Here is a 260,790-nt window from a genome sequence, read left to right on the forward strand (position 1 = left end):
TTATCAATAACATAGAGCAAAACGGCACCGTTCTGAGTCCCATCGGCTCTCTTATAACCTCACGAAAAAATTACATGTAAACATCTTGAAGCCTTGTCCTTGTTAGTTGTTACACAAATGTTCAATATGGTAAAACCAAACCGTACCGAACCGAACCAAAATAGATAATATGGTTTGGTTTTGGTATATACCATACAAACCGAATGGATGTGATTTTATAAAAACCATAGGATATAGATATGGTTTGGTTTATAACCAATTAAACCGAATAAACCGATCATAAGTAGAAACATGTAAATATGTATATATTTTATAACGAGGCATGAAAACCTATAAGTTATTTTTTTTTGGTTAATAACCACTACCATATATTTTATAGTAATAAATAAGCTTAATTTGTAAAACATTTGAACTATAATTAAATAACAATTCATCGCAACCGAAGATTCTTATTTTCTTAGTCTTTCTTTTTGATCTTTTTGCTTTACTAAATTAAAAGAAAGATTATAAATTTTATGGACAATAATTAATGAAAATTTTTTACAACTTTTTTCTTATCTATAAACGAACAGAGTTTTGTGTTCAATCTAAGAAACATGACTCTGATGGAAAAACTTTTTTTTCGTGCTTCATGCTTATGTTTTGTTTTTTATTTTTATTTTCAAAATTTCGAGCTTTGATTTTAAATCTAGATTTGATTATTTTATTAGATGGTAAAAGCATTTTTTTTATTTGTTCGTTCTTTTGTTTAAACATTTAATATTTTTTAATTAATGATAGTGTTGACAACATGACTCTAAAATTTATATAATATGATGGCAAACAAAATAATTATGTTTTTTGGTATAAAACCGAATAAACCAAAAACCGACGGTATATAAACCGAACCGAAATAAATATGGATTTAGAATGGTAGTTGTATTTTACTAACCGAAATACCAAAAAACCAAAAAAACCGAACCGGAACCGAACCGATATCTGGATTGAACACCCCTCCGTAAACCTATATTCTTTTCTTCCCCTCTTAAATTCATTATATGTAAATGATTTAATACAACTTCCCAGCCTATCTTGGGACCTAATAACAAACTCAAAAGCACAGCCCTCTCTCTTAAACCAGTTAGTGACAAGGACCACAACAATCAACAAAAAGCAACCATTAGAGGTGGCGGTTTCATTCACAAAGAGCTCAAATAGCCAAGCCGGATGTCATTGTGCGACGTAAGATTGCACCTGTCCCCTTGTCTTGTAACACTTTGAGCGATAAAAAAAATACGGTATTAGAAATAATTTTTTTTGTTGCCATTTACAATGTAATTTCTCATTTTTCAAAGTTCAGAGCCTTCAGGTATTGAATTCTTTATTTTTTCGGGTGCAAATAAAAGAAATGCATTCTCTTCAACTAGGGGCAGGGACCCCGCGCAAGTGCGGGGTTATCTACCTAGTTGTTGCGTTTTGTGAATCGTTGATGAAGAAAGTGATGTTTGTTTTTTTTTTTGGTAACAAAGTGATGTTTGTTTTCTTTGTGTTTGTATTAATGAAGTTGATTTACGGAAACTTGAATATTTAGAGCATGAGTTCGTGCTTTTTTGTTGGTCTTGTGGACGTCTTGTATGGGGAGACCATTTGACATGGTGGGTGGGTTGTTGTGATATTTAGTTGCTGCAATTTTTGATACTCCCAAAGTACGAACATTTTGTTTGGTTTTTCTGAATATGTTATGGCTAATATAGCTCAGCCGAAAGATTTTTTAAAATATGGATGACTTTTTTCGAATATCTTGAAAAACAGTAGGAGGTTGTTGTTGTTGACATCTCATTTTATGCTCCCTCATGATCTTGAATGACATGGGAGTTAGATTTATGAAGAATATGTAGTTAAATGAAAGTGGTGATGAAAGAAAAAATGAAAGTGGTGACGGTAAAAATGTGTTTATTTTAGTCATCATCATCTTGTTTAATAAATGTATAAGTTAATGATTGTACACCTTTGAATTTTTTTTTAAATGATAGTGATCTACAAAAAAAATTGCTTCACTTGTGGATTATGTCTTTCTCAGTACTTTTAGTACACTATGCCTTTTTTTTTGTGCACCTAGTAGAGTATGCCTATCTCATTATTTTTAGTAGGTTATATGGAAGGCCATTAATCACTTTCTTGATAACGTCTGCCTAAATGACATGTAATAAATAACAAAATATGAATGCAAATAGGCCGAGGTTTATGCTATGTTTTTTTTTTCCCTTTTGGTGTTAATGATTTTCCTTGTCGTAGCAAAGTATTATTTTTGGGGTTTTTTTTATTTTATGTCGTTTTGTTTTTAATAATGTTCGTCTATGCATTTTCTGTTTAATGTTGTTTGGATAATTTCTAATTTGCCGTATGTTCTGTATAAGAAGAAACTAATATAATTTAGAACAATACTTAGGTTCACCCCTAAGGTGAACCTTGAAATTCACCACTTTCCTTATATCCAATAAATTTCCATATATGTAAATAAATAATATATATTAAATTAAAAAGCTAAAATAACTTAAAAAATAACTAAACTCTAAACTCTAAATCATAAATCACTAAACCTTAATTCTAAACACAAACCCTAAACCCAAATCCAAATCCTATACCCTAAATTTTAAACTCAAATCCTAGATCATAAACTCAAATCCTATACCCAAATTCTACACCTTAAACCCTAAATCTAAACCCTAAATCCTAGACCTAAACCCTAAATCCTAGACCCTAAACCCTAAATCCTAAACCTAAACTCTAAACCCTAAATCCAAACCGTAAACCCTAAACCCAAACCGTAAACCCTAAACCCAAACTCTAGATCTTAAACTCTAGTTTTGGGTTTAGGGTTTAAGATCTAAAGTTTGGGTTTAGGGTTTACGATTTGGGTTTAGGGTTTACGGTTTGATTTAGGGTTTAGGGTTTGGGTTTAGGATTTAGGGTTTAGGATCTAGGATTTGGGTTTAGATTTAGGGTATAGGATTTGGGTTTAGGTTTAATGGTTTATGATTTAAAGTTTAGGATTTAGTTATTTTTTTAGTTATTTTAGCTTTTTAGTTTAATATATACTGTTTATTTATATATATGGAAATTTATTAGATATAAGGAAAGTGGTGAATTTAAAGGTTCACCCCTGGGGTGAATCTAAGTATTGTTCTATAATTTAATATTTTCTATTTGGAAACAAAGAATTGTATTTGGTAAAACTGGTGAAATGTGCATACATGAGTTGAGTTTGTTAAGGTCTTTGGCTTAAAATGAAGTTATATTGTTCCCACAAACACTTTTTTTGGTTTTATCCACGTAAGGCCTGAAAGCCGAAATCCATATGAAGAAGATGAGAAAGGAATAAAATCCTATTTGCTCATCCCCGCTTGGCTTTACTGACACTTAAAACACTCACACACAAATAAAACTCTGTTATTATATATAAATAATATGTTAATCAAAGCTTTGTTACCAAAAAAAATGTTAATCAAAGCTCCTCTGCAAACTAAACACATGCCATTTTCTCCATTTGGATATGTCTCCAAGCTTTGTTATTGCACCCACAAGCGCATGTTCTTGCTCCTGAATCAAAAGGTAATATAATCAATTATTTGAGGCGTTTGTATGTATATAAACGTAAAACTAAGAAAGAAATGGTATTTGTTGTTGTAGCCATCATCAAACCTCCAAAACTCTCTTTGCCATTTCAACTTCTTGAGGATCTGGATTGTGTGAACCACGAACTCTCTCCACCTATTAGTAAAAGACATCACTGTTTGAGAAATAACAAATACATCACTGTACAACTCAGCCTTGACAACAATTAAAACCAACCTCTCTGATTAGGACACTGGTCGGACGACTGATTCGTATATCGACATGGTTCCTTTTCCCAGTTCCATTCTGTGATGGTCTGAGTTCGTTTTTGATAGAGGTCTTAGCCAAACTGCTTCCCTTTTGTAGAACATTGTTTGGTCCTGTAGTTCTACTCAGAACATTGGCCTGTCCGTTGTAACCATATGGATTACCTGCCCCATGATCCTCTGCAATCCACTCGATATCCTTAGGAGATATCTGTACAAATATTAGAGATCTTGGTTACCAAATTAACACAGAATTGTTGATCATTGTTTTTTCCTCAAAACGTTAAATGATCAAAAAAGTAATTAGCTCTGCGAGTTTAACCCATTCCCACGTCTCATTAAGTGTTCCAATGTCATAAACTAAGGCAAGACGACCCTAAAATTAATGATATATAAAAATATTTAAACACATATAAGGAAACTTCTTAGAAACTGTAAGCCAATTTAAGAAGCCACACACCTCAACAGGATCATACTTGGTCATGACTTGCCCTCGTGGAGGTTGATCCGAAGGACGGTATGAGATGGGTTTTGCGGAAGAAGACCAGGGAAAACCTAAGGAGAAAAACTCATTAAAAGAACTGTTCCTCGTAAAGAAACTAACAACCTCCTAAACCAATATTATGACTTTTTTTACTCACTGGTTTTTGCTTTTTGTCCTTCACTTTCACACTCTCACACTCACTTTTTCTGCTCAGCGTCATTCTACTCCAACCAGCTTTTTACCTTCTCCGCTTCCTTTGACACCTTAATAAGAAACAGAAAAATAAACGCAGTTTTAGCAGTGCTCGCCTACATGTTTCTAAAGAGAGATGTGTGGGTGTGTGTGTTCGTTTACTTAAGGATGAGGTAAACAACCTCGTCGAGTTTTACTTTCGGGAGCCAAGTTTTGTTCGTCTCCCACTCTTTTATGATCTGCAATGTGGTTGAAACTCAGCCGGATTGTTTCTTGTTTATCATGAGAAAACTGTAAAATGTACCTCTTTCACTTCGGTTGGGTATTTCTGAGTGTAGTCAACTGCTACTGGTCGTGCTGTAAGCTCCTCTGACCTGTACATATATTTAAAAAATGGTTTGTGAGAACATTTTCAGGAAGTTTAGGTACGATCTAAATATGGGCAGAAAACAAACCGCAAAGATATGGGACTGCCAATGGCTTTTAGTGAGTCAAGTCGCTCCTGAAACTCAATGGCATTAGAACTAAAAACATCATAATGGGTAAAGTGAAAGCGACGATTTTTAGCATTAAAAGAACAATGAAGTAGCCGAGATAGTGATCTGTACCTTCTCTTTGGTAGCATAAACATAATATTCAAGGTTGTTTTTCAACTCAGGCGTTCTTCTTCTTTCCCTATCTTTCTCGTCCAAGGCTTCTAATTTTATCTTAGCTTCAGCAAGAGACTCTTTCGTAAAAGGTGCTCCAGGGCCAACAGTTTTCTTGTTACAGGTTTATAAACACATTCGGTTAGTAACGTTATATGGAAATAATGGATTGCAACATAGGTGGATTTATAAGCAATCGAAATACTAAGTTCCATTTCATGAACTGTACCCTTAGATCTACTTGTCTCCTCAACCTTATGGGTCTTCTGCTTCATGAACTGTACCATTTCATGAACTGTACCATTTCATGAACTGTACCATTTTATATGGTATACTTGTCTCCTCAACCTTATGGGTCTTCTGCTTCTCCTTCAATATCTTCCCCACCGAATCAGATTTAATTGATTTCTTATTGGCTTTGGTTGTCATCTCTCCAACGACTCTATCAAAATAATCAGAGAGTTCCTTTAAAAAAAAAAAAAGATCATCAGAGAGCTTTTCTCCTGATCATCATCTTCCAGTCCGATATTCTCTTTTGTCATTATTATCGTTCAGATCAATGCTTTTGATTAAGAATTGAAAGTTTATTTATGTTGTTTCTCATTATGTCTTGTATCATCTTTACAAAACATCTGCTGAATTATGTCGATCTTGTGGCTTCAAGTTACCACAAGCCAAACCTATTTGCAACATCTCAACCATCTCTTCCTCTATACCATATCTAAGTTGTAGTCTTTAAAAATATCTAGAATAGTCCAAGAACAAGAGATCCCATATTGCATGATGTCATACTGGAGCATTCCCTTTGGGTTTTCTAAAAAATTATCTCAGACAGGTATCTCTGAAATCGATACTATGAGCTTTGTTGTTCAAGGATGAAGCAGCAACAACTTGCGTAGGCCTAATAGATGCCATGTTCGATGTATTATCTAACTCCTTCATACTATACTACTAAATGTCTCTGAGATCATGTTAATCATTCAATTTTGTTTTATGAAGAGATGTCAACATGAAAGTGTACTGCACCAAGGTTTTGTATATTTCTCAATGTTTAGTAGTTAGCACTCAGCTGTAGAATAGTGTCTTAGGTTCAAATTTAATTGACGTATAAATGTAGAACGCTGATGGTTGCGACTATGCACAAACCAGATGAGACTCATTCCTTTTTGTTATCTCCAACAATCTTAGCAAGTTAATAGTTGTATAATCTTAATTGACACCCATTGTTAATTGTGTTTTGGTACAAACTAGGAGGCAATGCATTTTTTGAGTTTTAAGACGAGAATTAATGTGAACTAATTTCAATTTCATGAAAAATTAGTATACTTTTTTGCCAACAAAATTACTACTGAGCCAATCATTAAAAGAATACCCTAATTAGACTTGCAACACACGGATCATTACTCGAAACCTTCTCCTAACTTCTCCAAAGCTTCACTGGGTTTGTTGGTTAAAGGGTTTGGGGATTGGCGACAGAGAGGGCAAGAGTCATGTCGATCTAACCAATTGGTCAAGCAATCTTCATGAAACATATGCAAACATTCAGGCGGTTGGCATAGGACCTGTTCCGACTCCTCTTCAGACATCTTCTCTAGACAAATCGCACAAGATCCTTCTACTTTCGCTGTCGTCCAAGGAGCAGAACTAAAAGGAGCAACAATGTACTCTTTCTTTGTAAATTTGAGGAATACCGTGATCAACAAGGGTCCTTGTGGCAAGTCTTTCCGTTGTGACTCGAGAACAATCTGATCGGTGATAAGTCGGGACAAGACAGGGTCGTTGAAGCGAGTCTTGATTTGCTGATGAACTGTGGTTGTTTCGAAGTCTTTGAACCTGAGAAGCGATAGTTGGGCCCGAACAGAAGAATCGGGGTAAGAACCGAGGCTCGTGATGTTACCATCATCGCTCTCGTCTACGAGAAACTCTTCAATTTCCCGACATTGACTAATCAAGACAGAGTTTAATAACCCTAAGGACAGACCTTGAGACGTTACCTGTGCACTTATTTCTACTTTGAGTGAGCTATTTTCCATCTTCTTCCTTGAAGTTGAACAACACAATAAAGTGGGAGACGAATCGTTAGAAATTGTGTCGTAACAGAGAGCGAGTGTTGTGAAAGAAGAAAAGTGTGTTGGTGAATGAAAGAATGAATGAATGGATTGATGTTTGTATTTATAAAGAAAAAGCCGTAACATCAAACGCGCCAATGCCAATGTTCACTTTCCTTTTTTACCTCTCATATTATTTCCTTTTCCTGGGAAAAGTTGTAACGGAAATTTAATTTAATTTTGTATTTCCTTCTATTCGTATTTGGTACAGTCAGGTTCATTGTTTTCCATTTTTTAATTGTACCGGTTTTAAAGAGAACTAAAATCTGGTACTGCTATTGTTAATCGGTTAAAGATGGTTTATACCTTGATGTCTTTGTAGTTTTAATTAACTTAATCAACCAATAATTATGACATCCAAAGTTTTCTTTTGTTTTGCTAAAATTTGGACATCCAGAGATTTGTTGAACAGGTCTTTATTGCTTTCAACAAATTCCGTGAGATTTATGTTATACTTTGCTCTTTCTTCTGATGATCTGTTTTTCAGTTATACCTTTACGGATTAGGTTTCGTTAGTAAGACTTTTTTTTTTTTTTTCGTTAGTAAGACTTATCAAAGCTAGAGAGTGCTTTATAGAGTTCTGTCGGATTAGGGCCAAGGGGAGAGAAATGAATATAGTTCACTTGTTTTCATTGAGGTTTCTCCGTATGTAGGCCTGAACTGAATTTTCTACTTTTGGTGTTTTCCTTGTGTTTTGTAGATAAGACTCGCAACCTGAGGGTGGATTAAGTATTTGATAAATAAAGTATATATATCAAGCTCTTGCTATCGTTGTTTGATCCTACTGAGTTGTGACGAAAACTGCGGAAGATTGTTTCTGAGCCTTCAATATCTTTTTAACTTATAAAGTCACAACATCATTTTTTTCATCAATTGCCACTAGTATTTGAGAGAAGCAGAAAACAGAGGATATAGCATAAAACAGAAGCTTAAGCCTTGTGGCAAACCAAACTTGATTTGATCAAGGTTAAAATTTTCATGAAGCCCTGTTCGTTTCAAGAACGCAGCGGCAGGGAGGATGACTGCATAAGTTGTAATATTAGGTATTGGCTTGTAAATGTCTTTAAAATATATATTCAAAAATTCCTTCAAATAAACAAAAACAACAATATTAGTCAACAAAAAATGAAATGAAATAATGAAAGAAAAAGATTCACCGAACATGTTTTCACTGCTAAAATCTGTTCACTGAATAACTGAAAAAGATGAATTATGTTTTAAATAGTTGGCAAAACATCACTCTAGCGTATGTGGACAATCTCCTAACTTATCCTATTATACACTTGATAATGTTTATTAATATTGCTGACGGTCACTGAATAAACCATAAATATATCTTGTGACTTCATACTTTCTTTTTTTTTTTGCTAAAAATGATTCTTCATACTTTCGATTTGTTTTTTTTGAGTAAGAATCGTGTTTGTGCTGTTTATTTGTTTGGTTTTGAGTTTTACTTTTATTCTCTTCGTTTATTTTTTTCTCTGGATGTTGAAACGTTCATGTAAACATGTTCAGTAATTTAAAAAAATGAATAATCGACACAAACAAGATGAAGAAGAAAATGTCCTTTGTAGATAGGAAAAAGTCTACTAATAAATAATAATATTCTAACAGATCAAATCTTCGACCACTTGTGTGACAACTGAAACTTACTCTAATCAAATTCACAAGAGAAGAACAAGTATCACTAAACCATGTTACCGATTAATCACTCATTATCAACTCCACCCTCATCATCATCTTCTTGCAAACTACTAAGACAGAAACAACTTTGAGTCTGAGCCATCAAATCTCTCTTATTTTTCATCAACATATTCCTCTTCTCCAACAACTTCATAGTTTGATGATCACCACCTTCATTTTCCTCATAGTCATCATCATTATGATGATTCACTTCATTGTGTTCTTGGACTGCAAGTAACGACATAGAATTAGGGTTTTGCCAAGAATAAAAATTCGAAACTGACATGGATCTTCCTCTACTCCTCAGCTTATTAGCAATAAGCAATCTCCTCCTCTTGTTGAATGGATTCTCTCCTTTCTCAAGATCTTTTGCGTTGATGTTCGTCGATTCCATTAAGTTCCCAAAAGATTTCGATTTCCCTACGTAATGGTTTGATAATCCTCTCCTGAACAAACAAACAATAAAACAAACCAACATGTTTTCATCAGTTTTCAACCAAACAAAACTACGGCTGCAACTGGAATGTATGTTTTTGGAATAAAAACTTCCGGAATGCTTAATTCCTATGCATTCCAAAAATTGTTCACCATTTACAAAATAAAAATGGAAAGGTTATTCCATTCAATTCCACATCATTCCATATTATTCCAAATAAAATTTTAACTATCATTTGAAAAATCATTCCAAATCAAAAATGTTCATGAACAAATGGAATGCTGATTCCATTCCACAAAATTCCATAAATAGTGATTCCTATCATTCCATATGTTTCAATACAATACTCGATAGGTCAAATTAGATCATATATACAAGCTGAGTGCTCTAAGTTTTAAAAATAAAAACTTAAATATTGGTGGCTAAAGACAAAACATAAAAGATCAAGAACATACTTAATCGGCAGAGAGTCTTCTAAAGAGGAAGTGAACGAAACAAGTGTTCCTCCTCCTCCTCTCTGGAATGAAACGGCGTCGTCTTCTTCTTCCTCCTCGTTTTCGCTGCACTCTCCGATCGACGATGAACTATCCTCCGATGATTCCTCCGGCGATCTTTTATTCATCCTTAATCCGATCCGTCTAGCAAGCCCGATCTGCGATCCGCCTCGTCCCGATTCATCCGCCGAAAACAGAGCCGCCGCCGGTACGGTCTTATCCTGCGCCGAGACACCGGTCCGGTCTCTAACGCACGCCGCCATGCCGATTCCAAACGGAGAACCAACCATGACCTCCATCTAACCTTTCTATCTTTTTCTCCTGATACGATCTCTTGGCTCAAAGCTCAAACACCACCGATCGAGAAAAATGGAATAAAGATGGAGAAAGGATCAGTTCTTATTAACATTTATAATGACAAATGTCGTATTAAATGCTATTGAAATACGTATCTTTATACGTATTATGAGGCTACGAGTAGACGCACATGTTCTAGATATGGAAACGCTAACGGAGACTATGACGGTCTTGTTGACCTGGCGGATAGATATTGGTTATTTTCGGACCTTTGCCGGACGTTACGGGTTACTGTCTCCGTTTAAATCAGATTATGTCGTTGTACCGAAAGTTCGGTGGTCGCTATTACACCATATCTCGACCTTATCCAGTTCTCATTACTGTCTGAATATTTTTTGTTTCTATGTTTCTTGATTTTGTCTTTTAATTTATAGAAATGCAGGAAAAGAGGAAAAAATCTCGAGCAGATCAATTCATCGGATAATATTTTGGGTTGCAAAAGGAGACGCTGATTGGCGATGATAAGTCAAAGATATACAAAAATATTCGTGTATATTTACTTTATATTTAAAAATGGAAAGTACTATGTTGGTAAATATATTGTTTAAGTAGTAGGATGATTTGTTTATACCAAGTGGACAAATTAAACTTTATCCCGTTTACTTTTAGTACAATTAATTAAAAACCATTATCGTTAATGGTAAGAAAAATATATTAAAATGAAGAGTGCTAATGCTGGATTAGTGCGGACGCAAGAACTTGGACTAGTTCAAAATGAGAATATGGATTAGTCTATATTTATTATTTAATCAGTCATTAACTATGCTGAGTCATGAGTTCTCGGCCAAAATCACCTACAAATCTAATATTTAAGCAGTCGATTAATTTGCTGAGTCATGACTCGATGGACTCATGTTTTAGAGAGTTATTTTGTTAAAATTTGCTGTGGATCTCGAACTGTATTTGAGCCTATAAAAGCCCATATATTGCTTCGATGTCAAACGCGAAAGGCAACTCGTAGAAGCCCAATTCTGAGTCAAGAAGAGGATGAAGTTCAAATTCATGTGGATCAATGTAACGATTTCCACGTCCCTTCTTCGAAACAAAAATATGGACCACATTTGAAGCGTTAATTCGCGACAATAAATTGTGTTCAACATTACATTAGACGTGAGGTGACGACTGGTCCAAACTTTTTCTATTAACTTCAAAAAAAAAAGAAAATTTATAAATAATTTTAAAAATATATTTTTAGGATTCTAATGCAATTTATACTTATTTTATATCTAATATTGATTATAGAATATACTGATTTATAAATAATTTAAGTTATTTTAAATAATACTCCGCATATGAGCAATTAATGAAAAATATAAATGTTTTTAATTATACTAAATTTATACCAAAAATATGAAAGTAATATTTTTTTGCCAAACGGAGAGGTTACAGTATCATTCATCAAATTAATTTATCTTACAACATCATTATGATTTCGTTGACCCTGAAACCGCCTTTAATTCGCTTCAATTCATTGTTCAACCTCCCTATCTTCCAACAACTCATCGAACATTCTTTTTGACTTTAAAGAACCGGTAAGTTAGTCAAACACTACATTAACAACTCAACCCAAAGTCATTACTAGCAGTGGCGGAGCCAGACCAACTATTTGACGGGGGCACATAATTAATTATAATACTAAATTAATATAATTAGAAAAAAATTATTAATAAATATTAGAAACTGTTAATAACAACTATAAACTGTTTAAACAACAATAACACTAATTTTATTCAATTCATAATACATTTATATTATTATACTTTTTTTACAAATGTTATTAATTACACATAAAATATATACAATATATAACAATATGTCAGTGTCATACATAACTTTTTGGTCATCATATCATTTAAAACTAAATTCTAAGTTGTTAAATAAAAATGTTTAATTTATTATTTTAATATTAATTAGTATGAATACAACTGTGAATGTTTACTATTAAAACAAGGAAATATGCTTCAAAACTATGAAAAGGAAAATAAAGAAAAGAACTATGAAAAGTCAAACATCTCAATAATAACTAAAGAAATTGCTAACAAGGGAAAAAAAAAGGGAATAATATTACAACAAATAAAAAAGTAGGAAAATGCTAATTTAACCATGTTGATGATATAGCGTAAACGTGTGATACAACACATTGATTATAATGCAAAAAGGAAAAAAAGGAAACAGAGTAGGCGTCGAACCCGAGACACACTGATGTTGACCAGGGGCATCATTACCAACTGCTCTAACGAAACTATCAGGTCACATATGTAACTAAGAAGAATTTATAAGTAGTCGGGGGCACGTGCCCCCGTACCTGCCACTGTAGATCCGCCTCTGATTACTAGTCTACTAGATCAACTAATGTGGTAATTACTACTTTATCATCTTGCAAGCAATTACTTGAAAGAATACTAAATATAAACTTTTGTAAGATTAAAATCCATTTAAAGTACTAAAAATTCTAAAAATACAATCACCCCTCTATTTTTCAAAATATTACAACGTCTACCAAACTAATTAATTTCATTCTCTTTTCTAATTCTCAACCATTCAAGCCGAGCCAAACACCAAACTGGATGATATGTTCTCGTTCATCGCGGACTTTTGGTGACGGTGCTCCCCTTCGTAAGTCACAACAAGCATGGTTGGATCATCCAATGCTCGTTCTACGTGTTTCCTTGCTGGACACCCTCTAAACGTACTACATTTGTAATATCCCCTGAATCATAAACAAATCACCACCGTTAGATCTCTACACGATCAAATCAGACAATTATATAAACGGTGGATAGTGAGAGTCCGATAGTTACCGTGGGTGTGGTGAGCCCTTAATCGGTTTTTGTCCGTATTTCCTCCATGAATACTCGTCCACTGGAATATCGGCAATCTTTGCACTTATCGCCGGTACTCTCACGCTTCTCTTCATCCGATTTTTCCTGCTGTAATTAATAAATAATTACAGTTAGTTTAAATGATTTTAACAAACACAAAATGTTAAAACAAGTCAACGGTCAAATAAGTACTTTTTAAAACATTAACCTTCCCTACACAAAACGACAACAACACAATTAACTAGTCATTGTCTGGCGTGCTTTAAGTTTATGTCGTTGATATTTACGAAGTACGTTAACTGTCTGGTTAAGCCAAACCGGTTAAGAATCCGGAATATCAATTTGGTTCACAAATCAACTTACACTAGTACCATACTACCCAAGCAAGATGATAAAACCGGTTTAGAAAGTAGTAAACCGGACTATAATTTTATTACTATTGTTTCGTAACAATACCTTTTCTTGCAATGACACTTTCCGCTGCCGGAGCCAGAGATCTTGCCGGAAAAGTTCTGAGAGTGGTCATGCTCAAAGCATCTCTTTCTGTAAGGAAGACCAGCAAGCGGCGGTTTCCCCGAGGAAGCTACAGGCGCCGGAGCAAGAAAAATCGAAGAACCCTTGGATACACTCCCGTCGCCGGTGATCGCCGAAGACATGAAAGAAGAGTTCGAGGAGACGCTAAAGCACTCCTTTGCAAACTCAACAATCTCCGTGCTCTTGGTTTTGGCGCCAAATACGGTGGGTCCGGTGAAATCTAGCGTCAGGCTTTGCGGATGCGACTGAACAAAGCTCCCCGGAGTTATCACCGGTGCCGGAGGAGATAGCTGAGAAGGAGGCGTTTGGTGAGAAACGGGTGGAAGAGGAGGAGATGCGGCGGAGGAGGATGAAGATGAAGGAGGGGACTGAACCGGTCCGCGTCTAAACCGGGCGTGACCGGTCCGGTTAAGGAGAGAGATGACTTTTTTGAATTTGGAGACGGTGAAGTCGGTGATCTCAGAGCAGCCAGCGTTATGGTCTTTAGGACGGTTAGAGAGAACACTGATCAGGTGTTCCATGCTTTTTAAGCCTTGCGATGCAGCTTCCTGCATAGCCGTTTGATCTTCCATCTTAGGAAAACGCATGATATCGACGGTCATGATGAAGTTATCAAGAGAAAGAGAGAAAAGTTTGAAGATCTGGGAAAATGGAAGTTTTTTTTTAATTATGAGAGCGAAAGTGGAAGATGGAAGATGAAGGAAGGTCGTGATATATGGGGAATGAAGTTGCAACCGGGTGACCGGGAGATCAGGTCAAAGCTTTTTTAGTCAAACTGCATTTTTTGATCCAACGGTTGAGATTGAAAAAGATTTCTGTGGAATAAAGCAATCAAATATGTTGGTCTCCTCGAGTTTAAAGTGGGTGGGGTCCTCTTGATTACAAAGCAATCTTCAAAATAAAGGGTCAGTGCGTAATATTGAATTTGGAAGAATCGTTTTGAAATCTGGCTTCAAAGAGACTAATTTAATATTGTTCTCTGTTCTATTTTAACACTACAACTTGTCAAAAAATATATGGCGCAAATATACAAACAATGTATTTCTAAAATTGTTGCAGCATTGACCAAATAAAATATAAATAAATATGTAATGGTTGTAAAGAATACTTAAATGTATAGATAGACGACTTTAGCATTTATTTATTATTACTAGTTTACTTATTCCTAAGGTTAAAAATAAATATGTAATACTTCAATTTTTATAAATTAAGATAGGTTTTGTTAAGACTTTTAACTGATATTTGAAATTCAGATATTCTAACAAGAATTTCTAACCAGATTTAGCCTTCTATAAAATTGTTTTGACTGGGAAAGTCGGAGAAACTACTAGATGAAAATAAGCCCTTCTTGACTTTTTAGTTAACCTAATTAGTCTACACAGATTGTGGAACAAATTAAAATCATTAAAAGAAATTAAATGTCATAATAGCAGCGATAATCGTTGACTATGTGCAATAAGTGGAGTCCACTAGTCTTTCTTTAGTTGAGAACAGCGATGATAAAGAAAACGACAAAGTAGAAAAAGAAAAAGCTGACTAAACAAATCAAAATAAAAGTGATCATGGACCCATTCCCATTAAAAAAAACTCAGAACTATTGACCAATTTGGTAACCGAATGTTCCCGGTTATATTATCTAGACCGTTGATATTGCAAAATAGGATCCAACGGTGGATCTGTAAACTGTGGAGTTGACTTTACGATACGTATTGTTCTCTTTAACTTTTATTTTTCTTTTCATGGGAACCTAAAAAATCTCCACCAAGACATATCTTGGCTTCCCTTTCATCCTTTCTTATTTTGAAGTCATATCTTGGCTTCCATTGTAGTACTCTCAGAAAGTTTATCAATATCAACCAGTGTTTAAAAAAAAAAAGACATATGGCCACGTGGCTTTAGAGATGACTCATACGTTGTCACCCGTCCACAGTTCTTTTTTTTTCCATTTTTTCAACAAACTAAAAAGTGTTGAGTTGAATAGTTTAGATATTGCAGAGTTCAGATCTCTTAGAAACACAAAGAGTTATAAGAACAACTTTTCTTATTAGCTTTAGAAACTACTCAAAACTAAAGCTCTCAATATGTTTCACTTAGATCATATGGAACACCTCTCCATTAGACCTATATTTATATGAAAGACAATTCCCTTTAACATGTGGGATATGGAAAACACAAACTTAACCTAAATAGAAACTTCCTTTTCCTATTTCTAGGTTTCCTTATTGTGTTTATCTTAACATATTAAACATCTAATAATATGTTAAGTTTCCACAAGCTTGGAATTATCCAACATTCACCCCCTTAATTCCAACTTGAATTAGGGAGATCAATTTCTTGAACTCCGATTAAGCTCCTCATTTGCTTGAACTCAATCATCAAGTAATCATCCTCCACCACACCATGGTGTGCGAATCCACCCATTGAATTCACATCTTTCTCAAGGTTAGACCGGATGCTCTCCTTGCTTCCGTATCGCTTCTTCTTAGAATCGGCCCAGTTCTTGTAGAACCTTCTCATGACCTCTTCACTTAAGTTGCGATGAGTCTTGTGGCTGAAGCTCACTGCGATGATAACTCTGGTCACATCCGCCATCTTGCGTACGTGAGCTCTAGGAAGGATGTCGGCCTTCTGCTCAACACCCAACTGATTTATCTCTGGTTCATCTTCAGCCTTTGAGAACCTTGACTCCATTGGTACGTGCGTTGTGTCACACGCTTCCACTTTTGTGTCACACACTCCTCCGTGAGTCGTGTTGCACACTCCTACGTGAGTGGTGTTACACACTTCCATCTTTGTGTCACACAGGATTCCTTGAGCATACCTCTCTTGCTTTATTCTGATTCCGTCTGCTCCTTGAATCACCTCTATGCCAAGATAGTACGTTAGCTTACCTAGATCTGACATCTCGAACTTCTTAGACATCTCCTCCTTGAATTGCCTAATCATCTTAAGCGAAGTTCCTGTCACAAATAGATCATCAACGTAGATGGCTATGATCAAGACGTCTCCTCCTTGAGTCTTGCAGTACACTGATGGTTCCTTCGTGCACTTCTCAAATCTCATCTCCTTGAGAACCTGATCGAGTTTTACACTCCATGCTCTGGGTGCCTGGCGTAACACATGCAACGTCTTGTGTAACACACAAACTCGATCATCTTCTCCTTTCTTCTCAGAACCAGTCGGTCTATCTACAAGCTCCCATATCTTGTTTCTTGTGATAGACTCCAACTCGTCTTCCATAGCTTCAACCCAATCTTCTTCACAAGATAGGTTAAACTCATCTGAGGCAATCTCTCCTCCTCTATCGGTGCATTCTAGATTGAACACATCTGAGGCAACCTCTCCTCCTCTATCGGTGCAACCTAGATTGAACATAGCTGAGGCAAACTCTCCTCCTCTATCGGTGTGAGATCTTTTGAACCGATAGAATGCCTCACAATTATCTGCTGGCATTGGTGGTGCGATTCGTCCACTCAAATCTCCAAGCAATAATCCCAATGGCTCTGATGTACAAACCATGGCCTTAGTCGGGAATGAATCTCTGATTTGCTTCCCTGCAAAACATGTGTCACACACGCCTTCTTCGTGTGTTACACTTGGGAATGAGTGTCTCGTTTGCTTCTCTGCGAGACATGCGTCACACACGCCTTCTTCGTGTGTTACACTCTGCATTCCTACGACCATCTCCTTCCTTACCATGTTGTTCATCACTCCATAGCATATATGTCCATGTTGAGCATGCCACCTCCATGTAGCATCTACGTCCTTGACATGTAAATATTCCGGGTAGCTTATCTCCATAGGGGTCTTGTAGAGACGGTTTGGAGATCTTGTCACACGAACTAGCAACCTTCCATGCGAATCTGTGAGCGTTAAGTAGACATCTTTCATGTTAACCTCACATCCGTTCTCTGTTGCTTGCCCAAGACTCAATATATTGTGCTTCAGATCGGGTATGTAGTATATGTCCTTGAGTGCCTTCTTCTCTCCAGTCTTGCACACAAAGGTAACCACACCCTTTCCTACAATGTCAACACACGATCCATCACCAAACTTCACCTTCCCTTTGGTGTTGAGATTCAAACTCGAAAAGAACTCCTTGTTCCCTGTCATTTGATTGCTCGGTCCATTATCCAAATACCAGACACTTGCACTGCCTTTGTCGATATCAAGATTCTTCAGAATCACCTTATCTTCGTTCAAAAACATCACCTCGTGTACATAGAGTGCATCGGCCTCTTCTGTCTCGTTTAGGTTGGTTTCTTGATCCTTCTCTGACTTCTTGGGACAGACAGTTGCGTAGTGACCAGGCTTGTCACATCTCCAACATATCAGCTTTGAGCGATTCTTTTCCGAGTTGTTATCTTCGGTGTGTGACGCACGGTTTTGGTTGTGTGACCTACCTCGACCTCTGCCTCTACCGTTCCGTCCTCTTCCTCTACCACGGGAATTCTCATAGCCCCTCTGACTATGCTCTTCATTGTTCGAAAACATCAGCTTCCCTTGGTCTTCTTTCTGAGTTTCTTCTCCTACACGCTCCTCGTACGCCTTAAGCCTTCCAACTATGTCTTCAAACCCCGTCGAGTTGAGATCTAGGACTTGCTCAAGTGATGCTACGATCTGGATATACTTGTGTCTTGGAAGACCCTTCAAGAACTTCTTGACCATCTTGGATTCTTCTATGTTTTCTCCCAACGAGGTTGCTTTGGATGATAGGCCCGATATCTTCCCCGCGAAGTCATCGACCGTATCTGCATCATCCATCTTCAACCTATCAAACTCTGTCATCAACGTCTGAAGTCTCGCCTCCCTTACACGATCAGCTCCTAGGTGTCGCGACTTGATGGCGTTCCAGATCTCTTTTGATGCGGTTTGTTCTCCCACCTGGAGAATCAAAGTCTCTGGAACAGATTGAAACAAAAGAGCTATCGCAACATCGTTCTTCTTTTGATCATCTGAACCGGGTTCGATTGTGTCCCACACTTCATGAACACGTAGTAGAACCTTCATCCTCATCGACCAAACTGTGTAGTTTGTCGATGACAACATCGGACATTGGATGGATGTAGATCCAAAGTCCTTCGTGCGTGGAGCCCTAGTCACGTCAGCCATCTTGCCGTCGCGATCTCTTGTTCACAAGCACCAGGATCTTAAGCTACAACTTAAGCTTAGATCGAGTCTCCAACCTGAGGCTCTGATACCAATTCAGATCTCTTAGAAACACAAAGAGTTATAAGAACAACTTTTCTTATTAGCTTTAGAAACTACTCAAAACTAAAGCTCTCAATATGTTTCACTTAGATCATATGGAACACCTCTCCATTAGACCTATATTTATATGAAAGACAATTCCCTTTAACATGTGGGATATGGAAAACACAAACTTAACCTAAATAGAAACTTCCTTTTCCTATTTCTAGGTTTCCTTATTGTGTTTATCTTAACATATTAAACATCTAATAATATGTTAAGTTTCCACAAGCTTGGAATTATCCAACAAGAGTTGCATGCTCTCTTTTTCTTTAACATTATCTTTTTTTTTCTTCATGTGTTGAATTATATAGAAACATGATTTTTTTTACACAACGGGCAAGGCAATGAACACATTCCTTTTGGAGTATAAGCCGGCAAGGATCGTAATTCTTTTGAAGCCCGACAAAACTACAAGAATATGGAAAAAATGAAAAGATAGAACACTAAAATGTAAGCTTAGAATCTTATAGAGAAAAACTAAAGCGGAAATCCTGATGATAACAACCATTGGAGAAAAACGCGTCAGTTTTTAAACTACACGGAAACAATTTCCATGTCAAGGAATTTTGTTTACGGACTTGAAGTAAATTTTTATCCAAAGAACCAATTTAACATAGACTTCAAAGCTCACATAACTATAAGCTGGTATTTCCATTCGCTCCAGTCATACCGCAACACAGTTAAAACCACTTGGATCTTCATATGAGAACCAGAATAAACACTATTGTCAGGAACCAAAACAGAGAACATCCACATTTATTAAAACAAGAATCAAGGTTTAAGCTTAAACTGTAATCATTCATTCATCCATACCCAACCATAATTTAAGATAAATTAAGGACATAACAAAGTTGAGCCAGTAAGAGCTCTAGCTCTAGCATCCCAGTGCATAAATAAATGAACGTTATCTTATTCGTACATAAAATCTGTGAAATATTTAAAATATTGATATTTTACATCTCTTTTTTTTTTAACTTTTTTGTAAGGAAATGTGCATGTTAATAAGAAAATTCTAGGCTATATACTAACCGCTGTGTTTCATGAATGAATGATGTAAATAGTTTTAACTAAAAATAAAAAGATTTTAGAAGTTATTACTCTCTCCGTTTTGAAATATAAAATATTTTTAGGATTTTTGATATTCTAATATAGAAAATGTTTTAAAATATTTTCGATAAATTTTAACTTATCAAAAGTTGTGAAATCAATCATATTTTATAGTCTCTTTTGAATTGATTGAGTACATTTAGTTTATAATTTTAATGATGTTTTTGAATAAAAAAATATATTTTTAATATATGTGCTTCAGCTAAAATATCTTATATTTAAGAATAGAGAAAGTATTTTTTTTTTAATTTTCACTTAATGTATATATTAGATATAATTGAACTAATAACAAATAAGTCTATATAATTAAGTTTCAAAAAAAAAAAGTCTATATAATTTGATTGGTTATACTATATTTAATAAATATAAAAAAAATATCTAAAAATATGAAAGCTACTTATGTTTTGAAACAAAAATATCATTAAATTATTTATAATATAAAACAGACGGAGTGCAATGGTTGTTAACTTGATTCAAATTTTATCAATTTGCTTTTAAATTGAAAGGTACTTTATTAAAGATTTATAAGTTTTACACTTGTAGAAAGTATACAGTTGACCTAATTAGAACATCAACCATCTGACGTTTTATGTGGGCAAAACAGACCCTAGAGTGTTGAAAGTGGAGTGAAACATTTTGATATATTTGTCAACGGAATGCATTATAAATTGGTTACGTGGGAATAGTTGACCCGACCGACTTATATATGATTGTCGTGCACGTCTACTTCTTTTGTTATTTCTGATTTAACAAATTATTAAAACCATTTTTTCTGTGCCTATTTTCCCCTTACTTAAAAAAACAATTTCATTTATCGACCCAATTGAACATAAGTTGTACGTCCAAAATAGTGATTCAAATATTTTACGACATAGAACTGTTTCTCTACATTTCCAAAGGATACACGGTAGAATCTATACTATTAAAAAGGAAAGATTTTAAAAAAATCTACTTATACAAGGTTGTTGGACCCATTCATTAATAATATGTTTTATTTAATATTTGCTTTAATCAATCAAAATATCTCTAATTTATAAGGAACACACTAAGTTGATTATGTTAATTGTTCTTACTAATCGATTTAAAACAAACACTACGGCCAAACACTAGCAGCTCACGAAACTAATTGATTTATGTTATAACATATGTACTTAAGATATTACATTATTTCTTAGAGTTTAAATAAAGAAGCACAATAACAAAGCACATAGTATGATATGAAAACAAAATCATAATAGTAAAATCATTAATCTAACAATTTTGGGGAATAGGTACGGAAATTAACTAAAACTAAAAATATTTATAATAAATTTTGTTACTTAATATAAGTTTAGAAACTATTTAAAACCCTATAAATCTATATTTTTAAATTAGCCAAAAATCTTCTAATTAATCTTGGTTCTCATAAACTTAACAAATGTAACTACTATAAAATGCACATAAAATATAAGAAATATAGGCATCGAATATTCGGATTTGGAACAGATCGGTTCATTTTGGGTATAAATCCTTAAAGTCCTAGACATTTGGACCCAGTTAGGTATTTGAAAACATTTGGTTTAGGGTTTAGGTTGGTTTCTTTCAGGTCCGAATCCATAATTCAAATACATGTAAATAACTCTAACTTTTGGATACATAACGGGTCTGATCGGTTATAATATTGTAAACCCAAAAAGATTTGAAATATCCAAAAAAATTTAAAAAGTACACGAAAACCCAAAAGATACTTGACACAAAAACATACCTGAAAACTCAAACAAATATCCAAAATATTAAAATATCTAAAAAGACCTAAAATTTTACCTCAAAATCTGATCCGAAAACCAAAAACAAAAAACAAATACGTAAATTTATATCAAAATGCAATTTTTTGTAAATAAAATTTTACCTAAACCCGAAACTATAACAAAAATCTAAACATGAAAATTTAAAATTATCCGTAATTTCAAAAACATATTCAAAATATTAAAATATACCTAATAAATAAAAACTATTTTGGATACTCGATTGGATCTCGAATAAGACATGGACTCGATAAAAACTTGCGGTCCAAAAACTACCCAATAGGTACTTTGTCATGGATCCATACAAAATTTGAATCTGTAAACTAATTCATAAATTATACAAAATTTAAAAATTCTCTTCGATATAATACGACTTTCTAACATAATAATGTACAACATCACTAAATACTATTTCATATCAAAATTTGTGTATCATCCAAAATAATCCGCGCTTTTGAAGCGCGGGTCAAAATCTAGTTACTTCGTTAAACCCCGAACCCAAATCTGAAAAAAGACAACACATACAAGCCGCTTATCATAACTCCTAACTTTAGATCCGACATCCATGATCCTCAGCTGGTACCGATTAATATGGTAGCAGTGCCGTCTTAACTAATATAATAGTCTTGGAAGAAATACGTAATATAGACCCTTTTATAACTATTTTCTATATTTTAACTTGAGCTCTAAGATTTGAAACAAGTAAAAAGTATTTCAAAACTAATTACAAAAATAAAGATTTTTTATTGTTTTGTTTTAATAAGTAAATTCAGTTTACTTAATTATGAATTTTTTTGATAATTTTAACAGATTGAATGGACCTTCAAAACAACACACACAAAATTATAGACCATAGACCTATGACAAATGTCCATGTTACCATGCGTAAGAGCCAGCTCCGTGGGTGGGAGAGATAAGCTTATGCTTCCTCCTTACTGTTTAACTCACTACAACAATACTTGAGACCTAAACACACAACAACCTAACCATACAACAAGGACAAACTCGATACTAAAACGCACGGTTGAATGGAGACAACGTCACAAAGAAGCTGGAACGAAACCTGCAAATAAAGTGATTAGAAACCAAAATATAAGAGCTTCTAAAAGACATACTCATGCGCTGTGAAGTTGAGTTCCATAGAACGATGTCTTCAATATGTGAGTGTTTTTAATATGTAAGTATTTTAAAATTTTCAACACAATAAAAATATATATATTGATGAAAACTTTGTCATATGTAAATGATTTGATGTTTAATTTAAACTTTTTGAGAATATTAATAAATTATCATGTTTGCTTATGAAGTATTTTCGTAAGAAGAAAAACACCTAATTATTTACATTTGTGGTCTGATTTTTTTGTGAATTTTTTTGATGCCAAATGTCTTTCCATTGTTTATATATGCATATTTACTTTTCTGCTTAGCTCTAGGAAAATAACTTTTCCTCTTATCTTGATTCTACGCTTGCAGATTTTTGTATGTGATTTTGATCTTTGTAGATTTGATATCTTTTATACTACTATAACTATATTAAAACTTGTGCCTTGCGCGGAATGAACATTATATATATATATATATATATATATATATTATATTTTATGTTTTTACATATTATGAAACAATGTATATATGTATATATATATGTTGAATAATTAAAAGTCAGTAACTATTACATATATAATTAAATTATTGTGAAAATAAAAATTAAATTTATTAATCCAAACAATAATTATTTTTATTTGATAGAATATATAATTAAATTTAAATGATATTAACAAATATAGTATATTTTTAATATTAATGTCTATTAAATAATGCTTTTTACTCAAACTTTTTTTGATCACTTGTATCTTTTATAGCAAAAATTTAAATTACTGATAACAAAACTTCACTGTGGGATTAATAGTTTGAGTAATTTATAATTTTGTTAAGATTAAGTTGTCAATGTTTGTACAAAGTTTTTATCAAAAAATAATTTCTAAGTAAATTTCGAAATTAAAATATTTATGTATTTTATATGGTACATAATTTAATTTAAAATGATATATATATATATATATATATATATATATATATATATATATATATATATATATATATATATATATTTTAATATTAATAATTAATTAAATTTGACTTTTTACTTATATAATTTTGTAATCATTTGTATTTTGTCATATTAAAAAATTTAAACTATGGATTACAAAATTTGAATGTGAAACTTTTAACAATTTTAATAATTTATAGTCATTTTTAAAAATTCAAAATATAACATATAGATAAAATCTATTTTTATTATATAGTTAATATGATTATTTCATTTATTTTAATAATTTAAAATTAAACAGATACGATAGAAGATAAACTAATTTTTATATCAGAAGCATTCTTGAGGGCCTTTATGCTCTTGAAATGTTGATGGTTCGAGCAGTTAACGCATACGATAATTCCTCGTCTTGATAAGACTTGTTAAATCTGTACCAAAAACATAGAGCAGTGTGTCCATATCAGCCGCATATTTGATATTAAAGTCTATTATTAGATTAAGATGAGACATAAGAACTCAAACATAAACTATTAGGTTAAGAGCAACCCCCACCTAAAAGATAACGAAGTGAAGTTCACATTCATTTAACAATTTTTTGATATGATTTAGGTTTATGATTTAACTAGATTCAGATCCGCGCCTTGCAAAGAATGAACATTATATATATAATTTTTTTATGTATTTTATGTTTTTACATATTATGAAATAATAAATATATATTGAATAACTAAAAGTCAGTAACTATTACATATACTAGATCCTTTTCCCGCGCTACGCGCGGATAATATATTTAAATTTGTTACATTTATCATTTTTATTTGTACGTGAATTTTTATATATTAAATTATATATAACTAATTTTTAAATTTGATTTTTTTTATATTTTTAGATTGAAGTAAATATTTCTATTATATGTAACACAATTAACTAATAAAATATGAAGAATCAAGTCCGAGATTTTAGAGTTATGTAAAAAAAATATAATTATGTATAGAACACAAATTATATTAGTTTAAAAGATCGGAATCTCATCTTGAATAAATTTACGAAAATAAAAAATACTCCAATAACCTACTTAAAATATAAAACCTCCTTTTCAAAAAAAAACGTACTTAATAATATTTTTTTAAGTGTAATAGTTGAAAACTGACAATTCAATATCGATCTAGAATATTATTTTAATATATCTAATGTAAAATATTAATTGTAATAAACAAATTTTGAATTTTGTAATATTACATGAATTAGAAGTCTTTAAAATCTAAAATCTGTTTTATTAGCATACTATATTTTTTATTCATTTATTATTTTGACGTTACAAAATATTGCTTTAGTTTTATTTGAATTTTTTTTTTAATAATTTAGTTTATTTTTAAGTAATTTTAAAATTATGTAGAATATAATATATTTAAAATTATTTATTTAAATATATTCAAATATGATGTCTCATTTTTGTGTGTGTTTGCGTTGAGCATATTTAATTTGTAATTTGTATATTTAATAACACCTTATTGCGTGTCGTTCTATGGTTTTAATAAATGTGTTGTCATTTCATTTTTGTTACTACTAACATGATTTCTTAGTGATTAGTGGTAATATATTTTTAACGTTATGTATTATATTTTATAGTATATTTTTTAACTCTTCGTGCTGTCACTTTTTTTAGAATCATTTTAATTAGATAATAGGTTTCAAGATGTAAATAAAACTGTGTATGTTGTAAATTTAGACAGTTAGTGTAGCTGAGCACTATCAATTATGGAAATTATATAATGATTTTATTTTACTAAATCTTTCTTTCTGTGTATTTTTTTGCTTTATTTTGTATTTTTACAATTTTATTGCATTACTATTTAATTGCAGAGAATTGATATTTTCAATTTTTGTTTCATATACCTTAAAAGTCTTCGGTTGATTTTTGTTTGTTTTCTTTCTCCAATTATAATGTACAGTTCAATCGTTTCTTTTTTTCTGGATCAAATTACTAATATCATCAGATAGAAAAGCTTAAACTCTAAAAATAGAGTGAGTATTTGTGCTAGAGAAAACTGATTTAACCAATAATATAGTGAGATATTATAATATTAGAAGGTATAAAAACTCTTCTATGTTGTCCTACGCTGGACATAATTAAGTTGTTGTCAATTGATTCTATATTTGTGATAACTGGAAATACATCTTTATGTCTTCCTTACATCATTCTTAATTGGTTTACGGTTCGACTATTTCTAATATACTGAGAGTAACATAAAATTAGATGTTGATTATCTTTTCCCAATTAGGAATGCACAGAATGAGAGAAATTCAAGATGAGACCACTTTACAATTTTGTCATCATATCTATATAGAGTTAGTTTATATATTACTCTACATGTTTCAAAATGTAATCAATTTTAATTAAAATATGTAATATTTAAAAGCTATTACTTTAGAAAACTGTCATTTAATATATAAATTTAATCAATTACACAGTAATCTACATAATTTAATTGGTCACACAATATCCAATAAATATAAAGTTGCATTGAAATATAAAAACAATTTATATAGTGAAACAAAAAATACTTTTAAACCATTATATTATAAAACAAATAGAATATTCAAATTATATTGAAACATTAGAATAGTAAAAATCAGAAAAAGTTGAAATCTCAACGTCGATCATTTACGTTGGCCATGTTATTAACTTTGAAGATAACGTGAATGATCAAGAACAGAAAGATTAATTTTAGTTACATTCTTTTTTTTAATCATTTTACCAAAAAGAAAAAAAGAACATGAAAATGACTAATAAAAAAAATACAAACAGAGTATTGTAAAAATGTGTTGATCACAATAGCAAACATTATAGTCTCAAAAATAATCAACTTTATATTAAATATTAGTCAAAAATAATAAAATATATAATATTAATAAATTTCATTTTAAATATAATTTAACTTTAAAAAAATTATCATTGCACATGGTACAGGAAAACACCTAGTATTACTTGAATTTCAAAAACTATCTGATGCACTGACTTTTGTGACAAATCAAATTTAAGGAACTGGGCAAGAGATTGAGAGGAGGGATGTGGAGATGTACAAAGAGTCTTCACTTGATGAGTTATAATGGAGCATTGAAGTGCCATTGTTGTAGTCGTAGGAGTTACACCGGTGAAATTGGGTAGACGAACAGATTTGGAGTCGCTGGAGACGTCTGAGGCGAGTAGGCTAAAGAAAAGGTAGCTATAAGTTATACAATGGACTCACTATTTTGATGGATTTGGATAGTTCGAGACCCATCATCTAAACATTTGCGATGACGTGGCAATTTGATTGGTGGGAAATATTTTGTCCTATGTGGCACTCCTAAGAAGCTTCAAAATTAGTAGCTTTTATATAGTAGGATAATAAAATTAGTGTGAACATATAAATCAATTTTATTAATCCAAACAATATTTTTTTCTATTTGATAGGATATATAATTAAAATTAAATGATATTAACATACATAGTATATTTTTAATATTAATGTATTAAATGATGTTTTCTACTCACATGATTTTTTTGTAATATGTATAATTTATTGAAAAAAAATTAAATTACTGATAACAAAAATTTACCATGGGATTAATAGTTTTAGTAACTTTTATTTAAGGAAATAATAATTAATAATAAATTTATGGTGAGTTTAATAAAACTCTTATTATATAATTAGATGAACCAACCTATTTATCTACTGATTCTAAGAATCATCCTAGTGTTGACATGTATCTACAAAAATAAGTTGTAATGTTTTTCAATTAATATATTGGAGATTTCTTTTGTAAAAGACGAAATAAACCACTCAAAATAATACATGTATCATAAAAGTATCTAAACAGTTTCGTGAGTTTTAACATGAGAACTGTTTTTAATATCCTTTAGAACTCATGAAGATGTTCTAAAATACTTTTGAGAAATTATATTGACATGTGTCCAGTTTTTTTTTTCTAAAGACAAAACTAATTTAATATATATATATATCAGTTTTTTATACTTAGAACCTCACTTTACATACGATGTTATAAGACTATCTCTAACTTACCTCTATATTTATCTCTACATTTTTTTTAAATAGAAAAAATATTATAAAATAGGTTTGATTCAATATGTCTTTATAATAGTGTTTTTTGGTTTTTAGAAAAAAAATATATATATAAATGTTATTTCCATTCTAAATATAGAGGCCAAAGTACCATTCCTATATATTTTTCCTAGAATTAGAGAAATTTTATCATAAAATTATATATTAAAAAAAATCATCTCTATAATACAATTTTCTATTTTAGAATAAGATATAGAAATGTACATTGGAAATGTTCTAAATTCTCAATTTTGAGATACTTACTTAGTTATGTTATCCAAATAATTTTTGAGAACTCTGTGAGATATTAAACTAAGTCTCACTTTGGAAAATTAGACAAAAAGTGTCTAAGATTATCTCCAATGATTTCATCTATTTTTTACTCTAAAATAGAATAACTCTATAATAGAGTTTAAGTTTGCTCCAATGGTACTCTATTTTAGAGTAAAAAATAGAGTGATGAACAAAAGAAAAGTCACTATATATTTGGAGTAAACCTATTATCACTCTATTATAGAGTGAGAAATTTGAGCATTTTTACTCTAAACTCTATTTTAGAGTCAAAAAATAGAGTAGGGTTGGAGATGCCCTAATATATAAAGAGATGTTCACTTTAATTAGTATGAGGCCTTTCGGGATGGAGTCCAAAAAACAAATTCATGCGGGCCAGCCTCTAAGGCCCAAGTGGACAATATCGTATTAATCAGACAATATAAAGTTGGACAGGACTGTATAATTCTAATAATTGGTATCAGAGCAGTTGACAAGAAATCTGGAAGAAGACCAAAATATCCTTCGAGTTAGGATTGGGAGGTATGTGGCAGAGATCAAGTCAGAAGATCCTGAAAGTCAGTTGTGGAACACAAGATGAATATAGTCTTTAGTTTAAAGGGAAGAGTGTGAGATATTAAACTAAGTCTCACACTGGAGAATTAGACAATGGGTGTCTAATATATAAAGAGATGTCCAACTCTAATTAGTACGAGACTTTTTGAGATGAAATCCAAAAACAAATTCATTCGAGTCAGTCTCTACGATACAAAGTGGACAATATCGTATTAATCAGACAATATAGACTTGGACATGAGCTGTACAATCCCAACAAACTCCACCTAAATACCTCCGATAATCATATGTTCTAAGACACGCTACGACTAGAAATTAACGTCACTGAGAGTGCCACTTTTCCCGATTCTTAACTATCATCTTATGTAAATTTGTAACATGATCAATTTCTAAGCATTTGGATGTAAAAATAGAATTATCTGATTGATTGCGCGGGCGAAGTTGATTTAAAATAATACCGAAGCACCAGTCGTATCACGAAAGATTATTGGTCGAGGATTTGATTCTTTTGTTTCGACGAATACATTAAACATCCACCATCCCTCTCTTTTAATTATTTTTCTTATCTGCACAAAATATCATATGTCCTAAAGATCCATACCTAACTCATCTTATCGTGCCCCAAAAACACTTAATATAATTGTCAGTGCAAAATAAAGTTTAAAATCTAGTAGTAGCATTATTGAAACATATGCCTTCTGAGTCAACCCGACAACCTGTTCTCCTTGGGTGTCGTTTGTAGTGTCGAACTTTGAAATAAGAAAAGTTACATGTTTACTAGTATTACTTTGCAGTTTGGTTCCCAAGAGTTAGACTTTGAAATGGAGATGGAAGTTGTAGAACCTTATGTTCGCCAGCAAGAAAAGGATTGCACATATGTAGATTTTGATACATTTAACAAGAAAAGGATTGCACATATGTAGATTTTGATACATTTAACAAGAAAAGGATTGCACATATGTTCCTATATATTCAAGGGTAGATTTTGATACATTTTTCACAAGTTAAATGAGATGATTACTTAAATAACAGTTCTATGTTAATTATTATCGTTTTAATTATAAAAATCTATTCAGAACAGCCTAAACATATACTTTTATTATTACACTAACACATTCTTGATTCTTCTGATGATTTATCAGAATGACTTGCAACTTCTGATAAAAAGACATTTATATATCAATTATCAAGTCATCTTCCTGATAATTATAGCCAAGCGATTTGAATTTAGTTTTCAATTAAATATATTCATTAAAAAATTATAATTTAGCAATTAACATTAAAAGTATAAGATTTTGTCAACACATCGATGCTCCCTTCTACTGGTTAGTCATTACCAAAAAATTCTATCTCTCATTGGGGAGCCTGGCCTCATTTCATATTTTCGGCGGCTCCGGGTTCTCTCGGTTGCTTCACCTGCAGCCACTCCCTTTCTCGTGCTAGTCCTCTATTGTGATCTTTGTTGTCTTCTCGTTGCTGATCATCACAATCTGCTTCTTTTAAGTATTGTAATTTGCGTGTAATGTGGAATAAATAATTTTGTATGCTTTATTGGTAAATTCCAAAATAATTTGTTTGATATTCGTTTATATAAATAATAAATGGATATGACTTTGTGGAATTTGTTTGTTTTATTTTCTGTCATCGTTTCTTTTTGGTTTCTGCTATTCATGTGCATTGGAGTTTTCTCTCTCTTAGAATTGGTATACTGGGTGTGATTATCAGAGTTGTGACTTTAAGAGAACTAGCATTGAAGACTCATGAGGGGAGTTTACACGCGTCCCGAGAAAAAATATATATTATAATATACTACAGTAATGACTCTGTTTTGTTCCTTCTGCATGAATCTGGGTCGTTACTGTTCAGCAGGCTCCACGCCACGTGTCGGTCCGCTATTGGCCAATTTATTTATTTTTTTATTTTTAAAATCAAACGAAAAATAAAAAAATAATAAAAAATTTAAATTATGAACCCCAACCGGAGATTCATTAATGCTGGTGCTCTAAGATTTGGATTTTCTTGGACAGAAGAACTCCATATGACCATATATCCATTTCTAATTGGATTTACTTAATAAATAAAACATTATTAATTATTAAATTAAAATAGATTAAATTAAGACTAGTTTTTGTTTAAGATACCCAATTTGAGTATCAACCAATAAGGTTGCCCTAATTATGGATTCACAGAAGTAGTAAAAATTATGTTAATTTATTTTGTCATTTACAACTTGTTCTTTGATTTGTTTGATGAACCTCCTTTTCTCCTTTTCTTGTAAATTTTGAATTTCTTACATAATACATGTTTCATTTATTATTCATTTCAGAACTGTACTATGATGTTTTAACTAATTTCTTAATAGCAATTCAGATAAAAAGAGAAAATCTGTTAATGAGAAATCTTGGTTCATGATTTTGGAAAAAACTTTACCAGAAATTTGCTTTCCAAAATTTTATCTTTTACGTTTTCTTAAAAATTTTAGAATTCGTGTTATATTTTATATGTTTTATGAAGGTAAAAATATGTATTATATATGTTCTACGATATTGTTTTAAATTCATAAAACATATTGATAATGGAGAATACACATTCTATAATATAAAAACATATTAGTTGTCCAAAAAAAAACTATAAAAACGTATTAAAGGTAATACAGAATACAGAAGAATGGCGCAAGGCCAAGGCCTATTCTTAATTCTGTAGATATTAATAAGAAAAGAACCTTTTTGTATGGAGCAGCCCATTCGGAGCCCTATATGTTGTCTTTATCATTAGATTTGTGAACATTTGAAAAGACGTAAAGTTTTGTGTTGCGTGTTGTGTGTTTGTGTTTTTATTTTCGTTGAGGTTCTCTTAAAGTTTTGCTTCAAAGGGAGTGAATCATCGAGAGTCTTAAACGGATATATGACTGTGAGAACGGAATCATCAGGATGAACCATGATATGCCAAAACTGTAGGTCTTACTGATCTATAGTCTATAAAGCTCATGACATAATACTTTTGTCATTCTCTTTGCAGGTTTCCAAAACTAAGTAGATTCAAATATAAGTGTGGTGTTCGTGTCATTAGGATGTGATTATGGTAGCCTTTTTGGTCCCAAATTTCTTATAGCTACTTGAATATCATTATTTTTGTTGTTGGTAAGAATTAGAATTTAATAAAACGAAAATATTAGTGGCTGCTACTCATATTCATGTAGATGTTCACTGATACATATTACAGCGGAGCTGTGAATAAGTTCTTTGTAATTTTTTAGTTTCAGATTGGTTGTTTATGGTTAGTCCATCGGTTCTCATGTAGTTTAGAATTGTTTCTGGTCTAATAAAAGACTGTGTTTGTTTCTTTCAGGCTTTCTTGTGATCGAACACGTATGAGTTAGATGGCTTTCATTGGAATGTTCGCTGCCTAAATCTGAGGTGTCAAGTTACTGTCTAGCTCAGAGTGATGGCGCAGTAATGATATAATTTGATATAATGGCGCTGCATAAAGTTCTATTGTGCTGTATGCAAGTGGCAGTTGAAAAAGACTTGAAACACATATAATAAAAGTTTTATACTCTTCTTCTTCAACAAGCTTTTTTTTTTTGAATTAAACAAGCTTTTATTTTTATTCAACAGTTGACACTTTGTAACCAAATGTAACAATACTAATTTTATTCAAAGGCAACTACCAAGTATCACCTGGTCAGGATACTCTTTGGCATTCCCTTTAGGATTCTCTTCAAACCTCCGGAGACTAAACTGCTTCATCTCAACTCCTCCTCCAGCTTCTCCCTCCGTCGCCAGCTCCGCCAATATCCTCCCCACCGCAGGCGCCATCTTAAACCCATGACCAGAAAACCCGCCGCCGACCACCACATCTTTCCCAAACTCCCCACCGAGAAAATCAATGACAAAGTCCTCATCTGGCGTCATTGAGTACATGCAAAGCTGAGTCGCTACAGGTCCTTCCGTATCAACCATCCCTCCAAACCTCTCCTTGATCCACTCTTTAAGCTCTTCTAGCTTCACTCCCGGTCCCCATGGCCTCTTATCTGGATCGCACAGGTAACCACCGTGAACCGCCACTTTGATAAGTCCCGGATACTCCAGAGACGGAGTTCCATACACGTAAGGAGCTCCGTAGGACGCGAACGTAGGAAACTCTGAGTCTATCGCGAACTTGTCCTCGTGGCCTTCTTTGATTCTCCAGTAACACACCGTCGTCTCAAGCGGATCCACCGGAAACTCTATCCCGGCCACCGTTTTCACCAGCTTACCTATCCATGCACCGGCAGTAACAATACACTTTTTACCGTGGAACTTCTCTCCTTTCACCGTGCTGACTATTACCCCTCCCTCGTTTTCACCGTCTTTATTTATGTTAGCCACTTTGGTGTTGTCTCTCAAAACGGCACCGTTCTTTAACGCGAGGGTCTGGAACATAGAGACCGCTTTGGTCGGTTTGATAACTCCGCCAAGGTCCGTCGAGACTCCGATCCAGTTCTCCGGGATATTGATCCTCCCGGAGAAATATTCAGACACGGTCTTTGAGTCCATGACCCTGTGAGCTAAGCCGTGTTTACGACACGTGGCGACAACAGAGAGGAGGCTCTGCTGGTCCTTAGGGCCCATGTCGAACTGTTGAGTTAGGAAATGGACTTTGTAACCGATCTCGGACTGAGCCTGAGCCCATAATTGAGCTGACTCGGAAACCATGGTGTAGTAGTAATCCTCCGGGTAAGTGGCGCGTATGGTACGTGACTCGCCGTGGGAAGAGCCACGATGGTGGAGGAAGTCAAACTGCTCGAGGAGGAGAGTTTTGTGGCCTCTTTTCGCCAGCTGGTACGCTGCAGAGCTTCCCATAACTCCTGCTCCGACGATAATCACGTCGAATCGGTGGTCGCCGGAATATTCCATGAGGAATGTTAGTGAGAGAAACAAAGAAAGAAAGAAAGAGAGAGAGGGTTGATTGAAGGTTGGATAAGCGTATGGTTGGTAATGGTATTTGCTGCATTATAAAAAGCAAAATGTGTGTGACAAGTGGACAAAAACTGATATTTTAATCACGACACTGCCCTTCGGTTGTGTCACTTTCCTTTTTCCTTCTTCCTCGAACATGTCAAATAATCATAACAAAATCACGTTATACATGAGTAACATGACGGAAACAAACAAACAAAAAGAAGCAAAAAAACTAAAATGTCTTGCTAAAAGAAAATCGTCCAAGTACATTAAACTCAAAAGTTGTCATAAGGCTTGGTATCTTTGGGATATTCGATGTTGTAAGTGGCCAAATTCGTACTCGATGAAGCAAATATCACGTTCACGACAGTTACTATTCGAGAGGCTTATATGTGGGGATGGATGAAAGTTGCCACAGTTCATGGATGTATTCATCTTTAGTTAGCTAATAAAATACTAGTAGTTAACCACAGTCAGCAACAAGTAATCATATTTATGTTTAAACACAGTTCTTGTTTCTTTTTCAACAAAGATAATTCTACCTAAAAATTTAGGTACCCAAATTGATGATAGATTAACATAAAGTAACAATTGGTGAAATAGAAAACTGAACATCGCATACCATTTTCTGTTTTTGGGTATGTTTAACCACAGTTTAAGTGCCGATTATCCCAATATATATCTTCCAGTGTGATGAATACACTAATAATATCGTTAATCTATAAAAAAATTTGTACGATCTTAGTCTCAAGAAATTTATATATTGCACAGATGATTCTGAGGCGGAATGTTCCGAGCTACCAAATAAGTAAGAGAATCAATTGGCTTGACCAGCTTTTTCACGGAGCTATTTCCAAATGAATAAGTTCAGTGATCTTCTATTTGTTTGATATTCCGTTGTAATTTTTTTTTTTGTAATAATTCTTGTACTGAATTATCTTGATAAAAATAACAATAACACATTTTAAAGCAATTTTGCCTCTTTGAAGGGATTATATCCCTACGAGTCATTAATATAAAGAGCTTTTTAAAGTCAAAAGAAAAATGTTGTGCAACTTTGTAAAGCCATTCTTATTTATATCACTTTAACCCGTAAACATACTGTTTGTGTGATTTTCCCCTAACTAGAATTCAAAATCTACAGTTGTGAGGAAAAAATCTACAGTTGTTTGATATTCGATATCTCAGGTTCACGATCTTTACCAATATAGAAATGATAATAATATTTTTTTTTGTGAAATCGTGATTCTGAAGTTTTTCTTACTAGTTGTAGTCTTGGGGAATATGTTAGAATGAATATAGAGTCACTTCCCTCTTTTCTTAGTGCTCACAATTCGTTTTGTTGAAAAGACAAGTCCCTTATCCAGTTGCTTATTAGATCAATATCATAAACGAATATTCAGCATTCATAAGACACTCGTACACTCCAAACCTACATGTTGCTTATTAGGAATAGACAAATCATTATTGTCCACAATTTACAATTAGCTAGATTTAGTGTTGACAATTTGTTACAGGATTTTGAATGTATATATTCTTTTAAAAAAAATTGTGCGACATTAGAATACACATTAGAGAAAAAACAGTAAACTAAAATGTTTACCAAAAAAAAACAAACAGTAAACTAAAATGATTTGTTACAAAAACAGTTTTGTCAACACTTAGGTCCAGTTGTGCATAACTCATATGTTGTTTTTATAACTTCATATTTTATTAATCATAAGCTTGTGTTTACATAGTCTTGATGAAGAAGACTTGTTATTATAGTTGGAACATAATCTTTATATATAAAGTTGAGTTTGGTTTCCTCCTAGGTTGTTTACGTAGGCGGACACATTACTAATTTGACTCTTGAGAAGCCGACACGTGTTTGCGTCCAAAACGCGGTGTTTCATTAATTTGGAGTTGGAGGTCGTGTGAGCTTTTGGTATACTCATAAATCTCCGGGAATATTGTCGTGTGGGCTTTAGATCAAATTAAAAATAATACTTTTAACAGTTTACTTTTATATTTCAGTAAACAAATAATGTCGTGTTCTTCGTCTTTTGAATACGTCATAAAAACAACTCTTATGATATTGCTGATATTATATCTGATCATACCGGTATGACAAATTAATGTAAATCAATAGAACCGAGTATGATGATTTTAATTGGATTTACATGTGTCGAAAATACAATAAAATGTTTTATTTATTTAATGTGTAAAATAGCCATAAAAACCAAAAAAAACTAGATGAACCAATAGGTTTATAGTATATTAGTGAACGTAAATAGAAAATGTATAATATTATTATGGAGAATGCAAAATTGAATTCACTAATTTGATATACATATATTGAGCATTTAACATATGAATAATGTTTTAGTAAAAAAAAACATAGGAATAATTATTTGATTTACCCATTTACATCAATTTATTTTCTAATGTCCATGATTTCACGATAAATGGTGCTCTTATAATTATTTGTTTTACCCATTTATGTTAATTTATTTTTTAATATCTATATATTTCACGATAAATAGTGCTCCTAACTTCTTCTTTTTTCTTCATACAATAGCGCAAACATATTATTATATATTACTCCTACTTAGTTATTTGAATAAATGAACACTCTGATATTTGAAATTTTTTGAATGATTTTCTTTGTACGGTAAACGGTTTCATTTCAAAGTATTAATACAAGATAATTACACACATCTGCAGCATAAGCTATTTATTACATACGAACATGTATTCTATAAAAAAAAAACATGCAATATTATCATTTAATTTAAATATATTTTTAATTCATAACGCAAGTTTCCACAGTATTAATGACTTCTAAATTAATAGTAAAACCTATCTAATAAATTCTAAACTTATTTAATAACGATAGACCGTATTCAATTTAAAGAGTGACAAAGAAGTTGAAGTATGCCTTTCATTAGGATAAAACTATCATATTTTAATTAAAACATACATATACCAAGCTACTCATACTAACAAAAGATTGTTTTAGCTTAGATAATATAAGCTTTTCCTTAACATATTTCTTTGGCATGATCATTGCATAATTATACGTGGACATCATTAATCTTATTATATTAGATTGTTTATCATAGAATAATAAAAGTTATTGTCATTTTAATTCAGTCCAAAAATATTTATTAAAAATAACAACATGTTCTCCGAAATTTATTTATTTATTTTTGTTTATAATATTATTTTCAATCTAAAATGATTCATAAGATAATGTAAATTTATATAAAATAGTTTTTTCTAACTTCTCGCCCTTAGGGTGTGACGACCTAGTAATGAAAGTAATAAGGAAGACTTTTTATTATAACTCACGTGTTTATATTTGAGTAATTATTCTTACTCAGAAAGGAATATAACAAAAAAAATCAAATATATATATACTAGGGTCGGCCCGCCCTACGGGCGGGATATTAGTTAATTTGATATTCACTAAATGCTTTAGTTGAAATTTGTTTTAATATTCAAGAATTTGGTTCTGTTATGTGTTACTTATTAGTATGCGGTATTATAGTTGTTTTTTGATTATTTTTGCTTTGGTATTGTATCAAATTAACTAATTGTTCAACTCATGATTATAGATGTACAAATGTGGATTTGTGATAAAGTTTGATGACAATACTGTTTTTTTTTAATTCTTATTCATAGTGGAGTGTGCATGTGTCAGAAAGAGACCTATAACAATTTTTATGTTTTTACGTATGGATTTTAAATATATATTATTTTGTATAATGCATACTTGCTCTACAACATTTGCTTGTAGACTAAAAAAACTGTTTTCTATATTTTTAAAAGAGAAAATATTTAATCTAAAATATAACATAGACATATGTATCTATAATTAGTTTCGCGGCCACATACTTATAAAAAGTGACTTTAGCCTAGTGGTTCCAAAAGAAATTACCAGTGCTGGAGGTGTTGGGTTCAATTACCCATGAATGCATTCATTTATATAGATTTTTGTTATATTTTGGCCCCAAATATAAAACGGGACACGTGTCACTCCCATAACACACAATTTGATGACGTGGCTTCACGGGAGAGAGGCGAACATTTCTTTATATATATAGATGTCATAATTGAGTGCCGATTTTAAAAATCTTTAGTTGAACTTGTCTCCATCTGAATAGAAAAAGAAAGAGAATGGAATAATTGTTGTCATTATACAAAGCTTCAAGTGGATTCTCGACGTCATTTCAATAATACATAAAACTATTCTATAATCCCTCACTAAAACGTCGAGTCTTGGGTCTTGATCCACGAAAAGTGCGCACTAAACAGCAAATAACTAAGAACAAAATAATTTGATCTAAAAGTTATACTACATTCGTTTCAAAATGATACATATTTTAATTTTTTTAAGCACATTAATAAAACATATTGAATTTTAATATTAAATACATAATTTTTTATAATTATCTATTTTTTATAATTGTAAACCAGTAAAAATTCAGAGAATGAAGTTAATTTTCTCAAAATTTATAATTAGTCATTATTAGTTGATAAAAAATGCATTTAAAAATATAAAAAAAATGTATCACTTTAAAACAATTTTTTTTCTAGAATATGTATCTTTTTGAAATGAAAAGAATATATATTTATTGCTTTGGAAGTGGTTAGATATTATTGATTTTTCACAAACTAGTCTCTGTAATGAATAGATTGTCATGTTAGACTTTTTATTTTCGCATTGTGATTAATGGTTTGGTTGGTAATTTTAGCTTGATAACGTTTATAACTTCATGCACCTATATTCTCAATTTTTCGTAGTTAAAGTTAGAAACCTTTATTATCCGAACCAAAATTCAAAATAACCGAATCGAAAATATACCCCCCTGTCATAAATAACCTAACGGATCCTATTTTTCTAGAACATAAATAAACAAAAATGAATTAACATAATCGAACGGAAAACTGAAATGCTGAGAAACAGTCATATATATCAATATTAATATTTTTATGTTTCATTTTAAGTGTCATTGCAGAATAATTTTTTTTGTTACAATGTTATGTTATGATCTTAATGCAATTTTTTTTACTAATTTACTCCTACAAAAATTAGAAAACGGAAGAGGGTTCAGCTAATTTGTGTAGAACCGATCATGTGAAAACGATGTAACGTCTTCAACCGTCACATGAAAGGCGGACATACTCTTCATGTGTGCCACCATTTTTTTTGGGGTAAAAGTGCCACCATTTATTGCTCTTACACAATTATAATTCATGCACTATGAAATCTTCCAAAATTTGTGGTATTAAGAGGTTATTGGAAGATTAATTTATGTAGAGTGTAATGAATTTAAAAACAGATAAATTTTAAAAGTTAATTATGTGGATTCTGCAAATACATACTCTAATTTCATATTTTTCTAGCTTGTTGTATATTTTATGGATTTGTATTAGCTATTTTAAAATTCTGAAAATTTCAATAGAATCTCAAATGTAATGGAATCTCAAGATTTTATAATTTTCTTTTGCCATCTATCAAGATTTTATATTTTAAGAATTCATTTACCAATAATTCCATGTGCTTAAACAAATTTCACTGGGCCTTATCGTTTTGTTTTGTTTTAATCAAAAATTTCACTGGGCCTAACTGTTTTTTGATCAATGGAGGCCCATGTAAGCCCAAAATAAGGAACGAGGACTTTAAAATTGACATCCATCCCCATTCTTGAATCCGATAACCCTAATTTCACACGACCGAGGAGAAGCCGTCTCTCTCTTCTCACCACCGCCGAATTCTTCAGGTGATCTCTCTCTCTAATCCTTCGAATCTCAATTGGATCGAGATATTTGAATTGAAGTAGGTTTAATTTGATGAGTTGATTGAACAGATGTCGCGTGTGTACGTTGGTAATTTGGATCCGCGAGTTACTGAGCGTGAGCTCGAGGATGAGTTTCGTGTCTATGGAGTCATCAAGAGGTTACAATCTCATCTCATTGAAGTGGTTTTGAGATGTAAAGTTTGCATTTTTCATTCTTTTTGTTGTGTGTGTGTTTTATGTGCAGTGTTTGGGTTGCAAGACGTCCTCCTGGTTACGCCTTTCTTGATTTTGAAGACTCAAGGGATGCCCGCGACGCCATTCGTGATTTAGATGGTAGCAAGATGGATCTTTTGAATTGTTATGATGCAGCTGATATAGGTTATTATGTGGCTTTAAGAGTTTGATCTACTGTTTATGCTAGGCAAGAATGGATGGAGGGTGGAAGAGTCTCATAACCGTGGTGGTGGTGGAGGCCGTGGTGGTCGTGGAGGAGGTGATGGTGGCCGTGGCCGTGGCGGTTCTGATTTGAAGTGCTATGAGTGTGGCGAGCCTGGTCACTTTGCACGTGAGTGCCGCTCTCGTGGCGGCTCTGGGAGGCGTCGCAGTCCGTCTCCTCGTGGTCGCAGTCCTCCTAGATACAGAAAGAGCCCAACGTATGGAGAAAGGCGCAGGTTATTGCCCCCTCTCTTCTTTGTGACTTATCAATGGATCTAGCTCAGTGAACTGATTAACTTACTTGTCTTTTGGTTTCAGGAGCTACAGCCCTCGCGCAAGATCTCCTCCTCCTCCAAGGCGTCGCAGTCCTTCTCCTCGTGGTCGCAACTACAGTAGGTCACCCCCACCTTACAGAGGACGTGACGAGGTCCCATATGCTAATGGGTAAACTCCCTTCGGCTCCTGTTATTTACTTAAAATATAACTTCATATTATTATGCATATTGATCCTTCAGAGGCCTATATGTTAGGTGATAAATACAAAGTTCATGTTGCTGATAGAGGTTTATGTATTTGTTTATGCAGAAATGGTCTGAAAGATGTGCGCAGAAGCCGGAGCTGAGTGGTGAGGGATGGATGAGGAAACCTACTGTTTGCTTGCGACGTCAAGAGGACAGCTTAAGGAAAACTAGTATATGTATTTCACTAAAAGAATCATGTTTTTAGCTGTTGGGTGGATTTGGATATGCTTGCCTTCTTTTGTCTGCCGTGGTTATGTCTACCGTTAGGTAAAAGTATTTTTTAATATTCCTACTGAAGTTATTAAAAGACTTAAAAACATAAGTTCTGAGTGTTTTTGTTTTATTATGTCGAGGGTTCTTCCGTGTTTCTACTGCTTCATTGCTTATCTCTGCTTCTCTACTCTGCCTTGGGGCTTCTTCGTTGATTGATTGACCTGCAATGGCTTCTTCATAATAATTTACTGCATTGTGGATCATAATGTTTTTTTCGGATCTCTCTCTACTGCTTTGTTGCTATCTCTTCTTCTCTGCTCTGCCCAGAGGCTTCTTCTTAGATGATTGACCTGCAGTGGCATCTTCATTGTAGTTTACTACGTTGTGGATCTACTTGTTTCTGCTTCATTGCTATGCTCTTCTCTGCTCTGCCATGAGACTCCTTCATTAATTGATTGACATGCTGGCTACTTCATAATAGTTTTCTACGTTGTGGATCTTAACGTTTTCTTCGGGTCTCTACTGCTTCGTTGTTCATCGCTTCTCTGCTCTGCCCTGAAGCTTCTTCGTTAAATGTTTGACCTGCAATGGCATCTTCATAATGGTTTACTACTGTAGTGAATCTCTACTTGCTTCTACTGCTTCATTGCTTATCTCTGCTTCCCTGCTCTGCCCTGCCCTGAGGCTTCTTCTTAATTGATTGACCCCCGATGGCATGTAGTTTACCACATTGTGGATGACTACTTGCTACTGCTTCTGCTTCCTCGTACGTTTGAAAGCTTCGTCAGCTCTGATCCTACCTTCTTCAAAACTCCTCTGGCCTGAGAGTTTCTGAGCCGTTTCAACTTTCAAGCTTCATTTGTTACACACTGTGGCAGGTAGTTATTACGTTCCAGATGTATTCTTTGAAAGCATGATAGCTTTTGACCAATAGCATTATAAAATACTCTGTTTCAAGCCTGTTCTTTACAGGTTGGTGCAAGAAGTGTTTTCTTTTAATGGCACATACTCTAGTTTAGACCAGGTTTTATGCATGTCTTCTAGTAAAGTTGATCCGAGTGCAATGTAACATTTTTGTAACAAAGATTGTTTCGCTTGGTGTCTTTCTTTCGACCAAATCCTTTATTCCGACATACAAGAACCGAATTTCAGACAAGTCGTACAATCTGGAAAATTGTCTTAATGCATTTAATGCCAAAATACTCAAAAACTTATAAGACCTGTACCCGAATATGATATTTGAATACAAGCAACCAAACTCTGTTTTCATTCCTTTATTAACGAAAAGTTTTGGTATCACTGAAAAAAGAACAGAAATCCAAATATATTAATAAAATAGTTTTTGTCCTCTTTCATGCTTTTCTTGCAAATAAATCGGTCTATTCACATGGCCGGCTGATAAATGAGAAACGAATTTAGGAAATAAATCACAAACTGCCACTTGTTAGAGATACTCTCTCAATCATGTTGACTGAGGTATGATAAACCAGTATCCTCGTCTCATATATATGACATTTACTTTTCAATATCTCATTCCATTCTTACTCATATATGTTACTATATAACTTTGTAATGAAATCATTTGTTACCTTTTTCTGAAACCATAAGAGTCCAAATTCATCGAGTATATTACAAATAGTGAGCACAAACGATTCTTCCTTCAATAATCAAATTAATAAAATAACAACAAATCCGTTTAGTATGTTATAACCGCGTCATCGTATTAAATTAATCTTAATTGTAAATATTATTAAAAACTATTGAAAAGGGAAAATTCTAAAAAAGATTATTGAGATCCAAAGGCATCAGAAAACCTCCAGAAGAATTGATCTCATCTCTCTACCAAAATATATAATTTACATATTATATACAAATGGTTTTGTTCTCTACTGTTTTTCTTTAAAGTGGATTCATGAATCTTTCTACACAAAACGAGTATTGCTATTAGAATTTAGAGAGAACCGTCTTCTGCAGAAACTGTTGGTCATTGATCGTCTTTATATGCGTTAATGGAACGCACGTTCTCTCTCTCTTAAAAACATTTAAATTAATCAAAACAACCAAGTAGTAGTAGTCTTTCACTCGTTCTACATCTCCTAGGCAGAGAGCATAACGTGAGCTGTTTAATTAATCTCTCTCTTCTCCTTCTTCATCTTTTTTGTTCTTTCACGTGAAGTCAAACTCAATAAACTCTCTTACAGCCCATGAATGATCTCCTTCTCTCTCCCTGCCCTTGTCTGAACATGAAGAAGTCTGCTCAACATCTCATCCTCTGATTCGTTTCCCATTTGCCTAAACAAGCAAGAAGAAGAAGCTTCTGCTTCAACATTACAAACATGGAGTTCAAAAGAGACAATACTGTCAGGTTCTAGATTTTCATCAAAAACATCTTTTTAGAAAAATTAAATAAAAAAAAAGATTTAGATTTTTGGGTTCTCAAAAGTTGACTTTTGCAATCCCAATAAAGTTATGATCTTTTTTTTTGCCTTCTTAGGGTTACCTTTATGATTATTTTTTGTTCCTTTTGTTACAAGTTTCCTCTTGGATTGGACTAAGTCTCTGATTATTGATTTTTTTGATCTCATTGTTAAACCCCATTTCTTGTTGTTGTTTGTTTGGTCTGAAACAGATTCTATGGAGACGAGAAGCAAACCCTAGAAGTAACAGAGAAGCGTCTACCATTACCAATGTTCAAATCATCAGCAGCTCCATTTCAAAAACAAGAGTTAGGAACCTCAAAGAAGAGTATCTTCAAGATCCCTAGGTTCGGTAGATTCAAAGTCTTCCCGGAGAATTTCGAGATCGAGAGAGACAAGATTCTAGATCCTGGTGGTGACGTGGTGCTTCAATGGAACAGAGTTTTCCTCTTCTGGTGTCTCGTCGCTCTTTACGTAGACCCTTTGTTCTTCTTCCTATATTCAGTCAAACGCACCGGACGATCCTCTTGTATGACCACAGATTTGAATCTTGGAATCGTCGTTACTTTCTTCAGAACACTAGCGGATCTCTTCTACGTCTTGCACATTGTCATCAAGTTCAGAACGGCTTACGTGTCTCGTACTTCGAGAGTGTTTGGTCGTGGAGAACTTGTGAAAGATCCTAAGTTGATTGCTAGAAGATACTTGAGATCAGACTTCATCGTTGACCTCATCGCTTGTTTGCCTCTTCCTCAGGTATTGTATTACTACTCAAAAAAAAAAACCATTGACTTGGTTTCTATTAGAGAGTTTGAAAATGTGTATAATCAATTATTTTGATATGCAGATTGTTAGTTGGTTTATTTTGCCATCAATCAGAAGCTCACACTCAGATCATACAACAAATGCACTTGTCCTCATTGTTCTTGTTCAATACATTCCTAGGCTTTATCTCATTTTCCCTCTAAGCGCTGAGATTATCAAAGCTACCGGAGTAGTCACAACCACAGCTTGGGCCGGTGCTGCTTACAATCTCCTTCAGTATATGCTTGCTAGCCATGTGAGTCACTAAGTCCTCTCTCTAAGCAACTCACAAGAGCTTCACACTTAAGTCATATGCTAGTAAGATATAGTAGACACTGAGCTTCCTTCAAAGTAAACACATTATGTTATCCTTATACTGTTGAGAAAATCCGCGAATTAAACTCGAAGAAAGCAAAAGCAAAATAAATCAAATTCGATTGAGGAAAATACTCATATATAGTTTGTTTATTGATTTTCAGAACGAATAAATTATAATCCTAAGATTCGTATTTAAATTGCTAAAAAACCTGAGTTTTCTACAAAATCTGTTTTTTTAATCCTAAAAACTAAATGTGGTCTTTTATTGATGCACCGAGATTTAAATAACTTCTAAAATCAACATATGCATTCACCTAAGTTCAAAGGTTGGTTTTACTTTTATGTAATGTTATCCTTATGCATTCACATTGTTGTTGTGCAGATTCTAGGAGCGGCGTGGTATCTACTGTCGATACAACGGCAAGCTACATGTTGGAAAGCAGAATGTCATAAAGAATTTGCGCCTCTAGAATGTGTTACAGATTTTTTTGACTGTGGTACATTGCACAGACCAGACCGGAATAACTGGCAGAACATAACAGTTGTCTTCAGCAACTGTGATCCTTCGAATGATATCAAATTCACTTTCGGGATATTCGCGGATGCTCTAACCAAAAACGTGGTTTCTTCGCCGTTCTTGGAGAAGTATTTGTATTGCTTATGGTTTGGATTACAGAATCTAAGGTACATTCATTCCTCTTATCCATCGCTTACCTGTTTTTTTTTTTTCATTTCCTAACGTATCTTTCTTGTTAAAGTTCTTACGGACAGAATCTTGATACTAGCACCTCTGTTCTTGAGACCATGTTTGCTATCCTCGTGGCTATCTTTGGTCTTGTTTTGTTTGCTCTTTTAATCGGAAACATGCAGGTAAAATCTGAATCTTATTTCTTGTTATCATCGGTTAACAAGATCGAAAATGCTTGACTTATATTTTGTTTAATATATTTAGACGTATTTGCAATCGATCACTGTGAGGCTTGAGGAGTGGAGACTGAAGAGAAGAGACACAGAAGAATGGATGGGACATCGTCAACTACCGCAGGATCTTAGAGAACGAGTGAGACGTTTTGTTCAGTATAAATGGTTAGCTACTCGAGGAGTTGATGAAGAAACCATTCTTCATTCTTTACCAGCAGATCTTCGCAGAGACATCCAACGACATCTCTGTCTCGACCTTGTTCGTCGTGTAAGTGTATTCTATAAGGGACAAAGTCTCACTTCAGAACTCTGTCATTGTCAATTGGTTTTGAGTTGGAAGGTCATCTAACTTTATATATTTATCGTCAAAATAAATACATTTTTCAGGTACCACTGTTTGCGCAAATGGATGATCAGTTACTAGATGCGATATGTGAACGGTTAGTGTCATCTCTAAGCACACAAGGGAACTACATTGTACGTGAAGGTGATCCAGTGACCGAAATGCTCTTCATCATCCGTGGAAAGCTCGATAGTTCGACGACTAACGGAGGCAGAACCGGTTTCTTCAACTCAATCACACTCAAACCAGGAGAGTTCTGTGGAGAAGAGCTTCTTGCATGGGCATTGCTTCCAAAATCAAAAGTAAACTTACCATCATCTACAAGAACGGTGCGAGCTTTAGAAGAGGTTGAAGCCTTTGCATTACAAGCAGAGGATCTCAAGTTTGTTGCTAACCAGTTCAGGCGTTTACATAGCAAGAAGCTGCAACACACATTCCGTTATTACTCTCACCAGTGGAGAACATGGGCTGCTTGTTTCGTACAAGTGGCTTGGAGACGGTATAAGAGAAGAATGGTGGCTAAGAGTCTTAGCTTGGCTGAGTCATTCTCATCTTATGAAGAAGAAGAAGCTGTTGCGGTTGCAGCTGAGGAGATAATGAGCCAACAAGGAGAGAGACAGAGCAGTAATCCATCGCGTCATTCTACTTCTATTGGGAAACCACATTTTGCTGCAACGATACTTGCTTCGAGGTTTGCTAAGAACACGAGGAAGACGGCTCATAAGTTGAAGGACGTTGAGGTACCTATGCTTCCTAAACCGGATGAACCTGATTTCTCTGTGGATGGAGATTAACCCGTTTTGATATTAATCAAAATCTATTTAAAGTTAGAAAACCAGTTTGTTAAATATCAAAACTTTGCTGCTTGAAGTTTATTTCAAAAATCGGCAGCAGTTTGTATAAATACAGACTACACATCTGACTTTTTTTAATATTCAGATTCGAGATTTTTTTAATTAATTTTTGTATAAATTATATTTGGATCAAACAAAAATGTTATAATGATCTGTATACATTAAGTTTAAATTGAATTAATAAATGAATAACAAACGGCCAATAAAAATAAAGAAAGCTAAAAAACAACCTATTTAGAACTGATTCTTTCATCGACAACACAGTAAAAACTCTATAAAAATAATAGTATAAAAATTATAACACCTCATTTGTTCCAAAAAGATGTATATTTTAGAATTTTTACTTTTATTAAAAAAATATATTAAATTTTAGTTACCAATATAATATTTCCTTAATTAACTTTTCTCTACGATTGTTAACCAATAGAATACTAATAAATACTATTATGTTTTTTGAAATCTACAATTTATCATTAATTAATACATTAAAATATAATTTGTTTTTTAAACAATTATTTTTTCTGCAACATGTATTTTTGGAATGGAGGAAGTATTTTATAAATAAATTAATCATAAAATTTCAGATAATTTAACATGTTCTTATGTAAAGTAAGAATAATAATTGTTTTTACAGTTAATATGTTAAATAAATTTTATAATCGTGTTTTTCACATTATCCTACTATATAAAAGGAGTTAAATCCTAGCCTCCTAAGCCTTGCCACATGAACAAAATAATCAGAACCAACCATTATGCCATGTCATTGTGGACTGGACTTAAAAAAAAAAAAACCAACCATTAAAATATGCGAAGAGTCACGGTTTAACCCGGTTCAACTCCAGTTACATCATAATAAAACAATGCATGCATTGATTGTTGATTATTAGTCTTCTAGCTACCACATCTTTGCCATCCTAAATCAAAATATATTTTTACAACTTTAACTTGCCCCATACTTAATATTCTTATAGCTGGTGAACAATTTAATTTTTAGGAAATCGTTATATTTCATGCCAAAAATGCCTACTGTATTCATTGAAAATTAAATAACATATATTCTACCATTAGGATCAAGAACTCTAATCTGAAGACCATATATTCATCCCCTCTCACTCTGAAAAAACCACCACCGCCAACCGTTCAAGATTTTGTGTAAGTCAATATTTGAATGTCACAATTTTGTCAATTTCTTGGCATAAGTGATATGTTTAAGAGTTGGATAGTTAAGTCCGTATGCGGTTGGGGACGTGGGGTTTGGCTCACCTTCCACTGTTTATTTTCAATTGTTTTAATAATAGATTCATATTGATAATCTGTGCGAACAAACGTATAAGATTTTAGTTGGTTAAGATTAAACATAGACCGACAATCTTCCGTCTTTAGCTATTGGTCTCCGCCAAAAAAATTTGATTTAATATAATAGTTCCTGCCTGCTAAGCTACTACAATTGTAGTTCACATCTATCGGTCATATAAAATATTTAGTTTTTTTTTGGCTTTATAAGATTTTAGTTTGTAATTAATCTCATGGTTCCATTTTATCAGTTGAGACTTTTTTCACTATGTTTTATTATCAACCATTTCACTTTGCCTAACATTTAAATATTCTTTCCTTTATTTAAGGATTGATTGTTCCTCAATACCATGGTCAAACCAACCGCCAAAGATCCTCCGCTTATGGGAGGAATTTTGAATTTACAAGTACATTTTTGAATCAAAAACATTATTAGTATTGATATATTAATTTAATACTTTAATCCAAAACTTTAATAAAACAAATATAAAATACAAATTATGTTTTATATATATATATATATATATTTTTGACTATTTACATCTTATTAAATTTGAAGTGCACAAAAAAAAGAAAAGTTACATCTTATTTGATAAGATTCCAAATATGTAAATGAAATGCTACGTTTTGATTTTTGTTTATTGCTACGAAACGTTTTAAAAACTTGGGAAAAGGTAAAAATACAAACGACATGACCGGCCACTCCTTTTCCCCCGGTTTGCAAGAATCTAATTGAGTTGCTTAATATTTGTTCCAAATTAATATATAGTTCCATCATAATCATAAATTAATAATCTATCTCTATATAATTTTATATAAGTACTAAATAAAAATATTTTTATTCATTTTATAGTTACAAAACTCTAATAAAACAAATATACACATTATTAGTAAAATATGTTTTTTATTTAAAAATACAAATTATGAAAGAAACTACAATTAGTTCTTAATAAAAAAATCATGCTGCCAACTGTATCAACAGATTCGTCATTCACCCTTATAAGACACATATAGGAATAATTAAATACTTTGGCAAAAAAAAAAAAACATTTTGAAGATTCTTAGATGATGATCGTTTTCTATACAAACATGCGGCACCTCTTCACCATTGTTTTAAGAGTCATTCTTGGGTTCACCCCCTAGGGTGAACCTCTAGGTTCACCAACCAATAGGATTTCATTATTTCAAATTCGATATCTTTTAAAAAAGGAAACAAAATATTCTCAAATTATATTATGTTTTTAAAATAAATAAGTAAAAAAAGATAATAGTTACAGAAAAAAGAATTAAAAAAATATATATTTTTAATGTTCTCAACAAAACACTAAACCCTAAATCCTAATCCCTAAACCCTAAATCCTAAACCCTAAACCTTTGGATAAATCCTAAACCCTTGGGTAAACCCTAAACCCTTGGGTAAACCCTAAACCCTTGGATAAATCCTAAACTCTAAATAAAAAACACTAAAACCCTAAACTCTAAACGCTTGAATGTTTTAGTGTATAGTGATTTTGATTTAGAGTTTAGGATTTATCCTAGAGTTTAGAGTTTATCCAAGGGTTTAGGGTTTAGGATTAAAGGTTTAGGGATTATAATTTAGGGTTTAGGGTTTAATGTTATGCTGACGACGTAAAATATTTTTTTTTTGTAATTATTACTATTTTTTTTACCTTTTAATTTTAAAAACATAATATAATTTGACAATATTTTGTTTCTTTTTTAAAAGATATCGAATATAAAATAAAACAATCATATTGCTTGGTGAACCTAGAGGTTGGACCTAAGAATAAGTCTTGTTTTAATCCCAGGAAAACGCGTAGAAATCTATTAACACAAATATTAACATACTTTAATTAAATATGTAATCCGCGCGGAGCGCGGACACCAGCTCTAGTTCTTATAAAATTAGTTAGCATAAAAAGTATATGCATCGTACATATGTGTTAAGGACAATTATGAATGGATTCCGTTGTGCCAGTTAGAGAGTTTTAGAGAAAACTTTAAGTAATTTCAAATAATTTAAATAAAAAATATGGGCATGGGCGTAACTATAATAATTGTTTTACCTAAATATGAAATCATGCTTTGAACCTCATTTGAATACTAGAAAAAAAAGTCTATCTGTGAGCTACATTTTTTTGGTCCAACAATCAGAGTTTGATTTCTGTATTTTCCAAACCAAAACAAGCACAAAGGTATCACTGAGTTCGTCCTCCACTAATCGTTCTTGCTATAAGAGTTTCGGGTTCAATGGTAAAATCTATTTAAACAGACAAATAAAGTCAAAAGAATAACTCACTACGTACTTCCGGATCCTGAAGTTTCTATATCTCACACATGACTAAGTATCCTTCAGGCACCACAAGTCGCAGCGGCTAAAACAAATTTGCCAGCATTATTGTTAAGTTAGAAGCTCCCTTGTTTATCTTCACCATCCTTTTGGATTGATTCAGCATTATCAATCATCTCAGTGTCTGAATCCTCTTTCTCTCTGTGTTTGGACTCTGTAGTAGCAGACAGAGATGAATTAGTAATGTCCGAACAAGGAGAATCAACGGCCTGATTTTCAACCGTTGGATCTTCTTTCCCATTTGCTACTGCTGCTTCTTGATGATCTGTTCCAGAATCATGTTCCATGTCAATAGAAGGGTTTGATTCAGAATCTACTGTATCAACCCTTTCAGCAACTTCAGAGACAGTGGATGATGCCGAAGATGATGAATCTTTTTTGCACTCAGGGTTTTCTGAATGTGAGATGATGCCGTTGCACATCGAAGACACACTGGCACCATTTGTTCCCGCCCCGGAACTCTCAACAGAGCCATCTTCGCTAGCCTCTGTGTCTAATGTATCTGTTTTCTTGTCGTCTTGAACTTCTTCTGATCTAAGACTTGGTGGTCTGGCCTGAACCCTGCACCAACCAACAACCAACATAAAGAAACCATAATCTGTTAAAGCTGATTCTCTTAATACAAGAGGAAATATATATTTTTCTTGTCAACAAAATAGTTTATAAAGTCAAGGCTCTACCTGCTGTAGAGAAGCATGTATGCTCGTTGAGAAAGGACATCTTCTAGTTCAACTTTCTCCACCTGCGAGTATTTTGAGACGAGATCAGAACATTTATGAAACATAACAAGAGCTGATAAAAAGATGATTCCTACCTCAGAATCGTCTATTCTATACCAGTCTCCTCGGAAGTCCTTAACGTAGCAGATGTAGTGGCCGAAAAATGAGGCATTCAACATATCTAAATGGACAATCACAGCGTAGAGTTTGTATACATCTGATCTTTCTCCTCCTCCACAGCTCATGTAAGGTCCAAGATCAAATGTCTCTGGAAAACTAATTCTTTTGTTCAGTTTACCAAACCTCCCACCCTGTACATAGTTTTGGATTTATTAGACAACCAACGTTAAGAGGAACAGGCAGACGCAAAGAGACTAACTGAGAGGAATGTGGCTTAAACCTGGAATCTTTTTAAGGCAACTGTAAGTATATTAGGAGCAGAACGGATTGAAAGGCGCTTACATGCCTTCACGTAATCATTGCATCTGGAAAAGAGAGATTAAGACTTTTAGAGACATTGTCCACTCACAAGATAAGTATATCAACCATGATTCTGTTTAGGAAAAACTAAGGCTGTAGAAGGAATATACAAATACCTATCACACTTGTAAAGGTTATCTCCCTGAAGCCATTCTTTAGCTGTGAACTGATCGAGACATTCCTCTAATGATACCGCATCCCCGTGGATCTCAACGGTTAAGTCCATCATATTTTCGTATTGGTCAGAAACATTACTGCAAACAGTACACTGGACCTGCAAAGATCAAATAAAAAAGCTTAGCAAATGAATACAATACAAAAGAGCGTTACGTTGGATAAATAAGACAACTAAAGGGAGTATCTGACATCTTCAGTAAAGCCAACCAGATCGGACAAAAAGAGTACAAAGGCAGTTGAGATCATGATTACACACAGAGTACAGTTATGAAACATAAATTTCATTTTATGAGACACCATTGTCATAGGATAAGTCTCCATTCCCTCACATTACAAGCCTCTTAAGAATAGATTAATAAGATAGATCCAATCCAGCCCCTAGGCTTACCTGATTTAAACTTATTACCTAGTAACCCAATGATTCAAACATGAGACTTAACATTATCTTTATTGTATTAAAGTTAACAGGTACATCATCGCATTACTTATCGTGCTACTGGGATTAGGAAACATCACCTGCGACTGAAGGAGACCGCCAAATATGTATTGTATAAGGGTTGTTTCTTGAGCACGAGGAGGCACCACCTTTTCTCCACCGAACTCGTCAAGGCAAACAGATTGCATCATGTCAATCACAAACCTGAAGTTTATAAAAGCATTAGCTGATAGATTGACAGTAACTTCACCAGCGAGTAACAATAAAAATTGCTGACCTCATCAACTCATGAGCATCTTCCTGTCTCCCATACCCAAGATTTCCACCAATGTTTGGTAACCGTGAAATAATGTTCATTGGTGAAAAAGGAAACCGGCTTATGTTTGCTCTTTCGAGATGAGTTTCAAACTCGCAGAGAAAGCACCAATCATTGCGCCTGCCTGTCAAAACAAACCACAGACTCAAAGTTCAATTGAGGAGCTGTGAAGCATTAACATTCCCTTTTGAATAGAAACTTACATTCTCTCTTGTGGCCTCTCTCTAGTAGGTACGCAACGAGAGGGCGTGTCCAGGAAAGGCATTGCAGAACCACATTAGCAAAACAACTGAAACAAGATTAACAAGATCAGACTGAAGCATACAAAAATAACAATTTGCTTTGAAGCTAAACTATAAACACAGAAGAACGCAAACCTGTTTCCACAATTGGTGAGCCCACAAGGAGCCAAACCAGGTTTGTCCCAGTTAAAGTACTGAACAAAAGTTTCGTATGGGAAAAGAACCTGCAGACAGAACACAACAGACTTGTCACAATCAGAACTATCAAGAAGAAGAGTGTCAACATCAGATGAGCAAAAGATGAGACATTACGTCTCCTGGCTTGATGATTTGGCTCAGCTTAGGAGACAATGCAGTTTTAGACGCAGAGCCATTCCCAAACAGAGAAGCTTTCAAACCGAGATCATCTCTTCTCCCCGGTGATGAGCCATTAGTAGTCTTAACCACCTTGCATTTTAGTTTATGCCCCGCGTTCCAGTCTGACCTTTGGCACTCCGCAGAGCTAGTAACAATAACGAGAGAATAAAGGAAACGAATTTAAAAACAGAAGTAGTAAAGCATCCTGAATATCAAAACTTTAAGACAAAGCAAGACTGTCCTGTCGCAACATTATAAAAAAGCATTGATAATTTATAGCAAACAAAAACATAAATATCAACACTTTCGAAAGCAAGACTGTTCTGTAATAACTTTGGAAAGCACAATGTAAAACAAGTAGTAATGATGACTTATAAGGTCAACGACGGCTTCTTTTCAGACAATCTTGTTCTGTAATAACAATTAGTAACGACAATGTTCCAATTGTGAATCCAAAAAACCCTAATTTGGAATCAAGGGAGGTGATGATACCAGTAACGAACGGATTTGCAGCGAGAGCACTTCTTGGTGGTGAGATTCCCACAGACGGAGCACTCAGACGCGTCGGGAACCATGAAATCTCGGCGGAGGTCGCTGTCGGAGCCGCCGCCGCCGCCGACCTCGAAGTACTTGGCGGCCGTGCGTTTGACAAAGAAGAGGAGAGCGAAGGAGAGGAGGAAGAGGGTGAGGACGAGCTGCGTGAAGGAATTGAGATCCCAGGTCAATCCAACTTGGTGCATCTAATACCCTCTAACATCGATCTCCAAGCTTAGCTTCTTCCTCTTTCTCAGATTCGATTCGGAGATGCCGAGGGAATCTCCTCTGCTTTTCTTTTTATACTCTGTTTTGTTTACAAGTTTAACAAGATTGGGCCTCATAAATCTTGTCATTACATTTATTTTCTTTTACTCTATTTATTTTCTTTTCTAAATTCATTTGATTTAATATATCAAAATTAAACCCATTTTATGGATCATTTAGCTAGGTTTTATTTATAAATTATACCATTAAATATTTGAAATATATATATATAGTAATATAGTAAAACCAATTTCTAACTGATTAATTCATAATATTACTATATACTATAAACATAACTAAATTATGAAACCACATAATAAATATAGTTAGTTAATTTAATAATTTTATCAGTTTTATAAATTTAAAACAAAATTAAAGATATACACATAAAACGTAAATTCATGTATTTTAAACATATCTAAATTTAGAAATGTGAATAATATAAAAAATCAATATTTAAAATTAATATCACCTAGCTTGTAAAATATAATATATCAAATATTTAAAATAGATTGATATATTTTAATTTGATAAAATAAATTTTAAAACTAGTTAATACTTTTATTATTTAATTATATAGTGAGACAAATTACAATTCATGTATAAAATTGCAGTTTTTGCAGATTATTATATTAAACATGAGAATATTTAAACTATTATAAAACAAGTTAAAAATATTAATTCAATATTTATAAATATTAAATCTTACACTAATGAAAAAATGCATTAAATAAACGGATTATCCAATTTTGACTATCACATAATTATAGTGTTTAGAGAAATTCTCTAACCTAGTCATTTTAAGTTTTTGTCACAAAAATAGCATTCAATAAAGAAAATGATCAAAATAAGTTTTGTAAAAATGTATTGTTATCCTAGGGTTAACTAATCTAAACTTAGGGTTTAAAGTTTTTTTTAACACTGATTTATTATGATATTACAATTATGAGAAAGATTACATAGACGTTCCGACAACTGACAATCCTACCTGCCTTATAAAGACATACACCTGACTGCATCACCTGAGCCGTCTTACGAAGATCACGCATGACCGAGTTTACTTGCACCTTGTTGAAGCCGAGTTTACTTGCACCTTGTTGAAGATCTCTTGTATACATTTCCTCTGTAGCCTGCATAATTGTTTAATAAATCGCTTTCTTCAGGAATTGAAACTTGGATCTGCTGGTGTAGAAGCATTAATCAACTCTTAGTCAAACCATTGGACTAAGAAAGCTTCCACATAGTTTAGAGTTAAGCGGTGAGGTTTTGGGATAGGATTTCAAAATTTTAAAAATAAAAATAAAAATAAAAAATTTTCAAAATAAAAATCGCTATTTTGATCATTTTCTTTCTTGAGAGCTATTTTTGTGACAAAAATTTAAAAGTGTTATTTTAGAGAATTGATCTCAAATTTATATAAAGTTCTAAATTTAGTTATAAAATTATCAAAAACGTGTATATTATACAGTTTGGACTTCAAGTTCAAGTACATCAATCATATGAAGGAAAAACCTTTTCCTAGGTGTGGTAACAAGCTGGTATATTAGTAAATACTAATGTCCTGGTATATTAGTAATACTAATGTCACCTTAAGGTCTATAACGTTGACTCTCTTTGAAATGAGAGCATCTTCAGACTAGAGTTAGTCACATAACATTCATATATTTCACACCGTAATGGCCCAAGGTTTCCCACGGGAAACATGTACTTAATATACTACAATAGTGCAACGGAACCTTACTAGTAAGGCCAATCATTGATTAATGTCTTTGGCACTTAAACAAAAGACAAACACATTAAACTCATATACAATTTCATTTAGTTGCTAACTTTTCACCTAGGAGCATAACTTAAGCACACAACTCGTGTTTCCATCCCAAATCAGCTTGAACATGATCGGTTCACCTATCTTCAAAAAGTTAGCTTTGAAGAACTTTTTCCAGCCTCCTATCATTCTTATTCTTTTACCATTGCACTCAGACCTCAGATCTGTAGACCACTTCACACCGTTTTTATCCAGCAGAGCCAATTTAGTTTTCGCATTGATACCACTGTCCTTCGTGAAAGCCATGGGAAGATACTGCGACAAAGATTCAAACGAAAGGTTCAGTATCGAGAGAGTGTAAAGAAGACAAATGACTTGGATTGACAAAACTGACCAGTCTAGAGTTTTTGAAGTCCGAAGGCTTGACAGTCAATGTCACAAATCCACCCTTTTTATCTTCTCTTTCTATACGTTCCAGTGAGCTTATGTGGTTGCTATCTTCATCGCTTTCCAGTCTGTCATATCGAAGGTTCGAAGGCGTGACATTAGCCACAAAACAAGAGGACTCTGCTTCTTCTCTTTTTGGGTTCTTCTTTTGAATCTTCTCTGAAAAAATAACAGAAGAAGATTAATCTCACATGGAAAAAGTCAATATTGTTACTTGAACACATCTCTTGTTAAAAATATATGTCTCAGACACACAGCGTTAGAAAAGAGACAGAACACAAAGAACTGACCGAGGTTGTTATCTTGGTCTATACACGATCCATATTGAATCTCACAACAACTGGGTCCGAGCAGTGTCACGTGGAAAGACATGTCTTTCTCTTGTCTGAAAATGACAATGTCACCAACTCGTAGATCATGTGCAAGAGCAAACTCTTTCCAACCTTCAGTGAGTCTCCGGCCATCTTCTATATTCACTTTCCAGGTCATCTCCGACGCCTCTGATCTCAGCTTCGCCGTATTTTTATGATCGTTTCTTCCTTCCATATGCTTGGAGAAGAAAGCTACAGGAATTTTCTGAAGCAAATACCAAATCAGAGAGAGAGAGACATGTCTAGAAAATGAAGAGAGAGACAGAGAGAAAGAGTGTACCAAGTGGGTGTGGAAGCCAGGAAGAAGAGGCTGAAAGAAATGTTTATTTGCCATTCTCATAATCTTGAGTAACACTAGAAAGGAAAGATGAACAGTCCTTACCCAAACCCTTGACTAGATAGAAGCTTTGAAACTTCAAATCACAGAGATGATCGTCTTCTAGCTCCTCCTCGAGTCGAGTGTGTCGGGAAAGCTTAATTCATTTTTCTAATGGGCTTTTGGGCTTATGAAATTTAAGATTTTTAATCTTTGTAATTTGTAAACACATTTTATTCCAGTTGTTTTTTTTTGGGTTTATGACGCTTTTTGTCTTGTAATCATAAACCAACATATGGTCGTAGAATGTTTTTGTTCTCGTAGTGGTCGAAAGGGTACAAGGATGTTCAGTTGGGTAGCGTAGGATCCAATGAAGTGTACCTAAGTGATACTAGATCGCATCTTATCCTTGTGGTTGAATTATCTCGAGGTTAAATTAATTGTATTTCAATGTTGGTTAATGAAAATTGAAGTTGAGCTAAAAAAAAAAATCATAAACCAACATAAGAGCATCTCTATCAACGAGTCCTTATGTAAAATAGAGTTTTCATATGATAAATTTTTACAAACCTATTAGAACCCATATGACACTTAAAAACTACTCCCTCCGTTCCTAAATGATCCATGTTTTAGAAAAATATTTTGTTTCTAAAAGATCCATTTTTTACATTTTCAATGTATGTAATAATGGCAAATTGTAAACTTCAAAAACATTAATTGTGTTTACTGAATTTTGATTGGTCAAAAATCATAGGAAATAGCTAAACACAGAAAATAATACATTTATTATCAAATTTTAAGTGTTTTCTTAATAAGTGTGAAAATTCCAAAACATGGATCATTTAGGAACAGAGGGAGTATAGATTAACAAAATTTATATTTTATTTAATTACAATTTACTAAAATATTAATATATTTTTTGTTTAAGAAACTCTCGGAATTCTCATTGATAATGTTGTTCAAGGCATGTTTGGAGATGCTTGGCTCAAAGTTTTGAGAACCCCCAAAATATTATATTTCTTGTTTAATGTTTTGTTGAGAATTTAGTATGAGAGTGCTCTAATCGGTGTTATAAGTAGAGTTGGGATAAAAAAGAGAGAGAAAACTCTAACTTCTCACTAAAAAGAGGCTTTAGAAATTGGTTGTTTACGGTGGCCGGTGGCTTTTGCATCGTGGTTATCAATTTTTGCTGGTCTGTTCTCTGGTGTTCTTTGTTTCTTTGGTCTTTCCAGCATAGTTGGCTCCTTAAAGGTGCATGTCTGGTTTTTTGGGTTCCGGTATCACACCTTTTGTTTGGTGGATGACTGGCTTTGTCTATGGGGCCGTGCCGTCTTTTTCGGCGGTGGTCGCCGGCTTTTAGTTCCGGGAGTGAAGGTTTCTAAAACTTCGCATTGTCGGTGGCTCTGTTTCTCCCAGGTCGATTTGAAGCTTTTCGATGGACGGAGATCTGTCAGCACAAGCATGGTGGGTGTATTGGTGTTTCTCGGATGAGATCGCGACTGGTCGATGCTTTCCGTGGAAGGATGGTTTGGTGTTGAAGGGAGGCACGATGTGATTCCGTCTCCGGTGATTCGCTGTAAAACGTCGGTGAGTGTATCCGGAGGTGGTTTCTCGAAACAACGATGACGTGTGAAGAGTAGGGTAACGTGTGTTTCCTCGCAATTGAGGTTTCAACGCGTGGTCAAGCCATGTTCTTATTTCGACACGTGATGCACGGAGCGTCTCATGGGTTTAGGTTTTTAGAGTTTTGGGTTTTTAGGTGTAGTAATTGTGATCCATGTCGGGTGGACTGATGGGCTTGACTCCCAAATGTTTGTTCCTTTGCTTGTCTTTCTTTGGATTTTATGTAGTTTCTTTTTCGAGTTTTAGTTGCTTTAATAATAATATTAGTAGATGGCAAAAAAAAAAGTAAAACTGAGATTTAAATGTTTATTTGCGGTTCCCGTTTGATCTGTTGCGTGGCGGGTGCAGATCGAGTCTAATTTAAATGGACGGATGGTTGAATTTGATTTACAGTATCTACTAAAAAATTGTAAAAAAAAGACAGTAAAAATTATATAATTTTCATTATAAATATATTATTATATTATTTTTTATAACAATAATGATTTTATTAAAAATTATATTATCTGCGGGTTCCGCTGCTTGCAAATCTGGACATGATTTTTCTTCGAGTGTTATGAAAGTCAAAATTTTAATCAAGAAAAATTGACCGGGTCGGCGGATGGACTAGCAACCCCAGCTCTAGTTACAAGAGTGGTGCTCTTTGGTTTGTGGTAGGGGGATTTTAAGAGATATTATGCAATGGAGAAAACGAGAAGGTTCTCCTTCAACACAGCAGAAACTGATCAAGGAGATTGACAAGGCCATGAAGAACAGATGTAGCTCGCGCTGAGGAAGCTGGGAGACACTCGGTTTGAGGAAGGGCTACACGACTGGCTAGCCTCAAGACCAAACAGTTGATGATTTTATTGTTTCATAGTCTGTAAAAAGTTAACTTTCAATTCTTGATCGCATCACTCGGATGTAACAACGTTTTTTTTTTTGAATAATTTAACATTCACTAGATATTGACCCGCGCGATCGCGCGGGTGTTTGATTTCAATTTGTTTTATTAACGTTGAAATCTTGTTTTATAAAAAGTTATATATTTATAAAAATTAACTATATCTAGTTTTAAAATAATCAAATAATTTAAAGTTAATATTTACAAACCAAAGTACCTTAAAAACAAATTACCAGAATTCTTTTTTTTCTAAAATTTAAAAATTGTCTGAATTATTCAATTTTTTTCCATAAACTCGAAATGTTCTAAGATTTTATTTGAAAATGTAATTTCTGACTTTTAACCCGAATTAACCAAAGAAACATAATCAAACTGTAAATAATGAGATCCAAAATTATCTTAGATATTAGCCGGTTCCTAACTTTGTTACCCAAATCAAACCGAAAATAGAAAAAAATCAAATTTTCTCAATAACGCTTATGTGTCTCTCTGATAAATGATCATAAATTTTTATAACTAAAGAACCGAAGAACAAAAGAATAGAAATAAAAACGAAACTGAAGGGTGATAAATCGTTTACACTATTAAAGGGAACTGATTTGGTTGGTTTTAACTAATGGTTAGTGATTTTCTTAAATACAGTTCGGTTGTTAATGGAAAGGAATATTATTTAGTATAATAGATAGATGCTTCACGGTTAATGCTATGTTTTAAATGATATGTTTTAATTTAATGACATTCTATAAAGGTCAATTTTAAAATATCACACATGAAAGAAGTCATGACTTCTCTTTTAATATAGTAGATACAAAAAAAAAAAGAGAAGAAAAGTGGATAGAAGTTTATGGAATGATTGGTTCATATGGTGTATCTAGAAATAATTGGTTCTGATCATCGCCCAGTGATAGATAACCAAGCTGGCATGACTTAATTCATTTTAATTCGTCTTGGGAACTTACAAAAAGCTTAAACATCACACTCAGAAACAGTTTCATCTAGTCTCTTGCTACACCTTAGAGCAGAACTTAAGGACACAACTTGTGTCTCCATCCCAAATCAGCTTCACAATGATCGATTCGCCCATCTCCACACAATTAGCTTTGAAGAACTCTTTGCAACCCCCTACCAGTCTTATTTTGTCACTTCTCTTCTCAGACCGCAGATCCGTAGACCACTTGACACCGTTTTTGTCCAACAGTGTCATTCTAGTTTCCTCATTGATGCTATGCCTCCTGGTAAATTGTACAGGAAGATACTGCAACAAAGATTCCAAAAAAATATGATTCAAGACTTGGATAGAGTGTAATCCGACAAACTGCATGTCAATGAAACTGACCAGTGTAGATTTTTCGACTTCGTAAGGTTTGAGAGTTAAGGTCACAAACAGGTTTTGGAATGGTGAAGATGATGCTTTCCACATAGAACTAGTCTTCTTGAAGCTTTTAGATTCTGTGGAAAGAGGCTCTATTTCATCACCTTCTGAGCTATCTTCAGACTCTGTGGAGGAGGGAGACTTACGTAGAACAAGAGTTCCTCCTCTTTGGATCAGTTTGAACGTGAAGAAACTTCCAGCTCTAAGTCCATTGACCCTACAGAAGCGTCTCCAACCTCGTGTGATATACATAGTTCCACATGAATTCTTTCGTTTCAAAATTAAAGTCCACGAAGTACCCTTTTCATTCATCAGAACAATCTCTCCACTTCTAGTCTCTAAACCATTAGCCCTTGCAAAACTCTTTGGAATATACTGAAGATTCATTACAATAGAAAATGGTTTTGATCAAAACCAGACCCAGAAATGAGAGCTTTTTGGTTCAAATTAGGAGTAGATACCAGCATGTCATATCGCAGGCTTGAAGGCGTGACATTAACCACATAACAAGATGGGTCTAGTGTACAAGTCTCTACTTCTCTTTTTGTATTCTTCTTCACTTTCTTCTTGCTTTGAATCTTAACTGCAAAAGACAGAGAGTAAATCTTCAGTCATGTGTTGAAGTCAGTCTCGAAGTCACAGTTATTACAGAACAAAACTCACCAAGCTTGTTCTTGTCGTCCAAACACGCTCCATATTGTATCTCACAGCAACTAGGTCCAAACAGTGTAACGTGGAAAGCCATGTCTTTCTCTTGTCTGAAAATAACAATGTCACCAACTCGTAGATCATGTGCGAGAGCAAACTCTTTCCAACCGTCAGTGAGTCTCAGGCCGTCTTCTATCTTCACTTTCCAGGTTATCTCCGACGTGTCTGATCTCAGCTTCGCCGTGTTTTTATGCTCATTTCTTCCTTCTATATGCTTGGAGAAGAAGGCTACAGGAATTTTCTAAAGCAACATGCAAATACAAAAGCAGAACCATCAAAGAGATAGAGAAAGATTCGAAAGGAAGGGGAGAGATTGAGTACCAAGTGGCTGTGGAAGCCGGGAAGAAGAGGCTTGAAGAAATGTTGATTCGCCATATTCTCAAAGTTCCTTTACCTCTTACCATCTACACTGCAACTTCATAGTGGAAAGAGTGTAATAAACGCAACATTTAACTAAGATCAGAGAGCTTTTAATTAATTTTGTGTCTGACTTTTTTCCTGAACTTCGAGACGGTTTCCATTGGTGAAAGCTACCAATGATAGTTAGTAGCTTAATGTACATATTTATTGTTGAGCTATTTGTTTGTTTTTCTTATTCTGTTTATTCATTAAAGGGTTTGGTTTCAGAGGAAGACTTGTGAACTCTACATTCAAAAGTGACTTTGACTTCAAAAATTAGTAGTCAGCTGAAGTAACAGAACAAGCATGCATGAACTGAAGTCCTCTTAACACTTTCTATTTTTTTATTTAAAAAAAAAACATTTACTCAGGTTGTTCTGATTATCACTGGAGACCATGTGGAACACTAGTTTCTGTTTATATTAAGTTACTAGCAGAGTCAAATGCAAGAATAGAAGTTGTCTTCAGTATGGCATAGTGGAGGACATCGCAGCTAAACCTTCAGAAGCTATGGCAAAATTAAAACAAGATTTCTCGGAACAATATCTACTAGAGAGACATGGCCCATCTTACTAACAAGACATAGACATACCAACAATGTGACACCCAATAACACAGCCGCTTTGAGAGTTTAGGAGACGACCATTTACATAGACAAGGTTGTGTGGTGTTGATAGTTTAAATCCAACAATTGACATTAATTGATTCCTCTTAGTCGTCTATATTTATAGGTGTTACTTACATACATTGCTGGCCAGCCGGTGAAAAATAGAGTTCTTGACTCAGTCCACAACCATCCTGAATCTCTTTAGCCCTGCATGAGAAATATATATGCCTATAGAAAGATATTCTCAACAAACTTAAAAAATCATCATGGAATGCTCACAAATTTTGGCAGCATGGCACTCAGAAGGCATATAAAACCTCTTTTCATGCACACTGAATTTACAAAGTTGCTGTCTTGATTATTATGATCAGTGTTGATAATATGTTTCTGGCAGATATTCTGTGTAGCTGATCCTTGTTATGACAAGGCACTGCAATAGTTTTAGAGCTTCCTTTTTGGTTTGGTTTCTGAAGAGAAATTAGCGCTAATGGATGGAATGTATTGGCTTAACAAGTAAACTCTTTTACATAACATGAATGTGACAGGAACTAGTTTTGTCTTTTTGTATGAGTTACTGTCTTTTTTTTAATGAAATCTCTAATGTCAAAAATATGAAACTGAAAAGTATATACTTCTAGGAGATTCAAAAACCTTTTTTGTTGTATATAGTTCATCATCAAACACAGCCCACAAAGTATTAAGAAGAGTGGAATCACAAATTTGTGTTATGGTAAATTTTGTAAATTGACGACAAAAAAGGAAAAATGGTAAAAGAAAATATATTAAATCAACCAAAAATATAATAAAATCATAACTTTAAGCTTCTGTATTAGGGTTTTTGTGTTATGCCGCCTCCTATACTCACTATATATATAACTCGAGTTTCTCTTCTTTTCTTAACATCCTGTTTCTACTCTTCTCTGATATTAGCGGCGGCGGATTGGACCAGAAATTGCATCCGGTTTGACCGCTTTCAGTTTCTTTCGCTTAAGGTTCGAAGCTTATTTGTTCTGATTCTGATGAAAACTGTCCGATGCCACGTCGACGATAGCTATTCATGGCTGTGATCGTCGATGCTACATTGGACATAAACAGATGTTTGTGTTTCGCTTTTCTGATAGGAACCTGTTGATCGATCTTATGATCTACGGGGCCATTTCGGCGATTACATTTTTTTTTTTGTTAATCAAAATTGTATTTGATTTGATTTATGGGGAAAGTAATCGATGATGATTATTGCAAAAAATATGGAATTACCGTCTGAGTTTTAATTACCTTGATGTGAAAAACGCTGGCTTTACTGAGATTTCTTCCCAAAAAGATTTGTTTTTGTTTTGTGAATTTGATTTTGTTTCCAGAGGACAGTGACGATTAAAAGGTCTCGTTCGTCGTAATATCGGCCCTAAAATGTCTATTTGCCGACCATTCTGTTATATTCTGAGTCCTAATTGTTTTTTTTTTAAATTGTTCTGTTTGTTGATTCTATTAGCATCGGCCGATGATTAAATCGATTAAGACAAGCATATGTCTAAATTAATCCGTGTTGATAAGCCTAATCATCTTAATGAGGCCCATCTATTAGCTCTAGCATTGTTTGGTTTAATTACGAAGGAGGGTCAAGTGAGGAATAATAATGCATAGTTCAGATGATATAATCTCCATGATTACATAACTGTAGCAATAGTCTTTCGCTCCTATCTGATGACCCTCTCTTTTCAACTTTGAGTTTTGATGTTTGATTTTGTTATTTTTCTTCTCCTTTGGATGGATTATGTTTTCCTTATCTGAGAACATTTTGGGTGGCCTCAGGTATCTAACTTGTCCGTAACAGAGTGAATACAACCATTGATGATACTATCAGACGAGTGTTGTTAAATCTTGATCCTTGCAACGTTGAGATTGAAATTCATTTGGGCTTTGGCACAAAAGAATTTGTTACTTCGGTTATCAGATATCCTTGTTGGGTTTCATTCAAATCTAATCACTGATAAGAGTATCCAGGAACATTGTTTTGCTATGGGTTGACTTCATCAAGCTTTTGTCTTTTTTTGATCATTACAGTCAGATCTTATTTGCATGTATGAGCGAAAGAGGGATTGTTGGAAGTGTTTGTTATTGTAATCGTTGCATGTATGTTATTTAAATTGTTGCAAGAATGCGTTCATTTAAATGTTGCAATATTGGCATCTTTAGGTATTGTGAGTCTAACGTTGGTGGATTATTAATTCGTTATGTGATTTTTTTTTTTTTTTTTTTTTGATAACTCTGGTATCTGGGCAGCCACAGTCCCAACTATCCCCCGAAAGGGGTCCAGCGCCCCAACGGAAGGGATGTTAAATCCGTTGTGGCCAAGACTCGAACCCGGGTGGCGGGCAGTACAGCTGTACCTTCTTTACCACCAAGCTACGAGCGCTTAGTTAATTCGTTATGTGATTTTATTCTTCATTTAGCACATTTTTATCGGGCATGAACGCGTACTTTTCGGGTAATCTTGTTTCCATTCAAATCACAATTAGTTTTTTTTTCTTGGTCTGTTAATGGGAATAACACTTGATTAGACCACAGGCATGTAACCATTGACATTATGCTAGACATCGTATCTTGTAAACTTGTTTCGCAGGAATGTTGTATAGTTTTCATTATGTTTTTTTTTTTTTGATCAACAGTTGTCATTATGCTAGACATCAAGAAGATCGTGGTATCTTGTAATCTTTCAGAAATGTTGTATCATACTCCCTCTTCTTAAAAGTAAGATTTTCTAAAATGTTCATGCTTATTAAAAATTCAATAAATGTTTATAATTTAATTTTTCTTTTACTTTATTATATACTTTCCAATAACTTTTCACTAATAAACTTTAATCAATTTAAATATTTTCATTTAATGTTTTTTAGAAGTATAAAAATGTACCTTAAACATATAAAAAATTTATATTTCATTTAATAGTTTATGGTTTGTCCGTGAAATTTGCAACTGACTTTCAAAGCATTTAAACTGAAGTTCCTAAATTGGTGTTTCGTGTGTAACTTGAAACTCTGCATGCTTCCAATGGTGATAAATACTAATACTCAGGATCCAATTGGCTATCCTGGTCCCCAAATAAAGGCACCTCATCCTCTTTAATGATACAATCCTGCCTTCCAATTATCTTTTTTTGGGCGAAAGGTTCTATCAAAATATTTGATTGTTAAAGCGACTATCAAAATTACATTCTTTTAGTAGAATTAAGGCCTAAAAGTTGATGTTTCACAAACTATCAAAATTACCTTTTTATCTCAATGCCTTAAATGTTTCTTTAGTGTCTGTCTCGCTTTGGTGTTGATTTTGTGTGTGATGTTCGAGTATCTTCTACTTACGGTAAAAAAACATTCACAAATCCCGTTGACAAAAAAAAAAAAATTCACAAATCCCAAACTATCAAAAAGGCCAAACGTTGATTCATTTTAATTCGTCATAGGAAATTAAAAAAGCTAAAACATAGTACAAAGATACAGTTTCATTTGGTTTCATGCTTCACCTTAGAGCAGAACTTGAGGACACATCTCTTGTCTCCTTCCCATATCAGCTTTAACATGATCGATTCACCTGTCTTCACACAGTTAGCTTTGAAGAATTCTTGCCAACCTCCCACCAATCTTATCTTATCATTATTAATTTTCCCAGCCCGCAGATCCGTAGACCACATGACACCCTTTTTGTCCAACAGTCTCATTTTAGTTTCCTCATTGATGCCGTGCCACCTGGTGAAGCGTAAAGGAAGAAACTGCAACAAAGATTCAAATAAAGGATTCAAGACTCAGCAGAATGCCAACACACGAATGGCTTGGAGTTATGATACTAACCAGTGAATACTTTTCAAGATTGAAAGGTCTAAGCGTTAGTGTCACAAATCGGTTTTGGGATTGTGAAGATGAAGCTTTCCATGTCGATCTATGTTTCTTGATTTTTTCGTCATCTTGGCTGCTCTCTTCATCGCTTTCTGGTTCTGTGGAAAGAGACTCCACTTCAATAGCTTTTAATGAGCAATCTTCTTCTTCTTCTTCAGTCTCTTTAGATGACAAACGTAGAGCCAGAGTTCCTCCTCTTTTGATCAGTTTGAAAGTGGAAGAACTTCCAGCTCTAAGTCCATTGGCACTACGGAAACTTCTCCACCCTTGTGTGATATACATAGTTCCACATGATCTCTTTCTTTTCAGATTTAGCTTCCATGTTCTACCCTTTTCATTCATTAGAACAATCTCTCCACATCTTGCCTCTAGACCATTTTCCCTTGAAAATTTCATTGGAAGACCCTGAAAACTCATTTATAAAATACAACATGCGTTATATCTAATTCACACCATTGGTATATTTTTATCATTCAAAATTAAGAGTAGATGAATACCAGTGTGTCATAACGTAGGGTTGCACGCGAGATATTAGCCACAAAACAAGAGGGGTCTAGTGAAGAAGACTCTGCTTTCTTCCTCTGGATCTTCTCTGAAAAAACAAAAAATTAAGTGGTAAGTAATGTCGCAGTCAAACTTATCCATGTTCCAAAATAAGCACCATTAGTATGACAAAGAGCACAGCTCACCGAAGTTTCTTTCTTCTGACTCTGACTCTGACTCTTTAGAGGACAAAAGAAGAACCGGAGTTCTCCCACTTTGGATTAGTTTGAAAGTGTAGACGCCTCCAGTTTTAAGCCTATTGGCAATACAGAAACGTCTCCACCCACGTCTGATGTAAGTAGTCCCACTTAGCTTTTGTTTTAAAACCAAAGTCCATGGTCTACCCTTTTCATTCATCAGAACAATCTCTCCTCCACAGCTTGTCTCTAGACCATTCGCCCTCACAAAACTCTTTGGAAGGTTCTGAAAATACATTACAATACAAGATATATACCATAGCTTAGTTTTAATACAACATATGTTTAAATGAAGAGTAGCATACCAATGTGTCATAACGTAGGGACGAAGGCCATATATTAGTCTTAAAACAAGATGGATCTAGTGAAGAAGAAGACTCTGCTTCTCTTTTTGAATTCATTTTCTTTGGAATCTTCCCTGAAAAAAAAGAAAAGAAAATATCTCAACATGCAAAGTAGTCAAATTGATTCTCTCTGCTTCTGCATGCATATTATTACCGTTTAAACTTTGTTACTTGAGAACATTTCTTACAAGCCAGTCTGAGATTCAGAGATTTAGACGGAGACAGAACACAACTCACCGAGGTTGTTCTCCTCTTCTGAACACGACTCATACTGAATCTCACAGTCACTAGGTCCCAAGAGTGTTACATGGAAAGCCATGTCTTTCTCTTGTCTGAAAATGAGAATGTCGCCGATACGGAGATCGTGTGCAAGAGCGAACTCTTTCCAACCTTCAGTGAGTTTCTTGCCATCTTCTATTTTCACTTGCCAGGTTATCATTGACGCGTCTGATCTCAGCTTCGCCGTATGGTGCTCATTTGTTCCTTCTATATACTTCAAGAAGAAGGCTACAGGAATTGTCTGAAGCAACATGCAGTTACAACACAGAAACCATCTCTTGGTTGGCTTATCAGAGAGACATAGACATATATAGAAACAGGGAAAGAGAGGAATTACCAAGTGGCTGTGGAAGCCAGGAAGAAGAGGCTTGAAGAAACCTTTATTCACCATCCTCATAAACTTCAGAAGCTCTGAGTCTCTCGAATTCTAGTAGGCTACATTCTAGACTGAAAATAGTGTAATAAACCAACTTGAAGACGCCGATCATTTATTGTAGAGCTTCTTTTTTTTGTTTGGTTTCTTTAATACTCCTATTTATTGTAGACCTGCTTCCTTTCCCTAAAGCCTTGGTCTCTCCACTGTACATATTTCTGTTTCTAACATATTTTTGCATTTATTAGTCTTCTGAGAACATAACTTAAGTACAGGAGTCAGGAGCTGCTCTGGCATGTTCATTTAGTGAACTCCAACGTGAAGGATTCTCCTAACTGTAGGCCATTTCGGGTATGAATGGTGACCAGGGAACGGCGGGAAAATACAAATTTTCGGTTTTGGCAGGACAACGTGTTTTTTTTTTGCGGTTTTGGAGGGAAACACGTTTTTGCGACTTTTGCGGGAAAACAAAAATTTTCGGTTTTGGCGAGAAAACGAGATCTTTCGTTATTGGCGAGAAAATGCGTTTTTGCGGTATTGGCGGGAAAACATGTTTTTTTTTGCGGTTTTGGCGAAGAAACACGTTTTTGGCGGGAAAGACAAGATTTTCCGGTTTTGGCGGGAAAACGAAATTTTCGGTTTTAGCGAGAAAAGACGTTTTTTTGTTTTGGCGTGAAAACACGTATTTGCAATTTTGGCAGGAAAACGTGTTTTGTGTGTTTGGCGGAAAAATGTGTTTTGGGGTGTTGGCGTGAAAACATGTTTTTGTGATTTTGGCATGAAAACACGTTTTTCAATTTTTGCGGAAAAACACGTTTTTGCAATTTTGGCGGAAAAATGAGTTTTTGGAGTTTTGGCGGGAAAAAATAGTTTTAAGGTTTTCATGGAAAAACATGTTTTTGTAGTTTTATCAATATGTAACAAAAATGATATTATGTTTAGGTTTGTAATTTGTGAATTACATTAGGGACATAATAGACATTATACCATTTTGAATGAACAATCTCCATTCAAATGATCCAAATTGCTTCAGTTGAATGAACTTTAAAATTAAGCCTAGATTTCCAAAAGTCATCCGGATGATCCATCTGAATGAATTGTACTTTTAGTGCTTAAACAAACAAATCTTTCATCTTCATCCAGATGAAGAAACAAACGGCCCAATAGACATATATGGAAAAAGGGAAAGAGAGAATGTACCAAGTAGGTGTAGAAGCCAAGAAGAAAAGGCTTGAAGAAACGTTTATTCGCCATGTTCAGAAGCTTCCGAAGGTTTTAAGAACTCTACTCTATTTATTATATGTAGAGCTTGTTTCTTTTCACTATATTTATTGAATACTTATTTTCTATTAGATATTTAAGACGTCCAGTCCGCGTTCAACTAATCCATTTAAGGCTTCAAATGGTAAATGAATATCATGCACATCAAGCAGATTATGGAGATCAAACAATAGATCAAGCGAGACAAGTGCAGATCAAGCGGATCATGTAGGAGAGAAACATATCAAATCGATCAAATAATTTATTATAACTTATGAATGACAAAATCAGTTTAAAACTATAGATCATATATTAAAACAATAAAAATTACATCTAGATATCTAAACAAATATCTTAGATGTTATAGGATCAACCAAAATGCCTGTAAATATTTTATAAGCTACTTATACTTCTTTTATTTTATTTTTAGGTGATCAAGATTTTTTTTGAGAGAACCGGTAGGTTACACTAATATTGAACTTTTGGTTAAATTTACCACCGGTAAACTCTCTACCAGTGGGTGTAAGATATTTGAAACGGTAATTAGTCATGAAAATTATTTGATCGTAAAACTCAATAAAAACATGTTCTCGGTTAAGATTTCATTTAAATTTGTTTTCTCTCAATAGATTTACAAAATTTCAATCATTTACCTATATATTAACTATTTTAAAACATAAAAAAAATATTAACTACTTACCCTTGTTGATATTTATGTAGGAAGATTTATATCTTCTTTCTTTGAAAATGTTGTGTTTTGACAGTGATTGAACGTCACGTTTATAATTTTAAAACAACATAAAGAGTATTAGTGTAAACTATATAGTCTGAGCTAATCATTGTACATTATTTATAAAATCAGATAAATATATTTTAAAGTTAAGTGTTTGTAACAAAATTATTTATTATCAAAAAGAAAAAAAAGTACATCAACACCACCAAATGTTAGCGGGTGAGATTTGCATGCAGATCTCCCGTTTTTTTCCACAAAAATACAAAAATATTGAAATGCATGCAGATCTCCCGCTTAAACTGCTTTTGCAAACAAAAAAACGTGAATGGTGAATGTATTACGGGAGAACTGCACGCGCAGGAGAACTGCACTTGTCTCAACATTTTACCCGGTTCCGAAGACCCGAACCAAAACTGATCTAAAAATACAGATTTGGATCCGGGTCCATGCTAAAGTATTTGTTGGTTTTTTAGACCCGCAGATTTCGGTTCGGATTCGGATCCTATCCGGGACCCAAATGAATATCCGAAGTACCTGTAAATTATTGTATATATTGGGTATATTTGGGTAACTGAGTATATTTTTGATATTTCAGGTATTTTTTAAAGTTTTGGGGTCGGGTTTTTGGGTATAATTTTAGATTTAGGGTAAAATTTTAAATTTTCAGAAAATATAGTTTTGGTATTCGGGTAAAATTCAGGTATTTTTTGGGTTTCTGGATATGATTTAGGATAATTTTTTGGGTATTTTTGCGGGTTTTCAGGTATTTTTATAGTTTTCGGGTTTCGGGTCCAGTTTGGGTATTTTATGTTTTTTTAGATCCTAAATACCTGAACCGATCTGGATCTAAAATATACCCAAAAGTTACAGATAATTTACGGATATTAAAATTATAGATCCGAACCGATCCAGACCCAACAAAACTTGATCCGAAACCGGTACGGAAAATTATATGTACCTATATAGGTCCAAATTTCCAGGATCCAAAGAATCCGAACCCGAAAAGATCCGAACCGAACTCGTAAGGGTGGGCATTTGGGTCAGGTATTCCGGATTTTCGGGTATTTCGGTATAGAGGTATAGAACCCGTTCTGGTATTTCTCTACTTTGGGTCGGGTTCAAGTATTTTTAGTTCGGGTTCCGTTAATTCGGATCGGGTTCGAATATTTAGATTTTGAAAAAAAAATTAATTTTTCATTTCTCAAATTTTTGTATTTAAAAATATAACTTTCACTTAACCATTTTTTTTTAATAGATTGAATGGTTAATACATTTGGACATAACATTTTGAAACTAAAAAAAACATTAATTTGGTTATTTTTTTTAAAAAAAATTGGATGTAACTTTTTGTTAATTTTTGAAATAAAAAGTTTGACATGAATTTTAAGTGAGTAGCCAATCATTTTATCCGTAATTCTATCATATGAATTTAAAGTATGTGTAGTATCAATATAAATATTTTATATAAAATGAGAGATGTAAACTAGAAATATATGGTTAATTATACATATTTTCGGTTATCTTCGGATATCCATTTGGGTTCGGATATTATCCGTTCGGGTTCGGATATCCAATCTCTTCTAATTCAATACCCGTTTGGATATTTTGCTATTTCGGTTTAAGTTTTTCGGATCGAATTCGGGGGCGACTTCGGATATCGGATAAAGTGACCACCCCTATGAACTCAAACCGAATACTCGATTCCCATGCCTAAATCCGTTCATGGCAGTTTTAGTGGGTGTTATTGAATTTGGTAGTTTAATGGAGTTTGATGGAATTTAAGTCTGATATTAAATCAAATGTTATTCAATTGTGGAATTGAAAAAAATGAATTAAAATCCAATGTTATTGAATTAAGGATTTGTCAAATAGAATTTGGAAAGAATTAAATTCTCCTATTATTCAATATCCTCATAGATTTTATGAGAAATAAGTTATGATAGATTTTAATGTACTTTTCCATAAAAAACAAGAGGAAACAAATCCTAACTTTTTTACGTGGATTTCAAATACTTCCTGCACCACCATTCCTTTCTTTATCATCCTTCTTCACCACAACTTATGATCCTTCCGAGTTCAAACACAACAAAGACGGTGGCTTTATGGTCTTGGCCAAGTACATAGGCGTGTTCGGCAAACTGCTCCGGTTGTGACCAAGGAAGGAGGAGGAGAGAAGAAGAAGACGGTGACGATGCAGTTTCTGTTGCCGGAGATGTACAAGAAGGCGGAGGATGCACCGCGTCCGACGGCTGAGAGAGTAGTGATTAAGGCGGCAGGAGGGAGAAATTACGGTGTGGTTATGTTCAGTCATATGGTGTTGTTTATTTGGATACAGTTGGGAAAAAAATCATGGAAATTGTTGAGATCAAGCAACCACATCTGGTTGAAGAAAATAAAAATCCATTGAGTTTTTAAACGTTGGGAACCAAATGTTTGTTCTTTTCAAAAATTTTCTCCATATATTACGTTGATTAGTTACTAAACAGATTTTGTTACCTAGATTCTCTGAATATCAATGATTTTTTATTGTTGACTTGGAAACAAAGTCTAAGCCCAAGTACGTCATAGTTCTAAAATCCAATTGCTTATCGCGTAAAGAATTTATTCCCTTGATCTTTATTTTTCTTCTTATCTTTTAAGAATCCAATGAAATCCATTAAAAAGAATCCTAATTACAGTTATATTTAATTCCACCAAACTTCCCAATCCAATACCAGCCCCTTAGGGTCTGATTGTTGTTAGAGGTTTTAAATTAGTTGTAAAATATTTAAAGTTAGATTTATTTTAGTTAGACTTTAAGCTATCCAAAGTTATTAAAGCATGTCTCAAATTTTCGATAACAGATTTCTGACGAATTACAGAACTTTTGTTAAGTATTTTCAATTTATAGAACTTTTACATAGTGGATATATTGTTTCTTCGGAAATCTGTTCGAAAACTTCATTTGAAAATAAAATTGTTCAGCGGAAAATCGCACATAACAGATACATTTTTATGTGAAAAACTTTCTGATGAAAAAAAAAATCGTTGAAAAATCCCGGTGAAATTATGACAAATTCAGACAGATCTGTATTGGTCGATATTCTGTCAGAAATTTTAACTGATCTGTATTTTGTTGCAGTCGATTGACTATATATATTTAACCATATCCTGCATTGAGATTATTAACTCTTTTATCTAAAAAGAGCTAAAACGATTACAATTAAAGGTTTTTGTTTGTATTTTGTAAGTGATTAATTTGTCATTTTCTCTTTTGAGGAATTTCTCAACAGGTTAAATACGACTTGTTATTTCAAGACATTGTCTGTATTGTTTTCTTTAAGTTCCTTTTATAATTTTAAAGGTTTTAAGAAAAATACGGACCATTTGGACGAACTATATATTATTATCAGCTTTTTATAGATTTAGAGTAAGCTTTTCTAGGGCGTCTATTACTATCAGATTTTTAAATTAAAACTTAAGTTATTATTAATGTCTGTAACTTCTTTATATTATTAACTAGGTTAAGACCCGCGCCTTGCGCTAGATGAATATTATATATAAATTATGTTTAAGTATTCTATATTTTTTATATATTATGAAATAATAAATATATATTGAATAATTAAAAATTTAGTAACTATTACATATATAATGAAATTGGTACAAATACTTAAATAACTTTTATTAATCTAGCCAAACATTTTTTTTCTATTTTCTATGACATAAAATTAAGTTTAAATGATATTAACATAGATATATAGTACATTTTTAATATTGACATCTTTTAAAAAATATTTTATACTCATATTATTTTTGATCATTTGTATTTATTTATTAAAAAAAATTAAATCAATGATAACAATAAAAAATTTGTGGGATGTTTAATAGTTTTAGTAATTTATAATTTTAAAAACATTCAATACCAAATTTAAAATCTAAATATTAAGTTGTCAATAATTGTTCAAAATGTTTATCAGAAAAATTCAAAGCAAATTTGAAATTAAAATACTTATGTATTTTATATGGTATATAATTTATTTTTAAAAACTATTAATATACATATATATATAATATTTATATAATGAGACTTCCTACTTATGTAATTTCGTAATTATTTGTATTTTGTTATAACATAAATTTTAAACTATGGATCACAAAAATTTCTATGTGAGATTTTTAGCAACTTAAGTCATTTATATTCGTTTTTAAAAATTCAAAATATAAAATATATGAAAAAATCTAAATTTTTATTATATAGTTAATGTGGTTGTTTAATTTATTTTAATAATTTAAAATTAAAAAAAATGATAGAGAATAGACTAATTTTTATCAAATCTTTATTATTCAAAATCATTAATTGTCATATATATACTTTAGTCATATTAGGTAATTCCGTGATTTTTATTTAAGGAAACAATGAAGACCATTTATGATTAATTTATGGTTAGTTTAATAAAAAACTTATTATATATTTATATGGATCAACATATTTTTCTAAGGATTCTAAGAATGATTATGGTGATGACATTTGGCTACAAAAAGATGTTGTAATGCTTCTCTTTTAATATATAGGGGATATATAACTAATTAATACTATCAATAATTAGTAGTTTGTTAATTTTTTATTTTTATTAATTCTAAAAGTAATAATCAATTTACTATTTTAAAATAATTTAATCTTTCATTTATTCTCTGATATTTTAATTTATATTAAATTTGATTTAAAACTAAACTCAAGTTATACAACAAAAAGTTACCATTATCTATTTTAATAAAATAGATAACTCATATTTCTATTACTAAGTTACTATATAATTTACTGTCTTTTACCATATAATTATTACTCAAAAGTTACATCAAATCACTGTATATATTGCAACTCAAGTTTAAGATTTAGTTTTTAGATTTTGTTTAGGTTTTAGTACTTATGTTCAAAGTTTATCTTTCTTTTGTCAGCTTAATACTACGTCATTAGGATACGACCTGCCTTTGCACAGGGTGAGCTCATATATTAAAATTTTAAAATATACAGTATTGACAAATTAAATATGTATATGTGTTTGAATTTTTTTAATATGCATACAGTTATGTTTTCTTTATATAATCATCTATGTGTTGGATTAAGCATTTGTAATTGTAATTGTTATGGTTTAAGATTTGGATTTAGCATTTAACTTTCCTTTATTTAGTCATATGTTGTCTCACCACTGTGAAAGTTTTAAAAGTTGAGTTTAGGCTATAAAATTTAGGGTTTGAGATTTGGATTCCGAATTTATGATCTAAGAATAAAAAAGTTTCTCATATGGAAAATGAGAAAGTGTTAGGGTATGCCAAAAAAACTGATTAACGAAAGACAATTGCTTGAACTTACTTGAAACGTTGCGATAAGATGAAAGTTTACCACGTTCAGAACTAAACGTTCAATAGAAACAAACTTGGACAAGAGACAGCTTGTCCAATAACATGAGTCACAGTTTCATGAAAATATATGAGATATAATCATATGGCCATTTCGATATTAGTTATTTATCAGAACCGAGAAACATAACAATATGAGATACATAATCATATGGCCATTTCGATATTAGTTATTTATCAGAACTGAAAAACATAACAAACGAAAAGAAAAAAAAAACATAACAAACGAAAAGTCTTTGTTTGATGGGAAGACTAATGGCAATTCAAATGCTTTTAATTAAAACAATTTTTCTCAGTTCCCGGAGTTGGGACTGAACTTGAATACCGGACCTGTGTCCTCTTCTTCGTTAATGAATACTAGGCTGAATGAATCACCTAACTTTACACCATTAGCCTCACAGAAATTTCTCCAACCAACTCCAACAGCCACGGTTCCATCTCTTGACAAAAGACATCCACACCACTCCATTCCATCCTTGCCAAGCAAGGTTATCGTTCCAAGCTTCTTGATGCCAATAGCTGTCACGAATTCACTTGGAAGATGCTGCAAAATATATAATTTAAGATACAATTTCTAATCCACCTCTTTTGCAATAATTGTTTTAATAAACTTACCAATGTACATGCTTTGACATCTTTAGTTTCAAGGGCCAATGTCACTACTCGGTTTTGGACGATTGAAGATGTATCAGTACTTCTCTCTTTCTCCATGGCTTTTGAAGACTCTCCTCTCTCCTTTCCGTCACTGGCAGACTCTGTGTTGACCAAGCTGAGCATAGGAATTTCATTTTTCCATGCTGACTCCAAGGTGAAGTATTCACCAGTCTTTAACCCGTTTGCTTTAGCAAAATCTTTCCACCCCTTTCCAAGACACAGTGAGCTTCCGGATTTCTCCTCGTAAAGATTCACTTTCCACTTTGCACCATCTTTTCCTACCAGAGTTATCAGCCCTGGTTTGGTCATGCCATTTGCTCTCATAAATGGCACTGAAAGATACTGAAAAATGTTTAAGCGGATTGCGTAAGATTAATTTCAGAGAAAGTACCATGACCAAACTAGGGTTGATCTAACCATCTGGAATAAGAGTTGATTGTTAATTAGAACTCACCTGTCTATATTTTATGAGGCTGTCATGTGCAAGTTTTAACTTCATAAATTGTTTTTGGCTTGGGGAAGTTGGAGGACGTCCCCGACGCTTCTTCTTGTTATTATCACCTTGTGTACCATCATGGATAGATACTGTGGGGCATAAATCTTGTCGAAGACACTGCACAAAATATATTAAAGGTTCAGACCTTTTCAGCATTTACTCATGATGCCAAGCTGTATAACATTTAACAAAAAGCTCTATTCATGACTTAACGATGATATAGCTAGAACCAGATACTTCTCTACGCATGAAATAAGGAAGGGGAAGTAGGAAAATAAACCAAACCAAACCAATCCACTACAAAACGACATGTCGTGTTCAAATATTTTGCACCATCTTCAAGACATGCACATACTAATCGGGAAAAAACTAATATTAGATGTTGTGGTGTCGTGTTTTGAAGGATTATGGATTTCTGCTTCAAACTTTCTGGTATTTAATAAAAAACAAAATAAACTATTTTTTTTTTTTGAAATCTAATCAAAACAACGTTTAGGTTAACTATTGAATTTCTTTGGAAAGACAAAGGAACCAAAACCATGTCAGTGTTTCCAGGCTAAGCCACAAGGGGATCTAAATCCTAAGCATAGGCAAAAGAACGGACCGTTTAGAGCCATGATTTTAAGCGATAAATAATAAGGGCACAAAGTTTTCAAGTGATCATATAAGGCATCAATTTTTTTTTTGAAAATGTTGGACCAACTATTACCATAATTTTTGTTTACAATAGTAACGAAAGACTAAAAGACAATATGCAAAAAAGTATAAATACCTGAGTATCTTTGCGTACATTCGAAGCCGTGACAAGAGCCAAAGGACAAGGATGGTCTGATGAAGAAGAATCAACTTCTGTTTTAACTTTTGTTTCTGAAATGTTCATCTTCGCTTTCTTTTTCCCTAGCAAGTTCTGCATCAGTAAAAAACGACCATGTTAAAACAAATTATGTATCGAGATGTAATCTGCGTTAACACATAAGTTGTATAGATACACTCATACACACGTCTAACTCAAGACGATTTTGCAGATGCAGGAAATCAGAAAATCTTTCTTCAACGATTTAAAAGACTTTATATCACTATTTTCCAGGAAAGGATTTTTGTTTCGAATATTTGAATCAAACAAAAAATAAATATTCTAGAGCCGTAATTTCAATATAAAATGTTGTTTAGTCACATACTACAGAAGATAAAATTGTTTACAGATGATATGATTCTTAGAGAGATGAAACAAACCTACGATGCGGCAACAAGAATAAAGGTGAGCTCCTCCGAGAGAAAGAGAGGCGGTAATTTCCTAGACCTTATCTTGAAATCTGAAATCTGAAATCTGGGTGCTTAATTACACCAATGGTATATGATATAAATATGGCAAAACTTAATAACTTTTAGTTGTCTTTTTGCAATTTAATTCATAATGTAGACAAAAAAATTAATTAATTCAAAGTTAATAGTATGGAAAACTATAAACTCTGGTCAATTCAAGTACAGATATATTACTGAAATTGAAAACGAAAATACCAACTTTGTGGTTGACTCTTATCATATGTATTACTACATAAAAGATTGCAAGTTTTGTTTTCATACAAGATCGCAAGTTTTGTTTTCTGATTATTATGAAGGATTTCCTTAACTATTTGCGTATAATCTAAATAACTTGAAAATCTTATCATCAATACTTTTAAAAGAGAAGGTCATTTTTTGAGGTGCCCTCTTATTTTCAAAGTAATTACATAACCCTGCCACTGATTTGATTTAAACCTATACTTTTAGTTAAATAGTATATGCCACAAAATCCATTTATTCCAACAAACAAAATATTGCCTTATTTCTCAATGCATTTCAACTAAATTATAAAAGCCTAAATAAAAACTATCTATATTATTTGTATTAGCGATATCAATCGTAAACCATATGTCTGACATTTCGAGGAAGATGAAGATCAAAGTTAGGCGTTTTGGACAAAGTGATTACGAAAGCGATTTCTCTAAGGTTTCCTCACAGTTGACGACAGCGGTTTTGTTTGAGGTTCAATTAGTGTTTCAGGGGGCTTGTCCTTGTCTTCTGGCGAGTCAATGGATGTTGAGAGATCTTTTCGCTGAGCATCAATATTTTCTAGAATCTCTGGTTGCATTATTAAGGCCAGGTGAAGATACGAGAATTGCTTCCATTAAAAGTGATCTCAAAGGTACTTTCACGTTTACAAGGAGACAGAGGTTTCGTAAAGTTTAGCGTGTGGTAAATCTTCGGATCAGTGATTGGGATGTCCAAACCCGAGTGAAGCTAAAGCAACATAGAGATTTCATTTGAAGACTTTAAGAGATTTGAAGCTTCTATTCATAGGTTTCGAGATGCCTGAGACTCGCTTTTTTTAAAGAGGATATCCATATTTGACGTCTTTTCAAGGTTCTTTGGTTTAACTGTAGGGGATCATGGTGATTTTCGATTTTGTTATGACTCTTTTGCGATTAAGTCGGCAGGGGAATGATCTCATCTAAATCTCAGAGTAGAGAACCGAGTAGAGAACCGTACTTGCACTACAAGAAAACACAAGTTTTACGAGGGCAGTTTTCCTCGTTACTTCGTCGTAAAAGCAGTGTTACGACGAATTAGCGAGGAAACCCGTTTCGTCGTTATACGTTTGTTGTAACGCATATATCCTCGCTAATTCGTCGTAAGTTAGCGAGGAAATAATTTCGTCGTAAAAGCGAAGGAGGATATTTCGTCGTAAAGACCACGTAAAGATTCCACGTAAGGACGTCGTTAAGTTTCCTCGTAAATACCACGAAAAGCTTTCCTCGTAAAACCCACGTAAATAAATACTCGTAAAATTAACGTAAATACCTTGACAGCTTTCCACGTAAAGAAAACGTAAAAACCTTGATAGATTTCCACGTTATTTCCATGTAAATGTTTCCTCGTAAAAACCACGTTAAGCTTCCACGTAAAGAAGCCGCAAAATTAGCTACGAATTTACTTCGTTTCATTATTTTATAGAAATATAAAAAATTATAATTATAAATATAATTTAAATTATTTAAATTATTAATAAAATTAAAATTCTAAAAAAATCAAAACCAAAATATTTTATATATAAATAAGTTTTGAATTCATAATACAAGAACCGAAATTAAAAAGAACTAAGGGTGGTCGTTAATTAATCGCCTCGTAGAATTCATCACTCCTCGCCTGAACATCCGCCTCGGCATGTGAGTCGTCGGTCGGTGACTGGCCTGGGATAGGATTTTGTTGTCGCATGGTCCTCAACAAAGTCGCCCATTCCGGATTTGTGGCCGCTACAACGTCCAAGAAGCCCTCGAGTCCACCCATACGAGATCGCAGCTGAGTAGACTCTATACGCAGCTGAGTAGACTCTCTACGCAGCTCTTCGGACTCCCTACGCAGCTGAGAGACTTCCTCATCCCGTCGCTGAACATAAGACGATGTCGCTCTCGGAACATCGTTGACGGAACCAATCCCCAACGTCCGTCCCTTTTTTTTAGGGACAACCTTAAAAACAAAAAATAAATTTTGTTAGTAAAAATTTAAAGTTAAATTAAATGAATATTTAAAAAAATTAAAATTTTAGAAAATTTACCTCCTCGTAAAGCTTATCCACTTCAGGTGTGGATAAGGTGACGGGTAATCCATCGGTGGACTGTTGGGTCAGCTGGGTCTGGCGTTCTTCAACCCGAGCAGCCAAATCGTTGTAGATTTGCTCGGACTTGCCATCTATAAATCGGCCCGCCTTGTTCTTGTGGGTCCTCTCGTAAAGTTGCATAAGAGACGGGAATTCTCCCGTCTCTTTGGCCTAAAAAAACATTTAAGAAAGTTGTTAATTAGAATATATATAAAAATATACTAAAAATTTAATATAATTAAATTTTTAATTACCATTTCCAAACGGACACCGGCGTGGGGTTTTTGGCCCGTAGTGTGAAGCATCGGCCCGTTCCCGTGCTCATCGACTGTGTTACGGGAGTTAGAGCAAGACTGGGCGATTCTAATGGAATCAGGAAGACGCCAATATCGGATGAGGCCATCCCAGACATCCGTGGTGAGCTCAGCGGGTTTGCCACGCTCATACCCCTTCACGATCCAGTCACCCTTCCAGTTGGAGACCGTGTCCAACAAGCGAACTTTCGCCTTCGCTTCAAACTTCTTTCTCACCCTCTCAGTGATCCCCAAGGCCCAATTATATTTTTGCTGTTGGAAAAAATAATTTATAATTAGTTTTTCAGAAAAAAATATATATATAAATAATAAAAAATTTAAAGATATATATTTAATTAATAGAACTTACAGCGTAAATTTTGAACCACGTCTTTCTGACGTAGTGGGGCGTCATTTTCCAGTTCGGATGTGCCATGGAGAAGTAACCTTTTATCGTGTCGGTTACGTCCGATGCAAGACATCCGTCAATCCCCCACCTGAAAAATACAAATTTAAAATATAAATTATTTTTTAAAGTTATAAAAGAATTTAAAAAGAATAAAAAAATAATGAAACATACCATAAAGTTCCGTCCGGTCGGTCGGGGTCGATGACTGGTAAACCTTCTCTGCCTGGCAGACGGAGAATGTCCTCTACGGTGTACTGCGAGTAAGGAGCACTCGGAGGCACCATCAAATCGGGATGAATCTCGCCCGCGGGCATCGGAGGTGCCGGCATCGTAGGAGGCACAGGAGGAGGAGGCATCTGGGGAGGCACGTGAAGAACCGATGGTGCACTAGAAGAAGGAGATCCAATGACTCTCTGAGTGTACTGAGTCTCGGGGACAGTCTCCTGACCCGAAGAACCGGGAGCTGAAGAAGACGACGGGTCTAAACGACTACCCGGCTCACCGAACATCTCTCTGTAATGGGCAGTAAGTCTACCTTTTCGAACCTGAGAAAAAAATTTAATTTTTTAAATTTTCGTGAACATATACTTCCCAACATTATCCACCTAATCAACACTAAATAACATAAGATCCGTAAACCTATCTAAATTCCCTATACTAACCACCTAATCTATCCTAAACTAATCAAACTAGAGAGGAATTAGAGAGACTTACCATTGCTACGAATTAGGGAGGAAGTGGAGAGGAAGTAGAGAGGAAAGACGGAGCGAGCTCGCTCGGGATATATATAAGATTACTTGTCCTCGTAATTTCCTCGTAAACTTACGAGGAATTACAGAGGCCCGCGTTTTCAGTTACGACGAAATAGCGACGAAATACAAAGGCCCGCGTTTTCGTTAACGACGTTTTTACGACGAAAAGGGTTACGTGGAATTAACGAGTTAACCAGTTACGAGGAATTAGCGAGCCTTTATTTTCTATAAATACCCACAACTTTCCTTCTCAAACCACACACACAAACTCACAAAACACACCCTATCTCAAATCACACTCCTCACCAAAATACTTTTCAAATTAGAAATATTTGAAAAAAAAAAGAAGAAAAGAAGATATTAGAATTTATGTGGGTGAGACTTAAGTCTCGCCACATATAATTCCAGTATCTTTCTTTTTCTCTTTTTTCTAGTTTTTATACTATGAGGAAGTAGCAAGTCCCGCTTTTCACCAATTTAGAAAATTTGGAAAAAAAAAGAAGAGAAGAAGATATTTGGAACTCATGTGGTCGAGACTTACGTAAGTCTCGCCAAATGTGATTCAAGCATCTTTCTTCTCTTCTTTTTTTTAGTATTTTTAATATTTTCGTCGTAATATCGTCGTTAGTTTACGACTCTTTTACGACGATTTTGGCTTACGTGGAATTAGCGTGCCCCGCTTTTTTAATTTCGTCGTAAAGTCCTCGTGGCCTTACGAGGTGTTTACGACGAAATCATCCTACGTGGAATTAAAGAGTGCCTCCTTCGTCATTTACTTTACGTGGTATTTACGTCAATTTACCTTACGAGGTCTTTACGACGATTCTGTCCTACGTGGAATAAACGAGTGCCTCCTTCGTCATTTACTTTACGTGGTATTTACGTCAATTTACCTTACGAGGTCTTTACGACGATTCTGTCCTACGTGGAATAAACGAGGATTACGTCGTACATTCGACGTCAGATTACGAGGAATTAACGAGCAGTACGTTTAAATCCCTAAAATCCGAAACCCCAAACCCCAAAACCCCATATTCCTTATCTTCTACTTCATATATTCCAAACCCCATCTTTATTTTCATTCCAAACCACAATTCCCACATTTACTTATTTATAAAACAAACTCCCACAATTTCTTATTCATAAAACAAACTCCCACATTACCTTATTCATAAAACAAACTCTCACATTACCTTATTCATAAAACAAACTACACAAAATCAAATACATCAATCGGATACATCGACATTCTCGTCATCACTAGAAATATCATCATTTTCATTAAACTCGTCTTCTACAGCTTCGTCTGTGGCATCATCGGTAAGATCTTCGTATTCGTGATTATGCGGATCAATGAGAAGGATGTCATCAACTTCTTGTTCAGGTTCCTCGACTTCATTTATCTGTTCTTCTTGCAATGGTGGTTCTTCTCCACTGATGATTCGTCCTCGAGGTGTAACTTTGATCACTGCTAACCAATTTATACCCGAATCTCTCATCCGAGGGTATGGAAGGAAGCTAACTTGGTCTGCTTGTGAAGCTAAGATGAAAGGCTCGAATTTGTTGTACCGACGTCCACCGTTGACATCAACTACACCAAATTTGTTAGACCGAACACCTCTGTTGACGACGGGGTCGAACCATTCACATTTGAAGATGACGCATTTCAGCTTCAGTATCCCTGGAAATTCGACTTCAATAATCTCCGTCAAGATCCCGTAGAAATCTGTTTCCCCTTTCACACATATTCCATAGTTACTGGTCGCCCGCTGTCTACCATACTCATATGTGTGAAAAGTGTAGCCTCGTGTGAAATACATCTGTGATGTGGTGACCTTTACAAGTGGAGATTGAATTACTTCGTGTAACCACTTAGGATAATCTGCATCGTCGTCATAATCAACCTGCAAAAATAAAGAGAACATTAAAATACAAATCATGTATGAAAAAATAGTTTGAGTTATAATACCTGATTCCGCAACCACTTAATGAAGTGCTGATCTTTCCTTTTGTCTACGTCACTTGTGGATATACCAGGAAATGTTTCTTCGACTTGAGAAACAAATAGGCTGTAAAATTAATCACATTTCATAGGAATGAATCTCTTGCAATTATATAATTAATTATATGTGTTTTGAAGTGTCCATATATGTTACCTTTCAAAATAACGCATCAATGGATCCTCGCAATTGAGTAGAATATAGGTGTGTGCACTATGAGCGTCTTGTTCACTCGACCACCAAACCTCTTTAGACTTCCCACCGAGTCGTCCAATCTGGCTAAAGATGTCTGGAACACCAGCAACTGCATATGTTGGCGCAACTCCACCATCATCATATCTTCTTGGAGCTCTTCTACGGGTACGTACTTTTGACGCAAAGTAGTACGATGTGAAGTGAGAAACTTCTTCCGTCAAACTTCCAGCAATTATAGAACCTTCAACTTTGGCGAGGTTCTTTGCTTTTCCCTTCAAATATTTCATGGCTCGCTCATACTGATACATCCATCCGTAATGTACAGGTCCACGAAGCAATGCTTCATATGGGAGGTGGACAGCTAGATGCTCCATGACGTCAAAAAATCCAGGAGGAAATATCTTCTCCAAGTTGCACAATAAGATGGGAATGTTCTCCTGAAGCTGTTCTACAACTTCTTCTTTAAGAGTGCGTGTGCTCAGATCCCTGAAAAATGCTCCAATGCCTTTTATATTCCAAAAACAATTAAACACATTGTTAGTCGTATATTATTTTGCAAACTAGACCGTTATAAAATTATTGTGATATAAAACACTACGAACCTGCAAGTGCTTCATGTACGTTTGTTGGAAGTAGCTCCGCAAATGCAAAGGGCAGTAGTCGTTGCATAAAGACATGACAATCATGACTCTTCATCCCAGAGAACTTTTGACCCTTTTCAACACATCTAGAGAGATTTGAAACATACCCATCGGGGAACTTCACTTCTGATGCCACCCAGTTGAACAACACCGACTTTTTTTCTGAAGACAGTCTGAATATCGGAACGGGAACTTGTCCATTGCTTTTAATATGTAACTCGCTTCTTGAGCAAATATCCGGCAAGTCCAACCTCGATTTTATGTTGTCTTTTGTCTTCCCTGGGACATTCAATATTGTATTCATGATGTTCTCAAAGAAATTCTTCTCTATATGCATCACATCGAGGTTGTGGCGCAGAAGAAGATCCTTCCAATATGGCAACTCCCAAAATATACTCTTCTTGTGCCAGTTGTGATGAACACCGTAAGAATCAGGCATATTACGAGGGACATGCCAATTACCACCCCAACGAACTGTTTCGTTAGCTCCGTAGTAGTCGATTTGTGCTTCAATTTGTTCTCCAGTTAGATATGGTGGAGAAGTGTCTCTCACAACCCTTTTGTGCCTAAACAAATTCTTGTTTCTTCGGTAAGGATGGCCAATGGGAAGAAATCGACGATGACAATCAAACCAACTTGTCTTCCTACCATTCTTCAGTTGAAACGCATCTGTCGTTCCATTACAATATGGACAAGCTAATCTCCCATGTGTAGTCCATCCAGACAACATCCCATATGCAGGAAAGTCACTTATGGTCCACAAAAGCATAGCTCGCATCGTAAAATTCGTCTTCGTTGAACAGTCATACGTCCTCACCCCTGTTGACCACAAATCCTTCAACTCTTTTATCAGTGGTTGTAGGAAAACATCCAGGGACCTTTTTGGATGGTTCGGACCAGGTATCAATATCGTCAAGAATAGCAACTCCCGTTGCATGCACATCTCCGGTGGCAGGTTGTATGGCGTAAGAAAGACTGGCCACAATGAATATTGTCTCCCTGACATTCCGAACGGACTAAATCCATCTGTGCATAATCCGAGATACACATTCCGGCTATTGCTAGCAAAATCCGGATGTACTTTGTTGAAATGTTTCCAGGCTCTTGCATCTGATGGATGAGTCATCTCACCATCCGTCTGAGTATGCTCGGCATGCCATCTCATCTTTGCAGCAGTCTGCTCTGATTGATACAATCTTTTCAATCTGTCTGTAATTGGTAGGTACCACATCCTTTGGTACGGTACCCTATTACGTCCCCGTCCTTGCGGCTTGAATCGTGGCTTCTTGCAGAATCGACATACTTCTAGCTTCTCATCATCTCCCCAATAGATCATGCAGTTGTCGATGCAGACATCTATCATCTCCGAAGGCAACCCAAGACTATAAACTAATTTCTGAATCTCATAATAAGAATCAGCAGACACATTGTCTTCCGGCAAATACTCTTTAAACAAGTCCGCCCATTCGTTCATGCAACTTTCAGGTAGATTGTGATCAGTTTTAATATTCATCATTCTAGCAGCCAACGACAATTTAGAGAGACCTTCTCTACAACCACTGTAAAGTGGTTGATTCGCCGCGTTTAACATTCCGTAAAACTTTTTTGCATCTATATTAGGTTCTTCATCTTCATCATGAGCTACGAATGCATCAGCTACCATATCATGAACCCTATCATAATCTACCATCTCCTCCTGATGGTAACTATGTTCATTATGCAAATGATGATTAACCGGTTCTTCCTGAAAATTGCTATTACTACTACTAGCTTCATTCTGATCATAATTATAACCTTCCCCATGTTGAAACCAGATATAGTAATTTGGCGTGAAACCTCTATTTATTAAATGCTTCCAAACATTTTCACGGTTTGCCAATTTCGAATTGTTGCATTTCCGACAAGGACAGAACATCTTACCACTTTCTTGGGCGAGCGGTGTTGAATCTGCTTGGTGCATAAATGTCTCCAGCCCCGCAAGGTATTCTTTCGTCACTCTCCCGTTAGCATCTCTATGCATATACATCCAATTCCGCAACTCGTAAATAGTCCCAGAGCCAGCCATTTTTTTTTTTTCACGTTTTTTGTTGTTGGTGTGTTTAAAATGATGTTCCAACATCCATATTTATAGAAAATTTCGAATCTGGTAGTTGTAATTTTACTATGAAATTACGACGAAAATTAATTGTATGGCCAAAAAAAAAACGTGAGCCACCTACCAAGTTGGTGGATTCAAAATTTCCTCGTTAAGTACACGTAAAATATTTCGTCGTAAAGCACTCGCGAAATTTACGTGGCTTTTACGAGGAAAAACTATTTCCTCGTAAAAGCCACGTCAATTTACATCGTCTTTACGACGAATATTTTTTGTCGTTACCTTACGACGAAATAACGATGCTTTTCTTTCTCAACGTACTTTCCTCGCAAAATCAACGTTTTTTTACGAGGATTATTTTTCCTCGTTAAACTTCCTCGGTAAAGATACGTTTTCTTGTAGTGTTGGAAGACTCTGCAGCTTTATTCAACAGATCTATGTGCTATTATTGGATACTTGGCTCTGTAATGAGTTCTGATTACTTCTGTGGTGTTGGGGAAAAAATAAATTGTGGTTTCAGTTTCTGGAAATGAGGAATACAAGAACTCATAAGTCATAAGAGTGTGGTCAGAGAACTGAGGTTACAGTTTAAGGAATGGAAGAAATATTTTGGAAGGATCATAGTGTTCACGGTGTCTATAATAACGGATTGTTGCAGTCAGTTATTCTCATACAATTGAGTTAAGCAAAAAGAGGCACTTACACTCTATCTCGGTTTATTACGTTTTGGGAAAATATGGAAATGGGAGAGTTTGGATACGAATGCATAAAGGTTCTGTAGTAACAAAATATATATTTAAGTATTAATATTTAAATACTAAATCACCAAAGATATTGCTTATGAGAAAATTGTAACAAGGAAGTTTTCAAATAATAATGTTGTAATAATTTAAAATAAAATAAAAGAAAATCTACAAAAATATTATTAGCTCCACTATTTTGGTATTGATTAAAATCTACAAATATATTAAAAATAGTATATTATCTATTAATATATATGAACTTAATTATTGGTAAAAAAAAGAACTTAAACTTTTGTTACGATTATTAAAATATTGAATCCACAATATATATCAACTTTCATTGTATCTATTAAAATATTCGTTGGAATATTGTTGACCTTTTAAAAATTTTGAGCTACACTATAATATTAAATACAAACTTACCTAACGATTTTTAAACAGCACAATTCCAACAAAAACAAAACACTCAGATAAGCAATACATTTCTACATCATGATAAACTATGGATATCATCTTAGCATATGAGAATGTAAGTATTCTTAAGCCTTTATTTCTCTTAAATATATACAATTTTATATTTAGTTATGTTCTAACTAAATCGAGAACCAAAAACGTAGTATTAAAACTGCAGAACCAAATACAAAACCAAGCAAAAAAATGAAACGAAACCAAATCGATGTTTAGAAATATATGAACGGTCCATGTATCTTTGAAACAGAGAAACGGAAACCAAATCAGAACCAAACCGAAAAATCAAATGGGTACTAAGATATAGTTTATGTACCTAAAAGTATTAAATATTTATTTTCCAATTATCAAATATTCTAAAATTACTACCTATAAACCGAACTACCAAAAATATCAGATTATTTTATTAATTTTTATCCAACTATTTAAAATTATCATAATTTCCAGATAGAACTGAATCACCCAAGTATTTTTGTTTATCAAGAACATCTAATTTATCCGAGTTATCTGATACCATAATTGAATTTTACACAAATTATTGAAAATTATCTAAAAAATAGAAATCGAACTGGAACAGAGAACTAAAATATTAGCTGGTTTTTAACATTGTTATCCAAACCAAACTGAAAACTAATAACTAAATCCAAATTCATAAATAATTGAAAGGTTTCTATATCACTTGAACTAGAAACAAAAAAAACGGAAACCAAAAAAGACCGAATAAAAAAGAAACAAATTGTAACCAAAACTAAATGCCTAGGCCTAAACAAATTAATCAACAAACAGACGGATTAATAAATGTGTCAACAAATGATAATCCCACGTTTTCAAAGCGCATATCAAAATTTAGTATTTATTAAAATAGAACTCACTGAAGTGAGTTGGTATATATATATCACTTATATAAGATTTTCTAGGTTATTATTATAATCTTACTGATCGATAGTTTTTATTTTTGGGTTTGAGGAAGCTACATGGGCTTAGGCACAAATTAACAATTTGAAAAACGTACATGAAGATATTGCACATCACTCAAGTCAGAATATGGGAGATATCTCTTTTGATGCTATGTAGATGGAGTTTGGAAAGAAATGAAATATCTTCAAAAGGAAGTATGGTTTTGCAATAAAGAAGGTTTAATCGATAACATGATGGGATCCATGAATATCCGAAGAAGTTTATTATATTTACATGCAGAATGTGAAGCTTTGATATGGACAATGAAGTACATGAAGATCATGTATATCACACCGGATGTGATATTCTCACCGGACTATTCTCATTATGTTCTATACCAACAGAATGCCCGTCTTTCACTACTTAGTTAAACGAATTGCAATGATGTAATGATATTTTTAAATTTTGCAATCCAACATATTCCAATTGCAAAAAATATAATGGCTGATAAACTTATACATGGTGCTTGGAATATGATTTTTTGCTATGGTGTATATTGATACAGTTCCACTGAGTTGGCTTTTGATTGTAAAGCTACTATCAAAATTACATTTTTTTAGTATGTTCATGTTTCACAAACTATCAAAGTTACCTTTATCTCAATGCCTCTAATGTTTCTTTAGCGTCTCTCTTTGGTGTTGTTTTTTCTGTTTTACGTTTGAGTACTACTAAAGGTAATATAGCATTCACAAATCCCGTTGACAAAATAAAAAACATTCACAAATCCCAAACTACAAAAAGGCCAACCGTTGAGTCATTTTAATTCGTTATGGGAACTTAAAAAAAGCTAAAACATAGTACACAGATACAGTTTCATTTGGTCTCATGCTTCACCTTAGAGCAGAACTTGAGAACACAACTTTTGTCTCCTTCCCATATCAGCTTCACAATGATTGATTCACCTGGCTTCACACAGTTAGCTTTGAAAAACTCTTGCCAACCTCCTACCAGTCTTATTCTATCACTAGTTTCCTCAGACCGCAGATCCGTAGACCACTTGACACCGTTTTTGTCCAACAGTGTCATTTTAGCTTCCTCATTGATGCCGTGGCTCCTGCTGAAACGTACAGGAAGATACTGCAACAAAGATCCAAAATAAAAAAAAGGATTCAAGACTCAGATAGAATGTAATCACACAAACTGCATGTTGATGAAGCTGACCAGTCGATATTTTTTGACGTCGTAAGGTTTGAGGGTTAAGGTCACAAACAGGTTTTGGGATAGTGAAGATGAAGCTTTCCATGTCGATCTATGTTTCTTGATTTGTTTCTCATTTTGGCTGCTCTCTTCATCGCTTTCTGATTCTGTGGAAAGAGACTCCACTTCATTAGCTTTTGGTGAGCAATCTTCTTCGTCTTCTCTCTCTTTAGGGGACAAACGTAGAACGAGAGTTCCTCCTCTTTTGATCAGTTTGAAAGTGAAGAAACTTCCAGCTCTAAGTCCATTGGCACTACAGAAACTTCTCCACCCTTGTGTGATATACATAGTTCCACATGATTTCTTTCGTTTCAGAGTTAGCTTCCATGTTCTACCCTTGTCATTCATCAGAACAATCTCTCCACATCTGGTATCTAGACCATTTTCTCTTGAAAATTTCATTGGAAGACCCTGAAAATTTTATTTATAATAAATAAAACATGAGTTCTATCTAATTCACACCATTGGTATATTTTATCATTCAAAAAATTAATAGTAGAGTACCAGTGTGTCATAACGTAGGGTTGCACGTGTTATATTAGCCACAAAACAAGAGGGATCTTGTGAAGAAGTCTCTGCTTTCTTCCTCTGAATCTTCTCTGAAAAAAAACAAATCAATTCAAGTGGTATTGTAGCAGTCAAACTGATTCTCTCTACTTAAAGATCCATTATTTCAAAATAAGAGAGACACAAAACAAAACTCACCAAAGTTTCTCTCTTCTGATTCTGACTCTGTGAAGAACAAACGAAGAACCGGAGTTCTCCCACTATGGATTAGTTTGAAAGTGTAGACGCCTCCAGTTTTAAGCACATTGGCACTACAGAAACGTCTCCACCCTCGTCTGATGTAAGTAGATCCACTTAGCTTTTGTTTTAAAGCCAAAGTCCATGATTTACCCTTTTCATTCATCAGAACAATCTCTCCTCCACATCTTGTTTCTAGACCATTTGACCTCACAAAACTCCTTGGAAGGTTCTGAAAATTCATTACAAATTTACAATACAACATGCATGACTTTTTGATATATATCGTACCTTAGTTTTAATACAACATATGTTCAAATGAAGAGTAGAATACCAATGTGTCATAACGTAGGGACGAAGGCCAGATAGTAGCTAGAAAACAAGAGGGGTCTAGTGAAGAAAACTCAGCTTCTCTTTCTAAATTCTTCTTCTTTGGAATATTCCTCCCTGAAAAGAAAAGAATAAATCTCACATGCAAATAGTCAAACTGATGGGAAACTGATTCTTCCTTCTTCCACATGCACATTGCAGTTTTTTTTTGAGCAAACACATTACAGTTTAAACTTTAAACCTTGTTCGTTGAGCACATTTCTTAAAAGCCAGTCTGAGATTCAGAGTTTTAGACAGAGACAGAACATAACTCACCGAGGTTGTTCTCTTCTTCTGAACACGACTCATATTGAAACTCACAGCCACTAGGTCCCAGGAGTGTTACGTGGAAAGCCATGTCTTTCTCTTGCCTGAAAATGAGAATATCACCTATATGAAGATCGTGTGCAATAGCGAACTCTTTCCAACCATCAGTGAGTTTCTGGCCATCTTCTATTTTCACTTCCCATGTTATCTTTGACGCGTCTGATCTCAGCCTAGCTGTATTTTTATGCTCATTTCTTCCTTCTATATACTTCAAGAAGAAGGCTACAGGAATTGTCTGAAAAAACATGCAAACACAAAACCAAACCCATCTCTCAGTTAGCTACTCAGAGAGACATAGACATATAGAAAAGGGAATAGAGAGAGTACCAAGTGACTGTGGAAGCCAGGAACAAGAGGCTTGAAGAAACGTTTATTTGGCATCCTCATAAACTTCAGAAGCTCTGAGTCTCTCGATCTCGAACTATAGACTTCAATTCTTGGAGAAAATAATGTAATAACCCAACTTGAAGACAGCGATCATTTATTGTAGAGCTTCTTTCTTTTTGGTTGGTTAAAGTCAAACAAGGGATCTTTAATACTCTAATTTATTGTAGAGCTTCTTCTCTCTACTTTACACATTTCTGTCTCTAACTTACATTTTTTGCATTTATTAGTCTCCTGAGATCATAACTTAAGGACTGGAGCTGCTTTGTCATGTTCATTAATGATCTCAAAGCGAAAGATTTTCCCACTTTAGGCCATTCGCCTCACAAACGATTCTCAAGGTTTGGTTCGGTTGAACCATATTTTCGGTACTATTCTCATAAGTTCTATTGGAGTTTTACTAATTTTCGGGTAGAGTTGAGATCGGATTATAACCAAAAAATCTTATAAAAACTAATTAATTAGACCAACATTATTCAAAATATATGATATTTTCTAAAAAAATGTGCAGATTAGTAATCAGTTATTATATATTGTTATTCTGCAGATTTTCGTATCTGTGCATGAGATTTCAAAAGATTATCTGTTATGTTTGTCCATGCAACTCCAAAATATCATCATATAGTTATTTTCTTATTTTCTCAAAACAATATATACAATTTTTGGAAGAATATATACTACTCAACATACAAAAATTGATAACTAAACCGATCCAAAGTTTTATATCCAAAATTCAAGGTTTAATTCAGATAACAACATAAAAAATTCAGATAACAACATAATTTTACTGACTGTTATTATAGTTATTACGATTTAGTTATATTATTTCAAAATATTATAGTATTTTTATTCATATAAATTACGACTAAAAACTCTAAAACAAATGAAAGTAAAATATTGACTAGTTATTACGATTTAGTTATTTTATAAATATTTATATTTATATACAATTTTTTGAAGCAGATTTTGATCCGACATTTTAGTTTTTCCTAATTTTATAAAATTAAAACATCTCAAATTACATAAAATCTAACCGATCAACATTTTGAACCAAAGTTAGTCTAACGTTCACAATCGCAAATAAGTAGGCAATTGGACTTCTTGAGTTAACGCCAGTCATTACAAATCTCACATAGAAAGAAAGCACAAACACTTGATTCAGTTAAATTTGTCTTGCACAGTGGGGACTTACAAAAAGCTTAAACATTATTACACTCAGAGACAGTTTCATCCCGTCTCATGCTTCACCTTAGACCAGAACTTAAGGACACAACTTTTGTCTCCTTCCCATATCAGCTTCAAAACGATCGATTCACCTATCTCCACACAGTTAGCTTCAAAGAACTTTTGCCAACCTCCTACCAATCTTACTCTATCACTTGTTTTCTCAGACCGCAGATTCGTAAACCATTTGACACCGTTTTTGTCCAACAGTGTCATTTTAGTTTTCTCGTTGATGCCATGCCTCTTGGTGAAATGTAAGGGAAGAAACTGCAACAAAGATTCAAATACAAGATTCAAGACTCAACAGAATGTAAAAACACAGATGGTTTGGAGTGATAAATACTAACCAGTTTATAACTTGTGAGATTGGAAGGCTTAAGAATTAATGTCACAAAGTTGTTATCGAATTGTGAAGAAAAACGTAGAACCAAAGTTCCTCCTCTTTGGATCAGTTTGAACGTGAAGAAACATCCAGCTTTAAGTCCATTGGCTCTACAGAAACGTCTCCATCCTCGTGTGATATACATATTTCCACACGATCTTTTTTGTTTTAAATTTAATGTCCATGATGTGCCCTTTTCATTTGTCAGAACAATCTCTCCACATCTTGTCTCTAGAGCATTTGCCCTCACAAAACTCTTTCGAAGATCCTGAAAATTCATTATAACAGAACATGGTTTTGATCAAATTTATAATGAAAGAATTTGGTTCAAATTAGGAGTAGATACCAGTCTGTCATCTTGGAGGCTTGAAGGCGTTACATTAGCAACATAACAAGAGTGATCTAGTGAAGAAGACTCTGCATCTCATTTTAGATTCTTCTTCCTCTGAATGTTCTCTGAAAGAACGAAATTAATCCAAGTGACAGATTACAAACATCTCCATATAAATAGTTAGAGAGAGAGAGAGACAGAGTACAACTAACCCAAGTTGGTCGGGGTCCCTTCATCACTTTCCGGTTCTGTTGAAAGAGATTCTACCTCATCACCTTCTGAGCTCTCTTCTTCTAACTCTGAGTCTGTGGAGGACAAACGAAGAACCGAAGTTCTCCCTCTTTTGATTAGTTTGAACGTGTAGAGACCTCCAGTTTTAAGACCATTGGAACTACAGAAACTTCTCCACCCTCGTCTGATGTAAGTATTTCCACATAGCTCTTGTTTCAAAGCCAGAGTCCATGATTTACACTTTTCATTCATCAGAACAATATCTCCACATCTTTTCTCTAGACCATTTGCCCTTACAAAACTCCTTGGAAGATTCTGAAAATTCATTACAGCATCACAAGCATTTTGAGTATTTTTATTTTGTTCAAATCAGGAGTAGAATACCAGTTTGTCATGACGTAGGGTCGCGGGCGAGACATACGCCACAAAACAAGAGGGATCTAGTAAAGTAGATTCCGTTTCTTTTCTTGGATTCTTCTTCACTTTCTTTTTCTTTGGAATATTCCCTGAAAAAAGAAAGAATAAATCTCACATGCAAATAGTCTATATTTCTTAAATGTCAGTCAAAGATTCATTGTCACGCGCAGAGTTAGACAGGAGACAAAACACAACTCACCGATGTTGTTCTTTTCTTCTGAACACGACTCATATTGAATCTCACAGCCACTAGGTCCCAAGAGTGTCACGTGGAAAGCCAGGTCTTTCTCTTGTCTGAAAATGAGAATGTCGCCGATTCGGAGATCGTGCGCAAGAGCGAACTCTTTCCAACCATTAGTGAGTCTCCGGCCATTTTCTATTTTCACTTCCCAGGTTATCTTTGACGCGTCTGATCTCATCTTCGCCTTATGGTGCTCATTTGTTCCTTCTATATGCTTCAAGAAGGCTACAGGAATTGTCTGAAGCAACATGCAAACACAAACACAAAACCAAACCCATCACTCAGTTAACTTCTCTGAGAGACAGACAAAGACACATATATAGAAAAAAAGGGAAAGAGAGAAACTACCAAGTGGCTGTGGAAGCCAGGAAGAAGAGGCTTGAAGAAATGCTTAATCACCATATTCGGAAGCTTCAGAAGGTTTTAAGAACTCTACTCTGCAATCCCCTGGAGAAAATAATTTAATAAACCAACTAGAAGACGACGTTTCGTTGTCCTATTTATTGTATATCTTGTTTCTTTCGCTATATTTATAGCATCCTGACACCAAATTTGATGTAAAAATTACACCAAATTTAGTGTTTTGATGTTATAATTTTTTTATCATCTTCAATAATAATATTAAATTTTACACCAGAGGTAAAACTATACTTCATTTGTTTTAATATAGATGATGTTTTAAAAAGATTATTTTGTTTCAATTTACATGAAGTTTTAAGATTTTAATATTAATTTTAACTTTATCGGAAACTGTTCAACCAATTAGATTTTACTGTCTTTTTTATAATTGGTTAATTGATTTTAAAATTATATCTTTATAATACTTTTTTAGAAAATTTAATTTTTTTAATCTTTGTGCTACAAAACATCAAGTATTATGAAATGGAGGAAGTATATCATTTGGTGTTTTTAGTTTTTAAACTTTTATATTTTTATTATTTGTAATTGATCAACATTATCTTGTCACATTTAAATTATTATTTATATTTTTATTATTTGTAAGTGGTAATCTATTTTAACTTAAAACCTAACTCATATTCTATAACAAAAAGTTACCATCATCTATTTTAATAAATAAGTAACTCATATTTCTATTACAAATTTACTATATAATTTACCGTCTTTATCCTATAATTATTACTCAAAGTTATATCAAATTACCGTATATACTGCAACTCAACTTTGATAATAAAGAAAAATACTGCAACTCAACTTTAAGATTGAGTTTTTAGATTTGGTTTTAGGTTTAGTAATGCTCGTTGACAAAAAAAAAAGGGTTTAGTAATGCTCAAAGTTTATCTTTCTTTTGTCAGCTTAATACTCTTTTATTGTATTGTTATTGGTTTAAGGTTTGGGTTTAGCATTTAACTTTCCTTTATTTAAGATTACTCATGTGTCTCGCCACTGTGAAAGTTTTTAAATTTTAGTTTAGGCTACAAAATTTAGAGTTTGGGATTTGGATTCAGATTAGGATTTATCCTTTCTTGATTTAGGATATCAAACTGACAGAGACTCATAAAAAAGTTTCACACAGTGCCGGGCCTGGAGGGAAGCGGACGAAGCTTGTGCTTCCGGCCGCCGTGAGATTATCTTAATTAGCGGCCACATATTTACCATAAGTTCTCAACAGCACCAGTGGTTGCGATGCTCTTATGTAGACAAGAGGGAGTGAGTTTGATTCTTCCTCTATTGCTTTTTAAAAAATATTAGAATCAATTAATTTATAGGCCACTTTATTAATACTAGGGGTTGGTCCGCCCTACGGGCGGGTTCTTTATCTTCGATTGCACCTAGTTATTGTATGTGTGGTCGTATTTGTTTGTTTTTAAACAACATTATTATGTTTTAAGATATGTGGTGAATAATATTTTGAATTTGTTGATTGGATGAATTGGGAAGGGTGGTATCACCATCCTCGGTTAGTTGTTTGAGCCTGAATTTTTTTGTTTTATTTCTTTATATCGCTCAATCTCTTCTGAGATCATAAACATCTTTTTTTTTATATCGTAAGTGTGTATCATGCCTTAGTATTTTTTGTTTCCATGCCTTGGTTTTTTTGTTGCCCCGCTAACATTGTACGTTTACTTGCAGAAAATATGATTTAATAAATCGATGATGACGTGTGTACTTGATCGTCTAGTCTTGGCGATCATTTGATGACAAATTCATAAAAAGCAACTTCTATTTTCAACATTTAAAGAACATGTGTTGTTCCACCTTTGACCACGTTCGTAAGAAACAAACCCATTTCACTCAGTTACATCTGAAAAGAATTAATAACCCTAAAAGTTTTTATATCAAAAGACATTCTGGAGTTGGTGCGGCCTATACATCTCAGGGTATAAAACTTAGCCCTTTTTAGCAATAGACACTTAGAATAATTAATAATAAAGAAACTGTTTATCTTCTAATAATCATCACAAAGTTTAATTCCTGTTTGTGCCAAACTTTGTTCTCAAAAGAGTAGAGATCATTCCAATTAGATATAGACTGTTCTTCAATGTAGCAGCGAGTATGTTTCTTCAGATTCTGCACACAATTCCCATATACATATTTTACATGTAGAAAAATAGAAAATTATCGAAGCGTTAATAAGGAAGAAATAGAAATTAAAACAGTATACGTTGATCGTCCTGAAGCATTTGCTTTCTAATTTAGGGCTCTTGTGATTCTAGATCAGCTTCGTTGGATGCTGACTAAGCAAGTGCAAGCTTGCAAACGCATTCTTCAGACGATGCTTGCAAAAAGCATACAAATACAGCCGCAGGATCAACCTTTGCATTCAAACACAACATTCTCAACTAAGACGGTATATAAAAATGTTGTAAAAAAGAGAACAAAAACTTACTATTGAACATCTTTGCCATATTTGTCATTAGATGCTCACTTCGGTATGCTCAAAACCTTGTGAGCCTAGCCTAATACATTTCATTAAAAGAAGATATGAAAATAATGCGAGAGAGGAGCACGCCGTTACATCATTAGCGATCCAGTAAACAATAGACTAAACCTCAAGAAACAGTAGCATGTGAACATAAACACTTAACCATCACCTGAAAAAATTTTGCAGCTTGAAGATCTCGGGGGTTCTTACGTGAGGAGTTTTCCTTGCCTGAATTAGAATCCAAACAGGAAAAGGTAGATACGCTTTTTAATCTCAGATTTTGAAGCAATAGTTTTGATGGCAAAGAACTGAACACACATTCCATTCACAATTTACAGTCAACAATTATTAAGGTAAACGCTAAAGTGCCTAACAGCTTTTCAAATACAATTTTACCTCTCGAGCTTCGATTAGATGTAAGGCTGATATCTGAGCTTGACCTTCATCTGCTGTATAGAAAGCGAGAAGATAACTTTTGTGTAGATTCTAAGCTATAGCTTCTGCCCATCTCTTATGATCTATCCTGCCCAATAACTGTCTAAATCAATGAAATATGCTCAAAGGTGCATGAAATAAGAGACTGGATAAGATAGGGCCATATGGGTTCATGAGACTCATAATTTTCCAGTAGCGAACATTGTAGAAAACTATCTTTTAAGGTGTCATGGAAATACATATAGCAGCTTATCGGTAAATTTAATGGACACTGCATTTAACGGACTTATCTTGGTATAGATGAAGATGATGTCCAACAGAAATACATATTAACTTCATAGACTTTTGAAATCAAGGAACTCTATCATCCCATAACCATCATAAACTATTTCTACACAAATAACTAAGTATATAGAAATCAGAAAGGATACAAAAATAAGTAAACCATGGAAATTTAAGGCAGACATACTCACATACCTATTAGACTGAAGCTTACAAAAATAAACCACTTCATCCAATGCACTGAAAAATATACAAAAACCAAATAGAAGAGAGAAAAAGAAGAAGCTTGAGCACATGAGTAGAAATCTTATACAATAAATATAGTAGCTCACATATTGTGTTCAGTATTTGCAAAAGAAATAAACAATAGTAGTAATGTAAGAAGCACCTGGTAGAAAATAGAGGATTGTTTGATAGAGAAAGAGCAGGACTTCTCATTATTTTAGTGTGACCCCTTGGTAGCGTAGCTATGGTCCTACATGTATCGCTTTCAACTCATCATGCCCATGGATCTATTAAAATCAAAAACTTAAAAAGCAATAGATTTACTGATATGTGGAAAAGCGACCAAAAGAGGCATTTTTACCGGCTTTTAATGTTGGTCTTGTCCAAAAATGTGAGAAGAAATTCTGAATCTCCGTCGTCATATCTTGCGGAAACCAAAACACAAATAAAGACTGAAACTATTTTAAACATCTGATCCCAGTTATAACTTTATAAGAAAGAACCTGTGTGGAGATTACTCGATGCCAATATACAAACTGATTGTGAGGGGGTGACTTTTATCTTCGGTGAATGTGTTTATGTGTTTCCGATTTAAAACCATGTTCTGACCTCTAAAACCTCCACGATGTTCAGTGTTCATCTTTGGTAGTGTCCGTTTAGAATATCAACGAAGGTGGACTTCCGTGAACCTAATAGCAATGGCGGCTGGCGAGAGGCAGTTGAGACTTGAGAGCTTGAATCGGACAAATTTTAAGAGAAATAGAGGTTGTGAAGAAGAATGTCAAACGATTAGATTGTTCGAGGGTTTCGTGAGGGTGACCAAGTAGTGGGCTGCTTTGATTGCTTCCGATCATTAACATCTACGGCGTCATGGAAAACAAAACGTTGAGGGTTCCTCAGACGACAATCGAGGCGACACAACAACAATAAAGAAATTTTTTGAACAATTAAATTCGTAATGACGTGGAGGAATGATTGGATGATAATATTTCATCCTACGTGGCACCTCTAATTGAGTTCTAAATTAGTCTCTTTTATATAGCAGGATTTGCTTCTGGCCTAATAAATACTGGGACCGGCTCTGGTTTCACATATGGAATATGAGAAAGTGTTAGGGTATGCCAAAAAACTGATAAACGAAAGACAGTTGTTTGAACTTACGTTAAACGATACGATAAGATGAAAGTTTACCACGTTCAATAGCAAACAAACATGGACAAGAGACAGCTTGTCCAATAACATGAGTCAAAGTTTCATGAAAATGTATGAGATACATATATGAAATTATATCAGAACTAAACAACATAACAAACGAAAAGGTCTTTGTTTGAAAGGGAAGACTAATGGCAATTCAAATGCTTTTAATAAATTAAAAACATTTTTTCTTAGTTTCCGGAGTTGGGACAGAACTTGAATATCGGACCTGTGTCCTCTTCTTCGTTAATGAGCACCAGGCTGAATGACTCACCTAACTTTACACCATTAGCCTCACAGAAATTTCTCCAACCAATTCCAACAGCTACGGATCCATTTTCTGACAGAAGACATCCCCACCACTTCATTCCATCCTTACCAAGAAAGGTTATCGTTCCAAGCTCCTTGATGCCAATAGCTGTCACGAATTCACTTGGAAGATTCTGCAAAATATATAATTTCAGATAAAATTTCTAATCCACCTCTTTGCAATATTTATTTTAATAAACTTACCAATGTACATGCTTTGACATCTTTAGTTTCAAGGGCCAATGTCACCACTACTCGGTTTTGGACGACTGAAGATGTATCAGTACTCTCTTTCTCCATGGCTTTTGAAGACTCTCCTCTCTCCTTTCTATCACTTGCAGACTCTGTGTTGACCAAGCTGAGCATAGGAATTTCATTTTTCCACGCTGACTCCAAGGTGAAGTACTCACCCGTCTTTAACCCATTTGCTTTAGCAAACTCTTTCCACCCCGTTCCAAGACACAGTGCGCTTCCGGATGCCTCCTCTTTTAGATTCACTTTCCACTTTACACCATCTTTTCCTACCAGAGTTATCATCCCTGGTTTGGTCATGCCATTTGCTCTCATAAATGGCACTGAAAGATACTGAAAAATGTTTAAGAGGATTTCGTAAGATTAGTTTCAGAGAAAGTAACATGACCAAATTAGGGTTGATTGTTTAAACGAATAAGAGTTGATTGTTAATTAGAACTCACCTGTCTACCTCTTATGAGGCTGTCATGTGCAAGTTTTAACTTCATAAACTGTTTTTGGCTTGGGGAAGTTGGAGGACGTCCCCGACGCTTCTTCTTGTTATTATCACCTTGTGTACCATCATGGATAGATTCTGTGGGGCATAAATCTTGTCGAAGACACTGCACAAAATATATTAAAGGTTCAGACCTTTACAGCATTTACTCATGATGCCAAGCTGTAGAACATTTAACAAAAAGCTCTATTGATGACTTAACGATGATATAGCTAGAACCAGATACTTCTCTACGCATGAAATAAGGAAGGGGAAGTAGGAAAATAAAACAAACCAATCCACTACAAAACGACATGTCGTGTTCAAATATTTTGCACCATCTTCAAGACATGCACATACTAATCGGGTAAAAACTAATATTAGATGTTGTGGTGTCGTGTTTTGAAGATTCCGAGTTTCTGTTCCAAACTTTTCGATATTTAATTAAAAAAAACAAAATAAATTAATTTTTAATCGAATCTCAAAACCACATTTAAGTTAACTATTGAATTTTTTTGAACTTTTTTCCAGACTAAGCCACAAGAGGATTTAAGACACGAGGGGATCCAAATCCAAAGCATAGGGAAAGGAACAGACTGCTTAGGGCATTATAATTTTTTTTAAGCGATAATGTAGTTTATGTAAGGCATTATAATTTTTTTTACATGAATAATAAAAGCACAGAGTCTTAAGTCAGCATATGGCATCAATAAATTTAAAATTTTGGACTGGCATAAATCTGTTACCATCATTTTTTTTACAATATTAACAAGAGACTAAAAGAACAATATGCAAAAAAGTACAAATACCTGAGTAGCTTTGCGTACATTCGAAGCCGTGACAAGAGCCAAAGGACAAGGATGGTCTGATGAAGAAGAATCAGCTTCTGTTTTAACTTCTTTTTCCGAATTGTTCATCTTCGCTTTCTTTTTTCTAGCAAGTTCTGTATCAGTAAAAAATGACCATGTTAAAACAAGTTATGTATCGAGATGTAATCTGCGTTAACACATATATGATAAATATAAGTTGTATAGATACACACGTCTAATTCAAGGCTATTTGCAGATTCATGAAATCAGAAAATCTATCTTCAACGATTTAAAAGACATTATATCATTATTTTCAAGGAAAGGATTTTTATTTCGATCAAATAATTGAATCAAACAAAAAAATATTCTAGAGCCATAATTTCAATATAAAAATGTTGTTTAGTCACATAATACAAAATATAAAATTGTCTACAGATGATCTGTTTCTCCACGCTTAGAGATGAAACAAACCTACGATACGGCAACAAGAAAAGGTAAGCTCCTCGCAGAGAAAGAGAGGCGGAAATTTCTTAGACCTTATCTTGAAATCTGAAATCTGGGTGCTTAAAAATTTCTTACACCAATGGTATATGATATAAATATGGTAAACTTAATAATTTAGTTGTCTTTTTGGAATATAAAATAATTCAAAGTTCTGACTAAAAAGTATGGTTCTGGTCAACAAGTATAGATATATTACTGAAATTGAAAACGAAAATACCAGATTGGTGGTTGACTCTTATCATATGTATGACTACATACAAGATTGCAAGTTTTGTTTTCTGAATATTATGAATGATTTCTTTAACTATTTGCGTATAATTTAAAATAATTTGAAAATTCTATATTTATCAAAATAGAAATCACTTAAGTAATTTTTGTATATATATCATTTGTAGAAGATATCTAGATTATTTATTATAATTTTACTGATCGATATTTTTTATTTTGGGGTTCGAGGAAGCTATGTGGATTTAATAACTGTACGTTGAGCTAGTGGTTTAGTAGTGGTTTAGTCGTTGGAGTAAGGTCCATTGCACTCCTAATTCGATTTCCGTTGGGATGAATGATTTACGCCATATTCGGTATTAGCCCAAACACTTCATGGTTCACAAAAAAAAAAGTTATGTGGACCTAGACATAAATTAACAATTTAAAAAGCGTACATGTGGATATTACATATCACTCAAGTCAGAATATGGGAGATATCTGATGATTTTATGTAGATGGAGTTTGGAAAGAAATAAAATATCTTCACAATGAAGTATGATTTTGCAGCAAAGAAGGTTTAATCGACAATATGATGGGATCCAAGAATACCCGAAAAAGTTTATCATATTTACATGCAGAATATAAAGTTTTGATATGGATAATGTAGTGCATGACGATCATATGTATCACAGATGTGGTATTCTCTCACCGGACTATTCTCATTTGGTGTCTACAACAACCGAATGCCCATCTTTAATTACTTATTTGAAAGAATTTCAATGATGTAAGGATTTTTTTTTCAAATTGCAATTTAACATATTCCAAATGCAAAAAATACATATATATAATGACTGATAAACTTATACATGGTGCTAGGAATTTGTTTTCTTTTTCTATGATATATATTCAATTCCACCGAGTTGGCTTTCAGATTTCCAATCTATATAGAATTATTCTTTGTTCGAAAAAGAAATGTGACCTATTTCTATGAACGTGTGTATTAAGGTATAAGTTAATGAAATTGAATTTTACACAGAAATCCACGTATGTATATAGTTATGTTGTTATGTTTCATCTTAATATTTTTTTTGTGTGTTTATGATTTAACTACAAGCATGAATTTATTTTTCACATGTATTCATATTTTTATTTTAATAAATTCTTAGTTAATTAGGGGTAACTCTTTTGGTACGAAATGAAGTAGTTGTACTATGTGAATGGGATGACTGTAACATCTCATTTCTTGTATATGTGCATGTGTAGAAATCTTAAAAAGTTGATATGATTATATCACCAAAGTGCACTTATTTGTTTTGGTCACTTGTCAAAAGAGAACTCTAAAGCGTTTTTGAGTTGGACTAGCTATAATACCACACAACAATGCAGGGTAGTATTTAGGGTTCGAACCATCACGGATAAAGGTTACACTACCAATATACGGGAGAAGAGAAGAGCTAGAGTGAACAAAAATTGTAGAAGAGAATGTAAAAGAAGTAATGAAAATGAGAGTTAAATTTATAAACTACAACTTTTGGCAGCGGGTAATTCTCAAAAAAACTTAGATCATCAAAATGATTGCTAAGCAAAGAAATGTAATTATTCATAGTACCACTTTTCATGTTTACACTAATCATTTTTACCCTCATTTTTAATAAAAGGTAAAAGACAATTATATCTTTAAGGTTAATTAATCTAGACTTAGGGTTTAGAGTTGAGGGGTGTGATAGGGTTTTTGGAATGTGAAATTTAGGATTCTAATAAATATATAAATAAATACTTAAAAATATATAAAAAATTAAAAAAATAGTTTCAAACATAATTTTCGTTCTTCAAAAAAAATTGAAAAAAATAAAAAAAAATTCAAAAAAAATAATTTATTAAAAAGTTTGAATTTGAAAAAGTATAATTCGAAAACATAATTTTTTTATTTTTCATTATTTTTCTTTTATTTTATTTTATTTTTTTTATTTTAATAATGATTTATTATATATATAAATAACAAGGGCACAAAAGTCTTTTGCCACTTAATGAAGAAGATATTTTTGAAAATGTCTTCTTAGGGCCTGACTGGTTCAAACGCAGCGGTTGCGGTTGCGGTTGCGGGAGTTTGTGGATGCGGGCGGTTGCGGTTTCTATCGGTTTTAAGAAATTTGTACGACTGGTACTGCGGTTAAAAATTGGTGCGTTTGCGGGTGACTTATGACTGGTTAACTACTAAATGCGGTAACAGTAAAATAATAAATTAACAATATTTACATTTACTATAATTATAAAAATATCAAAAATCATAAAATTAAAATAAATATAAAATTTATATTTAGAAAGTTATAATTTTAATTTTTGAAAATTTATTGAATTTGTTTTTATTATAAAATTTTATAATATTAATTAAAATATAATAGATATATTTTAATATTTTCATAATTTCAATTTTAAAATTTTCATTAAATATTTTTTTCTTTTGTATATATATTGTTTTAAAAAAATAAAAAACATTTACCTTCCCGCAACCGCCCGCAACCGCAAATGCTAGTTGGAGCCAGCTTTTGATTTTATGAGATTCATAGCGGTTTGAAACGGTTTAGAGCGATTTGAGTGATTGTTGCAAACCGCCAACAACCGCTACCAACCGCAAAAGCTGCGTTTGTAGGTGGTAGAGGAAAAACCAGTCGCCCTCTTAGTGGTGGTAAAAATGAAAAGTGGTATCATGAAAATGGTAAACATGTAATTTTCCCTATATTTATTATAAACATGTTCGATTTGTTCACGAAACTTCTAACATCAAATTTCATTTTCTAAGATTATTCCACTAATCTAAGTTCATTAATACATCTAAACAGTCAATTTTGGTGCATTAAAAAATAAAAACATAGATATCATAAAATAGGTGATCAGTCAAGTTTAAGTATTACGAACAACTTAAATGAAGAACCAGATTGATATTCTCCTAATCTACATAATCAATTTCAAAAAGCCAAATGTTCTTTCAGATAACCCTAAGCCTAACTAATTCACTACTCAAACATGGAAACAAAAACACATGAAGCTGAAGAATAGTGCATTATAACAATGTAAATTAAATACATAGGTTCAAAAATCTTTTCTAGAATAGAATACGAAATTGTCTCTATATATGATGCTTATAAATATCCAAAGCTCTGAAAACATATATAAAGAAAAGTGTAGCCTAACAACGGCTGAGAAAAAAATAAATACGTCAAGATCACATAAGGATCAAATTTTAGGCAAAACCAAATTGAAAATAAGAAATTTTTTCAGTAAAACGCACATGAGATTTAATCTAACCGTTGGATTGACCTTCATCCAGGGGCGGACCTAGAAAATAATTTAATGTGGGGTACAACATATAAATTTATGTTATTCAAGACATTAGTTATTAATTTTTCTCAAAATGAATAAAATATAAAAGAAATCATTTTTGAAATTTTTTTTTTTGAAAAAATATTAAATTTTTTCAAATTTTTTTTTTACAATGAGCGAAACTTTAGAGCTAATTGTTTGGAACTTAATCACAACATACTACTATATATAATCATAAAATTATATATATACGAACGTAGTAATTTCATTATAAAAATTTATTGCTTTAAGTTTTTATTTTTGTCTTAAGTATTAAAAATAAACTTAGTCAAAATAATTGTTAAACTTAAATTTTAATAAATTATGAGTAGTTATTTTGAAAAAAAATTAATATTAAAAAGTGATTGAAATACAATAAATTGGCTAGCATTTATTAAAAATACTCAATCAAACATACATTTGAGTTTAGTTTAGTCTTTTTTCATCACAAATTTAAAGTATTCATGAAATAAGATGGGAATCTAGCAGAACCTGATCAACCTCTACGGGAGAAACAAAAAAAAAAGAAGATGCAAAGGCATTGTTTTACATCCAATCAGAAGTAGATGATGATATACTCTCAAGGATCTCTGCAGTGAACAAAACTCATGAAGCTTGGGAGATTCTGAAGCAGGAGTATATGGGAGCACAAAAGGTGATCCTGGTGAAGCTACAAACTTTACGACAAAAATTTGGAACTCTTTCCATGGAACATAGGGAAACTGTTCAAGAGTACTGGATAAAGTGTCTACCATTATGAATCAGATGAAGGCTTATGGTAAGTTTCCCACCAATGAAAGCATCATGAGCAAGGTGCTGAGGAGTCTGTCTTCACGGTTAGAGTATGTGGTTCCAACAATCATTGAGTCGAATGATCTGAGCACATACACGTTTGATGAGATGATGAGTCTTTTGATGGCTCATGAAGACCGGTTTAGTAAAGCAAATGAGAAGGCAGAAGAGAAGGCTTTTCAAGTGAAAGGAGAATCATCAGAGAAGGGAAGATCTGGGTATTATGGAGGTCGTGGATATGACAGAGGCAGAGGTGGATTTCATGGTCGATGCCGTGGTTATGGAAGAGGAAGAGGTTACTTTGGTGATCAGAATCAGAACCAAGGTTCATATGGAGATCAAAGTCATCAGAACAGTCAGTTCAAGAGGAATATTCAGTGTAGATATTGCAAGAAGTTTTGGCACAAGGAGGCTGAGTGCTGGTCCAAACAAAGGAATGTGAAAAAAAATCAAATTTTGCTCAAGATGTTGAAGAAGAAAGTAAGGTGTTCATGGTGCATTCTACTTGCACAAGTGCGTCTGATGTGGTATGGTTTTTGGATAGTGGTTGTTACAATCATACGGCAAGAACAAAATCGCAGTTCAAGTAGATCGATGAGTCAAAGAAAAATAAAGTTTGTCTTGGAGATGACAAGACACTGAGAGTTGAAGGAAAATGAACTATTGCAATCAAAACAGAAGAATGTGGTTATAAGGTTGTGTTTGACGAGGCTGCTTGTGCAATAAGTGATAAAACGACTAGGTAAGTTTTAGCACTTATTCACATGGAAGGTAACATGGTGTTTCCTCTTGACATGTTAACTGTTTAGGGGAAAGATTTGGTTGCACATGTTAAAAGCTATGCAACGACAAACCTGTGGAATTTACGTCAAGGTAACGTGAATGAGTTGAAGTTACTGAAAAAAGTGGACAAAGTGTACAAGCTGAAACAAGCGTTGTACAGGTTGGAGAAAGATATGTTCTTTCTTGAACATGGATTCAAGAAAAGTGAGAGTAAGGCAACTCTATGTGAAAAAACAAGATGGAGTCTTTGCATGTCAAAAGAAGTATGTTATTGATTTGGTGAAGAAGTTCAACATGTTTGATTGTTAGAAGGCACTCACAACAATCAATTATGATATGTGGTACTCGAACTTGTGCAATTTCAATTATGTTGGTTGGACATGCATCGAATGGACAAGAAGTTTGGATGAGATAAAAGCAATTCGGAAAATTGCTTTAGTTTTGAGTCTAGTGTTGTTATTTGGAGTTCAAAGAAGCAAGAAATTGTGGCATTATCATCATCGAAGCAGAATATGTTGCAGAAAGTGCAACAACAAGGCAAGTTCTGTGGTTAAGGATGCTCTTAGATGACTTCTGTATTGAACAAGTTAAAGCTACAGAGGTTTACTATGACAACAGATCTGCAATTGAAATGGTCAAGAATCATGCATTTCATGGCAAGAACAAGAAGTTTGGAGTGTGCAACTTTGAATCAAAGGAGAATGTTGATTGATTCAAAGTCAATCTAGAATTTAGTAATAATGGATTTTGTGGTTTAACTTAACGTGGTCTGTTTCCTAGTTATTAATAGTTTATGATTTATCTTTTATTATTATGGGATAATGAGTAGTTATTCAGCTTCCTTTCTCTGAAATTTCCTGACATTTCAGAATGTTCATGGACAAAAGGATTATGGTTCTCAAACAAAGAAACTATTACAAGCTGATAGACCACAATGTTCATGGACAAAAGGAGTTTGGTTCTCGCAGGCCACTCCACAGTTTGCGTTATAATTTAGCTTGCAATGCTGGACCCTTTCTCAACAATGGACAAGGTGATCAAATGGAGTACATGAGCTTCTATAGCCTGTGTCCTCTAATCCTTTTCTCAGTTCTCATCGCATTCTTCTTTTGTATCAGAGGATAGAAATTTGGATTTTGAGAAGCCAGCTTCTTTAAGCTTTGCGAAGATGAAACATGTTCTCCGATAACCATTGTGTCCCCTCACTCTAGCAACTACTCATCCTAGTTATGGTTGGATTAAAATTTTCACATGTTTCTGATTCTCAATATTTCATCAGCATTTCCATACTTAAACAACGATATATTTTGAACCACATGGTCAAAAATTCCAGAGCTGAATGCTCCTCTCCATGGCATATATCTTGGAAGATTTTCCTTTTTAGGAATGAAATAGATATTACAGGTGACAGTTTTGGCACATTTTCAATCATATTTAAAGAAACTATCCATGAAGAGTCGATTACAAATTTTCCTCTTCCATCAAAAAGAGAAAACACTCAACAGCAGAAAATAAGATGTAACCGAATCAGTTGAACTATATGGATATTATAATAGCTTGATTTATGATACAAACTTTATCCAAATCAAATGATTAAACACACATGACATATTGTCATCAACATGATTAAAAAACATAGTATATTGCAAATTTGGTCCTTATAAAATTACCCAAAGAAATTTGAGAAAAAAAGAGGGACCTAGTGAAAATGCACTGTGAGAACATGCTGTAAGTCGAGTATGGTTGTGTCTTAAAGATTTTCATCTGGCTTTGCTGCTTGAATGTTGGTATCATCAGATGGTTGTTGTTTTGAGGAACATGAACATTTCTCTACCCGGTTGATATACGATTTATTTTCTTGGTTGTTAAATTCTCCCCACAAATCAACCCCTTCAGTCGTAATTAGGAAATGGAAAGTGAATATTCCTAGGGTTATAATGCATATACCAAGCACACCTATAAAAAGAAACCAAAAACTGTCTAAACCAAGTTGTCTAGAGGTAACATATGGATTTGGATCTGGACTTGTGTCTGGGTCTGGACAACTTTCTTCTTTCTTCTTGAACCATGCGCGCTCAAGCCTCGTAGCCTCTAGTGACTCAGCTACTTTTAAGATAGCCCTTGAAACATCGGCGACCAAAGGCGACCCAATTGGAAAAACCTGCAATAGAGAATTATGATCTTATCATTTAATGCATTTTTCAGTGAAGTATAGTCTTAGAAACTTACGAATCCAAATCCATCAACATTGAAAGGTTCTTCAACCATTTTATATTTGTTGCAATATTGTCCAAGAAAGAGTCTCAAGTAAGGTATTTCCAGGAAAGCTCCAGAGATGCCACCCTTTTTTGTTCCATTTCTTAGAAGTTCATTGCATTCTTCGGAGGTATCAAAGGGCACAAGGTTAGATGGCGAGAAACCTGTTTCTATAAGCTTTCCAAAGATGAATGATGTTCTCTGATAACCCACTCTTTCTCCTCTCTCAAGCAAGCTACTCATGCTGGTTATGGTTGGATTAAGTTGTTGTGTGGTTAAAAGTGATGCTAAACTGGCTGTGTAACTTTGAGTCAACACGAGAACGATGAAGTACCAAGAAATAACCAAACACCTTGCTCCAAAGCTGAACACCCTTTCTCCTGAAAGCAGCGAGTCGTTAATAAAAGATTAAGCAAGGTTATATCGGTACATCCAGATATACTAAGATATAGGGAGCAAAAATTGATTACTTGGAGCAAAAACCATCGTAGAGAAAGCAAACCAGATAATGGTACTAGCTTGGTATCTTTTCGGTCCTCGAAAGTCTGGATTAACCCTATGCTCAACAACCCAAACAGTAAAGCCGATAATGAAGAAAAAGGCAAAGGAAGTCAGCCATAGTTTCCATGACAAAGGTTTGAAGAAAATGAATTGGTCTCTCTTCACTAGGTCATCCATTGGGACAATCAATCCAACTCCTGATTTAATGAAAGGGAATGTGAAATCGACGTAAGAGGACCTGTTCGCTAGTATGGTTGTATCTCCCACAACCGCATCATACCTCTGCAATTAATAGAGAGAATAAAAGAAATATTTCACTAAGATAGTTTTTGTAACTACTCTCTTAAAGGGAAGATTATTTAGTGATATTACTCACCCCAAGGAACACTTGGTGGACCAAGTCATTGTAGTTACCGGCTGCTTTACCGTTAGGTTTCTCAAAAGGTATGAACTCATAGGAGACGTCATAAGGCAGTTCTCGAATCACAGCCTCAAAGAAATCTATGCAGAAACCTGTGATTACCGTTGAATTGGTGATAGGATCCCTTGTGACCTTCACGAGATCAGTGTAACCAGTTCTCTTTGGAACTCCGATGCGCAACTTCTTCCCATTAGTCGGGATCTGCCATCCTTTTGGAACAGAATCAGCATCTCCAGGCCATATAATGCGTTTAAGATGATCTTTCCAAGTTGATAAGGCGCTCTCGCTGCTCCGAGGTTGCTGGTCTATTTTCTTCACAAGACCGTTTTTCTCCGTCCAGAATCCTATTGACCTTTCGCTGGTTCCGAGAAAATTAACAATCTCAAACACTGATGGTTGAAGTTGCTTCTTGATAAAACGAAAATCTCCTGCGAGTCCTTTGAACTGAACTTGTGAGAGTGTCTTTAGAAGCTTTGGACCGTATTGAGATAAACCGAGAGCATCAAGTTCAGACACATTTCTTCTAGGATCCGCATTGCTGAAAGTTAAGTTGTGTGTCCCAGCTTCTTCAATGGCTATTGCCAGTGCAGTGGTAGCATCATATGCCCACAATCCATAGACACTAAGCTCATTTCGTGGGAATCTCTTCCTCCATCGAGATCGAAATTTGTCGAGTTCTTTGGATTTCTGAATATAAGTTTTGACACCCAATACCCCTTCCATAGCCTCGATACCCATCTTACTTATCTCACTTAAGTCATCTGCAACTCCGTTGGTTAGGATCCAGACATACCCCGGTCTCATCAGACCAATCTCCTTAGCTTTGATGAAGAATCTGGAGGCAAGAGGAGAGTACATGTGGACAATAAACACTCTTGTGGGGTTGTTCATCATATTAAGAAGCTCCACAGAGATTTCATCATCCGTGGCATTGAGTGCGATGACAGATCTATAAGGTATTCGAACGTTGATTTCTTGTAATGCATCAGTGAGACGAGGCATGATACCTTCTCCAAATGTGTTGTCGATGTAAACAGGAACAACTTCTCTCCACCCGAACAGCTTGATGATAGATTTGATGGCGTTCACTTGAGAGGAATCTTCATACGTAGCACGCAAGAAGTATGGACTACGGAGAGATGTAAGAAATGGGCTTGTTGCAGAGTAGGAAACAACTGGAACCTGTGTTTTTTGGCCAATCTCGATTAAGAAATGAGCTTGCATTGAAGTCCATGGCCCCAAAATGGCTTTCACTTGCTTGTTCTTTATCAGCTCAAGCGCTGTGAAATTTTCGAAACCAAGAAAAATTCAGTAATGGTACATCAGTACATGCCGATGTATTGACAGAGAGAGCGAGAGAGAGATTACCTGCAGCTGCTGCGCCCACAACGTCCTTTCTGGAGTCACCGACGTTGACGACAAGCCTCGTCTGAAACTGAGGACGAGAAGAATAAAAATCAGCAAGAGACAAGTTGACACATAGCATGGCAACCTCGGAGTATGTAGTCCCGACATCAGTTACAGCACCCACATTGACTTCGATTCTTCTGTTGTTCTGTCCTCGGCTAAGTTCCATAAAAAACACCGAGAAGAAGAAGAAGAAGAAAATTATCTTGTTTTTCATCTGAGGGTTTCTTATAAAAAAATGTGTTTAATTTTCAAGTATGGGAAGTAAGTAATAATGATCGATCTATGTCCCTATATATAGTAAAGTTTTGATAAGGTGGTGAATTTTTTATATTTCAAATTGGCATCTAGACGAAGTCCGAAGAAGCAATCAAATATGATAGAGATAGTATCAAATACAATTTCAAAGTACGGCCAATTCTAATACAAATATTTCCATATTGAGTAGGATTAGAGTAGGATTCTAGTTTTGTAGGAGACGACTTACATTCTCTTTTGTATTTAAATTAGTTTATGTATTGATCTGACAAAAAAAAACCTGAGCAAGTAGTATAGAAGTAAAACAAAATATAATTCCATAGACTTTGCCGTTAAAATGCCCAGGTTGGAGCAGTCACTTTCACTGTGGGATGATTTACTTGAATTGTAAATAAAAACGACTATTTCAATGTTATCCAAATCAAATAAAGTCAATCCATGATTATAAGGAAAGATTCTACTATTAAAATACTTCAACTAGATTTAGTTAAGTTTTTAATATCTAAATTTTATTATTATCCAGTTTCAAAATTTCACAAATTATTTTTATTTTTTTTTTTTTTTTTAACAGGAGGTTCAAAGGTGACCCGTAATCCGCACGTGGTTTCCGTTTGCCCAAAGGCCCGTAATCCGCACATGGTTTCCGATTGCCAACCATCTAATCCCCCTGGCCCGGAACCAGCCGGCACTAATACCCATTACCCAAGGACCCAGCACCAACGCCGCGATAACTTTAAACTTGGGGAGGGCGTAAAGCATTCCGTGGCCACAGGGGGTATTCGAACCCGGGTCCGTATTGGTGTGTTAACAACCTCAAGACCACTAGCCCACCACCCTGTGGTTAATTTCACAAATTATTTAACAAAGTATTTTATCAATTTCAGTTTTCAAGATCGTGTCTGTTATTCTCGACTTAACAGAATGTTAATTTTATTTATAATAAAATGTTAATATTTTAATAAAATAAGATAATTTTCAAAAATATTTTAAGAATCTAAATTCTAAAACTAGAAAATAATTATTAGATGTTAGATTAAAATTAGAATTACAATTGAAATTGAAATTAAAAATTTCAAAAGTCTAATTAATTATTTTAATTTTAGTTATGAATTATACTAGTTATGGTTCTAGTTATAAAATACTCGTTTGAGTTGTACTAGTAATCTTATGTGCTCTTTTTTGTCGTGAATTTCGTACAGTTAAGATAAAGTTTGATTTTAGATGTTAGATAATGGATTGAAAATGATGATAAGTTGATCGATTTAGGATTGAAAAAAAAAAGTCACACCAAAAGTCTTGCACAAGAACAAGAAAGTGATATAGTTGTGGGGGATTGTGTTTCAAATCGTAGATTTAGAATCATGTGTGAGTTATGTTTTGGATCAGAATTCAGATAGGATTTTGGATAAAATGGAATATTACTGATTAGTAAATATCAAGTAGAGTTGTTTCGGTTCCTTGTTGAAGTTTTGTTACTGGAAATGGTGATGCTTTTGGTTCCTTGGCTAAAATTGTTTGCTTAATTTGCAACAAGAGTGGAACTATGTTTACTGCTGCTGAGGATCGACAGTGAAGGTGCATCAGAATTCAGAAGATCCGTAGTTGGTTGCTTCTGCATCTTCTGATGGGGGATCATAGTTTGGGACATGCGAATGGTGGCTAAAAAGAATGCAAAACCGTTTGCCGAGACAAATACTAAATCAAGGCTTGCAGGTCTTGCCGGATCAGCTCTTACATGTGAGTTTATTTGTTCTCAGAATACAGGTTTCTTATAAAACATAAAGACAGTAAAAATTGTTATGACATCTTTCTCTATTTTTATTCAGCTATGAGAAAGGTACATATTGGAAATCAAAAAGCTCAGAAGCTAGAAGCTAGTGCCGAACTCGGGATGAGAGCTACCTCTTATTGACTAGAATTGCTACCTAGATATTTAGTTCTTAGTCGTTAGTGCGGCCTTAGTGTGACCTCATAAAGCCCTTATACCAACGAACAGGTTCCACTTACACTGCCAGACAGCAGACAAACATCTGAAAATTCAAGACACATTTTTGTAAACTTGGAACATGTTTCCATTCAGTTACATACTACAGGTAAGGAAAGGAGCACAGCTTAAGAAAAAGAGATATACAAGTGAGAGACTCTCAACTCTCAACTCTCAAACAAAGGCCCACCCACCCACCTCAACAAGTTTATGAAAAAAGGAGAGAATGTTGTTGAATCAAAGCACAACATCTAGAGACTTCCTAATGATAAAATTACCAGCGATCAAAGCATGATCATCACACCACTGATAAACTTTACCCCAAATCTGACCCCCTTGGCGTATTTCCAGCGAAACCTCCGCGCAGCAAACCTCCTTGGTTATATACAAGAATTCTCCTTTTCCATATAACAAAACCAGTCTCCCACCGTAACTCACAGTCTGCAACCAACAACAAGCAACACCTCTTATCTCAGCCAACAAATCATCCAAACCTTTCACCACTTGCCAACACTTGCGCTCTGGATCATACGCCCTCAACTCATTGTCAGACCAATCGTAAAAGAACAAAACATCATCAACAACACAAGCGCTCTCACCCCAACACTTGGAACTCAGCACCTCGTCCGTCTCCCATTTGCTTTCCTCTGGGTCGTACACAAAGCTCTTCTCGAAATCCCTAATGTACATCTTACCAGCCATCGCCACCACACATCCATCACGTATCTGCATCCCCGGCACTGTCATCGGACCTTTCCATGTTTGTGTTTCTGTGTTGAACTCCAACATGGCCTTCGACTTTGGATCGGCATCGTGATATCCAACGACGTAGATTCTCTCGCCAACGACGTCAGCTACTGTATTAGACAAGGGCACAGGCATCCTGGGGAGATGTTGCACGGTGTGAGATGTACAGTCGATGGTGTAAGAAGAATTAACCCCATCAAACACATAGATCCTCGAACCCACAGCTGCGAAGCTTCCATAAGGAGGTATAGCAGGAGGCAGCCCAGGGATTAGGACCAAGCGGCTGCTGCTATTGCTGCGGCGGAGCGTATACAAACGGTTCACGCGGTTGGCATAGTTATAGAGGAAAACGTAGAGACAATGCTCGGTGCAGCCCGGCGAAGATCGTCGCCTCGCGTATATCTCGGGCGACGAAACGAGCGAACGGAAGCGCTTCGAAACGAGAGATACTCTCGGATAGTCACATATCGGTAAGCGAGCTAAGATGTCAACGGCGACGTCCTCCGGAAGTGACGTGATCGGAGACGGCGGCGGCGATTGCTTCTTCTCTGGCCAAGACATGTTTAGATTGCAAAACCCTAATCACCGCGAGAGAGAGAGAGAGAGAGAGAGTACCAAAATGGTTGAGTTTCACACAGTTCCTTTCCTCCTACCATTAACCAGCTCTCAATCTTAAACTCTAACCGGCTTTGGTTTCTCTGAATCATCGACTTGTCTGATTGAACAAATTTTCTGACCGCCAGGAAAAAAAAAATACATTTTCTCACTTTCTTGCATAATTCGATCAGCGTCAAATAAGATTTGCACATTTATCATCCAAAAATTATTCAAAAATTAAAAAAATGTAACCAAAAATATAACATTTACTTTAAAAAAATTAAAATAAATCAATTTTCTTTTTTTTTTTTGAAAATTTGAGAAAAGGTAGTTAAAATGTATATATCAAAAATATTTAGTACATATAAAATTTTGAGTATTTCAGGTATCCGATCAGATTTCGAATAAAAAGCAAATCTAGCATATACCTTGATGAATAATACTCATAAAATAAAATATATAGATATGAATTCGATCTGTAACAATTTTGTATCAACTTTTCAGGTAATTTCATATATATATATATAATATATCTTAAATATTAAATTAACATAATTTTTTTGTTTGGCGAAAAATTCAATTTTTTAATTTTGAAATTTTGATGGGATAATATGATTTCACGGTTTTGAAGAATAATTTAGTTTATGGTTATGGTGAAAAAACATGATCTTACGGTTTTGAAGAAAAAAATTCAATTTTACGATTTTTAACAAAAAAACAAAATTTACGATTTTGACAAAAACACATCTTCTTACAGTTTTGGTGTGAACACACATTTTCTAATTTAAAATAATATATAATAGTTAATTAATTTCATAAATTTTATATTTACATTGAAAGATATTTATTTACTTTTAGATTTTGAGATGCAAATTACATCTAAACTTAAATTTTTTTACATCTCAAATATGTAGATATTATAAATTTTATATTTACATGCAGCATCTTGAATAGTGTTCAAAAGACGATATTTGAATATTTGCGTGGCCTTAATGGTTTACTAGAGTACAAAAAAAGCCCAATAGTAAAAGAAAGAAGGCACCTTTCCTTTCTTCTTCTCCAACAACTTTTACCTTACGCACGTGAGACTTAGGGTGCGTTTCGACCGTACTGAAAACGGAGGAGGCGACGGTTTAGCTTAGAGCTCTGAACAACATCTAATCCAAGTTTTTTCCGGGCACCAAATCGAAAAGTCCATTCCATTATCAGTTCGATTCTCTGTTTCTTGTAGGCGGATCTAGTACTTGTTCTCGTAGTCTTCGTGTTATTAATTCATGTTTGCTTACGTATTACTAAACCCTCCAATATGTCTTACAGATTTCGAAATCAGCAAAACATGGCACCGAGAAAAAAGTCATCAAACATGGTTTGGGTACACACTCCTTCTCCCTCTCTTATTACATAACTTTAATCGAATTTCAATAGCAGCAGAATCAGCTTAATTTTTCTTTCAGGTTGTGAAATCGAAACAACCAGCTAAAACGACAGAACCCGCAACTGAGAATAAGACATCTCTTCTCTCAGATAGTGTAAGAACGTGTGCGCTTATTTGTAGTTTCTAGATGTTGTGTCGCTTCTCAGGATTGTGAATCTTCTTCTTGCCAGGTTTCAAAACTACAACTGTCTTCTAAAGAGCAGCACACATCATCCGACTGGTCCTTTCTCCCTGAGGAGCTGCTTTGCATCATCTCCTCAAAGCTAGAAGACTGTTTCGATTTCATCCACGCCCGCGCTGTTTGCCGCCCCTGGCGATCCATCTTCCCCTATCCTTCTTGGCTACTACGCACTACCTACTCTCTTCCTTCGTTCGATAGGTTCCCTCGCAGACCAAGAGGAGGCACGCTCGAGAAGTTCCCTGTCTTCCTCTTCAGAGTCCGTTCTCCCGACACATTGCCTTGTGAGTTTTTCCTTGGAGGAATCAGACCAGATAAGTCCGGGGACCGTGTTGAGCTTCCATCTCCAACCTTTATCAACACTGCTGACTGTCGGATTATCCCTCTGGGCCATATGTGCAGAATGGTCGGTTACGATCCTGATTCATTATCAAGAAGTTACAGAGGCGTGGCTATTCTTCCGCTAAACGAGGAGACAGGAGAGTTCATTGTTCTTATCGGCTACGATCATCATATACTAGCGTTAAGAAGTACTGAAACGCGTTGGATGGAGGTTGATAATTGCTCGAGAGCTGACTGCAAAGATATAGTCACCTTCAGAGGTAAATTCTATGCGGTGTTCATCAACGGGGACGTATTCGCCATCGATCCTTACACGCTTGAAACGACGCCGCTGAGGCCACCGAATATTGCAGGGTGTGGAAGACAAAATTATCTGGTTCCGTACGGTGACGATGAGCTTTACCTTGTCGAGAGAATCATTGTTCGTAACAGTGTTTTGAGTTTTACCAAGATGGCGTGTAGAGTGAGTGTGCTGGATGAGGAAGCTGGCGAATGGGTCGTGGTTAATGATTTGGGGGACCGTGTGTTGTTGATTGGAAAGCCGGGGAACAGCTCTGGGAACAGCGCGTGCTCGGCTAAGGAGCTTCCTGAGGGTTGTGGTCTGAGTGGGAGCTCGATGTTGTTCATCAATGAGATATTCGATGAGACATTTCCTTATAAGTATGGAGTAGATACAGGGAACCCTGGAGATGACTTGAATGTTTGGAGATGTTCGAGAGAGACTCGTGTGACGATCCTCAATAAGTCTCCCATGGTGACTCTCCGGATTGAGCGCGCTGAGCCGTGATATCTTAATTTGGATTTACCGGAGAGATTTGTGGACTTTGTTTTTAATATTTTCTTGTGATTTGAAGCAGAAGTATTCTGATATCTGATGATATTCCAGTTTTTATTATCTTGAAACTATGTTGTCTTAATGAAAAAGGTTTTGTCTCATGAACTTCGTAACCTCAGACAAAAGGTTCTTACAATTTAAGCTAGGCTTGCGGATTTTTTCTGAAACGGACCAGCAGAACCAATCCAAAATTTTGGTTTTTGGCACGGTTACGATTTTGTGTTTGGTTTAGTGCAGTTTGATTTTGAAAACTAATTCGTTTTTTTTTTGTTTTGGTTCGTTTCTAAAAAATAAAAAAAAAATTAAAGAACCGAAAAACCAAAATTAACCGAATTAACCAAAAAAAAAACGAACTTACTGAAAACAAACAAATTTAACCTACATTATTCGTTTTTAAAAGTAATTATACCGAACTCCAACCAAAATATCAAAGTCGGTTATTTTTGAAAAATATAAAACCGAAAAATAACCAAAAATCGAATCAATTTTATCTTCGGTTCTTTTCCCTGGCCAAACTGAATTAACTGATACTGAAAACCTTAACAGAAAAAAAAACTGTAACCACAAGCCTAATTTAAGCCCATGTAGTGGTTGGTGGGAACTGTAAGTCTGTAATCGCCCAAACTGAGTGCATTTATAGTAACATGTTCTTTCACCGAAAAAAATGCATAACAACCAAAAAGCTTGATACAATTAGATGGATATCGAAATTTTACGGGTACGAATATTTTATAAAAACATATATTTTAAATTTTAATCAAAATTTGAAATTAAATGTGAATTTTAGAAAAAATTAACTCCAAAATTAGTGGACTAAAATCATTTGGACGTTAGCGTCCAATAAATCTAAATATAGGGTATTCTAAGTTGAGAAAAAGTTAGACAATATAGTGATTAATATCCTTAACATATAACATTAGCTTCCTTCATATAGAATTATAACTTCTTTCATAATGATGTTTAGGGTTTCCGTCAATAAGATAAATATATTTGACACATTTCATAATCCATGTAACTGAACATACATTCAACTATTACAATATTGTCTAAATTACTAAAATTGTGTTATTATTTCAATTTAATTTTATCTGATGTATGCAAATCATATAGAAAATGTTGAAGCCCATTTTATCAGGTAATTGATAGAAATATAATCAAAATATTATTTATTATTTTTACATTATGTTTTCGAGATTGGATTCTACATAACACAATTTTTTTCAAAATAATGAAAATGCTTGATGGAAATTTTCAGTACCATGTAAATACAGTTGTTCATTACATATAATTTTGTGACTAAAATAAAGATGTCTACTGTAAATATAGTACAAACATAAAAAGTTATCAAAAATCTTTTTTTTTAATCCATGTAGAGTTGTAAGATGTTTTTTTTTTATGAAATAGAGTTGTAAGATGTTTTCACCTTTCAGTTTTCACCTTTCAGTTTTCGAATGTTGGAAATAGTTTTCACCTTTCAGTTTGTTGTTTTATTTTGATCAGAGTACAACAACATAAAACTTACAAAATATAAAACAGAAAAAAATGTTTTTGTTTTGTTATCATGATAGTACAATAGAATAATTAATCATAAAAAACAAGACTATAAGAAAATGGGTTAAGAAATCTGTAGTATATAGAAAATATGTTTTTTTTTTAATTTGTTTTATTATTATCAAATACTGTGGAAAAATAAATTGCAAAAGGAAAAATATAAGAGAAAAGATTTGAAAGAATTTCTAGGTACATTAGGTATGGAAACAAATACAAAAGTTAGCATAGTAAAAAGATTTTCAAAAGAAAAAAAAAATTCAAAGAAGGAAGGAACAAAAAGAAACGTTGAACTTGGCTTGGTGATGATACACAGTTTTAAGTTCATCCTCATCTTCCTAGCTCTCGGGGACTATATATATTCTCTCTCTTTCTGTTTTCTTCTCCAACATATCTTACTCTCTCTGATCAGGTTTCCCTTTTTAAAAGTTGCACCAGCTATAGTTAATTTTTGGCTGAGTTTAGTGCTTCCAGGTCGCATCTTTCTTTTCCTACCTCTAACTGGTTCTTTCTCAAAGAATTCTTCTTTCCTGGTACTGTAACTACGACCACTGGCTTTGGTCTCGTTTTAACACACAGTTCGGCAGTCTCCGCGTACGAACGTTGTGATTTTTTCGACTTTTTCCATAAGTGGGTTTAAGTGTAGGAATTCGCAACTTCTTATGCGTAGACTGAAGGACCTGCGCAATAAACACGAGACCAAGATCAGTTATGATAGTACCAGTACCAGAGAAAAGAAGAGTCTTCTTCGAAAAAGAATCGCTTAGAGGTAGAGAAAGAAAGGTGTGACCTTGAAACAATAAACTCAGTCGGAAATTAATCAGATGAGTACCTGGTGAAATTGCACATGATTACTAGTACCATCACAGACCGGACGAGCTACAAAAAGCAAGGCAAAACTTAAAAGTTATAAAAATATTTTTGAAAGAAAAATCATGTGCAATTTGTTTTTTTTTTGATAACTGCGGTGTAATCCAAACGCTTTCTAGGCCCAACGACTAATCACAGCTGTGAGTACCGCCCTGTGTTCGATTCCACTTGGGCACCTGGGGTGCCTTAAGTGATAAGAAAACGCGGATCCTGCGGCCTCGTAGTGATTAGTCCTTGGGCCTAGAAAGTCTTTGGAAGCACACTACGGTTATCAAAAAAAAAAAAAATTGCACATGATTTTTCTTTCAAAAATATTTTATATGTTTTTTCTGTGTGTTTAGTATATTTTATTCTTAAATAAATAGTTTTGTTGTTATTTTGTATAATGCGTATATTTATATTTAATCTGGTATTTTATATTTTACTTTCTATGTTATATACTGGTAAAATATTTTAAATTAGTTTATAAAAATCACCATTATTATCTATGTTAAAGTATCTGAAGCTTAATATTTCCACTATGCATCATAACCATGTATAATGAACCTTTTAATTAAATTCGCTCTCTTCCACAACTTGAACAACACATCCATACGACTTTGAAGCTCATGTTACAAACAAAAAATCTCACAATATATGGTCTCTATTCTCACAGACGACTGTTAAAAGTCCCAGATTCGATTCTCTATCGATGCGGTGGTACTACGATTCTCTAAAAAGAATTTTAAGGGTTTTCTTGAGTTTGGAATAACGCTTGCGGTAGATCTAGTCACTATAAAAAGTTTACCCAAAACAATTTTCTTTTTCATGCAGTTATCTATTTACCGTAGAAGGAAAGAAATGCAAGGATCTTCACATCAACTTCAACAACCGTTCAAGTTAATCGCTCTTCAGTTGACAGGCTCATGCGGGACAGATTCCTTTCTTTTCCGGCTTCATCTCACCGCCAACAGTCGCTGCTGCAATTTCTACTTCCTACGCTTCAGGCCTCCTTAATCTCTCGCCATATTCTTCTTCTCTCTTTTGTTTATTGGGTTGTCTTTGTGTTTATTATATGCTCATAAGTTGTTTTTTTCAACACTGTAAAACATTAAAAAAGGTATGAAATTTAACATGTTACTAAAAAAAATATCTCACAATGAATAGTGTCAATGCGTTGAGCTTAGCACTTTTGCAATTTCACACTTTTGGGAAAGAAATATAATTTCCCTCTTGCAATTTCTTTATGATAATCCCGTCTCTCATTCTCATTATTCAAACATCCTCAAGCTGCGATTTAATTATCTTTGTCAATTCCATAACAAATTATTAGGTCTTTTTTACTCAGGCCCACTACCGGATGTCCTTGGTTATTCAGTTCGTTTCATCATCAAAAATAAATAGCATGTTCATCAAGCCCCAAACTTTTTGAATTAGTAAAGCAAGATAATAAAATATGAGCAAGTTTCACTTACAAAAACTGTTATATATACGCAGATGTGCGAGGTGTATATGACAACTGAATTTTCAATGTGAGGTACATCTACAGTCTCATAAGTCTCATGATATATCTTTTTTTTTTTTTGTAAACTAAGTCTCATGATATATCACTAACAAACCAAACAATTCTGGAGGCTTTCTTGGCTGCTACAATGGCAAGTCTACAGTTACAAACGCAGATATATCTATGTTATTTTATCTAGCATTTCATCTCTTTTGTAACTCTTATGGGCATTACAAATGGCAGATGTTTCAGCTTAAACCTCGCAAACATCCATTTTTAATATACTCAATAGGTTTTATAAAAAAAGGCAAACGCCTATAAAGAAAAATACATGTATCTGATTATGATTTTACTTTGCATATGAATGTATTTTAATTCACCCGAGCCCCTCTTCAACGTTAGATGCTTTGAGGTTGTAACAATTATATCACATATGTGAATTGATGGTTAAAAAAATATAGACTAAAATGAACATGACTCGCTAAAGATGTCACTGAATATATACATGTTGATTGATTCTAGCACCTTAAACAGGTAAGTTTTGCAAATTGTAAATGAAATATTCTTGGTACAATTTTATGAGTTGAATGAAATGTATGTGTGTGTGTGTATATATATATATATATTATATATATATATATATTTGTAACTCCTGTAAATTTCTTCGATCATGGAATATTCTTGCCTTCTTGGACAACAAATCTAAACGATAGCTTGGGCGTAGACAACATAAACATCAGACAGGTAATAGTTACTATTAAAAATATAATTATCTGTTCTGAATCAATTATATAATGAATTAATGATGCTTTGAAACTGCTGACTTCTATTCTCATGATTTTTTTTTTTCACAACACTCCGAAGAGACTATGAGTAAGAAAAGATAATATGTTATCAGCAGTAAGTAATGATAAAATCAAAAGGCGACAAACACTACTTCACAACAAGCTTCCGGTCATTCCCTTGAAAAGTTAGGGCAAACGAACTAAATGTTTCCACCTAGATTAATCGAATAATTCAATTATTTTATTTTATTTGAGAGTTACCGTAAGCTATATACAGTTCACATGACTAAAGGAAAAAGAACACTTACACCATTTTTGTATAGTGCCTTAATTAGGAAGTTCTTCTGTCTATCTTAAATAAGTATAAAATACAATTTTACCAAAAAAAAAAAGTATAAAATACAAATCAGTAAATCTGAATCTATTATCTCACAAGAAAACCTAACTATCTTAATTCAATCTTATAGAAAATGGAATCTAAAACCGAATCAGCTTAGATATACTGGAATATACATAAAAATAAAAGGAACACCCACAGATTACCCAGCTATAAGCATTTACGCCAAAGGGCCATTGGAGACAACATCAGCCAAATCATTCTTCAAAACCTTGATCGTAGCAACATTTTCCTTTACAAAACATCAATGTGATGACTGCATCACAAGTACACCATGGCTTGATCCTATCCTGATTTGGGTTTCACATTCCAGATGAACCTACTCGCAAATAGGTAACTCAAAGAGGAATTTGGCATGTTGATGACTGCATTTTATTTGTTTTTGCTTGGAATCCTGCTGGAACTCTAGCACTGCCTGAAATCACCACTATTCCGGTTTGGCTTACCTTGAAAGATATCCCCCATCATCTTTACTCCAAAAGGAAATAAGCTGGATAGCCTCAGGTATAGGTGCTCCAATGCTCACAAATAGACCATGGCTTGATCCTATCTTTATGGGAGAAGCAAAAGTACATGTAGAGGTTAGACTAGATCGTCCTTTTCCACAACGAGCTGCTCTTGAAGATGAGGATGGATCTGTATTTGTGTTCCCGGTTATATACTCTTGGCTCCCATATATAGGGATGTCAAATGGGGTTAATGACCATGGATCAGCCAAGACCAAATCCAAATGGTCTGACCATATTAGACTCAAAAATTAAAGTTGTCTATTTGGACTAAAACCTATTAACACCAAAATTAGTGGACTAAAATCATTTGGACGTTAGCATCCAATAAATCTAAATATATGTAAGTTTAGAAAAAGTTAGAAAACAAAAACATGTTTTTATCCAATTTGCAAAATCACGTTATCCGTTAAAACCGTAAAATCATGTTTTTCTGTCCAACCCGCAAAATCATGTTTTTTGCCAAAACTGCAAAATCATGTTTTTCCGCCAAACTCGCAAAATCACGTTTTTCTGCCAAAATCACAAAATCACTTTTTCTGCCAAAACTGCAAAATTACGTTTTCCCGCTAAAATTGTAAAATCATGTTTTCTCGCCAAAACCGTAAAATCATGTTTTCCATCCAAAACTGTAAAATCACATTTTCTCGCCAAAAATGCACCATCAAATCATGTTTTCTCGTCAAAATTATAAAATCAAGTTTTCCGCCAAATTTGCTAAATCATGTTTCCTGCCAAAACCGCAAAATCATGTTTCCCGCCAAATCCGCAAATCGTGTATTCCGCCAAAACTTCAAAATCACGTTTCGTCAAAACCGCAAAATCACGCTTTCGGCAAATTTGCATAATCGTATTTTCTGCCAAAATTGTAAAATCACATTTTTCACACTGTATATATATTTTTATATGTTAAAGAATGATGTTACAATTGGACCCCGTAGAAAATCCATTTGGAATAGTCCATTTTGGGATTGGTGCAATTTGAGCTTCAAAAAATAATGTCCAATAAACTGCTTTGTCTATTTGGACATACCCATTATACATGGACAACCCAATTGACATCGTCCCTAGCTAACTGTCAACCACTCTATATCCTTTAGTTTGTGATGGTTTTAAGCAACGACCATCACAAGATCTTTTGCGCCATGTCAAGACTATTGGAGGAAGCAGCCACAACTTTGGCACCAGATTCATCCTCTGCCAATTCAGAATTAACAACAAGAGCACCTGATAATGAAGATGGTGATCCGAACACTGATGAGTTAAAAACAAAAGGTGTGGTGTGATGTCAACTGATGGGAACAGAGAATGAGACGGGGAGAAAACATCATCTGATGCTAATTCCTCATCCATCAATGCTATATTTTCAAACATGTTTAAGCCTTTTACATCACCCAACGGCTTGCTATTACTCCCAAGACCACCTAGCCTAGATTCATAATTCATATCACTACAGAGGTAGGAAGAGAGAGTGTGCCAGTAACACTGAGGAGCAAAGGAACAGGTGGAACAAATGTTGACGAAGTGACGATTAAACCAGCAATGGGGCTCAAAAACTGCAGATTTTGGAAAATGTAGTGTTTCAGATGTAGAAGCGGTAACAGATGTGGAGTTATGTGAACTTACAAGTGGGATAGCCTCAGTTTCCACTGAAGCAGGATGTCTCAAGGGGCTTTCGACATTGACCCTAGTGTTGTTTACAAAAGCTTGGGTTGGCATGTTTGATGGCACCAAGTCATTTCCTTCTTTATCTAACAAAATGCAGCCTTGAGAGTCATATAAGATAGCATCTGAAGGTTTTTGTGTTTCAACTAGTGGAGCTGATTCAGAGTGAACATGATGTAGGTTAGGACTAGTAACATGAAGACATTCACACTGGCGAATCTAGCTTGTTAATCATGAAGGCACGTGCATCCACTAAAATCTGGATATTTAATATTTTCTAGCAAAGTTATAACTATAACATGACTAAAAATTTATTGTGCACCCATTGTTTTATAATCAAATCCTCAGATTTTTCCTTTGTTACCATTTGTGCACTCATGAAAAAATCCTCTAGATTCACCCCTGTTGGAGAGGATAGTGAGCTTCTGAAGACTCATTAGTTTTGAGGTCCTTGGATACTGGAACCGGAGGAAGTCCAAAACATCTTGTAGCTTTGTGTCCTAACTGTCCACACTTTGGAATCACAGTAATGCTAAGAAGGGAAGACGAGGATGAGGTAATACTAATACTGCCCATGGTCATCATTCTCACTGGAAATGACCATAATACAGTTTTTTGAAACACAAACGACCGTAATACTTTATATTCGAAATATTTCAAATTTCCGAATTATCTAAATTGTTATCTGAAAATTTTTAATCTGAAAATTTTAAATTTTCTAATGTTTAACCCGAATTAACTGATATATCACAACCAAAGCAGATCTGAGATCCGAATCGAATAATAATCGGTTCTCAGTTTTTGTTACCGAACCAAAATTCAAAATAACCAAACCGGAAGAGGCAGACATGAATCAAACCAAGAATCAGATGGTCAGAGCTACTCGAGTTATTTGGGTGATGATTTTGATTCTTGGTTTTATTAAACCCTAAACAGAAATCGAAAACGGTGCAGCAATCAGCAAACATGGCGCCCAGAAAGAAAAGAAGGGTACATACTTTCTCCCCCCATTTGATCAAATTTCGAACGAAATTGAATTCTCGAATTGGATCTGTTTATGTTTCATGAAACCCTAGAACCTTCATTTTCGTTCAGGTTGTGAAATCTCAGCAGCCTGCGAAAATGGAAGAGCCTGCAATGGAGAAGAAGATGCTGCTAGTTTGTTCCGGTTATGTACGACTCTGTTTGAATCAATCCTACAAAATAGTTTTAGATCAATTCTGTCCCACTATTGAAACCGAACCTCAGAGGTTTTATATGGTTTCTTTTTGGTTCTTGTCGTAATTGTTTTTATGTTCATAGATAAACCTTCTGGGTTCTTATTTTCATGATGGGTTTGTAGATTAACGCTAAAGTTGTCACCTTTATATGCTTTTATCTAAAAACAATTGTAAATATCTTTCTGGATTCTTATTTTCATGATGGGTTTGTTGAAAAATGCTAAAAGTTGTCACCTTTATGATTTAATCTGATCATGGACGGTGAACATTCAACCTTCTGTCGTTGCTCATTTGTATAAGATCAATCTTGTTTGTTCATCATGTCTGACAATTGTAAATATCTTTCAGCAGTTTCCGTCTTCGTCAGCAAACATGTCAGAACCTCCATCAGAAAAGAAGGCATCATTATCATCATCTTCATCGATGGTGCCTGACTGGACTCAGCTCCCTGAAGAGCTACTTCACATTATCAAGGACAAACTAGAGCATTGTTTCAACGTTATTCATGCTCGCTCTGTTTGCACCTCATGGCGATCCACATTTCCATTTCCTCATTCCCTGCTATGCCCAAGTTACTCTTTACCCGCGTTTGGCGATTTCCCTTATGTCAGTAAAGGCTTGTGCACTCTCGAGAAGGTCCCATAAAGTAGCCTCTTACTTCTCCCTGAAGAGCTACTCCACGTTATCTCCAAGAATCTGGATGACTGTTTCGATGTTGTTCATGCTCGCGCTGTTTGCACCTTGTGGCGATCCATATTACCCCTTCCTTCTTACCTATCACGCCCGAGTTACTCTCTTCCCACGCTCGATAACAAAGGCTCTTGGACTCTCGAGAAGATCCCTCTCTTCCTCTTTAAACCCCGAGCTGCTGAGTCTGCTTCTTCTGAGTATTTCTTGGGAGGGATAGGCAGATATGAGTCAGAAGAGCTTCCATCTCCTAACCAATGCTCAGTGAAAGTGGAGATTCCAGGATCATCTGATCCAAGGTTGATGAACATGCTCGACTGCCAGATCTTCCCTCTTGGCCATCAGTACAGAATGTTTGGTTGCAATGCTAAAGAATACAGAGGTGTGGCTATTCTCCCGCTAAACAAGGAGGGAGGAGATTTTTGTTGTTCTAATTAACTACAATAAAGTTGTGTTGGTGTTAAGAAGTGATGAAATGAGGTAGATGCGGCTTCAGAGACTCTCAGACGCTACGTGCGATGATTTAGTCACTTTTAGTGGCAGGTTTTATGCAATCTTTCTTAATGGAGACGTTTTCGCTTTTGATCCTCATTTCCTGGAACTGACTCCTCTGAAGCCCTTGGAGCTGCTGAACTGTTGTTCATGCAATTCTCTGGTTCCTTCTGGTGATGATGAGCTTTTCCTGGTTGAGAAAATCATCCCTCCTAATGGCGGTAGATTATACTTAAGTCGGTTAGCATTAAGAGTGTTATAAACCTATAACTAGGAACAATAAATGTTTGATTCTTTGCTAGTGCTGTGTTTTGAAAAAACTGAGATATAAGTTTATTCTGTAACAACTTCCTTGGCCGGGGTTGTGTGGGGACCATATTATCTCATTTGTCATGCTCTTGGCTGGAGGATGGGATAATGCTTCTTTCTTGGTAATGCAGTTGCTGGAGCTAAATACCCTAGACTCGAGGGAACACACAGTCCAAGTGTTGTTGGAGGAAAATTAAAAAAAAAAACCTCAAGAGTCTATCCTATTCAGCTGGAGCACATATATCTAAAAAACATGGCAAGACTCAAACTTCCAGGAAGTTGCAACCTCCAAAACATAAATCATCTATGCAAGAATTATTACTACTTCTTAAGAGTTGAGAAATTTGTCGATTACATTGCTAATAGATCCAAATAAAATATGCCATTATTTCTTTTGCTTTTTAAAGACAAACCAGATTTTACATTTCTTATCATGAATAAAAAAATCTTTAATTTATATATTTCTTTACTTTTAAAATAAATTATTACACCTTCCGGTACTGGCTCCTAAAATTAAAATAATAAATAAAATCCTTAATACATACATAAACCAAAAAACTCATCTAACCCACAAGTAAAAAAATTATCTTATTCACTCAGTGGAAGTCAGAAAAGCAAACATGACATCATGAGATCTACTAACATGTACTCATAAAATCAATTATTAGTTCAAGACCCTCAAATCTAAATTGGCAAGAACTAATAATTCAGATTCAATTGGACTAACAACTAACAGATGAAAATGAAAATAATAGAATTCAAAAGAGAAATCAACATCTGAACACGCGCCGGAGTACTCCTAGTAACTCTAAAAATGACATTTCCTAAACTATTCAATCTATAATTTTAAAAATTATAGTTAAAAACAAATCTACATATAAGTATAACAATGATTATAATTATATGTAAAAATTTTAAATTTAATAAGCAACAGTTATATGTAGATTTCCAATTCTCTCCTCTTTTATTAAACCCTAAATAGAAATCGGAAATGGAGCAGCAATCAGCAAACATGGCGCCGAGAAAGAAGAAACAGGTACACATACTCAATTATGCGATTAATCTTGTCTGTTCTTGTTTCATACAACCTAGTTCTAAATCATTCATGTCTCATTATTGAAACGGAATCTCAGATGTATTGTATGGTATTTTCTTTTTGTTCCTGTCGTAATCTGTCGGCTGTAGACTGTAGTAATTGTTTCTTATTTTCATGATGGGTTTGTTGAAGTTGTCGCCTTTTTGCTTTAATCTGATCATGGTCGGTGAACATGTGTTGAATACTTGTTATTAGTTTTACCTGAGTCTGTCGTTACTCATTTGATTTGAGATCAATCTTGTTTGTTCATCATGTATGTTTTACTGTTTCCTAACTCCTACAATTGTAAATATCTTTCAGCAGTTTCCGTCTTCGTCAGCAAACATGTCAGAACCTCCATCAGAAAAGAAGGCATCATTATCATTATCATCATCATCATCGATGGTGCCTGACTGGACTCAGCTCCCTGAAGAGCTACTTCACATTATCACGGAGAAACTAGAGCATTGTTTCAACGCTGTGTTTAAAATGGCGCTCGCCTTTTGCGCCATGGCGCGAGGCGCACTCAGGCGACGGCTCCATCGCCATGTACCTCCTAGGCGAGGGTGGGTTCCGTAAGGCGCTCGCCAAGTGCGCATTGGTCATAAGGCGGTGCCTTAAAAGGCAACGCAAAGGCGAGCCATGGAGACGATGACGTTAACCGATACTAAACCACGTAGAAACCCTAACTTAATAAATGGACCAACCTTAAACCAAACTTAAAACCAAACGTCTAAAAACTTATCAAAACCCTAGCTTGCTCTTGTAGAAAAGCAAAGTTAAAAACTTAACAAAACATGGATCTCACGGACTGTGTTTTGCATAAGGTTAGTACGTACTCTCTTCTCTAATCTCATGGGGCTTTCTTCTGATAAAAACTATTTAATAAAGGCAAAATCACGTGAATGAAATTTGTATATTACGCACGGATACATAACTAACGTAGTCTTCAAGTGGGTCTTCAAGGCGAGCGCTTTCTTGCGCCATGGCGCAAGGCGCAAGGCACACACCTTATCGCCTTGGATCGCCATGCGCCATTTAAAACACAGTTTCAACGTTATTCATGCTCGCTCTGTTTGCACCTCATGGCGATCCACATTTCCCTTTCCTCATTCCCTGCTACGCCCAAGTTACTCTTTACCCGCGTTTGGCGATTTCCCTTATGTCAGTAAAGGCTTGTGCACTCTCGAGAAGGTCCCTTTGTTTCTCTTTAGAGTCCAAACTCCTGCTGCTTCACCATCGGAGTATTTCTTGGGAGGAGTAGGCCGAGATGAGTGTGTGGATCATATGGAGCTTCAGTATCCTATTCAATTCTCGGTGAAGATCCCAGGATCTGAACCAACCGTGTTGAACATACGCAACAGCCAGGTCTTCCCTCTGGGTCACCAGTACAGAATCATGGGTTGGGATCCTGAATCTTGGACAACAAAGTTCAAAGGCGTGGCTTTTCTTCCTCTAAACGAGGAGGGAGAATTTGTAGTGCTCCTCAATTACACTATGGATTTGTTAGTGTTAAGAAGTTCTGAGATGAGGTGGATGCGCCTTAAGGAAACCTCTAATGCTCAATGCCGGCAGTTAGTCGCTTTTAAAGGCAGATTTTATGCAGCCTTTATCAACGGGGACTTCTTCATTTTCGATCCTTATACGCTGAAACGGACTCCCTTCACGCCATTACCGCTTCTGAGGTCAAGTAAATACCTGGTTCAGGCTGGTGATGATGAGCTTTTACTTGTTGAGAAGTTCAACCCGTTTCCTGATGCTGAGATACTAGATTTTAACCGGTTCACTTGTAGAGTGAGCAGGCTAGACAATGAAGCTGACAAGTGGGTCGAGATCACCGATTTGGGAGACCGTGTGTTGTTTATTAGAGACTCTGGAAATTTCTGCTGCTCGGCTAAGGAGCTTCCCGATGGATGTGGTGTGAGCGGGAACTCAATTGTGTTCACCAATACGGGCTATATGACATTCGCCTATAAATATGGGGTACATACGGGGAAGGAAGACGACGAGCTCAATATTTGGAGATTCTCAAGAGAGAATCGTGTGACAATCCTCAACACATCCCCCATGGTGGCTTTCAAGGTTGAGCCGGAAACTGTATATCTTACTTTGGATAACTGAGACATCCGTTTGCATGTTTTTTATTAGATCAGAACACACGGCTTTTACCATGAGTTAAGATTTTATGATCGCTGATGCTATGTTAATACGCTGAAAACTAGATCATTGGTATTGTTTTTAATATATGGAATTTGGAAAACTAATTGATGTATCATAGCTGATGTCAAAAAAAAAAAAATGATGTATCATATGTCTGTTCAGAGTTGGGTTTCAGAGTGTTTACAACATGCTGCAACTAGTGTTCAAGATTCTCCAATCTAAAAATTAAAAATAATATATAATATTAATTGAATAATGTGTGATAAATATCCAACTGGTTTAGATTGGTTGAAGAAACAATATGTATTTCAGATATTTCAAATATTTTGAGTATTTTTGGTTATTTATTTTTGTCTGTTTTATGTAATTTGGACAGTTCTATATTTTTCTTATATTTTAAATATTAAATTCAAACATAACTAATATATTTAAATATGTAATTGTGATTCAAATAAATATACTTCAGTTTGAGTTAGGTTTGGTTTCAATTTTTCAAATAACTTTTTTTTGGATTAACTTGGACATTTTATTAGTTTCGATTTAGTTTGATATAATTTTTTGGGTTAGGTTTGATTCGATTAACGGATACATATATTTTGTGTAAACTTAAGAAGATATTATTTTTAGTTAAATGTTTCGAATCCCCTATATATTAAAAGAGAAGCATTACAACATATTTTGTAGCCACATGTCATCACCAAATCATTCTTAGAATCCTTAGAAAAATATGTTGGTCCATATAAATATATAATAAGTTTTTTATTAAACTAACCATAAATTAATCATAAATGTTCTTCATTGTTTACTTAAATAAAAATCACCGAATTACCTAATGTAGCTAAAGTATATATGACAATTAATGATTTTGAATAATAAAGATTTGATAAAAATTAATCTATTCTCTATCATTTTTTAAATTTTAACTTATTAAAATAAATTAAATAACCACATTAACTATATAATAAATTTTTTTTTCTTTTCTATATGTTATATTTTGAATTTTTAAAAACGAATATATTTTTTTAAACGAATATAAATGACTAAAGTTGTTAAAAATCCCACATTATAATTTTTGTGATCCATGGGTTAAAATTTATGTTATAACAGGATACTAATGATTACGAAATTAAATAAGTAGAAAATCTCATTTTATAAATATTATATATATGTATATTAATATTTTTTAAAAATAAATTATATACCATATAAAATACATAAATATTTTAATTTCAAATTTGCTTTGAATTTTTTTGATAAACATTTTAAACAATTATTAACAACTTAATATTTAGATTTTAAACTTTGCATTGAATGTTTTTAAAATTATAAATTACTAAAACTATTAAACATCCTACAAATTTTTTATTGTTATCATTGATTTAAAAAATTTGTTATAAAGAAATACAAATGATCAAAAATAATATGAGTATAAAATATTTTTTAACAGATGTCAATATTAAAAATGTATTATATATCTATGTTAATATAATTTAAACTTAATTTTATACCATATAAAATATAAAAAAGTGTTTGTGTGGATTAATAAAATTTATTTAAGTATTTGTACCAATTTAATCATATACATAATAGTTACTAAATTTTTAATTATTCAATATATATTTATTATTTCATAATATGTAAAAAATATATAATACTTAAAAATAATTTATATATAATATTCATTCCGCGCAAGGCGCGGATCTTAACCTAGTAAATTAATTAAAAGGTTGATTTTACAACATTATCAGAAAGATTAAAAGATTTATAGCACAAACAGTAAATAGTACTGTAGACAAAAAGGTTAAATTATATATTATGTTCTTGTTTCAATAAGATACATAAATGACACCCTCCACTTCATCAAGAAGACCTCCCACCATATATCAACACTGATATAACAATACAGACGGTTTACCGGACAAACCCTAGAAGACACCGACCCTGGTTAGGGTAACTGACTCTTTCTCCCCCTTTTTGTTTGGTAATATTTAACTTAGCAACACGAAAACACAAACAGATGTTCTGGAATTGGATTTGATTCTCTGTTTGTTTCAGTTACAGACTGTGAAATCGAAGCAATCAGTGAAAATGACAGAACCTGCGACATCATCATCCTCGTCTCTTCCCTTAGATAGTGTAATAACAACTCTTTTCTACTAAATTTTGACAGATTCTTTGTTATTGTTTGTTCTTAGCTGGAATGAAAATTAAAGCTCTCTTTCAGGTTTCAAAACTGTCTCTGTCTCCATCAACGAACGAGATCACAGTGTCCGTAGTACCGGACTGGTCTCTTCTCCCTGAAGAGCTACTCCACATCATCTCCAAGAATCTGGATGACTGTTTCGATGCTCTTCATGCTCGCTCAGTTTGCACCCTGTGGCGATCCATGATAACAAAGGCTCGTGGAGCCTCGAAAGGATCCCTCTGTTCCTCTTTAGACCCAGAGCTCTTGCTGCTTCTGAGTATTTCTTGGGAGGGATAAGGCGATATGAGCCAGAAGAGGAGGAGGAAGAGCTTTCATCTCCTATCCAATGCTCGGTGAAAGTGGAGATTCCAGGATCATCTGATCGGAGGTTGATGAAGATGAATGATTGTCAGATCCTCCCTCTTGGCCATCAGTACAGAATGATTGGTTGCAATGCTAAAGAGTACATAAACGTGGTTGTTCTTCCTCTAAACCAGGAGGGAGGAGGAGGAGGAGATTTTGTTGTTCTCCTTAACTTCACTAAAGTTTTGTTGGTGTATAGAAGCACTGAGATGAGGTGGAGGCGGTTACATACACAGCCATTCACAACAGCTACGTGCGAGGAGCTATTCACTTTCAGAGGCAAGTTTTATGCAATCTTTATTAGCGGAGATTTTTTCGCTTTCGATCCTCATTTCCTGGGACTGACTACCTTGAAGCCCTTGGAGCTACCCAACTGTGGTTCATGCAATGATCTGGTTCAATCTGGCGACGATGAACTTTTCCTTGTTGAGACAATCATCCCTCGTAATGACGATGTGTTAAGTTTCAATCGGTTAACGCTAAGAGTGTGTAGGCTAGATGTGGAGGCTGGTCAGTGGGTGGTGGTCACCGACATAGGAGACCGTGTGTTTATTATTGGAGAGTTTGGGAGTGTCTCGTGCTCAGCTAAAGAGTTTCCTGAGGGTTGTGGCGTGAGTGGGAACTCAATTTTGTATACTCTTTTTTTTTTTGAGCAAACAAACATTTAAATTAAAAGCATGAAGTAGTTCTACAAAGTTGCAGAAGTAGAAATGGATAACAGAGCTGCTTTAGCAATTAAGTCAGCTTCTACATTTGCTAAACGAGAGACATGGATAAAAGAGATAGAGGTGAAAGAGCGAGCCAACACACTGATGTCGTAGAGAACGCCTTTCAAAGCCACATCTTTTCCTCGAGTCTTCAAGAGCGAGATAAGAGTCTTGGAGTCAGAGTGTATCTGGATACTGCTGACATGTGAAGAGAGTGCAGCGGACAAGGCCGCTTTAACCGCCAATGCTTCAGCCACTAGAGCCGAAGGAACAAAACGCCGGTGAGATGAGGATCTTTCTGCGAAAGAACTGTCAGAATCCCGAAGGACCCAACCCATTCCGCAATTCCCTGTTGAAGCTTCCCAAGCTGCATCTGAAAATAAGGACCAAGCGTAAGAGTTAGCAGCTGGTAACGATGTATCAGGGACCACACACTGTGGTAAGGAAGGCGTTTTGACATTTGTCTGAGCCGCCTGCCAGGCTCGAGCATCCTGCAAAATCTTCAGGACAGTGGATTGTTCCGAGAAGACTTTATCTTCAAAAAGAAATTTATTCCTGTTGGTCCAAAGGATCCATAATACCCAAGGGTATAGAGGCGTGGAGCCTAGTCCCGTCGGGGGAAGTGATATCATCTTTCGGCACTGTTGTAGTAGAGAAGCAACAGAGTCTGTGTTCGCCAGAGAGGGTTTGAACATACTCGGAACAAGTTCCCAAACTTTACGCGCAAAGGGACATTGGAGAAGAACATGGAGTTCTGTCTCTAGCACTCCACAACGTTTACAGACCGGATTTGCCGCTAGCCCTCTGTTTTGGAGAACAGAACCAACAGCCAGGGATTGGGTTTTTGCTTTCCACATGAAGTGCCTAATCTTTGGTGAAGTATCCACTTGCCAGATGCATTTGTTCCAGTTAAAAGCCAAATCCTCCTGCGATCCATTGCAAAGTTTTGCAACTGCATAACCCGATTTAGTGGAGTATTCACCAGAAGAACTTGGAAGCCACACTCGCTCGTCAAGTGCTAGCAATGCACTTGGAACCAACCGGCGAATAATCTCCTCATACTGAGGAAGTGTAGCCCTGATAGCCAACACATCCCAGTCATTTGTTCCGGGTAGTATGAACTTGCTTACTCTCCAGTCTTTAGTCGCAAAAGTTGGTGGTCCAACAGGAGCCATCGGTTCACTTGTAGACAGCCAGGGTTCCGACCACAAACAGATGTCCCTCCCGGATCCTACAGCCCAACCTAAGCCTCTTGTTAACAAATCCCGCCCTACTAAGATTCCACGCCAGCCATGAGAGGCGCCAGAGGAGGGTTGCGTCTCAAGGAAAGAAGAATGAACACAGTACTTTCCGAGAAGTAACCTGGCCAGTAGAGAGGAAGGGTTTTTCAGGATCCTCCATGAGAGCTTTGCTAACATTGCATCATTGAATTGCTCAATTTCCCGGAAACCCAATCCTCCGGCACCTTTTGGTTTAGCCAGGTTTTGCCAAGAGACCCAACACATCTTTCTAACCTCCGGGGAGATATCCCACCAAAATCTCGTAAGTACCGATTGGATTTGCTTACAGAGAGACAGTGGTAATTTGAAGCATGACATCGCGTAGGTAGGCATGGCGGCCAGTACCGATTTCAATAAAACTATCTTCCCTGCTCCCGATAAGAACCTGGAGGTCCAACTATGTGATCTTTGCCGGATCCGATCCACAATCGAGGCGAATATATCCCGTTTTTTCCGGCCAAAATACTCAGGCAATCCGAGGTATTTACCAATACCACCCTCATTAAGGATTTGCAACTGTTCTCTGATCCTTCTTTTTGCTTCCCCCGGTGTTTTCGAAGAGAAAGTGATGGCTGACTTCTCTAGGTTGATGAACTGCCCGGAGGCCTCCTCGTATCTCTTCAGGATCTTGATTAAAGCCGCACAACTCCTCTGATCTGTTCTACTGAAGAACTTCGTATCGTCAGCGAAGAGAAGGTGGTTCACTGCCGGGCAATTGCGAGCGACCTTCACCCCAACGACCTCGCCTTGTTGTTGAGCCTTCTTGCACAGTCCGGACAAAACCTCTGTACACAGAATGAAGAGGTAAGGAGATAGTGGATCACCCTGCCGAATTCCTCGGGACGGAACAACTTTCCCTTGCGCCGCTCCATTGATGAGATAAGAATACGAGACAGATGTAACGCATGTCATTATCCAAGAGATCCATCGATCATGGAAGCCAAACCGGGCTAAGACATTGCGCAGAAATTGCCATTCAATGCGATCATACGCCTTGCTCATGTCGGTTTTAATGGCCATACTGCATCTAACCTTCGCTTCTGAATGTTGGAGATAGTGGAGGATCTCATGTGTGATCAACACGTTGTCGGAGATGGCTCGCCCCTTAACGAACGCAGATTGATGCTCCGAGATCAGGTCCGGCAGCAGCGGTTGCAGTCTCCTAGTAAGTAGCTTGGCAATGATCTTGTAATGAGTATTACATAGCGCGATAGGACGATAATCTGCCACTTTCTTGGGGCCCAAGATTTTTGGAATCAAGCGAACATGGGTTTCATTTTGCCTTGGATCCATGACGCTCGATTCGAAAAAAGCCTGGATGTCTTTCACTACGTCTGCTCCTAAAATGTCCCAGAAAGTTTGGTAAAAACTAGCGGAAAAACCATCCGGGCCCGGTGCTTTCTCCGGGTGTATCGAGAAGAGTGCCTCTCTTATCTCCATGGGGCTCGGCATAGCAACTAATGTCACATTCATCTCATTGGTGACCAAAGGAGTAATCCCTTCCTGTACCACAAGAGATGAGTCGGACATTTGTGCTCTGAAGATCCGAGAATAGTAATCTGTAATGCAATGCACGATCTCTGTTTCCTTGTACACCGCCTTGCCTTCCACGTCTTCGATGACCGAGAACTTATTAACCGCACGTCTTCCTCTCGTGGCCGCGTGAAAATAATTTGTATTCCGGTCCCCACATTGCAACCATAGGATGCGACTCCTTTGCCTCCAGTAAAGCTCTTCTTCTTTGTAAGCTGCCTCAAGTGTCGCTTTCAGTGACTCGATTTGAACGGTATCCGGCACTGAGCTAGACAGAGCCTCCTCTAGCCGCTGTTGAGCCGCTTGAATAGCCAAGTTGCTGTTGAGATTCTGTTCTTTCGTCCATTTAATTATGCTGTGCCTGATGTTCCCAATCCTAGTTAGTACAGACTCAAGGGGATATTGATGCCATTGTACCTCCACCAGCTTCCTAATCTCCGGCTTATTCTTCAGTCTTCTGTCAAACCGGAATAAGCCCTTCTTTTTGCGCAGCGAAACGTCAAAGTGAACTACTATTGGCCGATGGTCGGAGCCCTCAAATCTCAAGTATTCACTGCGTCCCGCCGGGAACCGTTCAAACCACGAGCAATTTGCCATTGCTCGATCCAGTCGTGACTGGATAAAGTGGTTATATCTTGTACCTCGCCATGATAAATGATTCCCGGAATATTGGAGATCCCATAAGCCCATCTGCGATACGAAACTCCTAAAAGATAGGAAGGATCCTTCCCACCGGGCAGGACCACCAATTTTCTCGGAATTATCTAGGAGATCATTGAAATCTCCCGTAAGTAACCACGCGTCATCTCTATCTGATCCTAGTTCCGTCAGTTTGCTCCAAAAAGCAGGACGGTCTGATGGGTTAGGGGCTCCATAGATAAAGGACACAAAGCTAAATGTTCCATACGCTTCAATCCGGGTGTCAATGATATTAGGAGAAGAGTAGAGTATCTCAACCTGAATTTCGTCTTTCCAAGATAGGGAGAGGCCGCCCGCAAGACCCACTGGGGGAACAGTGAAGTGGTTCTTTAGCTCCGAGTTCTTAAAGTGCTTGAAAATCGCCTCATCTTGATTCTTGGTTTCCATCAGAAATAACACTGCCGGGGAAATCCTCTTTCGGAATTCCCTAATACGCTGGCCCGTCAAGGGGTTCCCGATGCCTTGACAGTTCCAGCTCACACATGCTAAGGAAGAGAGCCTTGGAGAGGATGAAAATCCTTCTCCTTACGCACGATTGCGGGTATCAGCTTTGTCGTCGGTCCATTCTTGAGTTTCTTCCTGGTTTGTGATCTGCCTCCCGCTGTAATTGCGTCCAACATCAGTTTTCTCCGAGGTGAGGAATGAACCTTTGTGACACGTCTTCTTTTAACTGTGATACCTTGGCCGGTATTCTTTGACATTCTCTTGCAATCTTGGGAGTTCTCAGCAATTCGTTTCCCGGCTGCCTTAGTTGACAGTGCTTGTTGTAGCTGTAAGTCAAAAACATTGTCTTGCTCTTCATCCTCATCTGCTCGTAGAGACCCAAGCCTTAGCGACACGTGAATTCTGTCTTCGCTTAAGGTCCTGATGGGAGATCTTTCGCAAAGTCCAATCCTCCCAGACTCAAAGATAGTAGAACTCGACGGGCGAGTAATGGATTTGTCATTCAAGAGAAGTGGCGCTCCCTTCGTTGGGATTTTTTCTCTGACCAGTGGCCCAAGGGCCTCAGAGTTTGCCAAATCTCTTTCAGCGGTCCTCATCGTGTTAACAGATAGTCTCTCCTTTGCCGGGATTCTATCCTCGCTTGATACATGTTCTGATCGCGGGTCTGATAGTCTGGACGCTAGACTAGCTCTCCTCTGATCTGCCGACGGGTTTGTCACCGGGGAGAGGTGTGATCGAGAGGTAACATCTCTAACTGGAGAGCCATGCTGTTCTTGAGGTAGAACCGAGCCAGTATGTTCCTTAACCCGATAAGAACCTTCCCTGCGCGAGTTTGAGGTATGTTCATGCGACGTATGATAAGTCCGAGAGCCTCGTGGAGTAGCGCTGCGGTGCGATAGGGATCGATCATCATAGCGTCTTTTATTCTCCTCAAATTCCGAGCTCCTTCCTGATTCATTTCGGGAGGAGTATACCCGAGCTACCACATCTGAATGAGGGTTTGCATTCCTTGTGTTCGTCCATCGGGTCACTCTATTGTTTGCGAGGTTCTGTTGACGAGAGAACCTCCGATCATCTTGACGTCTCCGACCTTCTTCAATTCTCTCTAAAGTGTTCTGTTGAGAGATACCCAAGTCTCTTCTTTCCCCGTGGTGTGAGCGAGACAGAGGGCATCTGCGCTTTTCACTATCCTCATGATCGAGAGACTTACAGAAGAAACAGTGTTTCCCAATTTTTTCATACTCCAACTCGACTTCCACTATTTCTCGAGATGGCAATTGCAGGTCCATCTTCATAATGAGAGGCTTTAAACCATTTACCTGGACCCTGAGGCGAGCTTTATCAACTTCACGATCATCAATGGGGCCTAGGGCAGCACCAATAGCTTCAATGGTTTCATCTATCCAGTAGTGGAGAGGAATGCCATGGACTCTAATCCAAAAAGGGATTCGGCCTGGGAAGGTATCAGACACGACTGGCTCCCACCTTTGTAGAATGAACATCCAGTTCTTAAAGTGAAAGGGGGCTTTTGCAAGAATAGTCTGGAGATCCCTCTCTGACTCAAAGCCGAACTGAAACAGAGTAGGGCCAAGATCCCGTCCTGTTATTCTACCCACAACATTCCATTGTTGTAGAAAGAAATCCACTAGCGCCCTTGTTTTCTGAATCGAAGGGTTGGTGACTCTTCCAATGAGAGTGAGCTTGTTGCGTTCAATGAGGCCAGAGACATTCGCATCCGGGATCCTCACCAGCGGTTTGCGTGGTGGAAACTCCTCAGCTCTCTCTTTACCTTTCTCCGTTCTCGAGTAACGGTGAGACATTTTGGCAGAGAGAGGTAGGTGAAAGTGACAGTCAAGGGGAAGACTACAACCCGTAGTAAAACTGGAACCAGAGAGCGATGGTAGCTATGGAGACTACAAACTGTAGTAGCTTGGTGCAAGACAGGGGAACTACACAAACGTAGTAGTGAAGCTTTTACCGGGAGCAGAGGGAGGTAAAGGAGCTGTCTACAGGCGAGAGCTCTATTGACTTCAGATTGTCCATCATCCTAGTCAGAATCACTAACAAGCGGACTTCACCGGCAAGAATGGCCGGAAAAGGCGGTCCCTCCGACACGGTCGGGGGAAGAACCCGAAGTGTAAAGACCAGGAGCGTTCTTCAGACTGCGGGATATTACCGAAAGAGGTAACAGTTTCGAAAATTGCAGGACAGAGGTAGGAGGAAAGCAGCCGAAAGGGGAAGTCAACTCCGGGAAACAGTTAAGCGACCAGCGGTTAAAGACTTGTTTCGAAACCGGTGCCCGAGAGAGAAAACTTTGTGGTTCAATTTTGTATACTCATATGCCATGGAATGAAACATACTTTTACAAATATGGAGTAGAGACAGGACGCGAGGAAGACGACCTCAACTGTTGGAGATTTTCAAGAGAGAATCTGGTGACTATCCTCAGCACTTCTCCGGTGGTGGCTCTTCGGGTCGAGCGGTGCGTTTAGTTCTTTTACTTTCAACTCATTTTTTCTGACTATGCTGTTGTTGATAACAGGAGTCGTGTGTTTTGACCAAATTTCTTCTTATACTAGATCTCCCCCGCTGGATGCATTACCTTACTAGCAGAAGCAATGAACCGAGCATAAAGGACATGGGGCTACGTCTGAGGGAAATCGATCTTGATCTGTGGCCCAAAGCCAAGGACAACCTTGTTATTATTACTCATGGTTCTGTATGCAGATTGGTTCTAGACTTCTAGCACAAGTTTTTTTTTTGTTTTTAAAAACTGACTTCTAGCACAAGTTGTTCTCTTTAATTTTTTCTTAACCTTGTTTTCATGTATATATTAATGTTGGTGAAGAAGCACGTTATCTTAAATTCTGTTCTATAAGAAATGTTTAACTCTTTTCTTTCTTTCTTTAACACAAGAATGTTTTTTTTTTTTAAGAATGTTAACTCAATCATGGACTTTAATCCACTCCATTGTTAGTTTTTCTTTTGTTTTATGGTCGTAGAAATGTTTCTTGGCTTTTAGTTTTGTGCTTGATTATTTCTCAGGATTTGAAAAGATACCTATTGGATCTTTCTATTTTTAGATAATAATCGGTATATTTTCGCTTAAACTATTTGTATTGTTTGCACAAAAGAAAAAACTCTTTTTATTCTTTCTGATCTAATATTGAATAAAAGTCTTTTGGATAACTCACCATGAAATTCATCAAATACATGCAATTATGTATCGATTTCCGATTAAACTGCATAAGCATAAGTTTAAAATTATACCAGACCATATTCAGTTTTAACGAAACCAATTCAATTTATTTTATTATAGTTTTTATAAGAAAAATAAATAAATTTGATTCTAATTCTAGTTTGCATATAATCTGTCAACTAGGTGTTTTGCCCGCATCCGGGCTTAAATATTTTTATAATTTTGAAAAGTTCTTTGTACACTATATTCATTATACTAAAATAAATTTTAAAATAACTTAATATTATATTTTTAATTATATAATTAAAATTTTTAATTTAATTAATATTTAATTATGTAATTTGTGTGTTTTAACTTTTTATTAAAATAAATTTTCAGATAACAATACAATATATATATATATATATATAAATTATCTCTTTTTTAAATTATATTTTTAATGTGAAAGCTCGATTCCAAAAATTTACTTCGCAAATAATAGTATAGATCAGAATTCATAAAAAAAACATAAAATAAAAAAAAATTATTTAAGAAATAAAATAAAAATTTAATGTGCTTTAAATATAATTTGAATGGACATATACGTTATCATGTTTTATTTAAACAGGTTTTGAGCGAATTTTGACTTACAAGAATTCAAACGGACATACATTCAATGACGAGATTTTAAACGGACATACATTAAACGACGAGATTTTATCGCCTGTTTTGCAGACTGTTATACGATTAATTAATATATATATATGTAGTTAAAATCATGAGAAATCGAAGCAGTCAGCTATAATGGCAGAGCCTGCAACGGAGAAAGAGACATCATCTGTGATGCCAGACTCGTTTCTTCTCTCAGATAGTGTAAGAACTCTTTTCTACTAAATTTGATAGGATTCTGCGTTCTTTTTAATGCTTTTTGATAGATTCCGGTATGGTGTTTATATGCTGAAAAGAAGATTAGAACCAATATAAGTGTTGTAGCTTTACAATATAAATCTCCTCTTTCAGGTTTCAAAACTGTGTCTGTCTCCATCAGCAAAAATGACAACGAACGGGATCACCTGGTCCCTTCTCCCTGAAAAGCCACTGAACATTATCTCCGAGAAGCTGGATGACTGTTTCGATGTTGTTCATGCTCGCTCTGTTTGCACCTCGTGGCGTTCCATCATTCCCTTTCCTTCTTACCTATCACGCCAAAGTTACTCTCTTCCCTCGCTCGATAACAAAGGCTCTTGGACCCTCGAGAAGATCCCTCTCTTCCTCTTTAGACCCCGAGCTCTTGCCGCTGACTACTTCTTGGGAGGGATAGGCAGAGATGAGCCAGAGGAGGAGCTTCCATATCCTAACCAATGCTCAGTTAAAGTAGAGATTCCAGGATCATCTGATCCAAGGTTGATGAACATGCTCGACTGCCAGATCTTCCCTCTTCGCCATCAGTACCGAATGATTGGTTGCAATGCTAAAGGATACAGATGCGTGGCTGTTCTTCCTCTAAACAAGGAGGGAGGAGGAGATTTCGTTGTTCTCCTCAACTGCACTAGTGTTTTGATGGTGTTGAGAAGTAACGAAATGAGGTGGAGGCGGTTTCAGACACTCTCAGTACATCCGTGCGATGATTTAGTCACTTTTAGAGGCAGGTTTTATGCACTCTTTGTTAACGGAGACGTTTTCGGTTTCGATCCTCATTTCCTGGAACTGTATCCGCTGGTACGCTTCGAGCTTGATCGGAAATGCGGTTGGTCCACCTCTCTGGTTCCATCTGGTGATGATGAGCTTTTCCTGGTTGAGCTAATCTCCTCTCGTAATGCTGATGTGTTAGATTTAATGAGTCGGTTAAAATTAAGAGTGTGTAGGCTAGATGTGGAAGCTGGTCAATGGGTGGTGGTCAAAGATATAGGAGACCGTGTGTTGGTTATTGGAGACTTGGGAAATGTCTCATTCTCGGCGAAAGAGCTTCCTGATGGTTGTGGTGTGAGTGCGAACTCTATTTTGTTTACTTATGGGCCAAGCAATGTAACATGCTCCTACAAATATGACGACGACCTCAACTGTTGGAGATATTCAAGAGAGGATCTGGTGACTATCCTCGGCACGTCTCCGGTAGTGGCTCTCCGGGTTGAACGGTAGGTCTTTGGATTCTTGAGACATCTATTTATTTATTTTATTAGGTTCGGTTTTGAATTTTCGTTACGATTTTTAGGTAAAGAGTTTGTGATATGGTGAAAGCTTAGATTATTAGTCTAGTTTTAATACAATTCAGTTAGTACTAGGAACACATTTGTCTGCCTATATGTGCTCTTGATATCTCACAGTCGTGTTTTGACTAAATTTCATCTTATACCAGATCTTCAGCAGATGCATATAGCCACCGTTCTTCATGGCCACACACCCATAGGAGTGTAAACTTTAGAGTATGAGTCAATCATAAAGGACATGAGACTGGGTCTGATCCTTGGCCTAATTGCAAGGAAAACATTAATACTGTTATTATCTTTTTTTTTGTAACAAGGAACAATAATAATGGCGTTTATTTTCCAAAATCTATTAAGCTTGAATTTATGGTATATGAACAAAACAAGGTTTTTCCATTTTTAGCAAAATTCCCTAGTAATTAGTTTCTGAAAATTTTCTTTTGGACTTTTTCAAATATGATCTAAAATTTTGAGTCAAACACAAAAATAACAATGGTTTTTTTGAATTTTTTTTTCTTATTCATCCTAAAAGTTTAAGTTATTCACGAAAATGCTATTAATTTTTTTTTTTTTTACAAATGATTATTTTACCTTATCATCCTCATCTTCATCTTCACCAAATATTAACAATATAAAAAAAAAATATTAACAATATTGACATTTCCATCAATATACTAACCACCATGAACAACCAATTTAAAACTTTTAATGTACCAAAGTTTTGATTCTTATTTTTCATATCTCATTACTTATGCACATAAATCACATTTTTCGCTCTCTTCAAATTCATCCAAAAAAACTAAGATTTTGGTTCCAAGCTTTGTAAGGTTCATAGAGACATTAAAGTTCATGATTCGTGCTCATTAACGACTTGGTAGCTTTTGTAGTGACGTTCTGGGTACTTAGAGACGCAAAATAAGTAATCTCACAGACTCAAGATATGTAATCATTTTTTTTCTCAGATCTGTTCGCGAAGACTTTCAGAAGACTTCGCTAGATGCATTCTACATCAAGAAGATTTCCTTAGAAGTCTTCTAACTTTCCTTTATTAAGAAAAAAACGAAAATCCACCGGATAAATATGTTAGTTTTGAAATTGACCAAAGTTTGTTAGAAATTTGACTTTTTATATAAGACTTCTCGGGAAGTCTTTTCGAAAAAAAACTTCTATAGAAAGTCTTCTGAAAATTTTCCCGAAGTCTTCTCAGTGTCACAAATTTTATTCTGGGTTTTGGTCATATCTTTCTAGAAGTCTTCTCTGATAAAATCAAATATAGTCAATTGCAAAAGTATTCCAGGTAGACTTCTTGCGACATTGAGAAAACTTTCAGAAGAATTCTATATAAGTCTTCTATAAAAAGTCAAGTTTCTGACAAACTTTAGTCAATTGCAAAACTAACATATTTATCCGAGAAAGCTACTCGAGAAGTCTTCTCTGGCATTTTCGAGAATTTTTCAAATTCAAAATTAAACCAATATTTATGAAGGAAGACTTCTCAAGATGTCTTCTATAGAGTAGACTTCTTAAGAAGTCTTCCTTCGTAAATTTGCAATTGCAAAAATGACATAAATAAAGACTTCTTATCTCGGAGAAGACTTCCGTAGAAGTCTTCTACGTCAATGTTGAATAAACTTTCATTTTCTCTACAATTAAAATTACTTTTTAATATTTTCTTATTAATTCATGTGTATTAGTCAATATTGGGGTTCCTGAATGAAATTCATAACTTTTTGGGTGATAATTATGAGATTTCAGATATTTATGTTTACTAATGTTTCTAGATGACTTCTGGAGAAGTCTTCTCTAGATGACTTCTGGAGAAGTCTTCTCTAGATGATTTCTGGAGAAGTCTTCTCACATGACTTCTGGAAAAGTCTTCTATGTTAGATTTTTAAGAGTGTTAAGTAATTTCAAAGTATGTTTTTAACTTTCAAAAGTGTTAAGTAACTTCAAAAATATCAAATCATGTGGTTTAATGTGTATCTTCAGATATAAGGTATAATTTTTAACTTACATAAGATTTAAAATTTCAACTTTCATTTAAAATTCAAGTTTGATATTTTGTGTAATTTGACTAAGTTTACTTGTGAAGTCTTCTCTCTTAGTTTTAGTAAATTTGACTAAGTTTTTGTGTTATTATTGTGTTTTGTTATAAGTGGGTAGAATGGTTTAAAACATTTCTTGGTATGTTGTATCAATAACTTCAATAATGTCAAGTACTTTGGGAAAAAAAACATGAACATATATACCATATTCTTTTGATTAATATCTCTTCAAGTTTACAAAAGAATTCACAACTAAAAGAATACACATACAAATCATAAAACATACCATAAACAAAACTATTACACATGGAGCTAGATATAATTCCTCAACATAGATAAGTTTGGACTCCACTTGACATCATTCTTTTATACCACCTTGACCATACGACTTCGGAAGACTTCCCGAAGACTTTGCGGGAAGTTGTCTAGCATAAAAAACATTAGAAGACTTCCCAAAAAGTCTTCCAAGAGTCTTTTAAGAGTCTTCTAAGAGTCTTTTGAGAAGTCTTCTAAGAGTCTTTTGAGAAGTCTTCCAAAGTCTGACACAGATATGAAAAAATATGCATATTCAAAAGCATTCAAATGACTTCAAAACAGAGTAAACTCAAAAATAAATTCTTTATACTTAAATAATAAACAAAACAACCACATTAGGTTTAATCTATAATTTTTTAGAATCAAATATATAAAACACACAAAATACATATTCAAAATTTGTATCACTTATGGCTGAAGACTTCGTGGGAAGTCTTATTGCATAAAATGCTTTAAAAGATTTCTCAAGATGTCTTCTGAGAGTCTTCCAAGAGTCTCCTGAGAAGTTTTCCAAAGTCTGACTCAGATCTGAAAAATCTGCATATTCAAAAATATTCAAATGGCTTCAAAACAGAGAAAGCTTCAAAAATAATTTTTTATGCTTAAATAATAAACTAAACAATCAAATTAGTTTGAATCTACAACTTTTTAGAATCTAATATATAAACACACACAAAATACTTATCCAAAATTTGTACCACTTTGGGCAGAAGACTTTCTGAAGACTTCGGAAGACTTTCTGAAGACTTTGTGGGAAGTCTTCTAGCATAATTTGCACTATAAGACTTGCCTAAAGTATTCTGAGAAGTCTTCCGAGAGTCTTCTGAGAAGTCTTTCAAAGTCTGTTCAGTTGTGAAAAACCTGCAAATTCAAAAACATTCAAATGACTTCAAAACAGAGAAAAACTTCAAAAATATAATTTTATGATTAAATAATAAACGAAACAGTCACATTAAGTTGAATCTATAATATTTTAGAATCTAATATGTAAAACACACAATAATAAATATCCAAAATTTATATATATACGTTTAAATGAGTGAAAGATGAGAACCATGTAATGAAAAATCTGCAAAGAGAAGATAAAATAGTGAGAAGACATAAGAAAAGAAAATGATAAATGGATTTAAAGCTTGATGTTTTGATGTTCAAAGAGATTAGAGAGAGGTTGTAGAGTTTTAGAGTGAGAAACATTACATTTTTGTTGTAGACATTTGAGAGGAAAAAAAAGAATGTGTAAATTTTCTTTATATATGGAGATAAAAACTTCAATTATGTTAAAAAATTTCGATACAAAAGAGGAAGAAGACTTCTTGTGAAGTCTTCTAGACCCAAAATCAAATACATGAGAAGACTTCTGGAAGATTTATGGAAGACTTCGCTTTAGGCATGAAACCTAAATTCTACAAAAATTAGGCGGGAAATTGTGAGAAGACTTCCTCAGAAGTCTTCTAGAAAATTTTCAAACCATAACTTAATAAAATAACTAACTAGATAGCAAAAAACAAATCATTAAACTTAAAATCAAACTTATAAAATGTTTAATATACACAAAACTAAACAAATGTATGTCAAAAAAATGAAAAGTTAAGATTCTAAAATTAAACTCTAAATACAAAGAATACTATAACATATGTTACTAAACCCTAAACCAAAGTCTTATCGGAGTCTTCCAGACCCTATAATCAAATAACTAAGCAAAACCACTTTCTTAAACTTAAAAAAAACTTAGAAAATATTTAAATCAAGTAATTAGATAGTCACTAAACACATAAATGTCAAACTAAAAAAAAAGATAATATTTCAAAATCTAATCCTAAAAATAAAAACAATACTATAACATATGTTATCAAACCCTAAACCGAAGACTAACTTGACTCAATCTACATCCATTCATCTATGTTAAAAATAATTTAATTTTAGTAAAACTAAATTTCCATCATTTATAAATGTTCATTAATACATGATTTTGTTCTTTTGTCTTTCAAAATATATTTTATAAAATTTATTAATTACTTTTAAGATCTAATACATGAAAATACTTCCTTTAGAAGACTTCTAGAAGACTTCGATTTAGGCGGGAAACCTAAATTCTTCTAAAAATTTAGACAGAAACCCTAAATTCTACTAAAATTTAGGTGGAATATGTGAAAAGACTTCTTGGAAAGTCTTCTGTGAGTCTTCCAGACCCTTTAATCAAATAACTAAACAAAAAAAGTTTCCTTAAACTTTTAAGATATTTAGAAGGTGTTTAAATCAAATTATTAAATAGTCTCTAAATACATATAGGTCAAAAATTTTTTTTTAAAGTTAACAAAATATAAGATTTCAAAATCTAACCCTAAATATACCAACAATATTATATCATATGTTATCAAACCCTAAACCAATGACTATCATGAGTTAATCTACTTTCACTCATCTATGTTGAAAATAATTCAACTTTAGTAAAAATAAATTTACATCATCTAGAAATGTTTATTATTACATGATTTTAATTTTTTTTCCCATCAAAATATTTTTTTATAAAAAATTTAAATTATTTTAAAGATCTACTGAACGAGAAGACTTACAAAAAAATCTTATCTCAGAAGATTTCTTCGTAAGTCTTCTCACGCGGAGAGTTATACTGATAAAACTCCATACATGTTTTTTTGTTTAGTCATAAGAAGGTTGTTGTAATTGCACTAGCTTTTTGAGATACTTTTGCATTTGATTGAATTTGTGATATATTTTTATATTCAAAATCAAGTTTTGAGTCATTTTTGGCAATTTTTCCTTTTCTTTTTCTAAAAAGAAACAAGAAATAACGTTTGTGAAAAGTTAACCAATCTCAACATTTGTAATATAATAATCCCTAAAATCTATAGAAAAAATATATATTTTTCCCCCACTTGAATCGTTCACAATCTTCATTCGTTTTCAAAATTTGATCGTTGCTGAAGAGAACTCAGATAAGAAGTCGTTACCGCATGAAGAGCATCACACTTTTAATAGTGTTTTCACATCTAAACTTCTTCTAAGTTCAAAAAAAAAAAAAACATCTAAACTTCTCTACCTAAAGGGTTTAGGTTCCGAAAAAAAAATTATTAATGCATCATTTTTTATAATAAATTATTTTTCATAACTTTTAATTAATAGAATTTCAATAAACACAATTATTTTTTTGGAGTTTGTAATTTATCATTAAAAATGTAAAAAATTAAATTTTAAAAAATTATTTTTCTAAAACGCAACTTTTTTCTGAAACGGAAAGAGTGTTTTTTATAATATTTCTTACATCTTCATTTTAAATATAAATAAAACAGAATATTTCTTACATCTTCATTTAAAATATAAATAAAACGGTTCTGGTAAATTACAATGAAAAACTAACGGAAACCAACGTTAGTTGCATAAGCACAAGTTCAAAACTATACCAAACCATATTCAATTTTATATTATTGTAACCAAACCAATTTCAATTTTATTTTATAAGAAATAAATAATTTGTTGACCAAAAAAAAAAGAAAGATCTAATTTAATTTTAAATTCTAGTTTGCATAATCTATTAATCAGAATTCATAAATAAGATAAAATAAAAAATTTAGCAAAAAAAAAAGAAAAAAAATAATTATTTAAGAAAAAAAATTAATGTGCTTTTAATAGAGTTTGAACGGGAACATACGTTAGCATGTTTTATTTATACAGGTTTTGACTTTTGAACGAATTTTGGCTGAAGAGATTTTAATTTTTAAACGGACATACATTCAAAGACGAGATTTTATTGACTTTCCGTTTTCCAGACTGTTATACGATTAATATATATATGTAGTAGAAATTATGAGAAATCGAAGCAATCAGCTGAAATGGCAGAGCCTACAACGGAGAAGGAGACATCATCAGTGATGTCAGACTCGTCTCTTCTATCAGATAGTGTAATAACAACTCTTCTCTACTAAATTTGATATATTCTTGTTGTTGTTGTTAATTAAATCTCTTTCAGGTTTCAAAGCTGTCTCTGTCTCCATCAGAGAACACAGTGTCCGTAGTACCGGACTGGTCTCTTCTCCCTGAAGAGCTACTCCACGTTATCTCCAAGAATCTGGAGGACAGTTTCGATGTTGTTCATGCTCGCTCTGTTTGCACCTTGTGGCGATCCATCTTACCCTTTCCTTCTTACCTATCACGCCCAAGTTACTCTCTTCCCACACTCGATAACAAAGGCTCGTGGAGCCTCGAGAAGATCCCTCTCTTCCTCTTTAGACCCCAACGAGCTATTGCTGCCGAGTCTGCTGCTTCAGAGTATTTCTTGGGAGGGATAGGAAGAGATGAGTCAGAAGAGCTTCCATCTTCTGATCCAAGGTTGATGAACATGCTCGACTGCCAGATCTTCCCTCTTGGCCATCAGTACCGAATGATTGGTTGCGATGCTAAAGAGTACAGAGGCGTGGCTGCTCTTCCGCTTAACAAGGAGGGAGGAGGACATTTTGTTGTTCTCCTCAACTGCACTAGTGTTTTGATGGTGTTAAGAAGTAATGAAATGAGGTGGAGGCGGTTTCAGACACTCTCAACAGCTACGTGCGATGATTTAGTCACTTTTAGAGGCAGGTTTTATGCACTCTTTGTTAACGGAGACGTTTTCGGTTTCGATCCTCATTTCCTGGAACTGACTCCCCTGGTACGCTTGGAGCTTCTCAACAGTGCGTCATCCACGTCTCTGGTTCCATCTGGTGATGATGAACTTTTCCTGGTTGAGCAAATCATCCCTCTTAATGGCAATGCATTAGACTTCGATCGGTTAACGCTAAGAGTGTGTAGGCTAGATGTGGAGGCTGGTCAATGGGTCGTGGTCAAAGATATAGGAGACCGTGTGTTTATTATTGGAGACTTGGGAACTGTCTCTTGCTCAGCTATAGAGCTCCCTGATGGTTGTGGTGTGTGCGTGAACTCAATTTTGTTTACTTATGGGCCAGGCAACGTAACATACTCCTACAAATATGAAGACGACCTCAACTGTTGGAGATATTCAAGAGAGAAACGTGTGACTATCCTCAGCTTGTCACAAATTTTATTAATTAAACTTAAAGCGCTACAACGTTTTCAACCGGAGGCATGCTCGACGGTAAGATGAACATTAATAACATAAAAGCAATAAAACATAGGATAGAAGTGTTACAAAGAGAGACTAGCTCAAAGTAGAGAAATCCGCGGATGATCTTCACTTGAATCCTTGAAACCACAGCTCGAGAGAGCTTTAAATAGTCTAAAAAGACGTTGAAATACCCTAGTGAAAGGGGTGGCAAACCGACTGAGTCTAGCACACCCGTCAAACGAAAGAGAACAGCTCTACAACCGTCTTTGTTGCCTCGGGAGACTAGGTGAATCTCAATACATCCGTGTAGCAAAAAGATCGGTAAGCAAGATGGTGAAGCAGTTGAAACTCTTTTCTTCTCCAATTCCATTGGTGACCTTGACACTGAAACGAAAAACATGGATGACATTGTTGGAGCTTGAGCAGCTGGGGTCAGAGACTTCATTAGAGTAGCTTGGTCAGAGAGAGTTGAACCATAAACTCCGGTTCTAGAAACCTCATCCGGAAGAGCAAAGGATGTCGTAACCAAAGAGATGAGGCTCATCGTGACAGTTATTGGCTCGTTGGAAGTGACAGCGAACATCGACTTCCCCAAACAAACAATGACAAGCAGAAATAAGTGTATGAATTGGACCTTTGGCTCATGTGCATCGATGGTAGAACCGATTGACAACTTCGACTTTGAGGTCGAGTTCACCTTCACAGAAACGCTGAATATGATGAGAAGTGATGATAGAGCAGAGGTTTTAACCGATCCAAGCCTTTGGACTTTGGCATTACCGTACGAGAACCAAAAATATTTAATCAAATCAAAACTTTGCAACAAGGCATCAACATCTTTCCTGTGTGGATTGTGTGGTCGAGCGTTTGGATCTGTTATGAGATGAGGCAGTGTGGACATAGGGGTCGAGGTCTCTACAAGGGTAGGAGGCGATAAGATGCTCTTGCTGATCTTCAACGGTGGGGTGGGGCTGAGGTCAGGCTGAGAAAGAGGACACTGATATTACCGTATCGATACCCATAACTCTCATTGAAACCTAAGCTAAACCGCAAATCTGTACTGCGTTGAAAGACGGAGCTAATGGAGGATCTGCGGTGGGTGACAGGAGGTGGTACGAGCCTAACATCAACACATGACCTTGCAGTTGTCGGAGATGGCAAAAGATCTACTCGGTAAATCTTGTCTCCATAGAGGCCTTGGTGAGTCGGTGTTGCCTCGATGGGTACATTCCCGACATTATCAAGACCAGCAAGGTTGTTGACGAAGTTTGGTGAGAGGTGATGGTTGTAGCCGGAGGTGGTGGGCGGATCTCGACTCCGAACTGTAGAAGAATCGATTTTACACGACAGAGAGCCGCCTCCTCGCCCAGACCGGCGAAGGTTCACCGCTGTGGTGGAGGAGTCTGAGTCGGAACAGCAATGAAAAGCGGCGGAGTCGGACGAGGCTGGGGAGCAGCAGAACGGAGAAAGGACGTAGATTAAGGGATCTGAAGCGGCGTGGAATGATGAAGGCGCTTTGGAGATGCGGAACCGAACAGATCTGGCGAGTCTACGCTCGGGATGAGTGGATCTGTTGGTTCCGCTTGGACAGAGAGGTGCGGCGCCGAGGAACAGAGGAGCTAGAGAGATGGCGGAGATGGGAGGAGTGGGAGTAGCAGTGGTGGCGAGGAGGCCAAAATTGACTAAGACGATGAAATAAAATGACGACATGAAACCAAACAGACGACGAAGTAGATGAAGAGTGGGAGAGAGACCAGCGGCGACGCCGGCGAGCTCAGTTGCCGATGGCGCCGGGAAGAGGAACGGCGGACGACGCCTAAAGACTCGTGCCTGGGAGCTTTTTCAAACTAGGGCGAACCACAACTGAACACAGACTAGCTATTTTATAGCTATCTTCAAGTTTTCAAACCCCTAGTGTAAGGTATCCATGAATATAGACATCTTTCATAAATAAGTGCAACTTTCATTTTTTTGAAATTGCACTTGTTCCTTTTCTTTTACGGCATAAGTGGATTGGTCAATCTATCTTATGTATGACTATGGATCTACTCCAACTATAGATGTGGGGGACTCTGTCTCTAATATGTCCGCTCGAGATGATGGCTTTTTGACCATCGACCTCGGAATGTTCGGACAAGGATCGAGGACCAACTTTAGACTGAGTCAATGTGGATCGGGTTGGATTGCATGGATCGGGCTGTAATACCATGTTAAGCTAGATGAGCTTCAAAGTTAAAACTAATTGGTGATAATTGGATTGGTTCATCTATCTTATATATTACTAGATCTCTTTCAACTATCGATGTGGGACACTTTTTCCCTAATAAGGATCCCTTTCAACTACCGATGTCAGCGACTTTGTCTCTAATACGTGCTCTCGAGATGATGGCTCTTTGAACGTTAATCTCGGAATGTTCGAGTAAGGATCGATGGTCAATTTTGGGCCTAGTCTATGTGGATCGGATTAGATTGCATGAATTGAGATCTAAATATTATGCCATTTTATTTTCAACTAATGCATGCAAACTATATACAAAAAGTGGAAGTCCATTTAATCTGATGATCAATGAAGAGTTTATTTAGTGTTGTTTTACATTATAGTCTTTAGAATAAAATTTTTACAGAATAATAAACACCTAATATTAGTTTATTGTAACTTACAAAACAAAAGATATTGCATCATCAATAAATAAATTATATATGTTTGTCTGTCTTTTTTCAACGAAGTAAAAAACCAGAACATGTGTAGTTATAATGTTTAGGGTTTAGGATTTACATAAAATAATGAGGAATCGAAACCATATATGAATTTAATGTAATTCTTAAATTATTATGATGTTTAGGGTTTCCGTGAGTAAGGTATTTCACACAATTTATAATTTATTTAACTGAACATCCTTTCAACTATTACAATAATTTGTATCTTCCCAAATTGTGTTACTATTTTTTTTTATCTTATATATGCAAATCCCCTTATTATTATTTGAGGAACATTATAAAGAACTAACATTTACTTCATATGTTTATTTCAGCAATGTCATTTCGTACGTGGCAGCTCCACAAGCTCTCTCACATGATATATGCAAGAACCCTTAGTTAACTAGATTAATTACGATATTTGCTATTGCTCATTACATTACAAAAATGAGATATACTATTAGATTCGTGACTAACAAAATAAATAACCTTACCACCCTAACATTTAATGCTTAAACGTTGACTAACAAAATGCATACCTACATGGAAACTACATACGCTTTCATTGTTTAAACGTAAGCAGCTTTGAATATACGCAACTATTTCATTACGGGATAAGCAGAGATTCTTCGTAGTTTATTTCATTATCATGCATCATATAGCATTTTCTATATAGGTAGCCCACATATATATATTTTATTTTTGGAACATTTTTTACTACATATATATAAATTCAATATAAATTTCTTAATCGCAAAATCACATTTTTATATGACTAATTTAAGAATTTTTATATGAGAAAGTTTAAGAACTTTTTTAATACGTCCACATTTTTAATACGTCTAATATATTTTTTCAGAAGTCGATTACAATTTCAAATGTTCGTACACGTTAACCATGATTTATCATTTCCATAATTATAAATGTAATATACCATTGGAGATCGTTTTATTATATTTTTGTGTCAATACTGAGCATCAAAGGCACGCTACTTAAATACGTTGATACGTTATTTGCCATAATTCCTGAATCAAATGTGAACTGTCGATCACGGATGAAATAAATTATTGCCAATCACCGAGAATTACGTGACAAAACATGATGGACGTGAAAAGAGGAGCTTTCTATATATGGCCTTTGACGGATTTGTTTTCTTTGCTGATTGATACGATATCATCACGACAAAGTGAAAACAAATATCTAATCGTCCATATTTGATTCTTACTCTTAATTGTTCTGACCAGATCGAATGTAGCATTCCTATTTTACTTTAGCAAACATATCCCACTGCTATGTAACATGGCAAGTAATATATTCGCGCCTTATTTTGAATACTGAAATATCATTTTGTAATTAATGATATCATGCATACCCTATATCTAGGAGCCTTTCATATATAAATATTAAAGGTGTTATTCTACATCTCCTCACAATTGTCTCCTTCTCAAAACACTTTTAGCTTTACATTCTAGTAATCACAACAATTGTTTTAACTTCGTTGCCGACTTGAAACCCTTTAAATGTATGTGGAGAGTGAAGGTGAGTATTGTTCGATTGTGGAAGCAATACTTTATAACATATAATATTTTTCTATGACTTTTAATTTTATAATATCTACAAATTCAAAGTGATAATATCTTTAAATCTACTCTCACTCTGCATAGGGCGCGGATTATCACCTAGTCTTATAATAAATGTGGAAGCTCATTTGATCCAATTACGGACCAACTTTTATTTCTTATTTTACATTAAGGTTTTGAGATTGGATACCACATGACACTAATTTTGCAAATTAATAAAATGATTGATATAAATTTTCAATATGGTATAAATACAGTTGTTCATTACATAAAGTTTGTGAGATAAAAATAGAGATGCTTATTGTATATATAATACAACCAGAAAAAAATTGTCATTATTTTTTTATAACTTATTCTTAGGTTCACCCCTTCAGGTGAACCTTTAGGTTCACCAACCAATAGGATTGTGTTATTTCATATTCAAAATTTTTTAAAAAAGGAAACAAAATATTTTCTCAAGCTATAAGTTATATTATATTTTTAAAATAAAAAGGTAAAAATAAGTAAATTAAAAAAAAAGTAGTAATTAAAAATATATATTTTTAACATCCTCAGCAAAATACTAAACCCTAAATCCTAATCCTTAATCCCTAAACCCTAAATCCTAAACCCTTGGGTAAACCCTAAACCTTTGGATAAATCATAAACTTCAAATCAAAAACACTAAACACTCAAAGGTTTAGGGTTTAGGGTTTAGGGTTGAGGATTTTAGGATTTAGTGTTTTTGATTTAGAGTATGATTTATTCAAGGGTTTAGAGTTTTCCCAAGGGTTTATAGGGTTTATGATTTAGGGTTTAGTGATTAGGATTTAGGGTTTAGTGTTTTGCTGACGACGATAAAAATATTATTTTTTTAAATTCGTTTTTCTCTAACTACTATTTTTTTCTAATTTTTTTAACCTTTTTATTTTAAAAACATAATATATCTTGACAATATTTTGTTTCCTTTTCTAAAAGATATCGAATTTGAAATAATGAAATCCTATTGGTTGGTGAACCTCTAGGGGGTGAACTTAAGAATAACTCTTTTTTTATCTATGTAGAAGTGAAAGATACTGACTCCGCTATAAAGCTATGCATCATGTTTTCAACTTTCGATTGTTGGAACCAACTTTCAGTTTGTTGTTTTATTTTATTAAAATACAACTGAATAATTAAGCATAAAATATAGGAAAATGGGTTAAAATAATTTGTAGAATATAGAAAATATGTTTTTGTATGTACTATCATAATACAATGTAATAATAAATTACAAAAGGAAAATATTAGAGAAAAGATGTGAAATAATTTGTTGGTATATCAGGTATGTGTATATAGAGGAAACAAATACAAAAGTTGGCAAAATACAAAGATAGTCAAAAGAAAAAAAAACTTAACAAACAGAAACATTGAACATAGCGTGCTGATAAGACCGTCTTTATTTTTTGGTGCTATATATATCTATCTCTTTCTCTCTTCTTCTCCAACACATCTTACTCTCTCCTATCAAAATTTTCTCTTTTTACAAATTTCACCAGCTGTGCTTAATCTTTGGCAAACTTTAGTGGTTCCAGGTCACACCTTTCAATTTACCTCGAAGCGATTCTTTTTCCGGAGAATTCTCTTCTTTTCTGGTGTGGTTACTAGCACCATTTTGGTCATAACAGTACTAGATTAGAAGAGATTTCGACGAAAAATGAACCGCTTCGAGGTAGAAAACGAAAGATTCAATGGTTGATTAAGTGTTTATTTAGCATTCATACATTATAGTGATAGTTTCATCTGATTTTCTTCTTATAATATAATTGCATAAAAATGAAGAATCTTACTTGATACAATGGTCGATTAAGTGTGTATTTAAAATTTACACTCTATTTTTGGATTGAGTTCCATATATTGAAAACTTTCAGATAATGATGAGATATTTTAAAAATATAGTATGATGGGAAAACGGTCATTTCATACCCAACATGTCGTGATATGTTCAATTCATATCCGATATATATAGTCGTAATAAAACATACCCGAACTTTAAAAAATTTCAAATAACATATCTAACATTTATTTTATTGGCCAAATCAAACCCTAGTCGCTACATCAGCTGACACATTGTCTAATTTTGATGATCTAGATGCTACGTCATCTAATTTTACTGACGAAGATACCACATATACATGTGGCATTTTTGTCAATAAAATTAGTTAGCGTAACATCCAAATCAGCAAAATTATATGATGTGGTATGATAACCAAAGTATGATTTGACTAAAAAATAAACATTAGGTATGTTATTTGAATTTTTTTAAAGTTTAGCACGGCCATATAAATCGAGTATAAATTGAACATATTACAATATGTTGGATATCAAATGACCATTTACCCTATTATTGTATGAGCAATCTTTCATCTTTGTTTTGTATTTCAAAATCCATATATATAACTATTTTACTAACATTCAAATATTAAAATAGATTGTACAACCAATGAATATTACTGTATTTTATTTTTTGTTTGCAAACTATCGACGAAGAGGTTATTTAGTGTTGTTTACTTTATACTTGGGATTCAGTTCCCATAGAATACAAATTTTGCAGAACCACAAAAACATATTTGATAATTATTTTCAATATGATGTAAATACTCATGTTTCTCGTAGCTTTTAAATCCCCCCCCCTCTTCCTGGTGTAAAAATATTAATGAACCCTTAGTCCAGTGGTTTAACCATAAGTATTAACCAGTGAGCTTCCAGAAACTTTCTTAATTTTAATTTTTTTATATAGTATTAACCATAAGAAACATAAGGGTGTTTAATTTTCAAAAGCCATTAAACTTGAATTTATGGTAAACCAGGGGGTGTCCGCGCTTCGCGCAGAATATTGTTTGATCTTGAGCCGTCACCATCTATGTATTTTGTTTACTTTTCTAGTGTGCAGTGCTTCTCACCATCAATGGAAAAAAACTCACCTATGTGTAGAGCTGGAAATTTGAATCATTCCCCGCGGGCCCCGCCTCGTTTGACCCACCGCGGGGCGGGTGCGGGTTGAACCATTTGAAATTTTTAAATCGCGGGTGCGGGTTCGGGGCGAGATTATATTGAGCGGGACGGGTGTGGGTCAGCCAATATTATCTGATATTTATTATAGATCAAACATATTAGTTCCATGTTGTGCAGTTGTTTCTTACGGTGTTGTATGTTATTTCGGTCAATATTAATCCTCTTTTTCCTTAGATTTTGGCTAAGGTAATTATAAAACTGCATTCTCATTGGGTTGAGTCAGAGTTTAGTTGTCATTGATGTTGTTTTCCTCGTCGTTGGTTTGCCGTCGATAGTCTCTGCTCGTCTTGGTTTTTAAAATCTGGTTTTTGGTGATCTTACTTCTATGCTTTTTTTCGTAGCTCGATGATGGCTCCACGGTTTGTTGATTTCATTTTGTCTATTTTTATCTTTTTTCTCTCATCTCGTTGCACCTTTCATCGCTGATCACGTCTTTGGTGGCTCTCCCTTTTGCCATATTTGCTACTCCAGGTTTAGATAGTGTTTTTCTCTATATATGCTTTGTGCACTTAGAAGGTTATTTATGTTCTCAAGCTTAAGCTTTAGTTTCTCAGTGGTTGGCTTCCATTCTCTCCCGCTCAGATTATTTATCTTCTTCTCATGTATCTCTTGGTGTAGGTGTGATGAGTTAGTCTTTTGAAGCTTTGGTTTCTTCTATTCAGAGTTTTGTGGTTCTTCGCTGGCATGGACGCTTTGTATGTGCTTGTTTAGTTTGTGAAGTGCTCCTTATCTTTTAGCTGGTGGTTGTGCTTCCGGTGCTTTAGACATGCGTCTTTTTGTTTCGTGGTGACTTTGCTCTTCAGATAATTATTCTTTCTCTGATCCGCTTTTTTGGCTTTTTGCGCTGGTGCTTGATCATGATCCTTTGTGTTCTGGAGATTGATTTGTCTCATATTTTATCTTTTTATCTTTTTGTGACATATGCTTATTTTAGCCAAGACATTCTATGGTAAGATGAGATAGGCTATCTTTTTTGTTGACTTTTTTTCAGCTTCAAACATTCATTGAGTTAGTTTTAATATGGTATTTTGCTCTCTTTTTTAATGACCATGGAAGTTTTATGTTTAGATTATATATTGCATTCTAATTTCTTTTTATTAGTTTGGTCATTTTATATTTTTAATAGTTAAATAAATATATAATTTGTAAATTAAATAATAGAAAATGGTAAAAAGTAATAAAATAACAAAAGTTTATGTTATTTTTAGTTGTGGATAAATTAAATATGTAAAATAAATTTCTATTTTTTTATTCATCTTGAATTTTAGTGAACAATAAAATAGATTACCAAACTTCATACGATAACAATTAGTGCGAAAAAAATTAGATAGTACATCATTAGAAAATACTTAGCGAAATTGCAATAATCTAAAGAAGAAAGACCTAAAATGTAAAAAAAAAATATGGATAACACGTGTTGAAAAACCCTCATGTCACTTGTTAGAAGAAGGAAAAACGCCAACTATATATATATATATAGATGAACAACAATAAGGTTTTCCATTTTTAGGAAATTTCCTAGTTAATCAGTTTCTGAAAGTTTTTTTTCTTTTTTTTTTTGCTAAAAAGTTTCTGAAAGTTTCCTTCAATAACAGGAAATTACGTTTGTGAGAAGTTAACCAATCTCCACCGTTGTAGTAATCCCTAAAATCTGTAGAAAATAGAAATTGAGATTTTCTCCCACTTGAATCGTTCACAAACTAAGAAACAATTATCTCGGTCAACCAATCTCTTCTTTATTTTTCGTTGGTTTTCAAAATCGGACCGTTACGGAAAAGAACTCAGAGAAGTCGTTACCGCATGAAGAGCATCACAGTTTAAAAAGTGTTTACACATATCTTTCTCTTTTATCTGGTTTTAGGCTTCTTTACTTTTCTAGGGTTTAGGGTTCAAGTTTCGAAAATAACAGTATGTTTCCATTACCAAACATGGAAGAACCTGCCGCTAAAAAGAAGAGATCATCAGCGTTATTGCCAGACTGGTCTCAGCTCCCTAAAGAGCTACTTGAGATTATCACCGACAATGTGAACTGTTTCGATATTGTTCATGCTCGCTCTGTTTGCACCTCGTGGCGATCCTCGTTTCCCTTTCCTTCTTGCCTTTTACGCTCCAGTTACTCTCTTCCCACTTTCGATAAGCTCTCCCTCGAGACAAACGAAGAAGGCACGTACGTCCTCGGGAAGATCCCTTATTTCCTCTTCAGAGTCCGAGCTCTTACTGCTGAGTCGCCTTCCGAGTATTTCTTTGGAGGGATAGGACGAGATGAGTCAGAGGAGCTTCCATGTCCTATTCAGTGCTCAGTGAAAGTGAAGATTCAAGGATCTGACCCAACCTTGATGAAGATGAATGATTGCCAGATCTTTCCTCTAGGCCATCAGTACAAAATGTTCGGTTGGGAACTTAAAGATTACAGAGGTGTTGCGTTTCTTCCGCTCTACAAGGAAGGACGTGGAGGAGAATTCGTTGTGCTTCTCAACTACTATTATGGAAAGCTAATGGTGTTAACAAGTGTGGAAATGAAGTGGAAACGGTTTGAGAAACTTTCAGAGACTTTATGCTCGAATGTGGTCACTTTCAGAGGTCGATTTTACGTATCTTTTCTTAGCAGAAGAACCGTTGTTGGTATCGACCCTCATTCGCTGGAGGTGACTGACCTGATGCCCTTACCACAAAGTGGTTTAAACTTTCTGGTTCCATCTGGCGACGATGAGCTTTTCCTGGTTGAGGTAATGGTACCGTCTGGGGACTTCGATTTTAACCGGTTCACATGTAACGTTAGTAGGCTAGATGAGAAGGCTGGTAAATGGGTCAAGGTCAGTGATTTGGGAGACCGTGTCTTGGTTATTGCACGCTTGGGAAATGTCTCATTCTCGGCTAAAGAGCTTCCTGATGGGTGTGGTGTGAGTGGGAACTCAATTGTGTTCACCAATTGGCCACAAGATGTAACATTATTCTATAAATATGGACCATACAAAGGAAGTGCGGAAGAGCTTCCTGATGGGTATGGTGTGAATGGGAACATCAAGACTGTTTGGAGAACCTCAAGAGAGAATAGTGGGGTGATCCTCAACACATTTCCGGTTGTGGCTCTCCGGGTTGAGCGCTAAACTTGCTTTGGTTACCAAAGACATTCTCTTGCTTTTGTTTTTTTTTCATATCTTAAACAAACTTATCTTTGAGTTTAGGTTTAGGTTATGTGATCTCTGATGTTAGCCATTGTTCTGGATTGTGCATCTTGTGACATGGTGATATAGATCACACGAGTCGTCTTAATAAATAAAAAAATGTTTCAAAACTATTCCTCACAACCTTGCTGTTACCACACACACAGCTTTATATGGAAATAATCGTCTTATGAACTCTTTCAAACGTGTCTGGCAGTGTTCTTGACCTAGCATGTGTTTGAAAAAATCAGTTTTAGTCCCAAATCATATGAAAACTTTGAACTCCATCTAACTGATCAGCAGAATATGCACAACGGTGGCTTGTTTGGACTTCCGAGCCACCTTCATGGCTACAACAAACATGTAATAATTTACATTGCATTATCGTAAGATGTGTCATGTCTATCTCTTAATTTATGCCTTGGACTTGGAGACTAAAGTTAAGCAAACAAAACTAAAGTTAAAGACAAGTTTGGTATGTTTGAGATTCTGTTTTCGTTACATTTGTATGAAGAGTTTATTTAGTGTTGTTTTACATTATAGTCTTTAGAATAAATTTTTTACAGAATAATAAACACCTAATATTAGTTTACTGTAACTTACAAAACAAAAGATATTGCATCATCAATAAATAAATTATATATGTTTGTCTGTCTTTTTTCAACGAAGTAAAAAACCAGAACATGTGTAGTTATAATGTTTAGGGTTTAGGATTTACATAAAATAATGAGGAATCGAAACCATATATGAATTTAATGTAATTCTTAAATTATTATGATGTTTAGGGTTTCCGTGAGTAAGGTATTTCACACATTTTATAATTTATTTAACTGAACATCCTTTCAACTATTACAATAATTTGTATCTTCCCAAATTGTGTTACTATTTTTTTTTATCTTATATATGCAAATCCCCTTATTATTATTTGAAGAGCATTATAAAGAACTAACCTTTACTTCATGTGTTTATTTCAACAATGCCATTTCGTATGTGGCAGCTCCACAAGCTCTCTCACATGATATATGCAAGAACCCTTAGTTAACTAGATTAATTACGATATTTGCTATTGCTCATTACATTACAAAAACGAGATATACTATTAGATTCGTGACTAAAAAAATAAATAACCTTACCACCCTAACATTTAATGCTTAAACGTTGACTAACAAAATGCATACCTACATGGAAACTACATACGCTTTCATTGTTTAAACGTAAGCAGCTTTGAATATACGCAACTATTTCATTACGGGATAAGCAGAGATTCTTCATAGTTTATTTCATTATCATGCATCATATAGCATTTTCTATATAGGTAGCCAACATATATATATATTATTTTTGGAACATTTTTTACTACATATATATAAATTCAATATAAATTTCTTAATCGCAAAATCACATTTTTATATGACTAATTTAAGAATTTTTATATGAGAAAGTTCAAGAACTTTTTTAATACGTCCCCATTTTTAATACGTCCAATATATTTTTTCAGAGGTCGATTACAATTTCAAATATTCGTACACGTTAACCATGATTTATCATTTCCATAATTATAAATGTAATATACCATTGGAGATCGTTTTATTATAGTTTTGTGTCAATACTGAGCATCAAAGGCACGCTACTTAAATACGTTGATACGTTATTTGCCATAATTCCTGAATCAAATGTGAACTGTCGATCACGGATGAAATAAATTATTGCCAATCACCGAGAATTACGTGACAACACATGATGGATGTGAAAAGAGGAGCTTTCTATATATGGCCTTTGACGGATATGTTTTCTTTGCTGATTGATACGATATCATCACGACAAAGTGAAAACAAATATGTAATCGTCCATATTTCATTCTTACTCTTAATTGTTCTGACCAGATCGAATGTAGCATTCCTATTTTACTTTAGCAAACATATCCCACTGCTATGTAACATGGCAAGTAATATATTCGCGCCTTATTTTGAATACTGAAATATCATTTCGTAATTAATGATATCACGCATAGCCTATATCTAGGAGCCTTTCATATATAAATACTAGAGGTGTTATTCTACATCTCCTCACAATTGTCTCCTTCTCAAAACACTTTTAGCTTTACATTCTAGTAATCACAACAATTGTTTTAACTCCGTTGCCGACTTAAAACCCTTTAAATGTATGTGGAGAGTGAAGGTGAGTATTGTTCGATTGTGGAAGCAATACTTTATAACATATAATATTTTTCTATGACTTTTAATTTTATAATATCTACAAATTCAGTGATAATATCTTTAAATCTACTCTCACTCTGCACAGGACCTAGTCTTATAATAAATGTGGAAGCTCATTTGATCCAATTACGGACCAATTTTTATTTCTTATTTTACATTAAGGTTTTGAGATTGGATACCACATGACACTAATTTTGCAAATTAATAAAATGATTGATATAAATTTTCAATATGATATAAATACAGTTGTTCATTACATAAAGTTTGTGAGATAAAAATAGAGATGCTTATTGTATATATAATACAACCAGAAAAAATTGTCATTATTTTTTTATGACTTATTCTTAGGTTCACCCCCTAAGGTGAACCTCTAGGTTCACCAACCAATAGGATTGTGTTATTTCATATTCAAATTTTTTTTAAAAAGGAAACAAAATATTTTCTCAAGCTATAAGTTATATTATATTTTTAAAATAAAAAGGTAAAAATAAGTAAATTAAAAAAAAAGTAGTAATTAAAAATATATATTTTTAACATCCTCAGCAAAATACTAAACCCTAAATCCTAATCCTTAATCTCTAAACCCTAAATCCTAAACCCTTGGGTAAACCCTAAACCCTTGGATAAATCATAAACTTCAAATCAAAAACACTAAACACTCAAATGTTTAGGGTTTAGGGTTGAGGATTTTAGGATTTAGTGTTTTTGATTTAGAGTATGATTTATCCAAGGGTTTAGAGTTTGCCCAAGGGTTTATAGGGTTTATGATTTAGGGTTTAGGGATTAGGATTTAGGGGTTAGTGTTTTGCTGACGACAATAAAAATATTATTTTTTTAAAATTCGTTTTTCTCTAACTACTATTTTTTTCTAATTTTTTAACCTTTTTATTTTAAAAACATAATATATCTTAACAATATTTTGTTTCCTTTTCTAAAAGATATCAAAATTGAAATAACGAAATCCTATTGGTTGGTGAAACTAGAGGTTCACCCTAGGGGGTGAACCCAAGAATAACTCTTTCTTTATCTATGTAGAAGTGAAAGATACTGACTCCGCTATAAAGCTATGCATCATGTTTTCAACTTTCGATTGTTGGAACCAACTTTCAGTTTGTTGTTTTATTTTATTAAAATACAACTGAATAATTAAGCATAAAATATAGGAAAATGGGTTAAAATAATTTGTAGAATATAGAAAATATGTTTTTGTATGTACTATCATAATACAATGTAATAATAAATTACAAAAGGAAAATATTAGAGAAAAGATGTGAAAGAATTTGTTGGTATATCAGGTATGTGTATATAGAGGAAACAAATACAAAAGTTGGCAAAATACAAAGATAGTCAAAAGAAAAAAAAACTTAACAAACAGAAACATTGAACATAGCGTGCTGATAAGACCGTCTTTATTTTTTGGTGCTATATATATCTATCTCTTTCTCTCTTCTTCTCCAACACATCTTACTCTCTCCTATCAAAATTTTCTCTTTTTACAAATTTCACCAGCTGTGCTTAATCTTTGGCAAACTTTAGTGGTTCCAGGTCATACCTTTCAATTTACCTCGAAGCGATTCTTTTTCCGGAGAATTCTCTTCTTTTCTGGTGTGGTTACTACCACCATTTTGGTCATAACAGTACTAGATTAGAAGAGATTTCGGCGAAAAATGAACCGCTTCGAGGTAGAAAAAGAAAGATTCAATGGTTGATTAAGTGTTTATTTAGCATTCATACATTATAGTTATAGTTTCATCTGATTTTCTTCTTATAATATAATTGCATAAAAATGAAGAATCTTACTTGATACAATGGTCGATTAAGTGTGTATTTAAAATTTACACTGTATTTTTGGATTGAGTTCCATATATTGAAAACTTTCAGATAATGATGAGATATTTTAAAAATATAGTATGATGGGAAAACGGTCATTTCATACCCAACATATCGTGATATGTTCAATTCATATCCGATATATATAGTCGTAATAAAACATACCCGAACTTTAAAAAATTTCAAATAACATATCTAACATTTATTTTATTGGCCAAATCAAACCCTAGTCGCTACATCAGCTGACACATCATCTAATTTTGATGATCTAGATGCTACGTCATCTAATTTTACTGACGAAGATACCACATATACATGTGGCATTTTTGTCAATAAAATTAGTTAGCGTAACATCCAAATCAGCAAAATTATATGATGTGGTATGATAACCAAAGTATGATTTGACTAAAAAAATAAACATTAGGTATGTTATTTGAATTTTTTTTAAAGTTTAGCACGACCATATAAATCGAGTATAAATTGAACATATTACAATATGTTGGATATCAAATGACCATTTACCCTATTATTGTATGAGCAATCTTTCATCTTTGTTTCGTATTTCAAAATCCATATATATAACTATTTTACTAACATTCAAATATTAAAATAGATTGTACAACCAATGAATATTACAGTATTTTATTTTTTGTTTGCAAACTATCGACGAAGAGGTTATTTAGTGTTGTTTACTTTATACTTGGGATTCAGTTCCCATAGAATACAAATTTTGCAGAACCACAAAAACATATTTGATAATTATTTTCAATATGATGTAAATACCCATGTTTCTCGTAGCTTTTAATCCCCCCTCCTGGTGTAAAAATATTAATGAACCCTTAGTCTAGTGGTTTAACCATAAGTATTAACCAGTGAGCTTCCAGAAACTTTCTTAATTTTAATTTTTTTTATATAGTATTAACCATAAGAAACATAAGGGCGTTTAATTTTCAAAAGCCATTAAACTTGAATTTATGGTAAACCAGGGGGTGTCCGCGCTTCGCGCAGAATATTGTTTGATCTTGAGCCGTCATCATCTATGTATTTTGTTTACTTTTCTAGTGTGCAGTGCTTCTCACCATCAATGGAAAAAAAAACTCACCTATGTGTAGAGCTGGAAATTTGAATCATTCCCCGCGGGCCCCGCCTCGTTTGACCCACCGCGGGGCGGGTGCGGGTTGAACCATTTGAAATTTTTAAATCGCGGGTGCGGGTTCGGGGCGAGATTATATTGAGCGGGACGGGTGTGGGTCAGCCAATATTATCTGGTATTTATTATAGATCAAACATATTAGTTCCATGTTGTGCAGTTGTTTCTTACGGTGTTGTATGTTATTTCGGTCAATATTAATCCTCTTTTTCCTTAGATTTTGGCTAAGGTAATTATAAAACTGCATTCTCATTGGGTTGAGTCAGAGTTTAGTTGTCATTGATGTTGTTTTCCTCGTCGTTGGTTTGCCGTCGATAGTCTCTGCTCGTCTTGGTTTTTAAAATCTGGTTTTTGGTGATCTTACTTCTATGCTTTTTTTCATAGCTCGATGATGGCTCCACGGTTTATTGATTTCATTTTGTCTATTTTTATCTCTTTTTTTCTCTCATCTCGTTGCACCTTTCATCGCTGATCACGTCTTTGGTGGCTCTCCCTTTTGCCATATTTGCTACTCCAGGTTTAGATAGTGTTTTTCTCTATATATGCTTTGTGCACTTAGAAGGTTATTTATGTTCTCAAGCTTAAGCTTTAGTTTCTCGGTGGTTGGCTTCCATTCTCTCCCGCTCAGATTATTTATCTTCTTCTCATGTATCTCTTGGTGTAGGTGTGATGAGTTAGTCTTTTGGAGCTTTGGTTTCTTCTATTCAGAGTTTTGTGGTTCTTCGCTGGCATGGACGCTTTGTATGTGCTTGTTTAGTTTGTGAAGTGTTCCTTATCTTTTAGCTGGTGGTTGTGCTTCCGGTGCTTTAGACATGCGTCTTTTTGTTTCGTGGTGACTTTGTTCTTCTGATAATTATTATTTCTCTGATCCGCTTTTTTGGCTTTTTGCGCTGGTGCTTGATCATGATCCTTTGTGTTCCGGAGATTGATTTGTCTCATATTTTATCTTTTTTACCTTTTTGTGACATCTGCTTATTTTAGCCAAGACATTCTATGGTAAGATGAGATATGTTATCTTTTTTGTTGACTTTTTTTCAGCTTCAAACATTTATTGAGTTAGTTTTAATATGGTATTTTGCTCTCTTTTTAAATGACCGTGGAAGTTTTATGTTTAGATTATATATTGCATTCTAATTTCTTCTTATTAGTTTGGTCATTTTATATTTTTAATAGTTAAATAAATATATAATTTGTAAATTAAATAATAGAAAATGGTAAAAAGTAATAAAATAACAAAAGTTTATGTTATTTTTAGTTGTGGATAATTTAAATATGTAAAATAAATTTCTATTTTTTTATTCATCTTGAATTTTTGTGAACAATAAAATAGATTATCAAACTTCATACGATAACAATTAGTGCGAAAAAATTAGATAGTGCATCATTAGAAAATACTTGGCAAAATTGCAATAATCTAAAGAAGAATGACCTAAAATGTAAAAAAAAAATATGGATAACACGTGTTGAAAACCCCTCATGTCACTTATGAGAAGAAGGAAAAAAGCCAACTATATATATATATATAGATGAACAACAATAAGGTTTTCCATTTTTAGGAAATTTCCTAGTTAATCAATTTCTGAAAGTTTTTTTTCTTTTTTTTGCTAAAAAGTTTTCTGAAAGTTTCCTTCAATAAAAGGAAATTACGTTTGTGAGAAGTTAACCAATCTCCACCGTTGTAGTAATCCCAAAAATCTGTAGAAAATAGAAATTGAGATTTTCTCCCACTTGAATCGTTCACAAACTAAGAAACAATTATCTCGGTCAACCAATCTCTTCTTTATTTTTCGTTGGTTTTCAAAATCGGACCGTTACGGAAAAGAACTCAGAGAAGTCGTTACCGCATGAAGAGCATCACAGTTTAAAAAGTGTTTACACATATCTTTCTCTTTTATCTGGTTTTAGGCTTCTTTACTTTTCTAGGGTTTAGGGTTCAAGTTTCGAAAATAACAGTATGTTTCCATTACCAAACATGGAAGAACCTGCCGCTAAAAAGAAGAGATCATCAGCGTTATTGCCAGACTGGTCTCAGCTCCCTAAAGAGCTACTTGAGATTATCACCGACAATGTGAACTGTTTCGATATTGTTCATGCTCGCTCTGTTTGCACCTCGTGGCGATCCACGTTTCCCTTTCCATCTTGCCTTTTACGCTCCAGTTACTCTCTTCCCACTTTCGATAAGCTCTCTCTCGAGACAAACGAAGAAGGCTCGTACATCCTCGGGAAGATCCCTTATTTCCTCTTCAGAGTCCCAGCTCTTACTGCTGAGTCGCCTTCCGAGTATTTCTTTGGAGGGATAGGACGAGATGAGTCAGAGGAGCTTCCATGTTCTATTCAGTGCTCAGTGAAGGTGAAGATTCAAGGATCTGACCCAACCTTCATGAAGATGAATGATTGCCAGATCTTTCCTCTAGGCCATCAGTACAGAATGTTTGGTTGGGAACTTAAAGATTACAGAGGTGTTGCGTTTCTTCCGCTCTACAAGGAAGGACGTGGAGGAGAATTCGTTGTGCTTCTCAACTACTATTATGGAAAGCTAATGGTGTTAACAAGTGTGGAAATGAAGTGGAAACGGTTTGAGAAACTCTCAGAGACTTTATGCTCGAATGTGGTCACTTTCAGAGGTCGATTTTACGTATCTTTTCTTAGCAGAAGAACCGTTGTTGGTATCGACCCTCATTCGCTGGAGGTGACTGACCTGATGCCCTTACCACAAAGTGGTTTAAACTTTCTGGTTCCATCTGGCGACGATGAGCTTTTCCTGGTTGAGGTAATGGTACCGTCTGGGGACTTCGATTTTAACCGGTTCACATGTAACGTTAGCAGGCTAGATGAGGAGGCTGGTAAATGGGTCAAGGTCAGTGATTTGGGAGACCGTGTTTTGGTTATTGCACGCTTGGGAAATGTCTCATTCTCGGCTAAAGAGCTTCCTGATGGGTGTGGTGTGAGTGGGAACTCAATTGTGTTCACCAATTGGCCACAAGATGTAACATTATTCTATAAATATGGACCATACAAAGGAAGTGCGGAAGAGCTTCCTGATGGGTATGGTGTGAATGGGAACATCAAGACTGTTTGGAGAACCTCAAGAGAGAATAGTGGGGTGATCCTCAACACATTTCCGGTTGTGGCTCTCCGGGTTGAGCGCTGAACTTGCTTTGGTTACCTAAGACATTCTCTTGCTTTTGTTTTTTTTTTCATATCTTAAACAAACTTATCTTTGAGTTTAGGTTTAGGTTATGTGATCTCTGATGTTAGCCATTCTTCTGGATTGTGTATCTTGTGACATGGTGATATGGTTAAGATAACACAAGTCGTCTTAATAAAAAAAAGATGTTTCAAAACTATTCCTCACAACCTTGTTGTTACCACACAGACAGCTTTGTTTATGGAAATAATTAATCGTCTCATGAAGTCTTTCAAACGTGTCTGGCAGTGTTCTTGGCCTGGTCATGTGTTTGAAAAACATCAGTTTTAGTCCCAAATCGTATGAAAACCTTGAACTCCATGTACTCGATCAGCAGCAGATGCACAATGGTGGATTGTTTGGACTTCCGAGCCACCTTCATGGCTACAACAAACATGTAATAATTTACATTGCATTATCGTAAGATGTGTCATGTCTATCTCTTGATTTATGCCTTGGACTTGGAGACTAAAGTTAAGCACACAAAACTAAAGTTAAAGACAAGTTTGGTATGTTTGAGATTCTGTTTTCGTTACATTTGTACGTATAGTAAATTTGACATTTAGGCGGCTGTGATTCAGCTCAACTTTCAAGAAATAAACAAGTGGAGAGGAAGAAAAATCAATAAACTGAAGCATTGTATTCGTCACAAAAAGAGTGATGATCAGAACAACACACTAATAAAATAATCGGCTATAGCCATGGTTTTTCGTGGCTATAAGCCAAATTTCGTGGTTGTAAGCCAATTTTTTTGTTGTATGAACTAAAAGCCACAAAAAGAAAATGTGGGGTTATACGTTCATACCAATTTCAAATTGTATCTTAATGTGGCTGAAAGCTCTGATTTTGCCACGACATGTTAGTGGTTAAATATGCTACGTTTTGTCATGAATATTAGATATATAAGAGCATCATTAGTGGTAGATACCTTCTTATTAGTACCTGATGTATATAATAATTATATCATTTATTTTTGTAATTAAAATTCAAAACAAAAGAAAACTAAGAGCAAGAGCATTGGAGGTTCAAGGGGGAGGTTCACACGTTTTACGAAAAAAAAAAAATATTAAAAAAAGCAAAAGTGATGAACTCACCCCTTCTCACCTCTTCTGCATGATACCCTCTCTCCTAAAGTTCATCACTGTAGCGCGGGCACCACGACACGTGGCAGCCCGCGATTGGTCAATTTTTTTTTTTTTTTTTTAAAAAAAAAAAAATCAAAATGAAAAAAATAAAAAATTTAATAATAAAAAATTAAGAAGATGAACCCCAAAGGGGGGTTCACTGATGCTCATGCTCTAAGTTAATAAGAAATAAACACGTTGGCTTAAGTTTCTCAACTGTCAGAAAGTTAATTTTTATTCTCTTTCTACATTTCGTACTCGATTTTATTATTATAATAATTGTGAGAGATTGGATCAGAGCCTGCCTCTGCCCATGTTCTAAGGGCATCATCATCTGTCAAGAGACCACAAGAGTTTTTTCTCTACTATAATACTATTATGTTTTATACAGTTTAATTATCTAATTAATTTTTAAATCAAAAACAAAATTGAACAAATAATAAAATGATAAGTGTTTAAATGGTCTCTCACAAGCATATATATTGCTTAAGAAACTGTCTTAGATACTACCACTACTAGTGCTCTAAGAACATGCGCGAGATACCTAAGCAAGTGCCTAATGAATATAAAATTCAGAAAAAAAAAACAAAAAGTGGAGGAAAATGGAGAGAGAAACAAAGAGTCGATTGTTCCCGGAGAGACTTCAACAAATGCTTGAGAGACTTTTAGAATACATGGCATCTTCTTAGTAAACAATTATTGCATTAGTTATATTTTTAGTGATTATTGGCATTTGTTTAATAAAATACTCATTAAAAAAACTCATTATCGACTCTAACTATTGTGGATGGCCTAAGAGATGATTCAACTTAAGAATCACAGATGAAAAAATTGCATGTTAATGTTTTATTTTAAAAAGAAAGATTTTGAAACTATTGGGTTACAGAGTTTTAAAGTTTTGAAATACCCAACTAATATTTAATAATTATTTTTATTTTACTATTTTAAGAACTTTCTTTACATCTTTGGGATGAAGTGCTCTAAACGAGGTCAACAGAAACTCATAAACCTATTAAATAATATCACCGTATCCGTACATACCAACGGATAGTCCATTAATTCCCATCCTTAAGCACATTCATCTCAAAAAAAGAGGAAACAAAAACTTCAATACTTTTGGTAAACGAAAGGTAGAACGATGAAGAGAAACAAGAGCCTTTTGGTCTTCTTCATATCTATCTTCATCTTGGTGGAACTTAGCAGAGGGCAGAACAATAGGAAAACCGAAGTCAATGTGGGTGTTGTAACAGATGTCGGAACAGTGCTCTCGGACATTGAAATGCGCTGCATCAATTTGTCTCTCGCCGATTTCTACTCTTCTCGTCCCCAATTTCAGACAAGGCTTATTCCAAACATTGCGGACTCCAGAAACGACGTTGTTGGTGCTGCCGCCGCAGGTACCTTATATGTATATACACAACCAAATATATGTATTTTTTCTTATTTTCTTAACAACGTTCATTCTATCGGATTTGAATAAGGTTGGTTGAAACAAGGACGTAGTCTTTTTTTATTTTTATTTTTTTTGAACTAAATTTGGTCTTTTTTATTTGAGAAATATTTTAACAGTTTTTGTTTTCTTTTTGTCAATTTTAACAGTTATTGTTAGTTTGTTAAAATTCTACATGTGAAAATTAGGCTTAGTTTCTTCTCCTCAATATATGACAAAATTCTCTTTTTGAAAGTGACAAAAGATGTCTTTTTGAAAGAGACAAAAAATGTCTTTCTACTTTTAGATTTGTTTGGTGACCCTAAAAGCCGTTGTATTAGTTACTAAATATAGTTATATTTAAAAATGAATTAATTTTTAATGAAATTTTTTATATCATTGTCCCTTACTCCCTCCGTTCTGTTTTAAAAGACGTTTTGGAGAGAAAAAAATGTTTCAATATACTTGTCGTATTTCAGAAAACAATGCAAATGATAGTGACAAAAGACTATGGTTACCCTATATTTATTCTATTTCACGTGCTTTAGTATACAAAATAATCAATTAATGAAGGATAAGAAAGGAAATACACTTAGTGCATTAATCTGTGTGAAAGTATTTATAACGACATATAAAAGAAAACAGAGGGAGTATTTATTAATTGAGGAAGATTGAGAAAGAATAACCTTGCTTTTGTATGTTAATAACAACTAAACCAGCTGATGCCCTTAAATTACTAGATTATGCCCTTAGAGCATCTCCAAAAAGAAACTCTATTTTGAAGTTTCAAAAACTCTATATTTGAAGTTTCAATGTGTTCTTCTCCAAAAGTAAAACTTCAAACCTAACTTCAAAATTATTTATATTTTACACTATGGTCCTTATATTTGTCATAGTTGATGTAAATTCATAAAACTTCTATAAATAACTAGTACATATATATAAATATTACAGAAATATTAATTAAAAAAATCTTACACTAAAATATAAAACTATAAATAAAAGTACATAATTAAATATTAAACTGCAAGCAAATATTACATTATTCCATAAAATTATTTCCATAATGTTCCCATATATGATCAACTAGTGCATTTCGAAGTAAGAAATGATTCTCTTTATTTTTATTTGTAGATTATGAGCCAAAAATTGTTGAAATCGGATATCCTCACAATATGGCTACTGATAGTTTGATATCATCAAACGAAAAAATCCTTGATCTTTTAAACGAAAGTACAACAAGCAAGGAAAAAGGTCATGAGATGATTGAATTACGACTGCAAAATGAAGCAAAAAAGTTAGCTTTTAAAGAAGTAAAAGAGGAAAATAAAATATTGCTAAAAAACTTAGCTTCTATCAATGATGTTAATATTCGTGAATACATTCGATATGAACAAAAAAGAATCATACGAAAAATGCGTCAAGAGCAACAACAACAATCATCTTTGGTTACACAAAATTTGTTTGGACAATATTTTGGAGAATTTGGAGGTTCCGGAGCAAATTTACCATACTATTAGTGTTGTTATAATATTTAAATTCGAGTAATAATTATGTCTTCATGTGTCTTTTTAATAAGTTTGTATTATGGTTTTTGTAATATTCTTGTTGTTTAATTCTAGTTTTAAAATATTATAAATCTTGTTTTAAATTTTTTTATTTAATTTCATGTGTAAAAATTAAATTTATAAAACAAATTTAAAATATTTATGAGATATAAAAGTTTTAAGGATTAAAACAATAAACAAAAAATATTAAAGAATTATAAATATGATGTATAATTGTAAGGATCAAAATGCAAATAAAAAGATGAAACTTCAAATTTGAAGTTTTGAAAAGTGAAACTCTATATTTGGAGTTTCACTCTTCAAAACTTCAAATTTGAAGTTTTGAAATTCCTTTTTGGAGAGCAAAAAACTCTATATTTAGAGTTATAGAGTTTCTTTTGGAGATGCTCTTAAACCGGTTCATATAAAGTCAACTTATCATTAATACTATGATTCATTAAAGAATAATCCCACGTTATTATTATACTGTCCTCATCGCTTTATATAATCATTTAGACCACTATAAAGAATCATAAACAACACACTAGAAAACCCTCATAATCATAAACCAGTCAAATACAAACGTAAGAAATTGTTAAATGTTCAAATGTGTAACTTGGTCTGGAGAAAGAACACAAAAATATGAGTTGAAAATATAATTTATGAACTGTTCTAATTGATCATACAGTTAGCCATACAAGCATGTTCATTAATACATTGCTACAGCTGAATAAATATTTCTGTTCTAGTTTATCGGTTCTTAATATTCTTTGGACCATGGTTTACATCAAACTAAATAGCATATTATATAGACATATTCATATTCATTAATATTTACAACATACTATTTATAATTGAAAAAGGAGAAGCAATTTTTAAAACTATTCTTGCTTTTATTTTAGTTACAGCTGTGTCATTTGATGATATGTCGCTTTCTCATGTTTTCTCAGCCAACATTTATAACTACCATTTTTCACTAGACTAATTATGAATAATGCCATTGGTACTACTTAAAAGTTAAAAGCATTGTATTGTACTCTCTCTGTATCATTTTAATTTTTTTGATAAAATGTTTCATTTTAATTGTTGGTTTAAATTTGTAAACACAAATTAAAAAAAAAAGTTGTATATTTTCTAAACAAAAATATCTTTAATGATACATTAATATCATATTTAAACCAATAGAAAAATAAACTGAAATATAAATAGTCATATATCATATAAAGTTAATAATTTTTTTATTAAAATTCTAAAATGACAGTTATTTTATAATGAAAAATTTATTTTACAATAGCAATTAAACTGAAACGGAAGAAGCATTATATAGTAGATTGGTGTTTGGAGTCATCTTGATCATGTCAACAATTAGAGTTTGAAGGTAAAAGTAATTAAAATCAATTTTTTTACGTGATTCGAGATTAGTATTGACGTACTTTTATTCTACTATAGATATCCATTTACTACCTTTTAGATTTAAAATGTATTATTATGTAACAATATATATATATATATCATGAATTATTATGTAACTTTTGTGGTTTAGTAATCGTCTCACCCTGATTCTCACCCTGCGCTTGTCTTGACCTAGTTAAATCTTAAATAGCAAACGGTCATGTTTTGACGAATGAATTAAAGGTTGACTTGACCGATGACAATCAATCATATATAATAATAAGTGGCGGTTAGGAAATCAAAGCAAGATTTTCATGCACGTAGAACGTTGACGAGACAAAACCGGTGGATTTGACTTATTTCTTTTATTTCAATGACTCTTTTCTTAAGCTTCTTGTTTCCAACTCCAATGGACCACGCATGGCCGATCTGGATAAATATATGATTTTGTTCCCAATTTTTTTGGGAGTTGTATAAACAAATATAAGTTTTCTAATTATTAAAAAAATTTTTTTTATCAAAGTTCTTATTTATAACCTCAGAGATCCGGTCCTGGGACCACGTGCTCATTAATCATTATCTTAACAATCCAATCGTTTGGGGTGGGAAAATATTTTTTCCATTAAGTGGCAAATACTCTTATACTTTTGTTTTCTACATATATAATAAATTATTATTTAAATAAAAAAATTATGGTTTCGAATTATATTTTTTCAAATTCGAACTTTTTATAATTTTTATTTTGATTTTCTTTTTTGAAATTTCGTTTTTTTTTAATTCTTTTTGAAAATTAAAAATTATGTTTGGAACTATTTTTAAGTATTTATTTATATATTTATTAGAATCATAAATTTCACATTCTAAAAATTCTATTTCACCATTCATCTCTAAATCTTAAGTCTATTAGTTAACCCTAATGATATAAAGTATCTTTTATCATTCATTAAAAATAAGGTTAAAGCAGTTAGTGTAAACATAAAAAATGATATTATGAATGTGGTATCTTTGAGAATTTCCATTTTTGCATAGTGAAAATAGAATATTTTCTTGCTTATTTGTCTTATGGGTTCTCCGATATACATTTCTATTTTCACCCAAATATATATATTCTATTTTTTCTTAAATACAGAATCTCTAAAATAGAATTGAATGTTTCAATATATTTGTTTTTCTCTCCAAAAAAATATATTCCAAATATAGTATATTTTGTTTTACAACTAGAACTTTTTATTTATAAGCCATATTTTTAGGTTTCGTCTGGATTTCTTTGGGAATTCCCGAATTTTTTTTTCCGTTGGGAATGCCGTAGAAAAATCCCTTGTTTTCTTATAGTGTTAGCAAAAGGAGGTTTGGGTTTTATGTAAAAAACAAACATTACGGGGCTAAAGAGTTGAGGGGTTTTTAGGTTTTTTATGGACCTTTGATGTCAAAGCGTGTCTTGAAGTTATTGAAAATTATTTAATGTGAACCTTGTAAGTGCACTAAAAGATCAACATCATCTTTTTCTTCTTCCTTTGTATTTAAATTATCTCCAAAATCTATATCAAGAATACATTCATTCTAGCAAATATGACATAACTAGGTAAAAATACTATGTTCTATATAAGAACTTGATCGAGAAACATTTGCTAATCAAAGTTTCAAAGAAACAAAACATTTGCTATCACCAATCCAACCAGAACACCTCACTGATAGTGAGAAACAAAATTTTAGGGGACGAACGATAATGCATGTTCATGAATGACCTTGAACCATAAAAATAATTTATAGATGATACAAGACTTTTGAAACATATGTAGGTTGAGTTGATTGCTATGATCTCGTGTTCTACAGATTACATTTCATGGTTGTACTGCAGGTTCTTCTATTTGAAGTAAGGGAAATTTTCTCACATAACATTTTTTAAGTTTTTATCACAAAAATAACATTCAATAAAAAAACAAAATAGTCCTTTTTTATTTTAAAATTTTCAATATTTATTTTCTTTTCTAAAATTTGAAACTATATCCCAAAAACTTATTATTTAACTCTAAACCTTAAATCTAAATTAATTTACTTTTTAATAAAACTTATTTTGTCATTTTCTTCATTGAACACTATTTTTATGACAAAAACTTAAAAAGCTATCCTAGAAAAAAATTCTCGAATTAATTATAGTTGTCAAAATGTTTGTTTCTATATTTCTTTCCTCGTCATGACATGCTTGTTTCTATATTTCTTTTTGATTAATGTTTGGTCAACCCTCCTCTAATCAACCAATGTTTTCTTCCTTTTGATGTGGTAATAGCTCTTAAGCTGATAAAGAACAAGCAAGTTGTGGCGATTTTGGGGCCGCAGACATCCATGCAAGCTCATTTTATGATTGATATTGGGCAAAAATCGCAGGTGCCAATTGTTTCCTACTCAGCAACAAGTCCCTCTCTCACTTCTCTTCGCAGTCCATACTTCTTCCGAGCTACATATGAGGACTCATTTCAAGTAAACGCCATAAGTTCTATCATCAAGCTGTTCGGGTGGAGAGAGGTTGTCATTGTTTACGTCGACAACACGTTTGGTGAAGGTATAATGCCACATCTTACTGATGCTTTGCAAGAGATCAACGTTCGAATACCATACCGTTCTGTAATATCTCTCAATGCCACTGATCATGAAATCTCTTTGGAGCTTTCTAAGATGATGACCATGCCCACAAGAGTGTTTATTGTCCACATGTCCACTTCTCTTGCCTCGAGAATCTTCACTAAAATTAATGAGATCGGTTTAATGAAGGCAGGATATGTCTGGATTCTTACCAATGGAATTGCCGATCAATTAAGTTCAATAAATGAGACGGGCATTGAGGCTATGCAGGGGGTTTTGGGTGTTAAAACTTATGTTCGAAAATTTAAAGAGCTTGAAAAGTTTAGAGCTCGTTGGAGGAAGATGTTTCCAGAGGTGGAGCTGAATGCTTTTGGATTGTGGGCTTATGATGCTGCCACCGCGCTGGCAATAGCCATTGAAGAAGCTGGAACAAATAATATGACTTTTAGTAATGTGGATCTTGGAAGGAATGTTTCTGAACTTGAAGCTCTTGGTTTATCTCAATACGGTCCAAAGCTTATTCAGATACTCTCACAAGTTCAGTTCAAAGGACTTGCCGGAGATTTTTGCTTTTTCAAGGGGCAGCTGCAACCATCAGTGCTTGAGATTGTAAATGTAATTGGAACCAGAGAAAGGTCTATAGGATTCTGGACGGAAGAAAATGGTCTTGTGAAGAAACTAGACCAAGAACAGCAAAGCGTGGGAGCTTTATCCACTTGGAAAGATCATCTTAAACATATTATATGGCCTGGAGAGGCTAATTCTGTTCCCAAAGGATGGGAGATCCCAACAAACGGGAAGAGGTTACGCATTGGAGTTCCAAAGAGAACTGGTTACACCGATCTTGTAGAGGTCAAAAAGGATCCTATCACAAATTCACAAAAAGTCAAAGGTTTTTGCATAGATTTTTTTAAGGCTGTGACCGAAGCAATGCCTTATGACGTCTCCTATGATTTCTTTCCTTTCGAGAAATCTGATGGCACACCAGCCGGGGATCACAACGACCTGGTCTACCAAGTGTATCTCGGGGTGAGTTTTGACCATCACTTCCCAACAGATTGTTTATCCTTATATATAGTAAAAACTCTATAAATCTATAATGTTGGGATTATGAAATTTTATCAATTAATAGAGTTTTTATTTTACAATTTTATATTTTTTAGAATTATATATTTCAATCATGTTTTATGTGAAGGAGAATAATTGTATTCAGGGTTTATAGCTAGATTGATGAAATTTTATAATTATTTTGGTTTTACTATTGTTATTATTAGATTATTTCCTGTATAAAAATAATATATATATGATAGAATGTGAAAATCATGTTAAGATGTTTTGAAGAGGGGAGAAAAAAATAAGTTATGAATTCCTTTGAAATAAAAAAGAAACAATATGCTGACAAAAAAAAAATTTATTCAAATTTTAGATATAATTATTATTATGATTTAAATATGACTATACATTACAAAAAAAAACACTTATTTATCTTATCGTATTGTATCATATATTGTGAACCGATGTAATTTGACAGTAGTAAAATTTATTAATTTATCGTGTTTACTATTTTATCGAGTTAGATATTACATTATTCATGTTAGTATGTTCTCTTTCCTTTACTTTGTATCAGAAATATGACGCGGTTGTAGGAGATACGACTATACTGGCAAATAGGTCGTCTTATGTCGACTTCACGTTTCCCTACACTAAATCAGGAATGGGGTTGATTGTCCCTGTAGAAGACCAAGTTAAACGAAACAGTATCAGTTTCTTGAAGCCTTTAACGTGGAAACTGTGGATGACTTCCTTTTTCTTCTTCTTCCTTATTGGCTTTACTGTTTGGTTTGTTGAACATAGAATTAACCCGGACTTTCGCGGACCAGCTAAGTACCAAGCTAGTACAATCTTCTGGTTTGCCTTCTCTACCATGGTTTTTGCTCCAAGTAAATTCTCTACATCTCAGTATATCATTCTGAATATATCATGAATTTCCTTATTAATGCTTACTCTTCCGGTTTGCAGGAGAAAGAGTGTTGAGCTTTGGAGCTAGGCTTCTTGTTATCACATGGTACTTTATTGTGCTCGTGTTGACCCAAAGTTACACGGCCAGCTTGGCGTCCCTTTTGACAACAAGACAACTTGATCCAACCATAACAAGCATGAGAAGTTTGATTGAGAAAGGAGAAAAGGTGGGATATACAAGGACGTCTTTCATCTTTGGAAAACTTACAGAAGCAGGTTTCGCTCGATCTAGCCTCATACCCTTTGATACCGCAGACGACTGCGATGAACTATTGAGAAAAGGACCAGAAAATGGCGGTGTCTCTGCAGCTTTCATGGAAGTACCCTATATGAGGCTCTTTCTTGGACAATACTGCACTTATCAAGTGGTTGAAGAACCCTTCAGCGTTGATGGATTTGGCTTTGTAAGTCTTGTCTCCACTAAAACTTCTGTGAAACTTTCTAAACTAAATGCTCCCATTGTTTTGGCAGGTTTTTCCAATTGGATCACCTCTGGTTGCTGATGTATCAAGGGCCATCCTAAAAGTGGCAGAGTCAACCAAAGGGAGGGATCTTGAGCAAGCATGGTTTAAAAACAAAGACGAAACCTGCCCTGATCCTGTCACCAACCCGGATCCAAATCCTTCTACAAAATCTAGGCAGCTCGGTGTAGACAGTTTCTGGGTTCTATTTCTTATTGCCTTTGCCATGTGTGTTTTCAACCTCGGGAAATTCAGCTTCTTTATCTTCAAGAAGACTCAAGTGAATAATCTGTGGCAAGAGTTTAATCAACCAGACATGGATTCGTACCTCAACAGGGTGGAGAAATGTTCGTGTTCATCAAGCCGACACATGCCTGACAACAACACTCAGGAAGTACACCAAGCAAATAACCAACCAGACACAAGTAACCCAACCAGTCTGTCTGAATAAGTACAACAGAAACTAAGCAACCAGTCTGTCTGAATGTTTGTTGTGTATGGACTATGGAGAACATCAATAAAAGATTCGTTAGTCCCAGGCAATTTTAATTTTACCACAAACTTGATATCATTTTTCCAATTTATTTTTATATGTTGACTGTTTTCATAAGTTCTCTAAATATTTAATAATCATTTATAAGATTTTATAAACTCAACTCCACATATACTAAATCGTAAACATCTATACTATTAAATTAGGATCCTATTGTCTTTTTTTACCTTAGCATGCCATTTTTTTATTAACATTGCATGCTTCATTAAGGGCAATCAAGTAATATTAATAACACATCTATATTGGATCATTTTTTTCAGATCCAGCCAGTGTTTTGAAACCCGACCCGGACCCGCGGTTGAACCGGTAAACTCGGTGACCCAGAAAAAATCCGGTTTGGTTTTTGTGAAAAACCCAATATTTAGAAACCCGCAAAAATCCGCAAAAACCCGGTAAAACTCGAAACCCGGTACCGGTTGAACCATCGGTCGAACCAATAAATAACTTTTTACTTCTTTTTTTTTAGTTTTTAATTATGTTTTTAGATTATGTTTTGTATTTTAAGTTTCCAATTAAGAAGTTAGGTACTCACAAAAGAAAAGAAGTTAGGTTTTCTTTTTTTCAGTTTTGTATTTGTGTTTTTTAGATTTTGTTGAAGATTTCACTATGTCACCTAAAGAAAATAAAGTGAACGATGGTAGAGAGAACCAAAATTAATTGATGTGATTTGGTGTTAGTTTATTTCCGTTATTGAAAATTTATTACAATGATCTTTTACTTTTGGTTTATTTTGTATTTGTAGTTTAATTTATTATTCACATTAGGCATCTAAATATTTAAATATTTATAAATTTTATGTTTGTGGATTTATTTTAGATGTCATAAATCTTACGTTGTTAGGGAAAATTTTAAATAGTCTAAACTATTTTTTGATATTTTGTATGCAAATGAAAATAAAAAATAAAAACTAAAGTTAAGTATTCTATAATTTTTTTAAACATAAAATATATACATATCCAAATTATTATTTTATGTTTTAAAAACATTAGAAAATATTAAACTTTAGTTTCTATATTTTTATTTACACAGCTGATATATTATAATATAATAAAATTAATTCATTTATCAACCCACGGTTCACCCACGGTCGAACCAGTGACCCATCAACCCGATAAGTCGTCCGGTTCAGTGTCCGGGTCGGGTTTAAAAACATTGGATCCAGCCCACATCATATCTCTCTTGGGTCATTTGGACCGATTAAGAAATAAGATCCAATTCTCACATTTTTTTTTCCTTTGGACCTTTGAGTCCAAGTTCAAATAATTTTTTTTTTCAACTATTTTTAATTATTATTTTTTTCTTTTCTTAATATAATTTAAGCATTCATAAAAAAAATTGAATTTTTTCATTGAAAAGTATAAATCTTTATTAAAAATATAATTTTTTTTATTAAAATATTAAATATATAATAAAATTAATTTATCAGAGTTATACCAACTTAATTCATTAAAGAAATAAAGTTTAAAAATAGTAATTTAAAATAAAAAACGATAAATAAAGATAAAAAGTTTAAGTCTTTTATAAAATAAAATACAAATATATGAAAATATGACATTTATTAAATATTTGTCAATTGAAAAAAAAAATCCGCGCTTTGAAAGCGCGGGTCAAAATCTAGTAATCATTAAGTTAAAATATTTTTGGTTAAATGTATTTTTTTTAAATGGTAGCCAATACATAGTATTTCAGACAATTTATTTTGATGTTGACCTACTAAAACTTGAACTTAATATATAGTTAATTTCTTAGGTTTAGTGAAAGTTAGGTTTCCATTGGTTTTGCTACTATCATCCACAAACATTACATTTGTAATAGTAGCAGTTGTTGGCGGTGTCACAAAAATTGTTAGAGTTACAATGGATAAATTAAAAAGCAGGTTTTCCAAAAAATATTTTGAAATATATATAATAAATTACAATATTAAAAATTTTGAAATTTAGATATTATAATTATAAATATATTTTATATTTTCTAATTTATATACACTGTAGCATAGTTTATACTTTTAAGAACTTTAAACCAAAATATTCTATAAATATTACCTAACAACTATAATATATATATATATAACAAAAATTTGAAAATCTAATATTAATATTTATAAAAAGATCCTTTAAATTAAAACTTTTATCTAACTAAGAAATTAAATAAAAATTTAATATTATTATTAGTTACATTCAATTCATAATTTATATTATTTCATTATAATAATATGATTTTTTAAAACGTATATTGTCGTCCTTTTCTCGGGGGATTGTTTTCACTAACTCTCAAAGAAGAGAAAGATCTGAAGAAGGTCGAATGGTCGAGGAGAATCTCTCTTAGACCGTTTGATCTGATCCGAAGAAGAAGATGGGAATCCTGTTCACGCGGATGTTCTCTTCAGTGTTTGGCAACAAAGAAGCTCGTATCCTCGTCCTCGGTCTCGACAATGCTGGCAAAACTACTATCCTCTGTATATATATCATCCCTCCCCTCTCCATCTATATTGTATTTGGTTGTGATTTAGATTTGTCTATTTAAGTGAATTTGATTTTTTTAATTACAGATCGGCTTCAGATGGGGGAAGTTGTCTCCACGATTCCGAGTATGTACTCTCTCACTCATCTCTGGATCTGATTTTTTTTTTTTTGATAATTGTTTAATTTTGAGATTGCTGTTATTGGTTTGCAGCTATTGGGTTTAACGTGGAGACTGTGCAGTACAACAATATCAAGTTTCAGGTCTGGGATTTAGGTTCGTTTCCTAACAAGCAGATGATTGAGTGACACGTCACACACGTGAATCATTGGAATGTTTTGTCTATGGATCAATTAATCGAACTAGTGATCAGAAAATTGTTTGACTTTGGACCCTTTAGATTACATATCCTTCATGAGCTGAAGTTTATGTTCCATGATATTTTCTCTTCTGGCTAATCAGGCATTAATAATATAATTCAATGCTATTTAGTTTGTTGAATGCTCTGCATAAGTGCATGTATATTAAGCTTTCTGTTCAGTAGATTTTTTACATATAGTTGCTACTTGCTAGATTACGTTTCACATTTTTGAATTAAATGAATTGGTTCCGTGGAAGACAATATATATTAACTAAGAGTCTTCTTGTGGCAGGTGGACAAACGAGTATCAGGTAGCTTAATGACATCTTTTTATCATTTCTTGGAACAATGGAAATTGCATGAAATCAAAACTTTTAGTTGTTAATGTGTTTTCCAAAATATCTACTTGTTTTTGTGACAGACCATACTGGCGATGCTATTTTCCGAATACACAAGCAGTGATCTACGTTGTTGACTCGAGCGATACAGATCGAATCGGGGTGGCAAAGGAGGAGTTTCATGCAATTTTGGAGGTAAACTGCTGTTGAGGCTTCCTCTTCCTATACTGTTGAACTATTTTTATGATTATTCAGGAAGAGCAGTCTTATTAGGAAGTGTTATAGACGCTTGTAAGTTTTTCCTATAAAATAGCCTGCTAATAGGTTAGTGCTGGAAGTGAATAGAAAGGAACAAATGATCATTTCTCTCCATAGATATCACGATCTAATCTTAAAATCTTCCATTATGCGTCAAAGCGTCCCCTTTCATCATCTAACTCTGGCTCTTTTCTGAACTTTGATTTACAGGAAGAGGAGTTGAAAGGTGCGGTGGTTCTCATATTTGCAAACAAGCAGGTTAGTAATGGTAGCTCTTCTGATATTTTTTTGGCTGATTCATCTGAAAGTTGTATTGATTCCTGTGGATGAAGAAAGAATTTTTTATTTTCATGCTTTGTGAAAACTTGTGGCGATAAGACTTGTTCTGAGATTCCTTAAACCAATTGGGCAGGATCTTCCTGGTGCACTCGATGATGCCGCTGTGACAGAAGCCTTGGAGTTGCATAAGATAAAGAGTCGCCAGTGGGCAATCTTCAAAACTTGTGCTGTTAAAGGCGAGGGGCTTTTCGAGGGTTTGGACTGGTAAGCACTACATTTTACATCACATCAATGTTCGTTTTGGTTTTAAAATATTCATCTTTCTTGTCCATCTTTTGATCTTCAGGTTGAGTAATACATTGAAGTCAGGAAGTGGGTAGGTCTTCTTCATACACTTTCTTGTCATCCCCTCAACATTGTATCTTATCTTCTTTACTTATGTTTAGTAATTTGCTTAGTTCTTCATCTTAAAGAGTTAATATCAATGACATGTTCACTTATTACTCCTTTTTTATTTCCTTTTGAGAGAAAAAAAAAACACTCTACACGGATTTGTGATTGGAACCCTTAAGAGATATAACATGTTTTACTTTCTTAACATGTTTACTTTATCAAAGAAAATTTTCTGGAGATTTAAAGAATAGCCCCAAAAGATTAAAAGATGAAGAACCGCTCCTTCCAAGACAAGACAAGCCTATTTAAGTTGGAGATTTTTCTTGGGCTTGTCTTGTAGCCACCGTGAAATCTCAGTAGTGAGTTGACAATGAAGAACCGCTCCTTCCTATTATGTGTGGTGATCGAGATACTCACGAAATTGCCGGCGAAAATATTGATTCCCTTTTTTTTCCAACTGAAAATATAGTTCCTTTTTATAAGCTTCTTAACAATGGAATGGTGCTAATTTCAAAAAAAAAAACAATGGAATGATGCCTTTTTACTATGAAGAGTCATATTGGTAATATTCTCTAGGTTGAGTAATGCATTGAAGTCGGGAAGTGCCTAAAGTCATCTTCATCTACTCAACGGCTTCGCCCATTAAAATGATTTCGCTCTATTAACCATGACTTATATATACAGCTTAGAGGTTTGTACTAGCGGTCTTCGTCTTCGATGTGTTACCACCCGAGTCCAAACATGATATGATGCATGTTGTTGACCCCGATTCTCAGAGTAAAATGTCTGCACGTTTATTAAGTGACCATTGTTACCAAACAACATTGTTAATCAAACGATGACTTAACGCTTATAAATACGAGTTTAAGAATTTGTAACTTATTGACACGTTAATTCAAAAAATTATACAAGTGTTTGCCTCATCAAGTTTTTCTCCACTTTTCTTTCTTTTTCGAATTAAATTTGCCGGTTACAGAACAAACATAATTCAATAGCTTAAGTTTACATTAATATAAACTTGTAAACCGGAGAATGTAAAACGTACTTAAATGTGTTAATTGAACACTTCACAAATAATTTGGGAAACTACTTCATATGATTTTTGAAAATTAGGATAGATGTGAAATTGGGTCACTGGTATAAGAACTTTAAAAATGTTTTAGCAGTTTTTTTATATTGTAAATCATATTGTTTGCAGTCCAGTAGAACGATAAGAAGACGTCTAGATAGCAAAATCCACTATAAACCCAAAAATGATTTAATTTAAAACACGAACACCGACAGTTCTTGCCTTAAAGATCTGTGTGGCCTTTACACATGCTTCTGCTCCCAAATTAAATCTCAATGGACCACTTGATTTTATCAATCATTTACATATTCTCTCTTATTTTTCACTCATCCAAAAAAGGTTTTAAAATTACCAAATGAATATAATTACACGAAAAAGTTTAATCACTATGTTCAAAAACACTTTGAAGTTACTGGTAATGCAGACAAAGATGGTACTACAATGAACTCTTATCTAACAGCTACGCTGTCTAATTATCATTTACGTCGGCAAACAAAATTTAAGCAAAGAGTAGAATCATCTTCCACACCTCCATTTTCCTTGCGTGAGAGTCCGTGAAAAGAACACGAAACCGATACATGTACTTTCACATGATTGGGCCCCACTTCTCCGTAATGTCTAAATTTTCAACTATTCGGCTAAGGTTTGCTGACATTTCATTACTCTATTGGCTACTCTTAGATCTCCATGGGCCCACTTGAACCCAGCGCGTACGCCACAAGCGCCACTTTCAGACCATGAAGAGTCAGGAGTCGTAGAAACTGACTCTATTTTATGATTCCTCTTGTCTTTAATAGAGAGAGAAAGGGAGAAGAAACGTTAATCAATGGCGTCGAGACCGTGCGATTCGTGCAGATCCGCGGCCGCGACTCTGTTCTGCCGCGCGGACGCAGCGTTTCTCTGCGGCGAATGCGACGGAAAAATCCACACAGCGAACAAACTCGCCTCGCGCCACGAGCGAGTCTTGCTCTGCCAAGTCTGCGAGCAATCTCCCGCGCACGTCACGTGCAAAGCCGACGCAGCCGCGCTCTGCGTCACGTGCGACCGTGACATCCACTCCGCTAACCCACTCTCCCGCCGCCACGAGCGCGTCCCCGTCACGCCTTTCTACGACGCTCCTTCAAATGCTGACGTTAGCATGGAGGCTGCGTCTTGGCTCTTGCACAACCCGAGCGTCAAGGAAGGAGGTGTAGAGATCCCAAACTTGTTTGCCGATCTTGATTACTCCGGGGTTGATCCGAAGATGGAGGCGTCGGAGAATAGCTCCGGCAACGACGGAGTCGTTCCTGTTCAGACCAGAGCTCTGTTTCTCAGCGAAGATTACTTCAACTTCGACATCTCAGCTTCCAAAACAACTTTCCCACACGGATTCAGCTGCATTAATCAAACTGTAACCTCTCTCTCTCTCACGTGTCAGATCTTGAAAACTTTGGTTGATTTGTGTTTTGTTAAATGTTAGGTTTCGTCAACATCGTTAGATGTACCGTTGGTGCCCGAAGGTGGAGCTGTGGCGGAGATGTCAAGAACGACGGCAGCACCAGCTCTGCAGCTATCTCCTGCGGAGAGAGAGGCTAGGGTTTTGAGGTATAGGGAGAAGAGGAAGAATCGGAAGTTCGAGAAGACTATTAGGTATGCATCACGTAAAGCATACGCCGAGGTGAGGCCGAGGATTAAAGGACGTTTTGCTAAGCGAACTGATTCAAGAGTTAATGATGGAGGAGAGGTCGGAGTCTACGGCGGGTTCGGAGTGGTCCCGAGTTTCTGAGTCTTGTTCAGTGTCATGTTGTAAGGAACATTGATGACGGTAGCTAAAGTAACGGTTATTAGAGAAATATTTAATAGTTAAAATGTTTTTTATCAACGTCGAACAACTGATATGTGTCACTCCAAAACCATATCAAATCAGCAAATATAAATTATAAATTACTTCCATCATCTCGCAAAATCATAATATGGCAGAAGATTCAACGCCACCAGGTTTCACCTGCGGTCCATCGTATTTAAGATCTTGGACCATAAAGCTCTTCTCTGTTTGGTCTCTTATAGATCTTCTTTGTGGTAACAAACCCCACCAAACTGTTAATATTCATCTCCTACTATCAAACCAGCTGCTGAGTGTCCTCGAGGTACCTGCATGTCACGGTGTATACATCAAATACTCTTTTTTGCTTATCTTTTTTAGTTACAGACGGTAAGTCTTTGAACCAATAGAGAAGACAACTAGAGATCCGGGAAGTTCCTAAGGAAACGCAGGGATTGGTACCATTTTCTGTCTGGTAATTGGGGCAAGTGACCTATATATGCTACGGTATGTTTCATTACTGCAATCAGTGATCTTGCCTTTCTCCTGACCTGACCCGACCTTACTGAAAGTTTGTTAGTCATTTTCTTGAATTTGCTCACTTTGCCAATTAACACTAATTGTTGAAATGCACTTGGGTGTATTGCCTTAAACATCACTGGATATTGTGCAAGGTTAACAGAAGTAGAAGACTTGGCCTCATGGTCTTAGTTGAATCAATTTATCAACGTAAGAAAACATCTGTCTCAAAAGTTTCTCAATTATTTTATTAATAATTTTAAAAAATAATAATTATTGCATTTTACTTATTAAAAACCAATTGATGGTCTCACTCTTCACAGCCTTAAACCCACTCAGGGCCCTTTGTATATTGGATTCGGTTTTCTCACTCGCTTGGAACGCCGGTTTGGCACTTGTGCAATTGCAGATGCATCAGCTGGATCCTTGAGGGCTTCCTCCAATTTCAAGCAAGACATAGCCTGTTCCAAGGGCTTTTCATCAGCTTCTGCAATCTTCTTTACTCCATCACCTGATAAATCTCTCAATTCCTGCAATCATAAGAAGAAAGATATAGATTAATGAAACACACATAATAAAAACATATATTAGCTCTCGAGAACATGAAATTTATGTACCCTATCCAATTCTTCTTGTGCTCGTTGTATTGTATCCTCGAACTCCTTCAGTTTTTCATTCATCTCCTTTGTTACTTTCTTCAGAACTTCATCCATTTCCTTGGTTATTTTCTTCAGCTCTTCCTTCTTCTCTTTCAGTACTTTCTTAACCTCTTCTTTCTTCTCTTTCAAAACTTCTTCCATCTCTTCAATCATTTCCTTCGATATCTTCTTTTGCTCTTTATCCATCATGAATATATCTATTTTTCTTTGGTTGCTTTTCTCTTCCGACTTCAATGTGGTTTCCAAGCTTTATATACAAGTCTTTTTCGTTGTTGTACTCTGCATGCACAAACGTAATTAAAAGGTAGTCGTGTCGCTTTGAATTTATAGATATCTTAATGATTAGTTTTGTTTTTCCAGGTTCTTGGAACTCTCCATGTGCGAATAAAATGTTCTATTGCACCACACAAGCTTAATGAAAAGCAATCCGAGTGGTGAACAGTTGTACTATCGTTTTTCATATTAAGATTTCGTGATAATTAGTTTCTTTTCCAATAAGAAGATGAAATGTGGTCAAACGTTTCTTCTGTTTTAAATGTGAGAGCCTATCAAAGTCTCCAAATCATTAATTCACTCAGACGCTTTGTATCTTGGATTCAGTTTTGGTACTCGCCAACTTTCCTCATCTTCTTTACTCCACTTGATAAATATCTCAATCCGTGAACAGATAATAAGAGATAAATTTTGAAATCCACATAAAAGGCAGCATAGTGACATTTGCAGATATGCCAAAAGTTAATTTGATGATCAATTGACAAGGAAAGTTATACTGAAATCCGAATGAAGTTGTTCATCATGTTACAATCTATTAGTATCATTTCATTAAAAGTTGGATGAACTTTAATAAAGTAATGAAGAAGATGAATGAAAAGCTGGAGAGAATATAAATCCTAAAAGCACAGAAGAGTATAAATTCCATGTTCTATAGAGCTAATATGTTTTTTTTTCTTTTCTGTGGCTCACATATTTATGTCCTCATCTATGCATGGATTGAGAAAGTTATCAGGTAGAGTAAAGAGGATAGGAGAAGGAATATGATTAGTTATGCTTACTCTTTAGCTTCGCAAGCTCTTCTTTAGTTTTGCTTTCCAATTTTTCATGCAGAGGTTGCATTGACGTATATAAATTTTTTTATTGCACCATTTGTTCAAACTTGTGTTATAGAATTGAGTTGGCCACTAATTATTCTCCATAACAAAAGGTTATCTAGTGGACTAATACTATACAGACCGGCTACGGTGGGTTTTATGGACTAGTCTCACTCAATTACGGTTTCTGACCAATCCAGCCAGGTCCTAACGAAAAAGGGAATGTTTAACAATAAACAGAGTGCAATTAATATCCAAGGAACCAAAATTGAAAATTCACTTAAAAAATTCAAGGAGAAGAAAAAAAGGAAACATTTTATGTCTAGACACTAAAAAGAAAAGAGAAGTGAGAAGCGTTGCATTCATTCTTGGACAATTTCTTCAGTGACATCGATAACATCCTCAAACTCAACTTCTTTAACTTCTTTGGCTTCCTCATCATCTTCTTCCTCATCACTTATCTCACCATCCCTAAGGTTTTGCCTCTCTAGTTTCTCCTCTTCGTGCAGCGACTTCCACTGCATCACCCACTTCTCCCATTCCTCCTTCAACGCCTTCCTCTTCTCCCTGTCTTGTTCACTCAACAGCAGCGACACGTCCTGATCCTCTGCCTCGTACTTCTTGCTGTACTTCTTCAGGTTTTTTGCTATCTCTTCTTCCTTCTCTGGAGACAAGAATGATGCCGGTCTTGGCCGCCATGCTAGCTGGAAGAAATGATCCTTCAGTACACGGTAAAGCAATTTTCCATTGAATGACCAGACCGTGAACCCATTCTCCATCTCATGGACTGATGTCACTGCGGTTGCAACGTACCTATGAAAAAAAAAAAAAAGAGAAAACCAATGTAAAACAAAACATGGAAACAAAGAGAAACAACCAATGGACTGTAACTAGTACCTTCCAGTTGGGTCCCATTCGATGTCTGTGGCCATGAAGTGTTCAGTTGTGGCCATAGTCTCCATCTCATCCACATTGAAAAATTCAAGCTGCCCATTGAAATTCTTTAACCCAGCAAGAATGATGTACTTCCCTGAGGGAGACCAGAAGAGTGCATTGGCTTGTTTGGCCTTCAAAGTACCGAGCTTTGTAACCCTCCCACCGTGCTGTGCGGTCTTCATCGTGTAGAAACTGACGTCTGGTCTCGGTTGGTCACCGTGTATCACAGCAAACCTGTGACCCTTAGGCTCCCACGCGAAGGCGATGATCTTGTCGTTCTTGTTGTCCAGCTCAAGGACTTCGATGGGAATATCCCTCTCTTTGATGCGGAAAAGCTCGAACCCAGAGTATGTGCTCTTCTTTGTCTTTGTGTATCGATCAACCTTGACGGCGAGATACTCTCCGCTGCTCTGCCAGTACATCTTGCAGTCGCTCACGCTGAAGAGATTCTTCTGCCTCAGCTCCACCTTGCTAGGGATTTGGACAAGAGCGACCTGAAGACAATGATATGTAAGTAAATTGCTGTTTTAGGGCTTTTTACTTGCATACGAAGTAATAGAAGCATACCTTGGCAGGCTGGTTCCCACCGCCTTGTTCAGGAACGAACAGTGAGAGGATGGAGTCAGTTGGAGACCAACAGATGTCCACCACATTATCAACCTTCATGGACTTCTTGTCTATTAGGCCGAATGTCTCAGTCTCATAGACAGAGATAGTGTTTTTGCTGAGCTTGGCAAAGTATTTATCCTCTTTTCCACCACCCCATCTGCAGAACAAGTTAACAAGATATCAACATATGTGGAAAGATACATTTTGATTGTATACTTTTAGGAAATTACCTGAAAACAGGCCAAGAGGCACCAGCAACACCACCAGGTCCTCCAATTGAAAACTCATCAGCACTACCCTTGAAGTCTCTCATCATCCTCCCGGTTCTCACATCAAACACCTTTATCTCTACTTTCTGAAAGTTAGAAAATAAATCAGAATCTCTAGCTTATATATAAAAATACAAATAAAAATAGGAAGGCTGCACTCACACTTGCATCTCGCGGGTTACTTGGTTCCTGGCTGTGGTAAGTTACGAGGTATTTCTCACCTGGCGAGAAATCAACTAGTTTTACCTTCAATTGGAATCAACAACAAAAGAGTCAAACTTCAGGAAAAACAAAAGCACAACGTGACAGTAAAGAGGAAAGGCAACGAACCATGTTATGCTGATAGCGCATGAGACGAGTGAAGGTATCAGCACCACCCCAAACAGCTGCACCTTGCTTGTGAAGTGTCACAAGGTACGTACCTAGAGGAGACCACTGCACATAGCTCTCTGTCCAATACTGCATACGAAGAGAACATCATATGTTTAAGATGATGGTAGCATTACATATAGCACTGAATTAAACAGTCAAGTAACTTACAGGACGCTTATGAACAGGTTCAGTATTCTTCTGCCTAGGATCATTCCATAAAACTTCAGTATCAGGGCCAGAACGAATGACAAGCTGATCCCTCGCTTTTTCATCAGTAAGCCACTTTTGCAAGTTTTCCTGAAAACGTAACGAAAACAAAACACCTCAAAAAGGCTGCAGCGAATACACAAATCAACAAGAGAACATCCAAAACAAAGAACTAGCTGCACAGAACAGATACAAGCCAAGTTTCACAGTAGAAACACTGCTAGTAATTAATGAAAACTAGACATACCCCAGGGACATACGGCTTGGTCTGAGGAGCCTCCCACTCCTCCTTCACATTCATCAACCTGTCAAAATCATCGAACATGTTCACAGCAAAGATGTGAGACTTGTCCAACTTGTAGCCATGAGTCTTCTCCTTAGCGTTTTGAGCTTCCTGCAAACCAACCCATATATCAACAACATACATGTGACGTAAGCTAACATAAAAGGTTAGATAAGTAACCTGAGGGGTATTAAACTCAATAAAACAGTATCCCAGCGTCACACCGGTGTCCGGATCAACAGGCATCCAGAGTCCATTCTCCTTGATAACACCCAACTGGTTGTAAATCTTCTTCAGGACATTTTCAAGTTTCTCAAACTTTGCCTTCGGGACAACAGGGAGGTTATCAACCACGATGATATTACCGAACCCAGTGTCGAACTCTAGCTGGTCGTCGTGGTAAACACCTTCATCATCACTACACAACCACCACACAAAAAAAAAACAAGACAAATAATGAATCAGTTCCTGTCGTTCAGATATGAATAAGCATAAATAAGATTCGGACCATTAAAACCATTTCATTACAAGAGATCTAATAGAAAAAAGTCTCACCTTTGGATCCCAAAGTCTTCTCCAGGAGGGAGATGGATGGAATCGAGATTAACCTGAGACCAATCTATACCTAACTGAGCCGCACGGGAATCAATGTCAATGTTCGCCATGATTTTCAGAAGCTTAGATTCTCTCTATAGGTATCGAGAGAGAAGCGCTTCAAGAGAAGGAGAATAGTGCCTTAGGGTTTTTAGTTTTTTTTTTCTTTTTCTTTTTCCTTATGCGGTTTCTGATAAGAATATCTTTTTGGTGGATCAGAAAAGTAATGATGTATTATATCTTAAGCCCACTATTATAACGGTCCGTTTATATAAGTATTTTTTTCAAAACTAAATCTAATAAAATATAGTCCCAAAAATCGGTAAGACACCGCCTAAACGGTAAATCGCTTCTAACGCTATGTTTTGCCCAAATTTACGGGCTTAGTAATTTTACAAAAAAAATGTAAATAGATATCTATATATATATAAATATCTTCGCTTCTCTCCTGTGATGTCACGTCATCAAGTCGTGCGTTATGGAAGTGACACGTGTTCCATTTTATATTTGGGGCTAAAATAAATGAATGCAGTCAGGGGTAATTGAACCCAGCACCTCTAGCACTGGTAATTTCTCTTAAAACTACTAGGCTAAAGTCACTTTTTATAAATATGTGGCTGCGAAAATACTTATTATCGTGTCGGCTGGAAGTCCATGCTTCTTCTGCTTGTGGCCAGGACCGACACTGAACTGACGTCAAGATGAATATCGTGAAGTTAAAAACTTTGCTCCAAATAGTTTTGCAATGTTTCCAACATTTATAACTTGATGCATATAATATATATCAAAATACATTTGTTGTACACACTTTTATTAGTTTTGCTTTTAAAAGAAGGTATTTACAGTTATAAATGTTTTGTGCCAGTGAAGTAATGGTTGAAAAACCTCTATACATATGTCATTTTAAAATAACACTCAACTTCTATATATAGTCAATACATATGTCCATGTTATATTCTAGACTAAATATTTTATCTTTTAAAAATATAGAAAACAGTTTTTTTAGTCTACAAGCAAATGTTGTAGAGCAAACATGCATTATACAAAATAATATATATTTAAAATCCATACGCAAAAACATAAAAAATTGTTATAGGCCTTTTTCTGACACATGCACACTCCACTATGAATAAGAATAAAAAAAAAACAGTATTGTCATCAAACTTTATCATAAATCCACATTTGTACATCTATAATTATGAGTTGAACAATTAGTTAATTTGATACAATACCAAAACAAGAATGATCGAAAAACAACTATACCACCGCCTACTAATAACCAAATTCTTGAATCTTAAAACAAATTTTAACTCGAGCATTTAGTGAATATCAAATTAACTAATATCCCGCCCGTAGGGCGGACCGACCCTAGTATTATCTGTTCAATAGCAATGGGCAAAAGATGTTCTAACCAAAACAATTTTCTTAAAATCCAATTTAGATGACTAAAATCAGTCTAAACCATTATAATCGATTTAAACTGTTTTAAAGTGATTTAATTTAGTTGAAATCAATCAAAATTAGAATAAATCTGGTAAATTAAATAATAATATTAGTACAGTTCCACAAATTGAAATATTTTTGTTTTATATATCTAATTTTGACATTTCATTAAAATGATTTTGTAATTAAACTCAAAACTAAAACATCTTAGATACAAGTGAAATGAAATGTATATATAATCTATAATATTATTTTGAAAAATGAATTGATTACTTGTCATCTTCTCCATGATTTTAGTTAATTTGATTACTTGTCATATTTTCCATGATTTTAATATAAGTCATTAGCTTAATTAATATTATTATTTAAAACTTTATTTTGATATCTATATATTTATCATGATATTTAAGATAGTTAATAAACATTAACCTATTCTACTGATATATATACTATTATTTTTTTAAAAAATTTAATATATAATTACAAATGATATTTAAGAAATTTAATTAATAAATAGATATTAACAATTTATATTAACAATATCTACCGATAATATCATCATTGCTTTTATCTTATTTTTAGTATATGATTTTAATGACTAATATTGTAATCAGTTTCTCTGATTTTTATTGGAAATATTGATCAATTTCAGATTATTATAAAATTCATATACAAGTATACTAATATATCTGAATTAATCGGCTTTTTGGTTTATTTGGTTTAATCATTGAATATACTGAACCATATCCATATAATGCGGGGTTTTTTAAATAACATACATTCGCTTTATTCGGTACTACCAAATCCAGACCAATTTCTCTACTTCGGTTTGGTTTTAAATGGTTTTGTTTTACCGGATTGAACACTCCTAGATATAGGTGTCAAAATGGGTAAAAGTTAATGGATCAACCCAAACCAATCCAAACCAATCCAAACCATGTATCTTAATGGATAGAATAATTGGGTCCAAATGGATTAATGGATTAAATGGGTTAATGATTTTAATGGATTGGGTTAAAATGGTTTGGATTGTAATGCATAATGAGTTATCCATAACTAAACCAATAACAATTTATAACAAACAAAAACTCAAATCAAATATATAAACGAAAAAACAAACCAAATTTCTAAACCAATTTTACTACACCAAATGTTTTTTTTCATATATATATATATATATATAACTCAATTTAATAAACTAAATCTAACCCAATTATTCACATATACATATATATATATATATATATATATATATATGGGAAATACCATAGGATAGCACTAAAAAAATTTCTGTCACAAATATAAACTCTATGGATCAAAATGACTAAAATGTTTCACTAAAGAGGTAAATATACACTTATACATCTAGGGTTAACTAATCTAAACCTTAGGGTTTAGAGTTAAGGGGTGGAGATTTGGGATTGAGATTTAAAATTTTATAAAAATAAAAAATAAATATTAAAAATTTGAAAATAATTTTTTTTAAATAGTTTCAAAAAGTATTTTCGAATTACAAAAAGAAAATTTGAAAAAAAAATAAAAAAAAATTTGAAATTTTTTCAAATTTTTTTTTTGTATAAAAAAGTTGAAATTTGAAAACATATAATCTAAAACTATAAAAAAATATTTTTTTATTTTTTTATTTTTTTATATATAGGGTATTAGGGTGAGTCCTTTTACCTATTAAATGAAACATTATGGCCATTTTCCTCCTTGAGATCTATTTTTGTAACCAAAACTTGAAAATTGTCTATTTAGAAGAATTTTCCTATATATATATATATATTTGTTAACACCCAACTTTTAATATATATAAAACTATTATATCTTGATTTTTTAATAAGCCAAATTTAATCATAAATTTTGCCAAATCATAAAATCAAGTTTTCCACCAGAACGCTAAATCTCATTTCCCCACAGGAACGACAAAATCATGTTTTTTCGTCAAAACCGCAAAGTCATGTTTTTTCTGCCAAAACCGTAAAATTGAGTTTTCCGCCAAAACCGCAAAGTCGTGTTTTCCCGCCAAAACCGTAAAATCAAGTTTTTCCGCCAAACCGCAAAGTTATGTTTTCCCGCCAAAGCCGTAAATTCAAAATTTCCAGCCAAAACGACAAAGTCGTATTTTCCCGCCAAAACCGTGAAATCGAGTTTTCCCGGCCAACCCGTAAAATTGAGTTCTCCGCTAAAACCCTAAAATTGAGTTTCCTGCCAAAACCGCAAGATTGAGTTTTTCCGCCGAAATAAAAAAATTGAGTTTTCCCGCCAAAACTGCAAAATCGTGTTTTCCCGTGAAACCCGTAAAATTGACATTACTGCCAAAACCGTGAACTCAAGTTTTTCCGCCAAAACCATAAAATCGAGTTTCCCGCCAAAACCGCAAAATTGAGTTTTCTCGCTAAAATTGTAAAATTGAGTTTTTCCGCCAAAACTGCAAAATCGTGTTTACTCGTAAAAACCGTAAAATTGAATTTACTGCCAAAATCGTAAAATTGAGTTTTCCCGCCAAATTGCAATATTGCATTTTTCCGGCTAAAACCGTAATACTATGTTTTCTTGCCAAAACCGTAAAATTGAGTTTACCCACCAAAACCACAAAATTAAATTTTCTCGTCAAAACCGCAAAATTGTGTTTTCCCACCAAAATTGCAATATTGTATTTTCTGGCCAAAACCGTAATACTGTTTTTTTCTAGCCAAAACCATAAAATTGTATTTCCGCTAAAACAGAAAATCTTGTTTTTCCGCAAAAACGTTAAAAGCAGTTTTCTCACTAAAATCACAAAATTATCTTCTCTGCTAAAATAATAAAATGATTTTTACCACCAAAACCATATAATTGTATGTATCAAAAGTCTAAGTATTCTTTTTGTTTTCAACCCCAAAGTAATATTGTTACTTAGTAACCATTTAAGCTATATAATTATTGTTCATGGCTTAACCATTAAAACCATTCAATCATTAACTTAAATGAGTTATGGATTGACCCAATCCATTTGTCAAATGGATTGGATTGGTTAAAACCATAACCCATATAAGCTTAAAACCATTTGGATATGGTTTGGTTTGGGTTGGTTTACCTATTTTGTCAGTGACATTTTTGGCTGAAGAGGAAAAAAACAAAACCAAAATAAATAAATAATCATTACATAGACAACATTAGTATTTTTTGACAAACATAAGCACTTAAAACAAACAAAAAACAACAACATTTTTATCCCAAATGAAAAACAAAAAAAATCAGAAAAACACACACCAAACAACTTAAAACCAAATGCAACAACTTTAAGCACAAATGCAAAAACAAATAAGTTTCCAAGTTTTCCATGGAGAAAACTTTAAGCAAACATCACACAACAGTTATGAATAAACTGTGGGAGCTCAGCACCAACACACCAATGTTTTATTTCTTCCCAGTGCTGCTCTTCCACGTCTGGAGAAGGACGGCATGAGTGAACTACTGTCTTCCTATGCCAAGAGTGAGAAGTTCCAATCACCAGAAGTCTGTCTCCTATCGATTTAAACGCAATCCCCCAACCGAAGGCAGCGTTTGCGCTCACAGGGACAACACCAAGTTTCTTCCAATTATTTGTGTTTATATCATATACCCGAAGCTCGTTCAAAGATGTTTCTAACATGTATAGATTGTCATCAACCACAGCAATAAGGGGCGGAGATTGGGAATGCGCAATGACTGTCATGTCTTTTAGCATGTCAGGTATCAACTCCCAAGAATTGGTCGTCTCATCATAACTTTCTCCACAAGTGAGGTGTTTATCATTATCATCTCGGCCACCGAGGACGTAAAATTTTCCACGCAAGAAACATCCTGAGCTGAACTTCCTTGCTTTATGCATTCCATTAATCATAGTCCACCTTTTTGTATCAGCATTATACTTTTCTACAGTTTGCACAACAACAGGGTTTCCATTTTCATCCATTTTAATGCCTCCTGCAAAAAATGCGGTTTTACCATGGCTTGCAGAACCGTACATGGCCCTCGGTGTGATCATTGAAGGACCTTTGAACCACTTATGATTCTCTAGCTCATAGCGAAACACCACAATTCCATCTATTTCTCTCCCTATGACAATTAGTTGAGTACCCACACTAATTGTTTCCTTATCGCTGTGGAAAAAGCAATAGTCAGAAGAAGGAACTTTAGGAAGTTTCCGAAAGGTTTTAAAATCCTTATCAAACATTTCCCAATTAGATACAGCCCCTGAATGCAAAATCACATAGGGTTTCACAAGTCCTTTTTCTTGTCTCACCCTGAAAATTTCACAACTCTTTAATAACTGCAAGAATTTCTTGTTAAGAAACTGCAGTTTCCAGTATTCAAAGCATGGTAGACGAGCAATGATCTCGACCTCAAGCTCGTACAAAAGCTTATGATCAACGTAATAGGCATCATGAGTTTTTAAACCTGCAAGATTCTGAAATTCTTTTGCAATTTCTCCTTTTTCTTCCTCGTCGGAATCAGAACAAGGTTTCACATTCAAGTCAAGTATTTGAGGTTTAATGCCAACCATTGAAATATTCCTTGGTTCAGATCGGCTCAAGCTTGCTCCAACTTTAGGAGCCTGATCTTCTCTTAGCATTAGCACATCACGATTTATTTTAGCCATCTCTTTTGACATCAATTCCTGTGAATTTCAAAATAATACTATGAATAACAGCATTCAATTCCAATAATCTAACAAAATTTGTTTTACTACATATAATTACAAACAATTTTAAGTATTTGAACTCCCAAATTTTATTTAAAAAACAATAATGAGATTCTGTTATATGAACTGGGAAATCAAAGAGATTCAAAAACTGCATTAAGTAATACTAGATTTTGACCCGAGTTTTTTTTAAAGCGCGGGATTAATTTTCTTTTAAAATTCTATAAATTTTTTAATTATAAGATTTTTTTAATTATAAGATTATGTGTTTTTATATATGATACCTATATACATTTAAAATTTATTGATTGTTTATGTTATAATTATAGATATTAGATATGCTATAAAAATTATATTTATATTTATGAAATTATTTTTAAAGAAGTTCATTTTTTAGAAAAATATTGTATTAATTTTAATTTATTCTAAAGTATTATATTTATATACTAAATATATTTTCTCATTACATAATCTAATATTATTCTTTGCAGATTTTTTTTTTCTTTTCAGATTTTAACTATTAGTTATTATTTACTTAGATGCATATATTTGTTTCAACCATATAAAACTCAACTATAAAAATTGTAAAAAGGAAATTTTATGATTTTGTTATTTCTCAGAATTAGGAAAATACACTACAAAAAAAAAACACATCAATTCATTTGTATCTCATAAATAAATTATATTAGTTTAATTTATTTATTACCCGCAAAATTAAGTATACTTCATATGATTAGAAATATCTAATTATTCAAAACAAAAAAAAATCTGGTCGAAAAAAGAATTGTTATGGGTATGATAAAGTTTTACCGAAAGTAAATTCTAATAGTTAACTAGCATTTATGGTTTTGTTTTGGTTTGTAAAGAAATTTATTTGTTACTATAAATATAAAATATCTCTAATATTTTGTAAATATGATAAAAATCTTAAGGCAGAATCCTAAACTTTTAAAATAGAATCCTGCTTTAATAGTATAGATAAACTCAAAAATTGCAAGCAAATAATTAATTAATGCTTCTATATAATTTATTGTTTTGAAAATTTAATATTTCAAGAGATTAAGAAAATATTTCCTTAGTCTATACAATAATGTGAGCCACTAGAAAAATGTAATTTAAATTTATGCAACACGACAGAAATGTACAAGCACTGTTCTAAAACATATAATTGCATGCCTTTTACGATTATAATTTTTCTATTTAAAGAACTTTCAAAATATCAAATTGGGAATATGTATTATTTCTTATAAGTAAATCAATATAATTTCAAAACTAAGCATATTATGACAAAGATTAATATATTTTGTGATAGTGATGCAATATAAAAATCTGATATGTAATAATATCACTAGTGATTAGATTTATCATAAAATTTGCATGTGTACCTTAAAAACTGATAGAAATTCTTTATTGAATGCTCTCTTGAATCCCAGTTATATTTAGTTAGTTGAAAAGATGCATAAGAAATTTTGACTAAGTTACTCAGATATATATAGCATATGTGTTTTGATTTTTAGCTCTACCCTATTATAATGTTTTGTTTAATATTCTTACCATATTAATATAATATCCTTATTCAACCTTCAACCATAAATACAAGTAATAAATTATCTGGAAATTTTGACTAAACTTTTATGAGTTTATTTAAATCTTTACCATACACGATAAGACTACTAATTAGTGATTGTTTGCAGTTTTGACTAACTTTTTGTTAATTGTTTGAGAATATTTATTAGGTTTTCAAAGAAATGTTTTGAATAATTTTTGGCTTTTAATTAAATTAATTATTTTATTTTATTGCAATTTTTTTTTAAATGTATGCATTATTAAAAAACAATAAATAACAAAGTTGATACTTGCAAAATAAAATAGTTTCATTTTAAAATAAAAGATTACTTTCCATCTATAATGAAAGTCCAGTTTGTATATTTTCTTTGATCAAAGTCTATTGTGTATATAACACATTAAATTTATAAATCGAAAGTCGAGTATTAATTTAATACCCTATGATTAATCTGATTCGAACCAAACTGTATTTGGTTACTCTGAGAATATAAAGAAAATTAATTTATGCTACAATGCAATGGATATTTATTGTTTCTCCGATACCTTTTAAGTAGCTTACAATGTTTACTTCTCAGAAGAAAAATTTGATGCTCCTATATCTTCAGAGAGTTCTTTAAATCGGCTTCAAGGAAATAAAATATTGCGAACTCAAATCATTGATCTTGGAGCTAATAAATAGTTACAGAGATCAACCCGCTAATATCGAACTGACATGTAATAATATTAAGAAATAACAACCTTATCCTTATTATTATTTGTAGATAAATAAGCACATATTTATAAATGTTGGTCTTTTTTTAACGTTGGGTAACACATTACATCATCATGTAATCTCTAAATCTATTACATAAGATGATCAACTACCTGCAACATATGCGATATTGATGAACAGCTTCACGAATAATGATTCCACGATGAAGCTCTCTCTGAAACACTTGAAACCACAGACGGCTCTGCATGTACGACATCCTCGATGGACAGGCTCTCACCGCAACAGGCGATCAGAACGAACGGCTCTGCTTACATTACTCTGGAACCTCCGAAAGCTTCGCATCCTATAATCTGCAAGAAATTGCATAATCTAGGATTCGAACCCCAAGCATGGGTGTAGAAGACTTTAAACCTTAACCAATAGGCTAGGGTGCTTCCACATAAATTTTGCTCTTTTATTTCTAACTATTTACAACTCCATTATTTTTCCGCACCTCTGTGTAAATAATAAATATTGGGTTTCGATAAAATGATATATTAAAATTACCAAAACTAAATTAGTTTATTCTCTGTTTTAGTAAAATCTTATAGAAAATCCATTATGTAACCATATAAAATAAAATAGAGATTTTTTAAATAAAAATAGATACAACCATAGTTTATGGTTAATTAAAAGCCAAATGACCTTACAAACTCTAGTTATCCGAACTAAAAAAATAAATTAAGATACAATTTTAATGTGTTATAACTTTTACAAACCTAAAATTTTGAAAAATAAATTGAAACCAGATAGCGATTTTAACTGAACATATGACATAATTTCCCGCCAAAGCCGTAAAATCAAAATTTCCCGCCAAAACGGCAAAGCCGTGTTTTCCTGCCAAAATCGTGAAATCGAGTTTTCCCGCCAAAACCGTAAAATTGAATTTTCCGCCAAAACCATAAAATCGAGTTTCCCGCCAAAACCGCAAGATTGAGTTTTTTTCCCAAAATCGAAAATTGAGTTTTCTCGCCAAAACTGCAAAATCGTGTTTTCTCGTGAAAACCATAAAATTGAAATTACTGCCAAAACCCTGAACTCGAATTTTTCCGCCAAACCCGTAATATTGAGTTTTCCGCCAAAACCATAAAATCGAGTTTCCCACCAAAACCGCAAAATTAATTTTTCCCGCCAAAATTGTAACATTGAGTTTTTCCGCCAAAACTGCAAAATCGCGTTTTCTCGTGAAAACCGTAAAATTGAATTTACTGCCGAAATCGTAAAATTGAGTTTTCCCGCCAAAACCATAAAATTGATTTTTCCCGCCAAAACCGCAAACTTGAAATTTCCTGCCAAAATCTCAAAATCGGTTTTTCCGCCAAAAGCGCAAAATCGTGTTTTCCCGCCAAAACTGCAATATTGTATTTTCTGGCCAAAACCTTAATACTAGGGGTGTTCAATCCGGATATCGGTTCGGTTTAGGTTCGATTTTTTTCGGTTTTCGGTATTTCGGTTATAAGTACCTTTCTAAATCCATGTTTACTTCGGTTTGGTTCGGTTTATATTCCGTCGGTTTTTGGTATTGTCAACACAGTCATTTATTAAAAATATATTACATGTTCAAATAAATGAACAAAAACGTAAAAATGTTTCTACCATCAAATAAAATCATCAAATCTATAATTAAAATCAGAGCCTGAAATTTTGAAAATAAAAATATGAAACAAAACATAAACATGAAAGAAAAGTTTTTCCACTCTTCCATATTTAGTGTTCATTAAAGTCATGCTTTTTTGATTGAACACGAAACTCTGTTTGTTTATAGATAAGAAAAAAGTTGTGAAAATTTTCATTTTCCATCAAATTTATCATCTTCATATTAATTTAGTGAATACTAAAATAAAGCAAAAAGATAAAAATAAATAAAAGACTTAGAAAATAAGATGTATGAATTCCGATGTATTGTTATTTAATTATAGTTCAAGTGTTTTTACAAATTATATAAGGTTCTTTATTACTATAACATTATGGTAATAGTTATTAACACAAATTTAACTTATATAACAAATAGATTTTCATGTATTGTTATAAAATAGATACATATTTACATGTTTCTACTTTTAATCGGTTTTGTTCGGTTTATTCGGTTTAATCGGTTATATACCAAACCATATCCAAATCCTATGGTTTTTATAAAATTATATCCATTCGGTTTATATGGTATATACCAAAACCAAACCATATTGTCTATTTCGGTTCGGTTCGGTACGTTTCGGTTTTACCATATTGAACAGCCCTACTTAATACTATGTTTTCTTGGAAAAACCGTAAAATTGAGTTTTGCCACCAAAACCACAAAATTGAATTTCTCGCCAAAACCGCAAAATCACCTTTTTCTCACCAAAACCGCAATATTGTATTTTCCGGCCAAAACCGTAATATTGTGTTTTCTTGCCAGAACCATAAAATTGTATTTCCACTAAAACAGAACATCTTGTTTTCCCGCAAAAATGTTAAAAGTAGTTTTCGCACTAAAATCACAAAATTATCTTCTCTGCTAAAATAATAAAATTGTTTTTAACACCAAAACCATATAATTGTATTTATCAAAAGTCTAAGTATTCTTTTTGTTTTCAGCCCCAAAGTAATATTTTTACTTAGTAACCATTTAAGCTATAAAATTATTGTTCATGAGTTAGCCATTAAAACCATTAAGTCATTAACTTAAATGAGTTATGGATTTACCCAATCCATTTGTCAAATGGATTGGTTAAAACCATAACCCATATAAGTTTAAAACCATTTGGATATGGTTTGGTTTGGATTGGTTTACCTATTTTGACACCCCTACTCCTAGACTATCTTTATTTTGGTGATGTTTTATAGTCTTGATTATTTAGAATCCTTTCAGTGCCACATGATTTATTTTCAGTCCAAATACAATATGTGTTTAATTTCAAATACAAATTTCCTAATTTAATTATTACTATAGAAAATTGATCCAAAATCTACACATAAATAAAACTATGAAATGACGTAAAATAAAATAAAAATAAAAAAATAAAACTATGAAATAAAAGAATATAATTTAATACCTTAATTAACAATACGAATATTGAAGTTTTATAATTTATAATAACTAATTTATATCTAATTTAAATATTGTTTTAAATAAAAATAAACATTGGAATTAAATATTTTTAGGTAAAGTGGGGGACATCAACTAGTAATAGTATTTTAAGCAATCGACAATTCTCTCAAATAGTAAATTTTTAAAATTTTGTCATCATAACAACCCACAAAAAAAAGAAAATGATTAAAAGATGTTTCATTAAAGAGGTAAAAAAAATTCTACCTGTCGATTTATAGATATATCAATATAACTAATTATTTAGAAAAATAATAAAAAAATATTTTTTTATATTTTTCGAATTATATGCTTTCAAATGTATCTTTTATAATTTTTCGATTTTTTCTTTGAAATTTGAAAATGCTTTTTGAAACTATTTTTTAAAAATTTATTTTAGCAGTTTAATATTTATTTATTTATTTATTAAAATTCTAAATTCCGTCCCTTAACTTTAACCCTAACTTTATTTACTATTTATTGAAACATTTTTGATCATTTTCCTCTTTGGGGACTCTTTTAGTGAAAAAAAAACTTTTATCCCAAAAATTTCTCTTAAGCAATCTTCCTCCACAAAAAAAAAAAAAAAAGTTCTAACATTTGTTATTGGTATGAAGTATCCCACATCGTTTATATGGCTATTGGCACGATTTTACTTGAACATGATAGGTTCTATAAGCATACAGCTCGAGTTAGGCTTAGTCTTGGTGGAAGGAAGATCTAAGACTGCTAGATCAGAATGTGATGATCTATGGTTTGAGTTTTTGACAATATAGTTTTTGAATTAGTTCTTTTGAAATAGATAATTTCATTGGAATACATAAACTATTGAAAGTATGAAGTACAAGCTGTAAGTAACTTAACCCAAAGCATTTTCCATGATTTCTTCTGTTACTGACTTCATTTGTGCGTAGGTTCTGCTTCATTGATGATGCGAGAACAACTTTCTTTGAGAAGACGAGGGAAGAATGTATTTAGTGGAAACATATGTGGCCAGCATTTCGCATCCACAGCCAAAGCTGCCTTACAACACATTGGTCCAACATTATCAAACTTTCCTGTGGACACTAATTTGAAGATTTCAGTTACACAGCCTTAAACACTGGTAAGTGATGACCAACATTTTGTGAGATTGATTGGAGAAATAAAATTATATTTTACTGGTAATGGTAAAAAGTAAATTTATTTTACTGGAATTTTTTAAACTAAATATTTTATCACACCTGACAAAAAAAAAACGTAATCAACTACTACAAATTAAATATGTTTCCAGCTAGAAAAATACAAAATTAATAATTAACATAATTGTTAATTTGTTTTGTGTCCATTAGTAGTTCATATTTTGATACTTGCGATCAATTCCAATTAAATAAAATATTTTAAAAAAAAAACTTAGTTCCGATAGGTTTTTTTTTTTTTGGTAAAAGAGTTCCAATAGGGTATTTACGTCTGAAAACTATATGATTGTGATCCTTAGATCATGAGAAATGGTAGATACAATTGTGAATTTCTCAAAATATTAAAATATTAACTTTTAGTTGTAGCTAGGGTTGCCTTGACATTCCCCCCTCAGTTACATGAACCCACGCTCAAAACACCCTAGATTTCCACTTCATCGATAAACCTAGAGCTGTGAATTTTAATCAATACCCGCGGGCCTTGGCCCGTTTGATCCGCCACAAAATGGGTGCGGGACGAACAAATAGAAAAATTTGAATTGCGGATGCGGATACGGTTGAGATTATTTTAAGCAGAACGGGTGGATCAGCCGAATTTGAGTCACAGATACGCGGCAACATGCAAATTAAAAAAAAAAGTTTTTTTTAAGAAACAAAAATTTTCGAAAAATATATAAAATATCATAAATGTTTATATATCTATATTATTATTTGAGAAGTGATTTTGCTTATTTGTCATCTTCTCCCTGATTTTATAAAATTATTGTAGTCTATTTTATCCATGTACACTATTTTTTGCGAAGTGAATTTTTGCATTGGATCTCTCACAATAAAAATTAAAGCGGTTAAAGTTGTTGAAAACCTTAATGAATAATTAGCTTAATCATTAGTTAATCATAAAATAATTAAAATAAAATAAAAATTAACCAAAAAAAAACAGAAACATACTTTAAGAAAAAATTATAGTTAGTGTATATCTCAATGCTCCCATTGATGTAATAATGTCATACATATTTTAATGGTTTATTTAACGAACTTATATTATCAGGATAAACATGTTGTTACAGTTTTTATTTTCAATATGTTCTCACAAAACTCATTGTAATTCCTTCTTTTTATTAGGTTCAAAAACAAAGATGTGTAATTAAATATTAGTGAAAAATAAAATTTTGTATATAATTCATTATAGAATATAAAATTAATATTAATAATATTAGATTTATAGGTTAAATAATTGATTATAAATTAATATAATAAAAATTTCTAAAGTAAAACATATTTTGATAACTAAGATAATTATTATATATATTGTGTTGTTATCTGGAAATAATATTTTAAAATTAAATTTTTTAGTCTAATTAATATTACCTAGGAGTTTGGCCGGTTTTGGCGAAGCGGGTACGTGTATAAAAAATATTCTTTGCGGGTTATACTCTTATGCAGGTCAAAATTTCGAATAAAAAGAAAATGATTCGACCTGCCACGGAGCAGGCTGACAACGAATCCATCACTAGATCTGATTTGGTTGGTTTTGTCTGTCTAGCCGGCAAGAGTTCTCTCTGCTAGATCTGATTTTTCTCTGTTATGTTTTGTTTCATCGAGTGTGGTGGCTCGTCTATTCATCCGGTGTGGTGGACTGGTAGTTGCAGGGGTTGGGGTTGGAGCCTTGTCCCATATGCTTCATGCTGTCTTTTCTGTGCAGGTATGTTTCTTACAGATTTTATTCTCGGTTCTTATGAAAGGGATTAGACCTTGCTATATCTTTCATGTTCTCTGCCGCATTATGAAGCCATGAGTTTTGGTTGTGGAGAGGTCTCTCAACAGTTTTGAGAGGAGATATGCATTGTTTCTCTGTTACACGAGAGATGTTGAAAAGTAATTCCATTGGTTTTTGTTTGTTTGGCTCTCCTTCACAATTTCACTATTTTCCTTTGCATTTACTATTATCCACATGTGTATGGGGTTAATTTACGGTTCCTACTGGTATACCTTTTCTTTTATATTTTGTTTCTGGTCTGTTTGATTCATTATTGTAAGAACACTTATGAATGAAATATATGCATTAAAAAAACAAAAAAAAAAATTAGGGGGGGAATATGAAGGCAACCTATATAGCTAACTTTACTTTCTTTTAAAAAGAATTGAATAATCATATGGTGACAAGTGTGGTGAGAGATCATTGAGAGATAAAAGTTACTCAAAAGAAACCCTTTTTACTATCTTTGAGACTTTTTGATCAAATTTAAACGTTTTAGTGGTGAGAAACTATGTGAGACACCACAATTAAGGGCATCTCCATCTCTACTCCATTTTTTCTTTTAAAATGGAGTAAAAGTGAATATTGAGTAAGAAATGCTACAATCCAACTCCATATCTCATTCAATAATGAAATTTACTCCATAAATGGAGTAATCTATTTTTTGTTTGTTCATCACTCCATTATGGAATGAAAAATGGAGTAGGGTTGGAGCAATTTTACTCCATTTTTACTTTTACTCTATTTTGGAGGAAAAATAGAGTTTTTCATTGGAGATGTTCTAACGATGGCAATTCTATACTGCTTTGAGGACTTTAATCTCGTCACTTACGTCTATTCAAAGCATTATTTTTTCTTGATTCTTCTGTTTTGTCGTTGACATTGAAGTGAACTTGAGCTTAGTCAAATTGCAAGTTCAAGCTTGAATAATGCATTTTGACTTCGGACATAAAACAAATGACAACCAAAACCAGTCCATACAGAACATGTTGAATTTTCAACGAGGAGTAACATCGGTGATTGTTGCTTCATCTACGGAACAAGGAATAGACTTACTACTCGACTGACCTGGCTCCAATCCATGGGCTAAAGGGTTTGATCTTGGTCCGTTCCCAAAAAAAAATCCAGGTGGCCTAGGCACAAGCAGATTTACTGAGCTGTTTGTGAGCATTTGGTGTATAGTCGACAATGTTGGACGATCTACAGGATTTTCTTGAACACATAACATCCCAATATGAATATATCTAATGACTTCATCGCGTTTACAATCTTCTTTGATACCATTATCTACAAGCTCAATCAATGATTTGTTTTCCCAAAGTCTCCAGACCTGTTGAAGTTATGTAAATGCATATATTCATAACTATGATCACCGTTTGAAAGAATCCAACAAAATTTGGAACTTAATTAGTTTATGATTTCTCACGTATGTGACTAAGTTGTTAACCAAACCATCCATTTGGTAAAAGCTGCTGTTCTTTCTGCCACTAATGATCTCAAGAATCAAGACTCCAAAGCTATAAACATCTGATTTCGTCGAGAATTGGCCATGCGTCACATATTCAGGTGGCATGTAACCACTGCAAAAACACAGGTTAAATTGGCAGAAGAATGGCACATTAAAATAACTTTGTCAACTTCATTTAAGGATATTCTTACAAGGTCCCAACTACTCTTGCTGTATTGGCTACAGTTTGGTCCACTCCAAAGATCTTTGCCATTCCGAAATCAGCGATTTTCGGATTCATGTGAGCATCTAAGAGAATGTTACTTGCTTTGAGGTCGCGGTGTATAATTTTTAGCCGTGAATCTTGATGAAGATATAGAACTCCTCGAGTGATTCCCACAATGATGTTGCGTCTCACTGTCCAGTTCAACTGAACTCTCTTACTAGGATCTGTATATTCATATATAATCACACTTACCTATCTATAAGAAGAATAAATAACAGACAAGGGTATGCCAAAACTGAAGTTAACTTACCAAAGAGGAAATAATAGAGGCTTTGGTTAGGAACAAACTCATAGACGAGTAATTTCTCTTCTCCGTGTAGCGAAAATCCAAGAAGTCTAACAAGATTTCTGTGCTGAAGCTTTGCAACAACTACAACCTCGTTCTTGAACTCTACTTCGCCTTGTCCTGATGTTTTTGAGAGCCTCTTTACTGCAACTTCAGTTCCATTCATAAGCATACCCTTAAAATTAATTGCATATTAGGTATTAGGGGTGGGCGTCGGGTACCCGTTCGGGTTCAGGTCGGGTATTTCAGATTTTCGGGTATTTTGGTATAGAGGTGTAGAACCCGTTCAGGTATTTCTGTACTTCGGATCGGGTTCGGGTATTTTTAGTTCGGATTCGGTTATTTCGGATCGGGTTCGGATATTTAGATTTTGAAAAAAAAATTAAAATTTTCATTTCTCAAGTTTCTTTTATTTAAAAATATAACTTTCTGTTAACTAATTTTTTATTTTTAATAGATTGAATGGTTAATAGATTTGGACATAACATTTTAAAACTAAAAAGGCATTAACTTAGTTATTTTTTTTAAATTTTGGATGTAACTTTTTGTTAATTTTTGAAATAAAAAACTTGACATGCATTTTAAGTGAGTAGCAAATCATTTTTTTCGTAATTATATGTATATCATATGAACTTAAAGTATGTGTGGTATCAATATAAATATTTTATATAAAATGAGAGATGTAAACTAGAAATATAAGATTAATTATACATATGTTCGGTTATCTTCGGATTTTCATTCAGGTTTGGGTATTATCCGTTCGGGTTCGGGTATCCAATCTCTCCTTATTCAATACCCGTTTGGGTACTTTGCTACTTCGGTTCGGATTTCGGTTCGAATTTTTCGGATCGGGTTCGGGTGCCACTTCGAATATCGGGTAAAGTGCCCAACCGTATTAGGTATCATCATTTCATTGTTTCTCCACAAAAGAAGAAAGTAGGGTGGACATATAAGGTAAATACCTTGTAAACCTCACCAAATCCACCTTCACCAAGCTTGTTATGCTCTGAAAAGTTGTTTGTCGCAGCTTCAATTATTTTTAAATCGAATTGAACAGATTCCGCTTCATGTATGACCATCAAACAAGTTCCTTAAGCCGTGGGATTCTTTAATTTGAAATACCAAAATCAATCAAGACTTCTATAAACAAACAAAAAACTCACTTGGAAGTTCAATGTCTTGCTTTCGCTTTCTTCTCTTGATAGCTAAGCCTACGACAATTACTATTATGGCAACGAAAACAACAATGACTGTTGCAGCGATTTTTTTCCCGAGAACCCTTTATCTGCACCACCAGTTCACCATAAACATAGCTAACACAAAACCAACAAAAAAAGAAACAAGAATTGCCGGAAAATATTTCCAACGAAGACTTGCCTTTTGTTTTGGTTTTACTGGCCAGGTCGGCTTCAGAACGCTGCGGTGAAGGCGGCAGCGAAGGCGCCAATGATGGCCGAAACTGAAGATTAATATTATCAAAAACACCAGAGAATGGAAACAATTCCCACCGGAAAAAGCAACTTGGCCGCATTATAATACTGCCTTTCCTCCCATGGAGCTCTTTCTTATAGTAATCAACGCTTGTCTGTAAGCAAATTTTACAATCATTTGAAGATATATCTGGAGTGCATTGCATCAAGACCGTAATGTTCCCGTAAATCGGCACCGGCGATACATCCTTTGCATAGTATTTACTACTAGACAATGGCAACGGAGAAGAAGAATTAGACGAACTGTTTCTCACCGACGAAGAAGCTGATGTGATCATACGAGTCAGTAACCCGTCCCACACAATATCAAACCCCTTCTGGTCTTCATTTTTTATGTAGAAATTATTATAAAATCTACTAAAAGGCTTTAAGGATAGGACCCCGAAGGACTTGCTAGAGTAGCGAACAAGGCAAAGGATCTCTTCACTGAGCCATGAGAAAGCGTCTGACTGGTTCGGACAGGCCTGTAGTAAACTGTCGAATCCTTGATACAGGAGGAGCAAGAGTCTGGTCCAGCACCTGGAGAGCACATTCCCATGTCGTAGACTATGTTGGGGCCTAACCCTATCGAACCCTTGACCCAGCCGTTATGGTTCGTGACGTTAGAAGCTAGAGTAGCGTTGATGAGACGGCGGTTCTTGTCATATGGACTACTGGGTTTGAAATTCCCAGCAGTGTCATCACAAGTTTGTGCAGAAACATAAATGGCACTGAAGCTTATGATAAAGACGCAGAGGATTAATACAATGTCTTCCTTTCCCATTTCTTTGATATAATTTAGATCGTGTGTGTGTGTGTATGTTGATCTTACCAATTTATACAGAACTTTGAATTCTACCAGTAAATATGCACTGTATATATAATAAATAGGCTACTTTGGATTTCAGTGGGAGACTGACTTTGCTACTTTGGATTTCAGTGGAAGTGGAAGACATTCTTAGATAAAAAGTAGGCTACATCGAATTTCAGTGGAAGACTTAGACGCACCAAGTCAACATCATTATTTCATTGTTTGTTTCTGCTTATTACCAACATGGAACACGGTTTCACCATATCATTCTTAGAGCATTCCCATTGCTCACATATCTCAACTTCTCACCCATTTTTTTCTTTTCACTAATAAATATTGTCGATATTTTACTGAGAATTCATGGGATAGAGTTTGATCTTAGAGCATCTCTATCAAGATATTCTATGCGTACACTAACATTAAAAAAAGAAATAAAAAATGAGCGAGATCTCTAAAGAAACATGTATAGATATTCTCGTCATACCAATGAGAGTCTAAAAATGCTGGTAACACTGTGCATGAACAAAGTCACCAGTTTTGTTGGCAGCAACTTTCACAGATTATCCTAGATATATGAAGAATAAATATGTAGTTGAAATGAGCATATGTAAAGAATCGTATGATGACAGACCATACATTATTTGTAGGATGTTTGAGATGAAAGTCGACTCTTTGATGAATAACTTAATGAAAAAGAAACTCTTAGGAAAGACAGCATCATGTTAATGTTATTTTAGACATGATTTTCGTGTTTTGGTACTTTTATATTATTATGTAACCAATGGTTTTTATGTTAAATTTAATAATTTAATGAAGAAGAAACTCTTATGAAAGACTGCATCATGTAAAAGTTGTTTTAGACATGATTTTCGTGTTTTGGTATTTTTATATTATTAGGTAACCAATGGTTTTATGTTAAATTTCAGTAATGTACCATTGAGTTCTAAAACCATGGTCTACTACATTCTCACATTCTACTTTTCATGCATATTGATTCAAAATTTCCCACTACAGATAACATAGTCAAGATCATATCTGCAAAAATTCCTGATGAAAATGAAAAGCCACAGCTTTATAATATAATTAAAGACATGATGATTTATGGACTATGTGGAGCTGCTATTATGAAGCTCTCTTTAGAAAAAATGTGCTTGTTATCGTTTACTTTGAATTGTTTGATAAGACTTCAAAGTCTTTCCAGAAAACACTCAACGGAAGCAATAAACAAATTTATTTTATTTTTTTGCTTGGACATGAATTAAAAGTACATACACTTACACGAACACAGTAGACTCAAGATTAGGTTTGGATAGAAATATCCAAGAAACTGAGCTGAAAATATTTTAAAACAACATATTTTTTGCTGAAGCGATGAAAGCGTCTACAATGCGGAGCCATGCTCGACGCCAAGGACAATCAAAGCACATAAGTACAACGATACATACCAATGTGGTCACATAAACTGAGGCAGTCCCATAATAGAATACAACTCTATTCATGTCAGCTTCATTTTCTTCCTCTCCTCCTCCTTTATTTGCTTCCTCTGAGCTCTTCTTAGCCTCACAACTTATATGGGTCGGTGGTCCACAGAGAAGTGGATTGCCTAAGTATCTACTCTCGTTGAAAGTGTTAAATTGCCTTCCTTGGGGAATGATTCCTGATATATTGTTGTGAGACACGTCAAACACTTCAAGAAATGTAAGGCTGGTTAGCTGTTGAGGAATGCTTCCGTGCAGCATGTTGTAAGAAAGATCAAGGCTCTCAATATCCTTCAGATTGGAGAAGCTGGATGGTATAGAACTCGACAAGAAATTGTGAGATAGATTCAAGGACCGCAGTTTCCAGAGACCTCCAAGCTCTGTTGGGATAACACCACTTAACTCATTGTTTGACAGATCCATCCCATACATATAATCAAGTATTCCTCTTCTGAACTGAGATGTATTAGTACCAGGATCACTTAACCAAGATTCTTCAGGACTATAAGAATCACTATACAAAGATTCTCCAGGAGTGTAAGAATCACTATACCAAGATTCTCCAGGACTATAGGAATCGTACCTTTGCTTTGTTGCAAATTTTATTTCAATTTCCTGAAAGGCAGAGGAGTATACTTGGAACTCCTCTACTAGAAATATCGATCTGTAATATTCAGAATGAAAAGTCAGTGTACGATAATATTGCCCATAGATAATATCACTCTCCTTTCCACCTCGTAAGACTGATGATTTGTAGAGGCATGAAGGTATGAAGCCATTGAGCTTGTTATCTGAAAGATCTAAAAGCCTGATGTTGCTGAGATCACACAGCTGCCTTGGAATGGATCCTGTTAAATTGTTCCCCCTCAACAAAAGAAACTTTATGTCTTGTGTGTTGACAAACTGGGGAATACTCCCAGAGAGTTTATTGTTCCGAAGATCAAGTATCTGGACACCTTCCAACAATGTGTCTGGAATTGACCCTGTCAAGTTGTTGTTGTTGAGGAAGAATATTCTACCTTGTACCTGTGACGACGGTAAGGCTCCCGACAATAGGTTTCCAGAGAGGTCCAGAAACTCAACGAGCAACAAGGAAGGTGGTATGGTACCTTCTAAGAAATTGTTTGCTAACAATAAGAAATCCAAATTAGAAAACTCAGATATCCAACTTGGAATAGTACCAGTGAAACAATTGTGGGACATGTCAAGCATTGACAAATAAGTAAAGCCAAGCAAACCAACTCCAATCTTCCCAGTAAATAAGTTGTTATCTATTCTCAACACTTCTAGTAAAGTGAAGCTTGTTCTTCTTGGAAGAAAATGGCCGCTGAATTTGTTGTGAGAGAGCTTCAGGTACTTTAGTTGAAAACAACCCCTGAGAAACCTTCTTGGTAGCTTCCCAGATAAGTTATTATAGGATAGGTCGAGGAATGAAATGTTCTTCATCTCGCCCATAGACGATGGAAAATTCCCTTGGAACCAGTTACTTGAGGCATTTAGATGTACCAGATTCGGAAGTGCAAGACCAATACTATCAGGTAATATCCCACCAATATTATTGGAAGAAAAATCAAAAACCTGCAAACTATGCACCATTGTGGGCATTTGAAAGATTGTGAATGAATTCTTCTGCAACAGTAAGACTTCAAGTTGTGTATTATTCAGCAACAGCCACGTAGGAGGGTTTCCGGATAATCTATTGCTGGATAGATCAACTAGACGCAAGTTCTTTTGGTAGACGAGAAATGAAGGGATTTTCTCCAAGCTGCAAGATCGTAGTACAGCAACTCTCAGTTGAAACTTTGGCTCCGAGTTACCCTCTGACTCTACTTGTACCTTATCAGATGTTGATGAAACTTTGAACACCTTGAGGTTTGTGAGGTTGGTGAGTGGATTGAGCGAGAATAGGCTTGAAAAGTTGTTGTTTAACAATGATAGATACTCTAGGGACTCCAAGCTACTGAAACTTGATGGTATATTTCCGCTAAACTGGTTGGATGATAGGTCGAGAACCCGTAGCTTTTTCAAGCTACCTAGACAAAGAGGAAGTTGGCCAACAAAATGATTTTCACTGAGATCGAGCTCCCGCAGATTCTTCATGTCACAAACAGCTTCAAAAAAATATTGATTTGAAACCAAAAACATAATGAGAACAATTTTGTCTACAGAATTCATGAGACAATAAAAATATAATGTTGTTCACATAAATAATATAGAGGTGAAGCAAACACACCTGTTATAGGTCCGCTGAAATTATTCCGAGCAAGATTCAGCAGTTCCAGTTTCGGCAAATTCGTTAGTTCTGAAATAAAGTAAGTTCATATAATGTACGTTAGTAAAATTCTGTTATATAAAGTTATCTTCTGCCGACCCAAAAAAAAAACGGTTACAATTATGTTACCTGAAATGAATCCGTGAAGTCTATTTCCACATAGATTCAGAAGTTCAAAGTTTTTCAAGTTTTTTAGTTCTGAGATAAGGTAAAGGCCAAAAGATTGAATATCACAATATTATCATTCTACACTTTTTTTTTTCAAAGAGAAAAAAGGAAGCTTACCTTGTAATTCCATTGAGCCAGAAAATTTATTTAAACTTAGATCCAGAGCTTTCAGCTTTGTCAGGTGACTAAATTCTGCCATAATACAAAGAGATACAAAAGCAAGACTCTTCTAATTAATATGTAAGAAAATGATATTTGAAATGGCATAAACGAACTCAACAATAAGACCATCTCACAAGTTACCCCGGAGAAGGGTCATGGCAAATGGAAAACACACCTTTAATAGGAAAAGGACCATCTCTGAAGTTACCCCGGAGAAACAAAGTTGTAAGTGATGTTGCGGCATTTAGAAAAGGAAAGATACTGTTACTGAGATCATTCCATGAGACATCCAGAACCTCCAGGTTTCTTAATCTCCTTAAACTTTTGTAACCTGCAAAGAAATATCTCATTAATAGACTATACAAAAATAAGATATAACTTATCTAACATTCTAAACGTTTCCAGATACAGGTAAACTAAACAATGTAAAAGCCTGGAATACCTTCAACATCATCAAAGAAGCCACTATATGACTGGACGTATCTTTCCCCGGATAAGTTCAGACTTTGAACCTCATCAAAGGGATGCAGAAAGGAAAGATTAAGGAGAGAATTAGGCTCTCTAAAGTACACAGAACCAACAGAAAGACCATTGACACGCCCGCTGGTACGATTGCACTTAATACCATTCCACCGGCAGCAATCGCTCTTTGTGTCATTAGTCCAAGTTTCATAATTAGAGAGAACAGATATTGCCTCCCCGTATTCGAGGTCCGGTTCTTCAGGCGGTGCTTTGAGGACCGATCCCACCAGGGATTCTGAACTCTTTGAGATCAGGTAACCCTTGAGCTCCAACAAAGCCTTCCTTTCTTTCAGAATGCAGCTTTTATATCCGTGTATCTGCCACAGCAATAACATCACCCATATTAAGTAGTGGCCAAAGAAAAACTTCCCTTCCATTGCAAATCAGATAAAAACCAAATAGAGAAAAATAAAATCCAGAGCAAATTGGGAGTCACGAAGAAGTATTTATTGATAAAAAAAACATTGAAAAGGTGATGTGACAAGCGTTAAGTAAGTAATCACTATCGTTTACTTTGAATTATATGATAAGGCACAAGTCAAAGTCTTTGTGGCAAACACCCATAATCGTATAATATGAAAAACTCAAAATAAGGCCCTGTTCGTTTGCTCACCCAAGTGATCCATCTGGGTGAAGATGCAAATTGATGTTCGTTTTGTGCATTATAATGCTACATCCAGATGGATCACCCAGCTGAATTTTTAAAAACTCATCTCAAATTCTCACCCAAATGAAGGTGAGTCTCGACGGTGCATCTGGATGCAGATGCATCTAGTTCAGTCCAAAATGATAAATGACAAAAATGACCTTTTAAAATCAAAATATTATTTTCAAACAGTAAATTCTATTTTTTTGCATATACGTGTTTCCGCTATAACTAAAAAAAGCATTTTCTCGCAAAAACTGAAAAACACATTTTCTCGCCAAAACCCAAAAAAAAAAACGCATATTCCCGCCAAAACTCCAGAAAACATTTTCCGGCCAAAACCGCAAAAAGCATTTTTTCGCCAAAACCGGAAAAAGTAATTTTCCCACCAAAACCGGAAAAAACTCATTTTCCCGCCAAAACCGAAAAACATAATTTTCCCGCCAAAACCAGAAATGGAAATTTCCCGCCAAAACCGGAAAAACGCATTTTCTCGCCAAAACTGAAAAACGTAATTTTACCGCCAAAACCGTAAAATGAAATTTTCCCGCCAAAATCAGAAAAACGCATTTTCTCGCCGAAACTGAAAAATGCAATTTTACCGCCAAAACCGTAAAATGAAATTTTCCCGCCAAAACCGGAAAAACACATTTCCCGCTAAAACCGGAAAAACGTATTTTCCGCCAAAACCAGGAAATAGAATTTTCCCGCCAAAACCGGAAAAACGATTTTTCCCGCCAAAACCGGAAAACGGATTTTGCCGCTAAAACCGAAAAACGCATTTTCCCGCCAAAACCGTAAAAACACATTTCCCGCTAAAACCGGAAAAACGTATTTTCCCGCCAAAACCGGAAAATATATTTTCCGCCAAAACCGGAAAAACGCATTTTCCCGCCAAAACCGGAAAAACGCATTTTCCCGCCAAAACCGGAAAAACGCATTTTTCCGCCAAAACCGGAAAACATATTTTCCCGCTAAAACCGAAAAACGCATTTTCCCGCCAAAACCGGAAAAACGCATTTTCCCGCCAAAACCAGAAAAATGTATTTCCCGCCAAAACCGCAAAAATGCTTTTTCCGCCAAAATCGCGATAAAAAAAACTTTTCCCGCAAAATCGTGAAAAAAACTTTTCCTGCTAAAACTTCAAAACACACTTTTCCGTCCAAACCGCAAAAACGTATTTTTCCGCCAAATCCATAAAATGTTTTTCCGCCAAAACCATAAAAATAAACTTTTTCGCGAAAAACACATATTTCCTCAAAAACCGCAAAAATATTTTCGGCCAAAACCGTAAAAATGCTATTTTTCCGCCAAAACGTAAAAATTTGTATTTTAGTCATTTTATTAACAAGTTCATCTGGATGCAGATGAAAGTTAAAAAATGAAAAGCAAACGAACATAGTTGCATTCAGATGATTCATCTAGATGTATGAACAAAATGAAGAAACGAACAACACCCAGATGGAACATCTGGATAAGACATCTAGATGGACCATCTGGATGCATCTTCCAGATGTACAAACGAACAGGGCCTAACTCTCTCCCATCATTTTGACTTGCTGAACACCACCGACAGCGACGGCATTATAGAGGCTACCATCGTTGTGGCTCTTCATCGATGGTTTGAAACAGAGCTTTGCTGAAACATAGCTGTTGCCCAAGAAAATTTATGAAGCCGAAGCTATAACATACAAAGTGATTTACATTTACAGTCACTTTATGACTTTTTATTACTATAAAATACAACGATCCATGTTCATTTTTATGCTTGTCTATTTGTTTGATTACGTTTTTCATCATGATTAGAGGATTATTATGACACCAATTATGATTATAAAATCATATAGACAAGACAATAATACAACTCCCAATACAAGAGAAAGAAAAAAAAATTCACTGCATTGCCAAACTAAAATTTTATAAGATACACAAATCTTTAGGATCTTATTAACATACACAAATTTTATAACATACACAAATCTTTAGGATTTTATTATACAACTCTGATTCTTTTACCTTTTTGGATTATTATACTATTCTCCTAATTACTGTATTCTTTTTGCATCATGATTTTTAGAGCATTATATCATGTTTATAATAAATTTTACATTTACGTAAGACAATAAATTTTAACATTAGTGATTAGAAAATCATGCATTTCTGCACAAGAAAATGAAGAAGAAATCAGTGCATTGCCAAACTAAGATTTTATCATATATCTACAAAAAAAGGGACATTTGCTAAAACCAACCCAAATATTCAAGTCAAATGTAAAAGTATACCCCACTTTCAGTCAAATGCAAAACCAACCTAAAGGAGTAGTGAAAGTACTATTAAACCCTTATGATCAAACAAAAAACAGAAATGTATTTTACGTTTCTATCCTTTGGAAGTCTACACGTAATAAAAGAAGTCTACATATATATAGACTTCCTACGAAGTCTACTTTATATACTTGTTTTGTAGTCTACACTCTAATTTGATCTAATAATTTAATTTTAAAAATGCATAAAAATAATTATTGTGATATTTTTAACTAATCATCAATATAATGGATAATATGAAGTAAATAAATTAAAATTTCATATAATCGAACAATTTTGAAGAATATATACTAATTTGGTTATCATGTGTTAGACTATGTTCATAGTTTACAAACAAAAGGTTCTAACATGTTATGTCTTTTAGTAGTTGATTTCAAAGGGTTAGATTTTAGATTTTGTTTTTTTTTTGTTTTATTAACTTAAATCTGCATATTAATGTTTAGTAGTTTATATTTTGTATAAATGAGACTTTTTGATTATCAAACAAAACATTTAGGGTTTGAGATTTGTGGTTTAGGGTTTCGTAGGCCTACAATAAAGTCTATTTATCTGAAGACGTCTTTTTCAGTCTATATTTTTCAATTTGTTTTACAAAAAATCATTATATTTAAACTAAGTTAAGTTCCTTACGAATAAAAAAGTGAAATCATATACTATAACTATTAAAAAATAAAAAAAATAAATTTAATAAATCATATATTAAATTATTAAAATAATAAAGAATAAACAACAATAATTTAATTATTATAGTAGACTTCCAAAAAGGTCTACTATGTTAAGGTAAGATCTACTCCAAAATTTTAATTTTAGTAGACTTCAAACGAAGTCTACAGTATCGTAAATTTTAACCTAGTTACATTTTTGTCTCCCTATATAAACAAAATTTATACAATCTCTCTCTAAAGTGGCTGCACAAGTTTTTAAAACTCTCTCCCTTCTCTCTAAAACTTTCTCTCTTCTCTCTAAAATTCTCTCAATTGTTTCTAAATCTCTCTCATTATCTTCTTTCTCTCTAAAATTTTTTCAAGTCTTTCTCACAATATTATCTTGTCATTTTAGATATTATGATTCATGGTTTTCATCTTCTCCTTTAAAAAATGTAAGTTTTAGATCTATAGATTTTAAATGTGTATTTTTATGTTTATTTCTCACAATATTATCTTTTTTTGGTAGGTATTATCAATCATGGATTTCATCATCTCCTCTAAAAATGTAAGTTTTAGATTAATAGATTTTAAATATGTATTTACATGTTTATATTCAAATAAATTTATAGATCAAGCTCTCTACATTAATTTGCTACTAGTTTACCTTATAAATTCTATTATGTAAAGTATTTTCAGATTTAAAATTATTTTCACATTTCAAAATATATAAATTTTTTCAGATCTGAAAATTATCAGACAGTGTAGACTTCTAAAGAAGTTTATTAAAGCTTGCAGACTTCATATGAAGTTTACTAAACCACAAAGTTTAAGCAGACTTCATTGGAAGTCTACAAAAATATGACTTTAATTTTTTTTCTATGTTTTTTAATAATTTTATCTTATTTTGCAGGTATTTTCTTCCATAGTTGTTCTCTTCTCCTCCTAGAAATGTAAGGTTTACATCTATAGATTTAAAAGTGTTCTAGTATTTATATTCAAATAAAGTTACATATTAAAATTCATATTAATATGTCTTTAATTTATAACTATTTTGTCTATTAAATCATATTTTTTAAAAAAATTTAGATTTAAACTTATTTCATATTTTTAATGTATTTATTTTTCAGATCTATTTTTTTTTGATAGAGTAGACTTCATTTGAAATCTACTTAAAACTTACGGCTGGTAGACTTCAAATGAAGTCTACTACCCTTGACTTTTAAGCATATTTCATTAGAAGTTTACTCAAATATGATTTTAGTTTTTATCTTATTTTTCATAATTTTATTTTATTTTGCAGATATTCTCTTCCAATGTTTTCAAATCATCTTCCCAAAAATGTAAGCTTTCCATATATTCATTATAAGATATTTTGTGTTTATAATGAACTAAATTTATAGATTCATACATTATCTTTTTGCTTTGTTACAAGGATGACAAAAAACCATTTTTGAAATATTTTCGAGAACAAAGTATTTTCAAATTTTCTAAATGCACACTTTTAGATATGAAAATTTTCCATTAGTGTAGACTTCAACTAAAGTCTACTAAACAATAACTTTACGTAGACTTAATAAAAAGTCTACTAAAATATGATTTTATTTTTTATCTTATATTTTTCTCATAACTCTATCTTATTTTGCAGGTACTTTTTCCAAGACTTTATTTGAAGCATCAAGATTATGAAAAATCAAACATACTCAAGAATACTTTTTAATATATTGCTCTGTAATAACTTTCATAATAAAATATTAATTTTTAAATAATTTTTTAATGCATAATCTATAAACATTGTATTCATTTTTAGTTGTTTTCACTTGTATGATATTATTAATTTTTTGTTAGATATCAATTTTTTCACAAGATCTAACCAACCAAACAAGTAAAACCACCATAAGCTAAAATAATAACTAACACACATGTGAGAAGAAGAAAATCTATACAAAATTTTCCCAAAATTTTTCAAGAATAACACTAATCAAAACAATTTGCAATAAGTATCAAGTGTATAATTATAACACATTAAATTGTGAAATTCATCCAAGACCATTAAAATTTTACTAACATACACTGTAAAATAATTAAATCATGAAAAAATATGATGAATAATACACAAATACACTTTTAATAGAATTTACGACGTAGACTTCAACTGCAGTCTACATTTGTAGATTTACAAAAACGTCTACACTTATTATCTAACATATAGTCAATCCAAAAATTTTTAGTGTATTTAGCGCAGGCTTGATACACAAAGGCGTACAAAGTGTGTCTTAGATAACTCGATCAAGTTCCGTACTTGTCGATTATTCGTGACAGGCATAAGAGGAGTATTTTCCTATTCGGAGTCATTTGTTTTAAATGATGTTTGGTAAGAAATAGGTTAGCACCATCTTCTCAATTTTGTTGTCCAGATCATAATTTTCTTGTGTCATTTCAAGAAGTTTACCATGTGTACAGCCATCATGCATAATGAACATTCTTCAACCTTTCCGATTCTTCATCCTTTTCGAATATTTTGTCATCTAAAATGTCTTTGCCCATGCTTCACACTCGCTCTAAGTTTCCAACCACATCCTTGAACACGACACTTAGCCACATACAGAGTTTTCGTTGTCTTATATGCTGAGAATGTAAATTTATATTCCACAGTCACCGACTTCAGCTTTGAAACAAGCTCAGCCTTACTAGCAAAACTATAAACGAAGACTTACAAATACGTCTACAATTATTAGCTAACAACATTGTCAAATCAAATGAATTATACCTTCATAATTATAAAAAAAATTCTTTTCAAAATCACTCAAACCCATTAGGATTAACTAACACACACTGTCAAACAAAAAATCTAGAAAACATTTAATGAATAATACACAAATTCACATTTTTATAGATTTTTCTATGCAAACTTAATATTTAGTCTCTGAAGATGTAGACGTTCTTTTCAGTTTACAGACGTAGACTTCAAATAGGTCTACTCTTTGGGTTGGTTTTTGCAATTGACCATTTTACGGGTTGCTTTCTATAGTTGAATAAAAGTTGTGATTTTGTACATGTAGACTTTCTTTTCGGTCTACAATTTAAAAAGGTTACTTTTTGTAATTGACCAAAATTCATCCAAGATTTGACTTTCAGAACTAGACTTCATATGCAGTCTACATGTTTGAATTTTTTTGAAAGAGGTTAGTTTTGCAATTGACCAAGTTTGACTTCAAATCAGTAGATTGAAATGAACGTCTACGGGTGTGTAGACTTCTTGTGAAGTCTACTCTCAAATCCGACGGGTTGGTTTTGCATTTGACCAAAATAAAAAAGTAGATTTTATACGCAGTCTACATTTTTTTTTTAAGATAAGAAGACTGCATATGAAGTCTACAATTTAATAAATTTTTTGATTGCTTTTTAAACTTTTTGGTCAAACACAAAACTAACATATTTCACGAAGTCAAACTTTTGGTCAAATGCAAAACTGACCTTTTATAGACTTCGGTGGCAGTCTACATTCTGTAGAGTTCCGTTGAAGTCTATTTTGAAAAGTCAAAAGTTCGGTCAAATGAAAAACTAACCTCTTTTAGGTAGACGTCTTAGTAAGTCTACCAAAAGTTTTATTTTTGTTGTCAAAGGTAAAGACGGAGACTAGTGGGGAAGTCTGCGTTAGAAAAAAAAATTGTCTGGTCAATTGCAAAACTAACCCGTGCGTTGACAAATAGACTGCATCGTAAGTCTCCACGGAGGCGTAGACATACAAAACAGTCTACCGTCGCGACACAGATCTGAAAAAAGAACGAAAACCATGTAAATAGTTACCTTTTTCATGTATAAAGCTCGTTTCCAACCTTTTCAACCGTCCAAACTCCAAATATGAGCAAAAAAAAGCATCTTTAACGATTCACTAATGAAGAAACTCGAAAATATGAAGTTTGTGATTATGAAAATGATAGTTATGAGAGTTTTTTAGATGGAAATGTAGAGGAAATGAGAGGAAATGAAGTTTTTTGGGTTAGAATGAGAAAAAAAGTGGTTGAAAATTGAATTCTAGAGCTTTAGAGCTCAAAAATGGTGGTTCATGGTGGTTGGAAAAATTGATGAAGATGGCATTTTTGTAAATAAGAAGAAATGGTTAGGGTGTATTTGGTTTTTTGTTAATTTCGAAATTAATAAAAAAATAAGTAAAAATGGCAATTTTGTGAATAATTCAAAAACATAAGGATAGTATGAAAATTTTATTGATGAATAGTATGAACAAAAAAAAAGGGGTTGGTTTTGGATTTGACTTGAAAATATGGGTTGGTTTTGAAAAACACCCACAAAAAAATAAAAACAAACTGAGTAATTACAAGCTTGCTGTTACAAGAAAAATATATCATATTCTTACTTTTAGTTTATTTCATCCCTATGAGCTAACCTGTAAACTATTAAAACTAAGGTAATTCCGATCCTTTCTCCTAGTTGTAGATTATTAGATTACTATCAAATTAGTTTTTTTTTGCATCATGATTGGTGATCATTATACACTTTTATGAAATATATCTAAGTTACTGACTTTTAACAATTAATGATTAGAAAATCATGTATTTATATACAAGACAATAACACAATGAAAACGTTGTATTGCCAAACTAAGATTTTATAACATACAGAAATCTTTAGAATTTTATTATCTATCTACAACATTAATAACAAACTGAATAATTACAAGCTTGCTGTTACAAAAATAAGAAAATAAATTGCCAACTATGCAACTCGATTTCATAATAATGTCACACATACTCAAACATGTATATAAACACACAATTTCTCTACCAAATTGTCTAACAAAGCAAAACAACTAAAACCCCTTGACATAAAGAAAACTATGATGTCGAAGAAGAAAGAAACCCTGGGACGACAGAAAATTCCGATGGTTAGGATTAAGAAAGAGACCCACCGGCAGGTCACATTCTCAAAACGTAGAGCCGGTCTATTCAAGAAAGCTAGCGAGCTTTGCACATTGTGCGGCGCAGAGGTTGGGATCATCGTGTATTCTCCAGCCAAAAAGCCTTTCTCTTTCGGCCATCCCAGCGTCGAATCCGTATTGGACCGTTATTTGTCCCGCAACAATTTGTCCATAACGCAGACGGAGAAACCGCAGGGAAACGCTGCAGCGAGCAGCGGCGTGCTGAACGTGGAGCTGACGCAGATCGTGAGCCAGTTAGAGGAAGAGAAGAAGAAGGGTCAAGCGATGGCGGACATGAGAAAAGCGAATGCGGTGAGGTGGTCGATGACGAATTGGTGGGAAAGGCCAGTGGAGGAGATGAATATGGTTCAGTTACGGGAAATGAAATCTGCGTTAGAGGAGTTGTGGAAGATTGTTGTGTCAGAGACAAGTATGGCTCGCCAGCTCGGTTTAAGGATGTGATAGAGGATGTGTTACGGCTCCCTCTCCTTCTTACATGAATAATGCCCTTCGGTTTTTCTAATGTTTACAATGGTTGTTTCTGATTAACACATATTATAAGCTAATATCTTCCTACCTGGCTTTTTTTAATTATCTCAGATTATTTTTGTTTCTTTGGCAACATGGAAAAATATTAATGTTATCCGGTTAAGTTACTTTAATGAATTGATTATATACTATAACCGACAATATAGCTTAAACTTATAAGTTTTTTTTTTTTTTGAAAAAGATAAAACTTATAACTTATAAGTTACTTTTAAGAATTATAACTTAAACTTATAAGTTATAATTCTTACTGCATCCATTGGGGGTTGCCTTTCTCACTCACTGGACCATTTCAACACCATCGCCTCAATACTTTCTAAGTTTCTAGCTTGTGCTTCACTAAAAACGCCAACGCTGGCAGTCTCTGGTGATCGGTTGGTGGTGACGTGAAATACTATATTTTTGAACAATGTTGTCATCCATGATGAGACGACCAACCATGCTCTATTGACATGACTGCGTTGTTTTTCAGTGTTGGGTTTGTATATCCCTAAGATATAGTGATGATATGGCTTGGAGGATTCATAAAAAGGAGAGGAAACAAGAGCTGGTGCTGAAGTGGAAGACGGCTCACGTGGAGTAAGTCTTGGCAAAGTAAAGCAAAAGATAGGATACAGAAAAGAGACGGAGTATATACATGAAGTAGCCTTAAGAGGAAATCACAATTAGTAAAGACAGAACAAGGGGAAATGAATGAACATACATTGATATATTTATACACAATACATGTACAAAGAAATGTATTCATATTACGCTTGAATCAATGTGAACATTTGTACTCCGTATAAAAATCATCAAATGCCAAAACACTTAACTTGGTTTTGTTCATATCAACTACAATGGCACTGGAGGCTTTTCCAACCACTTGGCACGAAACCCAGTTCCCTTGCAATCGCTACAGCAAGCAGAACCCTTAACACACACAAAAAAAAAAAGAATCGAATATTCATAACTTGTAAGGTACTTTTTGGGTGGACAGAGAAAACGATTAAACATTATCTGATTAGATAACTAACCTGACCGGAGCAGATAACACAAGAAGTATTCCTAGAAGGAACCTGGCAAAGCATGTTATCACCGAGGATGAAGAATCCAGTACCCGCACACCATTTGCATTCAACATGACCCTTTGAATTGCACGATGAACACCCAACGGGTCTTGGTTGCTTCAGTGAAATAGAAAAAAAAAAAACAAATCATTAATCAAAGACAACACATTCCTTGTAACATCTAGCAGCAAGAGAGACCTAACAATAAACTTGTTCACAGATCAAATCGTCAAACAAAATTGCATATATATGGGAGAGAATCAATTAGCAGGTACCTGAGAGATAAGCCAGGCTTGTTCCATACGCTTAGCGAAATTTGAAGAGCTCTCGGGGGAATCAACCGCCGATGCCCTGACGGTGGCCGGAGAACGGCGAATCGTGGTTGAACTCGGACTGATCGCTACGAAACCTAGCTTCGTTCTACTCGGGGATATCCATGGATTCACTATCGATTTCGGTACGATCCGCGACTCGCAACACATGCAAATCGCCATTTCTCTTCTTCTTCTTCTTCCTCGCTGAGAAGTTTGAATAATTCAGCAGAAATTAAAAGACTTTGAAATTGATTTTTTTTTTGCGTACCAAATTGGAGGACGGTTGAGGAGGAGAAATGCCCTGGAAATTGTGTTATTGGACACTGGGCCCACAATTTGCACAGAGTTGGTTCTGTCTGGCTTGTTTCCGATTCAATTTTAAAGCATCTTAACCGGTGGGAAAATCCCGGTTGAGACAACAAATGATTACTTATCCGAATCAATCACAGACGTGGTCTATGGATTTTGTTGAAGCTAATCTTGCTACAATATGAGTTAATATCTGGTGAAACAATCTACTTTTGCTCCACAACCTCACACTTTAGTTCTTTTCTCTTTCCCAAGATAACCTTGATGCTAATTAGAAAGATGCTAACATTAATGAAAGCTAATACTACGTTCTTTGTAACTAAATGTGGATCTTCTCTCCTTTTTGAAGAATCTCATGTCAATATCAACTCCGAGACGTCCTTGTAAAAGTCGTCCGAAAATTAATGAAAGCTAATACGTTCTTTGTAATCTACCATCTTTTAATTTGACGCCCAATCAACAGATCTGCAACAGAAAAAGGGAAGATAAATGAATAATAATTTTTTTTTTTTGTTCAGCCTAATAATAAATTAATACTAAGCCACACACCACACAATCTAGCATGCTTAGACAACCATCAACCTATGACCTATTCATGAGATAGCATCTTTACCTCCCATCTTACAAGCACCAAGTTTGCATGCTCCAAAGTTCGGCGAGTCCAAACTAGTCTCCTTTTACCAGACACTAGTTTCATGAATCATGACTCTACCATGTCTCATTTCATTTCAAGACGTAATTAACTCGTGTTGGTTGCGAAAAGGTCGCTTTCTCACTTGTCACTTTCTTGGTGTGCTGAGTTACAATTACGGCTTCATTACTCATCCTTTTATTCCGGTCTGCAACAATCTTCTGTTTTCTGAAGAAATTTTGGTGAAGGTTTCTTGTACACTTTGGTTACCAGTCATTGCTTCTTTTGGTGTTGAAGTTTAAACTAACCAACCTCCTCTTTCTAGCGCTAACAGAAACTACAAATGTCAAAAATAAGAAATAGGAATAGTTGAAAGAGCAGGTTCATTGACACAAATGAAATAAGAAGGCTTTTCGGATAAATATGCAAAAAAATTAAGCAAAATATGAGATATACTGATATAGTGAAGTAATGTTTGACATGCTATACTAGATTTTGATCCGCTTTTGGTTTTCAATTTTTTTTGTAAAAAATATATAGTATAAATAAGTTATGTATTTTAATTTTTTTCTATAATATATTTAAACTTATGTATATTATTGAGTGAAAAAAATATTTCGTGAATATATACCTAATCCATTTTTGAATCTTTAAATTTATGGTTTTCCGAATTTTAATTTATGGACTAATATTTACACCTTAACAATAAACTTCAAAATATATACCTAATTTATATTCGAATTGACTTCCAGAAACAAACAAAAAGTGACACTATTTCACTTTATAAATGATTCGAAAGTGACGTAGAAAAAGATGATTCGAAAGTAAAAGGACAATTGTCAATAATAGCACCTTTTAAAGTTTATGTCTCAAAAATAGCACTAGAAGGAGAAAGTCACAAAAATGACATTCATTAAAGGGTAAAATATCCCTAATACCCTTGGTTTAAAATTAAATAAATAAACAAAAATAAATAAAAATAAATAAAAAATTTTTTATAGTTTCAGATTCGAAATTTTTATAAATTTTTTTGAAATTTTTTTTCAAATTTTTTTTTTATTTTTTTTCAAATTTTTTTTTTATAATTTAAAAATACATTTTGAAACTGTTTTTAAAATTTTTATTTTTTATTTTTTATAAAATTTTAAACCCTAATTCCAAAATCCCACCCCTTAACTCTAAATCCTAAGGTTTGGATTAATTAACCCAAAGGATATAAATGTATATTTACTTTTTTTAATGAAACCTATTTTTGTGACTTTGAGCCTTGAGTGCTACTTTGGGAACAAAAACTTGGTTTAGTGCTATTCTAGTATTATGTTAAGTGGAATAAATTCAACAAAAGATAAAAATGCTATTCCACTAATGAGCCAAACAAAAATTTAATTTCCACTATAAATTATTCGAAAGTAAATGCTCTCAAGTCGAATAACAATGTCATTTTCCACTATAAATATCCCTCCCACCTAATCCATTATCTCCTTCATCTTATCAATTGGATCTTTCCAGAAAAAATTCGATTCCGAGAGAGAGAGAAAAAAGAAAATGGAGTTCACGGCAGAGCAGCTTAGCCAGTACAACGGGACCGACTCATCGAAGCCGATCTACGTGGCGATCAAGGGCCGAGTATTCGACGTCACCACCGGCAAATCCTTCTACGGCGCAGGAGGCGATTACGCGATGTTCGCGGGAAAAGACGCGAGCAGAGCTCTGGGGAAGATGAGCAAGAACGAAGAAGACGTGTCTCCTTCTCTCGAAGGTCTCACCGAGAAAGAGATGACCACTCTTAATGATTGGGAGAAGAAGTTTGAAGCCAAGTATCCCGTCGTTGGCCGCGTTATCTCCTAAGCTCAATCATATCCTTCCGATCTCTCGTGTGAGGATCTGTGTGTGTTTGTGTTTGATATGATCGTTTGATGACGATTGGAAATCTAATAATGTAATAAATTGGTGTTTCTTACTCTTTTAATCCTTGTATTACTGATTTTAGTTTTGTGATTGCTCTCTCTACGGATAGATCTGCGTGGTATCACTTATCAGATCAAAATTGATGACTGGGTTAGGGATTCCCCCAAATCTTTGGTTGTATTCTTAATCCGGTTTAGTGAATTTAGAGTTATGGTTTAAATGAAATCGTCACAGAGCTCAAAGTTTTAGTGTGGCATGGAGATCGATTGTGTTGATTTGTGTAGTTTTCAAAATAGAGAAGATAAATTAATGGGGGTGGGGGTGTTCTTGGACTTCTTCTCCACGCTCTCTTATGGCTATTTCTGCAAGCAACTAAGTTAAGACAGGAAATGAGAGACAAAAGAGTGTCACTATATTCTGCAGCAGAACTGTTGGCTTGAAATGTAAATCTGGCAACTTATATTGTCTTTTGGATCATTTAAAAAAATATGGGTAAAGCTTACTTTGTATGTTATTGTTGGCTTTCAAGATCTTGAGCTGGGTTAGGAGTTGTATGTATCTCATAGTCATAGACATGTCAGCTTGTTGTTGGCGACATATAGCTGTTAAAGAGATGTAACTGGGTTTGTAGACCAGATAAAAGCTTGAGCACAACATGTTTACAACTATATATGTGGTCTAGTTCACCCAAAACAAACAAAAGCTTGAGCACATCATTGATCAAACCATCATGCTCGTTTCATTGGATAGTTCCCAGTGCCACTCTCTGTAGGTTTAGTAGTTTTCTTCGTCTTCTTTGGCTCACCTAGAGTTAAACAATTAACAAGAACATGTCAGTAAACATCAGAAGTAAAAAGAGAATGCTCTGCTTTCTTACATCTAATATCTTCTAATATCTAATACGCTAATTAAAACCTATAAATTTCAAAAAACCAAACAAAATTGGGAGTAATTCTTCAAAATGTGTATATTCGTTGGACCCATAGAGCGCCTTAAAAACGAAAGGCTAAGCCCAAACATAGAAGGCGATAGATAGATAAACCAGAGGAGAGAAGGAGCACTGAGAGCCAAACAGAAATAATTCGGGATTAGGGTTAATCTCTCTCCCAAACTCCGCCCAATCTCTCTTTCTCTCTCTCACCGCCGCGCGCAACTATAACCGCTACCTATATATTCACACACACACAGACACTGGTTACTGCTTCTCAGCTATCATGAGCGGTCAAACCTCTTGTAATAATGACCGAACGAGAACGTACTGGACCCCAACGATGGAGCGTTTCTTCATAGATCTAATGCTCGACCATCTCCACAGAGGCAATAGAACCGGCCACACTTTCAACAAGCAAGCCTGGAACGAGATGCTCTCCGTTTTCAACTCCAAGTTCGAGTCACAGTACGACAAAGACGTGTTGAAGATCAGGTACACGACTCTTTGGAAACAGTACAACGACGTCAAGAGCCTTCTTGATCACGGAGGGTTCTCTTGGGACCAGAGTCATGAGATGGTGGTCGGAGATGAGAGTCTGTGGAGTTGTTATCTCAAGTCTCATCCTGAGGCTCGTGCGTACAAGACCAAACCTGTGTTGAATTTTAATGATCTGTGTTTGGTCTATGGGTATACGGTTGCAGATGGGAGGTACAGTAGGTCAAGCCATGATGTAGAGTTTGAAGATGAGATCAATGGAGTTAACATTGGTGTGTTCTTGCTCTTTCTTGATTTTATTACAAACTGTGTTTTGTCTGTAGGTGAAAGTAGTAGTGGAAGTCTTATTTAGTGATATTTTACTGCAGTGTTTAGTTAGTTTGCTGTTTAGTTGCTTTTAGGATCCGAATAGCAATCCGGTGCGGTAGTAATAGTAACAAAAACCTATAGATACATATGTACATTTAAAGATTTTTGTTACTATTAACTGCTGTGCGATTTGTAAACATTCGAAGCCTTAATTTCTTTCTGTAACAAGTCCTCTTTGTATAACATTTAACCAAAAGAAAAAAGGAAATACTTACAATGAGTGATGCTTTCTATGTTCTGTAGGTGAAAGTAGTAGTGGGAGTCTTGTTATGTCAAGTAAAGAAACCTCGAAAACCGAGTGGACTCCGGTAATGGACCAATACTTCATCAGCCTTATGCTTGATCAAATCGGAAGAGGTAACAAGACTGGCAATGCTTTCAGCAAACAAGCCTGGACAGATATGTTAGCTTTGTTCAATGCTAGGTTCAGTGGTCAGTATGGTAAAAGAGTCTTAAGGCATAGGTACAACAAGTTGTCTAAATACCACAAAGACATGGGAGCTATCTTGAAACAAGACGGGTTTTCGTGGGACGAAACTCTTCAAATGATAGCTGCAGATGATGTCTTTTGGAACTCTTACATCAAGGTTTGAAATTCCTACTCTTGTAATAAATAAATCTAGATGTAATGAAACAGGCACTTATGACGTGATGAAAGCAGGAGCATCCACTTGCTAGAACATATAGGATGAGGTCATTACCGAGCTACAACGACTTGGAGTTAATATTTGCTAATCCAGTCCAAGGCAAAGATGATGCTATACCAGATGAGACTAAGGCGGGCCAGGCTCAGAGTTCTGATCGTACAAGGACGTTTTGGACACCGCCTATGGACAACTATCTGATCGATTTGTTATATGACCAAGTGAATAAAGGGAACAGAGTTGGGCAGACTTTCATAACGAGCGCTTGGAACGAAATGATTACATCGTTTAATACCAAGTTCGAGTCTCAGCACGGCAGAGACGTTCTGAAGAACCGGTATAAACACTTGAGGAGGTTGTACAACGACATAAGGTTTCTTCTCGAGCAAAACGGGTTCTCGTGGGATGCAAGGAGAGATATGGTTGTTGCTGATGATAGCGTTTGGTGTTCATATATAAAGGTATGCAACATTCTTTCCCCTTTTTTAAGATATAAGTTATATATGCTTGTGTGGTCTAAATTAATAAAATGAAACGTGTGTAGGGACATCCAGAAGCTCGACCATATCGAGTGAAAACTATTCCAATTTACCCAAATCTTTGCTTCATTTTTGGTAAGGAAGTGTCTGATGGGAGATACACACGCTTGGCTCAAGCTTTTGATCCCACTCCTGCAAATACTGTGCGCATAAACGGTAAGTTTCTCTATATATATTGGCTTTTGATTCATTAGGTGTTCATTTGTGTTCTTATTTATATGAATCCATGGCAGAAAGTGAAAGCGAAGATAGACTCAAGGATACTTTCCAGATGGTGCAAGCCGGGGAAGAGAAAGATGATTACCTCTGTAGCAGCAGTGGTCCTTCTCCTGTAGAATGGACAGCGGTCATGGACCGTTGTCTTATTGATCTCATGCTTGAGCAGGTCAATAGAGGAAATAAAGTTGGTGAGACATTCACAGAACAAGCTTGGGGGGAGATGGCAGAATCCTTCAATGCAAAGTTCGAATTGCAGGCTGACATGTTTACTCTGGAGAATCGTTACATATTGATGATGAAAGAGCGTGACGACGTCAACAACATCCTTAATCTTGATGGCTTTGTTTGGGATGGAGAGAAGCAAACCATTGTTGCAGAAGATGAACATTGGGATGCATATATTAAGGTAAGGAGGCTAATCTAATGATGTTTTCTTACAAGGTGTGTGTGTGTGATTCTGAGAGATTCAGTGTCTGGATTTTGGCAGGAACATCCAGATGCAACTATATATAAAGGCAAAACGTTGGATAGTTACGGTGATTTGTGCAAGCTATATGAACATCTCTCACACGAAGGCTTCAACTGTGAGAATCTCATGATAGAGTTGGATAACTATGGCCATGAGATTGATATAGTTGATGACTTTAGTTCTTCTACTCAAAAGCAGCATTGTAAGCGAGCCAACCCAACTCCACATGGGATAAATGCACGCAAGGCTCAGAAGACGGGAGGAGAGATGATGAGGAAGCCTCAGAGTGAGACAGAAGGTGAAGGCCGTGATTACGTGGAGGCCATGCCTCAGGAGGATAATTTCACAAGAATACAGAACGCTGTTGATGCACTGCAAGCTTTACCAGACATGGATGATGAGCTTCTGCTGGATGCTTGTGATCTTTTAGAAGATGAGAAGAAAGCAAAGACGTTCTTGGCATTGGACGTCTCTTTAAGAAGAAAATGGCTGGTGAGGAAGCTTCGGCCTCCTTCGTCTAACGTTTAACCAGTTTGTGTCTCTCTATTTCTACCCAAATTTGTAAGCGCAGCAGAATAGTTTATGTAACGTTGTAAAAGTATGTGGTGATCTTAGATACACAATCTTTAGGGTTGGGCAAAATATCCGGAACCAAAAAACTGACCCGAAAATCAAGGTCCCGAACCTGATCGGACCGGGCTAAATAACTGAATGGGTTCTAAATTGATGTATCCAAAGAACTGGTATCTAATCCGATCTGAATCGAGAATAGAATGAGTATCAGAAGATATCAGAAATATAAATATATATCTATAAATATTATGTATAAATATATGCATAATTATTTAAATTAAATATATTAGTTATTTTCAATATTTTTGTGTATTTTCTGGATAAAATATGATAGTTGAATAGAAATATTCAAACAAAACCGTATTTAATGAATATTTTTGGTTATTTTTTGGTACATTTAGATAGTTTAGATATAAAATATCCGAACCGAATCGGATAATAAGGTTACTTTGGATACTATTATCCGAACCCGTTTCAGATATATTCGGTTATTTTCATGTTCCTTTACATCAGAACCGAATCCATCCAGATCCAGAAAGATCCGACTCGAACCCGACCCAAAATTTTATAACATCTAAATGAGGTCTAATTTCCAAACCTGGAAACATAATACCCGAAAAAACCGATCAATACCCGAATGGATACTCGAATGCCCAGACCTATATAAGAAAACATAACTTTATTTAGTGAAATTTAACGTGTGGTTAAAGTAAAGAAAGAGAGCATAGTGCCTTGGATGAAGACAGAGGGTTTCAAGGACAAGTCTAACCCGTAAACCCATCTCTCTCTCACACACACAGATGAGACAAAGAAAGCATGCTGGTAGTTAGTTGGGTGTGCTCTCTCAAGTCTCATAGACGACAATAAAAAGAGAGAGAGAGAGAGAGAGAGAAAATGAAAAGCGATCAAACAATGGCGATAAAACACCTCACTGCTACCGCATATGGCGCTGTCTACGGAGCTATTTCCGGCGGTATAATAGGAATGGTCATGACCCCACTGCTCAGGCGTCACTTTCGAGTCCTAGGCCTCGCCCCACTGAGTCAAAATGTGTTTATGCTTTCAAAATGTGTGTTCTTTGGTTAAACCAAACCCTGTTTATGTTTTCACAGCTTGCTCTTAGCATCAGGTGCTGGGTTGGCATACTCTTTTGTGAGACAAGGCTTGAAAGTCCGACCTGCAAACGCACTCTTCAACGTTGCTGCTTTCACTTTTGTGTCAGGACCAACGTTTCAGGTGATTCATCCTTCATTAATCAATACAAGATTATATACCTTCTTCTTACTTAGCACGGTTTTTTTTGTTTTTCCTTCAGCTGAGGGAAACAATCAGAGCAAGAAGTGGAGATTCCACCAGGGGCAAGGCTTTTGATACTTGATCATATCAAAAGCTTTGAATACAAGCTTCTCTACTCTCACATGGATCAAAATATAGGAATTGAATCCAACCATGGTCTGCTGTTTTGAGTGCAGGTACCTTAAGATGAGGAAAGCACTAATTTGACCCCCTACCCTTTTGTCTAATATGGTGGTGATGTAGAATCTTAGATGTTGTTTGTAATAATAAACTTGCTAGTTTGTAATAATAACCTTAAGACTTAACCACCTATGAATGTTCGAAGCCAAGAACATAACTTTTTTCACTGAAATTTTATGTCTGCTTAAAGTTAAAAAAAAAACAACTTTATTGAAATATCAAGCACCAACGAACCTCTTAGTCTAACATCCAACGATTTCTTCAATCGTTTTCGCCATTTGTGGAGTGAGAGGATTCTTCCAATCACCAATGATACAAGAAATGATTAACCCAAGGCATTGCTCTTTTAGGAAAGTCCCATCTTCATGCTTCTTTCACCCAAAGAAGATTACCTCTGTAGCAGCAGTGGTCCTTCTCCTGTAGAATGGACAGCGGTCATGGACCGTTGTCTTATTGATCTCATGCTTGAGCAGGTCAATAGAGGAAACAAAGTTGGTGAGACCTTCACAGAGCAAGCTTGGGCGGAGATGGCAGAATCCTTCAATGCAAAGTTCGGATTGCAGACTGACATGTTTACGCTGGAGAATCGTTACATATTGATGATGAAAGAGCGTGACGACGTCAACAACATCCTTAATCTTGATGGCTTTGATTGGGATGGAGAGAAGCAAATTATAGTTGCTGAAGATGAACATTGGGAAGCTTATATAAAGGTAAGGAGGCTAGTCTAATGAAACACCATAGTGATGTTTTTCTTACAAGGTGTGTCTGAATTTTGGCAGGAACATCCAGATGCAACTATATATAAAGGTAAAACCTGGGAGAGTTATGGTGATTTGTGCAAGCTATATGAACATCTCTCACACGAAGGCTTCAACTGTGAGAATCTTATGATCGAGTTGGATAACTATGGCCATGAGATTGATATGGTCGATGACTTTAGTTCTTCTACTCACAAGCAGCATTGTAAGCGAACCAACCCAATTTCAAATCCGGGGATAGATGCACGTAAGGCTCAGAAGACGGAGTGGAGATGATGAGGAAGCCTCTAAGTGAGGCAGAAGGTGAAGGCGAGGATAAATTCACAAGAATACAGAACGCCGTTGATGCACTACAAGCTTTACCAGACATGGATGATGAGCTTCTACTGGATGCTTGTGATCTTTTAGAAGATGAGAAGAGAGCAAAGACGTTCTTGGCTTTGGACGTCTCTTTAAGAAGGAAATGGCTAGTGAGGAAGCTCCGTCCTCCTTCGTCTAACGCCTAACGTTTAAGCAGTGTGTGTGTCTCTCTATTTCTACTCAAATTTGTAAGCACAGCAGAATAGTTTATGTAATGTTGTAAAAGTATGTGGTGATCTTAGATACACGATCAAAAGCAAGAGTTTAGGTTATCTAACTTGCATTGTTAGATATGAATAGTTCAAGGCATTGGTATTTAGGACAGTCCCATCTGGCCATCTTTAAACAACATAACAAACAATCATTAACTAGACCATATCGAATTCAAACCGAAGATTATGCAATCAAAACTGAATAAACCAAAATTTGCACTATTCCAAAAACGGGTCCAATGGTTAAACTTTCAATTGTTAACAAGGATAAATAAGATCCAGCCTGATGAGTTTATTTGTATATATTATCGACAATTTTTTTAATATATATTTCATCATTTTATACTTCACTTGTGTCAGAATCACCATTGTTCCATTATACATATACAATGTTTTTTGTTGTTATTATATAATTTTTTCCGATGGACCGGATCAATTTTTATTAAAAATTGTGGAACTAAATTATAGTTAATATATCATGGATTAATCGGATTGGACATAAAACAAATTATGACACAAAAACTTTATTTTTTTCCACCAAACACATTTTGAAAATAATAAACAGAGTTTAATTATTTTGACATTTATCTTCCATATGGTTTTGAAAAGTTTCAGATCAACCATCGAATTAATACATGTCATTTTAATGCTTTTAGTCGTATGTTTAAGTAAAACTTACATTTTTGTAATTTACAGTCGTTTAAAGAAAATCAAAATATAACATATAAGAAAAATCTAACATATAAGAAAAATATAACATGTACGGTTGCCTCATTTTTGTAATTTAAAGTCGTTTAAAAAAATTAAAATATAACATATAAGGTTTCTCCATTTTTGTAATTTAAAGTCATTTAAAAAAATTCAAAATATAACATATAAGAAAAAAATCTAATTTTTTATTATATGGTTAAAGTGATTGTTTAATCTTTTAATAATATAAAATTAAAAAAAAATGAAGAAAGATGCAAAAATTGTTAACAAATCTTTATTTTTATTTTTTTGACAACAATAACTAATCTATGATAAGAAACCTACTTTTTTAAAAAGATGATGGTCCAATGAACCCAGCTAGATTGAAGTTGTACGCGAAGAAGACACTGGCATGCACACTCATATTAGAAGAGGGCAAGAGCTCAGTATATATAACCCCGCACACACCCGGGTCAAGAGACCGGTACGCTTCATAGAAACTGGTCCAAAGTTCCATCAACTTATTGTCTCCACTAGGATCACAAGCCCACGTTACTAAGCTCGACATTAACAAATCTTTATTATTTATAGTCATTAATTACCACATATATGTTAATCATATTAGGTAATTTTGTAGCTTTTACTTAAAGAAAAAATATACGCTTCTTATATTTTGGGTTAATATAATGTTCTATAGTAATTGAATTTGGACCAGCATTTTTTTTTCAATTGATTCTTAAGATACCATGTAAGCTAAATTGATATCTTAATTAAATGACATTTAAATAAAGTCTTTTTTTAATTAGTACAACTTTTTAAATGATGTTCAATTAATATATACGGGATTGTGAGCCAATGGCTAAACTTCAATACTTACGATCCAATTCAATGGCCTAAATGTCATCATTATTCTAGAAAATCAGACAATACATTATTATTTTATCTTTCAAGTTATTCACATATATCTTCTTTTCTTCTACGTTCAAACTTCATTTTCAAGAAACTCCCTCTTTGACATTAAACTCCTTAATTCACTACCTTCATCAATAAATATTTCTCTCTCTCTGAAATTCAAAGCACATATTTGGAAACACTTCCATGTGTACAAGTACAAGTTCGATATCAGTGGTGGTTACTCTCAAAATATAAAGAAATGTATTTATGTTACAATGCAATAGATATTTACTGTTTTCTGTTAACCTTTTAAGTAGCTCACAATATTCACTTCTCAGAAGAATAAAATCTGATACTTCTATAGCTTCAGAGACTGCCCTAAATCGCCTTCAAGGAAAGAAAATATATAGTGAAGTCAAATCGTTGATCATGGATAAACGATTATGACTTTTGAAAATTGAGATCAAGCTGCTAATATCAAACTGACAAGTAATATTAAAAAGATTAACAATCTTATTCTTATTATTATTTATAGATAAATAAGAACACCTTTATAAGTGTTGCTTTTTTTATTTTTAATTATTTATAACTCCATTATTTTGCCACTCCTCTTTGTAAATAAAACAATATGGTTCACACAAAATACAATACAATGATATATCAAAATTACCAAAAGTAAATTACTTTATTCGATGTTGTAGTAAAATCATTTAGAAAATCCATTATCTAATCATATTAAATAAAATAGGCAATGTTCTATAAGAACAGAAACTACCATGGTTTATGGTTATAAACCAAATAACCTGAAACTCTATATATCCAAACCAAGCAAATGAAATTAGATATTATTTTAATCTGGTATATAACTTTTGTAAACCAAATTTTTTGGAAAGATTAACTGAAAAACCATATAGAGACTTTAACTCATCATGACTAGGTGACATTTATAGCTTACAGGGACAACACCAAGTTTCTTTCAAATATTTGTGTTTATATCATATACCCGAAGCTCATCAAAGATGTTTTTAACAAGTATAGATTGTCATCAACCACATCAATAAGGGGCGGAGATTGGGAAGGCGCAATGAATGTCATGTATTTTAGCATGTCAGGTATAAACTCCCAAGAATTTGTCGCCTCATCATACCTTTCTCCACAAGTAAGGTGTTTATCATTATCATCTCGCCCGCCGAGGACATAAAATTTTTCACACAAGAAACATCCTGAGTTGAACTTCCTTGCTTTATGCATTCCATGAATCATCATCCACATTTTTGTATCAGCATTATACTTTTCTACAGTTTGCACAACAACAGGGGTCCCATTTTCATCCATTTAAATTAGTGATTGTTTGAAGTTTTTGAGTAAGTTTTTGTTAATTTTTTGAGAATATTTATTAGGTTTTTAAAGAAATGTTTTGAATACTTTTTGGCTTTAAATTAAATTAGTTATTTTATTTCATTGCAATTTATAAAAAAAATATGTATGCATTATTAAAGAACAATAAATAACAAAGTTGATACATGCGAAATAAAATGATTTAAAAGATAACTTTCATTCTATAATGAAAGTCCAGTTTGTATATTTTCTTCGATCAAAGTCTATTTGTGTATATAACACATTAAATTTATAAATCGAAAGTCGAGTATTAATTTAATACCCTATGATTAACCTGATTCGAACCAAACTGTATTTGGCTACTCTGAGAATATAAAGAAATGAATTTATGTTACAATGCAACATATATTTTATTGTTTCTCCGGTACCTTTTCAGTAGCTTACAATGTTCACTTCTCAGAAGAAAAATTCGATTCTCCTATAGCTTCAGAGATTCTTTAAATCGGCTTCAAGGAAATAAAATATTGCGAACTCAAATCATTGATCTTGGATAAACAATAAAGAGTTTTGAAATTGAGATGATCTAATAAATAGTTATATAGATCAAGCCGCTAATATCGAACTGACATGTAATAATATTAAGAAATAACAACCCTATCCTTATTATTATTTGTAGATAAATATGCACATATTTATAAATGTTGTTTTTTTATTTCTAACTATTTACAACTCCATTATTTTTCCGCACCTCTGTGTAAATAATAAATATTGGATTTACACAAAATACGATAAAATGATATATTAAAATTACCAAAACTAAATTACTTTATTCCCTATTTTAGTAAAATCTTATAGAAAATCCATTATGTAACCATATAAAATCAAATAAGGAATTTTTAAATAAAAATAGATACAGCCATGGTTTATGGTTGAAAAGCCAAATGACCTTAAACTTCTAGTTATCCGAACTAAAAAAATAAATTAAGATACGATTTTAATGTGTTATAACTTTTACAAACCTAAAATTTTGGAAAATAAACTGAAACCAGATGGCGATTTTAACTGAACATGACATTTATGGCTGAAGAGGGAAAAAGCAAAACCAAAATAAATAAATAACCATTACATACACAACATTAGTATTTTTTCACAAACATAAGCACTTAAAACAAGCGAAAAACAACAACATTTTTATCCCAAATGAAAAACAAAAAAAATCAGAAAAACACAAACCAAACAACTTAAAACCAAATGCAACAACTTTAAGCACAAATGCAAAAACAAATTAATAAGTTTCCAAGCTTTCCTTGGAAAAAACTTTAAGCAAACATCACACAACAGTTATGAATAAACTGTGGGAGTTCAGCACCAACACACCAATGTTTTATTTCTTCCCAGTGCTGCTCTTCCACGTCTGGAGAAGGACGGCATGAGTGAACTACTGTCTTCCTATGCCAAGAGTGAGAAGTTCCAATCACCAGAAGTCTGTCTCCCATCGATTTAAACGCAATCCCCCAACCGAAGGCAGCGTTTGCGCTCACAGGGACAACACCAACTTTCTTCCAAATATTTGTGTTTATATCATATACCCGAAGCTCGTTCAAAGATGTTTCTAACATGTATAGATTGTCATCAACCACAGCAATAAGGGGCGGAGATTGGGAATGCGCAATGACTGTCATGTCTTTTAGCATGTCAGGTATCAACTCCCAAGAATCTGTCGTCTCATCATAACTTTCTCCACAAGTGAGGTGTTTATCATTATCATCTCGGCCACCGAGGACGTAAAATTTTCCACGCAAGAAACATTCCGAGCTGAACTTCCTTGTTTTATGCATTCCATTAATCATAGTCCACCTTTTTGTATCAGCATTATATTTTTCTACAGTTTGCACAACAACATGGTTTCCATTTTCATCCATTTTAATGCCTCCTGCAAAAAATGCGGTTTTACCATGGCTCGTAGAACCGTACATGGCCCTCGGTGTGATCATTGAAGGACCTTTGAACCACTTATGATTCTCTAGCTCATAACGAAACACCACAATTTCATCTCTTTCTTTCCCTATGACAATTAGTTGAGTACCCACACTAACTGTTTCCTTACCGCTGTAGAAAAAGCAATAGTCAGAAGAAGGAATTTTAGGAAGTCTCCGAAAGGTTTTAAAATCCTTATCAAACATTTCCCAATTAGATACAGCTCCTGAATGCAAAATCACATAGGGTTTCACAAGTCCCCTTTCTTGTCTCACCCTGAAAATTTCACAGCTCTTTAATAACTGCAAGAATTTCTTGTTAAGAAACTGCAGTTTCCAGTATTCAAAGCATGGCAGACGAGCAATGATCTCGACCTCAAGCTCGTACAAAAGTTTATGATCAACATAACAGGCATCATGAGTTTTTAAACCTGCAAGATTCTGAAATGCTTTTCCAATTTCTCCTTTTTCTTCCTCATCGAAATCAGAACAAGGTTTCACATTTAAGTCAGGTATGTGAGGTTTAATGCCAACCATTGAAATCTTCCTTGGTTCAGATTGGCTCAAGCTTGCTCCAACTTTAGGAGCCTGATCTTCTCTTAGCATTAGCACATCTCGATTTATTTTAGCCATCTCTTTTGACATCAATCCCTGTAAATTCAAAAATAATATATGAATAACAACATTCAATTCCAAGAATCTAACATAATTTTTTTACAACATATAATTACAAACAATTTTAAGTATTTGAACTCCCAAAATTTATTTAAACAAACAATAATGAGATTATGTTATATAAACTGGGAAATCAAACAAAAGCTGCATTAACTAATATAAACTCAAAAATTGCAAGCAAATAATTAATTAATGCTTCTATATAATTTAATGCTTTGAAAATTTAATATTTCAAGAGATTAAGAAAAATTATTTCCTTAGTCTATACAATAATGTGAGCCACTAGAAAAATGAAATTTAAATTTATGCAACACGACATAAATGGACAAACACTGTTCTAAAACATATAATTACATGCCTTTAACGATTATAATTTTTCTATTTAAAGAACTTTCAAAATATCAAATTGGGAATATGTATTATATCTTATAAGTAAATCAATATAATTTCAAAACTAAGCATATTATGACAAAGATTAATATATTCTATGATAGTGATGCAATATAAAAAATCTGATATGTAATAATATCACTAGTGATTAGATTTATCATAAAATTTGAATGTGTACCTTAAAAATGGATAGAAATTCTTTATTGAATGCTCTCTTGAATCCCAGTTATATTTAGTTAGTTGAAAAGATGCATAAGAAATCTTGACTAAGTTACTCAGATATATATAGCATATGTGTTTTAAATTTTAGCTCTACCATATTTATACTGCTTTGTTTAATTTTATTACCATATTAATACAATATCCTTATTCAACCATCTACCATAAATACAAGTAATAAATTATCTGGAAGTTTTGAATAAACTTTTATGAGTTTATTTAAATCTTTACCATACACGATAAGACTACTAATTAGTGATTGTTTGCAGTTTGGACTAAGTTTTTGTTAATTGTTTGAGAATATTTATTAGGTTTTCAAAGAAATGTTTTGAATACTTTTTGGCTTTCAATTAAATTAATTATTTTATTTCATTGCAATTTTTTTTTAAAAAAATGTTTGCGTTATTAAAGAACAATAAATAACAAAGTTGATACTTGCAAAATAAAATGGTTCCATTTTAAATTAAAAGATTACTTTCCATTTATAATGAAAGTCCATTTTTTATATTTTCTTCGATCAAAGTCTATTTGTGTATATGACACAATAGATTTATAAATCGAAAGTCGAGTATTAATTTAATACCCTATGACTAACCTGATTCGAACCAAACTGTATTTGGTTACTCTAAGAGTATATAAAGAAATGAACTTATGTTACAATGCAACGGATATTTATTGTTTCTCCGGTACCTTTTAAGTAGCTTACAATGTTCACTTTCCAGAAGAAAAAATTGATGCTCCTATAGCTTCAGAGAGTTCTTTAAATCGGCTTCAATGAAAAAAATATTGCGAACTCCAATCATTGATCTTGGATAAACAATAAAGAGTTTTGAAATAGGGATGATTTAATAAATAGTTATAGAGATCAAGCCGCTAATATCGAACTGACATGTAATAATATTAAGAAATAACAACCTTATCCTTATTATTATTTGTAGATAAATATGCACATATTTATAAATGTTGTTCTTTTATTTCTAACTATTTGCAACTCCATTATTTTTTCGCACCTCTGTGTAAATAATAAATATTGGGTTCACACAAAATACGATAAAATGATATATGAAAATTACCAAAACTAAATTAATTTATTCCCTGTTTTAGTAAAATCCTATAGAAAATCCATTATGTAACCATATAAAATCAAATAAGGAATTTTTAAATAAAAATAGATACAGCCATGGTTTATGGTTGAAAAGCCAAATGACCTTAAAACTCTAGTTATCCGAACTAAAAAAATAAATTAAGATACGATTTTAATGCGTTATAACTTTTACAAACCTAAAATTTTGGAAAATAAACTGAAACCAGATAGCGATTTAAACTGAACATGACATTTATGGCTGAAGAGGGAAAAAACAAAACCAAAATAAATAAATAACCATTACATAGACAACATTAGTATTTTTTTCACAAACATAAGCACTTAAAACAAACGAAAAACAACAACATTTTTATCCCAAATGAAAAACTAAAAATTCAGAAAAACACAAACCAAACAACTTAAAACCAAAAGCAACAATTTTAAGCACAAATGCAAAAACAAATAGGTTTCCAAGCTTTCCTTGGAAAAAACTTTAAGCAAACATCACACAACAGTTATGAATAAACTGTGGGAGCTCAGCACCAACACACCAATGTCTTATTTCTTCCCAGTGCTGCTCTTCCACGTCTGGAGAAGGACAGCATGAGTGAACTACTCTCTTTCTATGCCAAGAGTGAGAAGTTCCAATCACCAGAAGTCTGTCTCCCATCGATTTAAACGCAATCCCCCAACCGAAGGCAGCGTTTGCGCTCACAGGGACAACACCAACTTTCTTCCAAATATTTGTGTTTATATCATATACCCGAAGCTCGTTCAAAGATGTTTCTAACATGTATAGATTGTCATCAACCACAGCAATAAGGGGCGGAGATTGGGAATGCGCAATGACTGTCATGTCTTTTAGCATGTCAGGTATCAACTCCCAAGAATCTGTCGTCTCATCATAACTTTCTCCACAAGTGAGGTGTTTATCATTATCATCTCGGCCACCGAGGACATAAAATTTTCCACGCAAGAAACATCCTGAGCTGAACTTCCTTGCTTTATGCATTCCATTAATCATAGTCCACCTTTTTGTATCAGCATTATACTTTTCTACAGTTTGCACAACAACATGGTTTCTATTTTCATCCATTTTAATGCCTCCTGCAAAAAATGCGGTTTTACCATGGCTCGCAGAACCGTACATGGCCCTCGGTGTGATCATTGAAGGACCTTTGAACCACTTATGATTCTCTAGCTCATAACGAAACACCACAATTTCATCTCTTTCTTTCCCTATGACAATTAGTTGAGTACCCACACTAACTGTTTCCTTACCGCTGTAGAAAAAGCAATAGTCAGAAGAAGGAATTTTAGGAAGTCTCCGAAAGGTTTTAAAATCCTTATCAAACATTTCCCAATTAGATACAGCTCCTGAATGCAAAATCACATAGGGTTTCACAAGTCCTCTTTCTTGTCTCACCCTGAAAATTTCACAGCTCTTTAATAACTGCAAGAATTTCTTGTTAAGAAACTGCAGTTTCCAGTATTCAAAGCATGGTAGACGAGCAATGATCTCGACCTTAAGCTCGTACAAAAGCTTATGATCAACATAACAGGCATCATGAGTTTTTAAACCTGTAAGATTCTGAAATGCTTTTCCAATTTCTCCTTTTTCTTCCTCGTTGGAATCAGAACAAGGTTTCACATTTAAGTCAGGTATGTGAGGTTTAATGCCAACCATTGAAATCTTCCTTGGTTCAGATTGGCTCAAGCTTGCTCCAATTTTAGGAGCTTGGTCTTCTCTTAGCGTTAGCACATTTCGATTTATTTTAGCCATCTCTTTTGACATCAATTCCTGTAAATTCAAAAATAATACTATGAATAACAACATTCAATTCCAAGAATCTAACAGAATTTTTTTACAACATAATTACAAACAATTTTAAGTATTTGAACTCCCAAAATTTATTTAAACAAACAATAAAGAGATTATGTTATATAAACTGGGAAATCAAACAAAAATTGCATTAACTAATATAAACTCAAAAAGTGCAAGCAAATAATTAATTAATGCTTCTATATAATTTAATGCTTTGAAAATTTAATATTTCAAGAGATTAAGAAAAATTATTTCCTTAGTCTATACAATAATGTGAGCCACTAGAAAAATGAAATTTAAATTTATGCAAAACGACATAAATGGACAAACACTGTTCTAAAACATATAATTACATGCCTTTAACGATTATAATTTTTCTATTTAAAGAACTTTCAAAATATCAAATTGGGAATATGTATTATATCTTATAAGTAAATCAATATAATTTCAAAACTAAGCATATTATGACAAAGATTAATATATTCTATGATAGTGATGCAATATAAAAAATCTGATATGTAATAATATCACTAGTGATTAGATTTATCATAAAATTTGAATGTGTACCTTAAAAATGGATAGAAATTCTTTATTGAATGCTCTCTTGAATCCCAGTTATATTTAGTTAGTTGAAAAGATGCATAAGAAATCTTGACTAAGTTACTCAGATATATATAGCATATGTGTTTTAAATTTTAGCTCTACCATATTTATACTGCTTTGTTTAATTTTATTACCATATTAATACAATATCCTTATTCAACCATCTACCATAAATACAAGTAATAAATTATCTGGAAGTTTTGAATAAACTTTTATGAGTTTATTTAAATCTTTACCATACACGATAAGACTACTAATTAGTGATTGTTTGCAGTTTGGACTAAGTTTTTGTTAATTGTTTGAGAATATTTATTAGGTTTTCAAAGAAATGTTTTGAATGCTTTTTGGCTTTCAATTAAATTAATTATTTTATTTCATTGCAATTTTTTTTTTAAAAAATGTTTGCGTTATTAAAGAATAATAAATAACAAAGTTGATACTTGCAAAATAAAATGGTTCCATTTTAAATTAAAAGATTACTTTCCATCTATAATGAAAGTCCATTTTTTATATTTTCTTCGATCAAAGTCTATTTGTGTATATAACACAATAGATTTATAAATCGAAAGTCGAGTATTAATTTAATACCCTATGACTAACCTGATTCGAACCAAACTGTATTTGGTTACTCTAAGAGTATATAAAGAAATGAACTTATGTTACAATGCAACGGATATTTATTGTTTCTCCGGTACCTTTTAAGTAGCTTACAATGTTCACTTTCCAGAAGAAAAAATTGATGCTCCTATAGCTTCAGAGAGTTCTTTAAATCGGCTTCAATGAAAAAAATATTGCGAACTCAAATCATTGATCTTGGATAAACAATAAAGAGTTTTGAAATAGGGATGATTTAATAAATAGTTACAGAGATCAAGCCGCTAATATCGAACTGACATGTAATAATATTAAGAAATAACAACCTTATCCTTATTATTATTTGTAGATAAATATGCACATATTTATAAATGTTGTTCTTTTATTTCTATCTATTTGCAACTCCATTATTTTTTCGCACCTCTGTGTAAATAATAAATATTGGGTTCACACAAAATACGATAAAATGATATATGAAAATTACCAAAACTAAATTAATTTATTCCCTGTTTTAGTAAAATCTTATAGAAAATCCATTATGTAACCATATAAAATCAAATAAGGAATTTTTAAATAAAAATAGATACAGCCATGGTTTATGGTTGAAAAGCCAAATGACCTTAAAACTCTAGTTATCCGAACTAAAAAAATAAATTAAGATACGATTTTAATGTGTTATAACTTTTACAAACCTAAAATTTTGGAAAATAAACTGAAACCAGATAGCGATTTTAACTGAACATGACATTTATGGCTGAAGAGGGAAAAAACAAAACCAAAATAAATAAATAACCATTACATAGACAACATTAGTATTTTTTTCACAAACATAAGCACTTAAAACAAACGAAAAACAACAACATTTTTTTCCTAAATGAAAAACAAAAAATTCAGAAAAACACAAACCAAACAACTTAAAACCAAAAGCAACAACTTTAAGCACAAATGCAAAAACAAATAAGTTTCCAAGCTTTCCTTGGAAAAAACTTTAAGCAAACATCACACAACAGTTATGAATAAACTGTGGGAGCTCAGCACCAACACACCAATGTCTTATTTCTTCTCAGTGCTGCTCTTCCACGTCTGGAGAAGGACAGCATGAGTGAACTACTCTCTTCCTATGCCAAGAGTGAGAAGTTCCAATCACCAGAAGTCTGTCTCCCATCGATTTAAACGCAATCCCCCAACCGAAGGCAGCGTTTGCGCTCACAGGGACAACACCAACTTTCTTCCAAATATTTGTGTTTATATCATATACCCGAAGCTCGTTCAAAGATGTTTCTAACATGTATAGATTGTCATCAACCACAGCAATAAGGGGCGGAGATTGGAAATGCGCAATGACTGTCATGTCTTTTAGCATGTCAAGTATCAACTCCCAAGAATCTGTCGTCTCATCATAACTTTCTCTACAAGTGAGGTGTTTATCATTATCATCTCGGCCACCGAGGACATAAAATTTTCCACGCAAGAAACATCCTGAGCTGAACTTCCTTGCTTTATGCATTCCATTAATCATAGTCCACCTTTTTGTATCAGCATTATACTTTTCTACAGTTTGCACAACAACATGGTTTCCATTTTCATCCATTTTAATGCCTCCTGCAAAAAATGCGGTTTTACCATGGCTCGCAGAACCGTACATGGCCCTCGGTGTGATCATTGAAGGACCTTTGAACCACTTATGATTCTCTAGCTCATAACGAAACACCACAATTTCATCTCTTTCTTTCCCTATGACAATTAGTTGAGTACCCACACTAACTGTTTCCTTACCGCTGTAGAAAAAGCAATAGTCAGAAAAAGGAATTTTAGGAAGTCTCCGAAAGGTTTTAAAATCCTTATCAAACATTTCCCAATTAGATACAGCTCCTGAATGCAAAATCACATAGGGTTTCACAAGTCCTCTTTCTTGTCTCACCCTGAAAATTTCACAGCTCTTTAATAACTGCAAGAATTTCTTGTTAAGAAACTGCAGTTTCCAGTATTCAAAGCATGGTAGACGAGCAATGATCTCGACCTTAAGCTCGTACAAAAGCTTATGATCAACATAACAGGCATCATGAGTTTTTAAACCTGCAAGATTCTGAAATGCTTTTCCAATTTCTCCTTTTTCTTCCTCGTTGGAATCAGAACAAGGTTTCACATTTAAGTCAGGTATGTGAGGTTTAATGCCAACCATTGAAATCTTCCTTGGTTCAGATTGGCTCAAGCTTGCTCCAATTTTAGGAGCCTGGTCTTCTCTTACCGTTAGCACATTTCGATTTATTTTAGCCATCTCTTTTGACATCAATTCCTGTAAATTCAAAAATAATACTATGAATAACAACATTCAATTCCAAGAATCTAACAGAATTTTTTTACAACATATAATTACAAACAATTTTAAGTATTTGAACTCCCAAAATTTATTTAAACAAACAATAATGAGATTATGTTATATAAACTGGGAAATCAAACAAAAATTGCATTAACTAATATAAACTCAAAAATTGCAAGCAAATAATTAATTAATGCTTCTATATAATTTAATGCTTTGAAAATTTAATATTTCAAGAGATTAAGAAAAATTATTTCCTTAGTCTATACAATAATGTGAGCCACTAGAAAAATGAAATTTAAATTTATGCAACACGACATAAATGGACAAACACTGTTCTAAAACATATAATTACATGCCTTTAACGATTATAATTTTTCTATTTAAAGAACTTTCAAAATATCAAATTGGGAATATGTATTATATCTTATAAGTAAATCAATATAATTTCAAAACTAAGCATATTATGACAAAGATTAATATATTCTATGATAGTGATGCAATATAAAAAATCTGATATGTAATAATATCACTAGTAATTAGATTTATCATAAAATTTGAATGTGTATCTTAAAAATGGATAGAAATTCTTTATTGAATGCTCTCTTGAATCCCAGTTATATTTAGTTAGTTGAAAAGATGCATAAGAAATCTTGACTAAGTTACTTAGATATATATAGCATATGTGGTTTAAATTTTAGCTCTACCATAATTATACTGCTTTGTTTAATTTTATTACCATATTAATACAATATCCTTATTCAACCATCTACCATAAATACAAGTAATAAATTATCTGGAAGTTTTGAATAAACTTTTATGAGTTTATTTAAATCTTTACCATACATGATAAGACTACTAATTAGTGATTGTTTGCAGTTTGGACTAAGTTTTTGTTAATTGTTTGAGAATATTTATTAGGTTTTCAAAGAAATGTTTTGAATACTTTTTGGCTTTCAATTAAATTAATTATTTTATTTCATTGCAATTTTTTTTTAAAAAAATGTTTGCATTATTAAAGAACAATAAATAACAAAGTTGATACTTGCAAAATAAAATGGTTCCATTTTAAATTAAAAGATTACTTTCCATCTATAATGAAAGTCCATTTTTTATATTTTCTTCGATCAAAGTCTATTTGTGTATATAACACAATAGATTTATAAATCGAAAGTCGAGTATTAATTTAATACCCTATGACTAACCTGAATCGAACCAAACTGTATTTGGTTACTCTAAGAGTATATAAAGAAATGAACTTATGTTACAATGCAACGGATATTTATTGTTTCTCTGGTACCTTTTAAGTAGCTTACAATGTTCACTTTCCAGAAGAAAAAATTGATGCTCCTATAGCTTCAGAGAGTTCTTTAAATCGGTTTCAATGAATAAAATATTGCGAACTCAAATCATTGATCTTGGATAAACAATAAAGAGTTTTGAAATTGGGATGATCTAATAAATAGTTACAGAGATCAAGCCGCTAATATCGAACTGACATGTAATAATATTAAGAAATAACAACGTTATCCTTATTATTATTTGTAGATAAATAAGTACATATTTATAAGTGTTGTTCTTTTATTTCTAACTATTTACAACTCCATTATTTTTCTGCACCTCTGTGTAAATAATAAATATTGGGTTAACACAAAATACGATAAAATGATATATTAAAATTACCAAAACTAAATTACTTTATTCCCTATTTTAGTAAAATCTCATAGAAAATCCATTATGTAACCATATAAAATCAAATAAGGAATTTTTAAATAAAAATAGATACAACCATGGTTTATTGTTTAAAAGCCAAATGACCTTAAAACTCTCATTATCCGAACTAAAAAATAATAAATTAAGATACGATTTTAATGTGCTATAACTTTTACAAACCTGTAAATTTGGAAAATAAACTGAAAACAGATAGCAATTTTAACTGAACATGACATTTATGGCTGAAGAGGAAAAAAACAAAACCAAAATAAATAAATAACCATTACATAGACAACATTAGTATTTTTTTCACAAACATAAGCACTTAAAACAAACGAAAAACAAATAAGTTTCCAAGCTTTCCTTGGAAAAAACTTTAAGCAAACATCACACAACAGTTATGAATAAACTGTGGGAGCTCAGCACCAATACACCAATGTTTTATTTCTTCCCAGTGCTGCTCTTTCACGTCTGGAGAAGGACGGCATGAGTGAACTACTGTCTTTCTTTGCCAAGAGTGAGAAGTTCCAATCACCAGAAGTCTGTCTCCCATCGATTTAAACGCAATCCCCCAACCGAAGGCAGCGTTTGCGCTCACATGGACAACACCAACTTTCTTCCAAATATTTGTGTTTATATCATATACCCGAAGCTCGTTCAAAGATGTTTCTAACATGTATAGATTGTCATCAACCACAGCAATAAGGGGCGGAGATTGGGAATGCACAATGATTGTCATGTCTTTTAGCATGTCAGGTATCAACTCCCAAGAATCTGTTGTCTCATCATAACTTTCTCCACAAGTGAGGTGTTTATCATTATCATCTCGGCCACCGAGGACGTAAAATTTTTCACGCAAGAAACATCCTGAGCTGAACTTCCTTGCTTTATACATTCCATTAATCATAGTCTACCTTTTTGTATCAGCATTATATTTTTCTACAGTTTGCACAACAATAGGGTTTCCATTTTCATCCATTTTAATGCCTCCTGCAAAAAATGTTGTTTTACCATGGCTCGCAGAACCGTACATGGCCCTCGGTGTGATCATTGAAGGACCTTTGAACCACTTATGATTCTCTAGCTCATAAGAAAACACCACAATTTCGTCTCTTTCTCTCCCTATGACAGTTAGTTGAGTACCCACACTAACTGTTTCCTTACCGCTGTAGAAAAAGCAATAATCAGAAGAAGGAACTTTAGGAAGTCTCCGAAAGGTTTTAAAATCCTTATCAAACATTTCCCAATTAGATACAGCTCCTGAATGCAAAATCACATAGGGTGTCACAAGTCCCCTTTCTTGTCTCACCCTGAAAATTTCACAGCTTTTTAATAACTGCAAGAATTTCTTGTTAAGAAACTGCAGTTTCCAGTATTCAAAGCATGGTAGACGAGCAATGATCTCGACCTCAAGCTCGTACAAAAGCTTATGATCAACATAACAGGCATCATGAGGTTTTAAACCTGCAAGATTCTGAAATGCTTTTCCAATTTCTCCTTTTTCTTCCTCGTCGGAATCAGAACAAGGTTTCACATTCAAATCAGGTATGTGAGGTTTAATGCCAACCATTAAAATCTTCCTTGGTTCAGATTGGCTCAAGCTTGCTCCAACTTTAGGAGCCTGATCTTCTCTTAGCATTAGCACATCTCGATTTATTTTAGTCATCTCTTTTGACATCAGTTCCTGTAAATTCAAAAATAATACTATGAATAACAACATTCTATTCCAAGAGTCTAACAAAATTTTTTTCACTACACATAATTATAATCCCCTATAAATTAATTGAAAAACATAGTTTAAGTTGTAACACTGTTATCTATGGTATGGTATCATCACCACAATTCAATTCACAGCCCCAGTTAAATGCACTAAATTTCCTAGAGAAATTATATGGACCGTTGCCATAAATATTTGTTCGACAATTCTCTTATATCTATGTTTCAAAAGTATTGATGTTAATATATGCATCGTGACTATTTGTGCATAGTCGGTTTACACATTATGTAGTCATAATTTGATTTGAAAGTTGGTTTTCACAGGAAAAAAAAAACACAAACTTTGTTTACTGAAGTACAATTAACAATAGAAGAACAATTACACATACAACCTTACGTGATTCGAGGACCATTACACATTAATTTGAAGATCGACACCTATTTAAAATATGCACGATATGTTTTATAACTGTATGACAGGGCTGAACAAACCATTAATTTGATGAATCAACGTCATACTCCATAGACAGAAAAAATCACAATTATAACTAATGGAGTTCACATAGTATTTTCGTGTTTATGTAATTAAGGTAATAAATTATGTCAATACTAATATTTGGAAATACAAGAAATAGAATTCATTGCTAAGAGGGTCTTTCTTAATATGGCTGAAGGAATATTTACGTGATGAATTGAAAAAAATGCTACTCTCTTGAATAAAAATGTTACTCTCTAGGAGGCGTCGCAGCCCTTATATAAATATTTGATGACACTTTCTATCATATTTGTTTAATTTTATATTATTAAAACAAATTAAAAAAATCCCATTAACAAGATAATAAAAACTTCAAATCTTCAAATTTTCATTTATGTTGTATTTTTAATTTTATAAAACGACAATAAATTACTAAAACTGTTAAAATCTCACATTAAAAAACTTGTGATTAATATTTTAAATTTTTGTTATAAAAAACTACAAATGATCATAAAACCATATGAGTATGAAGTATCATTTAATAGATATTTTGATTAAAAATATAAATATTTTTTAATATCATTTAAATTAAACTGTATACTATATAACATAGTTAAAATTTTAATTTCAAATTTTGCATTGAACAAGTAATGAGAACTTAATATTTTTAATTTCAAATTTTTTATTCAATTTTATAAATTATTATAAAATACTAAAATTATTAAATTGTTACATTGAATTTTTTGTGATCAATTATTTATTAATTTTGTTATATCAAAGATACAAATGATCATAAAACCATGTGAGTAGGAATTAAATGTAATAAATCAATATTAAAAATATACTACACCTCCATGTTAATGTTATATACAATATAAAATAAATAAAAATGATTTTTTACATGAAATTATTATAAATAATATTGTTTTGATTTATGTATTTACTCCAATTTAATTATATACGTAGTAGTTACAGTTTTTTAATTATTTAATATATATTTATTATTTTATTATTTCATAATATATAAATAAATGCAAAATAAATAACAGTATGTGAAAATTGTATAAATATATAATATTCATTCCGCGCAATCCTATATAATAGGTCACATACATAGTAAAATGTGCTTTGGCTTAAAAATTGTTGCATACCCAAAATCAATATGAACCACCATCATTTTCGTTTAAATTTTTTTCACAATAAAAATATAAGGTTGGCCAAAAAGTCCCATCCAAAAAACTGAACCAAGGCCGATCCAAATACTAGTACTGAATTTTAACCAAAATTGGATAGATATACGAATGGATTTAAAAAATTTTGTATCTAGAGAACTAAAACTGAAAACCAAAATATTTTAGGTATCCGAATATATCCAAACAAGATTTATATACTTAAATATATTTATTATTTTAAAATTTAATATCCAAAAGAACATAGAAAATATATAAGCCGCTTTTAAAGTACTTGGAAATATATTTAAAAAATAGTTATAAGTACATGTTTAAAATAGCTAAACGATACTTATAATACCTAAATTACTTAAAATATCTATTGATTTCCTATCCAAATATTTAAGTTAAACCAATTTTTATGTTAAGTTTAAATATTTTGGCATACATTATTCAAAATTATATGTTATATATTGTTTTTATTTTTAGGTTTTGAAAAATTTAAAGTATATATGAACTTTTATTTTTGAAAAAAAAAATTAAATAGGTTATCCGAACCCAAATCCAAACTAAACCCACAAAGATCCGAACCGAACCGAACCAACCCTCAAGGATCTGAATCGAACCAAACCCTCAAGGATTCGAATCGAACCAAATCTTCAAGGACCCGAATCGAACCAAATGGTACTCGAATATCCACATCTAATAAAATGTAAAAACAATTATTGATAACAAAATGTATATTGTTTATAATATTTATGTACAATATATTTTAAAAAATATTATTTTTAAAAAAATTCTCCACGCGCAGAGCGCAGGTTATCATCTAGTTTTAAGTATTTGAACTCCCAAAACTTATTTACCGAAACAATAATGAGATTTTGTTATATAAACTGGGAAATCAAAGAGATTCAAAAATTGCATTAATTAATATAAACTCAAACATTTCAAGCAAATAATTAATTAATGCTTTTGTATAATTTAATGTTTTGAGAAATTGATATTTCAAGAGATTAAGAAAAAATATTTCATTAGTTTAAACAATAAAGATAGCCACTATAAACAAAAGAAAAAAATAAAATGTAATTTTAATTTATGTAACACGATGGAAATGGACAATCAATGTTCTAAAACATATAATTACAGGTTTTTTACGATTATAATATTACTATTTAAAGAAATTTCAAAATATTAAATTGGGAATATGTATTATTTCTCGTAAGTTAATCAATATAATTTCAAAACTAAGCATATTATGACAAAGATAACTATATATTATGATGGTGATGCAATACAAAAATCTGATATGTTATAATATCACTAGTGATTAGATTTATTATAAAAAATTTCTGGTGTACCTTAAAAACTGATAGAAATGTTTTATTGAATGCGCAATTGAATCCCAATTATATTTAGTCAACCGAAAGGATACATAAGAAATCTTGACTCAGGTATTCAGATATATCATATATGTTTTGAATTATCTACCATAATTATTATCCTTTGTTTAATTTTCTTACCATAGTAATGCAATATCCTTAGACAACCTTCTACCATAAATACAAGTAATAAATTATCTGAAAAGTTTGACTAAAATTTTATGAGTCTATTTAAATATTTACCATACATGATAATACTAATAATTAGTGAATATTTGCAGTTTCGACTAAGTTTTTGTTAATTATTTGAGAATATTTATTAGGTTTACAAAGAAATATTTTGAATACTTTTTGGCTTTCAATTAAATACTTATTTTAATTCATTGCAATTTTTTTCTAAAAATTATATGTATGCATTGTTAAAGAACAATAAATAACAAAGTTGGTATTTTCAAAATAAAATGGTTCCATTTTAAATTAGAAGATTACTTTCCATCTATAATGAAAGTTCATTTGTATATTTCTTCGATCAAAGTCTATTTTTGTATATAACACATAAAAATTTATAAATCGAAAGTCGAGTATTAATTTAATATTGTATGATTAACCTGATTTGAATCAGACGGTATTTGGTTACTCTCAGAATATACAGAAATTAACTTATGTTATAATGCAACAGATATTTACTGTTTCTCCGATACCTTTTAATTAGCTAGCTTACAATGTTCACTTCTCTGAAGAAAAATTTGAAGCTCCAATATCTTCAGAGAGTTCTTTAAATCGGCTTCAAGGAAACAAAATATTGTGAACTGAAATAGTTGGTCATGGATAAACGATAAAGAATTTTGAAATTGAGATTATCTAGTAACTAGTTACGAAGATCAAGCCGCTAATATTGAACTGATATGTAATATTAAAAAATAACAACCTTATTCTTATTATTATTTATAGATAAATAAGCATATATTTATAACTGTTGCTTTTTTATTTCTAATTACTTATAATTCCTTTAAATTGCCACACCTCTGTGTAATTAATACAATTTGGGTTCAAACAAAATATGATAAAATGATATATTAAAATTACCAAAATTAAATTAATTTATTTCTCTGTTTTAGTAAAATATTTTAGAAAATCTATTATGTAACCATATAAAATAAAATTGGCAAAAATTTATAAAAGATACAACCATGGTTTATGGTCAAAAGCCAAATGACCTCAAAAACTCTCTAGTTATCCGAATTAAGCAAATAAATTAGGTACGTACCTTTTGTAAATCTAAAATTTTGGAAAACAAACTGAAACATGACTTGTTGATATTTATGGCTGAAGATGGAAAAAACACAAAACCAAAGCGAGAAGTTTGATATTATGATTACGACCTTCCTCTTAGTTTAGATTAATCACATGTCTGCAACCTAGACGCTATGATACGACTTTGTAACATTTTAGCCTCGTGTTATTGAACGAAGCCTTATCCATCAACTATTAGTTGTTGTTGGATAATTCCAAGCTTGTGGAAACTTAACATATTATTAGATGTTTAATATGTTAAGATAAACACAATAAGGAAACCTAGAAATAGGAAAAAAAAGTTTCTATTTAGGTTAAGTTTGTGTTTTCCATATCCCACATGTTAAAGGGAATTGTCTTTCATATAAATATAGGTCTAATGGAGAGGTGTTCCATATGATCTAAGAGAAACATATTGAGAGCTTTAGTTTTGAGTAGTTTCTAAAGCTAATAAGAAAAGTTGTTCTTATAACTCTTTGTGTTTCTAAGAGATTTGAATTGGTATCAGAGCCTCAGGTTGGAGACTCGATCTAAGCTTAAGTTGTAGCTTAAGATCCTGGTGCTTGTGAACAAGAGATCGCGACGGCAAGATGGCTGACGTGACTAGGGCTCCACGCACGAAGGACTTTGGATCTACATCCATCCAATGTCTGATGTTGTCATCGACAAACTACACAGTTTGGTCGATGAGGATGAAGGTTCTACTACGTGTTCATGAAGTGTGGGACACAATCGAACCCGGTTCAGATGATCAAAAGAAGAACGATGTTGCGATAGCTATTTTGTTTCAATCTGTTCCAGAGACTTTGATTCTCCAGGTGGGAGAACAAACCGCATCAAAAGAGATCTGGAACGCCATCAAGTCGCGACACCTAGGAGCTGATCGTGTAAGGGAGGCGAGACTTCAGACATTGATGACAGAGTTTGATAGGTTGAAGATGGATGATTCAGATACGGTCGATGACTTCGCGGGGAAGATATCGGGCCTATCATCCAAAGCAACCTCTTTGGGGGAAAACATAGAAGAATCCAAGATGGTCAAGAAGTTCTTGAAGGGTCTTCCAAGACACAAGTATATCCAGATCGTAGCATCACTTGAGCAAGTCCTAGATCTCAACTCGACGGGGTTTGAAGACATAGTTGGAAGGCTTAAGGCGTACGAGGAGCGTGTAGGAGAAGAAACTCAGAAAGAAGACCAAGGGAAGCTAATGTTTTCGAACAATGAAGAGCATAGTCAGAGGGGCTATGAGAATTCTCGTGGTAGAGGAAGAGGAAGGAACGGTAGAGGCAGAGGTCGAGGTAGGTCACACAACCAAAACCGTGCGTCACACACCGAAGATAACAACTCGGAAAAGAATCGCTCAAAGCTGATATGTTGGAGATGTGACAAGCCTGGTCACTACGCAACTGTCTGTCCCGAAAAGACAGAGAAGAATCAAGAAACTAACCTAAACAAGACAGAAGAGGCTGATGCACTCTATGTACATGAGGTGGTGTTTTTGAATGAAGATAAGGTGATTCCGAAGAATCTTGATATCGACAAAGGCAATGCAAGTGTCTGGTATTTGGATAATGGAGCGAGCAATCACATGACAGGGAATAAGGAGTTCTTTTCGAGTTTGAATCTCAACACCAAAGGGAAGGTGAAGTTTGGTGATGGATCGTATGTTGACATTGTAGGAAAGGGTGTGGTTACTTTTGTGTGCAAGACTGGAGAGAAAAAGGCACTCAAGGACATATACTACATACCCGATCTGAAGCACAATATATTGAGTCTTGGGCAAGCAACAGAGAACGGATGTGAGGTTAACATGAAAGATGTCTACTTAACGCTCACAGATTCGCATGGAAGGTTGCTAGTTCGTGTGACAAGATCTCCAAACCGTCTCTACAAGACCCCTATGGAGATAAGCTACTCGGAGAGTTTACATGTCAGGGACGTAGATGCTACATGGAGGTGGCATGCTCGACAAGGACATATATGCTATGGAGTGATGAACAACATGGTAAGAAAGGAGATGGTCGTAGGAATGCAGAGTGTAACACACGAAGAAGGCGTGTGTAACACATGTCTCGCAGAGAAGCAAAGGAGACACTCATTCCCGAGTGTCACACACGAAGAAGGCGTGTGTAACACATGTTTCGCAGGGAAGCAAATCAGAGATTCATTCCCGACTAAGGCCATGGTTTGTACATCAAAGCCATTAGGATTATTGCTTGGAGATTTTTGTGGAATAAGTGCACCACCAACGCCAGCAGATAATTGTGAGGCATTCTATCGGTTCAAAAGATCTCACACCGATAGAGGAGGAGAGTTTGCCTCAGCTATGTTCAATCTAGGTTGCACTGATAGAGGAGGAGAGGTTGCCTCAGATGTGTTCAATCTAGGATGCACCGATAGAGGAGGAGAGATTGCCTCAGATGAGTTTAACCTATCTTGGGAAGAAGATTGGGTTGAAGCTATGGAAAATGAGTTGAAGTCTATCACAAGAAACAAGATATGGGAGCTTGTAGATAGACCGACTGGTTCTGAGAAAAAGGAGAAGAGGATCGAGTTTGTGTGTTATACAAGACGTTGCATGTGTTACGCCAGGCACCCAGAGCATGGAGTGTGAAACTTGATCAGGTTCTCAAGGAGATGAGATTTGAGAAGTGCATAAAGGAACCATCAGTGTACTGCAAGACTCAAGGAGGAGACGTCTTGATCATTGCCATCTACGTTGATGATCTATTTGTGACAGGGACTTCACTTAAGGTGATTAGGCAATTCAAGGAGGAAATGTCTAAAAAGTTCGAGATGTCAGATCTAGGTAAGCTAACGTACTACCTTGGCATAGAGGTGATTCAAGGAGCAGACGGAATCAGAATAAAACAAGAGAGGTATGCTCAAGGAATCCTGCGTGACACAAAGATGGAAGCGTGTAACGCAACTCAAATTCCAATGGAGGCGAATTTGAAGATCTCAAAAGCAGAAGATGAACAAAAGATAGATGCTACCGAGTTCAGAAGAATCATAGGATGTTTGAGGTATCTGCTTCACACAAGACCCGGCCTGTGTTACGCAGTAGGTGTTCTTAGCAGATACATGCACAATCCGAGAGACTCTCACGGACAAGCCATCAAGCACATACTGCGGTATGTGAAAGGAACAACAAACTTCGGTCTGTTCTTCAAGAGAGATGGGTCAAGGAGTGTCGTTGGTTATAGTGACAGCAGTCACAACATTGATCTCGATGACGGGAGGAGCACGTCAGGACATGCATTCTACTACGGTTCATCACTGATTACTTGGACGTCGCAGAAGCAGCAGACGGTTGCATTGTCATCATGCGAAGCAGAGTTTATGGCAGCAACAGAAGCAGCAAAGCAAGCTATATGGATCAAGGAGTTGTTGAGTGAGATACTAAGTAAA

General features: G+C 34.0%; 38 protein-coding genes, 1 long non-coding RNA gene, 3 other non-coding genes and 6 pseudogenes across 51 annotated transcripts; 23 read left to right on the forward strand and 25 right to left on the reverse strand.

Moving 5' to 3' along the window:
• Positions 1–6,583: 6,583 nt before the first annotated feature.
• LOC106448618 (RING-H2 finger protein ATL67) lies at positions 6,584–7,216 on the reverse strand. Its single transcript, XM_013890481.1, has one exon. The coding sequence runs from the start codon at positions 7,214–7,216 to the stop codon at positions 6,584–6,586; it is 633 nt and encodes a 210-aa protein (XP_013745935.1).
• Positions 7,217–8,841: 1,625 nt separating this feature from the next.
• On the reverse strand, positions 8,842–10,873 carry LOC106446677. The gene is made up of 2 exons (XM_013888452.3): positions 9,866–10,873; positions 8,842–9,420 (listed from the first exon to the last, which is right to left on the reverse strand). The coding sequence occupies exons 1-2, from the start codon at positions 10,201–10,203 to the stop codon at positions 9,000–9,002; spliced, it is 759 nt and encodes a 252-aa protein (XP_013743906.1). The 5' UTR covers positions 10,204–10,873; the 3' UTR covers positions 8,842–8,999.
• Positions 10,874–12,664: 1,791 nt separating this feature from the next.
• On the reverse strand, positions 12,665–14,315 carry LOC106446674 (probable WRKY transcription factor 17). Of its 3 annotated transcripts, none has more exons than XM_048777296.1 (3): positions 13,540–14,315; positions 13,063–13,188; positions 12,665–12,971 (listed from the first exon to the last, which is right to left on the reverse strand). In XM_048777296.1, exons 1-3 carry the CDS (start codon positions 14,217–14,219, stop codon positions 12,803–12,805), a joined length of 975 nt encoding a protein of 324 aa, XP_048633253.1. In that variant the 5' UTR covers positions 14,220–14,315; the 3' UTR covers positions 12,665–12,802.
• Positions 14,316–32,285: 17,970 nt separating this feature from the next.
• On the reverse strand, positions 32,286–33,770 carry LOC106446673 (probable sarcosine oxidase). The gene has a single exon (XM_013888449.3). The coding sequence runs from the start codon at positions 33,659–33,661 to the stop codon at positions 32,420–32,422; it is 1,242 nt and encodes a 413-aa protein (XP_013743903.2). The 5' UTR covers positions 33,662–33,770; the 3' UTR covers positions 32,286–32,419.
• A 5,583-nt stretch (positions 33,771–39,353) lies between these two features.
• LOC106446672 (serine/arginine-rich splicing factor RSZ22A) lies at positions 39,354–40,815 on the forward strand. Of its 2 annotated transcripts, none has more exons than XM_048777712.1 (6): positions 39,354–39,474; positions 39,562–39,650; positions 39,737–39,825; positions 39,914–40,163; positions 40,246–40,371; positions 40,516–40,815. In XM_048777712.1, the coding sequence occupies exons 2-6, from the start codon at positions 39,562–39,564 to the stop codon at positions 40,547–40,549; spliced, it is 588 nt and encodes a 195-aa protein (XP_048633669.1). In that variant the 5' UTR covers positions 39,354–39,474; the 3' UTR covers positions 40,550–40,815. The 2 variants fall into 2 exon arrangements, with proteins under 2 accessions (XP_048633669.1, XP_013743902.1); XM_013888448.3 differs by having other exon boundaries at positions 39,355–39,474; positions 40,513–40,815.
• A 1,789-nt stretch (positions 40,816–42,604) lies between these two features.
• On the forward strand, positions 42,605–46,368 carry LOC125608018 (probable cyclic nucleotide-gated ion channel 14). Its single transcript, XM_048777713.1, has 7 exons — positions 42,605–43,026; positions 43,291–43,834; positions 43,926–44,138; positions 44,583–44,884; positions 44,959–45,070; positions 45,153–45,389; positions 45,509–46,368. The coding sequence occupies exons 1-7, from the start codon at positions 42,998–43,000 to the stop codon at positions 46,256–46,258; spliced, it is 2,187 nt and encodes a 728-aa protein (XP_048633670.1). The 5' UTR covers positions 42,605–42,997; the 3' UTR covers positions 46,259–46,368.
• A 3,393-nt stretch (positions 46,369–49,761) lies between these two features.
• LOC106446670 (ubiquitin carboxyl-terminal hydrolase 19-like) lies at positions 49,762–53,544 on the reverse strand. Its single transcript, XM_022718164.2, has 11 exons — positions 53,181–53,544; positions 52,644–52,833; positions 52,467–52,555; positions 52,293–52,378; positions 52,051–52,213; positions 51,854–51,977; positions 51,277–51,434; positions 51,081–51,165; positions 50,776–50,991; positions 50,642–50,703; positions 49,762–50,522 (listed from the first exon to the last, which is right to left on the reverse strand). Exons 1-11 carry the CDS (start codon positions 53,426–53,428, stop codon positions 50,018–50,020), a joined length of 1,926 nt encoding a protein of 641 aa, XP_022573885.2. The 5' UTR covers positions 53,429–53,544; the 3' UTR covers positions 49,762–50,017.
• A 1,590-nt stretch (positions 53,545–55,134) lies between these two features.
• Positions 55,135–56,548, reverse strand: LOC111215054 (B3 domain-containing protein REM14-like). The gene is made up of 4 exons (XM_022718170.2): positions 56,353–56,548; positions 55,992–56,277; positions 55,649–55,860; positions 55,135–55,569 (listed from the first exon to the last, which is right to left on the reverse strand). The coding sequence occupies exons 1-4, from the start codon at positions 56,410–56,412 to the stop codon at positions 55,327–55,329; spliced, it is 801 nt and encodes a 266-aa protein (XP_022573891.2). The 5' UTR covers positions 56,413–56,548; the 3' UTR covers positions 55,135–55,326.
• A 3,250-nt stretch (positions 56,549–59,798) lies between these two features.
• LOC106446667 (B3 domain-containing protein REM14-like) lies at positions 59,799–61,818 on the reverse strand. Its single transcript, XM_022718167.2, has 5 exons — positions 61,296–61,818; positions 60,930–61,215; positions 60,728–60,849; positions 60,231–60,641; positions 59,799–60,149 (listed from the first exon to the last, which is right to left on the reverse strand). The coding sequence occupies exons 1-5, from the start codon at positions 61,347–61,349 to the stop codon at positions 59,901–59,903; spliced, it is 1,122 nt and encodes a 373-aa protein (XP_022573888.2). The 5' UTR covers positions 61,350–61,818; the 3' UTR covers positions 59,799–59,900.
• A 94-nt stretch (positions 61,819–61,912) lies between these two features.
• On the forward strand, positions 61,913–64,133 carry LOC125608019. The gene is made up of 2 exons (XR_007339044.1): positions 61,913–62,972; positions 63,790–64,133. It is a non-coding gene; the product is annotated as an uncharacterized LOC125608019 (long non-coding RNA).
• Positions 63,008–63,153, forward strand: LOC125608451. The gene has a single exon (XR_007339345.1). It is a non-coding gene; the product is annotated as a small nucleolar RNA snoR2/U65 (small nucleolar RNA).
• On the forward strand, positions 63,204–63,286 carry LOC125608508. Its single transcript, XR_007339398.1, has one exon. It is a non-coding gene; the product is annotated as a small nucleolar RNA snoZ7/snoR77 (small nucleolar RNA).
• On the forward strand, positions 63,340–63,425 carry LOC125608439 (annotated as a pseudogene).
• On the forward strand, positions 63,592–63,690 carry LOC125608434. The gene has a single exon (XR_007339330.1). It is a non-coding gene; the product is annotated as a small nucleolar RNA snR60/Z15/Z230/Z193/J17 (small nucleolar RNA).
• Positions 64,134–65,396: 1,263 nt separating the features above from the next.
• LOC106446666 (B3 domain-containing protein REM14) lies at positions 65,397–70,876 on the reverse strand. 3 transcript variants are annotated; one of them, XM_022718166.2, is made up of 7 exons: positions 68,804–70,876; positions 67,189–67,471; positions 66,913–67,025; positions 66,557–66,833; positions 66,365–66,459; positions 65,823–66,272; positions 65,397–65,743 (listed from the first exon to the last, which is right to left on the reverse strand). In XM_022718166.2, exons 1-7 carry the CDS (start codon positions 68,855–68,857, stop codon positions 65,477–65,479), a joined length of 1,539 nt encoding a protein of 512 aa, XP_022573887.2. In that variant the 5' UTR covers positions 68,858–70,876; the 3' UTR covers positions 65,397–65,476. The 3 variants fall into 3 exon arrangements, with proteins under 3 accessions (XP_022573887.2, XP_013743898.2, XP_048633671.1); XM_013888444.3 differs by lacking the exon at positions 68,804–70,876 and adding an exon at positions 67,568–67,992; XM_048777714.1 differs by lacking the exon at positions 68,804–70,876 and having other exon boundaries at positions 67,189–67,996.
• A 4,041-nt stretch (positions 70,877–74,917) lies between these two features.
• On the reverse strand, positions 74,918–78,186 carry LOC111215053 (B3 domain-containing protein REM12-like). The gene is made up of 3 exons (XM_048777717.1): positions 76,919–78,186; positions 76,105–76,263; positions 74,918–75,992 (listed from the first exon to the last, which is right to left on the reverse strand). Exons 1-3 carry the CDS (start codon positions 77,057–77,059, stop codon positions 75,519–75,521), a joined length of 774 nt encoding a protein of 257 aa, XP_048633674.1. The 5' UTR covers positions 77,060–78,186; the 3' UTR covers positions 74,918–75,518.
• Positions 78,187–89,011: 10,825 nt separating this feature from the next.
• Positions 89,012–91,819, reverse strand: LOC106446661 (B3 domain-containing protein REM14-like). Its single transcript, XM_048777715.1, has 7 exons — positions 91,301–91,819; positions 90,923–91,208; positions 90,612–90,724; positions 90,239–90,509; positions 90,038–90,132; positions 89,498–89,944; positions 89,012–89,413 (listed from the first exon to the last, which is right to left on the reverse strand). The coding sequence occupies exons 1-7, from the start codon at positions 91,358–91,360 to the stop codon at positions 89,150–89,152; spliced, it is 1,536 nt and encodes a 511-aa protein (XP_048633672.1). The 5' UTR covers positions 91,361–91,819; the 3' UTR covers positions 89,012–89,149.
• A 674-nt stretch (positions 91,820–92,493) lies between these two features.
• On the reverse strand, positions 92,494–94,665 carry LOC106446669 (annotated as a pseudogene).
• A 4,683-nt stretch (positions 94,666–99,348) lies between these two features.
• Positions 99,349–101,617, reverse strand: LOC111215055 (B3 domain-containing protein REM12-like). Its single transcript, XM_048777718.1, has 5 exons — positions 101,520–101,617; positions 101,049–101,182; positions 100,208–100,366; positions 99,717–100,097; positions 99,349–99,646 (listed from the first exon to the last, which is right to left on the reverse strand). Exons 2-5 carry the CDS (start codon positions 101,154–101,156, stop codon positions 99,395–99,397), a joined length of 900 nt encoding a protein of 299 aa, XP_048633675.1. The 5' UTR covers positions 101,157–101,182; positions 101,520–101,617; the 3' UTR covers positions 99,349–99,394.
• A 5,757-nt stretch (positions 101,618–107,374) lies between these two features.
• Positions 107,375–112,094, reverse strand: LOC106448613 (glutamate receptor 2.3-like). The gene is made up of 5 exons (XM_022715416.2): positions 111,241–112,094; positions 109,828–111,152; positions 109,421–109,733; positions 108,924–109,330; positions 107,375–108,855 (listed from the first exon to the last, which is right to left on the reverse strand). The coding sequence occupies exons 1-5, from the start codon at positions 111,494–111,496 to the stop codon at positions 108,445–108,447; spliced, it is 2,712 nt and encodes a 903-aa protein (XP_022571137.2). The 5' UTR covers positions 111,497–112,094; the 3' UTR covers positions 107,375–108,444.
• A 1,664-nt stretch (positions 112,095–113,758) lies between these two features.
• Positions 113,759–114,829, reverse strand: LOC106419882 (F-box/kelch-repeat protein At4g38940). Its single transcript, XM_022711343.2, has one exon. The coding sequence runs from the start codon at positions 114,827–114,829 to the stop codon at positions 113,759–113,761; it is 1,071 nt and encodes a 356-aa protein (XP_022567064.2).
• Positions 114,830–115,860: 1,031 nt separating this feature from the next.
• On the forward strand, positions 115,861–117,754 carry LOC106419818 (F-box/kelch-repeat protein At1g64840). Of its 3 annotated transcripts, none has more exons than XM_013860658.3 (4): positions 115,861–116,073; positions 116,183–116,237; positions 116,320–116,394; positions 116,471–117,754. In XM_013860658.3, the coding sequence occupies exons 2-4, from the start codon at positions 116,202–116,204 to the stop codon at positions 117,605–117,607; spliced, it is 1,248 nt and encodes a 415-aa protein (XP_013716112.2). In that variant the 5' UTR covers positions 115,861–116,073; positions 116,183–116,201; the 3' UTR covers positions 117,608–117,754. The 3 variants fall into 3 exon arrangements, with proteins under 3 accessions (XP_013716112.2, XP_013716110.2, XP_013716111.2); XM_013860656.3 differs by having other exon boundaries at positions 115,913–116,092; XM_013860657.3 differs by having other exon boundaries at positions 115,933–116,105.
• A 6,937-nt stretch (positions 117,755–124,691) lies between these two features.
• On the forward strand, positions 124,692–126,776 carry LOC106419917 (F-box/kelch-repeat protein At1g64840). Of its 2 annotated transcripts, none has more exons than XM_022711335.2 (3): positions 124,692–125,899; positions 126,005–126,082; positions 126,478–126,776. In XM_022711335.2, exons 1-3 carry the CDS (start codon positions 125,876–125,878, stop codon positions 126,772–126,774), a joined length of 399 nt encoding a protein of 132 aa, XP_022567056.1. In that variant the 5' UTR covers positions 124,692–125,875; the 3' UTR covers positions 126,775–126,776. The 2 variants fall into 2 exon arrangements, with proteins under 2 accessions (XP_022567056.1, XP_048633677.1); XM_048777720.1 differs by having other exon boundaries at positions 124,695–125,899; positions 126,481–126,776.
• Positions 126,775–127,570, forward strand: LOC111198234 (annotated as a pseudogene).
• Positions 127,571–128,581: 1,011 nt separating this feature from the next.
• On the forward strand, positions 128,582–131,013 carry LOC106419881 (F-box/kelch-repeat protein At1g64840). The gene is made up of 3 exons (XM_048777719.1): positions 128,582–128,653; positions 129,014–129,162; positions 129,742–131,013. The coding sequence occupies exons 1-3, from the start codon at positions 128,609–128,611 to the stop codon at positions 130,811–130,813; spliced, it is 1,266 nt and encodes a 421-aa protein (XP_048633676.1). The 5' UTR covers positions 128,582–128,608; the 3' UTR covers positions 130,814–131,013.
• A 1,927-nt stretch (positions 131,014–132,940) lies between these two features.
• LOC111210755 (F-box/kelch-repeat protein At2g24250-like) lies at positions 132,941–134,068 on the forward strand. The gene is made up of 3 exons (XM_048778177.1): positions 132,941–132,988; positions 133,077–133,138; positions 133,219–134,068. The coding sequence occupies exons 1-3, from the start codon at positions 132,941–132,943 to the stop codon at positions 134,066–134,068; spliced, it is 960 nt and encodes a 319-aa protein (XP_048634134.1).
• A 4,036-nt stretch (positions 134,069–138,104) lies between these two features.
• Positions 138,105–139,883, reverse strand: LOC125608203. The gene has a single exon (XM_048778178.1). The coding sequence runs from the start codon at positions 139,881–139,883 to the stop codon at positions 138,105–138,107; it is 1,779 nt and encodes a 592-aa protein (XP_048634135.1).
• Positions 139,884–141,865: 1,982 nt separating this feature from the next.
• On the forward strand, positions 141,866–144,512 carry LOC106395780 (F-box/kelch-repeat protein At1g64840-like). Its single transcript, XM_048777721.1, has one exon. The coding sequence runs from the start codon at positions 142,295–142,297 to the stop codon at positions 143,378–143,380; it is 1,086 nt and encodes a 361-aa protein (XP_048633678.1). The 5' UTR covers positions 141,866–142,294; the 3' UTR covers positions 143,381–144,512.
• A 5,266-nt stretch (positions 144,513–149,778) lies between these two features.
• LOC111198523 (F-box/kelch-repeat protein At1g64840-like) lies at positions 149,779–150,926 on the forward strand (the record flags this gene model as incomplete). Its single annotated transcript, XM_022718657.2, has 1 exon — positions 149,779–150,926. A coding segment is annotated over one exon (1,140 nt), but the record flags the coding sequence as incomplete, so codon positions are not given.
• Positions 150,927–159,780: 8,854 nt separating this feature from the next.
• On the forward strand, positions 159,781–163,912 carry LOC111215248 (F-box/kelch-repeat protein At1g64840-like). The gene has a single exon (XM_022718658.2). It carries the CDS (start codon positions 160,100–160,102, stop codon positions 161,294–161,296), a length of 1,197 nt encoding a protein of 398 aa, XP_022574379.2. The 5' UTR covers positions 159,781–160,099; the 3' UTR covers positions 161,297–163,912.
• Positions 163,913–164,468: 556 nt separating this feature from the next.
• Positions 164,469–170,231, forward strand: LOC111215249 (F-box/kelch-repeat protein At1g64840-like). Its single transcript, XM_048777722.1, has one exon. The coding sequence runs from the start codon at positions 168,504–168,506 to the stop codon at positions 169,698–169,700; it is 1,197 nt and encodes a 398-aa protein (XP_048633679.1). The 5' UTR covers positions 164,469–168,503; the 3' UTR covers positions 169,701–170,231.
• A 1,767-nt stretch (positions 170,232–171,998) lies between these two features.
• LOC111215250 (glutamate receptor 2.2-like) lies at positions 171,999–180,739 on the forward strand. Its single transcript, XM_022718660.2, has 5 exons — positions 171,999–172,257; positions 177,516–178,837; positions 179,436–179,748; positions 179,828–180,231; positions 180,299–180,739. Exons 1-5 carry the CDS (start codon positions 171,999–172,001, stop codon positions 180,737–180,739), a joined length of 2,739 nt encoding a protein of 912 aa, XP_022574381.1.
• A 2,300-nt stretch (positions 180,740–183,039) lies between these two features.
• On the forward strand, positions 183,040–185,137 carry LOC111215056 (ADP-ribosylation factor 1). The gene is made up of 8 exons (XM_022718172.2): positions 183,040–183,296; positions 183,390–183,428; positions 183,515–183,577; positions 183,955–183,973; positions 184,084–184,195; positions 184,469–184,516; positions 184,671–184,801; positions 184,884–185,137. The coding sequence occupies exons 1-8, from the start codon at positions 183,194–183,196 to the stop codon at positions 184,915–184,917; spliced, it is 549 nt and encodes a 182-aa protein (XP_022573893.1). The 5' UTR covers positions 183,040–183,193; the 3' UTR covers positions 184,918–185,137.
• Positions 185,138–186,730: 1,593 nt separating this feature from the next.
• Positions 186,731–187,929, forward strand: LOC111215057 (zinc finger protein CONSTANS-LIKE 3). Its single transcript, XM_022718173.2, has 2 exons — positions 186,731–187,389; positions 187,459–187,929. The coding sequence occupies exons 1-2, from the start codon at positions 186,826–186,828 to the stop codon at positions 187,762–187,764; spliced, it is 870 nt and encodes a 289-aa protein (XP_022573894.2). The 5' UTR covers positions 186,731–186,825; the 3' UTR covers positions 187,765–187,929.
• Positions 187,930–190,274: 2,345 nt separating this feature from the next.
• Positions 190,275–193,550, reverse strand: LOC111215058 (eukaryotic translation initiation factor 3 subunit B). Of its 2 annotated transcripts, XM_022718175.2 has the most exons (10): positions 193,298–193,549; positions 192,923–193,160; positions 192,707–192,853; positions 192,421–192,549; positions 192,211–192,339; positions 192,043–192,126; positions 191,842–191,966; positions 191,570–191,768; positions 190,964–191,496; positions 190,275–190,879 (listed from the first exon to the last, which is right to left on the reverse strand). In XM_022718175.2, exons 1-10 carry the CDS (start codon positions 193,405–193,407, stop codon positions 190,429–190,431), a joined length of 2,145 nt encoding a protein of 714 aa, XP_022573896.2. In that variant the 5' UTR covers positions 193,408–193,549; the 3' UTR covers positions 190,275–190,428. The 2 variants fall into 2 exon arrangements, with proteins under 2 accessions (XP_022573896.2, XP_022573895.2); XM_022718174.2 differs by having other exon boundaries at positions 192,707–193,160; positions 193,298–193,550.
• Positions 193,551–198,002: 4,452 nt separating this feature from the next.
• Positions 198,003–199,460, reverse strand: LOC106410178 (annotated as a pseudogene).
• Positions 199,461–208,763: 9,303 nt separating this feature from the next.
• LOC125575420 (cysteine-rich receptor-like protein kinase 17) lies at positions 208,764–209,951 on the reverse strand. The gene is made up of 4 exons (XM_048778179.1): positions 209,750–209,951; positions 209,426–209,663; positions 209,193–209,346; positions 208,764–209,096 (listed from the first exon to the last, which is right to left on the reverse strand). Exons 1-4 carry the CDS (start codon positions 209,949–209,951, stop codon positions 208,764–208,766), a joined length of 927 nt encoding a protein of 308 aa, XP_048634136.1.
• Positions 209,952–210,609: 658 nt separating this feature from the next.
• LOC125608020 lies at positions 210,610–213,217 on the reverse strand (annotated as a pseudogene).
• A 76-nt stretch (positions 213,218–213,293) lies between these two features.
• On the reverse strand, positions 213,294–217,050 carry LOC106393899 (receptor like protein 21-like). The gene is made up of 6 exons (XM_022718177.2): positions 216,588–217,050; positions 216,321–216,476; positions 216,101–216,175; positions 215,945–216,013; positions 215,777–215,845; positions 213,294–215,654 (listed from the first exon to the last, which is right to left on the reverse strand). Exons 1-6 carry the CDS (start codon positions 217,042–217,044, stop codon positions 213,409–213,411), a joined length of 3,072 nt encoding a protein of 1,023 aa, XP_022573898.2. The 5' UTR covers positions 217,045–217,050; the 3' UTR covers positions 213,294–213,408.
• An 8,000-nt stretch (positions 217,051–225,050) lies between these two features.
• LOC111215366 (agamous-like MADS-box protein AGL61) lies at positions 225,051–225,916 on the forward strand. Its single transcript, XM_022718836.2, has one exon. It carries the CDS (start codon positions 225,140–225,142, stop codon positions 225,680–225,682), a length of 543 nt encoding a protein of 180 aa, XP_022574557.2. The 5' UTR covers positions 225,051–225,139; the 3' UTR covers positions 225,683–225,916.
• Positions 225,917–226,454: 538 nt separating this feature from the next.
• Positions 226,455–227,468, reverse strand: LOC106394421. The gene is made up of 3 exons (XM_013834995.3): positions 227,091–227,468; positions 226,783–226,932; positions 226,455–226,678 (listed from the first exon to the last, which is right to left on the reverse strand). Exons 1-3 carry the CDS (start codon positions 227,307–227,309, stop codon positions 226,601–226,603), a joined length of 447 nt encoding a protein of 148 aa, XP_013690449.3. The 5' UTR covers positions 227,310–227,468; the 3' UTR covers positions 226,455–226,600.
• Positions 227,469–229,444: 1,976 nt separating this feature from the next.
• LOC111215060 (probable steroid-binding protein 3) lies at positions 229,445–230,067 on the forward strand. Its single transcript, XM_022718178.2, has one exon. The coding sequence runs from the start codon at positions 229,615–229,617 to the stop codon at positions 229,915–229,917; it is 303 nt and encodes a 100-aa protein (XP_022573899.1). The 5' UTR covers positions 229,445–229,614; the 3' UTR covers positions 229,918–230,067.
• Positions 230,068–230,387: 320 nt separating this feature from the next.
• LOC111215063 lies at positions 230,388–234,285 on the forward strand. The gene is made up of 6 exons (XM_022718183.2): positions 230,388–231,675; positions 232,016–232,359; positions 232,434–232,877; positions 232,961–233,111; positions 233,189–233,580; positions 233,662–234,285. The coding sequence occupies exons 1-6, from the start codon at positions 231,192–231,194 to the stop codon at positions 234,169–234,171; spliced, it is 2,325 nt and encodes a 774-aa protein (XP_022573904.2). The 5' UTR covers positions 230,388–231,191; the 3' UTR covers positions 234,172–234,285.
• A 1,844-nt stretch (positions 234,286–236,129) lies between these two features.
• LOC111215062 (L10-interacting MYB domain-containing protein-like) lies at positions 236,130–237,118 on the forward strand. The gene is made up of 2 exons (XM_022718182.2): positions 236,130–236,405; positions 236,475–237,118. The coding sequence occupies exons 1-2, from the start codon at positions 236,130–236,132 to the stop codon at positions 236,727–236,729; spliced, it is 531 nt and encodes a 176-aa protein (XP_022573903.2). The 3' UTR covers positions 236,730–237,118.
• A 3,045-nt stretch (positions 237,119–240,163) lies between these two features.
• On the reverse strand, positions 240,164–242,589 carry LOC125608021 (F-box/kelch-repeat protein At3g27150-like). Its single transcript, XM_048777723.1, has one exon. It carries the CDS (start codon positions 242,566–242,568, stop codon positions 241,267–241,269), a length of 1,302 nt encoding a protein of 433 aa, XP_048633680.1. The 5' UTR covers positions 242,569–242,589; the 3' UTR covers positions 240,164–241,266.
• Positions 242,590–244,070: 1,481 nt separating this feature from the next.
• LOC125608022 (F-box/kelch-repeat protein At3g27150-like) lies at positions 244,071–246,128 on the reverse strand. Its single transcript, XM_048777724.1, has one exon. It carries the CDS (start codon positions 246,126–246,128, stop codon positions 244,785–244,787), a length of 1,344 nt encoding a protein of 447 aa, XP_048633681.1. The 3' UTR covers positions 244,071–244,784.
• A 330-nt stretch (positions 246,129–246,458) lies between these two features.
• On the reverse strand, positions 246,459–250,867 carry LOC125608023 (F-box/kelch-repeat protein At3g27150-like). Its single transcript, XM_048777726.1, has one exon. The coding sequence runs from the start codon at positions 249,643–249,645 to the stop codon at positions 248,377–248,379; it is 1,269 nt and encodes a 422-aa protein (XP_048633683.1). The 5' UTR covers positions 249,646–250,867; the 3' UTR covers positions 246,459–248,376.
• Positions 250,868–250,926: 59 nt separating this feature from the next.
• LOC125608024 lies at positions 250,927–253,066 on the reverse strand (annotated as a pseudogene).
• Positions 253,067–260,790: the final 7,724 nt, after the last annotated feature.

This window comes from Brassica napus, chromosome A4, assembly GCF_020379485.1.
Source record: "Brassica napus cultivar Da-Ae chromosome A4, Da-Ae, whole genome shotgun sequence".
Taxonomy (NCBI): Eukaryota; Viridiplantae; Streptophyta; class Magnoliopsida; order Brassicales; family Brassicaceae; genus Brassica; species Brassica napus.

Bases quoted from the DNA above. Each gene is read 5' to 3' on its own strand.
- LOC106448618 (XM_013890481.1), bottom strand. From the start codon at position 7,216: ATGGAAAATAGCTCACTCAAAGTAGAAATAAGTGCACAGGTAACGTCT.
- LOC106446677 (XM_013888452.3), bottom strand. From the start codon at position 10,203: ATGGAGGTCATGGTTGGTTCTCCGTTTGGAATCGGCATGGCGGCGTGC. The intron at 9,421-9,865 runs GTATGTTCTTGA...TTGTTTGTTCAG, and splicing joins GAAGACTCTCTGCCGATTAA to GAGAGGATTATCAAACCATT.
- LOC106446674 (XM_048777295.1), bottom strand. From the start codon at position 14,219: ATGACCGTCGATATCATGCGTTTTCCTAAGATGGAAGATCAAACGGCT. The intron at 13,198-13,539 runs GTATTGTTACGA...ATTATTTATTAA, and splicing joins AAGTGTCATTGCAAGAAAAG to TTACAGCAGGAAAAATCGGA. The intron at 12,972-13,062 runs GTAACTATCGGA...TTTATGATTCAG, and splicing joins AAGGGCTCACCACACCCACG to GGGATATTACAAATGTAGTA.
- LOC106446673 (XM_013888449.3), bottom strand. From the start codon at position 33,661: ATGGAATATTCCGGCGACCACCGATTCGACGTGATTATCGTCGGAGCA.
- LOC106446672 (XM_013888448.3), top strand. From the start codon at position 39,562: ATGTCGCGTGTGTACGTTGGTAATTTGGATCCGCGAGTTACTGAGCGT. The intron at 39,826-39,913 runs GTAGCAAGATGG...TGTTTATGCTAG, and splicing joins CGCCATTCGTGATTTAGATG to GCAAGAATGGATGGAGGGTG. The intron at 40,164-40,245 runs GTTATTGCCCCC...TTTTGGTTTCAG, and splicing joins ACGTATGGAGAAAGGCGCAG to GAGCTACAGCCCTCGCGCAA.
- LOC125608018 (XM_048777713.1), top strand. From the start codon at position 42,998: ATGGAGTTCAAAAGAGACAATACTGTCAG. The intron at 43,835-43,925 runs GTATTGTATTAC...TTTGATATGCAG, and splicing joins CTTGTTTGCCTCTTCCTCAG to ATTGTTAGTTGGTTTATTTT. The intron at 44,139-44,582 runs GTGAGTCACTAA...GTTGTTGTGCAG, and splicing joins AGTATATGCTTGCTAGCCAT to ATTCTAGGAGCGGCGTGGTA.
- LOC106446670 (XM_022718164.2), bottom strand. From the start codon at position 53,428: ATGCACCAAGTTGGATTGACCTGGGATCTCAATTCCTTCACGCAGCTC. The intron at 52,214-52,292 runs GTAAGTTTCTAT...TTGTTTTGACAG, and splicing joins GAGAGGCCACAAGAGAGAAT to GCAGGCGCAATGATTGGTGC. The intron at 51,978-52,050 runs GTCAGCAATTTT...TATAAACTTCAG, and splicing joins GATGCTCATGAGTTGATGAG to GTTTGTGATTGACATGATGC.
- LOC111215054 (XM_022718170.2), bottom strand. From the start codon at position 56,412: ATGAGAATGGCAAATAAACATTTCTTTCAGCCTCTTCTTCCTGGCTTC. The intron at 56,278-56,352 runs GTACACTCTTTC...TATTTGCTTCAG, and splicing joins CTGGCTTCCACACCCACTTG to AAAATTCCTGTAGCTTTCTT. The intron at 55,861-55,991 runs GTCAGTTCTTTG...TTATTTTTTCAG, and splicing joins AGACCAAGATAACAACCTCG to AGAAGATTCAAAAGAAGAAC.
- LOC106446667 (XM_022718167.2), bottom strand. From the start codon at position 61,349: ATGGCGAATCAACATTTCTTCAAGCCTCTTCTTCCCGGCTTCCACAGC. The intron at 61,216-61,295 runs GTACTCAATCTC...ATGTTGCTTTAG, and splicing joins CCGGCTTCCACAGCCACTTG to AAAATTCCTGTAGCCTTCTT. The intron at 60,642-60,727 runs GTATCTACTCCT...ATGAATCTTCAG, and splicing joins GCCTGCGATATGACATGCTG to TATATTCCAAAGAGTTTTGC.
- LOC106446666 (XM_048777714.1), bottom strand. From the start codon at position 67,627: ATGAGGATGGTGAATAAAGGTTTCTTCAAGCCTCTTCTTCCTGGCTTC. The intron at 66,273-66,364 runs GTATTCATCTAC...ATGAGTTTTCAG, and splicing joins CCCTACGTTATGACACACTG to GGTCTTCCAATGAAATTTTC. The intron at 65,744-65,822 runs GTTAGTATCATA...TCTTTGTTGCAG, and splicing joins ATCTTGAAAAGTATTCACTG to TTTCTTCCTTTACGCTTCAC.
- LOC111215053 (XM_048777717.1), bottom strand. From the start codon at position 77,059: ATGCAGAACTTGCTAGGGAAAAAGAAAGCGAAGATGAACATTTCAGAA. The intron at 76,264-76,918 runs GTATTTATACTT...TATTTTGTGCAG, and splicing joins ATGTACGCAAAGATACTCAG to TGTCTTCGACAAGATTTATG. The intron at 75,993-76,104 runs GTGAGTTCTAAT...AACATTTTTCAG, and splicing joins GCCTCATAAAATATAGACAG to TATCTTTCAGTGCCATTTAT.
- LOC106446661 (XM_048777715.1), bottom strand. From the start codon at position 91,360: ATGAGGATGCCAAATAAACGTTTCTTCAAGCCTCTTGTTCCTGGCTTC. The intron at 91,209-91,300 runs GTACTCTCTCTA...ATGTTTTTTCAG, and splicing joins CTGGCTTCCACAGTCACTTG to ACAATTCCTGTAGCCTTCTT. The intron at 90,133-90,238 runs GTGAGTTTTGTT...GTTTTTTTTCAG, and splicing joins ATCAGAAGAGAGAAACTTTG to AGAAGATTCAGAGGAAGAAA.
- LOC111215055 (XM_048777718.1), bottom strand. From the start codon at position 101,156: ATGAACAATTCGGAAAAAGAAGTTAAAACAGAAGCTGATTCTTCTTCA. The intron at 100,367-101,048 runs GTATTTGTACTT...TATTTTGTGCAG, and splicing joins ATGTACGCAAAGCTACTCAG to TGTCTTCGACAAGATTTATG. The intron at 100,098-100,207 runs GTGAGTTCTAAT...AACATTTTTCAG, and splicing joins GCCTCATAAGAGGTAGACAG to TATCTTTCAGTGCCATTTAT.
- LOC106448613 (XM_022715416.2), bottom strand. From the start codon at position 111,496: ATGAAAAACAAGATAATTTTCTTCTTCTTCTTCTTCTCGGTGTTTTTT. The intron at 109,734-109,827 runs GTGAGTAATATC...TATTAATTGCAG, and splicing joins TCCACCAAGTGTTCCTTGGG to AGGTATGATGCGGTTGTGGG. The intron at 108,856-108,923 runs GTAAGTTTCTAA...TCTCTATTGCAG, and splicing joins ATGTTGATGGATTTGGATTC to GTTTTTCCAATTGGGTCGCC.
- LOC106419882 (XM_022711343.2), bottom strand. From the start codon at position 114,829: ATGTCTTGGCCAGAGAAGAAGCAATCGCCGCCGCCGTCTCCGATCACG.
- LOC106419818 (XM_013860658.3), top strand. From the start codon at position 116,202: ATGGCACCGAGAAAAAAGTCATCAAACATGGTTTGG. The intron at 116,238-116,319 runs GTACACACTCCT...TTTTTCTTTCAG, and splicing joins AGTCATCAAACATGGTTTGG to GTTGTGAAATCGAAACAACC. The intron at 116,395-116,470 runs GTAAGAACGTGT...TCTTCTTGCCAG, and splicing joins CATCTCTTCTCTCAGATAGT to GTTTCAAAACTACAACTGTC.
- LOC106419917 (XM_022711335.2), top strand. From the start codon at position 125,876: ATGGCGCCCAGAAAGAAAAGAAGG. The intron at 125,900-126,004 runs GTACATACTTTC...ATTTTCGTTCAG, and splicing joins CGCCCAGAAAGAAAAGAAGG to GTTGTGAAATCTCAGCAGCC. The intron at 126,083-126,477 runs GTACGACTCTGT...AATATCTTTCAG, and splicing joins TGCTAGTTTGTTCCGGTTAT to CAGTTTCCGTCTTCGTCAGC.
- LOC106419881 (XM_048777719.1), top strand. From the start codon at position 128,609: ATGGAGCAGCAATCAGCAAACATGGCGCCGAGAAAGAAGAAACAG. The intron at 128,654-129,013 runs GTACACATACTC...AATATCTTTCAG, and splicing joins CGCCGAGAAAGAAGAAACAG to CAGTTTCCGTCTTCGTCAGC. The intron at 129,163-129,741 runs TTTCAACGCTGT...TTTAAAACACAG, and splicing joins ACGGAGAAACTAGAGCATTG to TTTCAACGTTATTCATGCTC.
- LOC111210755 (XM_048778177.1), top strand. From the start codon at position 132,941: ATGACAGAACCTGCGACATCATCATCCTCGTCTCTTCCCTTAGATAGT. The intron at 132,989-133,076 runs GTAATAACAACT...GCTCTCTTTCAG, and splicing joins CGTCTCTTCCCTTAGATAGT to GTTTCAAAACTGTCTCTGTC. The intron at 133,139-133,218 runs GTCTCTTCTCCC...ATGCTCGCTCAG, and splicing joins GTGTCCGTAGTACCGGACTG to TTTGCACCCTGTGGCGATCC.
- LOC125608203 (XM_048778178.1), bottom strand. From the start codon at position 139,883: ATGTCTCACCGTTACTCGAGAACGGAGAAAGGTAAAGAGAGAGCTGAG.
- LOC106395780 (XM_048777721.1), top strand. From the start codon at position 142,295: ATGACAACGAACGGGATCACCTGGTCCCTTCTCCCTGAAAAGCCACTG.
- LOC111215248 (XM_022718658.2), top strand. From the start codon at position 160,100: ATGTTTCCATTACCAAACATGGAAGAACCTGCCGCTAAAAAGAAGAGA.
- LOC111215249 (XM_048777722.1), top strand. From the start codon at position 168,504: ATGTTTCCATTACCAAACATGGAAGAACCTGCCGCTAAAAAGAAGAGA.
- LOC111215250 (XM_022718660.2), top strand. From the start codon at position 171,999: ATGAAGAGAAACAAGAGCCTTTTGGTCTTCTTCATATCTATCTTCATC. The intron at 179,749-179,827 runs GTAAATTCTCTA...TCCGGTTTGCAG, and splicing joins TACCATGGTTTTTGCTCCAA to GAGAAAGAGTGTTGAGCTTT. The intron at 180,232-180,298 runs GTAAGTCTTGTC...TTGTTTTGGCAG, and splicing joins GCGTTGATGGATTTGGCTTT to GTTTTTCCAATTGGATCACC.
- LOC111215056 (XM_022718172.2), top strand. From the start codon at position 183,194: ATGGGAATCCTGTTCACGCGGATGTTCTCTTCAGTGTTTGGCAACAAA. The intron at 183,429-183,514 runs GTATGTACTCTC...ATTGGTTTGCAG, and splicing joins AGTTGTCTCCACGATTCCGA to CTATTGGGTTTAACGTGGAG. The intron at 184,196-184,468 runs GTAAACTGCTGT...TTTGATTTACAG, and splicing joins AGTTTCATGCAATTTTGGAG to GAAGAGGAGTTGAAAGGTGC.
- LOC111215057 (XM_022718173.2), top strand. From the start codon at position 186,826: ATGGCGTCGAGACCGTGCGATTCGTGCAGATCCGCGGCCGCGACTCTG. The intron at 187,390-187,458 runs GTAACCTCTCTC...GTTAAATGTTAG, and splicing joins TCAGCTGCATTAATCAAACT to GTTTCGTCAACATCGTTAGA.
- LOC111215058 (XM_022718174.2), bottom strand. From the start codon at position 193,407: ATGGCGAACATTGACATTGATTCCCGTGCGGCTCAGTTAGGTATAGAT. The intron at 192,550-192,706 runs GTATGTCTAGTT...TTACGTTTTCAG, and splicing joins CCAAGCCGTATGTCCCTGGG to GAAAACTTGCAAAAGTGGCT. The intron at 191,967-192,042 runs GTGAGTGCAGCC...TCTAACTTTCAG, and splicing joins GTAACCCGCGAGATGCAAGT to AAAGTAGAGATAAAGGTGTT.
- LOC125575420 (XM_048778179.1), bottom strand. From the start codon at position 209,951: ATGAATGGAACTGAAGTTGCAGTAAAGAGGCTCTCAAAAACATCAGGA. The intron at 209,347-209,425 runs GTAAGAATATCC...GTGTTTTTGCAG, and splicing joins GCAAGAGTAGTTGGGACCTT to TGGTTACATGCCACCTGAAT. The intron at 209,097-209,192 runs GTGAGAAATCAT...TAACTTCAACAG, and splicing joins TTAACAACTTAGTCACATAC to GTCTGGAGACTTTGGGAAAA.
- LOC106393899 (XM_022718177.2), bottom strand. From the start codon at position 217,044: ATGGAAGGGAAGTTTTTCTTTGGCCACTACTTAATATGGGTGATGTTA. The intron at 216,176-216,320 runs GTGTGTTTTCCA...GTATTATGGCAG, and splicing joins TGGTCCTTTTCCTATTAAAG to AATTTAGTCACCTGACAAAG. The intron at 216,014-216,100 runs GTAAGCTTCCTT...ACCTTATCTCAG, and splicing joins TGGCTCAATGGAATTACAAG to AACTAAAAAACTTGAAAAAC.
- LOC111215366 (XM_022718836.2), top strand. From the start codon at position 225,140: ATGATGTCGAAGAAGAAAGAAACCCTGGGACGACAGAAAATTCCGATG.
- LOC106394421 (XM_013834995.3), bottom strand. From the start codon at position 227,309: ATGGCGATTTGCATGTGTTGCGAGTCGCGGATCGTACCGAAATCGATA. The intron at 226,933-227,090 runs GTACCTGCTAAT...ATTTCACTGAAG, and splicing joins AAGCCTGGCTTATCTCTCAG to CAACCAAGACCCGTTGGGTG. The intron at 226,679-226,782 runs GTTAGTTATCTA...GTGTGTGTTAAG, and splicing joins GTGTTATCTGCTCCGGTCAG to GGTTCTGCTTGCTGTAGCGA.
- LOC111215060 (XM_022718178.2), top strand. From the start codon at position 229,615: ATGGAGTTCACGGCAGAGCAGCTTAGCCAGTACAACGGGACCGACTCA.
- LOC111215063 (XM_022718183.2), top strand. From the start codon at position 231,192: ATGAGCGGTCAAACCTCTTGTAATAATGACCGAACGAGAACGTACTGG. The intron at 231,676-232,015 runs GTGTGTTCTTGC...TATGTTCTGTAG, and splicing joins GATCAATGGAGTTAACATTG to GTGAAAGTAGTAGTGGGAGT. The intron at 233,581-233,661 runs GTAAGGAGGCTA...GGATTTTGGCAG, and splicing joins ATTGGGATGCATATATTAAG to GAACATCCAGATGCAACTAT.
- LOC111215062 (XM_022718182.2), top strand. From the start codon at position 236,130: ATGGACCGTTGTCTTATTGATCTCATGCTTGAGCAGGTCAATAGAGGA. The intron at 236,406-236,474 runs GTAAGGAGGCTA...GAATTTTGGCAG, and splicing joins ATTGGGAAGCTTATATAAAG to GAACATCCAGATGCAACTAT.
- LOC125608021 (XM_048777723.1), bottom strand. From the start codon at position 242,568: ATGTCAAAAGAGATGGCTAAAATAAATCGAGATGTGCTAATGCTAAGA.
- LOC125608022 (XM_048777724.1), bottom strand. From the start codon at position 246,128: ATGTTGTTATTCATAGTATTATTTTTGAATTTACAGGAATTGATGTCA.
- LOC125608023 (XM_048777726.1), bottom strand. From the start codon at position 249,645: ATGTTGTTATTCATAGTATTATTTTTGAATTTACAGGAATTGATGTCA.